A 288,358-nucleotide genomic window follows, 5' to 3' on the forward strand; every position below is an offset into this window, starting at 1 on the left:
TTCTTCAAGAGGAAAAGTGTCCAAATCTAGAGTGGGATGCCATATTTATAGCCAAATTCAAATTAGAATGCCTTGAATGCCTTCAGAGCCTCCTCATAAACGTGAATTTGGTAATAACTTTTCATAGATATGCTCCTTAAATGCACTCTCCCTGCTCCCTTTTAGTCAAATCAACTATAACTTTACCAACAGTTAGATTTTGGGTAGGTTGCACTGTATCCTCATGGTGCAGCTACATTGTCATAGCGTTCTCCACCTACACCATCTCCCTAAACTTCATGCAGGACTCCTTATTGGACAGAACCATTTCTCGGGAGAGTAGTTTATAGTCCTGTGCTTCCTTTCAGCTTCCTGAAGCACAAAGACTTTCCTGTTGTCATATAGTCATTGCATCCTTGTAGGGGTGGTATCATCCCTATATATCTTCAATCTTCTTCGATTAATCCTTCTAGGAAACAACTCCCCATTCAAATTTGCGAGCTGGACTACGCTACCAACTGAAATATCCTTGATCACATAAGGTCCCAACAAATGCATCTAAAACTTCCCCGAAAACTTTGTGAACTTTCTGTCATACATCAGGACCAAATCTCAATCCTTAAAAGTGCATTGCTTAATGTGGAAATCATGCCATGCCTTTTCCCTAGATTTTTTCACCTGCTAATGAAAACCAACTAAAAAGCGATCCTCCTCTAGTGCAATCAGTTGCGCTAAATGTTCCTCCATTAAGTCACAATATGCCATCTCAGTTACTGTTGCAATCCTTAAGTTAGGCACTATATACTCCATTGGAATCAATGCTTCTTATCCATATACCAGTGTAAATGGTGTTTTCCCTATCAATTTTTTACTAGTCGTCCTATATGCCCGTAGAACCGCTGGTATGCACACATACCAGGTATTCCTATTAACATTGAAGATATTCGTTAAGGCATTCTCCAATATTTTGTTAAAAGCTTCAACAGTTCCATTCACCTGGGGATGATACAACATACTCTTCTAATGATGCATTTGGAACTCTTTTGTCAATGCCTTAATTTTTTCATTCAAGAAGTGTGAACCTCGGTCACTCATAAGGATCTTTGGGCATAAAAATCATGCTAGAATATAGTCGAATATAAAATTTGCAGTAGTTTCCATGATGCAATCCTTCACGGGTTGTGCCTCAACCCATCTAGTCAAGTAATTTGTCACAGTGGTAATATAATTTACGCCCGTCTTCTTCCCTAGTGGACTAATTGGTCAAATAAAGTCAATTTCCCATTTATTAAATGCTTGTAGCATGATCTGTGGAGTTAAGGGTAATTCATCTCTTCATGATGGTTTTCTAGTCCTCTGACACACATCGCACGCGCTGCATTACTCCTTAGAATCTTTATGTACTGTAGGCCACCATAATCCTTCTAGCAGAATCTTCTGCGTATTCACCTTACCTGCATAGTGTCCTCTTGTGACACCACCATGCCCTTCAACTAGAATATTGTGTCATTCATACTCAGGTACATATCAGCGTAGAACTTCATCCGATCCCATATTATATAAGTGTCCTACAACCATTGAATTTTTTTTAGCCTTGACTACTATTTCCTTCTTCTGCTACATTGTGTATCCTTCAGGATCTATGCCAGCAGATAGAAAATAAATAATGTTCGTAAAATTTTCATCATCAACTTTGACATGAAGAGCTATGTGTCAGGTAACCCCTTATCAATATTAGTGGGTTCTTCACTGTTCTCGATCCTAGATAGGTGATTAGGTCCAACATTCAACCTCCTTGGCTTAAATATCACTTCAAAATCATACTCCTGGAAGAGAAGAAACCATCTACAGATCCCCCCCCCAACACAAGCTTATTGACCAGGTATTTCAATGCAGAATGATCCATGTACATTTTAAAGTGCGCACCTAGTAGATAATGCCTGAATTCTTGTAGTGCATATACCATCGCCAATCCTTCTCATTCAGTGGTTGAATAGTTTCTCTTTGCCTTAGATAGTTTCCTACTTGCAAAGGAAATCAGATGGTCAATATCCCCTTCACCTAGTTGAGTTAGAACAATTCCCAATGCTATACAAGATGCATCCACTTGCACATGAAGTTATTTCTTCCAATCCAGGAATACTAGGATTGGCGCAGTAACCATCTGCTCCTTAAGAACATCCAGGCTTTTCTGACTTTCATCATCCCAGAAAAAAGTAGCATCCTTCTTCAACAACCTCTCAATTGGCGCAGTGATATGCACATACACCTTATAAACATCCTGTAATACCCTATATGACCCAAAGTTGTGCATAGTTGTTTTACATTCCTGAGTGGATCAAATTGATAATTACAATGATCTTGGCAGGGTCAAACATCAATCTCTGCTTGCATACAACATTTCCAAAAAGTTTTCCATAAGGTACACAAAAAATACATTTCTTCAAATTCAAGGAAATATGATACTTCTTGCACGTATCCATCATTAGGTGCAGACTAGAAACATGTTTCTTAACTAGCCCAAATACTATCTAATCTTTGAAGTGAACCTCCAGAAATTTGTGAATAAATTCCTTGAATACTGCGAACACCAACCTTGAAAATATTGCAGGATCATTTTTCAGTCCAAAAGGCATAATTGTATTGGAATTAACCCCACTTTGTAGTGAAGGAAATATTAATTTGGTGATATCCAAAAAATCCATTTATGAATGAATAAGCCTCCTATCCACCAATGTTTTTGATAACTTCATCTGTAAAAGGCATAGGAAAGGGGTCATGTACGCATGCATCATTTAACTTCTTTAAATCTATGCAGATCCTTATATTGCCCTTTGTTTTCTTCTCCTAGACCACCATTGAACTAACCCATTCTGATTCTTCTACTTGCTCAATTATACCTGCCGCGAGCATCTTAACCAGCTCTTCTCTTACCATTTCCTTGTAGTTGGGGTTCAGTCGATATGGGCGCTGCTTAACCGAATTTTCATCTGGCTTGAAATTGATCTTCATCACACCTAAATGACCTACTATACCCTTCAATTAAGAGAACTTTGTTGGAAATAAGTCCTGATATTCATGCAGTAATTCAAAAACCTTGCCTATCTTGTCTTCATCCCAATAGTCACCAATATGCACAAACTTTGGTTCTGCTTCTAAGACAATATTTACTTGTTTTGTCTTTACCGGGTATGATATATCAGAGATTTCTACATTAGGTCCTGCAACATCATGTAGTCCCTCTGACTCAGGAATATTAATATTTCATGGATCCTCATCACCTTCTTTCGTAGTAACCTGGTAGCATTCCAAAGCATGTTGTAGTTGCATGATCCATTCAAGCTGCATCCAAGTTATAGGTTCGACTGGTGTTTAGAATATCATTGGCTTAATCGCCTGAAGTGCTACATCAATTAATTCAAATCTGTCTTCAAAGCTGAATGTCAGTAGGAAACTCTCCTTCATTTCATCCCAATGAGTAGTCCCATGTCGCAGCTCTGTCTCCAAATACCGGTTCATTGTTATAACGTCTAAGGTATGAATAAAGATATGTACCCACTCTGGTTGAGGTACCTCCCTCTAAACCTTATGTTATAGACATTTTTGTGCCTTACAGCATTGAGCATGAAATGTCCATAATCTAAGGGATCCAAAGTCCCTAAACATGTTGTTCATACCCCTAGAGGAACAAGGCTAACAAACCACAGCAATTCACAAAAGTTCTCCACCAGAAACTGCTCAAAAACAAGTCAATTCAGGATCATTTCAGTGGCTACACTAGCTGTTTGCACTGAATGTCAAAGCCAACACTGGCTACCTGCGTTGAATGTCAACTGGAACACTGGCTACCTGTGCTGAATGAGAGTGGACAAGTGGCAGACTCATTTCTCAAGGTGTCAAAACCCAGGAAGCTTCCAAAATGACACTTGCCTCAGGGAATTCGACTGGTGATGAGTAAGAGTTTCCAAATCTCTAAGTGGAAGCAAGAACCTCCAAGTGGACTCAAGAACTGACAGAGGGAGAGGACACTAGTCAGATCTCAAGCTGACTCATCCTCTCTCCAAACATCTATATATGGATCTCTCCTCCATGAGATCTAGGGGCTGGAATTTTGTTATTGCAAAGAATTGCTGTTGGTTTGAGACTGGAATCATTGGGTGCTTAATGCTTTGAAAGGGGTGAAGATAGGAATTCCATTTGCTAGGAAGGAGATGTTGGATTGGAGCCCTCATGGTTGTATCTCTTCCTGAACCTTGTTATTCATCAATAAAGCTATCTTGGTTTCTCCAATATGCTGATGTATTTTTGATGTATGAATGCTTTAGTGTATTTGGTTTATTTCTAATCCTAAACTAGTTATGAATGTGAATATCTGTCTTTGTGTAGTGTTCTTCTCTTGTCGCAAGTAGCTGTTCTCTTGTCGCAAGTAGCTGTTCTCTTGTCGCAAGTAGCTGTTCTCTTGTCGCAAGTAGTTGTTCTCTTGTGATCTTGCAGGAACCCTTTGAAGCTGGACGAGCAAGAAGGAAAGTAGCTGTGAACACCCAAAGAGAAGAGAGACCGGATCGGGGGACAAACGGAAGACACCGGTAAGTCTATTGATCTCTCTTCTTTCACATTTCATAAAGGAAGAAACCGGAATAGCTGTACTCGTTTGTTGCTAAGGCACTGTCACACCTTAGGTGGATAGGATCGTCCTGCATAGGCATTTTCCCCCCCAAAAAATTGGCGACTCCACTGGGGAAATTTGTTTAGTCATTTTATTTGTGTTTCTATCATTGTTTGTTTCATAGACTTGACAGCAACAATCGAACTGCATCTTTTCCGGATGCAAAGTAGACAGTTGCTGCTTTGATCCAATTGCTGGACTTGTCTATGATCTGAAAAATGGATTCACAAATGATTTGATGATCCTTGTGATAGATCTTAGTAGCCCTTCAAAGAATCCCTTTGATTACACCTTGCTTGTTGCTTTTATTTGGCCTGAAACAGTGAATTAAATAGCAATCTGTGACCCAGAACCTGTGGGAAACGAGAGTTTCTCCTTCAGCGCAGACCCAGTGAAGGGATTCTGCATTTCAACGCAGGTCCCGTGAAGGTTACAAGCGCTGAATGTTAAAACCCTTGTGTTGAGGTTGCACTGAACCAGTTTGTCCTTGTGCAGCTGGGGTTCTCTGCTCTGTTTTGCCTTGTTTTGATCTCTGATTTTTGCAGCCTGTAACCAGCATAGGTACCAGTCTGATAACTCCTTTTCTCTACTTAGATTCCGCCTCCTTTTGTACAAAAAGACTGTGAGTGTTTTTATGTGTTTGTGGCGTCATTTACAGTTTTCCTTTGCATGAGTGAAATAGTCATCCTGTAGCCCTTGATTCAGATCTGTTGATTGTGATCTTAGAAGAGAGTTCATTGGCTGTTTGCAGATTGATTATACATTTGCTTTTGCTTATTGGTTTGATTTTGTCTCTTTTAAGTGTCAAAACAAGTCTTTGTTTCGAAAATCGTTAAGTGTTGTAATCTCTTCTATCTTCTCTGATTTCGAAAAAGTAAACTTGTTTGTATTGATCATTTAAAAGAAAATTCAAAGTTGTACAAAAAGATTTCTTTGTAGGCATCAATACTAAGAAAGCGGAAAACAAACACCTGCATTGTGCATTTGCATTTGATAGTTTGCATGTTGGATTTAGGAAAAGTTCATTAGAGTGTGCTGATTGCTCTTTGAGAAAAGATGGTGTCTTTATTTTCCCTTAGTAGCTAGGATTTTCAAAGTTGAAAAGATATAAAGCTTGCTTATCATCTTTAGACTGCATTTAGGAATTGTATCATACATCTCGTGGTGAACCTTGAAAGGCAAAATTTAAAAAGATCAACCTAAAATAAATTGAATGAACTTAACAACGCTTTGCAACATAACGCACAACATAGAGGTCTAGGCTAGAGACGTGTTCCGACGTCGTTAAGCCTGGTGACTATCGATCTCGTGGATGGTGGGTGATTCCTCCTGAGGGACGATAGCGCCAGTACGGATTGTGCTCCCACGTACCGTCGCGTATATATTGGGAGACCCCTATAGGCATAAAACCTTTATCCTTAGGAAGCCGTGTCGGCTGCCCTACTGATCGCAATGCACTGAACACAGCATTCAGGAAGATCGACCGCCCGTACCCTAAAAAGTATTCTGCGGTTTTGTGAAAAGTTTGGCACACCCTCTGCCTAGAACTCTAGAGCAGTTCCTTTTGGCCTTTTTCAGACTCTATAACGGAAAAATTCCATCCGAGCATTTGTCACTTCGGGCTCGTTAAAACATCGAAGGAGACTAGAGTCATCTTTAGCTTTTTCTCGACTCTTTAAAATTGAAAAAGAAAGTTATGTCTAAAGCGTCGTTAAAACTTATTTTAAACGGAACAATCACCCTTTAATTCCTGCGTTGATCTTTAGGTTGAAAAATGGAGCACACCAACCAAGGAATTCCCCTTGGTGGAAATCCTAGTCCCTTCTCCTCTTGGGGAGATGTTGGTGCGCCCCACATGGCCACATTGTTGCTTCCAGGACTGACAATTGGCCTGCCAATCTGGCTCTTTTCAACCAATGTCGTTCAGAACACCACCATTCCTGAACAATCGAGTCAACAGTTAGACCAGACCAGAGTTGCCCACCAGCCTTCTACTTCATCTTCCTCTCCTCCTTCCTCTTCGCTTGACGGAACTAGTAAAACAAAAAACCAGGTTCCTAAGGAGAAGAAGGAAAAGAAGAAGAAAGAGAAGAAGAAGGAGCCAAAGGCGACTGGGGGCAGACAAGTGTCATCTGACAAAAATCCACACACAACACTGACCAGGCCTAAATCGCCATGTGTCATATGCAAGGGAGACCATTTCCACAGAGATTGTCCCTGTATCCCTCGAATACTAAGGGACTGGTCTCCCCGTTTGCACAATTCGGTAGCATCAACCTCTGATAGCCATGTTGACTGCTCACCGTCGACTAGTGAAAGTGAAGTCCCAGGACAGAGAGGGAAAGATAGATTTCCCTGCAAACTGTGTGAAGGCGATCACGCCATCCATCGTTGTCCCTTCTTAGACGAGGCTAAAAGAGTTCTGGAAGATCGCCCGATTCTACGAGCGCAACTTCCTCATGGATATCAAAAACTCCTGTCAAGTCCTTCACTAGTTGAGAACCCGGTTGGCCCGCCAAGGTGGTCAGCTGAAGCACCTATCATTGAAGATGAACCGTTTGGATCCATGCCTGACGAAAGTCAAAAGGTTGAGACGACAGTTGACCCAGTTTTGCCTTCAGAGGCTCTATCTTCGAATGATACCATCACAAAGGAGAATAAAGACGACAGCGTCCAAATTCTCTTCATCAACACTGACTCTGAGGAACAAGGGGGCAATGCCCCCATTCCTTTATCACAGGAAGGAAGTTTGTCAGAGCGATATCCGACCGTTTATTCGGTCCCACCACCAAGAAACCTAGTTGTGTCCTTTGACTCGAACCAACTAGGCAGACCCCGGTTGCCAGCAAGCATACCATTCAGAATTATCGTTCAAATATACATAATGGTGATGGCTGGCACTATTATTGATGAGGGGGCATCTGTGAGTATCCTTTCCTCTATTGCTTGGAAAGCGCTTGGTTCACCAGCGCTTTTGCCTGAAATGAGAAATCTATCGGGCTTTGATAAAGGAACCAGTCGACCTTTAGGGATCCTCCCCAATGTGCCCATAACATTGAAAGGGAAGACCGTTCAAATGAACGTGATGGTCGTTCAAGGACCCTTGGATTATAACCTACTCCTTGGACGAGACTATATATATTGCATGGGAGCTATAGTCTCCTCACTCTTTAGAGTAATGTGTCTTCCGCATGAAGGAAGAGTGGTCAAGCTCGTGGACCAACTTTCATTTCCTGGATCACACGTCGCAAATAGTCATATACCATCCCTAAATGGTCTATTCACGCAAGAAGTGTCTCAACCCACGGTCCATCCTCCTGATGAGCGCGAGTAATCCGGGAGGATATGACTGGAACCCAGGGGGCATGCGTCCTGGTCTGCTTCGGCAGGAAAACTTTGGGTATAGAGTAGGTTTCCGCGGGAGAATATGACTAGTCTGTACCCCGTCTGTCTAGGAAGAGGGTTATTCTAGAATAAGATTCTTTTGTCAAATTTATGTGAGTTGGCGGGCTACGTCGCTCACCTTTGTCTACTTTGGTAGACATTGCCGAGGAAGTGTTTTGTTTGAAAGATTAACGAGACAATCTTTGGGTAACTTGAAAGAGGTAAGCCTCTCTCTTTAAAATAATTGTTTTGAAGGAAAAGAAGTAGAGGTAACCTTGAAATCGTACTTTATACCTAGGGGCATGCAAACCCTTTTGGAGTGCAAGCAAAGAGCGGTTATTTATCTGTTCTTTGGGTTAGCCGTTTCCTAACTTGCATAAAGAAAGGGTGCGGGGCAAAGATTTGTGAGATGAAGCTCCATAAAAAATAGAATCTCAATGAGACACTCTTATCATATGACTGGGTATTCGAGCAGTTTTAGCATAAAGTTCATGCTCGTTAAAAAATAAACGCAAGTTCGAGCAGTTTTAGCACATAGTTCATGCTCGTTAAAAAATAAACGCAAGATCCGAGCAGTTTTAGCACATAGTTCATGCTCGTTAAAAAATAAACATAAGACCGAGCAAATGTTTCCACCCGCATTTAAGCTCGTTAAAAAATGAACTATCCCGGTTAATAACCACTGTGAATGTAATATCATCAGCCATTAAAGCCTTGGTCGTGTTTGCACCGCCACCTCCACTTTTCCATTGGCCGATCGTTCACCTCCATATGATTGTTTACCCATTTTGAGGAACAGCTGCGAAGAGTGATTTCACCTAGCCATCCTTGTGACACTGTCGTGATTGGAAAATTCCAACCTGTACCTGGAATCAGCTGCTAACCCTGTTTATCACTCGTCCCTCGAAAGACGAGTCTTCTTTAAACTCTTTTCAGCTGACTCGTAAAATATGAAAAGATTGCCGAGTCCTTGGCCTTCCAGCTCGTTAAAGGGAAAGGAAGAGCTATCCCTCCTCTAGATTTTAATCTTTTTGGACCTGAGGGATTATTGAACAAAAAGATCGAGCGCTTGTTTTATTCGGCTCGTTAAAACTATTGAAAACTCATCCCTTCTGTATTGTTTTATACTTTTTCGGACTTAAGGGATTAGATGACGAAAAAGGAATTTTGGAGTTAACTTTATGTACCTTTTCAGACTCTCTAAAAATGAAAAGGACCGAGTTATCCTTGTCGTTAGACTCGTTAAAATTATTAAATAGCGACAAACTTGTCTTTAGACGAGAACGAGTTTCACTATCGCTAGGCTCGTTAAAACATAGTGATGGGCTTGCCCAAAGGGCAGGTTATAGAACAAGCATATGTTATCCTCCTCAAGCTTGACAAAAATAAAGAGGTATTGGTCAGCAATGACTGGGGAAAGATTGGGACAAACTAAAGAGAACTTTGATGGTAGCAAGTCGCTCTTGAACATGACACTTTTCCTCCGTACCACAATCGGGTTGGGTTGTTTCATTCACCGGTCACATCCATGGTCTCACCATACCATCCATATTTGGGGTAATGCTACCAATCCATCGCATCAGTGTCGCCATATGTTCAAGAGAAGCCGTTTAGAAAAAGTCAACCGTGTCCCATCCACTGCCATACATTATCCTTCACCCTTTCATGACCGCCACCCTGAATCATATGTCACAGATCGTTTTCACCTCCATTAAAATCATTAGCTCCGTTCCGTGTCACTGATGTGGGATTCATTAAGGACCTCCTTTGATGGATCGCTTCTTGTCGACATCAGCTCATTATCCAAGAAGTTGATCTAGGAACAACCCCTTCAGTACTTTGAAGCTTGCATACCACAATGGCAAGTTTCTCACTTCCGGCGACAGGTATACATCAATGACCTTCGACCGAAAGATTTTGCGTGGTGTTCGACGCCAAGTCCTTTATTCACACCACGTGAATTGTACTGCAGTCCCTTGAGGGTCATTATCATTATCGGTTATTCCTCTCACGCTTGTTAACGGTTTACATCATTGACCGGTAATCAAGCGATGTCTTTCAATGTTCGACTTCAGAACATTTCTCACATGGATCGACTTGTACTTAGAGTGAAGATCGAACGAGTTTGAAGACCCCGGATCTAGTTTCATCCATCCGGGCTACGATATATTTTCAGGAAAGATAAAGACATTGACATGTACATCATTGCAGCAGATAATCATCCTACTCAAAGGATGATAATTTCATCAAAATTATCAGTCTACCATCAGACGATTGTCTGTTCTATGTACAGAAAAATGAATTTATAAAGCTGAGCATGGGAATGCCCGCCTCAGCTAGATCATGAAAGCAGTATGAAAAATAATTTATTGTATTGTATCTTATTACAGGTCTCCTCTCAGCATTGGATGAACTTCAGATCCCCCTGATAAAGCATTTCACCCGATAAACAACCTCATACTTTAGGGGGCAACTGTTATAGACATTTTTGTGCCTTACAGCATTGAGCATGAAATTTCCATAATCTAAGGGATCCAAAGTCCCTAAACATGTTGTTCCTACCCCTAGAGGAACAAGGCTAACAAACCACAGCAATTCACAAAAGTTCTCCACCAGAAACTGCTCAAAAACAAGTCAATTCAGGATCATTTCAGTGGCTACACTAGTTGTTTGCGCTGAATGTCAAAGCTAACATTGGCTACCTGCGTTGAATGTCAACTGGAACACCGGCTACCTGCGCTGAACGAGAGTGGACAAGTGGCAGACTCATTTCTCAAAGTGTCAAAACCCAGGAAGCTTCCAAAATGACACTTGCCTCAGGGAATTCGACTGGTGATGAGTAAGAGGTTCCAAATCTCCAAGTGGAAGAAAGAACCTCCAAGTGGACTCAAGAACTGACAGAGGGAGAGGACACTAGTCAGATCTCAAGCTGACTCATCCTCTCTCCAAACATCTATATATGGATCTCTCCTCCATGAGATCTAGGGGCTGGAATTTCGTTATTGCAAAGAATTGCTGTTGGTTTGAGACTGGAATCATTGGGTGCTTAATGCTTTGAAAGGGGTGAAGATAGGAATTCCATTTGTTGGGAAGGAGATGCTGGATTGGAGCCCTCTGGGTTGTATCTCTTCCTGAACCTTGTTATTCATCAATAAAGCTATCTTGGTTTCTCCTATATGTTGATGTATTTTTGATGTATGAATGCTTTAGTGTATTTGGTTTATTTCTAATCCTAAACTAGTTATGAATGTGAATATCTGTCTTTGTGTAGTGTTCTTCTCTTGTCGCAAGTAGCTGTTCTCTTGTGATCTTGCAAGAACCCTTTGAAGCTGGACGAGCAAGAAGGCAAGTAGCTGTGAACACCCAAAGAGAAGAGAGACCAGATCGAGGGACAAATGGAAGACACCGGTAAGTCTATTGATCTCTCTTCTTTCACATTTCATAAAGGAAGAAACCGGAATAGCTGTACTCGTTTGTTGCTAAGGCACTATCACACCTTAGGTGGATAGGATCGTCTTGCATAGGCATTTTTGCCCCCAACACCTTAGTCCATCGAGTTAGATGTTCGTGCGGCTCACCCTTACCTATGTACTTTTCATTGAGTTGCATTGTTGCGAAGCCAAATCTTAATATCATCAGTCTACGATATTCCTTCCAATCAACAATATTATCCTTGTGCGTTCCCCACAATCTTGTAGGCGTAGCTCTTAAAGCCAAACCTAGAGCCTGGAACCTATGTTCCTCTGGTACGTCTCGTCCAAAATGGTCAAGAAAAATATTGACATCATCTAGCCCATCATAATAAGGTAATTTACGTACCTCAGTGGATATACAATGCAAAGACTTTGTAAGCCTATTGCATCATAGTGTACAGAACTCATGTAACAAATTCTGCTAGTTTTCTCATTCTTCATTTGAGTCTGATTGGAATGAGCTATCCTTCTCCCAACTAATCCATCCATCTATAGTGGGATTAATCCAGTCTTCGTCTCATGAAATGAGCTTATATATGTGATCAATGTCTTCATCATCATAGTAATCACAGACTGGCTTTGTGTATCACGCACCTTCAGCTAGATCCAATGGAACAACCATTCAAAGGTCGTTCTTTTCAAACACCATGCTTCACTTCTTCAAATTAATAATATGATTCACGTTGAAAGCCAAATCAATCCTGAGCAAGGCTGGGTATGGATTACTACCATCTACTATTCAAATAACTTCAAAATCTATGAGCACACTGGCTCCCTCGATATCTACAACCACTCCATGTAGGCGACCCATTGGAATTATCTTTTTTTCATTTTCCATGCATAGCTGGATTGGCGACCAATACAACTTAGGTTTCTCCATACGTTCCCAAGTCTAATTTGGCAGTACATTAGTGTTAGATCCTAAGTCTAGAATTATCTGGTCCATTTCAAATTCACCAATTTGTGTTGTCAACTGCATTTCCCTGTCAGTCCTTTTCTTGCTTTGGTTCATCTTATTTACTACACATTGTTCTAGTAACGCCTTGTCCTTGCTAGCACAATTATCTATAAGTTCTTGTAGTCCTTCAACCTCCTTCTGATCTGTTAGCAGCTTCATGCATGTTTGCAGAAATGACTTCAACATCGTGGGATCAAAGTTCTTCATTGCAGTACTTTATTCATATTTCCCTAGTCATGGGACTATTGGTATCTAAATTTTAGACGTAGAAGCACCTAGATCCATAAAAAAATTTCTTGCCTTTATAAAAATGTCCTTTTCTCTTTGTAAGTCAAATCCAACATTCTTCTCGCCAACCCTGCTAACACATGTATCCAATTTTCCTTCTATCTTGTCGTCACCAGTGGCTATACCACTTCATGTGACTATATTGACATTAGGAGTTTCTTTGCAAGGATCAGATCTCATCATCTGAATGTTTTGTGTCAACTGTTGGTTCTTCTTTTCCCGCATCTTTGCAATTAATACATGACAATCTTCTAATACATGATCAAATTGCTTATAGTATTGACAAGAAGGATGAGTGGGATGCTAACAGTTGTGCACAAAATGTCCTCATTCTCCACATTTGTGGTAGATGATCTGGCCTCAACCTCTTCCAACACCTCCGTCTTGTCCTCTTCCCCATCCTTGGAATCCTTCGTGAACTTTAGGTGAGCCTGGATCATTCTATGCACATGTTTCAGCCCACATCATATACATTGGGGTTCTTTCTATCATTAAGTCATAGCTTCGACAATCTCTTTCATCGTGGCCAACCAATTTACAAAATTTGCAAAATAGTTTCTTTGGTGATTGTACAAACATTTGCAATGGATAACAATTGTCTGTCATATGCATTCTTGACACTTGGAAACTACTACACCAGATGCTTGATCTAGTAGGAGACTCTGGTTTCAATGGGTTGGGACCTCCCGCAGCTATATAATCTTGGTACGTAGGGCACTGATCCTTATAGTGGCCTATAGCCTTGCACTTCATGCACCAAACTTCAAGGTGTAGAAATTTCCCACTATAGATCACCTGATAATGCAATATACTAAAGAAAAATACTAGATCTACCTCTACAATCAAAGTTTGCGGAAGCTTAATAAATTTGAGCTAGATCAATCAGAACAAATATAACAGAGAAGAAGAAATCATACACATGAAACACAGAAGAATACTCTGGAGAAAGCCTTAGCTAAAAACCTAGATCTATGTATTATCATACAAGTGGAAATATGTCTGGATTACACAAAGCTTTAGCTCACAAGCTATCCAACTCTTAGTACAATCCCTCTGCTGCTCATAGATAGTCAAAGGCTTCTCAGAAAACTTCTCTACCCTCCAAGCCTCCTATTTCCTTGCGCAGTTTCTCCTGGGGTCCAATGCTGCCACCTGTGTGAATTCACCTCTCACACTGCTCACTAAACTCAGAAGTAACTGCGCAATCCCAAAGGAGATAATTCCTTTTGCATGGATGAGCTTCCTTTATAGGAAAACTCGTCCGACTGATAGTACACTGTCCCTTCCTTTAATCTCAACTGGGTCTTTCTCTGAACTGATATGCATGAATTATTTATGAGATTATATTTAGTTATCTGGAGAACACTAGTTGCATGCATTCATGCATTAACTAACTAAACTCACAATTAGTTCATCAAACTATTTGGAACTAATCTAACTGGACTTAACTTAGTTAACTGAGCTAAATAATTACAACTCAAATACAACTCATCCTTATCTCCTTAATTAAGGGATAACTATTGCATGTCTCCACATAGACTTCATGTTTGATTTTATCCAACTAATTAACTCAAGATGAATTAATTAATTATTTTCAAATAGTTGCTAAGACCAAATTCGAATTTTAATTCAGGGACAAATTAAAATTGAAATCTATCCCGAAATGCTATTTATAGCAGTGCTATTTTTAGCATTTCTATTTTTTTGCTATTTCCAATAGAGTTGGAGTATATCTTGAAATTCTATTTATAAAAATGTTATTTTTAGCATTTCTTGTTGCCATTTTCAACACTCCCTCTCAATAAGAAAGGCATTCAACTCGAACCCGATCCTGAACCTTTCGAATGTTCTGCATGCAACACTTCTCTCAAGTGTTGTTGCTCCAACAACTCTAGAAACACAAAAAATATCCAACCTGAATCAGAATGATGCCTCTATCATCAAAGTCTCTGACTGTTATTGCCTCTGTTGACTGAAAACTCTGCACCTCTGTGCTCTTCAGTGTCTGACTGCTCTATCCTCTGTCACATTGATCTCTGACTGCATCAATCACACTGATTCCTCTTGCTGCATCCGTGCTGCTGCTGGTCCTGTCTCCCAACACTACATCTGCATTGCACCTCCTCTCATCATGTTTCGTCATATTTCCCACTGCTGCACTGCAAATAGGTTACTGAGAAGTAAGTAACTGATCTCCCAACTAACCAACCTGTTGGGCTAGAAAAACCCTCTGATTCTGAAGCTCCCTCTGCTGTTCCATCCGAATTTGTCTCTACCCACTTAGCCAGTCCTGCTACTCCTCATCGGGGATCCCATAGCAAGGTCTAATCAAATAGGCTGGGTACCTTAAGGATCCTACTCCTATTTCAAGCTTTTTGGGACTATCACTTCACATCGTCCCACCTCCCACCTGGAGGTATGGCTGCATGTGATCCCTCTGCCCACTTGGCTCGAAATTCCCCCCTACTGGAGGTCTTTGCATGAGTGAATGCCTCCACTCGATATCCTCTTGGATTCTCTAGTTGTGGCTGCTCCACAACCTCCTGAAGCTGCTTCACCAATTGTTGCTCCTCTACAACTGTCTGAGACTTCTTCTGGTGCTGCATGTTGAGAGGTAATTTACTCTCCCTCTCAACTGCCAAGTCTCAAACAGTTGCCTTGCTCCTCAAGGCTTTGCATGCATCTTGAACCTCAAGAGAATACATGTTCTTGACTCGTGAACCGATCTGCTTCACTTGTCTCATGGTGACATGTTTAAGGAAAACCTTTCCCTTACTGAACACTACATCATAGCCTTTGTCTTCTAGCATTGCAATCGATACCAAGTTTTTATTTAGTCTTGGCACATACTTCACATCAGTCAAGGTAATACGAGCTCCATGCTCCCTCTAAAAAACAACTGTGCCTACTCCTGAGACACTATACTTTTCATCATTACCCATCACTATGAGTATCTGAAGATCTTTCTCCTCCAAGGTACTGAACAAACTCTTATCGCCGGTCATGTGGAATGAAGCTCCACTGTCAAGAAACCAACCATATCCCACCATGGATGAAACCATGCATGTGAAGGGGGTGAAACCCAACTTGAACTATGAGGCAAATGCCTCACCCTCAGATCCTTCCTTGGATCCCATCTTGGATTTCTTCAATGGATAATTTGTTGCAAAATTGCCTGCCTCATGACAATGAAAGCATCGCACTTTCGATTTTTCAAACTTCTTCCCATAATGGGAAGAAATCAATTTGGGATGAGAATCCTTCTCCTTCCCTTTATTTACCTTACTCGCTAAGGCACAATTTTCTTCATCCTCCTTGGATGAAGAACCATCTTTGGTGCTTCTTCTTATCTCCTCCTACATCAGATCCGACCAAAGTCATTCCCAATCTTACAGTTTATCTCTTCCATTTGCCGAGTCTTGGTAGCTATGCTAGCTCTTAGGAAGACCGAGGAGAGCAAGACTCACCATGTCATCATTGACTGTCATGATCCATACACTTCCAAGCTCATCCCCGCAGATGGTGAACTTGTTCAAATATGTAGAGATCGTGCCACCCTTTTCACACTTGATTTTCCGAAGCTTGTCTTTTAGCACTAGATTGCTTTGATCACTGCTATTCTGATATAGGTCTTTCAATGTTTTCCACATTGAAAATGGTGTCTCCTTCCCATGGGGGCTCGAGACAATGTGGTCTCGAACTCCCTCCAAGAGGATTCTCCTCACTCTAGCCACACATTTCTTCCATTCTACCAATTCTGTAGCATTAGCCGATGCTGGCTTGGGGACTTCTTGATCAATGAAGTCCTTTAGACCATTGTCCTCTAATACTACTTCCATGTGATCCTTCTAGCCTATATAATTTGAGCTTCCATCAAGGGCATACTCGAGTCTTAAACTGTTGAATTCCATTGGTGAAATTGAGATGTGATAAGAACTCAATTTCTATATTCAGGAACTTAAAACTTAAAACTTCTCCCTTCTTTATATATTGTTCTTCCCTTTGATCACCTTTGCTTTGATACCATGTAGAAATTTCCCACTGTAGATCACCTGATAATGTAATATACTAAAGCAAAATACTAGATCTACTTCTACAATCGAACTTTGTGGAAGCTTAATCAATTTGAGCTAGATCAATTAGAACACATATAACAGAGAAGAAGAAATCATACACATGAAACATAGAAGAATACTCTAGGGAAAGCCTCAGCTAAAAACCCTAATCTCTGTATGATCATACAGTGGAAATATGTTCAGATTACACAAAGCTTTAGCTCACAAGCTATCCAGCTCTTAGTACAATCCCTCTGCTACTCATAGACAATCAAAGGCTTCTCATAAACCTTCTCCTCTACCCTCCAAGCCTCCTATTTCTTTGTGCAGTTTCTCCTGGGGTCCAATGTTGCCACCTGTGTGAATTCACCTCTCACATTGCTCACTAAACTCAGAAGTAACTGTGCAATCCTGAAGGAGATAATTCCTTCTGCATGGATGATTTTCCTTTATAGGAAAATTCCTCCAACTAATAGTACACTATCCCTTCCTTTAATCTCAACTGGGTCTTTCTCTGAACTGACATGCATGAGTTATTTATGAGAGAATATTCAGTTATCTGGAGAACACTAGTTGCATGCATGCATGCATTAATTGACTGAACTCATAATTAGTTCCTCAAACTGTTTGGAACTAATCTAACTGAACTTAACTCAATTAACTGAGCTAACTAATTACAACTCAAATACAACTCTTCCTTATCTCCTTAATTAAGGGATAACTTCCTCAATCAAAGGGATAATTGTTGTATGTCTTCACATAGACTTCATGTTTGATTTTATCCAACTAATTAACTCAAGATGAATTAACTAATTATTTTTCAAACAGCTGATGAGACCAAATTCGAATTTTAATTCTCAATTTTAATTCATGGACTAATTAAAATTGGAATCTATCCTGAAATTCTATTTATAGCAATGCTATTTTTAACGTTTCTATTTTTTTGCTATTTCCAACAGAGTTGGAGTATATCCTGAAATGCTATTTATAACAATGCTATTTTTAGCATTTCTTGTTGCCATTTTTAACACAAGATGTAGTCTCGATTGAACCTCCTTTCCCTTCCTCAGATCCTACAATTCCATATGTAGGCTTGCTAACTGTGACTGGATCTGTTGGACTCCCATATTCATGTCTTGGATCAATGAAGCCTCCAACTTCATTGCGATCTCTAATGCTTCGGCTTGAGATCTAATCTTCTATTGAGACAAAGGCAGTCTTAAGTGTGGCAATAGCGAAGTGATGTACCATTCCTTCTGTTGTTCGTCTGAAATATGAAGATTAACTTGTCTCAGTAAGAATTTCAACCTTTGATCTATATCCCACACAGACTTGTTAGCCATCTACTTGATCTCCTTTATTTCAGTAACACACTAAGCTTTTGATTTCAACTTTCTAATTTTTTCATTCAATGTAGTCTTTGTCTTAACCAACATAAAATTCAGATTTGTTATACTATATTTGATATACCATGTAAGCACTCTATCCTGTAGCACTATAACCAGTTGTCCTTTCTTCATTTTGTTATCATTGATGTTCTACACCTTCCACATAGCTTCTGCTACAAACCAAAACTGATCAGGATCCTTTGATCCCTGACCCTTGAATACATGCATTTTCACTGTATTCACCATACTGAAAAATGAAGGTGGAGGTGGAGGCATCGTTATATGAGGTGGTGATGAAGGTGGAGATGGGTTGGATGGATGTAGAATCCCATAAGTGCCTTGAACTTCTATCTGTGGTGCACCTCCAGTGTGTTAGGGCTGGTCCTTTCTTCTTCACCTTCTGATTCACCCAATAATGGATTTTACATGCTCTCAGTATATTTGTCCCAATCAGCTCTGAATATTTTTCCACATCACATAGATCTGGTCTGACTTATTTTAAACATCAGTTCAAAAGCATAACACCCTTTTCTCACAACAACATTTTAATCCAAGTTTTTTGCGATCTCGGGTACTTACCTCTTGGACCCTTAAAGAATCAGTGTTCATCTTTGTGTTAAGATACAAATGTGTCAATTGAAAATTCAGAGACGAAACCACCTAAAATACTATTGATCCAATAGTTGACAACCCTTGCAACATTATATTCAGACCCTTCAAGATGCTTGATCAGTTCAGGAGTCCACACAATAGGAGCATCATGTTTCCAAGTAGGTTTGTTGTCCACTAACTTAGATAGGCACTCATTTAATTTGCAAGGGAATGATGCAAATAAAACTTCATGCTCTTCTGTGTAGAGATATTTCTATAGCCACCTCTCTTTTGACCAGCACAAATTCCTATTTTCTTGAGCTGCAAACTTGTGCAACTTTCGATCTATCCACTTCTTTATTTATTTCTTAGTTGGTATCCATGGATGCCACATCACACATACCTCATATAGATCTCGGTCCCAAAAATAGAACCATTTTTTGGTTTGAGGGGGCTTGAACCCAGGTTCAATGTTAGTTGCGCTAACCAACAAAACCCTACACTATTGGGCCTTTCGGCAACAGTTCGCCTAGCGCAGACTGCAGTCTCACCCGAGGCAGTATTGGGGGATGCTAGAACTAGGTTTCTACATCCTGAAGGCTATGTGATGTAGCAGTGAGGCGTTTCTTTAATCTAGGGCCTGATCCAGCCTTCGCAAACCCTTATATTCAGAATAACAGAATTAAAGTGATTTCTACTTAAATAGATCTATGAGCTTTTCCTGAGTGTTCTAACATGCATAAGTTAACATAAAAATGTAGATCTGAACCTTCGCGATGCACTTAAGACAATATTATAGAGAGTTAAATCATAACTAAGCATAAAATACAGAAAAATATAAATATATAGAGAATGCACAGATTTGCTTCAAATATGACTTATTACTTTAGATCTCCAATAAATACACTTATTCTACCTTGCGCACACAATTGCAGGGGCCCACGCATTCAGTTGCAGACCTACCAAGGTATATGCACACTTAGCTACAAGATCCTTCCCCTTTGCCAGAATACATAATTACAGACTCAAAATCTCATTCATACACTTCCATAAGTTTCCTAATGACTCCTAGATAACTTCCTTTTATAGCTTTTGCATTACATTAGCATGGTCCATGAACCATGAGCAGGAATCAAAACATCCCTTCCCTTTACAATATAAGGGGCTTTGAACTGTTGGCATTATACCACAGGTTTGGCACTATGGCATAGGTGTTGTCCTTGATGGCAACTCACTCAAATGGAAGATCTCAGTTCAGGCTCTCAAAATGAAAGAAAAAGGGATATACACAGGTTCCTCGTAACCAAGTCACATATACACGTGGGTTCTATGATCAAAAGGCGCGTATACGTATGCACACACTTTCATGCAAGGAAAAGTGCGTACATGTGGGAAAACGTATTTTTGGTCCATGGTATTTAGTCCTTGTTATTTGGACCTATGGTTTTGGACCATGGTATCTCGTCTGAAGTGTTGAACCCAAGTATTGGGTCCATAGTATTGGTTCTAAGTGGTTTTGGACCATGGTATTGAGTAAGGCCTAAGAATGTAAAAGGAGAAGGAGATCATTAGGCAAAGGAATTCATGGAAGTATTGAATATCTGATGAAGAGCAAGATCTAGAATACTAGTCATTGGGTTATGGTGCACAGCTGGATTTGATCCAAGGAGGAACCTGAGCGCTAGAAGAAGGATAAGTTATATTGATGGGTCAAGATCTTAAGGCTTGAATAGTAGTACATTTGTGTGATTTTGATCTGTTATATTTGGTGCATGAATTGATCTATACATTTGATAATCTAGGTATACCTAATGTTTGAATAAGTGAAAAGGGTAAATTATCTTTTATAGATGTGTACGCAGGTTCAGCACAGTAGAGGCACGTATACACGCTGGTTAAGTAAGTCAAAACAACGTATACGCTGGTTGGCCTTAATACAGAAGCGTATGCACGCAAGTTCTACATATTGAAATAGCGTACGTCTCATGAAATATGTTTTAGCTACTTCTGTTTATTGCTGTAGTGTTCCAGGTTCAGGATTATTTTTTGGTTAGTGTTAATGTATTCTGGTTACAACATTCAGAGAAGTAATTGTTTGATTCAATTTTTGATTGAAGAAAAGGAGATTGGTCAATGCAGATGTATTTAATGTTTGATTATTGTCATTGATGGATCCAGTTTGAAAATTTATGAAACGTGGTCCCTAGAAGAAAGAGAAGGTTGTAGCCTTCTGTAGGTCAGCACCTATATACTAGTACATCAACTAGTACAAGAGCTAAGGGGGTTGTAGCTCCCTTCCAGGAGAAGCTGGAGAACGAGAGAAGGTAGTAGCCTTCTGCAGGTAGAAGCCTGCGTACTGGTATAAGACTGCACCAGTACAAAAATATTGAAAAAATACGTTTCTTAATAAAAGAAGATAGAGACGAATTGCACCAGGTGGTTTTCACCCACATTGGGTTTCCACCTTATATCTTGTGTCCATGTGTGTGATGATCTGTTCTGTTTTACTGCACCTGTTTACTGTTCTTATGGTTAATGAAGTTCTGATGCATTGATTAAAGATCAACATTTAATGAATCATAAGTTTAGTAATATACGCTGGTTGCTTTAGACACAGTAGAATATATACGCAGTTTCCCATAACTGAAGTAGCGCATACAAATCTGACTGTGAAATGAAAAATAATTCATTTGATAATACTAATTCACCCCACCTCTCAGTATTATTTCCAACATGAACTTCCTATAAGCCCCTTTGACTCTTAATGTTATGTCCGCTCCACTCCTCAAAATGAGGAGACTTTACAATCTTACATCAAAATTGATTAAATACTTAGACAAAAATTAGACCCGGGGGTCCCCATCCCAATGTGGGACCAATAGAGTAGGAGAAAGAAATGCATCCTAACACGAATCAAACATAGGTAACACACATAAATTCCATAAATATGAGCAAATGGAATGCATATGACTCATGAAAAATAGTCACACCTTAAAAAAATAGAAAAGTGACACCTATTTTCAAGTGCAACAATTGAAACAACACATTACAACACTTAGAAACAAGGTTACGACAAGTGTGGTGACTATGACCAAATGATGCCCTAAGCTATAGGATTGTGTCTAGTGCATATTTCAATGATATGTAAGACTATCTAATGTAGAAAAGTGCACCAGGACTAACTTTAGTGATACGTAAAGGTGTGATACATGCAAGAGTCAAAACACAAAAGAAAAACCCGTGACAGAAGGAAAACATGAAGATGACACCTACAAAATGTGAACGACCTTAAAAGCTAAACATGCTAGAAAAAATATAACATGAAAACAACACTTATTAAAGTAAAATAAAGTCAAAACGACAATCGTGAACGTGAAAAGGACACTTTTGAAAGAAAAAATATGCAAAATATGATAGTTGAGAAAACTCACCAAAATAGAAGTACAAACACAACAAAGTGAGGGGAACTGTGAATAAAAGTGCACACTAGCTGTCAACATGAGTTGAAAATCACACAGGTGTTGTCTTTATGGATGGTGCTATGATTGTCCAAGCTTTCATAAAGGAAGTTTTCTCATGAACTCATCGAAGATTGAGCATGTGTGCGCATGTGACTTTGATAGTTAAGAGTTGTAAGAATACTTAAAAACATTAGAAAGCATCAATTGACCATGGAATGATAGATAATACGATCCTCAATAGGCTCCAAAATTCGAGTGTAGGAAAATTTTTGGAGGGTGTTGATCACAACGAAAACACTTGGTGACACACTGGTAGAACTCCAACTTCTTTGTTAAGGTTTAATTCTCTAAGTGCAAAGTCTCAGTATCTTAAGAAGTATTGATTCATCTTGAAAATTACCTTGGATTCCCTACTTAACCTAGTTAGAGATATAGTCTCATCCATCTCCTTACTCATTTAAACACATATCAAGGCTTTCCAAATCAAAATTGTTTCGATATAGGAAAGGGTAATATGTGTGGCGAGTTTAAGATATTCAGAGTATGAGTTTCATCTTTTGTGTTGCTCCACTACTAATAGGCTTGGACATTACCCTGTTGAAGTCACTATGAGAGCAGAATTGCTTCACTTCTAGCAAGCCTAGACAATACCTGACAAATTCACTTGATTTACCCCCTTGCGTAGGAAGCATTTATCTTCTTTCACCCTTTATTTATTTATTTAATAGGTGATTCAAAAACACATAATTGACAATTTGCTCAATTTCACCAAATAATAACTAAGGTTTATTTTATGTGAATGAATGAGAGAAAATTGAATTTTAAGTGTCTTAAACATAAACTTGAGAACTAAAAATGAGCATGAACAATAGAAAGAAAAGAAGAAAATGCATAAAACTTTGATGACGGAGTTTGTCCCTCCTGGACTACATCTTTGAGTCCTCTTCCAAGTAGGCGTCTACTGTATTAGGAATGATCAAAAGTATCTTTACATCAGAATTCTTTTGTCAATTGATAGCTCTCGGCTTCATCTCTCCAACACAACTTTCAGATTACAAAATGGCCCAAGGATGACCAAGTTATGCCCAAAAAGGAATTTGTAGGCACAAATATTACATAGTCTTCAGCCTCACTGTACAACTCCCTTTCTCATGGCGCATTGGCATAGTTTTTTATAGGGCCATGGGTAGGTCCCTAGGTCAAACCCGCGGACCTCTCAGACTTTGAATGACAAACATAATATTTAGTTTTAATACATGGAACAATTTCATATGGTTAAAAACCATATGTTATAACTATGTTTTAATTTTGGCATCGATCATATGGTATTAATGTTATGGGTGGTGTTATATATATCTAAGGCATACCATAATCAGATGGTGGAACTAGAATTCAACCCGTGGCACTCATTGTTGACATATATGTCATGTGACCAGACCTATTATCCGATGGTCATGTATCTCTGATGGTGCTATAATGTGAAACCTTATGGCATTGACGTGCCATAACTCCATTGCTTCTTAACCTTCATGCTCCATGCCATTTTGGATTGCTGATGACGTACCATATGTATAACACTTCCATTGCCATATAATGTTTCGCGTCGAGTTGACATTTTCGATGCACTACTTAAACCATGGCTTTGGGTTGGCGGGACCACTGAATGTGGCGAGATCCACCACCCTACCTCGACTTGCCACTTTTCAAAACAATTTAATACAATAATGCACCCATAGTAATACAAAGCTAAAGCGGTGGTGTAGTGGTAAATATTTTGCAATGTGTTGGAAAAGGTCATGGGTTTGACCCTAACCCTGCCCATTCGACCTTTGACCTGTACCTACGTTGAATTTTACCACCTGCATTAACTGCCACGTATCACTCTGAGAGACTGCCACTTGGCCTGCAAAGGCCTAATTTTTTACCCGTTTTCCATAAAATTCAGAGTGCGTTTTCTCACTCATACAGAGGCCATTTTTGAAAATTAATATACTGCCAAAATCAATACGATGAGCTCTTTGACTTAGTGCTGGTTGCGAGAGCATCTGAGACTTTTGAAATTTGAGAATTTTGAGGATCCTCCTGGATCATTCCTCTCCACTAGAAGCTTTTGGACCACCAAAAGTTTGGTTTTAAGCAGACATGAGGTGAGGGTATAGCTCCCTCACCCTTCCGATCTCCATCCACCTTGTTTTTCTTGGATTCATTCCTTCGAGTCCCACTCATAGATACTCAACATCTCAATGCCTGGAAGTGCATACCTTCCTGTCTAAGATGGTATCTTCCTATAACTCAGTCATACATTGAAGTGAAAAATAATTTAAAATAGGAATTTGAGTATTTTCCTTTGGATCCATGATCGTAGGAGGTCCATACAACTTCAAAATTTCAACATTTACAACTTAATATGTGTGCATATATGGAGGTAAATTTAATCGGAATGCATTGTGCCCAATATTTTCAACAATCTTAAATGGACCATACCTGATAGGTTTAAACTTTTTACCTTCATATTTCATCCTTTATTTGTTGATGTGTAGCCATACTTGATCACCAATCTGGAAGTGATGATCCACCCGATGCTTGTCATGGCGCATTTTGTACTTGGCCTGAATTTTCTCCAATTGATCCTACATTGCTTCACGAATATTTTGGATTCTTTCAATGAACTTGATTGGTTTTTTGACTTCTCCATGTCCATCCTCCTTATCTTCTTCAACAAACATGATATCCATTGGTGATTTTGGAAGGTACCCAAAACATGTCTTAGAATGAGATCTAACTGTAGAAGAATGCAAGGCCTAGTTGTAAGCATACTAGACATAATGTAAGGATTCGTCCCACAACTTAGAATGCTTGTTGTAATAGCCTCTAAGAAGATGTACCACTGTTATGTTCTCCACCTCTGTTTTTCCATCAGTTTGTGGTTGAAAAGTTGTGCTATTTTTTAACTTAGCGTCCATGAGTTGCCACAAAGTGGACCAAAACTCTCCCATGAAACTAGAGTCCCGATCTGAAATGATAGAAGTAGGTGACCCAAAATGAACCCATACATTTTGAAAGAATAACTGTGCAGTCTATTCAGTAGTAACTTGCCTTCTACATGGAACAAGAATACATATTTGTCTAAATATATCAACCACAACATACAAATAATCGTGCCTCTTTCTAGAAATTGGAAGTCATCCTACAAAATCCATAGATATATTGTCCCATGGTCTAGAAGGAATTGGAAGAGGCATATACAAACCTAACTTTCTGTTGTTTGGTTTGCTTGTTGAACACATGACACAACCTTTGATGTACTTAGCAACTATTTCATTCATTTGAGGCCAATAAAAATACCTTTATCACTGTTCCACTGTCTTACCTACACCAAAATGTGTTGAAACCTGAGAAGAATGTGCTTCCCTGATCACATGCACTCTTTCTCCCTGTGGTATTTACAACTTACCAAGATGGCACAATAATCTGTCATGAACATGATAATTCACTTCTTCCACATGAACACCATGAGTTAGTGATTCATAAACATCTTTGAAACCATTATCTTCAGCATAATGTTCAATGTAAATTTCATGTGCTAAAGAACTATTTTGAAGAATTACTGAAGCATTCAAAGAAGGTCTTGATAACATATCAACTACTTTATTGGTGGTACCTTTCTTATATTTGATTACTAGGTCAAATTACTGCAAAAACCCCATCCATATATAATGTCAATATTGTTGCAACTTAGTTTGATATTGAAGGTACTAAAGTGGCCGATGATCTGTATGAATCACTGTTTTTTTGCCCATTAAATAATGTTTCCATTTTTTAACACTTTCCACTAATGCATATAATTCTTTATCATATGTTGGATAGTTAGAAACTTATTTAGAAAATGTTTTTGAATGAAAAAAAATTGGCTTCCCTTTTTGCAATAACACTGCACCCATTGCATACCCACTAGCATCAGTTTCTATTTCAAATGGTTGTTGAAGGTATGGTAATGCTAAGATTGGAGCTGTCACAATTTTCTTCTTTAAAGTATCAAATTATTTTTGTTGTTTTCCTCCCCACTGAAAGGAGACTTTAGAACTTTTTAAAGCATGAAGTGGTGATGCAATAAAAGAGAAACGAGAAATAAACTTCCTCCAATACTGAACTGCACCCAAGAAAATTCTAACTTTCGTCACATTTTGAGGTCTTGGCCATTTAATGATTACATCAATTTTAGCTGGATCTATTTTAAGTTGACCTCATCCAACTATGTAACCAAGATATATTAAGGATTTTTTCCCAAATTCACACTTAGAAAGTTTGAGATACAATTTCTCTCTTTGCAACACATCAAAAAATTGTTTAACATGCTTTACATGTTCTTCCAAACTTGAACTCAAAATAATAATATCATCCAGATAGACTATGAAAAACTTATCAAGAAAAGGATGAAACACATCATTCATCACTCTCATAAAAGTTGCTGGAGCATTGCATAAACCAAACAACATAACCAACCATTCATAAAGCCCCTGTCTAGTCTTAAATGCAGTTTTCCATATATCATTCTCTGCAATAGGAATCTGATGATAATGACTTCTTAAATCCAGTTTTGTAAAGTAAACAACATTCTTTAGGTGATGAAGCAAATCAAATATTCTTGGAAGAGGATACATGTTCTTAATGGTGATTTTATTTAAGGCTCTAAAATCAACACACATTCTCCAAGTTTTGTCTTTCTTATGGGTTAATATGATCAGTGATACACATGGAGAAGAACTAGGTTGAATGAAGCATTTATCAACAAATTCCTAAATTTGTTTGTCAGGTATTTCGCCTTGTGATGAGTCAGAGGCTCTGTTTCTCCAAGTGGAAGCAAAGTTCTCCAAGTGGACTCAAGAACTGAAGATCAACTAAAGATTAACTGAAGAGAGAGAGGACACAAGGCAGCTACACATCAGTTGCAAGCTGACTCATCCTTTCTCAATTCATCTATATATTGAGCTCTCTCCTATGGGCTCAGGAGGCTGGAATTTTGTGCAAAGTAATGATATGCTGTTGGTTTCATTATTGAGTTTTTGGGTGATTGTTTGAGAGAGGTGAAGAAGAGCAATTCTTTCTGCTGGGAGGTGTTGCTGGGTTGGAGCCTTCAATGGTTGTAATACTCTCAGAACCTTTATTTCTTCATTAATAAAAGCTATTGAGGTTCTTCTATGTGCTCTTGTTTCAATTATATATTGTGATGATTGCATGTTTGGTTTACACTAATCCATGAACCAGTTATGATTGCATGCCTCTTGTAGTTTCCTTCTTCGTTATTTTGCAGGATCTCATTGTAGCTGGGCGAGCAGAAGAACAAGGAGCTAGGAACAAGTGGCCAAAGAGAAGAGTTTGGATTCGACATTAAGCGCAAGGAAACGGTTAGTGCTTTCTCCATTCTCTTTTTCTTTCATAAAGAAGTAAACCTTAAGTAGTTTGTTTTACAGTTGTTGCTAAGGAACTGTCACCCTTAGAGTGGGATAGGGTCATCCGAGTCGGATACTTTTCCCTACAACATGGGGGTAGACTTTTTGGTTCTTTAAATAATTCTTTATAAGAATATACTATTTCAAACAATTTGTCCTTAAACTAAGAATCACACCCTTGAAAGCATCATACTTATCTTTAGGTTGTTCTTTAATAAACATCAGAACATACTTTTTACTTGAACTTATGAGTCTTTTCATTTGATTTACATTGATTAAATCCAAGCTTGTCTTCATTCTGTGTGCCCTGATAATGTATTCAATTCTATTTTTAAAAGGATGATACTTATTATCCTTTCTATGAAATATGGCATCTTGATCATAAAGATAAGGACTACCCAACACAACTCCACATATATCCAATAGAATCACATCTAAATCAATTTCATCAACAAAATTAGTTGTTATTGCAAACCTTAAATGACACTGTTTTGTAACTTGCATCTAAGTGTTTTCCTTTAACCATCCTAAAGGGTAAGGTTTTGGATGATTCTTAGTTTCCAATCCCAATTTCATTAATAATTCCTTAGATATTATATTTCCCTGTGATCTGCTATCGAATAATGTATCTATCTTAGTGTGCTTGGAGATAACCCTGATATGAAACAATTCAACTCTGTTCTTTTCTTCAATCACATCATTAGAATTTGAAGAAGATGTAGAATAAGTAGAACTAGAGCTATATTCAAAAGGATTACCTGTCATACCCATAATGGTTATCTTCTTTTCATCATCGGAGTCAGATCCAAAATCTTGTTGGACTGCAACATTAGCTTTCATCTCACCCTTCTTCTTAAGGAACTTCTTTGGCTTAAGTTTTGGATGAATATTCCAACGCTTGGAATCATCATGTCCAACCCTATGAAAATGAGTATAAGTAGGCCTTTCTCCTTATTTCTTAGTTGTTTCCGATTTATTCCCTTTTTATTTTCTCTTCCATTTTCTATCACCTAATCCAATATGAATGGCTTGCACACACACTTCATCAAAGTCAGTTGGATTAAACATAAGCAATGTATGTTGCAAATAAGAATGCAAAATTCCAATATACTTTAACAAAGTATCCTGTGTGTTTAATGGAACATTAAGTGTTACTGCATTTTTCCTGAATTCCTGTGTAAACTCTTGCACACTCTACCCTTTACATTACCTTATATGCTACCAATCCATTACAACCTGTTGCATATATCCTAAAGGATAGAATTTATTTCTAAGAGATTTAACAAACTTAGACCATGAAGATATAATTTTACCTTTATGTTTCAAATCTGATTGAGTTTTACTTTCCCACCAAATCAAAGTTGTTCCCCCCATTCTAAGTGTAGCTAACTAAATTTTTGTAGATTAATCAACAATATTCTGAATTCTACAATACACCTCAAGTTGCTTTATCCAGTTATCTAACTTTTCAGGATTCATTTGACCATAATATATTGGAAACTCAAACTTAGCATCAAGCTTCAACAAAGGATATTTATTTAATTTCTTTTGTGAGTCTGAATTCTGAACTGGAATGATAAGAGGATGTGTGGTGAAGTAAAATTATAAGTGTGGACACAAACAAATTCCTCTAGCTCGATAATGGGTATAACCACAACAGATACATTCTATGGAAGATTTCCTTAGGTTAGAATCAATTAAGAGGGCCTACCTCTTGGTTGCTTATCCAACTTGATGATTTCCTCGCTTGCTCGCTCCAATAATCTCTCGCTTCCTTCTTCAAACTCCTGAAACAAGTAAAAAATAACAGCACACAAACATCATTATAGACAAATTGCAATTCAACCTACTTAATGGGTCAAGAAGCATTAAGACACAAATATGTAATATTACAAAACATGTAGGAAATCAATCGATAGTTTCATATATTAATATCAAAGAGAGATTACAACCGTTCATCTTGACATCGCAGTCTTCCTCTGACAAGACCAGGTTCCCACACAATTCTGCTAGCATTCCATGATGGCTTCAAACAACAATAGTTTAAAGACTCTTGCCTTTAGAATTCACTCCAAACCAAACACACTTCTCCCTCGCATAACTAGATGGCCACAAATAGTAATAGCTTGCATGTCTAATCAAAATAGTATACTCACACTCAACCAACACTCTAAGTAGCTTGTACTTGGGAGGAAGGGAGGTTTATATAGGGAATATGGATGGGAGATGGATCCTATTCTCATGGGAGAAGGGCTTATCTCTTGAGGTAGTTCCATAATTATAGGGGAAAGGAGCCCAAACTGTCATCCTTGACCCCATCCAACCAAACCATTTACCATACTTCCGTTACGAAGCTTCTAGAGCTGGAAGCTTCGGCTCTAATTTTAAAAAAATTCCATAACAAGATTGACATGACTGAAACAAAGCTCAGTCGCTCCGGTCGGTGCGAGGAGTAGTGCTAATATCTCAACATCGATGTGGGGGAGACAAAGGCCATTAGCGCTGGTCTTGTAAACTTGGCAAAACAAAAGTTTCAGGGGAAATGGTGCAAAAGGGAATTGATCTGCTCATGAAGAGGGACACAATGGAAGTTTCTTCATGAATGAAAAGCATGCAAGGTTCACTGCAGAGGTCCTCCAGGATCAAAGAATGGGGAGTACAAGGACAGTGACAAAATGTTGTCTAACAGGATGAGGAAGAAGAAGAAGATGAAGATGGAGGAGAATGAGGTTCATTGCCATAAGAATTTTCCTTGCCCTTTTTCGCTTTTGTGCCTTTAGAAGACGAAGCTACATCTCTAGTATTCTTGTCTTCATAAAGTTCTACAATCATGGTTTGCATATTAAGGAACATCTGCTGAAATTTCTCCTCACCCTTTGTCTTAGGAGCTTCTCCTTCATTTGAACCTACTGTATTTTGCGAGACTTTCCTCTTTCCAAACTCTGGATTTAACTCTTCAAGTTTCCCTCCAAGTTGCGACCTATATCTAGTCAACATTCACATTGGAAAATATCCTACTTATACATGATCAACCTTCTCTGATACCAAAATATGATCCGAAAACACATAATTGACTATTTTCTCAATTTCAAAAATATTAACTAAGGTTGATTTTATGTCAATGAATGAGAGAAAATTGAGTTTTTAAGTGCCTTAAACATAAACTTGAGAACTAAAAATGAACATGAACAACAGATTGAAAAGAAGCAAACACACAAAACTTTGACGACGGAGTTTGTCCCTCCTGGACTACATCTCCACGTCAGCTTCCAAGTGGGAGTCCGTTGTATTAGGAATGCTAAAAATAACATTTACATCAGAATTCTTCTGTCAACTAATAGCTCTTGGACTCAACTCTTCAACACAACTTTCAAATTACGAAAAGGCCCAAGGATGGCCGCGTTATGCCTAAAAATGCATTTGCAGGCACAAATATTACATAGTCTTTAGCCTCATTGTACAACTCCCTTTCTCATGGCGCATTGACATAGTTTTTTATAGGGCCACGAGTAGGTCCCGAGGTCAAACCTGTAGGCCTCCCAGGGTCAAACCTGCGGACCTCCCGGGTCAAGCCCGCGGACCTCCCGAGCTTTGAATGGAAAACATAGTATTTACTTTTAATACATGGCACAATTTCATATGGTTAAAAACCATATCTTATAAATGTGTTTTAATTTTGGCACATCGAGAATATGGTATTAATGTTATGGGTGGAATTATATACATCTAAGGCATATATCGTAACCCTACTCCGGCGGTGGAACCAAGCTTCAACCTGTGGCAATTACTGTTGACATTTATGTCATGTGACTGGACTTGCTCTTTAATGGTTACGTATCTCTGACGGTGCTATAACATGGAACCCCATGACATTTACGTGCCATAACTCCGTTTCCACTTAACCTTCATGCTTCGCATTGTTTTGGATTGCTGATGACATGCCATATATATAACACTTCCATTGCCATATAACATTCCGCACCGAGTTGACATTGCCATTGCACTGCTTAAACCATGGCTTTGGGTTGGTGGGGCTGTCGAATGTGGCAGGCTCCACCACCCTAGCCCCACTTGCCACTTTTCAAAACAATTTAATACAATAATGCACCCATAGTAATACAAAGCTAAAGTGGCGATGTAGTGGCAAATATTTTTCAATGTGTTGGTAGAGGTTGTAGGTTCGACCCTAACCCTACCCATCCGACCTTTGACCTGTACCTGCATTGATTTTGACCACGTGTGTTGATTGCCATGTGTCATTCTAAGAGAGTGCCACTTGGCCTACAAAGGCCTATTTTTTTGCCTGTTTTCCATAAACTTGAGAGTTCGTTTTCTCACTCATACGAAGGCCATTTTGAAAACTGAATATACTACCAGAATAAACACGTCGATCTCTTTGACTTGGCGTTAATTTTGAGAGAATTTGAAACTTTTGAACTTTGAGAATTTTGAGGATCCCCATTGATCAATAGGATTGTGTTTCAACGGGTGAAAGAGGGATCATTACTTATTGAGAGTTGAAGAGGTTTCCCCTTCATAGAAGTATTTATAGACCTTTGATATTGGTTTTCTTGCTAATTAATTTACTCCTTATCCTTTCTCTACTTGACTGGATCAACCATAAAAACACTATTTACTTACAATACCAACTTGAGGAATGAGGATCCTAGAATAGTTACAGGCTTTATAGATTAACTAAAGGCTTTCCATTTGAGTGGATCCATTCAGAAATCATGGACTTTAAAGATATACAAACCCAAGATAGAGAAGAGATAACAAATTAGCCAAGCATTGTTCGTCATCAAAATTTCCCCTTTTAGGTTTTTCCACATCATCTTTTGAGCCAAAGGAACATCTTTCATGCAAAAACATGACATGAAGAAAAAGACACGACAAAGCAAAGAAGCAAAAAACAGAGAGAAAGAAAATGGAGACTAAACCAAGAAGCATCATGTAAGACAAAAATATGAAAACAAAATAGATACAAAGACTAAATGAAGAATTGTAAAGAAAGTGGATGAAATGCGAAGGAAACTAAATGAAACTAAGCCTACTCTCAACTTAATCATCTAGAAGATCAAGGCTAAATGTAATGATATTTCCAATGTAGCCATCGTTGTTCCTGACTTGTAACCACAATTATACAAGCAATTAATGGCAATATAAAACTATGTGCAATAGAAAAGATAAGAACTTTGAAAACATGCACAAATAACTGAAGTTCTGAAGTATTACCGAAAGGATGTGCCATACCAAATGGTTTTAACCAGTTTCTAGCCTTACCTTGTTGATTAAAATATCGATCATACAAACTTTGCAGGATACTTGCGAATACAAATTCATCCGTGTTTTCAATCCTTGCAAACATAAAAAAAGATCGAAACTTGTTTTCCTCATGGATCATTACCTTGCTACAGGGACCCACAATATTTAGTAGTAGGAGGAGCAATGTCAGTCAGATACTAAGGAGTACAAAGGAGCATTGACAACAAAGTAGTAGGCTCAGTAGCAAAGTCAGAAGTAGTGCAATTTTCCCAGTAGATAGTTGCAGACACAGTTGATTCAATGTTTTTTTTCGGATGCTTCTCAGTTTCAGTTGTTGTAGTGAAACAAAAACAATGATAGGTAGTGCTACAATACATTCCACATGTGCAAGATAGGGGTGGTTGAAAATCCATTTCTTGCTAAGAGGGAGTATTGAGGTGTGTAGCAAGAAAGGCTCAACTTGACTTAACCTTGGTCAAATTGAGTAAAACAGAATTTCCACATTAGCAGGATAACTTGGAAGCAGTTAACTAAGGCGAAATGTCTCTTGTCACACAATTAGCACAATAAATTCAATTTAATGGGCTTCGAGTTTAGTTTGCATGTGTTGATTGCTAATTTGTAGAAATCCAGTTCAATTATTTCCAGTTGTACAAAGTTAAACTAGTTCTATCAATAGTTAATAGAACTGATTAGAGGATATTTGTGTAGTGGGACAATAGTCTATCTTAGAGATCATCCAATTAACTGATCAATTAACCAAAAATAGTCTATGCATGTAAGGAATTTGAATTGCTCATTTGTGGTGGAAATTCCAAGGCAGTGTAACATCAATTGTAAACCAATGTTAAGTGTACAGGTGTTGCATGCAATCAATGATCAATCCTTGGGAATTGTACAATAAATTTGAATGAAATTCCAAAAGAATAGGGGCCAAATTCCTCATGTTTTATGCAAGGAAATAAGAGACTAATGGATGCATAAAGTGGCTAAGTGTTGGCCAGAGGTCCTCAGTAAATAGAGAGAAAAATTATTCAATTGTAGGCGTTGCTCACAACGAGTATGAAATTTTAATAATTTCTCTATTCAACTGATTAATGAAAACATGCTTAAGGGATTTTTACGAGTTGGTTTCCCATAGATACATCTATCTACTTGTGTATGTTACTGTTGCATGTTTGCGAATGTTGTTCTAAATTTTGAATTAATTTCTACAGAGCAGTAGAGTAGAATTGTGTCTCTTGATTTAGATTAAATTTCTTGAGTAGTTGCAATTCTATCACCAAATTTATACATGGAGATATCTTCAAGATTGCAAGAACCTGACATAAACATCATCAGGATCTAAAGTTCCGTGACTTCTTGACAGGTCTCAAAACTTTCTAATGGCAGATCATCAAATTTGGGTGGCTTAGAAATATCAACAGGTTGACATGCACCACCATCATCTAATGTATTAATTAAAATACTATCAATGCCACTAGTTTGATTAGATTTAAGATTAAACACATTAGACTCTTGATGGAGAGAAAATTGAGATACATTAATTTAAAAAATCTCTTTATCTTTTCAATGTTGGAAAATATTCCTCTTGACTTACAAAAAATCTATTGTTGAATAGATCATGAATAATAGATTCAAACCTTTCATCCTCTAATTGTAGTATCACACCATCTTGTACCTGATTGCAACCACGATAATCAATGAAAAGATCCAAAGGATTCAAGGGGGCAACTGGTGTGACAAACTAATCAAACATATTTGAGTACAATGAATAGTGTGCTAGAGGTGAAGAAGGATTGAAACACTCAAGAGGAAGATAAACATTTGTACTTAAATCATATTGAACTTGAAATAACAACGGATCAACATCATTGTCACCACTATAATGATCAAAGATAGACATACCAATATGACACTCAAATTGACCAAGATCTTCCAAAGATTCAAAAACTTGACAACTAACATTTTCATACTTTTCATCTATTGAGATTGCAACAAGATGATGGAGCTTAGTGAAAAGAGTCGCCTTCACTAAGTGGGCCCGCAGGCTATTTTTGGCGCAAGTCTATTTTTAGACTATGTCTCTTTTTAGACATATGGATCATGTCTATGTTTATGGATGATTGATCAAGTTGGGAAAAATAGATGGACTTCTATTTTTGATGAAAGTGTGAGTGATCACAATGTGAGTGATCAAAGTCTATTTTTACACTGGCTGTCAAAAATAGAAAAGTCAAATATTATTATCTCACAATAATATTTGGACTATAAACTTGATCTTATTCTCTTGGAGCACTTCAGTTTGAGCTACAGAGGTGGCACATGTAGCTGTCAGAAGGAAATACGCTTTTCTTATGAGTTAGTTGAGTTGTTGCATGCATGACTTCAGTTAGAACTCAAGTGAGTTGAGTTTAGTGGACTGGAGGTACAATTGATGGAGTTGTGTTCAGTTTGACTTAGTTAAACTAGTTGTAGTTAGTCTAACTGCAGATAGACTAATGATGAGTTGTTAAACTAATTATTAACTCATAATACAACTAAAGAATACATCAGTTAACTCAGTTGCATGTCAGTGCATGTTCAGTTCAACAGGGACAAGTGGTAGAGAATCGGATTGCTATCAGTTGTGACTAGAGTTGTGCATCAGATCTTGCACAATCAAGGGATTGAGTATGCCAATGAGTTTGCTCACGTATTTGGCCCACATTTTAGCCTTTTCTCACGTCCACAAAGAGTGAGTGACTATTTTGCAGGTGAAAATCGAGTTTGGGAAGCTATTCTCATCAGTTCTTGAGCAGGTATTGAGCAGTGGAGGCAGGCAAGCAGTGGAAGAGATTTGGAGATCAGATCTGAGCTGTATTGTGTGTAACAGAGGTGGAGATACTTGTGAGAAGTATTATGCTGTGTAATGTTACATGACTCAATCATTAATATATAGATAGTTGGGGTTTTTAGCACGATGCTTTCCCCGTGATACATACTGTGTTAATGTGTGAATGTTCTTGATGTTTTATTGTTATTGATGCTGCTATATTATTGATCAACGTAGAGGAGCTTATGTATTGTGTATGTTTTCCGAAATAGTACATGATCAGGATAATCTCCATTGAATATGTGTTAAATTATTCAAAATTTCTACATGGTATCAGAGCAGCTTGATTTGTAGAAGAGATTTTTACAGGATATCAAGCGAGGATTGATCATCAGATCTACTATTCAGGAAGTGTTTACATTTTATTTCTTCAGGCAGAGTCTATAATCGGGCCAGGTAGCCTCTGGATTCATCCTTCCTTTGGAAGGTGAAATATCCGGTAAAATCCCATACAGTCAATCTCTGTACGAGAAATATTTTGTTCTCACGAATTCTAGATCGGAAGCAGTTGAGTTGGTTGCTGGTGGAATTCGAATTTGCAGCAGTGTTTTCTTGGTGGCAACGCAGCAATGTCTTTCAGCGGATTGCAAATTTTATTCCAAAGCAAGAGCGACCTGGCGCTCAAGGATAAACTCAGTAACAATAAAGGTGAGAATGGATCTTCATCAAAGGTATCTGATGAAGAGAATTGCGCTTTGGCTGCCAAAGCAAAGAAAGGGAAGAGCAAGAAAGCTTCTCAGTCTGGTGCGAAAGGCAAGAAGCAGGATATGTCCAAGGTGAAGTGTTTTCACTGTCACCAGCATGGACACTATGCCACAAATTGTCCGCAGAAGAAGAAGAACAAGTAAGCTGCTGGATTTGCAGGGGGAGAGGCCTTAGCTTCTCAGTTTGAGCTTGATTTTTCATTGATCGCATGCTTGGTTTCAAGTGTGATGGGATCAGTGTGGTTCTTGGACAGTGGTGCGTCTTTTCACATGACGGGAGATAGAGATTTGTTCTCTGATCTGGAGGACAAAGATCTTGGAGTGCACATCGAGATGGGCGATGATGGTAGATACAGTGCGACCGGTATCGGTACCATTTCCTTTGAGAGGGAGTCTGGTAAACCCTTTGTATTGAAGGAAGTCATGCATGTTCCAAGATTGAAGAAGAATCTCATCTCAGTGGCGATGTTAGAAGACAAGGGGTATGATGTTGTTTTCAGTGAGGGAAAGGCCTTCCTGCGCAGCAAGACAACTGGTGAGACCCAGAAGATAGGGGTTCGAGTTAGGAACCTTTATCAGTTGTATGTAGATGGATGCGCAGCAATGGCAGGCAAGGCAAAAGGATTGGTGAGCCGGGATGATGGCGAGTTTTGGCACAGGAGATTGGGTCACCTTCACCATGGAGCCTTGAAGATACTGCAGCAGATCACTACAGGGCTTCCTAAAGGCACACTTGCGCAGTCAGATCAGTGTAAGGGGTGTACTTTGGGGAAGTTTGTGAAAGCCACCTTTCACGAGAAGGATAGTCGCGCCACGACGATCCTTGAGAGAATTCACACAGACGTGTGTGGACCTTTCTCAGTTGCTTCGACAACAAAACACAGGTATTATGTGATTTTTGTTGATGATTTCTCTCGTAAGTGCTGGATCTTCTTCATGCAGAAGAAGAGTGAGACATATTCAAAGTTCTGTGAATTCAAAGCACTGGTCGAGAAGGAGTCGGGGAAGAAGGTGAAGGCTCTTAGGAGCGATAATGGTGGTGAATACATCTCGGACGAGTTCAAGGATTTCTGCAAGGCAGAAGGGATTCGTAGAGAGCTCAAAGCTCCCCATAACCCACAGCAGAACGGGGTAGCTGAGCGGAAGAACAGAACGATTATGGGTGCTGCACGGGCAATGTTGCATGATCAGGGCCTACCCCTTCACTTGTGGGCAGAAGCATGCAATACAACAGTTTATGTGCAGAACCGTTGTCCTCATAGGATACTTGGCATGAGTACACCCGAGGAGGCTTCTTCTGGTAAGAAGCCTGATCTTTCTCATTTGAGGATTTTTGGTGCTAACGTTTACATGCATGTGACGAAGGATGCCATAAAGAAGTTGGAGCCGACTGCAGAGGTTGGAATATTTGTGGGGTACACTGATACGCCCCACAACTATCGTGTGTATTTGCCAGATAGTGGTAAAACTGTTGTGCGATGGGATATAAAATTTCAGGAGGAGAAAGCCATGAAGTGTTCGCTTGAGAGGGAGCTACACTTGCATGCAGATGAGGAGCTATTAGTTCCTAAGGATGAGCTTCAGGACGTGGATCAGCCACAGGACGAGGTTCATGGAGTGGAAGAGACCACTCATGCAGCGCCAACCATCAGAGGGCGAAAGCGCTTGACAGAAGCTGAACGACTGACTCAAGATGCAGAGAAAGTTGTAGGACCACCTACAGCCCAACGCAGGCAGAGACAGTCACCTGATCGGTACACTGGATACATGGCTCTTATGAGCAAGTGTGTTGTGACTGAGCCATCCTCTTTCGAGGAAGCTGTGGAGGATCCCGCATGGGTAGATGCCATGGTGGAAGAGTATGATTCTATTGTCAGAAACAGTGCATGGGAGATTGTTCCTAGACCGGAAGGGAAATCAGTGGTAGGTTCGAGATGGATCTACAAAGTTAAGCAGGCAGCTGACGGGAGTGTGGAGAAGTACAAGGCAAGATTTGTTGCCTGAGGCTTTTCACAGATTGAGGGGATCGATTATGAGGAGACCTTTGCACCTGTCGCAAGGTATTCTTCCATACGGACGATTCTTGCTTTCTCAGTGCAGATGGGATGGCACATTCATCAGATGGATGTGAAGACTGCGTTCCTCAACAGAGTCATTGAGGAGGAGGTGTACATTGAGCAACCCGAAGGATTTGAAGTCTTCAGTAGCGAGTCGCATGTGTGCAGGCTTAAGAGAGCGCTGTATGGGTTGAAGCAAGCACCACGTGCTTGGTACACACGGATAGACAGCTATTTCATAGGACTTGGATTCTCCAAGAGCGAGGTGGATCCGAACCTATACCAGATTGTGGTGGAGGGTAAGTTGCTTATCATTGTACTGTATGTTGATGATTTGATTCTAACGGGTGATGAGCTGTTGATACTGTCATGCAAGAAGGATCTTGCTACAGAGTTTGAGATGAAGGATTTGGGCCTCCTTCACTATTTCCTAGGATTGGAAATATGGCAGCGCAGTGGTGGACTGTTTGTTTCTCAGGGCAAGTATGCTCGGGAGATACTGGAGAAGTTCAACATGCATGGCTGCAAGCCTGTTGATACTCCTCTTCCTGGAGGTTGGAGGAAGGAGGATGCCACTTCGGGAGAAGAAGTGGATGCCACTGTTTATCGACAGTTGGTGGGGTCGCTGCTGTATTTGGTCAATACACGACCTGATATATGCTATGTAGTTAACCAGCTTTCACAAGCTATGGTTAAGCCTACCAAGCTCTTCTGGAAGGCGGGCAAGCATGTATTGCGCTACTTGAGAGGCACATCGGGATATGGTTTGTGGTACAGACAGGAGGATGAGGTGAAGCTATGTGGCTTCACGGATGCAGATTGGGCAGGGAGCCCAACAGATAGAAAGAGCACATCAGGAGGGGTCTTCAGTATCAGATCGACAACAGTTTCTTGGTACAGCAGGAAGCAGAGATCCGTGGCACTCAGTTCAGCGGAGGCCGAGTATATGGCAGCAAGTTTGGCTGCATGCGAGGCTATATGGATGAGGAAGATCCTGGTTGGTTTGTTCGGTTCTCATTTGGATCCTACTGTGATTTACTGTGATAACCAGAGTTACATTAAACTCTCGGCTAATCCTGTATTTCATGATAGATCTAAACATATTGACATCAGGTACCATCATATCAGAGATTGTGTGCAGCGGAGGATCATGTTACTTTCGTACATTCCAACGGAGGATCAGGATGCTGATATTCTAACGAAGGCTCTCACCAGGAGCAAATTCGAGTACCACCGAGGCAGGATAGGGGTTGCTGATAATCCATATCTTGTCGAGAGGGAGTGTTGAGATTGCAACAAGATGATGGAGCTTACTGAAAAGAGTCGCCTTCACTAAGTGGGCCCGCAGGCTATTTTTGGCGCAAGTCTATTTTTAGACTATGTCTATTTTTAGACTATGTCTATTTTTAGACATATGGATCATGTCTATGTTTATGGATGATTGATCAAGTTGGGAAAAATAGATGGACTTCTATTTTTGATGAAAGTGTGAGTGATCACAGTGTGAGTGATCAAAGTCTATTTTTAGACTGGCTGTCAAAAATAGAAAAAGTCAAATATTATTATCTCACAATAATATTTGGACTATAAACTTGATCTTATTCTCTTGGAGCACTTCAGTTTGAGCTACAGAGGTGGCACATGCAGCTGTCAGAAGGAAATACGCTTTTCTTATGAGTCAGTTGAGTTGTTGCATGCATGACTTCAGTTAGAACTCAAGTGAGTTGAGTTTAGTGGACTGGAGGTACAGTTGATGGAGTTGTGTTCAGTTTGACTTAGTTAAACTAGTTGTAGTTAGTCTAACTGCAGATAGACTAATGATGAGTTGTTAAACTAATTATTAACTCATAATACAACTAAAGAATACATCAGTTAACTCAGTTGCATGTCAGTGCATGTTCAGTTCAACAGGGACAAGTGGTAGAGAATCAGATTGCTATCAGTTGTGACTATAGTTGTGCATCAGATCTTGCACAATCAAGGGATTGAGTATGCCAATGAGTTTGCTCACATATTTGGCCCACATTTTAGCCTTTTCTCACGTCCACAAAGAGTGAGTGACTATTTTGCAGGTGAAAATCGAGTTTGGGAAGCTATTCTCATCAGTTCTTGAGCAGGTATTGAGCAGTGGAGGCAGGCAAGCAGTGGAAGAGATTTGGAGATCAGATCTGAGCTGTATTGTGTGTAACAGAGGTAGAGATACTTGTGAGAAGTATTATGCTGTGTAATGTTACATGACTCAATCATTAATATACAGATAGTTGGGGTTTTTAGCGCGATGCTTTCCCCGTGATACATACTGCGTTAATGTGTGAATGCTCTTGATGTTTTATTGTTATTGATGCTGCTATATTGTTGATCAACGTAGAGGAGCTTATGTATTGTGTATGTTTTCCGCAATAGTACATGATCAGGATAATCTCCATTGAATATGTGTTAAATTATTCAAAATTTCTACATCATCCAAGGATGTAGTATTAAAGACAATTTAGGATCCTTCTGAATTAAAAGCGAATCCCAATTCACAAATGGAGATTGCAAACTATAATTTTTGTTTTTGAGTTGATACCTTGCAAATCCAAGTGCTAGGTTAAGGGCGCTTGTCCCAGGTTCAGATTTGTTCATGCCAACAAAAAAATCCTAACTGTTGGCCCTTATGGTAACAACTTGCATAGCGCATGCTGCAGTCTCACCCAAAGTAGTATTGGGGGATGCTAGAACTAGGTTTTTGCATCTAGGGACATGTCATAAGTGGTTCTTAAGCTCTGACAATCCAGGTCTGCCTTCACGCATATCGATATTCTCCTAGTGCTGATTACTGTAATTTGGGTAAAATGGCTTCTAGACCTTCGCAAAATTCTATGATCAGTCTTTGCGGACCCTAAACAGACAAATTATCCCCTTTCGTGAATCAATCAATAACCCTAGATTCACCTTTGTGCAGATCTATCTAATTCATTAGAAAATGTAACATAATTAATCCTTAACTTCACGATCACATATAATTACTTTATTCATGCAGAAATAAGACAAATTCAATAGTTTCATGCAACCTTGATTCACTATTCCATAGAAATCATATTATCAAGTGATAGATCATCACCTAACAGAAACAACAATAATACTCAGATTGCAAGATAATTCTTCAAAATCAGTCTCTATTCATTCTCAACATTTAGATTATAGACTCTTTCACCCTACGAACTTAGTTATACGGGTCTGCACACTTAGCTACAGGAGCCTTCCCCTTTCGCCTAAGTATAGGAAGCAAAGCCTTCCTGCCTTAGCACTTTCCCAAAACATTCTCTATCTTTCTTTCATTACTATTTCTTACTTCTTAGAATCGCTATGACTCAACTATATATAGATTTTTTAATACAATACCATGGTTCACAAACCATGGGTGAGTCTCAAAACTAACCTATTTACTTAGCCAAGAAAGGGGATAAGACCCCTTTGACTCCTATCTACCTGTGCACTTTGCCTCCACATTTTGCGGAGACTTTACATCTTTTACAAAACTTATACAAAAATTTGGGTTAAATAACCCCAAAACTGACCCTAGGGACCCTATCCCAATAGGCCCCGAACACAAAGATCATGAATCACCCTTGAGTCACTCAGCTGGCACCTTGATCTTGATACGAAGACCACTTAGCTCAACCTGCAATATTGCTACTTCAGCAGCACTCTGCACTGCAGCCTGCTGCACTTCTTCTACCAATTTTTCTGTTGTCAGGCCCTCCAATACTAGGCACATTGTCATTTGTGTTTGTTGTAGCACATTTAGATTTTCCTGGAGTGATAGAGTAAGATGGCAAGCTTCATCTCTCCATGGATGTAATCTAGCTTTTAGAAGGGCCTCTTTCCTCTGCAATTCTTCGAGTTGTGCTTGTAGTTTCTTCCCTTCTTATAACTTCGAGAGGCATTGTGCTAGCGCCAAAGTGCACGCATTCACTCAAACCTCATCATAATTCTGTTGTGTTTCTTTGACATCGATGTTCAGCTTCTGCAAATTAAGGTCCTCCTGCATATTTTTCCATAATTCCATTGCTTGGTCGAACATCATTGCACAGTCATTGATTGCGGTATCCAATGTGTTCATATTTTCCTTGATTGTTGCTCCAAATTTCTCCTGAACCTCTGGTGGATTCGTTGGTTGCAACTTCAACTATAGCTCTGATATCTTCATTTCGAAGTCAAAAGTAACCTTTCTGACTTCATCCTTTGATGCACGTACTACAACAACCAATTTCCTTACTTTCGCTGAAGCTTCGGCATCCTCCAGGATGTTCAATTATGGCACTGTCTTGTAGGCCTACTCTATCGATGTCTCTAGGATCTGACGTCATTGTTGCATCTCCTCCTTTGCCTTCAGTGTCTGTGCTTTCTCTGCGAATATATTTTCATTATTTACCTTGAACACATTGATGACTGTGAGGGTGCGCTGCTCTATGATCCACAAATCATTTGAACCCCCTGATACAGTGCGTGGAGGGTCTGGAGTAGTAGCGTGGCCAAATTCACTCCCATTTCTTTCACTTTATTGAGTACAACGTGATCCTCATATGACTTTGCGCGAATGAACCCTTTTGGCAATGGTATGACTTTGAGGTCTAGAGTCCATTCCAGCTCGACGACTGTTCAACTTCCTTGTGTAAGGCTCACTTGCACCCCACTCACTTTCCCGATGCCCACCTAAATCTTACGTGTCTAGATCTACAACTCATGCATATTGTCTTGGACACTCCCTAGTGTCTGCATATACTATTTCTCAAACTGCTGCAACAAGTCAGTTGTCATGTCTCGAACCTTGTCACCGATCTCATCGAGATCGCCTTCTGTAAGCACCATTGAGTCAATGTGCATCTACTTCAGAATTTTTCTTTTTTCGCTATCCACCTGTTTTCTCCTGTCCATGCCTTTTGAAGGTGAAGGGAGTGCTCTTCTCCTCTCCACCATATCCTTCTTGTTCTGAAAGCTCCTACTCATCTGTGTGTTGTGAAGCTGACTTTTCAACTTCTTCTGTATCCCAATGTGCTTTCTCAACCTTCTCTTTGGAAGCACACTCTTTCTCTACCCATTTTTCCTCTACAGCTGCCTTAACAGCAACTTACTTCTTCTTTTGCTTAGTGAGAGCTTGTGCAACCTTCTAAGCGGCTTCCTTACGCTTCTGTGTAGCGGTCGACTATGCAACAAAGCTCTCTCCACCTTTGCTTATACCCACATCCAGCTTTATGGGTTCGCGCCACTCTGTTGACCAAGTCCCCACAATCTCCTGCACATCCTTCTTAGAGACCAAGTATGGTAGCTTGTGCCATAGGTGCTTTGGGTCCTGTTGTAGCGACTACAACACCCTCCAAAATTTTGGTTTGCAGCTAATTTCGGAGCCTCCTTCAAGAATCTTATTTGATGTTTGCATGCACTCAGGTTCAACCCATGAGCTCATATGAGTCAGCACACCTACCTTGCTTGATCATTCAACAAACCAATGTTGCATGTTGATAATGATGTCTCCCTTGCGACCATGTTCTGGTCATACACAAGGTCTTCGCTCTGTGTGCACATCTTGTATTCACTATGTAAACACCCATCGTGTTCACACACGGAGTCGTATGCACCGTTGAACAAGAGTCATCATGGTCGTCCAACGATCGATCACATACGTTGTGCTTGTCGCGCACACTGTTGGTTAGTCATGTTGAATATGTGTGTCTTCATGTTTTAGGACATCCTATCGTCAAGTCATGAGAGTGTGTTTTTTCAAGATCACATATGCACCATTTAACTCACTCACACACTTAGTCATTTTGCTAACGTTCTGATGACCAGACCACCCTCTCACAGCTAGACCTTCATCCGTCATCGACTCGACCAACTCCCACCAAAAATTGTGCAGAGGCTACTGACCATGCCCACTCCACTGACTGAGGAAATTGCGCAGACAAGCTGGACAAACACCAAGTGTCCGTCCCTGTCTCCCCTCGAAAATTGCGTAGTTTTCCCAGTCAATCACCTACTAGCCGACCGACTTTTCCCTCAGAAGACTGCACAATTTTCTCGAGTAAACCCTCTACTGCCCAACAGTCCGCTCAACTCAGAAACTACACACAGGTGGTCAGCAGGTCAGCCCCCAACATTTGTGCAGTTTTTCCTGCTAGTGCCCTGCTACTCGTTGCCAGTCCCTTCTAAGAATTGTATAGTTTCTTTGACTAGTGTCCCGCTTCCCATTCCCATAAAAAATTGTGCAAAGCCTACCTGTCAGTTACCTTGTAGCCCAACAATGCTCCTCTAAAAAACTGTAGTCCTTGTTTCCCTAGCTTCCCAGCAGCCTGAACTGCTCCTCCCAAAATTTGCATAGATTTGTCCACCAACCAAGCTAGACTCCGCGGAAAGTCATTACCAGACCAGCATGCCCAACTCCATCTCCCAGTGACTCCTACGTAGTTTTCACTAGTAGTGCCCAGAACCCACATCCTAGCTAGCCATGTCTACTCTCCCAGTCACCTGCATCCGAAGTGACCATGCATCATGGTAGACTAGGAGATTTATGAATTTGATGTCGTCTCATCATGAGTGACTGTAGATACAGATACATGCACAAATGTGATGTGGTGACAAATGGGATTACAAAGGAGAGAACATGACAAAGGAGAGAACATGAAAGAGCACTTGGTCTCGAGTGAACAAACAAATGACCCATGCAAGACGTGTTCGCAAAATAACGAACGTGCAAGTATGTGTTCACGGATGGATGGACGTTCAGACAAACATGATGTGTTTGTGGATGAACGACTGTGAGTTTGCAAATGGACGAACGAATGGATGCGCATTTTCGCGAATGAACAAACATGTCTGGCATGACTAAGTATGAGTAAGGAAGTAATGTGACAATGCGACATCAAGTGAACCAATGACTATTGAAGACTTTGCACACCATGCCATGCGGAGGTGAAGTTGTGACACACCATGAGGACATCCATCACTCATCATGACTGCATCTCGACATGCACCAAGAATAAAACGAATGGCCCAACAATTTCATGTAGATTCTTGTCATGAGTGATGTCATCCACATCTCTATTGTGGGCCCTACTATCAATCAATGTAATATAATGTGGAAGTCCAAGAGACCCACTTGTCATATTAGGAGTCATGTAAAGTTGAAAGGTCATAGAAGTCAAAAAGTCATGAGGGAAGTTGAACAACCATGTTGTATCTTTGAGATGATAATGGTCAGCTATCATGTCAAGGCATCTAAGATAATTGTTTTGGGGGTTTTGTTTTAATTTGGAAGACCAATGTAGGAAACATATTTAAAACAGTGAGGCCTAACCCCTTGAACAATATTAATATAAAAAAAAAGGGCTGCTATTGAAATTCACATAGTGATATAGCTTGCATAGTAGTGAGAAGAAATAGAGAGGTGGTATTAATATCACAGTATTCAAATTCAAGATTAAATAATCAAAAGTAAGAAAACCTTTAAACTATGTTGAGAAGGTTTAACAAGATATGCTTAAGCTACAACAGATGCTGATGATATTATGATTTAGAGGGAATTAATAAAACAAACAGTTTAGGTAATTCATTCTCTTTATAAATGATCACTTCAGAAGCTTATAAGAATAATTAAAACACAATTAATCCAACCTTGTTATCTTTGTAAAACATAAGAACATGAAGAAAACACTGTGAAATAAAATTGGAAAAACTTACAGAAAAACGAAACTGTATGAATCAGAACTCAGAATCCATTTGCTTTTGTATTAATGATTTAGAAAAATCAAGTACATTCAATGCTTAGAAATGATTATTCAAGGGTGCAACCATTTAATAACTCGTGAAAGAGAGTTATTTATACGATTTGAGAACTGAGAAAATATCTTAAACTATTTTTGAAAAATAGATAATTACAAAATAATGAATTACAAAAATTGAAAACTGTTGAACTTATGATGACTGTTCCTATAAAGGTTGAATGTTGTTTTATCACCCTCTAGTCCAATAAATCAGTTAATACTTCCCATCGCTTCTTAAGTGGGATAGATATTTTGGTTACCCTTATGTAAATTTCATCCATCTCTATATACTTCGTGAAAGTGGTCTTTATTGGAAATATATGCCTAATCTCATCTAAAATGAAGAAGGTGTCCCTGAGTGCATTTATCACCACTCTTGGTGTTGCTGCACCTCTTATGTTTGACATTGAAGCTGCAATGGTGCCTACCTTTGTAAGCTTTCGAACATAACCCTCAATAGGCAATAATTTATCATTAATTACAAGCATAGAAGGAAAACCTTTACTAGTCAAGGGTTCAATCCTACTAAAAAAACGTTGAACTATTGTATTCACAGTGCTGCACTTTTCTTCCAATTGAAGAATGAGGTTCTTCTTGGTGATGATCTTCTTTACTTCCAAAATAGTTGTTTACCTATCATTTATCTCTAATTCTTCAAGATCATAGCTGTCTTTAGAGTTGAGGAACTTGATTATATCAAAAGCAATTTCTGGCATATCCTCAAGTTGTTTAGAAATAGTTTCAACAGCTTCCTGAGCTTTCTCTAAGAGGTCTTTTTGATCAAACACTATCTTGATATAGGGCTAGATATCCTTAATTGCTTCAGCAATTTCTTCCCACATAATTTATCTTGCTAAACCCAATTTGTTTCTAATGTAAGATTCTTTAATTTTCCTCTGCAATGTTTCAATCTAAGCTTTTTCTATCTGCAACTCAACTGCATGTGAAGTGTCTGCAACTATTTTCATATGTTGTAACTCCTTGAGTTCATTCTGCAACTTCTTGATTTCTCCTGTCTGAATAGACAGGTTCTAAACAACTTCAACAAGTTGTTCAACTCCTTTTGTTGCACTTGTAGTTGATGTTGTGGTTGAAGTCAAAACTCTGGTTATAGGGATTGCTGTAAGGGGTACTATATCCATTGGACTTTGAGCTCTTTTGATAGCTTCCTCTTTCTCCTTGACCAATTTCTCCATCTGCTCTTCCATCTGTTTTATCTGCAGATTCTATTCCATGATGAGCTTCATCATGTTAGACTTATGAGTTTCAGTTTCTTCAATCTCTTTTGCCATTGAGTCCTCAGAAGCTGGCAATTTGAGCTGTTTCCTTAATGCTGAAAGCTCAACATTTTTATTCTTCACAAGTTCTTCTCTAGAATTTATGTTGGAGGGATCATATCCCATATTCAGCACCAGATCTTCTAAAGATTTGATCTTTGTGTCCTTTTCCAATGAGGAGACTTTTTCCAACTTGAGCTGTGACTGTGTGTTTGCTAAGGTAACCTGCAATTTTGACAAACTCATAGAAGTATGAGTTAAAGTAGAAGAAATCATCTGTCTGGTTTGTTTGTGCATCTCAATTTGATCAATTGGATGCACATCCTTTACATTAAATTCAAAAGAGGTCTGCTTCTGATAATGTGCAACAGTCCTAGGTTGTGGAATCTGAGCTTGCAGAAAAGCCATCTGCATTTTACCCTTCTCAGAGTCAAAGACTGAAAGAAGTCTAGCCTGAGAGTTGGAGGAATGTTTCCAGAACTGTGTGTAGGTGTTCAACTTCAACTCTTCATTCTTATTTTTGATCTCACTGAGAACATGAAAGATGTCCTCCTCCTTGTCCTTCTAGATGCTTCCACTGTTCTTAATTACCTATTGTTCTTGAGAAGTAGTGGAATGAGTTGGGGACTAGGTAGACTGTCCACTAGACTGTGTATAGAGCATGGTCTCTCCAAGCCCATCAAATGTGGTTTTTTGAGACTCATGTGTTGCACCAATAGTCACAAAGATCCTTGGTCTCTTTTTCCTATGCACAATCCTAAAGCCCTGGCTTGATGCTTCAGTTGTAGGAGATGACTGTTCCTCCCTTTCTCTTTTAGTTGTCTTTTCATGTGCAAGTGGAGTTTTCACATTTGAAGTGGAAAATACCTACTCTTCAACTTCTTGGAGGGTGTTCTCTGTCCACTCCAAATGATTTTTGTATTGTTCTATTTCTAGCCTGGTTGTGTGGTGATATGCTATAAACTTGTTTTCCACCCTGAGTTTAGAAATCACTCCTATTAGGTCATAAGGCCAAGTGAAACTAAGACCAAACTTCATTTCATTTAGATACCTATCTGCTTCTTCTCTTGTTACTCTGGTATTGGATATGAATGGACCAACTTGAGCTTTGAGCTTGAATTGAGATTTATTCTTTGCTTCCACAAAGTGTACTTCATCTGCATTTAACCTTTGCCTAATATATTCCAGTGCAAAGATTCTGATGGGAAGGTACTTGGGAAGTTTTTAGGGTGGAAGCTCATAACCATAAACCCTGATTTCTATGTAGTTTTGGTAAAGATACCAATATCCTATTGTGGCTTGGTCGACCAACTATAATACTTTGAAAATATCATCACTAATTCTTGGTATTGGATTACTGCTCATAAGACTGATAGCTCAATGAATAAACAATTCTATGAGCTGTTAATAGGTAAACTCTTCTTTCTCCATTCCCATTGTAGTGAAAAACATCACTGATTGCTGGTTTCCTTCCTCATCTAGCTTCTGTAGGGTAAATGAATATTTGTCTCCTTGAAAATATATGAAAAGGTATACAAGTATTGAAGCATACTTGAATGCTTCTTCAGTGTTAAACTGGACAAATTGCTCATGTATGGCTTTAGCTAGGAATTACTGAAATTATAAATAATAGTTGGTTTGGAATCATCAGAAAATATAGATAAGAAACCTAGGATGGCATCGTTAACATATTGATCAGAGTTATAACCAAGAAAATAGGACAAAATAGTGGTGATTTTCTTGGTTCTATCAGGGAACATGGATGAGTCATAAGGAGGGTTTCTTTTAGGCAGAGGACTATAAATGGCTAGGAAAAATTCAAGAGTCTGGATCTTTTAGTAAAATCCAGTTTCTGATAGGCTTCTTTTAGGCTTTCATGGGAAAAAGGATGAGTTGGTGGAATAGTAGGGGCCTGCAATATCTTTTCAATGGACTCAACATTGATTAAACAGAGGATTTCTCCTGTGGGTGAAATGATTGCTCTTTGGCTGGGATCATAGGATTCATGGCATTTCCTGATAAATTTAGGTGCTCTGTGTATCTGAGGGAAAATGTAGTGGGGAAGGAGGGAGTCCCAAAGTCTTATTCCATCAGTCTGATCAATTAATTGATCTTCCATCCAGCCGTAAATTTCATATAAATCAAATTGAGAAGAAGTCTCAATGATTTTACAATCCCTGTTGACCAGGGGGGTATGGTGGAAATCAAACTGTCGATGTACAAGAGGATTTGGGACTTCTGCAACTTCATTTCCCTTAGGAGGCATTTTATCAAATGAATTTGTAGATTGAAAATGATGGAAATAGAAAAGTTGGTCTTAAACAGGGTGGCTTACAGTAAAATAGTATGGTTGAAAAAGAGACAAGTGGAAGTGGATGTCAACTTTCTTTTGAACAAGACAAAATAGCTCCTTAAGTGTCAGATCATCTTTGAGCTATAAGGAGGCAAATTGTGAGTGATCAATTTGGTCACAAGAATGTACTGTGTAACCGTTTTCATGGAGGAACAGGGCTTTTAATGGAAAAATTGGAGTGGAGCTATTGAATGAACACTTAAAACTGAATTAATTATCCAATGGGATCAATTAACGGGTCTTTGGGACATAAGTTCGCAGGAGATGGTGAATTGAATGAAAAATATATAGGCAACAGTTGATTGGATGGAGAAATGATGTGGAGCAGACGTGGATGGCGACATGGAGCGGCGGTAAATGGTTGCATGTAAACCGTGTTTGGGAGTAGCTTGAGGTGGTAAGTCGTTTCAGGATTTTTAGTCCCAAAAGACTAAAATGAGGCTAAGGTGGTTTAAGGAGGTGGCAGTTTCAAAAGCTGCTCACTTCGGATCCCCTCCCCCCCCTGCCGATAAATTTTGGACAACAAATGATGGCCGAGGAGAGATGTGGGCCATCAGATGTCGGGGGAGCATGTAGGATTAAAGGTAAGGTGGAAGGGATTTAACATGTGAGGTGGAGGTGATGGCGGGATCAAGATTTTGACGGATGTGGCGATTTTATGTTATGACGAATAAATGTTTGAAGTTAGGATATTGCAAAATACATTGGTACTAAGAATCCATAATTAAACCAAAATGAAACATCACATGTAAGAATTATCCAATGTTACAACTTAGGATAAAATCCTTGCATGGTCCAAAAATTTCTCATATGTATACATACCCTTTATACTCCTAATATTTTCATTTATTCATCTGAGTGCATTTAGGCTAGCAACTCAATATTTCCTTTCAATGACTAATCTACCTTTATCCCTTATTTCCTCCATTGACTCAGATTAAACTATTGAGCCAATTTTATTTGCTACCTATTGCTACCTATTGATAAAAAATTAAGTTAAGTCTAATCATGCTTAAACTGTACAATTGGATTAGATGAACTAGATGTGGAATTTAAACAATCTGCACACAACCTTTATTTGAAAAAATAAAATTGACTAAGAGTAGGGGCATTTGGATTTGCAACACCTTCAGATTTTATTGTTTTTTGCTTTTCTTTCTAACCTAACAATTATTTTTTCCTTCATTTTTTAGGGCATCTATTCTAACATTATATTTGATATGGACTTATTCATAAAATATCCCTAACATTTTTTATTTAATATTCTTTTTGTCCATATCCTAACTTAACATTTTTTGAAATATATTTCCATTTTTTAACTAATTGATACTAACTTACCAAAACCAAAAAATGCTACAACATCGGCTCCAACTGGGGACTGATTTCTCCTGTAGAATGAAGAGACCCTACATATCCATGTGCCTTCTCCTCGGGCTATGGAGTCTTTGATGTAAAAAATCACGCTGACAGCTTGAAAAGTAAAATAAACCAGACTTTTTACAATGATAGTAATGAAATCTACTTCAACTTCTCAGTATTGAATGTAATGTTTGAGAAACCTTCCATTAACAGGGTATGTGGAATATAGTCCCTCAAGATTTTGAAGCACAAAAGTGTTTTTTACCTTTACCTCATCAATAGTTAAAGGTCCAAACCACATGTTATCAAACTTGCCATGTTTTCCTTTATCTTCTCTTATGGAATCCCATATTAGTACTAGATCACCCTCCTTGAAGTTCCTTTCCATGGCTCTTCTGTCAAACAGGTTCTTAATCTTATTCTGATACTTTTTCAATTTACATTGAACTTCATCTCTGTTTTCATTTAGTTCAATAATTTGATTTATTCTCCTTGAAAAATCAGTGGGTTCATTAGTTTAATCCTGTAGGAATTTTAAAATAGGGAAGGCCAAGTTGGTAGGGAAGATTGCATCTTTGTCGTAAACTAGCTGAAAAGGGGACTTTCCAGTAGACCGCTTTAGAGTAATCTTGTTTGCCCAGACTGCATAAATTAGATGAGAATCCCAACTCTTTTTATGATATGCTAAAGTCTTTTTGATCACCTTTACCACACTTTTATTTGAATATTCTGCAAGACCATTACCTTGAGGGTAATAAGGAGTTTAATTATGTAACATAATCTGATATTTATGGCAAAATTCAGTCATTTTAACACTGGAAAATGCTATTGCATTATCAGTAACAATTTTTGTTGGGCAACCAAACCTAGATTAGATATTTTCTTCAATGAATTTAATTACAACTTAATTAGTAGCATTTTTTACTGGAATTGCTTCCACCCATTTGGTAAAGTAGTGAAGTAGGATGAATTTATCCAATAAAATCTAGTCCCCATTGGAGAAAATGTGCTGATACTATTGTTGGGATTAGTGGAAGAGCTACTAGTTTTTGCTTACCAGCAAACATCTGACAAGGGACACAACTTCTGACCTTTGCTCCTACTTGAAAGAACAATTTGGGCCAATAGAATCCTACCCTCAATATCTTATATGCTGTTTCTCTCCAAGCATAATGTCCTCCATAAAATCCTGTGTGAAATTGATCAATAATTCCTTCAGTTTCTGATTCTGTCAAACATAATAATAGGATATTTAGTGGGTCCTTCCAGTAAAGATTTGCATTTATGATACAATATTTGACTGCCTTCAATTTGAGAGCTTTACATTGAATTTTGGAAAATGATGCTGGACATTCAAAATGAATCAAGAAATTTACAATATCTTGATACCAATTTGAAGAAAGAAATTGTTGGGTTGTGTTATATGCTTTCCATGACTATTCCACGTAGTTAACCAAGGGGTTAGAGGGGGGTCGGAGCCCCCCCTTCATTAAGTTGATTGTGTAGCCGGGGGGGGGTTAATAGGGGGTTTGCAGTGTACCAGTAACCCCACTTTATGGGGTCTGGGGCAGCGCCTCGAAAAAATTTGGTTTTGGACTCTATGTTAGGATGGGCAGACCCACTTATGGTTTTGTGCATGATTTTCACACATGCTTTTGGACGTGATGGTTTTCGGTCCATGGTATTGGACACGATGGTTTTCGGTCCATGGTATTATATGCTTCGACATGTATAAGTATGTATTATAACATTGAAAGGAACATAATGAAAAATCAAGTAGTAGTCCCAGTTTTGGGATCCAGGGGAAAATCTCTGTGTATATGTGTTTTATGTGTTATGCTCTTGCATTGTTTATTTTCTGTGTTTTAGAATTCGTACGCAGGTAATTTCTGTACGGGGTTAAAACCTACATTTGGTATCATATAATTTTCGGCTCCAAGGGGACACATTTGTTGCTGAGGGGTTTCACTCGGGCCTATGGTAGACCTTGTTTAGTGGGAGATCTGTGAGATCGATTCTGGTGGTGAAAGAAGATGGCGAGTAGTGGAAAGATAGAGATTGAGAAAATTAATGGTCAGAGTTTTGAGTTGTGGAAACTCAAGATGGAGGATTTGTTGGTGGATCAAGATCAGTGGATTGTGGTAGATCTAGGTACTAAACAAACGGGAGTGTGCGATGAAGAATGGAAGAAGTTGGATCAGAAGGCAAAGAGCACAATACAATTGTGTGTCTCAGATTCAGTATTGTTGAATGTATCAAGGGAAGCTACGACGAAGGCTTTGTGGGACAAGTTAGGGACTTTGTACCAATCTAAGTCTCTGGTGAATAAACTGTTCCTATGGAAAAAGTTGTATAACCTGAGGATGAAAGATGGAGACTCGGTGATAGAGCATATGAACGCATTTAATACTGTGGTAAGTTAGTTAACATCTGTTGATATTAAAATTTCAGATGAAGATAAGTGCATCAGTTTGTTGTGTTCTCTACCAGATTCATGGGATAGTCTAGTTATTGCGATAGGTAGCAATGAAACTGCCTTGTAGTTTGATGAAATAGTCTCATCCTTGTTGACGGAGGAGATGACACGGAAAAATATGGAGAGCCAAAATGGTGATGCCTTTTCTGTATGAGGACGGTCCTAGAACAGAAACAAAAATAAGTCATCAAGTGGGAGATATAAATCTCCAGGAAAACCTGTAAAGGTGGTGTGCTGGAAATGCGGAAAGGAAGGGAACTACAAAAGGGACTGTAAATCTAAAGCTCCTGATAAAGGAAAGGGATCTGATGATGCTCCTTCTACAGAGGTGAAAACCACCTCAGATGAAGGTGGGGATGTGTACTTGGCTTCTTCAAGTACACATGTAGATCATGAGGCATGGTTGATTGACTCAGGTGCATCCTTTCACTTCACTCCCCATAGAGAGTGGTTTTGCGAGTATGAGAAATACGATGGTGGTGATGTCTTCTTAGGGGATGATAGGAAGGCCAGAATCATTGGTCGAGGAAAATTTAAGTTGAAGTTTCAAGGTGGAAGGGTTAGAACACTTCCAAGCGTTCTGCATATTTCACCAATGGCTAGAAATCTGATTTCTGTAAGCAAGCTGGATGATGCGGGTGTAAAAATAGTGTTCGAGAAGGATACTTGAAAAATGGTTTGGGTAGCACTGGTATTGATGCAGGGAGTTCGAATTGGAACTCTGTACAAGCTACAAGGTAGCACCGTTATTGATGGGTGCAACAGTTTTGTGGTTCTTGAAAGCCGAGTAGAAAATCTAATGGTCTCTGGAGAGAAGACCATGTTGTGGCATCAAAGGATTGGAAATATTGGAGAGAAGGGCCTTCGAATATTTCATGGTAAAGGTATGGTAGAAGGTATGAGTAATAGCTCTCTGGATTTTGATTTCTGTGAAAATTGTGTATATGGGAAGCAGAATCAGGTGAGTTTCCCCTCTGGTAGTAAGAGGGCGAAACAGATATTAGAACTTGTGCACAGTGATGTGTTTGGACCTGTGAAGGTTCCATCATTGGGTAAGTCTGTGTACTATGTATCATTTATAGATGAATTCTCAAGGAATACATGGATATATTTCCTTAAGAAGAAATCTGAAGCCTTTGACAGGTTTAACGAATTTAAAACTCTCGTGGAAAATTAGATAGAGAAGAAGATTAAGGTGCTGAGAATAGATAATGGTGGAGAGTTTTGCAGCAAGGAATTTGAAGAATTCTGTAAGAAGTGTGGTATAACATGACAGAAGACTACTCCATATACACCTAATAAAAATGGAGTTGCAGAAAGAATAAATAAGACGTTGATGGAAAGGGCAAGAAGCATGCTTAGTGGTGCCAGGTTAGGACAGGAATTCTAGGCAAAGGCAGTGGATACTGCATGTTACCTGGTCAACTGGTCACCTTCATTAGTTTTGGAGGATAAGACTCCACAAGAGGTATGGATTGGTAAGAAACCCTCTCTTTCACATCTGAGGGTATTTGGATGTGATGCATATGTACATGTTACAAAGGAGAAACAAACCAAGTTGGATAGTAAATCTGAAAAGTGCATGTTTATTAGGTCTAAGGATGGTTTAAAGGGGTATAAGGTTTGGAACCCAGTCACACAAAAGGTTGTGTACAGCCGAGATGTGGTGTTCAAAGAGGTAAAATATGTTATTAAACATGAAATCCAACCAAAGGAACCTGAGAAGGTAGAGTTTGAGGTTAAGGAGGAAGAATCAGACTCTACATCAAAGGAGGAATCAAAAGATGAAGAGACACAAACTCCGGGTGTGAGAAGATCAGTTCACGAAAGAAGGCAACCAGAAAGGTATAGTCCATCTGCTTTCTATTCAAATTTTGTTTTATCTATTACTGACGATGATCCCAGAACTGTGAAGGAAGCAGTAGATTCAGAGGATGGAAAAATCTGAAAAGAGGCCATGGTTGATGAAATGGCATCTTTGCACAAAAATGAGGCTTGGATCTGGTGGAGTTGCCGGTTGGAAGGAAACCCATTCGCAGCAAATGGGTGTTCAATAAGAAGACAAATGCAAAAGGAAAGGTGGAGAAATACAAGACTCGATTGGTAGCAAAAGGTTATTCCCAGGTGCCTAGAATTGATTTTGGTGATATTTTTTTCTCCTATTGCCAAGGTAACCTCTATTAGATTACTTTTATCTATTGCTGCTTCTTTTGATTTTGAGGTAGAACAGATGGATGTGAAGAAAAAATTTCTTCATGGGGATCTGGAAGATGGAATATACATGAAGCAACCTAAAGGCTTTGCGGTGAAGGGTAAGAAATAATTGGTATGCAAGTTAAAGAAGTCTCTGTATGGGTTAAAACAGTCACCAAGGATGTGGTATCAGAAACTTGATATATTTATACGAGGACTTGGCTTCACCAGAAGCAAAGTAGATCACTATGTGTACTTTAAATTAATTGGTGACCATTTTATTTATCTGGTCTTGTATGTGGATGATATGTTGCTGGTTGGAAATGACAAAGAAGTTATCCAAATTTGAAGACCCAATTGTCCTCCAAATTCGACATGAAAGATCTTGGTGCTGCAAACTATATTTTTGGCATGGAAATTAAAAGAGATTAGGCAAAGAGGAAGCTCAGGTTAAACTAGAGGAAGTATGTCAAGACAATACTGCAGGGGTTAAATATGCAAGATAGTAAACCAGTGAAGGTTCCTATTCCTGTAGGTGTGAGGTTATCTGCTGAACATTGTCCCAATACAAAAGAAGAAGAAGAGGACATGTCCCGTGTTCCATATGCAAGTGAAGGCGATAGCCTGGTGTATGCAATGGTCTATACTAGACCAGACATTGCACATGCAGTGGGAGTATTGAGCAGGTTTATGTCAAAACTAGGGAAGGACCACTGGACAACAGTGAAGTGGGTTTTTAGGTATTTTCATGGCACTAGTGATTATGGTTTGTGCTACCAAGGAAGATCATGATTGGACAGAATGTTGGATATTCATGGCTTTGTTGATGCAGACTGGGCTGGAGATCAGGACCAGAGAAGATCTACAAGTGGGTATGTGTTTAACCTATTTGGAGGTGTAGTTAGTTGCATGAGTAAGAAACAATCTGTAGTGGCACTATTAACTACAGAAGAAGAATACATGGCAACCACTCATGCAAGAAAGGAAGCAGTTTGGTTGCAGAGATTGTTTTCAAGTATGGGGTTAGTATAGGGAGTTATAAGGATAGACTGTGACAGCCGAAGTGCAATTTTCTTGGCAAAGAACCCCGCATAGCATTCAAAGACAAAGCACATTGATGTTTAGTATCACTTTGTGAGGAATATGATAGAAGACAAAAAGGTGTTGCTGGTAAAGGTGGACACTTTGAAGAATACTGCAGATGCATTGAAAAAATCTGTGAGCTCTGAGAAGTTCTCTTGGTGTAGAGAGACAATGGGCATTTCAGTGCTAGAAAAATGACTAAGCTCTCTTGTGGTACCCTGTGGAAAGAAAACAACAAGTGGGAGAATGTTGGGTTGTGTTATATTCTTTCCACGACTAGCCCATGTAGTTAACGAGGGGTTAGAGGGGGGGTGGAGGCCCCCTTTCGTTGCGCCGATTGTGTAGCGGGGGGGGGGTCACAGGGGGTTTGAGGCATACTCGTAACCCCACTTTATGGGGTGCGGGGTAGCACCTCAAAAATTTTTGGTTTTGGACCCTATGTTAGGATGGGTGGAGCCACCTCTGGTTTTGTGCATGATTTTCGCACATGTTTTTGGATGTGATGGTTTTCAGTCCATGGTATTGGAAGCGATGGTTTTCGGTCCATGGTATTGGATTCTTTGACATGTATAAATATGTATTATAACATTGAAAGGAACATAATGAAAAATCAAGCTGGTAGTCTCGGTTTTGGGATCCAGGGGAAAATCTCTGTGTATATGTGTTACGCTCTCGCATTGTCTATTTTCTGTGTTTTAGAATTCGTATGCAGGCAATTTCTGTATGGGGTTAAAACCTACATAAATTTCTCATCAATGTGTAGAGATATGGCCCGATCTGAAGGTAAAGGTTCTTGTGGATTATTCTCTTCAGGATGGTGAGGAGGTTCTTATGGATTTTCTTCATTCAAATTTTGGGAAGATTCTTGTCGATTCTTCTTTTTTGAACTTTGAGAAGATTCTTGTGGATTTGTCCCCTTGTATTTCCAAAAAAAAGTTGATGCTAAGCACTTTACAATTTGATTCAGCTAGAAGCTTAGCTAATCATTAAACCTTGACTATCTTTGTAGTTTTGATAGTTAGATCAAACTCTAGTATTTGAGTGATCCATCTACCTCTCTTCCCATCAGTGTCAGGTTGGGTTAAAACAATCTTGAAAACAATGTTAGGAACATAAGCAGTAATAGGTGAATGTAGGACATACACCCTGAATGATTTCAGGGCTTGCATTAGGGCATAGACTTGCTTTTCAATTATATCATACTTAAGCTCAACATCTCTCATAACCTTATTGAAAAGGGCTATAGGTTGGTCATGGGAATCTTCATTCTTTTATAATAAAACAATAGCAAGGGTTGTTTTAGAGGCAAAGGAAAAGATACTGAATGGTTTGGTATAATCAGGGCTGGCCAAGGTTGGAGCTTCAGAGATAGCCTTCTTGATTTGGTCAAATGCATACCTAGAAGAGATGGTCCATTTAAGTTCATGATCCTTTCGGAGCATATCAGTTATGTGTTTCACAATTTCAACATAATTTGGGATGAACCTCCTTTAAAAAAAAAATTGCCTAGAAAAGATTGGATCTCCATCTTGTTTCTAGGTAATGACAACGTTTTTATTGTAGAAACACGTTTTGGATCAATCACCACTCCTTATTTTGAGATTATATGGCCTAGCAGTTTTCCTTCTGTGATAGCAAAAATAGAATTTTTAGGATTGAGGATATTCCAAATTTCCTACACCTGTCAAAAACCTTCATCAAATGCTTTAGATGTTTCTGATCAGAATTAGAAAAACAATTATGTCATCAAGTTAAATGACTACAAATTTGTTTACCTGAACCACAAAAGCTATATCCATAGTTGTTTGAAACATTGCTCCAGCATTGGATAAGCCAAAAGGCATTCTAGAATCAATAAATGTACCCCAGGGTGTAGTAAAAGTTGTCTTCTCTCTCCCTTCTAGATCAACATTTATTTGATTTTAACCTAAAAAATCATCAAGCATAGAAAGTATTTGTGCTCTTGAAACCATTTGAAGTAGCTGATCCATTTTGGGTAAAGGGTAATTATACTTTAATGATGCTTTGTTCAAATTGCTAAAGTCCACACAAAAGTCTAATTTCTCCATTCTTCTTTCTAATAGGAACTAAATTAGAAACCCAATTAGAATATCAAAGAGGGAGGATAATTTGGGCATCTAGCATTTTCTTAATTTCCTTTTCTATAGTTGGCAGAAGTGCTAGATTAATCCTCCTAAGTTTCTGTTGACAAGGTTTTTCTTTTGGTTTTAAAGGAATCTTATACAGAATTAATGATATATCGTAAGTTTTTAGATCAGCATAGTTCCATGCAAAAACATCCTTGTATTTTTCAAATAAATTAAGGTATTGAGCTTTAATTTCGAGATCTAAGGATGCACAAATTTTAATGCTCCTAATGTCATAATTTGTTACAATATTTACTTCCTCTATGTCATCTTGTGGAGAAATTGGTTATGGGTTTCTATGGACATAATTTTGAACAAAATTTTTTTCTAAAGGAATAAGTCCTTTGGGAATGAAACTGTTAGACAAATGAATGATATCATGATTGGAAATTTTTGAGTTGAAATATAAATTATCATTTTCATTTGAATTCTCAATTGTTTCTGTTGTATTTTCATCAACTTGTAGAACTGAAAATTCATCTATAACCTGCAGAAAATATTTTAACTGCTCATCATCTTCAAAAATCTGCTAGTATTTTAGGTTATCCGGGATGGATGGCCTGCATTTGATAGAGCACGTTACATTGATTAGGGATTTTAAATGAACTAGCAGAAAAAACCAGGGAATTTACATGAATATTCTGATCCCTTGGGATATAAGTCAAATTAAAAGCGTTGAAAATTTTTTCAATTGAATCCAAAACCTCATTTCTGTAATATCTAAGCCAAGGATGTTTTGTTTGGCAAATATTTCTTATTTGTTTAACAATGAGCTTTGAGTCAGTGAGAACACTCAAATTTTGAACCTTTAATCTCTTGGCTAATTGCAGTCCTAAAAGGAAAGCTTATATTCAACCACGTTATTTGTAACTTCAAATTCAAGTTTGCACGATTGTGGAATATTTTATTTTTTCCATTGAGATTAATACTATCCTAGCTCCTGCCCCATCTTTTGTACAAGAACCATCAAAGAATAGCTTCTAGAAATCAGTCTGATTTGGTATAGGTCTTTCAATTACATCTTCAAATTTTCCTTGAGTTTCATGTGTTTGGTTTGAAGAAAGTTGGAAACGACCAAAATCTTGATCAACTGCATATATGAGATGGTTTCTTGGTTGATATGTTTTGCAAACAGTGTGCACAAATCTGACCTCTTTATATAGCCTTAGTTGCTCTCCCCCATAAACTGGAATAGTGGCATAAGACATGTCCATCTGAAGAGTTCCCCCTAATTTGGCACAACAAGACCTTGAAAGGAGCATTCCAAATTTGGGAGGAATATATGTGACAACTATATCTAACACTACACTCTTTACTGGGATTTGGGTGAGAGTGACTACTAAATCCTTAATCAATCCTAGACAAGGCACCCTTTTGGAATCAAAGGCGTACAAATCATGATAGGATCTAGTTATGTCAAGATTTAAATGATCTATGATAGTTTTTGGCATAATATTATGTGATGCTTCAGAATCAAACATACAATTCTATAACATAGAATCATTTGTTAAGATTCACATAGAAAGGGGGTACTATTTCATCTAACATATCTGAGCTAGGACCAAAAGCAAATGCTGGTTTTTCATCTTGAAGACTAATGATATCACTTTCAACATCAATCGAGGTGTTTAGTATCCATTTGGAGACTTGATTTTTATATCCAGGGTTTTTGGAAAGTTCTGAAAGTGGTATTGGGATTTTAACTCTTTCTAACTCCTTTTCAACATTAAATGCAGTTAAAACAAAATTTTCAATTTGAGTGGTATCAGTTGACTGATTTAATGGTCGAATAATAGTTGTTTGAGTTTCAACGGCTTTGGTACGAGGTTCAATTGTTGGAGATTACTTAGGGGGTCTTCCAGGACCAATTCTAGGCCTAAGATCATAACTTTTGTTTAGTTATGCAATTAGGAATTCAGAAAAGGCATGGTATTTGGAAGCCTATGAGGAGTCTTGATCTTGTTGAACCTGCTTTTGTTGTGAGAGAGGAATTATAGCAGTTTGACCAAAAGAGGTATCCATATTAGTAATATCTTCAGTTATAGTCATAGTGTTGTCATCAAGCTGTTGATCATCTATCAATAAAGGAGTTGGAACCTGTTGATCATTACTAGGCCTTTGAAGAATTTGTAATGGTGGATTCTTTTGTATTGACCTTGATTTTGATTTTGGGATCAAGTGACTGTTTGTTGAATTGTTCTAGGTTGAGTTTAAATCTTGGAAATTCTATTGCACAAATTTCTAAGAAGTGAAGTTATTTCATCCATTTTAAAGTATTCAGTTTGAGTCTTAGATGAAGTTGAGGCCTCCTGACTTGACTTAAGTTTTCTTTTGGATTTTTCCTCTTTAGCTTTTAAAGTGGCTGAGGCAGACCTATTTTCTTCCACCTCTATAGCATTAATTTGCATGTCTTTAAGAGTCCTTGAAGTCATTTCTCTTAACATCACAACAAAATCATCATCAAAAGCTTTTGGAAACCTAGATTTAGCTGCTACTACAGGTGGTTTGAAATCAGGGGTCATCATATGATAAAGTTTGTTGAACCTTTTTATAAAATTAGAGACAGGTTCACCAAATTTTCTTTTAAGTTCTTCAAACTTAGTTAAAAAGTAAAGAGCATCTTTCTTCACTCCCCATTGATTTCTGAATATATTTGTTAATTATTCCCAATTTCTAATGGAATTTGCAGGTAAATGCCTAAACCAAGTCCTCACATTTCCCTCAAGAGACTGAACAAACAACCTCATGTAAACATTTTCTTGTTCTATGTTCATGTTATCTGCAAAGTCTAGAAAGGCTTGAAGGTGATCCTTAGCTGAGGGACCTATTTCTCCATTATATCTAGGAAGGTGCTTTAAATATCCATTTGGGAAAGCATCAAGGACTGGAGGTAAAACTAAAGCTGCATATCTTTCCTGTACAATGGGTTGGAATGCCATAGTAGAGGATGATGAATGAGATGTTTGTGAAGATGATGATAAGGAAGAGGGAGATGGTGAAAGAGGGGGAGAATTAGTATGTGGGGGTGAAGAAGGAGGAGATAAAGAAGGTGGAGATAAAGAAGGTGGAGACTTCTTGAATGATTTTAAAGGAGTTTTAATCACCAACTTGTGGACCTGAGAATGAATATCCTCTTCAGTTTCAAAGAGTGGATTTGAATATATAGCAAAGGACTCTTCAAGTTGTTTAGAAGTGGAATATTTTGGTGGTTCAAAAGTGGAATGAAATGAATAAGTGTGTTGTGGGGAACCCCAGTTGCACAAGGAAAAACTGGATCAGCGCAGGTACTGCACTGTCAAACAGGGATGCAGCGCAGGTAGCCCCTTCGGGACCTGCGTTGCAGTGCAGGTAGCCTTTGTTGCAGCTGCAGTGAACGAGACAACTCTCGTCCTTCCCAGATTCCGGGTCACAGTTTGCTCAAAAATCAACGGTTTTTGGCCAAATCAGAGGCTATCAGTCAAGTATACTCTAGAGGATGATTAAGGAAGATGAACACTATCACAAAGAGCAAAAAGAGTCCTTGTGGATCAGCTCTTCAAATCATGAACATGTCCAGCACTGGGCTAGAGTAGCTGCCCTCTACTTTGCATTCGAAGGACTCGCATGCAGTTCGATTCGGTACTCCCTTTATTCAAGAGATGAATAGCAAGAAACACAAGCTACCAACAAGACACGATCCCCAGTGGAGACGCCAGTCTGTTGTGGGGGAAAGTATCCAACTCGGAATGACCCTAACCCACTCTAAGGGTGACAGTTCCTTAGCAACAGCTGAAAGCAAAGCTATCTAAAGTTTCTTCTTTATGACATGCAAGAGATAAAAGGGATAGATCCACTTACCGATGTCTTGCGCAAATGGTCGATCCTATCTCCTTTGTTTGCCGCTTGCTCCCAGCTCCAAGTCTTTTCACGGGCCCAGCTACACGAGATCCTGCAAATAAGACAAGAAAAGGAAACTACAAGAGGCATGCATGCATAAATGATTCAAGGATTAGCATAAATTAAAGACGCAAGTAAAACAATTCATCATTGAAACACATGCGAATAGAAGAACCTCAAATGCTTTATTAATATATGGAAGTAAGGTTCAGGCGGTGATACAACCATGCGAGGTCCAATCCAGCATCACCTTCCCGACGGGGAGAAATCTCTTCTTCACCTCCCTCAAGCAATCACCCAATACTCTCAACTGCAAACCAACAACGATTCTTTGCACTAAATTCCGCCCTCCAGATCCCATGGGATGAGATCCTTATATAGAGTTTTGGAGTGAAGGCAAGTCATGTTGATGTGTGACTTGCTGTGCTCTTCAACTCCAGTTGTTCTTCAGTCCTTCACTTGGAGTTTCTACCTTCCACTTGGAGTTCTAGAAGCTCTTAACTCATTATTAGGTGAATATTTTGATCACATGCCTTTCTGGAAGCTTCCTAGGCACTGGCACTTTGAGAAAAAGATTCCTCCACATGTCCAGTTACGCCCAACGCAGGTAGCCTTTGTCCTACTTGCTTTGCAACGCAGGTAGCCTTTGTTGCACCTGCTATGCAACGCAGGTACCCTTTGGAGCAGCTGCTTTGATCCAAAATTGAACTGTTTTGAGTGTTTTTTCAGTGGAAGACTGATTTGCAGAGCTGTGGTTTGCTGACCTTGTTCCTCTAAGGGTAAGAACAACATGTTTGGGGACTTTGGATCCCTCAGATTATTGACATTTCATGCTCCATGCTGTGAGGCACAAAAATGTCTATAACAAAGTGGTGGGGGATACAAAGTCTGTATGTTTGTATTCAAGTAGATGAATACCTAGGTCAGACTAAAATTTAGATGATCCCGGTCGAAGTGGGGGTTTTGGATGAGATTCAAGTGAATGAATAAGGAAAGCTGATTTAAAATCAACTCCCTTGTCTAGGAGTTTAGTAACCCTAGGTGATAGGTGAGTGTACTTTGGATTGGATGGAATATTACTGTAGGGATCAAATTGTAATATATATTTAGACTGCAAGGCTAAAGTAGAAGAATATGGTTTGTGTCTTCTTCTATAACTGACCTTTCTCACAAGTTTTTCTAGATCTAACAAAAGACTAACTATGTCAGATTCGGAATGGGATCTAGTGTGCTTAGAAGGTGCCAATTTGATACAGTCAAGTCGCTAGGTGAAATATTTTGACCTATATAGACCTTTAATCACCTTAAAGGAATAGGAATAATATCGTTGACCTAGGAAAAATTAATGAAATTCGAATCCCTGGTAACGATGCTAGATTGATGTTGTATCTCTGAGATGATAATGGTCAGCTATCATGCTAGGGCATCTAAGATAATTGTTTTGGGGATTTTGTTTTAATTTGGAAGACCAATGTAGGAAATAGATTTAAAATAGTGAGGCCTAACCTTTGACTAATATTAATATCAAAACAGAGAAATGCTATTGAAATTCACACAGTTGTTTGGTGTAGCAATTACACTTAAGCAAACTCCTCAACACTTAAATTGTCAACTTGGGGGATTCGTAAACTTAGAGATGAAGCACAGGCAATGCCAGAGATGGTGTGAATATTTATAATATCAATCCCTACTTTCTTTAAAGGAAAGATTTCATAATAAAACTAAAAGGAGAAAAAGGAAACTTGAACCATCAAAATAATCTAAGTCTGGAACAAGGAAGAATGCATTTGCAAAAGGAATTTAGAAATAAAGGGGCAATCACTCTAGCTAGCTATTGTTCAACTATTGAGTGTATGTTTTTCTTTAGCAAAGAAACTTAGCAGTCTCATCAGATGGGCCCTTTAAACCTACTTATTTAGAGATTTACTTCTTGGACTCATCTGTCCTGCACTATCGCAGTCTTCTTGCACTAGTGCAGGAACATAGATTTATGTAGAAGGTATAAATGGTGTCTTTACTAAAGGCATTTTACTTCCTGCAAGAGCTTGAACTTTTCCAAGTTCAAAGCACTCAGATCCAATGGCAAGAAAATAGTTCTTGTACTAGATCAGAGCTTCTTGCACTTAGCGTTTAATTCTTAAAATAAGTGCTTAGTTACTGCAAGTGCTATTATACTATGAGATCAAATTGCACACATAGAAATGAATGTTTTTGGTTTTAACAAAGTGCTAAAATAAAGAAACAATCTATATACGTTTATCCTATCATAAAGTGTTTAATGAAAGCAAGAAAATTGTGGGAAGTAAAGTAGAGAGGCATGCTACATCCCACCAACGTGCACTAGTGCAGGTTTATTTCTCTTGATTGGACCAGGCGGGGAAAACCAACTAAACATAACTGCAGAAAAGGAATATCACACTAACATGCACTAGTGTAGGTTTATTTCTCCTGCTTGGACCAGGTGGGGAAACCAAGGAAAAGGAAATTTAGCTACTTCACACAACGGATCCGCTTTCACTCAGACATGAATGCATGTGCTTGAAATTAAATCACACTTGACAATATAAACATAAATTACAAGAAACATGAAATAGGGTAAAAGTGTTGGGTTGGCTGGGCCCTAGCCACCCAACGTGTTCCCCTTTCAAATAGAAACTTTGCTCAGTACTTTAATCAATTCATCAGCTTCAAACATAGAAATGCAATTTATAAAACATGAGGCAAAACTCCCTTTCTATTAATTCACTAAGGCAAATACATGCATGAATACATAGTCCAACCCAGATTTGGTCGATAACAAAATACAACAACTTGTTACCACCTCTTTGGCTGTGTCTCTGTTCTATACAAACTTCTATAAAGAACTATCTCATCCTATTTACATTCTTCATTATATAGATCTTTGGCTGAAGGCCAAAAAGATCGTTTAACCAATTACATAACCAATATGAAAAATTTAGCTTTTCGGCCTTCAAAATTAGACAGTTCAACCAAACTGGCCATAACCAATCTCCAGTTGTTCATTCTTCATAAATTCGATCTCGGTTGCCTTTGGATCGGCCTTGCTATTGTGGCTAGAGCTCAACTTCCTTTAGATCTATCTTGCTGTTGTGGCTGAAGCTACTCAAAACGAGGTGGTGATCAAGGAGGTTCAGATTTACTGCAAGGATTTTTTGTGCTAGCACCAATGCAAGATCAGATCAGCAGTCACAGTAAGTACTTGAATACCAAATAAACATTGGAGATATCGATAAGTTACAAAGAGTGATTATAAGCAAGAAATCATGTAATAAATAATTAATTAATGCTAAGTTAAGTTAAAATATGAAAAATAAAGTGCATACGAAATATGTCACCTTTTTTGGACTAGTGAAAGATGAGGGTGTATAAGAGAAGTAAAACAACGGTAAATGGTTATGATTTAGGAAGGGGAAAATGGAAAAAGGAGAGAAAATTAGGGGGCTAACAATAGTGATATAACTTGTATAGTGGTGAGATGAAATAGAGAGGTGGTATGACTATCACAGTCTTCAAATTGAAGATCAAATAATCATAAGTAAGAAAACCTTTAAACTATGTTCAGAAGGTTTAACAAAATATGCTTAAGATTACAACAGATGTTGATGATATTATGATTTAGAGGGAATTAATAAAACAAATAGTTTATGTAATTCATTCTCTTTATAAATGATCACTTCAGAAGCTTATAAGAATAATTGAAACACAATTACTCCTACCTAGTTATCTTTGTAAAACATAAGAACATGAAGAAAACAATGTGAAATAAAATTGGAAAAGCTTACAAAAAAATGAAACTGTATGAATGAGAAGTCAGAATCCATTTTCTTTTGTATTAATGATTCAGAAAAGTCAAGTACATCCAATGCTTAGAAATGCTTCTTCAAGGGTGCAACCCTTTAATAACTCATGAAAGAGAGTTATTTATACAATTTGAGAACTGATAAAATATCTTAAACTATTTTACAAAAATAGATAATTACAAAATCAATAATATAAACTGCTAGTTGATCTGGCACTATTTTGGTGTTGAGTTGTTTGATGACTGTTGTTGAAAAAATTGAAAATTGTTGAACTTGTGATGATTGTTCATGTAAAGGCTGAAGGCTGTTTGTTCATCCTCTAGTCTAGTAAATCAGTTAATACTTCCCAGTGCTTCTTATCTGGGATAGATATTTTGGTAACCCTTTTGTAAATTTCATCCATCTCTATATACTTCGTGAAAGTGGGTTTTATTGGAAATATATGCCTAATCTCGTCTAAAATGAAGAAGGTGTCTTTGAGTGCATTTAGCACCACTCTTGCTGTTACTGCACCTCTTATGTTTGACACTAAAGCTGCATTGGTGCCTACCTTTGTAAGCTTTCAAACATAATCCTCAATAGGCATTAATTTTCCATTAATTACAAGCATAGAGGCAAAACCCTTTTTGGTCAAGGGTTCAATCCTACTGAAAAAATGTTGAACTATTGTATTCACACTACTGCACTTTTCTTCCAACTGAAGGATGAGATTCTTCTTGGTGATGATTTTCTTCACTTCTAGAATAGTTTTTGTGCTGTCATTTATCCCTAATTCTTCAAGCTCATATTTGTCTTTAGAGTTGAGGAACTTGATTATATCATAAGCAATTTCTGGCATATCTTCGAGTTGTTTAGAAATAGTTTCAACAACTTCCCGAGATTTCTCTAAGAGGTCTTTTTGATCAAACACTATCTTGATATAGGGCCAAATATCCTTAATTTATTTAGTAATTTCTTCCCACAGAATTTCTCTTGCCAAACGCAATTTGTTTCCAATGTAAGATTCTTTAAGTTCCCTCTGCAATGTTTCAATTTGAGCTTTTTCTCTCTACAACTCAGCTGCATGTGAAGTGTCTACAACTGTTTTCATATGATGTAACTCCTTGGGTTCATTCTGAAAATTCTTGATTTCTCCTATTTGAATAGACATGTTCTGAACAACTTCAGCAAGCTTTTCATCTCCTTCTGCTGCACCTGTAGTTTATGTTGTGGCTGAAGTAGAAACCTTGGTTACAGGGATTGCTACAAGGGGTACTATATCCATTGGAGTTTGAGCTCTTTTGACAACTTCCTCTTTCTCCTTGACCAATTTTTCCATCTGCTCTTCCATTTTTTTTATCTGCAGATTCTATTCCATGATGAGCTTCATCATGTCAGACTTTTGATTTTCGATTTCTTCAATCTCTTTAGCCATTTGGTCCTCAGAAGCTGGCGATTTGAGTTGTTTCCTTAATTTTGAAAGCTCAACATTTTTATTCTTCACAAGTTCTTCTACAACATTTATGTTGGAGGGATCATATCCCATCTTCAGCACTAGATCTTCTAAATATTTGATCTTTGTGTCCTTTTCCAATGAGGAGACTTTCTCCAACTTGAGTTGTGACTGTGTGTTTGCTAAGGTAACCTGCAACTTTGACAAACTCATAGCAGTATGAGTTAAAGTAGAAGAAATCATCTGTCCAGTTTGTTTGTGCATCTCAATTTGATCAATTGGATGAACATTCTTTACATTAAATTCAAAAGAGGTCTGCTTCTGATAATATGCAACAATCCTAGGCTATGGAATCTGAGCCTACATAAAAGCCATCTACATTTTACCCTTCTCAGAGTCAAAGACTGAAAGAATTCTGGCCTGAGAGCTAGAGGAATGTTTCCAGAACTGTGTGTAGGTGTTCAACTTCAACTCTTCATTCTTCTTTTTGATCTCACTGAAAACATGAAATATGTCCTCCTCCTTGTCCTTCTGGATGCTTCCATTGGTCTGGATTACCTGTTGTTCTTGAGAAGTAGTGGAATGTGTTGGGAACTGGGTAGACTGTCCATGAGACTATGTATAGATCATGGTCTCTCCAAGCCCATCAAATGTGGTTTTTTGAGACTCATGTGTTGCACCAATAGTTACAGAGATCCTTGGTCTCTTTTTCCTATGCACAATCTTAAAGCCCTAGCTTGATGGTTTAGTTGTAGGATATGACTGGTCTTCCCTTGGTCTTTTAGCTGTATTTTCTTGTGCAAGTGGAGTTTGCACATTTTAAGTGGAAATTTACTGCTCTTCGGCTTCTTCAAGGGTATTCTCTGTCCACTCCAACTGATTTTTGTATCGTTATATTTTTGGCCTAGCTGTGTGGTGATATGCTGTAAACTTGTTTTCCACCCTGAGTTTAGAAATCACTCCTATTAGGTCATAAGACCAAGTGAAACTGAGACCAAACTTCATTTTCTTTAGCAACCTATCTATTTCTTCTCCTGCTGCTCTGGTATTGTAGATGAATGGACCAACCTGAGCTTTGAGCTTGAATTGAGATTGCTTATTTGCTGCCACAAAGTGTACTTCATCTCCATTTAAATTTTGCCTAATATATTCTAGTGCAAATATTCTAATGGGGAGGTACTTGGGAAGTTTGTAGGGTGGAATATCACAACCATAAACCCTGATCTCTATGTAGTTTTGGTAAAGATACCAATCTCCTGTTGTGGCTTGGTCAACCAGCTGCAATACTTTGACAATATCATCACTAATTCTTGTTATTAGAGTATTGCTCATAAGACTGATAACTGGATGAATAAACAATTCTATGAAATGTTTATAGGTAAAATCTTCTTTCTCCTTCATTCCCATTGTAGTCCAAGAGATCACTGATTTTTGGTTGCTTTCCTCATCTAGCTTCTATAGGGTTGTTGAAGGACAAAGTCCCCCAAGGTCTTGGGTCAATACCCTAGCAGAGCGGGGGTTATCTATAAAGAAAAGTAGGCATTCCACACCACCATGATACTAAGATAAACAAACTATGTGAAGATAGGTGCACCTGGGGGTCCTTCGTTTGGGTAGATCCAGCCAGGGTCCAAACCCTCTCGGAGTTCCTTTCGATCCTTCAACCTGCAATGCAATCAAATCAAGGAAACATAATAGTACATGGACCAAGCATCATAAGAAAATCAACTTCATAGCATATTGAAAGGTAGTTAGTTATACAATTGAAACAACTACTCATATGTAAATCATAACATTGATATCATAAGCATGAAGAAGATTAATATTAGGAACAAGACAAGTGTTTCTTTTATTATAGATAACTAAAATACAGTAAGGAATGATTTCATCCGAGTCTTCCTTTCGCAGGCTCCAAGCGGAACCGTCCTTCGGATTCATCCAATCTCAAGCCTTCAATAAACTCCTTCCATGACTCACTCCAAGATATCTCAACTAATGGAAAGACATCATAACTCAAGGAAACAAGGGTTTCTTGTAATTGGGGAAGTGCTGGAAGCACAAGGATCTTTAGACCTGGTCAGGGATAATATCAGTAGAGTGATTTTTTTCTCTCTTCTCTCCTCCCTTATGCCTTCCCATTGAAGCCTTTTTATACTTCTCCGAAAGTAGTTTTTTAGTTGGGAATTCATTGGGAACAGTTGGGCCACAGACACTAATAGGTAATCAACAGGTAAAACTCATGATCTCCACCTGAAATTATGGAGATTTAATTTTTTAAGTGTCTTAAGACATATACGCAGGTTGGGTATACACAGACCCACGTACACATGCATTTAGCTCAGGGCAATGTCACGTATAGGGAGTAAAACACTGTTTTTTAAGTATTTGGACTAGGTCTGGAAGGAGGGGTTTCCCTAGGCCATGAGTGCAGCATCAAAAACATCAAAAGTGAGATTTGGAGCTATAATAGATGCCCCCTAATATATGATGTCAGAAGGGGTACATGATGGCTGAAATGTATTATGTAAGTGCATGGAAAGGAAACCTATCAAAAACTGAGAAGGACTTCACTAGAGTTCAGCCTGCCAAGCCATAAAAGGAGATCAGAAAGAAAAGCTGTCTGAGGAGGGCATACCCATGCTCAGAGAAAGTAAAGCATGTCTACATATAAAGTACAAGCGGATCCACTAAGTATACAAGTATAAAAGACTGGAAAATACATAATGGATCATCTGATCATGATCGAACAAGTACATGTCAGAATATCACATATAAGAATGTCAATTATGCTGAAGGATGAAGCGGACCACTGATATCCAAGACTGATCCCAAAACTTACCAAATGAACATGATGGAGTAAGATGGTACTACACTATAAAATCAGCTGCCAGCATACAGAATGTCGCCATGAATGACTGCAACATATAAGGTGGAGTGGTATCAACTAGCAGCAACAGGAGCAACTCTCAAGTGAACCAATGAATGCTGATGCAACTTGAGGTCTTCACTGACTGCCTTGGTACATTTATACACCATGGGAATAAATGATCTGAAGTTGACCATGTGAGAAATCGTTTGATTACTAGTCATTGATGTATACCGTTAACAAACGCGAGACCACTCACCAATAATGATAATGAGTGTCAAGGTACCTAGTACAATCTAACAAGTGTGAATAGATGAGTTGGAGTCAAACACCTGTAAGAATCTATCAATCAGGAGACAATGATGGTTTCCCACTGTCGATAGTGAAGGATTTGCCACTAATGACTACAAACCCCAAGGTACTGCCAAATGGACTCTAGATCTTTGCCCCAGAGCAATGAGTCGTAGTCGATAGGGAAAGATCCGCTAAAAGGAAGGCATTAAGGCATCCTTCAGCAATCTAGCGCGAGTGTAACTCATAGGCCAATAATGTGGAAGGAATCAGATGAAAAAGATGTAGTAACCCAACCGAAGTACATTTCCAGCGTACACAAGATGTGGCTAGCACACGACAGAAACCCTTTGAACCAACTAGTAATGAAAGCAGACACAGAGGTGAGCTATCCACCAATAGGGTCAAATGGAAACCAAGGTACTGCACGAATCCAAATGTGTGATAATGTAAGCTAATGTCGAAAACAAGGGAAACCACTCAGTCAAAGACCCATGATACTGATCGATGCTGAGCACAAGGTGACCTATCACTAATGAAAATAGGGCCAGGGTGTGGCTCTAGGCCTATCCTCAGAGCAAGATGTCGTTGTCGATGAGGACAAGACCCACCAGTAAGAAGTCAATGGAGAGCTTCTCAAACCAGCACGAGTAAAGGAACAATCTAACTGATGTGATGATAGACAAGATACTGACAACCAAGGATGGCCGACTGAAAAAATTAGTCAATAGACACCGCAAAGAGGCCGACTCAGGATAACTTCCCTTGAACAAAAGAACGACTCAATGTGACTATGTGGCAGCATATGATGACTCTGTATAAGTTTGTCATGCAGGAGGCACAAACGAACCCTCCATATGATTGGAAGAGATAACCAATCGGGGGAGAACTGACTCAATAACAAGGTTAAGGCATGCCTAAGTCAAACTAAATCCCGCTCAAATGGAGGAGACTTTGTTTTGAGTGCTTTGTTCAAGGGTGACACAACTGACTCTAGCTGCCAAAAATAAGTGGAAATATTGTCTCATTCCCGTGAAGACTCCATGGATGATGAAAAGACATTGAATCTAGTGATAGGAGAGGGAAAATCAAATTTACCCATTAATGAAGAATACATCCCAACTCCTAGATTCTCAGTAGGTGGATGAGGGTTATCCATTAAAGGAATAGTAGAATAGGAAGTTGCTCGAGGATCGACTGGAGAATAATCCAATTGATCAACCTTGATGATTTTCCCTTCATGAGGAAAGCAAATGACACGAAACAGAGTTGAAACAATGGCATCCATTTTGTATACCCAATTCCTTCCTAAGAGGAGATTGTAATCTAGGTTAGCATGAATGACTTCTACTTTTATATTGATGACCTTCCCCCCAACACATATGGGAAAGGCTGGGGTAATCCCATGCGGCTTATGAGAATGCCCATCAAATGCAGTCAGGAGGGTAGGTGAAGGAACAATTGAAGGCAATCCAATGGCCTTCAAGCATTGTTATCGGGAAAACTAGTGTCCATTCAAAGCTGTTAGTCCCACTAAGATGGGTAGCTATCTTAGAAACAAACAAAATAAAGTCACTTGTGTTTTCCTTTATGAGAGATAGATGAGAAAGAAGTAGAGAGTACCAACCTCAGTCTTTCGCTTGGCTCCTTGCTTGTTTCCTTTCCCCTTTGACAGAAATTCACCACTCTTTCCTCACTTGTCCCACTTCAAAGGACACCTGTGGAGTCAAAGCAGCATGATACCATCAAAGCATAGAGATCTATAACCATAAAAAATATAGGATCAGATATATATTAACCATACAAATGCATATATCAAGACAAGATTCAAAGATACAAAAACATATGGAGAAAAAATCAAATAGCTTTATTGATAGAAGTAGTAGAAGAGAGGATTACAACCCATTGGTCTAACCCAGCACCATCCTCCCAGCATGAAAGCCCTCTTCACCTCATGAAAAGCTTAGATCACCCAACAATGTTGCACAGAGAAACCAACATCACTTCCTTACAAAATACAAGATTCCATCCTTTGGATCTCTAGGATGAGGGATCCATATATAGATGTTTGCAGGGGGGGTGAGTCAGCTTCTGGGATTTTGATTAGTGTCATCTCTCTGATAGTTCTTGGTTCCACTTGGAGATTTCATGATCTCTCACTCATCTCTGGGTGAATTCAGAGAGGCAAGTGTCAAATGAGCAGCTTCTAGAAGATTCTCAAGGTTTCCACTTAGCAAATTTCTTCAGCCATTTGTCTGTTGTCACTCAACGCACCCTATAGAAGGGCTTTCCAGTACGCATCACACTTTTTTCATGTGGTAGGTGAGATGCATCACACCCTTAGCACTGAGCAGTCTGTATGGTCTAGTTTTGACCAGTTCTGAGTAGTTTTTCATGGAGAACTTCTGGGAGATGATGTAATCAGCTGACCTTGCTCCTTTAGGGTATGAAACAACAATTTTTGGGACTTGGAAGCCCTTGGTTTTACGGACATATGTGTTTGGGGTTGCAGTGCCAAAATATGTCTATAACAGTTGCCCCCTAAAGCATGAGGTCGTAAATATTTTTGATGTCGGGTGAAATGCTTTATCATGAGGATCCGGGGTTTTTAGAACTGGAAGGTGACCTGTAATAAGATATAATACAATACATTATCTTCATAATATTTTCATGATCTAGCTGAGGTTGGCATTCCCATGATTAGCTTTATAAATTCATTTTCATGTACATAGGACAGACAACCATCTGTGTGGAAGACTGATGATTCTGGTAGAGCCATCATCCCTTAGCTTGGATGATTATATGTGCAGCTATGATGTACATTTGATGTCTTTATTTTCCAGAATATATCACAGCCCGGATGGATGAAACTAGATCCGGGGTCTTCAAAACTCGTTCAATCTTCACCCGAAGTACAATTCAGTCCATGTGAAAAGATGTTCTGATGTCAAACATGGAAAGACATCGCCTGATTACCAGCCAATGATGTAAGCTGTTAACAGGCATGAGAGGAATCACCAATGATAATGATGACCCTCAAGGTACTGCAGTACAATTCACGTGGTGTGAATACTTGACTTGATGTCAAACACCGTGCAAAATCTTTTGGTCGAAGGCCATGATGTAAACCTGTCGCCGGAAGTGAGAAACTTGCCTTTGAGGCATGCAAGCTTCAAAATATTGAAAGGGTTGTTCCTAAGTCGACTTATTAGATAAGGAGTTGATGTTGACAAGAAGTGACCTGTCGTAGGAGGGCCTTAATGAATCCCACATCTATGACATGAAACAGTGCAAATGATTTTGTGGAGGTGAAAACGATCTGATGATATAAGGTTCAGGGTGGCGGTCATGAAAGAATGAAGAGTGAAGGTATTGCAGTAGATGAGACACAAGCTGGGTTGGTGAATTCTCGAGCGACTTCTCTTTAACATATTGGCGACACTGAAATGGATTGGTAGCGTTAACCCCAAAAGTGGATGGTAAAGTGGACCAATGGTGATATGACCGGTGAACAGAATAACCCAACCCGACTCAATCATGGTGATGGAGTGAAAGTGTCATGTTCAAGAGCGACTTGCTACCAATAAATTTTCTTCAAGTTTTCTTCCCAATTTTCCCCAGTCATTTCTGACCAGTACCTCTTTATTTTTGTCAAGCTTGAGGAGGATAACATATGCTTGTTCTATAATTTTCCCTTCGGGCAAACCTGTCACTATGTTTTAACGAGCCTAGCGACAATGAAACTCACTCTTGTCTGCATGGAAAAGTTTGTTACTATTGTTTTAACGAGTTTAACGATAAGGATAACTTGGTTCTTTTCAATTTTAGAGAGTCTTAAAAGAGACAGAAAGGAAACTCCAATATTCCTTTTTCGTAATATAATCCTTTAAGTCCAAAAAAGTATAAAACAATGCCAAAGGGATGACTTTTCTATAGTTTTAACGAGCCGAACAAGAAAAACGCATGATCTTTTTGTGTAATAATCCCTCAAGTCCAAAAAGATTAAAATCTAGAGGAGGGACGGCACTTCCAATCGCTTTAACGAGCTGGAGAGGCCAATTACTCAGCAATCTTTTCATATTTTATGAGTTAGATGAAAATAGCTTAAAGGAGACTCGTTTTTTGAGGAACGAGTGATGTTTTTGGATAACAACTAGTTCCAGATAAGGTTTGGAACTTTTTCAATAATGGCAGTGTAGAGAAAGTGGCTAATAGGATCACTCGTCGTAGCTATTCCTCAAAAGGGGTAAACAATCAAATGGAGGTGTATGATTGGCTAAAAAAGAGTGGAGGTGATGGTAAGAACATGACCAAGGTTTAAAAGCTGATAATTATGTGATCGCAATGGTTATTTACTGAAGGTGGGTCATTTTTTAATGAGCTTAAACTCTGGTGGAACATATGCTCATTGCTAGGTTTATTTTTTAACGGGCTTGAACTTCACGTAAAACTGCTCTTGCCAGTCGTATAATAAGGATGTCTCATCGATAGGTTCATTTTTTAGGGAGCTTGCCCCATTCGAAACATTGTTCCGGATCCTTTTGCATGCAAGCTAGGAATGACCAACTACTGTCCCAAGGGTTAATTAACTACTGGGGTTAGATAGGAAAACTCTTCCTTTACTTTGTCGGTGCCATTTGGCCCTTGCAAAGGTTAATGGTTGATCAAACCAATCACCTAACTTAAGTAGTTGAAGTTAGTAGAAACTATGGGGTTAGAGTTATGTTGGTCACTTTTCACTTGCGTACAAAATGTTTGCATGTCCCCAGGTATAGCGAAGTAGAGTTTCTAGGTTACCGTATGAAAGTTCTCACATTTGCAAGATTGTTCCATCCGCGTTGTAGACAAAAAGAATTCCTTGGCGATGTCCATCGAAATAGACAAAGGTGAATGGCGCAGTCGCCTCCACTCACATAACTTTGATGAGGGAATCTTATTCCAGTCTAATCCCATTTTCCTAAATGGACAGGTGTGTCAGAATAGTCATATATCCTCCAAGGAAACCTACCCTATACCTAAATTTTTTCTGCCGAAGCAGACTAGGGTGCATGCCCCATGGGTTTCAGTCACAATCACCGAATCACTTGCGCTCATCAGGTGGGAAGACTAGAGATTGATGAGACATTTCTTATGCAAAAAGACCAGTTAGGGATGGCACTTGATTATTAGATATATGTGAACCAGGGAATGAAAGCTGGTCTACAAGCTGGACCACTCTGCCTTCATGTGGAAAACACATCACTCGAAAGAGTGAGGAAACAATAGCTCCCATGCTATAAATGTAATCACGCCCAAGGATTAGATTGTAATATAAAGGTCCTTGGACTACCATCACGTTTAGATGAACGGTTTTACTTCTCAAAGTTATAGGCAAATTTGGAAGGATCCCTAACAGTCGACTAGTTCCTTTGTCGAAGTCTATCAAATTTCGCATCTCAGGCAGAAGCGATGGCGAACCAAGCACTTTCCAAGTAGTTGAGGAAAGGATACTCACAGAAGCCCCTTCATATATGATAGTACCGACCATGACCATTCTATAAGCTTTTACTATGATTCAGAATGGTACATTAGATGGTAGACGGGGTCTACCTAGTAGATTCCAATCGAAGGAAATGACTAGGTTGCTTGGAGGTGGGACCAAATAAACGACAGGATAAATATCTGATGAACTTCCTTCCTGTGGTAAAAGAATGGGTATATTTCCCCCATGTTCATCAGAGTCTGTGTTTAAAAAAGAATTTGAATGTTGTCATTCTCATTCTCTTTGGTGACGGTATCATCTGAAGTTGGATCCTCTGAAGACAAGATGGGGTCGACTGTCATCTCGACCTATTGACTTTGGTTTGGTATGGACTCAGAGGGTTTATCTTCAATGATAGGTGCTTCGATTGACAACAAAGGTGTGTCAGTCGGAAAAAAGAATTTGAACAATGTCGTTCTCATTCTCTTTGGTGACGGTATCATTTGAAGCTGGATCCTCTGAAGACAAGATGGGGTCGACTGTCATCTCGACCTATTGACTTTGGTTTGATATGGAACCAGAGGGTTTATCTTCAATTATAGGTGCTTCGATTGACAACAAAGGTGTGTCAGTCAGATTTTCAACTAGTGATGGACTCCTCAAGAGTTTCTTGTATGCAGGAGGAAGTCACTGTGGTGATGCAGGACGGTTGTCCAAGACTCTTTTAGCTTTGCCCAAGAAGGGACAACAGTGGAGGGCATGATCACCTTCGCAGAGTCTGCAAGGAAATTCAGATCTTCCTTTCTGCCCATTGACTTTATTTTCACTAGTTGATGGTGTACTCTCAACATGATCGTCAAAGGTTGACGACACCGAATTGTGCAAGTGGGGAGACCAGTCTGTTATAGACATTTTTGGGCACTAAAACCCCAAGCATAAATTTCCATAAACCAAGGGCTCCTAAGTCCCTAAAAGTGTTGTTCCAACCCCTAAAAGAACAAGGTCAACTGATTACAGCTTCTCCCAGAAGTTCTCCATGAAAAACTACTCAAAACTGGTTAAAACTGGACCATTTCACCTGCTCCATAGGCAAAGTGCATTTCATCTCACCTAAATACACACAGTAGGTGCATTTCATTTCAAAAATCCCTTATATGGGGTGCGATGGGCGAGAAGGGACAAATGGCAGTGTCAATCTGCAAGGTGGAGAAGCATGGAATCTTCCAGAAACTTCTCCTGTGACACTTGCCTCTCTGAATTCGACCAGGGATGAGTAAGAGATCATCAATCTCCAAGTGGAATCAAGAACTATCAGAGGGAAGACACTAATCAAATCACAAGCTGTCTCATCTCCCTTGCAGACATCTATATATGGATCCCTCATCCTAGAGATCCGGAGGCTGGAATTTTGCATCTTGTAAGGAATTGTTGTTGGTTTCTTGAGGCAACATCATAGTGTTGGGTGATCTAAGCTTTTCATGAGGTGAAGAAGGGCTCACTTTCTGAGAGGATGATGTTGGGTCAGAGCAATTGGTTGTAACTCTCTTGGCTCTTTCTTGATTAGCAATAAAGTTATTCAAGTTTTCCTCCATACTCTTGTGTGATTTATGTTTTATGCATTTGTATGGTCAATTTACATATGGTCCTAGATTGTTTATGATAATAGATCCATGTTCTTGTATAGTGTTATGCTGCTTTGATTCTACAGGTACTCTGTGAAGCTGGGTATACGAGAAAGAAAGTAGCAAAGGACTATCAGAAGAGAGAGGAATCAAACAAGGAACCAAGCGCAAAAAAAGAGGTTGGTCTCCTTTATCCTTCTCTCATCTATCTTTCATAAAGGGAAACAAAAGTAGTTTTACTTTGTTTGTTTCTAAGGTAGCTACCAGCCTTAGTGGGATTAGCAGTTCTGCATAGACACTTTTCCCTATAACAAAATGGTGACTCCGCTGGGGAGCGAATAGATTGATTGTTTATCTACATTTGTTTACTTTATAAACTTACAGATGGAGCCTGAAGTCAAGCCAGCTAGCTTTCGAACTGCATTTGCTCTGCGAATGCAAAGTAGATCAACGATGCTTCAGTGAATATCGAGGTTTTGTTTATGAATTAAACAATTGATTTACAAGCTTTCTAATTGCCCTTGTGGTGGCTCTAGTAACCTCCTTTAGATCTACCCTTGTGATTGACTTACTGATTACCGCTTGCTCGGCCAAAATCCCTGAACTGGACTGCAAACTGTGACCTGGAACCCAATCAAAGTCTCGTCCCTGGACCAGCGCATTGTCTATTCTGTGAATGTCAAATTCAATGCACTTCCCAAGTGTAGTAGGTGCGCTGCATTTCAAATTCACTGTGTTACAGGTGCACTGATCAGACTAGGCATTGTTCCTAAATTTTGGTTTCTGTGTTCACTCTTTTCAGATCTATTCAAGAGTTTTGCTGCCTGTAGTCAGTACAACTCTGTTTGAAACCCGTTTCCTTGCTATTATTCCGCCTCCACTGTGCACAGAACTGTAAATGTTTTTGTGTATTTGTTGAGTCATTTTCAGTTCTCCTTTGCAAAGAAGTAACATAATTTTACTGTCGTTTCTTGATTTGAAAGTGTCGCAAGTGTCGTTTTCAGTCATAGAAGAGAGTTTTATTGCTCTTGATAGTCGATTACCCTATTACTATTGTATTTGATCTGAATTAGTAGTTTTTCTAGTGTCGAAAGCAAGTTTTCATTTCCAAACCGCAAAGTGTTGTCATTGTCTTCATTTTGATTTTGAAAAGAAACTTGTTAGTAATTGTCGCTTTGAAAAATAATTCAGATTTGCACATTAGCTTTCTTTTTATCATTCACATATTAAGAAGGTTGAAAACAAATACATGCATGTGCATTTGCGTTTAGACTATTTGATTGGTTTGATTTAGGACAGTGCATATAGTGTGTGCTCTATGCTCTTTGCTGAAAGAATATTGTCTCTCTTTCCTTAGTAGCTAGGATTTTCATTGCACAAAGAAGATAAAATGACTGTTTATCATCTTAGATTTCATTTTAGGAATTGTACATATACATCACGCCGTGAACCTAAAAGGAAAATTTCTTAAGCAAGATCAACTATAAAATAAATTTAATGAATCTAACAACGCTTTGGAACCTAACGCACAACATCTAGAAGTCTAGGCTAGAGACGTATTCCGGCATTGTAAAGCCTGGTAACTGTTGTCCTCACTGATGGTTGGGTGATTCCTCCACTTTGAGATGATAAGTGCCAGTACGGACTTGTGCTCCCACGTACTGTCGAGTATATTTTGAGAGATCACAATAGGCTTAATCCTTTATCCATAGGAAGCCGTGTTTGCCGCCCTATCGATCGCAATGCACTGAACACATCATTCGGGAAGATTGACTGCCATACCATAAAAAGTATTCTGCAGTTTTGTGATTGGTTTGGTAATCCCTCTGCCTAGATTTCCTGAGCAGTCCCTTTCATTCCTTTTCAGACTCCTTAACAGAAAAGGTCCATCTGAGCACTTGTCACTTCAGGCTCATTAAAAATCGAAGGCGACTAGAGTCATCTTTTGCTTTTTCTCAACTCTTTAAAATTGAAAAAGCAAGTTGTGTCAAAGCATCTAAACTTTATTTTAAACGGAATAATCATCACCTTTCCTACGTTGGTCTTAGGTTGAGGAAAATGGAGTCCACCAACCAAGGAGTTCCCCTTGGAGGAAATCCTAGTCCCTTCTCCTCTTGGGGAGATGTTGGTGCACCCCATATGGCCACATTGTCACTTCCAGGATTGACAATCGGCTTGCCCGTATGGCTTTTCTCAACCTCCGTCATTCAGAACACCACGATTCCTGAACAATCGAGTCAGCAACTAGACAATTCCAGAGTTACCCCCCAACCCTCTACTTCGTCCAATTCTTCCTCTCCTCCTTCCTCTTCGCTTGATGGGGCTGGTAAAGCAAAAAATCAAGTACCTGAGAAGAAGAAGGAAAAGAAGAAGAAATAGAAGAAGAAGAAGGAGCCAAAGGCGAAAAGGGGCAACCAAGCGTCGTCTAGTGAAAATCCACACATTGCACCGACCAGGCCTAAATTTCCATGTGTCATTTGCAAGGGAGACCACTATCATAGAGATTGTCCTTGCATCCCTCAGATGTTAAGGGACTGGTCTCCTCGTTTACACAACCCGGTGTCGTCAACCTCTAATGATCATGTTGAAAACACACCGTCGAATAGTGAAAGTGAAGCCCCTGGACAAAAAGGAAAGTGAAAATTTCCTTGTAAACAGTGTGAAGGCGATCACGTCGTCTACCGTTGTCCCTGTTTAGATGAGGCTAAAAGAGTTTTGGATGATCGTCCGGTTTCACCATTACGACTTCCTCCTAGATATAGGAAACTCTTGCCGAGTCTGTCACTAGTTGAAAATCTGGCTAACCCACCCTTATGGTCGGCCGAAGCGTCTATCATTGAAGATAAACCATCTGAACCCATACCAGACGAAGGTCAAAAGGTTGAGGCGGCAGTTGACCCGGTCTTGCCTTCAGAGGTTCCATCTTCAAATGATATAGTCACTGAAGAGAACAAGGATGACACCGTCCAAATTCTTTTCGTAAGAACAGACTCCGAAGAACATGGGGGCAGTCTACCCATTCCTTTACCGCAGGAAGGAAGTTCATCAGAGTCATATCTGGCCGTCTATTCGGTCCCACCTCCAAGCAACCTGGTTGTCTCCTTCGACTGGAATCAACTAGGCAGACCCTTTTTACCAGCTAGTGTACCATTCTGAATCATTACTCAAATATATAGAATGGTTATGGTCGATACCATCATAGATGAAGGGGCTTCTGTGAGTATCCTTTCCTCGACTGCTTGGAAAGTGCTTGGTTCACCATCGCTTTTGCTTGAGATGAGAAATCTAACAGGATTTGACAAAGGAACCAGTCAACTATTAGGGATCCTTCCCAATGTGCCCATAACATTGAGAGGGAAAACCGTTCAAATGAGCGTAATGGTAGTCCAAGGACCCCTGGATTATAATCTACTCCTTGGGCGAGACTATATTTATTGCATGGGAGCCATTGTCTCATCACTCTTTAGAGTAATGTGTTTTCCACACGAAGGAAGAGTGGTCAAGCTCGTAGACCAACTTTCATTCCCCAGTTCACGTATAGCAAATAGTCATATACCATCCCTGAATGGTCTTTTCATGCAAGGAATGTCTCATCAATCCCCAGTCCGTCCACCTGATGAGCGCAAGTGATTCGGGGGACATGACTGAAACCCAGGGGGCATGCACCCTGGTCTTCTTCGGCAGGAAAACTTCAGGTATAGCGTAGGTTTCCACGAAGGATATATGACTAGTCTGACACTCCCATCCGTAATTGGAAAAGGGGGTTGGACTTGAACAAGATTCCCTCGTCAAAGTTATGTGGGTGGAGGTGTCTGCACCACTCGCCTTTGTCTATTTCGGTAGACATCGCTGAAGAAGTGTTTTGTTTGCGCTGTGAATAGAACAATCTTTGGTAACCTGAAAGAGGTAGGCCTTTTTGGCGAAACAAATGTTTTGTCTGCGAAATTGCGGGGTAACCTTGAAACTCTATGTCTCTATACCTGGGGGCATGCAAACCTTTTGCCATACAAGCGAAGAGCGACCATTTTTTTTTTAAATTTGTAGGTCCTCTAACCCTTTAAACTCGTAGGATTGGTCGTTTCCTAACTTGCATAAAGAAAGGATGTGGGGCAAAGCTTTGAAATAATGCCATTTTCATATATGAGACATTCTTATTATACGACTGGATTAATCGAGCAGTTTTAACGCGGACTTCATGCTCGTTAAAAAATAAACATAAGCAATGAGAAAATGTTTCCCCCAGTGTTTAAGCTCAATAAAAAATGAACCAATTTCCGGTAAATAACCATCATGAATGTAGTACTTCAGCCCTTAAAGCCTTGGTCGTGTTCTCATCATCACCTCCACTTTGTATTGGCCAATCATTCACCTCCACTTGATTGTTTACCCCTTTTGAGGAACAACTGCGAAGAATGATCCTATTAGCCATCCTTGTAACACTGCCGTGATTGGAAAATTCCAAACCTTACCTGGAATCAGCTACTACCCGAATTTATCACTCGTTCCTCAAAGACGAGTCTCCTTTAAGCTCTTTTCAGCTGACTCGTAAAATATGAAAAGATTGCCGAGCCATTGGCCTCTCTAGCTCGTTAAAGAGACCAGAAGTTCTATCCCTCCTTTAGATTTTAATCTTTTTGGACCTGAGGGATTATTACACAAAAATATAGAGCGCTTGTTTTGTTTGGCTCGTTAAAAGTATTGAAAATTCATCCCTTCTGTATTGTTTTATACTTTTTTAGACTTAAGGGATTAGATGATGAAAAAGGATTTTTGGAGTTTCCTTGACGTCCCTTTTCAGACTCTCTAAAATTGAAAAGGACCGAGTTATCTTTGTCGTTAAACTCGTTAAAACCTAATAGCGACAAACTTGTCCATAATAGACAATAACGAGTTTCACTATCGCTAGGCTCGTTAAAACATAGCGATGGGTTTGCCCGAAGGGAAAATTATAGAACAAGCATATGTTATCCTCCTCAAGCTTGACAAAAATAAAGAGGTACTGGTCAGCAATGACTGGGGAAAAAGTGGGAAGAAAACTTGAAGAAACTTTGTTGGTAGCAAGTCACTCTTGAACATGACACTTTCACTCCGCATCCAAGTCGGGTTGGGTTGTTTCATTCACCGGTCACATCACCATGGCCACATCACACCATCCACATTTGGGGTTAATGCTACCAATCCATCATGTCAGTGTCACCGATATGTTCAAGAGAAGTCACTCAGAGAATTCACCTGTGTCTCACCCGCTGCAATACATTTACGCTCCATTCTTTCATGACCGCCACCCTGAACCTTATATCACCAGACTGTTTTCACCTCCATTAAAATCATTTGTTCTGTTCTGTGTCATTGATTTGGGATTCATTAAGGCCCTCCTATGACGGATCGCTTCTTGTCGACATCAGCTCATTATCCAGGAAGTCGATCTAGGAACACCCATTTTAGTACTTTTAAGCTTGCATGCCTCAATGGCAAGTTTCTCACTTCCGGCGACAGGTTTACATCAATGGCCTTCGACCGAAAGATTTTGTGTGGTGTTCGACGCCAAGTCCCTTATTCACACCACGTGAATTGTACTACAGTACCTTGAGGATCATTATCATTATCGGTGATTCCTCTCACGCCTGTTAACAACTTACATCATTGGTTGGTAATCAGGCGATGTCTTTCCATGTTTGACTCCAGAACATCTCTCACATGAATTGACTTGTACTTTGAGTGAAGATCGAACGAGATTGAAGACCCCGGATCTAGTTTCATCCATCTGGGCTGCGATATATATTCATGAAAATAAAGACATCAAATGTACATCATTGCTGCACAAATAATCATCCAATCTAAGGGATGATGGCTCTACTAGAATCATCAGTCTACAATCAGACGATTGTCTGTCCTATGTACATGAAAATGAATTTATAAAGCTGAGCATGGGAATGCCCGCCTCAACTAGATCATGAAAATATTATGAAGATAATGTATTCTATTGTATCTTATTACAGGTCTCCTTCCAGCTTGAAATAACTTTGGATCCTCATGATAAAGCATTTCACCCGACATCAAAAAATATTAAAGACCTCATGCTTTAGGGGGTAACTGTTATAGACATTTTTGGGCACTACAACCCCAAGCATAAATGTCCATAAACCAAGGGATCCTAAGTCCCTAAAAGTGTTGTTCCAACCCCTAAAATAACAAGGTCAACTGATTACAGCTTCTCCCAGAAGTTCTCCATGAAAAATTGCTCAGAACTGGTCAAAACTGTACCATTTCACCTGCTCCATAGGCAAAGTGCGTTGCATCTCACCTAAATACACATAGTAGGTGTGTTTCATTTCAAAAATCCCTTCTATGGGGTGCGATGGGCGAGAAGGGACAAATGGCAGTGTCAATCGTGAGGTGGAGAAGCATGGAATCTTCCAGAAACTTCTCCTGTGACACTTGCCTCTCTGAATTCGACTAGGGATGAGTAAGAGATCATCAATCTCCAAGTGGAATCAAGAACTATCACAGGGAAGACACTAATCAAATCACAAGATGACTCATCTCCCTTGCAGACATCTATATATGGATCCCTCATCCCAGAGATCCGGAGGCTGGAATTTTGCATCTTGTAAGGAATTGCTGTTGGTTTCTTGAGGCAACATCATAGTGTTGGGTGATATAAGCTTTTCATAAGGTGAAGAAGGGCTCACTTGTTGAGAGGATGATGCTGCGTCAGAAAAATTGGTTGTAACTCTCTTGGCTCTTTCTTGATTATCAATAAAGCTATTCATGTTTTCCTCCATACTCTTGTGTGATTTATGTTTTATGCATTTGTATGGTCAATTTACATATGATCCTAGATTGTTTATGATAATAGATCCACGTTCTTGTATAGTGTTATGCTGCTTTGATTATACAGGTAATTTGTGAAGCTAGGTATACGAGAAAGCAAGTAGCAAAGGACTATCAGAAGAGAGAGGAATCGAACAAGGAACCAAGCTCAAGACAGAGGTTGGTCTCCTTTATCCTTCTCTCATCTATATTTCATAAAGGGAAACGAAAGTAGTTTTACTTTGTTTGTTTCTAAGGTAGTTACCAGCCTTAGTGGGATTAGCAGTTCTGCATAGACACTTTTCCCTATAACACAGTCCCTTAAGATCTGCGGGATGCAAGGACAATCTCGATGATAGTGTTCCCCTTTGCAAATGACACATGGAGATTTAGGTTTGGATGGTGCAGTGTGTGGATTTTCGCTAGACGATGCTTGGTTTCCCCTTTTTCCATTGGCTTCTTCCTCTTATTCTTCTCCTTCCCTTTCTTCTTCTTCTGAGTTACTTGGTTTTTAGTTTTACTAGCTTCACCAAGCGAAGAGGAAGAAGGAGAGGGAGAAACAAACGAAGTATAAGGTTGGGGGGTAACCCTAGTATCATCTGGTTGTTGGTTTGATTGCTCAGGAATCATGGTGCTTTGAATGACAAAGGTCGAGAAGAGCCATACTGGCAAGCCAATTGTCAGTCCTGGAAGGGACAATGTGGCCATATGAGGTGCACCAACATCTCCCCAAGAGGAGAAAGGACTAGGATAATCCTTGATTGGTGGACTCCATTTTCTCAACCTAAGATCAATGAGGGAACAGTGACGTTATTCCGATTAAAATAAATTTTATGACGCTTTGACACAACTTTCTTTTTCAATTTTTAAGAGTCAAGAAAAAGCTAAAGATCAAGGAAAATTTTAAGGATGGAAAATTTTCTTGAAGTTTAAAACATTGGCGAATCTCACTAATCCCTAATATGCAAATTATAAATGTTTATTGATATATTTGTAAAATTAATCAAATTTATAATTATTTTATATATAGTCTCTCTATAATGTTGGCGATTTTTAAGGTAAAATAATTTTATATTCTAAAATTTGGGCGAATCGTCTTTTATAAAATTGGAAATTGGCGAATCTTTTTTGTGGAAAAATCATGGAAAATTAGCCCACTGGGCGAACATTAGCCCCTAAAATTTTCCATGCTAAAGATGACTCTAGCCACCTTCGATTTTTAATGAGCCTAAAGTGACAAGTGCTTAGATGGACCTGTTCCTTTAAGGAGTCTGAAAAGGAATGAAAGAAACTACTCTAGAAATCTAGATAGAGGGATTACCAAACCAATCACAAAACTACAAAATACTTTTTACGGTATGGCAGTCAATCTTCCTGAATGCTGTGTTCAGTGCATTGCGATCAATAGGGTGGTAGACACAACTTCCTAAGGATAAAGGATATAGCCTATTGTGGTCTCCCGATATATACTCAATAGTACGTGGGAGCACAAGTCCGTACTGGCACTTGTCATCTCAAAGAGGAGGAATCACCCAACCTATGATGAAAATGATAGTTACCAGGCTTTACGACACCGGAATATGTCTCTAGCCTAGACTTCTAAATGTTGTGCGTAAGGTACCAAAGCATTTTTATGTTCACTAAATTTATTTTATAGTTGATCTTTCTTAAGAAGTTTTCCTTTAAGGTTCACTGTGTGATGTAGATATACAATTCCTAAATATGCAATCTACGATGATAAACAGTCGTTTACTCTTATTTTCGCAATGAAAATCCTAGCCACTAAGGAAAGAGAAGTGAAATTATTTCAACATAGAGCAGAGAGCACACACTAGATGCATTGTCCTAAATCAAAATCAACATGCAGTCTAAATGCAAATGCACATGCATGTATTCTTTTTCTTCTTTCTTAATGTGTGAGTGACAAAAAGAATGATAAGTACAAATCTGAACTATCTTTTATCTCAAAGCGACAGTACTAACAATTTTCTCTTCAAAATATGAAAGGAAGACAAGACAACACTTTGCGATTTCAAATTCAAAAAACAAAAGGAAGACTAAGATGAAACTTTGTGATTTCGAATTCAAAAAACAAAAGGAAGACTACATTGCGATTTCAAATTCAAAAAACGAAAGGAAGGCTAAGACGACTCTTTGCGATTTCGAATTTAAAAAATGAAAGGAAGGCTAAGAGCGACACTTTCAACTTCAATTTGAAAACTGCTTTCAACACTTGAAATACTATTAATTCAAATCAAATACAAGAGTAACAATGTAATCGACCATCAAAAAGAGTAGGATTATTTTCTTTGACTGAAAACGACACTTGCGACACTTCCAAATCAAAAGACGACAGTTCGATTAAGCTACTTTTTTGTAAAGGAGAACTGTAAATGGTGAAAAATACACAAAAAAACATTCACAATTATTTGTATAATGGAGGCTGAATAATGCAAAGGAAGGGAGTTTCAAAACTCCTGAATAAAGCTAAAGACAATGAAGAAAAAACCAAAATATGGAGTCAGAAACAGTCTTATCTGATCATCGCACCTGTAACACAGGGAACAGGGATGCATCTCACCTACTACCCATGGGAGGTGCGATGCATCCAGAATGTCAAAAGGAGACAGTGCGATGATCCAGGGACGATACTTTCACTTGGTCTTTGGTCACAATTTGCAGCTTAGTTTAGGGATTTAGGTTGAGCTAATGATAGGCAGTAAACACAAAGTATAGGGGTTTATCTAATGAGGTTACTTGAGCTACCACTAGGGCATTTAGGATGTTTGCAAGTCAGTTGCTTAGTTTATAAACAAAACTCGGAGATAGACTGAAGCAACGTTGATCTACTTTGCACTTGCATAGCAAATGCAGTTCGAAGGCTAGCTGGCTTAACTTTAGGCTCTGTCTGTAGTTTATAAAGCAAACAAATCTAAACAAACAAACAAGTTATTCGCTCCCCAATGGAGTCACCATTTTATTATCGGGAAAACTAGTGTCCATTCGGAGCTACTAGCGCCAACTAAGACAAGTAGCTATCTTAGAAACAAACAAACTAAAGTCACTTGTGTTTTCCTTTGTGAGAGATAGATGAGAAAGAATCAGAGAGTACCAACCTTAGTCTTTCACTTGGATCCTTGCTTGTTTCCTTTCCCCTTTGACAGAAATTCACCACTCTTTCCTCGCTTGTCCTTCTTCAAAAGACACCTGTGGAGTCAAAGAAGCATGATACCATCAAAGCATAGAGATCTATAACCATAAACAATATAGGATCATATATATATTAACCATACAAATGCATATATCAAGACAAGATTTAGAGATACACAAACATATGGAGAAAAACTCAAATAGATTTATTGATAGAAGTAGTAGAAGAGAGGATTACAACCCATTGGTTTGACCCAGCGCCATCCCCCCAGCATGAAATCCCTCTTCACCTCTTGAAAGCTTAGATCACCCAACAATGTTGCACAGAGAAACCAACAACACTTCCTTACAAAATACAAGATTCCAGCCTTTGGATCTCTAGGATGAGGGATCCATATATAGATGTTTGCAGGGGGGTGAGTCAGCTTCTGGGGTTTTGATTAGTGCCATCTCTCTAATAGTTTTTGGTTCCACTTGGAGATTTCATGATCTTTCACTCATCCCTGGGTGAATTCAAAGAGGCAAGTGTCAAATGAGTAGCTTCTAGAAGACTCTCAAGGTCTCCACCTAGCAAACTGCTTCTGCCATTTGTCTACTCTCACTCATCGCACCCTACAGAAGGGCTTTCTAATATGCATCACACTTTTTGCATGTGGCAGGTGAGATGCATCACACCCTTAGCACTGAGCAGTCTGTATGGTCCAGTTTTGACCAGTTCTGAGTAGTTTTTCACGGAGAACTTATAGGAGATGATGTAATCAGCTGACCTTGCTCTTTTAGGGTATGAAACAACACTTTTTGGGACTTGGAAGCCCTTGGTTTTATGGACATATGTGTTTTGGTTGGAGTGCCCAAATATGTCTATAATAAGCATGACATCGACATGATGCACGTGGAAGCTCCTTCATCAGTAATGGTACGAAAAATGTTAATTTTTTGGTATGTAGACTTTATTTGAAAAGCCATGTGATGAGGGAGTCGCTTTTTGACATTAAGCATGTCGAAAGTGAGCACTAAAGCGTTGCTTAGATCGACTGCCTCTGTTGCTGAAAGCAAAGCACTTTGTTGAGCTGAACACGACTGGAGAACCTCTAAAGCGGACATAACGCATGGACTCTGAGCCAGATCCTCAACAATGGAGTAATTCTGGGTAGCCCTAGCATTAGGATTGATAGTCACGTGTTTAGCGGAACCTTTCGGTATCTGTGGTATAGTCTCAACAGGTGGTCGCTCAATATGAAGGTCGATATTTCTGAGAGCATTTTTATCCCTCGATGTTTCAGTTTCACCATAATCACATGACCGAGTGGACACATGGACATTAGAACCCATCATGAAAACATTTGATGATTTCTTCCCTTCCTGGTTGCCCCCTACAGAGGTACCAGGATTTGAACTCGCGCCAGTAAGCATTTGCTGCCCTTGGGGAAAAGGGTTGGTTAACACATCTTGAGAGCTAGAAGTCCCTTGCTGCCCTAACAAGTGCTGAGCGTCTTGAATCTTTGGCAGAGATGAGTTAAATGGTCTCCACTACATAGCTTGCATGGAAACTTGTCTTTCTTTTTAGACTCATTTCCACCACCACTAGCATTATTGCCAGGCTTATTTGCATCAGTCTTCCCATCTTGACTCTTTTTCTTACCTTGTCCTTTCCTTTTCCGATTGGAATTTTGATTTCATTTGGGGTTGAAAGATTTAACGACAGTAACAAAAGAGGGTTGAGAAGATGAAGGGTTAGACGATGTGACCTAATTGTTAGGAGCAGTTTGTAAAGACAACTGCTACAGTTGATTCATAGGTTCATCGCATTTGTGTCCACAGATCTAATGATACCATCTGCATGGGGACCTGGCTTCGACTTGGCTATATCAACCTTAGTCCCATGAACATCAGGCAAATTTTTTTGTAGAATCCCAGACTGAGAGTAAATCAATTCTAACTACTGGGCTCTAAAAATAGCTTGCTCTTCAGAATAGACTCTGGATAGAGAGACATCCTTAGAGATTTCAGGCTGTAAAGATTTCAAAAACCACTCAAGATGGTATTCCGAAGGAATTTCAGCTTTAATGAGCCTCTTTCTCCATCTCCATTCCTGAATATGATCAGAAATGTGAGTTGTCGTATCCTGACAAAAATTGGCCAGAAGCTAAGTTCCAGCATCATAATGGACAGGCAAGTAGAAATGATTTAAGAAAATATTAGCCAAGTAAGCAAAAGATGTAAAGCTACCCCCTGTCAACTGTATATACCACTTGGCCGCATTACCAGTTAAGGTGCATTAAAAAAGTCTCAACCTAATCGAGTCATCAATAAGGGAGTTTGATGTGCACCTCAAATGGAATGTGGTTACATGGTCGCCCGGGTCTTCAATGCCTGTTATAGACATATTTGGGCACTGCAACCCCAATCTCATATGTCCATAAACCAAGGGATTCTAAGCCCCTAAAAGTGTTGTTTCATACCCTAAAGTAACAAGGTCAGTTGATTAAATCATCTCCCAGAAGTTCTCCCTGAAAAACTACTCAGAACTGGTCAAAACTGGACCATCTCTCCTGTTCCATGGTTAGGGTATGATGCATCTCACCTATTACACACAGGGGGTGCGATGCATACTAGAAATCCCTTCTGTAGGGTGCTACGGGTGAGAGTAAACAAATGGAAGAGACATTTTTCTAAGTGCATGATCAAGGAAAATTCTAGAAACTTCTCATATGACACTTGCCTCTCAGAATTCGCCCAGGTATGAGTAAGAGATCATGAAATCTCCAAGTGGAACCAAGAACTATCAGTGAAATGAAACTAATCAAAATCCCAGAAGCTGACTCAGCCACCTGCAAATATCTATATATGGATCCCTGATCCTAGAGATCTAGAGGTTGGAATTTTGTATTTTGTAAGGAAGTGCTGTTGGTTTCTCTGTGCAACATTGTATTGTTGGGTGATCTAGCTTTTCATGAGGTGAAGAGGGCTTTGATGTTGGGAGGATGGCATTGGATCAGAAAGATTGGTTGTAATCCTCTCTTCTACTACTTTGATCAATAAAGCTATTTGAGTTTTCCTCCATATTCTTGTATATTTCGAAATCTCGTATTGATATATGGATTTGTATGGTTAATATACATCTGATCCTATATTGTTTATGGTTATCAATCTCTATGCTTTGATGGTATTATGCTGCCTTGACTCTACATGTGTTCTTTGAAGTGGGACAAGGAAGGAGTGGTGAAGCTCTGTCAAAGGAGGGAGGAAACAAGCAAGGAGCCAAGAGAAAGATTGAGGTTGGTACTCTCTGCTTCTCTCTCATCTATCTCTCATAAAGGAAAACACAAGTAACTTTAGTTTGTTTGTTTCTAAAATAGCTACCCATCTTAGTGGGACTAACAGCTCTGAATGGAAACTAGTTTTCCCGATAACAAAATGGCAACTCTGCTGGGGACCGAATAGTTTGTTTGCTTGTTTCTATTTGTTTGCTTTATAAACTACAGATGGAGCCTGAAGTTAAGCCAACTAGCCTTCAAACTGCTTTTGCTATGCAACTGCAAAGTAGCTCAATGCTACTTCATTCCATCTCTGGGTTTGTTTATGAACTGAACAACTGACTTGCAAACATCCTAAGTTCCCTGGTGGTAGCTCAAATAACCTCATTAGAACATCCCCTATACTTTGTGTTTACTGCCTATCATTAGCTCAGCCTAAACCCTTAAACTTAGCTGCAAAATGTGAGCAAAAACCAAGCTCAATCTCATCCCAAGACCATCGCACTGTCTCTCATTGGCAACCTAGATGCATTGCACCTCCCGTGTGTTGCAGGTGAGATGCATCCCTATTTCCCTGTGTTACAGGTGCAATGATTTAGTAAGACCGTTCCTGCCTCCAGACTTTGGTTTTTTCCTCATTGTCTTCAGCTTTATTTAGTAGTTTTGATGTCTATGATCAGTATATCACTGTTGAAACTCCCTTCCTTTGCATTATTCAGCCTCCATTGATAAATAATTGTGAATGCTTTTTATGTATTTTTCATCATTTACAATTCTCCTTTGCAAACAATGGCTTAATCGAACTGTCATCTTTTGATTTGAAAGTGTCCCAAGTGTCGTTTTCAGTCAAAGAAAATAATGTTGTAAAGTCTTCCTCTTTTAGATAGTTGATTACAATTTTGCCATTGTATTTGATTTGAATTAATAGTATTTCAAGTGTCGAGAGCAATTTTAAATTCGAAGTCGCAAAGTGTTGTCTTAGTCTTCCTTTCGTTTTATGAATTCGAAATCACAAAGTGTCGTCTTAGTATTCCTTTCATTTTTTGAAGAAAAATTTGTCAGTACTATTGCTTTGAAAGAAAATGATTCAGATTTGTACTTATTTTTCTTTTTTGTCATTCTCACATTAAGGAAACTCAAAAACAATACATGCATGTGCATTTGCATTTAGACTGCATGCTGAAATTGATTTAGGAAAAGTGCATCTAGTGTGTTCTCTCTGCTCTATGTTGAAAGAATTTCATTTCTCTTTCCTTAGTAGCTAGGATTTTCATTGCAAAAAGAAAGTAAAAGACTGTTTATCATCTTAGGTTGCATATTTATGAATTGTATATCTAAATCACACGGTGAACCTTAAAGGAAAACTTCTTAAGAAATATCAACTGTAAAATAAACCTCAATGAACATAAAAACGCTTTGGAACCTAACGCACAACATCTAGAAGTCTAGGCTAGAGATGTATTCCGACGTCGTAAAGCCTGGTAACTATCGTTTTCATCTTAGGTTGGGTGATTCCTCCTCTTTGATATGACAAGTACCAATATGGAATCGTGCTCCCTCGTACTGTCGAGTATATATTGGGAGACCAAAATAGGCTACATCCTTTATCCTTAGGAAGCCGTGTCTACCGCCCTATCGATCGCAATGCACTGAACACAAAATTCGAGAAGATTGACTGCCGTACCGTAAAAAGTATTCTGCAATTTTGTGGTAATCCCTCTGTCTAGATTTCCACAGTAGTCACTTTCATTCCTTTTCAGACTCCTTAAAAGAAAAGGTCCATCTGAGCACTTGTCACTTTAGGCTCATTAAAAATCGAAGGTGACTAGATTCAACTTTAGCTTTTTCTCAACTCTTAAAAATTGAAAAAGCAAGTTGTGTCAAAGCATCATAAAACTTATTTTAATCGAAATAACATCACTCTTCCGTCGTTCATCTTAGGTTGAGAAAATGGAGTCCACCCATCAAGGATTTCCCCTTGGGGGGAATCCTATTCCCTTCTCTTCTTGGGGAGATGTTGGTGCACCTCATGTGGCTACATTGTCCCTTCCAAGACTTACAATTCGCCTGCCAGTATGGCTTTTCACGACCTCTGTCATTCAAAAACTATGATTCCTCAGCAATCAAATCAGCAACCATATGACACTAGAGTTATCCCCCAACCTTCTACTTCATTTGTTTCTCCCTCTCCTTCTTCCTCTTAACTTGGTGAAACTAGTAAAACAAAAAACCAAGTAACTGAGAAGAAGAAGAAAGGGAAGGAGAAGAAGACGAAGAAGCCAACGACAAAAGGGGGCAACCATGCATCGTCTAACAAAATTCCACACACTTCACCATCCAAACCTAAATCTCCATGTGTAATTTGCAAAGGAGACCACTATCATCGAGATTGTCCTTACATTCCACGGATCTTAAGAGACTGGTCTCCCTGCTTGCACAATCCGGTGTCCTCAACCTCTGACGATCATGTTGAAAGTACACCATCAACTAGTGGAAATGAAGTCAATGGACAAAAAGGAAGATCTAAATTTCCTTGTAGACTGTGTGAAGGTGATCAAGCCCTCCACCATTGTCCTTTCCTAGACGAAGCTAAAAGAGTCTAGGATAACCATCCTGTTTCACCACAACAACTTCCTCTTGGATACAAGAAACTCTTGCCGAGTCCGTCGCTAGTTGAAAATATGACTAACACACCTTTGTTGTTGGTCAAAGCACCTATCATTGAAGATAAACCCTCTGAGTCCACACTGGACCAAATTCAACAGGTCGAGACCACAGTCGACCCAGTCTTATCTTTAGAAGGGCCACCTTCAAATGATACAGTCACCGAAGAGAATGAGAACGACACCATTCAAATTCTTTTTGTTAACACAGAATCCGATGAACCTGGGGGAAATCTACCCATTCCTTTACTGCAGGAAGGAAGTTCATCAGAGATTCATCCAGCCGTTTATTCAGTCCCTCCTCCAAGCAATCTAGTTGTTTCCTTCGATTGGAATCTACTAGGGAGACCCCACCTACCATCTAATGTACCATTCCGAATCATAGTACAAGCTTACAAAATGATCATGGTTGGTACTATCATAGATGAAGGGGCTTTTGTGAGTATCCTTTCCTAAACTACCTTGAAAGTGCTTGGTTCGCCATTGCTTCTGCCTAAGATTTGAAATCTAACAGGCTTCAACAAAGGAACCAGTCGACCATTAGGGATCCTTCCCAATTTGCCTATAACTTTGAGAAGGAAAACCATTCATCTAAATGTGATGGTAGTCCAAGGGCCTCTAGATTACAATCTACTCCTTGGACGTGACTAAATTTATAGCATGGGAGCTATCATTTCCTCACTCTTTCGAGTGACGTGTTTTCCACATGAAGGCAGAGTGGTCCACTTAGTTGACCAGCTTTCATTTCCTGGTTCAAACACAACCACTAGTAAAATTCCATTCCTAACTGGTCTTTTTATGCAAGGAATGTCTCATCAATCTCTAGCCCATCCAGTTGATGATCGCGAGTGATTCGGTAATTGCGACTGAAACCCAGGAGGCATGCACCCTAGTCTGCTTCGGCAAAAAATACCGTAGATATAAGGTAGGTTTCCGCGTAGGAATATGACTAGTCTAACTCCCCTATCCTTTTAGGAAAATGGAAGTATATTGGAAAAGGATTCCCCTATCAAAGGTTATGTGATTGGCACTGACAACAGTCACCTTTGTCCATTTCGATGGACATCGCCAAGGAAGTTTTTTGTCTGCTACATGGATGGAACAATCTTGCTAATGCAAGAACCTCCATATGGTGACCTAGAAACTCTACTTTATACCCGGGGGCATGCAAACCTTTTTGCATGCAAGTGAAAAGAAACCATTTATTTTCTTAGTTTGTAGACTCTTAACCCTTTAAACTCGTAGGTTGGTCGTTCCTAGCTTGCATAATGAAAGGCTCAGGATCAAAGTTTCGAATGGGGCAAGCTCCCTAAAAAATGAGCCTATCGATGAGACATCCTTATTATACGACTGGCATGAGCAGGTTTACGTGAAGTTCAAGCTCGTTAAAAAATAAACCTAGCAATGAGAAAATGTTCCCCCAGAGTTTAAGCTCATTAAAGAATGAACCCACCTTTAGTAAATAATTGTTGCGATCGCATAATTATCAGCTTTTGAGCCTTGGTCATGTTCTTACCATCACCTCCACTCTTTTTTAGTCGATCATACGCTTCCATTTGATTGTTTACCCCTTTTGAGGAATAGCTGCGACGAGTGATTCTATTAGCCACTTTCTCTACACTGTTGTGATTGAAAAATTCCAAACCTTACCTGGAACCAGCTGCTATCCGAAAACATCACTCGTTCCTCAAAAAACGAGTCTCCTTTAAGCTATTTTCTTATGACTCGTAAAATATGAAAATATTGCCGAGAAATTGGCCTCTCCAGCTCGTTAAAGTGATCGGAAGTGCCATCCCTCCTCTAGATTTTAATCTTTTTGGACCCGAGGGATCATTACACAAAAATATTGAGCGTTTGTCTTGTTCAGCTCGTTAAAACTATCGAAAGGTCATCCCTTTCATATTATTTTATACTTTTTCAGACTTAAGGGATTATATTACGAAAAAGGAATACTAGAGTTTCCTTTCTGTCTTTTTTTAGACTCTCTAAAATTGAAAAGGACCAAGTTATCTTTGTCGTTAAACTCATTAAAACAATAACAACAAACTTGTCCATGCAGACAAGAGCGAGTTTCACTGTCGCTAGGCTCGTTAAAACATAGTGACAGGTTTGCCCGAAGGGAAAATTATAGAACAAGCATATGTTATCCTCCTCAAGCTTGACAAAAATAAAGAGGTATTGTTCAGCAATGATTGGGGAAAAATTGGGAAGAAAACTTGAAGAAACTTCATTGGTTGCAGGTTGCTCTTGAACATGACACTTTCACTCCATCACCATGGTTGAGTCGGGTTGGGTTATTCCATTCACGAGTCATATCACCATTGGTCCTACGTAACATCCATTTTTGGGGCTTACGCTACCAATCCATTTTAGTGTTGTTGATATGTTCAAGAGAATTCGCTCAGAGAATTCACCAACCCAGCTAACATCTCATCCACTGCAATACCTTCACGATTCTTTCTTTCATGACAACCACCCTGAACCTTGTATCATCAGATTGTTTTCACCTCCACAAAATCATTTGCTCCATTTCGTGTCGTAGATGTGGGATTCATTAAGGCCCTCCTATGACGGGTCACTTCTTGTCGACATCAGCTCATTATCCAAGATGTTGACTTAGGAACAACCCTTTTAGTACTTTGAAGCTTGCATGCCTCAAAGGCAAGTTTCTCATTTCCGGAAATAGGTTTACATCAATGGCGTTCGACTGAAAGATTTTGCGTGGTGTTCGCCATCGACTCATGTATTCACACCACCTAAATTGTACTGCAGTACCTTGAGGGTCATCATCATTATCGGTGATTCCTCTTTCACCTGTTAACAGCTTACATCATTGGCCAGTAATCAGGCGACGTCTTCCCATGTTCGACACCAGAACATCTTTTCACATGGATCGACTTGTACTTCGAGTGAAGATTGAATGAGTTTGAAGACCCCGGATCTATTTTCATCTATCCGGGCTGCGATATATTCAGGAAAATAAATACATCAAATGTACATCATAGCTGCACAGATAATAATCCAAGCCAAAGGATGATGGCTCTACCAGAATCATCAGTCTGTCACATAGACGGTTTTCTGTCATATATACATGAAAATGAATTTATAAAGCTGAGCATGGGAATGCCTGCCTCATCTAGATCATGAAAATATTATGAAGATAATGTTTTGTATTGTATCTTATTATAGGTCACCTTCCAATTCGAAAAACCTCGGATCCTCATGATAAAGCATTTCACCTGACATCAGAAGATTTACGACCTCATGCTTTAGTGGGCAACTGTTATAGACATATTTGGGCACTACAACCCCAATCTCATATTTCCATAAACCAAGGGCTTCTAAGCCCCTAAAAGTGTTGTTTCATACCCTAAAGGAACAAGGTTAGTTGATTAAATCATCTCCTAGAAGTTCTCCCTGAAAAATTCCTTAGAACTGGTCAAAACTGGACCATCTCACCTGCTCCATGGTCAGGGTGTGATGCATCTCACCTATTACACATAGGGGGTGTGATGTATACTGAAAATCCCTTTTGTAGGGTGTGATGGGTGAGAGTAGACAAATGGTAGAGATAGTTTGCTAAGTGGATGATCAAGGAATCTTCTAGAAACTTCTCATATGACACTTCCCTCTCAGAATTCGCCCAAGGATGAGTAAGAGATCATGAAATCTCCAAGTGGAACCAAGAACTATCAATGAAATGAAACTAATCAAAATCCCAGAAGCTGACTCAGCCACCTGCAAATATCTATATATGGATCCCACATCCTAGAGATCCAGAGGCTGGAATTTTGTATTTTGTAAGGAAGTGTTGTTGGTTTCTCTGTGCAACATTGTATTGTTGGGTGATCTAGCTTTTCATGAGGTGAAGAGGGCTTTCATGCTGGGAGGATGGAGTTGGATCAGACAACTTGGTTGTAATCCTCTCTTCTACTACTTCTATCAATAAATCTATTTGAGTTTTCCTCCATATTCTTGTATATTTCCGAATCTCGTATTCATATATGCATTTGTATGGTTAATATACATCTAATCCTATATTTTTTATGGTTATAGATCTCTATGCTTTGATGGTATTATGTTGCTTTGACTCTACAGGTGTTCTTTGAAGCGGGACAAGTAAGGAAGGAGTGGCAAAGCTCTATCAAAGGAGGGAGGAAACAAGCAAGGAGCCAAGTGAAAGACTGAGGTTGGTACTCTCTGCTTCTCTCTCATCTATCTCTCATAAAGGAAAACACAAGTAACTTTAGTTTGCTTGTTTCTAAGATAGCTACCCATCTTAGTGGGACTAGCAGCTCTGAATGGACACTAGTTTTCCCAATAACACCACCCTTTCCATCGAACTTTGGAATGTATGAAGGGAATTTGGTTGGGATCGGAGGCTAAGCCGAATTGTATTTGATTGGATAGTTCGTTAATTTCGTGAGATCGGGCAAATTCGAAGTTGCCAGAAACGGAAGCCTAGGAGGACCTTGGGGATTCCACCTAGACTGGGCGGGGTTCCCAAACTTCTGAAAAGATTGGCCTAGATTTTGAAAGGCACCAGGCTGCCCGAAGTAACCAGCAGAACCAGTTGAACCAAAAGGCGAACCTTGTGATCCAGCAAAACTTGGAGTTTGACCAACTCCGACAGAAAAACCTCCATAACTAGTGAAGCTCCCTCCTAAATGATTATAAGGAGTTAATAACCCCTAATAAGGATTCCAAGTAGAATCTAAGGGAGGAATACTTCGAAATGAACTAACTGTGGAGTACGACTTATTCCCTTGTTGGCCGAAAAACAGATTCCTAGTTCCACTAATCGCAGGTTAGTCCAACTTTGGAAAGGATTACTGCCTTGTCCTGTAGAAGAAAAGGGCATAGATCCTATCATCTGGTTGGAATGTGGTATATAACCACTTCCAAAAGGAAAACCCTAGAATGAAGCCGACCCACCCATCATGGATGTGGAGGCACCAAAGGGAACTGACGGAATACCCTGTGAATGGGTGCCAAATGGGAAGAATCCAGAACTAGATGCATTGGCTCGAGAATTTTCACTCGTAGAAGGAATGGAGGTAGACCCAATTAAGGATGTGCTAGCAAAAGTCCCAAATAAAGATGCAAAGGGGATGGAAATAGTCCCCCCTCCCTTGTACTGATGTTGGAGTCTGCATGGTTGTAGCACTTGTGGTAGAAGCCATGTTTCCAGTGGTGGTCATCGAAGGTAAGTGCGTAATATGACCTGTACTTGATGGTCTATGCATCAGAGTCCCAACATATTGTAATACGTCTAGATGGTTGGAAGGTAGAGGAGAATTCGGAGCTGCTAGCGACTCTGGGAGTTCTTCTACCTCTATGTTATCTTCCGATTGAAAGAGAACTCGAGAAAGAACGGGAGTGTTCCTCTCTAGTTCTGTGGAAGTACCAGGCCTATCCTAGACACTAATGCCCCCGAGGGGAGGATCAATCCCTGATGTGTTAGTTGCCACGGGATGAAACCCACCAGTAGTATTACCTCTGCGCCTTCTAGGAGAAGGCTCTAAACTTTGTGGTGAAAGACCATGAAGTCTTCGAGACCGTCTAGGCAATTGGTCAACCACTTTGAATTTTTTATCAAGATCTAATTAAAAACTCAAGAAAAAATGAAAGCTAATCCAACTAATAGCACAGAGCACACACTAAAAAGTCCCTAAAAGATGTCAGCCAGTCAAACAACTTTCAAGTATTTCTGCTCCAGGTGATGAGGACCAAACACCAAAATAAAAGAAAGTGAAGTAAGGGGCCTTCTGAAGATATTCTAGGATAATGACGGCCTAGCCCTACCAGCAAAGGTAACAGAGGAAGTTACGCTGACCTCCTAACAACAACTTGCGTTGGTGCAAGCCCCCAAGCTTCGCAAGGGTGCCCTCTGGTAGTACCATTGAGAGTGATACAACGTCGACCTCAGGTGCCATGGGATTCCCCTCTGCAGCCACCTATATAGATCCCTAGGAGAAGCAACTAAGGTTACCAACTCATGTCAAAAGCTAGGCAGAACAGTCTTGAGGTAAGATCCGACAAGTAGGAGAGCGGGTATCTCTCTTCCTTATCTTCACAAACCCTTGTGCTTAACTCCCAGATCCAGAGCTTTCTTGGTCTTCCTAATGCTATTGGATTTTCACTCACTATTCAGACTCCTATGTTTGACAATTTAAATGGCCTTGGAGATTTTTCTCTCCACACTCCTAATTCAAGGCCCTAAAATATCCTAAAACTTGTTGATGTGTCTAAACTGACAATTATGAAAAAGTTCTAGTGTATTTTAATTAGCGCTTGTTTTTAAATGGGCTATTATTTAAGTCAAGGGATAAGCAGAGATGAAACTGATGGTGTTTTGACACAAAAGAAATTAATAAAAACCAAACTGTATGCAAATGCACTCGTTTTGTTCTTTAATGAAAGAAATTTCTACTAGGTTCTGAGGAACTTCTAAGAAAGCAATAAATTTTTCTTTTCTTTTCTTTTACTCAAGCTTCACACTCACAAAAATTAACAAAACTATGGATGTCCTAAAAGATGCACAAATTTATCCTAATGCAATGAGTACATGCTGATGCAAAACTTAAGACTACTCTAAATCAAAGAAATGAAAGTAACTTGTTTATCAATTCTAATTAGCCACTTAAGATGTTTAGATAGAATATGAGTTGCTAATGCTCATTTTCGTCTAAACACTAAAATAAAATTTCAAGACAAACAAAAGTGCACTTTCACTCGCAAAAAGGAAACTAAATCAAAACAAGGTCAAAGAAAGCAAAAACCAAGTTTTCAAGAAGTTTTCTTCAAAAGAAAAAACAAAAATGACTTTTCAAAAGTGCTCTAAATAAGACTAAAACTTTATGATCGAAGAATAGGCAACAAAACACTTTGCAAGTTAACAACACAAAACGGGTGAAAACTCAACAAAAAGTGTGTTTCAAGATGCTCTTAACAATAAAAAAGCAACAAAAAGAGCTTGGTGACAATGATCGCAAGATCAAGAAAGACAATTCTCAAAATTGTCACACAACAACTTTCAAAAAGCAAGAAAAGTAAATGGCCACAAAGATGCAATTTTGACACGCAAACAAAAAGATCACCAAAACAAGGTTTGCCACAAAGCTTGAGACAAATCCTTCTATCCTGGAAGACAAGAACAGCCAAGATTCCCAGAAAGAAATCTTGTGTGCTTAAACAAAAATGATGACGCTTGCCACAAAACAAAACAAGACCAACACTTTCCACAACCGAAGAGAATTTGAAATCATGGACTTGCTGTAAAAACAAAGACTGACACAGAAAAGTAACTGTTCAGGAAAGACTCAGATCAACAGACAGATCTTCAGAAACAAAAATATTTGAAAAATCTTGAAAATTTTAGGGTATACACGACTGTGTCAATACACAGTTGCGTGTATACACTATTCAGTTCATAGAAACCTGCGTATACGTGGGTTCATATGGTGAAACTTGCATACATACGTGATTGTAACCTGACCAAGATGCGTATATAAAAGATCACAAGAAAAAACAAAAAAAGGTCTGAAGAAACTGATCAAACTTATAGTTCAAGTTCCTACAGGAACAAACTACTCAGTCACAGCAAGTAGATAAATATCTAAGCCCTGATTGGCTTGAATAAACCCAAACTAGGAACAACAATACTGTTGTCCCCAGTGGAGTTGCCAATTCTATTGAGGGACAAAGTCTCCTAGGGTCTTGGGTCAATACCCTAGCAGAGCGGGGGTTATCTATAAACAAAAGTATGCATTCCACATAGCCATGATACTAATATAAACAAAATACGTGAAGAGAGGTGCACCTGGGGGTCCTTCGTTTGGATAGATCCAGCCAGGGTCCAAACCCTCTCATAGTTCCCTTCGATCCTTCAACCTGCAATGCAATCAAATCAAGGAAACATAATAGTACATGGACCAAGCATCACAAGAAAATCAACATCATAGCATATTGAAAGGTAGTTAGTTATACAATTGAAACAACTACTCATATGCAAATCATTACATTGATATCATAAGCATGAAGAAGATTAATATAAGGAGTAAGACAAGTGTTTATTTTATTATAGATAACTAAAATACAGTAAGGAATGATTTCACCTGAGTCTTCCTTTCACAGGCTCCAAGCGGAACCGTCATAATGGCTAGGTATCCCTGATACCTGTTAGGTTTCTTAGTTTCACAGAAGGTTCCTCAGGGTGTAGCATATACTTCAGCATCATCAAGTATACCGCTAAGCCATGAAGGCCTCTTCCTGGAAGAGGAAGGCTCAGGTGGATAAATAGGATCCATCGATTCTTCCACATCAGGCATTGTTACATCATCTACCCATAGAGACAGCTTCCACAATCATATGGTGCCACACAATTCTGCTCTGGAGTATGTGGTGTAGTAGTCTCCCTCTTAATGCTAACCTCAGGTATGCCTGAGTGAACCAACTGTAATATATCAGAGGTCTTGTTTAGGCTTGAGGGGAATGGTCCCCTTTTGAGCTTTCCTTCGGCACTTCCCAAACATACACCTTCCTTTTCCACTCGGAATTCGGGCATCCCTGTTACCATATGTGTTACATCGCATAGATCTTTGTAATGAAGGTGGGAAAACATCCAATGCAAAAGTTCAGACTGAAGAGATGTGTCGTAAGACATGACACCTACCTGACTTTCATTGACCTGATAGAATGAATCAACACAAAACCCAAGAGTAAAGGCATATTTAACATTATTTTTCAATACACGTACCTTGCCATAGCTAAAGGTTACCTTGTAGCCTTTGTCTTCCATTGCCGAGATGGACACCAGGTTCTTTCAGAGGTCAGGTGCATTTAATACATCCTGGAATTTCTAGCCTTCTTGAATGGTTGTCCTCTTCCTTGATTTCCAACATTCCTGTTACCTTTGCTATTGAATTTTCCATCCCTTCGATTACCATGAGAGGGATTTAGACTCAGAATTATTTCTTTTCTTAGCACGAGAAGAAAACGCAGCAGGAGGACCTTTAGGCAAGGGCATTTCTTTCTCTTCTACCCTTGTTTCTTCTAGAATGCATTTAGTCATTAATTCCTTGAAACCAGGAATTACATGATTTTTCAGAAGAGTGGTCTTGAACATGTACCATTCAGATGGTAATCCTCAAAGAGTCGTGAGTGCCATTTCCCTATACATAATAGTCTCGCCAATAGATAGGAGATCGTTCTTGATCTCGATGATTCTTAAGAAGTATGCTTGCATACTCTCATCTTTACCCTTCTTAATTTCCTTCAACTTATTTCTAAGAAACAAAACTTGATTTGAATCATTTAGTTTAAATAAACTCACTAATTTATCGTAGATCTCCTTGGAGGTGTTTAGATCAGAGATGTAGGCCACCAAGCATTTGTAAATAGAGTCCCTAATGATCTTCTTCGCTTTAACTTCTTCGTTCTTCCATTTGCTCCTGGCAGTAGGAGGTGCATTTGATGGAGGCTCAACAATATTGCCTCTCACATGATCCAACACTCCTTGATCCTCAAGGGTTAGATCGATAGACATCTTCCATTCGTGATAGTTATCTTTCTAACGAAGCTTGTCCTCAGCAGGAAAGACTGATGAGGACCCCATAGTTCTTTCATGATAGCCTTGCCAATCTTCTCTTCGGTGATTGCTCTTGCTCTTGCTCGCGCTTTGCCTTCACCTCAGCTCTGATACCATGTTAAATTCTGGTATGTTCTATGCTTATAACAATTTACTTCTTTTTCTTATTATATTCCGATTAGCAATCACATGTACATAAAGTAAAGTGCAAATAGAACATTAAACGATCAACAGAAAACATGCCAAGACAAGAGACACAAGATGTGGTGGCTAGCTAGGGAAAAACCCAACAATGTGTGGGGAAACCCTTTGATAAAATCTTCTTTTATCTTCAATAATTCAGCAAAGATAAATAGTACAATAAATCTAATTTATATCAGCAGTAGCAAACCCTAGATCAGCAGCATTAGCATTAGCGGCTTCATCATCAAAACTAGGGCAGTTGATATCTCACAAACCGACCATCGGATCAGCTTGATTCCACCACCAAAAGTTGAAACCTTTAGAGGAAGTTTAGATGAACATATAGCACAGTTCATATGAGTATATATTTTGGTCTATGCAGGTCAAACTTCACTTCTACAGTTGCAGCTTCAGTTTCAACAGCTTCCTTCAAACTAGGGCAGTCTATATCTTGCAAATCGTCTGTCAGATTGACCTGATTCCACCACCAAAAGTTGCAACCTTCAGAGGAGGTTCAGATGAACCTACAACATAAATCAGAAGAGGAGGTTTGATGGTCCATTATGGTCAAAGTTTGGATCTACAGTTGCAGCTTTAGTTTCAGCAGCTTCCGGCTTCACATGTGTGAGAGAGAGACCCTTTTCTGTGCAGTAGAGAAGAGACTCTTTTCTGCGCAGTAGAGAGAGAGATGTGATGAGATGCATGAGTGAAAATGAGGAAGATTCATCCTGTATTTATACACAACTATTGATGTTTGAATAGATGCAATTGTTGGGCTTCTGAGCCTACATGAGTTGTAGGTCGGCTTGATAATAATTCCATAATCAAAATAAATTCATATCTCCATGAATACTTATCGGAATCGGATGATCTTTAGATAAATCCTACACCTCTCAACAAGAGGAATCTAATAAACATATTATCAGTCATGAATAATATGACCCACATGAATTTTGGCCCTAGTTTCCAATTTTAACACTCTTGCTGTCTATTGTGCTGGTAGCATGGGAGTTGCCAGAGGACAGTCAATTCCCTTCGGTCGCACCAGACCTACCAGAAGCAGCAAAGTAGGCTTCTCTGTGGGTAGCCAAGGATGCGCAATGCATCAAGGATAGCAAGATATTCTAGATCTTGATGGAGATGAACATCTACATGGCCATCAATCACAAACCGTGGTTGTTTCCTACGGTGTGTGCCAACCTACAAGGCTACACGTAGTTTAAGGTGGATTTTCACCATGTGTCCATCAAGGTGCGGAAGCACCCTCCACAGACATGGTATGACTTGCCTTACTTGCCAACGGATGATGCCATTGATGTAGTACTTGATCGTTGCCCAGCAGAATAGCGTACTATAGAAGACTTAGCATTGGGAGGGAGCAAGTTTGCCGTGTAGTGCAAGAAGGAGGAGGCCAAGCTCAAGATGACATAGCTGGCTGAAAAGAGAAAGAAGGAGGCCACTAACAAGGCCCAGGTGGAGTGTGATGCCACTCAGTAGATGATGAAGCAAACAGGTGGAAAATAGTGGGGCTTTGATAAAGGTGCGAGGTCGCTTTTACCCGAGATAGAGGAAGAGATGGATGAGCAGACAGAGCAACACGGTGCTGACCCATAGGAAATGTTCACCCACATCAAGTTTCCAAGGGAGTAGGATAAAGGAGGGTCCATGACGAAATCGAAGGCCACTAAGACATCGCTGGACCCAATCACGCTCACAGAGGGCGACATGCATGACATTGGAGACATAATGTGAGATGTCACCATGGAGGCCCTACAACAATTTGAGCAGCATCAGAAATTAATATTGGGGGCTATCCAGATAGGTCTATAGGAGTTGCAAACCAGTTCATCACAAGATGATACGGTGTCCACTAGCCTTGCTATCGACACTTCAGAAGCTACTGAGATGCTATGCGAAAAGGTTTCCAGCGCGATAGTGCTGCCCAATGGTGCAATGACCACAGAGAATGAAGTGGACATGCCCGTTGTCAACACCCTAAAGGGAGTATGGTTGAATCTGGAAGCGTTCCCTAGTGAGGCACTCCACCTATTGCAGGATGGAGTGATTGCGGAGTTGAGGGCCCTTGAGCACTGCACCCTATAAGTGATCAGCGAGCAACAGATTATCAATGAGAAAATGACACTACAACAAGACTCTATCATCGCCATCATGACCAAGGTTACCAACCAAAACAAGCGTATAATACAGGTCATAGAGGAGGCATGCCAAATCGTCCCAGAGTTGGCCATTCGTGAGGAAGAACCAGTCAAAGTGTGTGTCTGCCAACTGGCTACAGGGGTGTGTGACACTCATACAAAGATGGCAAGGGTTCAATTGGAGTTGAACCTGTAGATCACCAAATTACTGTTGAAGTCCCAGCCTTCAACTTGACCAGAAGTAAAGGAGTAGTGTGCAACCATTTTCATAGAGGCAATAGAGGCGGTTGACAGTGCAGTAGCAGACTGCACACAACTTTTGAGCAATCGTTCGAGGTCCTGACAAGCTTGCAGGAGGAACCTTATGTACAACGACTGGAGACAAAAGCACACGAGCTATAGTAGTGCTAGATGAGGTCAAAGGCACATCATGAAATTTCGTGCTCACATAAAGAATAGCAAAACTGCAAGAGTCCAAGTAGCTGAAAGAACAGGTGGATGCAGCACAGCACAAGGAAGTAGTGCTGAAGGCGTGACTGAAGCCCTGGCTGGATGAGGCTTATGCAGTTATGACCTCTATCATAGGAAAGATTGTGAATCTGCAAGAAACTTAGAAAAATCTTCAGGCCGACAGTTCAGGAGTAGTGACCGAGTAGATGGTTGAAGACGCAAAGCAGGCAGTCGCTCAGTGTACTGCTAAGGTTGCGGTCATACAGGTTGAGCTGGGAGGTCTTCGTGCTAAGATCTTTGCACCTTTAGAGTGACTTGAGGGTGAGTCATGATGTTTGTGTTTGGGGCTTGTTGGGAATGGGATCCCCCAAGGACAGTTTTGGGGCTACAAGCCCATGTTTTGGGTCAAATTTTGTAATAAAATGGTAAAGTATGCACATTTTGTGGTCGCGGAGTGCAAAGGTGTCATAAGTCATAAAGGGTTTTCTTCCCTTAATTTGTAAAGTATAAGTTGGCTGAAAAGATCTACCCATGGTTCGAAGACCATGGGATTGTATAAAAAGAGTTAGGTAAGCTCTAAGTAATAAGTTTGGAAGAAGAAGAAGTCTTTAGAAGTCTAGGTTTTGGGTCGTAGTGTAGGTAGAGGCTCTACAGCTAAGTGTGCAGAGGCCTAGGGTGGAAGTCTGTAGTTGAGTGCACAGACCATGTAGCTGTGTGTGCAAGGTAGATAAGATAGAGTCTGTAATCATTTGAAGATATCAATAAACAGAAGCATTCTAAAAATTCAGTGTCTTTGTTTCTTATTAATTCATCTTGTCATATTGTGTATGAATTTCAATTACAATGCTTATGTGATGTGCAAATGTATGTAATTACGTTGGTTAACTAAATGCAAGTAAGAATATCTCTTTACACGGCATTAACTGTGATTGTTTAGTAAGATAACTAAACACTTAAGGATAACTTGGAAACTTGTTCAATACGTTGCTTTAGTAATGCGAAAGTACCTCAACTGACGGTTAGGGCTGCACGAAGGTCAATCATACTCCTTCGCGGAGGTACCAAAGGGAGGAATAAAGGGCTAGATAGATAGAGCCCTCAAAACTAACAACCTACGAGAAAGCAGGAATTAAAGGAATAAACTGACATCACGACCATCTCATGGTGCATAAACTTGGTTATAGCATCCCCCCATACTGCTTCGAGTGAGATTTCGGTCCGTGCTCTATGGGCTAATGTTGAAAGGGCTAGTAGTGTAAGGATTAGTTTGGCTAACTAGCCTGGAACCTAGGTCAGGCCCCACGTAGCCAACACCTTACCAACGAACCATCAGAAGGGTATGAGCTCACAATTAGTACCTTAAGGTGAAGTGTGAAGTTTTAAAGAAGAGTAGATGAGAAGACGCAGAAATTAGGGTGCCATGTCCTAAATCCATGAAAGATAAATTTGTGGAGTCGTGAATCTATAATAAAAAGTTTAGGGTGCAGATTCCTGAATATTTAAAAAGATCAAGGTTTTCAATCTTGGATGTTTGGAGTAGATCAGGGTGCAAATTCCTCAATCTACTAAGGAACGAAGATGCTTGCAATAGGGGTTTATAATCCCTATTCTATGAAAGACAAATACCACTCATGGGAATCTTAGGTATGAATTTCCTTAATAAAACCTCATTTCTACCAATTCTGTAGTGTCTTTCTAAAAATAGAAAGTCATGTCTAGCTTCTCAAGTATGACTTTCCAAAAATAGTAAATCACCTTGCATCAATTGGAAATCAAGTATAGTTGAAGGAAAATCACTTAAATTATCTCTAATCAATCCTAATAGTTCAATATTTATTTAATCATCAATATTATTATTATCGTCTTCTATGAGACTATGATTTTATTATTAAAATTAATTACAAGTCACTTCACACCTCTCTCGTTGATGACTCTCATGGATCTACATAAATCTCTCTCTTAATGATACATTACACTCTCTCTTACACACTCATCAAAGACATTGCATATTCCTTTTACACTCATTAAAATCATGTCATAAAAGATTCCTCTTATGATCTCTTTAATGTATATGCTACACTCTCCTTAGCTAAGGCACACATACCTCTCCTTAATGGAATAAGTTACACTCCTCTAAATGGAATGTGTTACTCTTTCTCAATCCATGAATATTACTCCTCCTTTATGACAATAATTTGTTTCCCCTCCTATATATGCATTTCATGTCTTCTCACTTCAGAAGAGGAGGTGAATTTTGATACCAAGTGTTGGAGGGATTTAAAGAAGATTGTGAGAGGGAGAGACTTGGAGAGAAACCAAACATTAATCTAAATTTCTAAGTAGATATACACAATGGAGTTTACCATGAGTGGTATTGAGAGGAAATGAAACTTATCTTCCTCAGCTTGCCTTGTATATCTCTTTACTACTATATTTTTGTATTTCTTGTGAGCTCTTACAGCTTGGGTGTTCCAGGGGGAGAAGTTCTCCCTGGATATGGTTGGGTAGAAAAACAGATGGTTCAAATGAGCTGGTTAAGGAATAAGATATGGATCATATTCTTAGTGATTGGAGTTGAATATCTCATCAAGTATAATTTTAATTGTCCTAAAATTGTAGTATAGCATTAGCATAAAAGAAAAAGTAGAAATTTAAATTGTTGTAAGCATCTAATTTGATTTAAGCTTATGTTATCTAGAATCTTATTGGCTAGTTCAAAATGAATACTAAGAGTGGTCTATATATATGGATGTTTAGATCTCAATATTGGAATTATTATTGGTGTAGTTTATGGTACTAACATTGGTATTGTATCATTTGAGAAAGGAAAGCCAAATATTGTTGAAGGTAATTGCAATAAATAATTTCCAAAGGACTTGGGTAAGAGTTTCATGAGTTATGGTTTTGTTTCATTTTAATTGAAATAGGTAATTAGAGGCATGTTTTAGAAAAGGCTTCAGGATATGTTACCAAGTGTTTGGAAAAATCCATGAATGGGAAATGATATTGTTTTGGTTATTGTGCATGAATAAGTGTTAACTTGTAGCCTACCAGAGAAGTAGGAAATGGATGCATACCCAAAATATACCTGGAGGAATCACTAGATCACCACTTAAAATAAAAATGCAAAAGATGATGGTAGCCAAGAGTTTCAAAGAAAATAATTGAGGTAATTTTCAGTCATTACGTGTTTGCAATCCTTGAAAATGTAGATACAAGTAAGGATATATAATGCATTAAAAGAATCATCACTAGTTAAATCTTATTTTGGAGTGTTTTTCTATATGTATTACAATAGCTCAAGATGTTTTCCATGTGTTTGTAGGAATGATTGAATGAAAATAATGCTTGATGAATCTCAAACCCTTCAATTCACTTACAATGGATGAGATGGTTTAGAAAAGAATTTAGACAATGCATAAGTAATTATATCTTAATCATATGTTGTTATTTTCTTATGCATGGTTGTATATTAAAGTTTGCATGCAATCTGTTTGACAAAATTTGTAAATGAAATTCTAGGAGTCAGAATATTTGCTATTTTAAAAATATTGCATCCATGGGTGATTTCATAATGATTCAAAACAACATCAGGGGGTATCCATACCATTCGAACCTGTAACCCTTGATTTGATTCCAAACAAATTCCTTTCAAAGCTGAAATCGTAAATCTGGGAAATTTTGCATATTATTGATGCCAATTATATGTGCCTATTGTCATTTTTTTGTGAAATAATAAGACGATTTAGTCCCTGTTTTAATATTTCGGCATTTGAAGAATTAATTGATAAATTTTATGAGCTAAATAGGTTGAGGAAGAATCTTAGATTCATGTCAAAATTTCCTTGATGGATTATGGTGCTCAAATGTTTGACAAAATGCCTCAATCATTGTAGATTGCATGGCTGCAAAGTGTTTGACAAAATGTCTCAATGGTTCTAGATTGCATGCTTGCAAAGTGTTTGTCAAAAGGCATCAATGGATGTAGATTGAATGTTTGCAAAGTGTTTGTCAAAAGGCCTCAATGGCTATAGCTTTTATATATATAAATTGTTAGAGTAAATGTCTTACTATAGCTTTTATGTACTAGAAATTTATGAATAGAATATTTAATGAATGTAGATTCCTATGTCTATAAGTTTTTGTATGAATGTGAAAATGAATCTAATAAGTTGTTTAAGTGTGAATAGAGAATATGAAAGTTGCTACGTTTATTATCTAAAGCTTTCCTAAGAAAAAAAAGGTGGTTCTTGTTGGAAATAATTTTACAATGACAATTTATGTAGGATTTAATTATTTGTGCAAGTGAGCATAATAAGTTGTACGAGTTGCATGTATTCATGGGTGCAATCTTTTTGCTTCAATAATTCTATAAAAAAAAAATTGTGCCCAATTTTGGTGTCTCCATAATTTTACTTGGCATTTTTTGAAGAATAATATGTTTTTGAATTTGTAACAATAGTTGCTCTCGCTGAAACATTTATTATACAAGTCTCATGATTGAATCAATGCTATTTTGCAAATAAATGTTTTCTTTCGTAAATTGGGAATGGGAATTTTTAGTCAATGAATTTGGAAATGTGATTTGGCCAGTAAATTTTGTGATTCCTATTAAGTTTTGGTATGTTCTATGATTATAACAATCTACTTATTTTTCTTATTCCACAGATTAGCAATCACATGTACATAAAGTGAAGTGCAGATAGGACATTAAACGATTGATAGATAATAAGCCAAGACAAGAGACACAAGATGTGGCGGCTAGCCAGGGAAAAACCTCGCAATGTGTGGGGAAACCCTTAATCAAATATTATTTTATATTCAATAATTCAGAAGAGAGAAATAGTACAATAAATTTGATTTATATCAACAGTAGCAAACATAGATCAGCAGCATCAGCATTAGCAGCTCCATCATCAAAACTAGGGCAGTCGATATCTCACAAACCGACCATCAGATCGGCTTGATTCCACCACCAAAAGTTGCAGCCTTTAGAGGACATTTAGATGAACCTACAACGTAGTTCATATGAGGAGATCTTCTAGTCCACATAGGTCAAACTTTACTTCTGTAGTTGCAGCCTCATTTTCAACAGCTTCCTTCAAACTAAGGCAGTTGATATCTCGCAAACCATATGTCGGATCAACTTGATTCCACCACCAAAAGTTGTAGCCTTCAGAGGAGGTTTATATGAACCTACAATGTAGATCAGAAGAGGAGGTTTGATGATCCACACTTGTCAAAGTTTGGATCTGCAGTTGCAGCTTCAGTTTCAGCAGCTTCCGGCTTCACATGTGTGTGAGAGAGACCCTTTTCTGCGCAATAGAGAAGAGAATCTTTTATGCACAGTAGAGAGAGAGAGATGTGATGAGATGAGTGAGTGCAAATGAGGAAAATTCCTCATGTATTTATACACAACTGTTGATGTTTGAATAGATGCGACTATTGGGCTTCTAAGCCTACATGAGTTGTAGGTCGGCTTGATAATAATTCCATAATCAAAATAAATTCATATCTCCATGAATACTTATCGGAATCGGATGATATTTAGATCAATTCTACACTGCTTGACTAGAGGAATCTAATGAACATATTATTAGCCATGAATAAGATGACCCACATGAAGTTTGGCCCTAGTTGCCAATTTTAACACTCCCTCTCAACTAGGGATAACTTCATCTGCAATCGGTCTATCGGTCGCTACTATTCATCCATCAAATGCACTACCCTATGCAGCCTAACCCTTGCACTACTCTACACTATTCTACCTATTCTACGTTGTCTTGTTCTGCCCTATACTGATATGTATGGCTCTGCTTTGTTATGCTCTACTATTCTACTTTTCTTTTGTCCAAATTATGAAGAAGAAGAAATGATCGAGGATGTATCATATTGACTCAAAGGCAGTCTCAGAGTATGTACCACTGGTCCTAGACTAGTCTCAACCAACCCGAAGTCAGCGTCATAGTGAGTACAACTCCTACCACTGGTCCCAGACCAGTAACATACTCCACTGACTCAAAGTCAGTATCAGAGTGTGTACCACTGGTCCTAGACCAGTAACAACTGACACGAAGTCAGTGTCATAGAATGTACCACTCCTACCATTGGTTCTAGACCAGTATCATTGATCCTAGATCAATGGAGGTCATCCTAGCATAGGGAGTATGGTAGATACAATGATGTGTCCATCGGTACTACTATTGTCCCTAACTTCATTTCCCTGATCATTAATCAGATGAGAGGTACTTCCCATGAGTCCCAAACTGCATGGGTAGGATGCCTCGATAGGAGAACTAATAAATCCTATCCTCACAGGATAACACATCAATCCTGCTACAATCGCCATGGAGAACACATCGATCTAGGCCTCACAGGAGAAAACATTAATCTTGCTACAATAGCCATGGAGAACACATCAGTCGAGGCATCATAGGAGAACACATCAATCCTGCTACAATCGCCATGGAGAACACATCAATATAGGCATCATAGGAGAACACATCAATCTTGCTACAATCACCATGGAGAACACATCAATCCAGGACTCACAGGAGAAATAATCATCCTGCTACATAGGAGAGTGAATCATCCTATTCCACAAGAGAGAAAATCATCTTGTCCCACAAGAGAGTGAATCATCTTGTTCCAGTGCGCACCACCAAGGGAGGGTGAGTCACCCTGTGGTAGTATGTTGCTCCAATAAGAACCACAAGCCCTCATAGCTCCCAGAGCTCAATGTATGCAACATGCAGGACCCTTGTACAAGGGTTTCTTGACAACTCCAAGTCATTTGGGAAAATCATAGTTTAGATCTTTCCTCGGAGCTTTGACAAGGTGTATCGACCTGTGCATCATTTTAATGCGATGGAGCCTCCTTGCTCATTGACTTACAATATCCCAGATGATGTCTATGTACTGGAGAAATCGACGAATATGAGATTCCTCAATAATCGAATCCCACCTCTGGTTGTTACAGAGAATCACAGTGGTATGTGTTCAAACAACTCACTAAAGATCTTCCCCAACCAGGTAGCCTCATACGAGATCATACTCGTAGATATGTATCTGGTCTCGATGGTGCTTATCGAAACCAGCTTTTGTTTCCTACTCATCCATTATATCGAAGCAAAATCCAAAGAGAAATAGCACTAAAAGTGCTCCAATGATCTTCCACACTACTGCCTAATCAGCATTCGAATAATCATGCAATTTCATATTTCCGGCAGTGTATCTCAATCCATGACAGATTTTGTCTTGAAGACATCTTAGAAGATTCTTGGCACCAATCTAGTGAGGCTCAACCAAATATGAGCTCACAATGCTAATTGCAAAACATATGTTCGAACGGAGGTTCACCAAGAACATCAACGCGAATGAGTTTTTGAAACTCAGAGGCATTTACCAAATTTGGTCAGACATCACTACGATATAACTTCTGAAAGTTAAGATCCATGAGGTAGTCACAGGCTTGCAGTCCACCATACCAATATTTTCAGAATCTTCACCACATACTTTCCTTGTGATAGTTAAATTTCCCTTGACTTCTGCCACACTTTAAGTCCTTGGTCCTTCATTTCAAATTCAAAAGCCAACTCCCTCTTACATTTGTGAATGAGAGGGTATGCACCTGTTAGAAAGAGGTCATCCACATACAACACCAGTATGAGAGGCTTGTCATCTTCAAAGCAAAGGTTAGGATCAGGTTCACTCCTAGTGAATCCCAGCTTCATCAAGTAGCTATTGATCCTCTCATACCATGCTCGGGGTGCTTGCTTCAGCCCATAAAGAGCCTTCTTCAACCTACATACATGAGGTTTTCAATCATAAATCTCAAATCCTTAAGGTTGCTCCACATGGACCTCTTCTTTGATACAACTATGCAAGAATGTAGTCTTGACATCCATCTGATGTAGGTTCCATCCTTGTGAATCCACAAAGGTTATGTTCAAGCAGATGGTGATATATCTAGCAACAAATGCAAATATCACATCATAGTCTATACCTTCCTTCTGGGAGAAAACACGAGCAACAAAACAAGCCTTATACTATTCCGTACTTCCATTTACTGCAGCTTTTTCTTGTAAGGCCATTTTGAAGTAACAATTGTCTTTTCGTGGGGTCTAGGAACTACTTCCCAAACATCATTCTCCATAATGGTCATAGCATCCTTCCATACTTGATGCTTGACGAAATCTGAGAATGACGAAGGCTCATTTTGTATGATTGTTCTCATACTGGTCAGGTATCCCTGATACCTGTTGGGTTTCTTACTTTCACGGAAGGTTCCTCAGGGTGCAACATGTCCTTCAGCATCATCAAGTATCCCCCTAATCCATGAAGACCTCTTCCTAGAAGAGGAAGGCTCAGGTGCATAAATAGGATCCATGGGTTCTTCCACATCAGGCATTGTTACATCATCTACCCATAGAGATAGCTTCCACACACCATTCTGCTCAGGAGTATGTGGTGTAGTAGTCTCCCTCTTAATTCCAACCTCATATATCCCTGAGTGAACCAACTGTAATATATCAGAGGTCTTGCTTTGGCTTGAGGGGAATGGTCCCCTTTTGAGCTTTCCTTTGGCACATCCTGGACATACACCTTCTTTCTCTACTTTGAATTCGGGCATCCCTGTCACCATTTGTCTTACACCAAGTAGAGCTTTATAATGAAGGGGGGCAAACCTTCGATGCCAAAGTTCAAACTAAAGAGATGTGTCATAAGACATGACACCTAGCAGACTTCCATCGAACTGGTATAATCAATCAACACGAAACCCAAGAGTAAAGCCATATTTAACATTATTTTTCCATATACGTACCTTGCCATCATTGAAGGTTACCTTGTAGCCTTTGTCTTCCATTGCCAAGATGGACACCGGGTTCTTTTTGAGGTCAAGTGCATTTAATACATCCTGGAATTTCTATCCTTTTTGAATGGTTGTCCTCTTCCTTGATTTCCAGCACTCCCTTTTACCTCTGCTATTAGATTTTCCATTCCTCTGATTGCCATGGGAGGGATTTTGATCATCATCCCAGTGTGACCCCTTTCTATCAGGGAACTCCCTTGCAAGGTGACCTGCTTTATCGTAGATGTAACATCATCCTTTTCTTCCACCCTTAGTTCCAGCCTTTCCTTTTGATTTAGTACAGGAATTATTTCTTTTCCTAGCATGAGAAGAAAAGGCAATAGGAGGACCTTTAGGCATGGGCATTTCTTTCTTTTCTACCCTTGTTTCTTATTGAACGCATCTAGCCATTAATTCCTCAAAACCAAGAATTATATTATTGTTCAAAAAAGTAGTCCTGAACACGTACCATTCGGATGGTAATCCTCCAAGAGTTGTGAGTGACATTTCCATATCAGTAATAGTTTCCCCAATAGATAGGAGATCATTCTTGATCTCGGTGATTCTTAAGAAGTATGCTTGCATACTTTCTTCTTTACCCTTCTTGATTTCCTTCAGCTTATTTATAAGAAACAAAACTTGATTTGCATCATTGATTTTAAATAAACTCACCAGTCTATCATAGATTTCCTTGGAGGTGTCTAGTTCAGAGATGTAGGCCACCAAGTGCTTGTCGGTAGAGTCCCAGATGATCTTCTTTGTTTTGACTTCTCCATTTTTCCATTTGTTCTAAGCAACAACGGATGTACTTGATGGAGGCTCAACATTATTGCCTCTTACATGGTCCAGCACTCCTTGATCTTCTAGGGTTAGATCGATAGACATCTTCCATCCGTGATAGTCAGCTTTCTCATAGAGCTTGTCTTCGGCAGGAAAGAGTGTTGAGGACCCCATAGTTCATTTGGGATAGCCTTGCCAATCTTCTCTTCGATGATTTCTCTTGCTCTTGCTCGGGCTTTCTCTTCACCTCAGCTCTGATCCCATGTTAATTTATGGTATGTTCTATGCTTATAACGGTTTACTTATTTTTCTTATTCCACAGATTAGCAATCACATGTACATAAAGTAAAGTGCAGATAGAACATTAAACGATCGACAAAAAACAAGCCAAGACAAGAGACACAAGATGTGGAGGCTAGCCAAGGACAAACCCCACAATGTGTGGGGAAACCCTTTGATCAAATCTTCTTTTATCTTCAATAATTTAGTAGATATAAATAGTACAATAAATCTGATTTATATCAGCAGTAGCAAACCCTAGATCAGTAGCATTAGCATTAGTGGCTTCATCATCAAAACTAGGGTAGTTGATATCTCACAAACTGACCATTGGATCGCCTTGATTCCACCACCAAAAGTTGTAGCCTTCAGAGGAGGTTCAGATGAACCTACAACACAGTTTAGATGAGGAGATCTTCTGGTCCATGTAGGTCAAACTTTAGTTCTGCAGTTGCAGCTTCAGTTTCAGCATCTTCCTTCAAACTAGGGCAGTTGATATCTCGCAAACCATCTGTCGGATTGACTTGATTCCATCACCAAAAGTTGCAGCCTTCAGAGGAGGTTTAGATGAACCTATAGAGTAGATCAGAAGAGGAGGTTTTATGTTCCACATTGGTCAAATTTTGGATCTTCAGTTTCAGTGGCTTCCAGCTTCACATGTGTGAGAGAGAGACCCTTTTCTGCGCAGTAGAGAGAGAGATGTGATGAGATGAGTGAATGGAAATGAGGAAAAATCCTCCTATATTTATACACAACTGTTGATGTTTGTATAGATGTGACTATTGGGCTTTTGAGCCTACATGAGTTGTAGGTCGGGTTGATAATAATTCCATAATCAAAATAAATTCATATCTCCATGAATACTTATCGGATTTGGATGATATTTAGATAAATCCTACACCTCTCAATGAGAGGAATCTAATGAACATATTATCAGCCATGAATAATATGACCCACATGAAGTTTGGCCGTAGTTTCCAATTTTAACAATTCCATTTTTCCATTTCATAAACATATCATATTTATGATATTTTTTTATGAAAGGAGGCATATTCCTCCTTCGGTTACCTTGTTAAAGTTAGGTTAATACTCATACCCTTATATGTTACCCTTATATGTGATTTTTGTAATAGAAGCATGATATGTTAGGTTCTTGTAGCATACGTTTTTTGTTATTATATCAAGAGTCAATAAGTGGAGCATATTTAGCATAATCTAGGAAATCAAACAGGTTGATCTAGCTTAATGTTCATGCATGGAATTATGTTTTTTTAGAAGTGGTTTTAAGGGAAAGTCATACTTGACTCCACATTTTCAAATAGATGAAGGAACTCGATTACGTGAAAACTAAGTTAGTTATATTGTAAAACAAAAACATTGAGTACTAACGTTCAATGTGACCTTCACTTCTTTATATTATTGATGGTTGGTAAGGTGGGACCTTACATCGTTCCTCCTCTTATTCTTCTTTTAGTCTTCCTTTATTTTTCTATTTCAATTTTATTATATCACTTTATTTTATATATATATATATATATATATATATATATATATATATATATATATATAGATAGATATATATTATATTTTTTTGAAAGTTAGGGTTTTATCCATTTCTTAAATGCTTAAATATTTTATTTTTAAGGTTTTTGTGTTTTTATATTTCTGTTATTTTTGTTATTTTTATTTTTTTATCCTTCATTTCCACTTTGTTGACCTCATTTTTACCCTCCCCTAATTTCTCCCTTCCCCTATTTATTTACCTTGTGACAAGTTTATCCTCACCATACCCATCTGTCTATCTTGATGATGGACTTTAGTTGATAGTCCAAAACATTGAGAAAAATAAAAACGGATGCATCGTGAGTGAAAGTGGATTTTAATGTGTAAAACCATACTAACATGGTGTATTTCAATCAAAATAGTAATTTTGGTTAGGTGATCACTTTTGATGTGATAATTATAGCAACACTAAAAGTTACGTGATAAGTAAAAGAATGAATCTAGGGACAATTTGGAGATCAACCTGGGATGATCAAGGTTTATTCCAACGAACAAAGGTATGAGAAATAGTTACGTTAACCTTCGAATATCATCCTTTACTAGCATAAGTGTCGTTGTAAGTAGCATAAAGAAACACCCTATAGGAGCGCTAATATGGTGATATAGTGTTTGTCTCATGTACTCTGACCACTTCCCACTCGTAGTCACCTAAGTAAGGTTGACATACAGAATCACCACTATGGTACCACCCTGCATTCAAATTATTGGAGGAATAGTTTTGCGTCAATACCACATGCGTAGATAGGGAAACTAAGTGAAAAACCTCCCTAAGAGATTGATCATAGAGAATTGTGCCCCTTGATAGATTTCCATACATGTAATATTTCAATAAACACCAAATAAAAATGGATTGGGGAGATAAATCCACATTTTGGCAATGCGATCTCATGCTTAACCCCTATGTTAGAGGAGAATCTTAGTAATTTATCTATGCAATAAATGGATTTGGATACTCTCTAGTGATAACTAGTTCTATTTTTGAAAGCTTAAATAATTTACTCTCTAATCATATTTTAAGGCCCTAAATCCTAACTAATGGTTGTTTGCCACAAATGTAAGAATATATAATGATTTGTAATTATCACTTTTATTTTGAGATATTGTTATTTAAGGTTGTGGTGTGAAATTTAATTAGATTCATTGACTCTTCGTAACTCAAGGATATGTAATAATTGATGGCAAGTGAAAATGTTTCAATGTTTCAAACACAAACTTAAAACCTCACACATTCTCAATGTGAACTCTAAACAACAGAGAACATTAAAACAAATTTGTTCCAAATGCACACACGTCTAAGAAAAATTTCAATAAAACTTTGAAAGAAACAAACACTAAAAGAAACAAACGATTTTTTCATATAAATGTCATATTTCACCTATATAATGAAGAAAAGAAGGACACACATAGGAAACAAAAGGAATATTAGGTATACAGGACAATGGTGGTAGCTAAAGAGCTAAAAACCTTAATGTATTAATAAGGAAACAACTCAAACCTTAAGTGAGATCTAGCCAGGCAGTGCAATTTTCCCAATCCCACTTTGAAGGAAAATGAAACAAGTACTAATGACTTAGCCAAATCACACATCAAGAACTTAAGATCCTATCCATGTCACTATTCACTAGGTAGTACACTCAATCTAGAAAGACAATGAAGATCCACCCAAGAACGGACCCATAATGCATTCTAATTTACAAATATTTTTGATATTTGAAAAGAAGAAAATATTCTAAATATAATCATAGAGATATTTAACCCTATAGGTGCTATAGGGATTAATGCATGGGTGTTTGGTGATGTAGAAAACCTCAATTATCTTCCTGGGATCCTTGGCAGACAGTTAGATTAGCTACAGTTTCCACAAAGAAGCATGCATATCTATGTTTAACAAATGAATATCAAAGAAAGAAGGACTTATTACCTCAAGCCTTTGTGTGGTATTGCTGGAGAGCACAATGTAGCTAGGCAGAAGACCCCTGAGCTAGCTCCAGATCAAAACCTGCATATAGATAAGACAAGCATAATATCACAGTATAAAACCTTGATAAGCAATGCATGAACATATAAAGATATCTAGTTGCATATATCTAAGGCACTTGTTATCACCTGGATTGAACCTCAAGCTGAAGGAAGGCAATGCCAGGGTAATCACAAACCACGCTTAGCCAAGTAGCTAGCCCTACTAGGCCGAGAGAGGGCTCTCTCTGTAAGGATTTTAGCCAAGATGACTTGATCAAGAAAAGTCTTTTAGGCTAGGTATAGTAGCTCGAAGTTTTGATTGGATTTTGAAGGGGTTTTGCCGGATCAGGAGGAGCTGGACAGTTTAGGTTTAGGGAACTAGGTCAGAATTGCAGGGTGTTCAATGGGGCAAGGTAGGCATAGGCTTTAGCACTCAAGGGATTGATGGGGTGAGAAGTTTTAGACTAGTGAGAAGCTAAGAAGAGCATGTGAAAACCATGGATCCTTCCTAGACTGCAGAAAACATGAAATGGTGAATGGTTTCCCAAGGCAGAGCACTGATGTAATGAATTCTACCTATCAACTTTAAAAAATTCAACTAGAAGCAATGAAATGATTAATGGAATACATAAAAAAATTGACATATGATCACAGAAGAAGAAAATGTACTAAAACTCCATACCACATGGATCCCATAAAAATAGCTGCAATTCTTATTAATCTCCTGCCAAACTGCTACAAATGGTGTACAATCAAGGTCTGAGCATCCAACTGAGTCCAACCCTTTACAATGAGAAAGAAGAAGAAGATATAGACATGAATTCAACCTCCTCCCATCCTCAGGGGTTGAATCCCTAATATGAGGAGCTAATCTAACTAATACTAAACAAGAAATAGGAATATAGGCATCTCAACAACTTGCCTCTAAAAGTGAAAACCTGATTCATTTGAGCTCAAACTAATTTCTAAGGCAATGAATCTACCATCTATTACTATTTATCTATCATAGTTACTTTCCAAGTCATAATTTACAATGGTAAATAATCTTCCATGAGAGAAAATCAATGAACACAGTAAAAAACTGGAAAAATAGGCATCCTGAGCAAAATCTTCTCTATGTGCAGCACCACTAGAAAACGTGTAGCACCACTTTCAGGTCCCTTTTGGAGGCTTTCATGGCATCCAAATTGAGCTAATGATAGCTAATTGGAAAGGTTGTCAAGTCCACCTTCCAAAACACCTAGAATTTCTCCATTTTAAGCTCATTTGACCCCTAAAAACATGATTCTCCCAAGATTGCTTTTGTGTGTCCAAAAAGTGGTAGAAAGGTCATTTTTAGGGTGTTTTTTGACCTTTTGGTGGACCATTTCTGCCCCAAAAACTTTGAAAATCTCTAGGGTGCATGTCCTCATCACTCTGAATCCAAAAATGCAAACCATTTCTTCATTGGGTGCCCCTAGGAAAAGCGCAGTGCTGGTGGCACTACATGTTTAGGCAATTTTCCTGTGTGTAGAATTTCAAAATTTGGAAATGACAAAATTTCTTCTAAACTTGCCCAAAATTGGTGAGAAGCACCATCATCAAGTGTTTTGATGAGCCAAGAAAGCTTTAGAAAGCAACCTAATCCAATCCTCCTCCTTTTTGCCTTTCAAAGCCTGCCTTAGCCTAGCTTTAATCTTCTTGACTCTCATAGTACAATATTGTTTCGGGTCCTGTAATGATAGGCCATGTGTCTGATCATATGATTGTCTCTATTGGCCTTCTGTAGTTTCTTCTCAAGGTGCAAGCTGACTCTCTCAATCCAAGTCTCTCTATCATATTTAATCTCCTTCTCAATAGGAGTCAAAGTGACTTGCGCCTCTTTGCCACTTTGTTGTTTTACCTTGAGCATTTCTAGCTCCATGAGGACTTATTTGTCACTCAACTGCTTGTTTTCTTGTTCCAAATATGTGATGACATATTTGGCCGTCTCCAAATTGTCCATCAAAGCTTGTATTTGAGCCTCCTTTTCTTGTATGATGATGTCTTTTATGGTTTCTTCGTCCTGAGCCTCTAAGTCAATGATTTCAACTACATGATGAGTATAATGATACTCCACCTCATCATGCTCTATCAAATCAAAGTCTCTTTCCTCCTCATCATCAAAACTCTCCTCCTGCATCTTTTCCTTCCCTTTGTGCAACTGTTGCACCTATACCTGCTGTGCTGATGAAGAAGGCAAAGCCCCTTCCAAATCCTATTGAGATAGCATTTGCTTATAGGCTGATGAAGAAGGCAAGGTCCCTTCCACATCCCGTGGAGCAAACATTTTCCTATCGACATCAAACAATCTCCTTGTGCCCCTCTAATATGTCATGTAAACGGGCACCTCAACAATTCTAATCTCCTTGGCTTCCTCATCTGTTTTCACCTAAATACTACTAGACCCTGCTTCTTGAGACACTAGTGGAGGAGTTTGAGGACCCCTAGAGATGTCATGAGAAATGAATGTCTCCCAAGAGATGTTGAGGAGACTGAGATGATGAAGCACAATCATCTTGATCGTGGAATAGTGATAGAGACTACTCATTTGCTGAGGGTATGGCTTCTTCTGGACAAAATGAACCATCTTCTCAATATCCCTGAACAAGAAATAAGGGAGGTTTAACATCCTCACCATGGTAAAATGCATTAGGAGCCTGATATGATAGGTGTACAACCTGGAGAATCTACCCTCACAAGTGAAATACTTCATGATGATTTTCATCATGGGGACATACTATTAAAATTGGAAACTAGGGAAAAAAATTCATGTGGGTCATCTTATTTATGGCTGATAATATGTTCATTAGATTCCTCTCGTCGAGAGGTGTAGGATTGATCTAAATATCATTCGATTCCGATAAGTATTCATGGAGATATGAATTTATTTTGATTATGGAATTATTATCAAGCCGACCTACAACTCATGTAGGCCTAGAAACCCAACAGTCGCATCTATTCAAACATCAACAATTGTGTATAAATATAGGACGAATTTTCCTCATTTTCACTCACTCATATCATCACATCTCTATCTCTCTATTGCACAGAAAAGAGTCTCTTCTCTACTGCACAAAAAAGGGTCTCTCTCTAACACATGTGAAGTCGGAAACTGCTGAAACTGAAGCTACAACTGCAGATCCAAACTTTGACCAGCGTGGACCATCTGAACCTCCTCTTCTGATCTATGATATAGGTTCATCTGAATCTCCTCTGAAGGCTTCAACTTTTGGTGGTGGAATCAAGTCTATCCGACAGACGGTTTGTGAGATATCGACTACCCTAGTTTGAAGGAAGCTGCTGAAACTAAAGCTGCAACTGCAGAAGTGAAGTTTGACTTGTGTGGACCAGAAGATTTCCTCATTTGAATTACACTGTAGGTTCATCTGAACCTCCTCTGAAGGCTGCAACTTTTGGTGGTGGAATCAAGCCGATCAGACTATCAGTTTGTCAGATATCGATTGCCCTAGTTTTGATGATGAAGCCGCCAATGCTGATGCTGTTAATCTAGGGTTTGCTACTACTTATATAAATCAGATTTATTGTACTATTTCTCTTTGCTAAATTATTGAAGATAAAAGAAGATTTGATCAAAGGGTTTCCCCACACATTATGGGGTTTGTCCTTGGCTAGCCACGACATCTTGTGTCTCTTGTCTTGGCTTGTTTTTTGTCGATCGTTTAATGTTCTATCTACAATTTACTTTATGTACATGTGATTGTTAATCTATGGAATATAATAAGAAACATAAGTAAAATGTTATAAGCATAGAACATACCACAACCTAACATGGTATTAGATTTGAGGTGAAGACAAATCCCGCGCAAGAGCAAGAGCAATCACCGAAGAGAAGATTGGCAAGGCTATCCTAAAATAACTATGGGGTCCTCAACACTCTTTCCTGCTGAAGACAAGCTCCGTGAGAAAGCTAACTATCATGGATGGAAGATGTCTATTGATCTAACCCTAGAAGATCAGGGAGTTTTGGACCATGTAAGAGGCAATATTGGTGAGCCTCCATCAAATGCATTCATTGCTGCGTGGGACAAATGGAAAAATGGAGAAGTCAAAACAAAGAAGATCATTTGGGACTCTATCAACAAGCACTTGGTGGCCTACATCTCTGAACTTGACACCTCCAAGGAAATCTATGATAGAATGGTGAGTATATTTAAAGCTATGATGCAGATCAAGTTTGGTTTCTTAGAAATAAACCGAGGGAAATCAAGAAGGGTAAAGATGAGAGTATGCAAGCATACTTCTTAAGAATCACCAAGATCAAGAACAATCTCCTATCTATTGGGGATACTATTGCTGACAAAAAAATGGCACTCACGACTCTTGGAGGATTACCATCCGAATGGTATGTGTTCAGGACTACTCTTCTGAACAATAATATAATTCCTAGTTTCGAGGAATTAATGTCTAGATGCATTCAAGAAGAAACAAGGGTAGAAGAGCAAGAAATGCCCATGCCTAAATGTCCTCATACTGCCTTTTCTTCTCATGCTAAGAAAATAAATAATTCTGAGACTAAATCAAAAGGAAAGGCTAGACCTAATGGTGGAAGAAAAGGACGATGTTACATCTGCAATAAAGCAGGTCACTATGCAAGGTAGTTCCTTGATAGAAAGGACTCACACTAGGACGATGATCAAAATCCCTCTGATGGGAATCAAAGGAATGACAACTTCAATAGCAATGGTAAGAGGAGAGCTGGGAATAAAGGAAGAAGACAACCATTCAAGAAGGCTAGAAATTCCAGGATGTATTAAATGCACCCGACCTCAAAAAGAACTTGGTGTCCATCACGGCAATGGAAGACAAAGGTTACAAGGTAACCTTCAGCGATGGCAAGGTATGTATATGGAAAAATAATGTTAAAGATGCCTTTACTCTTGGGTTTCATGTTGATTCATTATATCAGGTCAATGGAAGTACACTAGGTGTCATGTCTTATGACACATCTCTTCAGTCCAAACTTTGGCATCAGAGTTTTTCCCCCCTTCATTATAAAGCTCTATTTGGTGTAAGACAAATCGTGACAAGGATGCCTGAATTTCGAGTAGAGAAAGAAGGTGTATGTACAAGATGTGTCGAAAGAAAGCTCAAAAGGGGACCATTACCCTCAAGCCAAAGCAAGACATCCGATATATTATAGTTGGTTCACTCAGGCATATCTGAGGTTGCCATTAATAGGGAGACTACTATACTACATACTCCTGAGCATAAGGGTGTGGTAGAAATGAAGAACCATGCGATTGTGGAAGTTGTATCTATGGGTAGATCATGTAACAATGCCTGATGTGGAGGAACACATGGATACTTTTTATCCACCTGAGCCTTCCTCTTCTAGGAAGAGGCCTTCATGGCTTAGGGGGATACTTGATGATGCTGAAGTACATGCTGCACATCGAGGAGCCTTCCATGAAAGTAAGAAACCTAATAGGTATCAGGGATACCTGACCATCATGAGCATGATCATACAAAATGAGCCTTCATCATTCTCAAATGTCATCAAGCATAAAGTATGGAAGGATGTTATGACCAAAGAATATGAGTCTATTATGGAGAATGATGTCTAAGAAGTAGTTCCCAGACCCCAAGACAAGACAATTGTTACTTCAAAATGGATTTACAAGATAAAGCTGCAACAAATGGAAGTACGGAATAGTATACGGCTCATTTTGTTGCTCGTGGTTTCTCCCAGAAGGAAGGTATAGACTATGATGTGATATTCTCACATGTTGCCAGATATACGACCATCCACTTGATCATAGACCTTATGGCTTCACAAGGATGGAACCTACATCAGATGGATGTCAAGACTGCACTCTTGCATGGTTCAATCAAAGAAGAGGTTTATATGGAGCAACCCGAAGGATTTGAGATTTATGATTGAAAATATCATATATGCAGGTTGAAGAAGGTTCTCTATGGGCTGAAGCAGGCACCTCGAGCATGGTATGAGAGGATCGATAGCTACTTGATGAAGCTGGGATTCACTAGGAGTGAAGCCGATCCTAACCTTTACCTTAAGGTTGAATATGACAAGCCTCTCATACTGGTGTTGTATGTGGATGATGTCTTTCTAATAGGTGCATACCCTCTGATTCACAAATGTAAGAGGGAGTTGGCTTCTGAATTTTAAATGAAGAACCAAGGACTTGAAGTGTGGCAGAAGCCAAGGGAAATTTTCCTATCTCAAGGAAAATATGTGGTGATGATTATGAAAAGATTTGGTATGATGGACTGCAAGCCTGTGACTACCTCGAGGATCTTAACTTTCAGAAGTGATATGGTAGTGATGTCGGACCATATTTGGGAAATGCCTCTGAGTTTCAAAAACTCATTCGCGTTGATGTTCTTGGTGAACCTTCGTCCGAACATATGTTTTGTAGTTAGCATTGTGAGCTCATATTTTGTCGAGCCTCATTAGATTGGTGCCAAGAATCTTCTGAGATGTCTTCAGGACATAATCTCTCATGGATTGAGATACACTGCCCAAAATATGAAACTGCATGATTATTCGAATGCTGATTAGGCACATAGTGTGGAGGATCACTGGATCTCTTTTAGTGTTGTTTTTCTTTGGATTCTGATTCGATATAATGGATGAGAAGGAAGCAAAAGTCGGTTTCCATAAGCACCGCCGAGACCAGATACATATCTACGAGTATGATCTCGTATGAAGCCGCCTAGTTGGGGAAGCTCTTCAGTGAGCTGTTTGAACACATACCACTATGATTCTCTATAACAACTAGAGGTGGGATTCGATTATTGAGGAATCCCATATTCGTCGATTGCTCCAGCAGATAGACATCATCTAGGATATGGTAAGTTGATGAGCAAGGAGGCTCCATCGCATTAAGATGATGTACAGGTCAATACCTTGTCAAAGCCTCGAGGAAAGATCTAATTTGTGATTTTCCCAAATGACTTGGAGTCGTCAAGAAACCCTTGTACAAGGGTCCTGCATGTTGCATACATTGAGCTCTGGGAGCTCTGAGGGCTTGTGGTTCTTACTGGAGCAACACACAACCATAGGGTGACTCACCCTCCCCTGGTGGTGCACACTGGAACAAGATGATTTTCTCTCTTGTGGGACAAGATGATTCGCTCTCTTGTGGAACAGGATGATTCGCTCTCCTATGTAGCAGGATTGATGTGTTCTCCTATGAGGCCTGGATTGATGTTTTCTCCATGGTGATTGTAGCAGGATTGATGTGTTATCCTGTGAGGCCTGGATTGATGTGTTCTCGATGGCGATTGTAGCAGGATTGATGTGTTCTCCTGTGAGGCCTAGATTGATGTGTTCTCCATGGCGATTGTAGCAGGATTGATGTGTTCTCCTGTGAGGCCTAGATTGATGTGTTCTCCTATGAGGCCTGGATTGATGTGTTCTCCATGGAGATTGTAGCAGGATTGCTGTGTTCTCCTGTGAGGACAGGATTGATTAGTTCTCCTGTTGAGGCATCCTACGCATGCAGTTTGGGACTCATGGGAAGTACCTCTCATCTGATCAATGAGCAGGGAAATAAAGTTAGGGACCATAGTAGTACTAATGGATGCATCATTGTATCTACTGTACACCCTATGGTAGGATGACCTCCATTGATCTAGGATCAATGATATTGGTCTGGGACTAGTCGTAGGAGTGGCACATTCTATGACACTGACTTCGGGTCAGTTGAGACTGGTCTGGGACCAGTGATACGTACTCTAAGACTGACTTTGAGACAGTGGAGGATGTTACTGGTCTGGGACTAGTGGTAGGAGTTGTACATACTATGACACTAACTACGGGTCAGTTGAGACTGGTCTGGGACCAGTGGTACATACTCTGAGGTTGACTTTAAGTCAGTGTGATACATTCTCAATCATTTCTTCTTCTTCATAATTCGGAAAAAAACAGAGTAGAGCATAACATAGCAGAGCCATATATATCAGTACGGGGCAGAACAAGATAAATTAGAACAGGTAAAATAGAGTAGAGCAGGGTAAGGATCAGGCTGTATAGGGCAGTGCATTTGATGGATGAATAGTAGCGAGCGACAGACAAATTGCAAATGAAGTTCTCCCTAGTTGAGAGGGAGTGTTAAAATTGGCAACTAGGGCCACACTTCATGTGGATCATCTTATTCATGACAGATAATATGTTGATTAGATTCCTCTCGTCGAGAGGTGTAGGATTGATCTAAATATCATCTGATTCCAATAAGTATTCATGGAGATATGATTTTATTTTGATTATGGAATTATTATCAAGCCGACCTACAACTCATGTAGGCTCAGAAGCCCAATAGTCGCATCTATTCAAACATCAATAGTTGTGTATAAATATAAGAGGAATTTTCCTCATTTGCACTCACTCATCTCATAACATCTCTCTCTCTACTGCGCAGAAAAGAGTCTCTTCTCTACTGCGCAGAAAAGGGTCTCTCTCTCACACATGTGAAGCCAGAAACTGTGAAAACTGAAGCTGCAACTGCAGATCCAAACTTTGACCAACATGGACCATCTGAACCTCCTCTTCTGCTTTGCATTGTAGGTTCATCTTAACCTCCTCTGAAGGTTGCAACTTTTGGTGGTGGAATCAAGATATCAACTGGCCTAGTTCGAAGGAAACTACTGAAACTGAAGCTACAACTATAGAAGTGAAGTTTGACCTGCGTGGACCAGAAGATCTCCTCATCTGAATTGCACTATAGGTTCATCTGAACCTCCTTTGAGGGCTACAACTTTTGGTGGTGGAATCAAGCTGATCCGACAGTCGATTTGTGAGATATGAACTGCCCTAGTTTTGATGATGAAGCCGCTAATGCTGATGTTGTTGATCTAGGGTTTGTTGCTGCTGATATAAATTAGATTTATTGTACTATTTCTGTCTGTTGAATTATTGAAGATAAAATAATATTTGATCAAAGGGTTTCCACACACATTGTGGGGTTTTTCCCTGGCTAGCCGCCACATCTTGTGTCTCTTGTCTTGGCTTGTCTTTTGTCGATCATTTAATGTTATATTTGCACTTTACTTTATGTACATGTGATTGCTAATCTGTGGAATATAATAAGAAAAAGAAGTAAATTGTTATAAGCATATAACATACCATAACCTAACACATAGTTATCTTCAAGAAATCTAAAAGGAAAAATTCTCTTCACCTCATTTTTGTACGGGGGTTTGATATAAGGCTCATAATAGTGCTCATCCAGGTCTTGGGCCTTGTACCACTTATCCCCTACATTTGGAATCCTAGTGGCATCTGAAATGATGGGAGGTGAAACTGTGAATGTTACCCTTGGAAGAGTCACCCTGTTGTCCTGAAGATGGGCTACAAAACGTCTAGTGAGCTCAGGGTGGTGTTGAACTCTCTCTACCTGCTCATAGAACTCATAGTAGCCAAGATATCTGAAACATGTGACAACCAACTGAGAGGCCTGCAATTCCCTAAGGTTTGATGGCTCTTCTCTGATAATTTTGCCTCCCTTGGGTGGCTTTCTATGCTACTTAGCTCTATCTGCTGAGGTGTCAATGCTTGTGTTTTCCTCCTCCTCATAGTCTCGGTCCTCTCTCTCCATGTTTGCAGGGTTGAGTTTGTACAAAGGGAATGAGTGAAAGAGTTTTTAGGAGTGAGAGGATGGGAAATGACTTTATGAGCTAAAAATGAATGAGGGAGTAGGAAATGAGAGGGAGGGCTTGTTTTGTTTGAGAAATTACCCTTGGGGAAGAGGGATAAAGCGATGGAAATGATATGGAAAAGGGGTAAAGGGATAAAGGGATAAGGGGATAGAGTTTAGAGCTATAGGGATAGGTGATAGGATGAACAATGAGGATTTAGGGTTTTAGGCATCATTAGGGAGATTTTTAGGGTTTCATATTTATCATGGAGAATGATGCTTATGATGTTGATATAAAAACCAAAACTGCAGTGAGGGAGGTCAAATTACTTGCAATGAAGGTAAGAGAGAGAAATTTGGAGGTTTCTTGAAGTTTTGAGGGCTTTAGGGCCCTTCTGCTCAATGCGCAGTGCTGGTGCACAGACGCGCAATGCCACCCTAGAAGCACAGCGCTGTGTAAAATTACACTATGGAATTTCCCAGACGCACTGTGCCGGGCCTCAATGTGCAGCGCCAAGTTCTCAATGTGCAGCACCAACGCTACCTGCCTCAGATGAGCAACGCCACTCTGCCAACACGTAGCGCCACTCCTCAACTGCTCCAGAAACGCAACGCCACTCTCCAAAAGCGCAACGCCACTCTCCAAAAGCGTGGCGCCAACCTTCGTTTAGCCAAAACTCACTCGAACTTTCCTCTTCTTCTCACTTTTTGACTCCTTGCTTGCCAAATGAGAATAATAAACTTGAAAATGAAATGTGAGAACTTAAATAGGAGTAGATTTTGATTTTTCACTTAAAAAACCCACTTTCTTGTGTTCCTTGTCCTTCTTGAAAACTCTGTTTTTAATGCCTTTTCTTCTTTGTGTCTTTGCAAGTGGATAATGCTCAAATTTAATTGATTTTTGCAGTGTTTCTCTATCTTGTAGCAAGGAGAGATGCTCTGGTGTAGCTCGGATAATTTATTGCATATAGTGACTTAAAATCATATAAGAAATACAAATAAACTCAAAATAATCTGTTTTCACCTCAAAAACATGTTTTTGAGGTGAAAATCATATTAGGTTAAAAGATAATTATCAAGTGGCTATGACCTACAAACCATCATGCTTGACTTATTTATCATCCTCATACCCTTTCTAACCTTTACTTACATTTTAAAATCAAGCTCTTGACCTTGGAAATGAAACCATAAGACCTAATGAAAACATGACCTATGACCTAATGAAAGCATGATTGAAAATTGACCATGAAACCATAACTGAAGAAAACCTAAAGAAGGGTCAGCAAGTATACTCTGTGAGGGAGAAATTATATTTTCTAAAGAGAAGTGTTGGCTTATTGGGGCCTGACCTAGGTTCAGAAGAGTTTTAGCCAAACAAATCCCGCACTACGGACCCTTTCGGCAACAATCCGCAGAGCGCAGACTGAAGTCTCACCCGAGGTAGTATGGGAGGGTGCCGAAACCAGGTTTTCACACCATAGGGATGTCTTGATGAGGTCTGGAGGGTCATGAACCAACCCACACACTCGCGCTACTTTGCACAACTGTCAGGCCTTCACGTAGCTCAACAACGAGGCACTTATTCGATTCTTATTATTATTGCGATTATTATAGATTAGATCTGATTCTTAAGGTCTTTAATAAAGCATTCAACAATTATAACCCGCACGCACAACTATAATTCTTACATATATGCATAAAATTAGATTATAACAGAAGCATAAACATCCAAATTTGCGAATAAATACACAATATTTCCAAAACAACTTATCTTTTATTAATCTTCAGTTTAGTACAATTAGTTCTACCCTGCGCACTCAGCTGCAGGGGTCCACGCACACAGCTATAGAGCCTACTCTAACTTCTACCAACCTCAACTCGAACTTACAGACTCAGAGCAAATATTGCATTCACCAACCCATAACACATTAGATCTTCCTCAAAAGCTACCTCCTACCCTTAGAGCCTTACTCTATTTATACATTCCCATGGTCTGCGGACCATGGGTAGGCTAACTCACTTTCTATTATTTTACATTATTTTCAGGTGGAAAACCCTTTGACTTGACCCATTACAATTTGTGCTACATGCACTTCGCAGAGCCTCTACCATACTATTACCCAAAATTGTAGGCTTTAAGCCCCAAAACCGTTACGCAGGGGATCCACTACCCAACAGCCCCCCCACACAACCATCGTGACTTGTCCTGAGTCACTCAGCTGGTGCATTGATCTATGTGTGGAGGTCATCCAACAACTTCCATGCTTTGTTTACGTCCACAAAAAATTATTCCGCCATCTGTTGTACCCATTGTGCGTGACCCTCTGATGCGTCATTATCAGTTTCACTCATCGATTCGCATACGGACTGCATGTCTACTAGCTTTCCCTTGATGCTGGCAGTGACCATGAATGCCTCATCCAGCCAAGGCTAGATGCATTCTTTAAGCACTACTTCTTTCTAGCAAGCGGCGTCGACGTTTGCCTTGAGAGCCTAGCCTCCCTCATCTAGGCCAATCTCTGAGTAATGGCAACCGTCGGAGCGGTCCCCCAGACATTATCATAAGCCTGTTGCAACTCCCGTGGTTCTGTCTCTAACCACTGTACTGTCAGGCCTTCCTACAATGAAGGGACCATGATAAGTGACTGATCTAACAATCCGATGAATTCTTGCATGGCACATGCTATCGCTTCCTAGACAGATTGAATGGCATGTTTCCGCTGCTCTTGGACCTCTGGTGGTGTAGACGGCTGTGCCTTTAGTTTAGCTCCATGATCTATAAGCTGAGGTCCAACTGGATCCTCATTGCTTCTTCCTTCGCCGCCTGGAATTCGCTGGCCAATTTGTGGATCTTTATTCCTACCAGAAAATCTGCTGCAATCTCAAGCTCATGGGTGCGGTGACATGCTTCCTTGACAATTTGCTCTAGCTGTCGAGTCTGTGCTACCACTTCATTATGTTGGAGGCTCAATTGCTCGATTTTGATTCACTGTTCACCGAGCATCTGCACTGTGTGACCTTCCCTAGCACGGAGCTCTTCCATTGCTCCATCCTGTAGCTAGTATAAGACTTCGTTTGGGAGGGCAACCAAATTTAATCACAATCCTCTGATCCGGCCTACCATGGCTCTATCCTTCGCTTTGTTTGATGTCAGTGCTCCTTCCGGTAGTGCGACCGTATTAGCCATTTTGGCTTGTAGCAACTGCTCAGTTGTTGATGTACCCATAGCCCCCTAGGCAACTACCCTTCCTTGTTGTGGGGGTCATATCTGAAGTTCTTGCAGTTGCATCCTAAGTGCCCCCAACACAGTGTTCTGCTCCATCATTGCCTCATAGAGCACCTCCCTGGTGACTTCTTGAACTGCATCACTGATGTCACATAGGTCACCCTCGGTCAATGTGACAGGCTCCCTATCCAACTTGGATGACTTGGTCTTCTTCTGTGACCTTGACCGTTCTGTCGTGTGTGGTCGTTTTAAGGGTGAACAAGTGGTTCTTGCCTCTGCACCTTTCGTCATATTATCCATTTCTGGCTCTATGGTCACATTCAGGCCTCTTTCATCCACTATTTTAGCATTCCCTCTTGTTGTCGCCTTGTCTGTGGTAGTCTGTGCTGCCTCTCGGGATGCCCGTACTTCCTTAGCAAGATATTTGTTCTGCTTCTGCTATGTTAGGAACTTGGCAGCAACCTTCTTTTTTTGGATTGTAGTCTCATCATGCCCTACCACATCTGGTCCATGCCACTCTGCTAGTTAGGTATCGAGCACCGTGAACATAGCATCATCAATGGCGATGAAGGGAAGCGTGGTCCACGTCTACTCTAGATCCTTGCATGCCTGGATATACACATGGTGCATATCCACCTTAAAGTCAGAAACGTTCTTCATGCTATCATATACCTCAGCAGATAGGTGGGGTTGCTGGTTGATCCACTGTCGTATGTTCGCGTCCATCAGTATCCAGAAAATCTTGACTTCTCAGATTCTTGTGGCATCCTTCGTCACCCATAGCAACACATATTTTGCTGCCTCTGGCCAATCCTGGTCCAGGGAAGGAAACTGACTATCCTCAGGAAATTCACCTGTAACCAATAGGATAGATAAGAGCAACCACGCGTAGTGGAAGGTCTTACCCTGCTCCTGGGCCTCCCTACAGTTCATCAGGAATTCGTCATGGAGGAATTGCACCCAATTGAACCGTACCCCTTCTGTGCATTGCTCAGCTAATGCGATGACTGTTGCTGGTACTTCATTGCCTCGACATTTTCTCATCACCTTTCATGCTAGCAACTGGGTAGCAATGCGAACCCCTTTGTCCTGAATACTAGTAATAACATACCCTCTTCCTCATCATCACTCTCAATAGTAACCATTTTGCCCTTTTCTTCCATTGACAGTTTGCCGAATCACGAATTTCATGGAGACATCCAGACTGGTCCTGCTACCTATGGGTCCTTCTTGTTCTGCGGCGTCTGGGGTGATTTAGGTATCTCAGTTTTACCCTCTACTGGTGGCGTAGGGTTCTGTGTAACATCCTTGGTTAGGGATATCATCCAAATTAGGGACTCTTGCATATCCTTCGACAATGCTTGAAACCACGGACTTGCTCTCATGACTGCCTCATTCGTCATGCTCCTGTCTGCTTGATAACGGAATGAATTAATATGCAAAGTGCCAAGGGTTGTTTGGTGACAAGCCACCTGTGTTTTATATGCCTCTTTGAATTAAAATTCTACCATTCCCCCCTTTCGTGTCTCATTAATGTGATTTTGGCGGTAGGTCCATTCAACCCTGTGTCTTAATTGATCACTGTCCACTCCTCGGTGTTTTAAATGGTACATCTTGTCATGAATAGTATCTGCAACTGTCACCTTCCATCCTCCCCACGTGGCAACGCAGTCCCTTGTATGCAGACACATTTTGTGCTTCATACTAATTTTGTGCGTCACGTATGAGCTGCGCAACCCCCCTACAGACTCCTTTATAGTCTCGCACCCTCTTCCAACTATGTGGAGCACTGAGACTTGGCCTCCTACGGATAGTCAAGTGGTCACACCCCTAGTGTTGGATTTCAATTTTCCTGCTAGCTCAGGTTGCAGGCACCTTTCGAGTACCTTTGTATGTGGTATCCCATCGCACTTTGCTGTATATGGTACACTCCCTTGTTGGTGTGGTCGCAGCCATGACAACAGGATTGTAGCTCGTTCTAGTACCATAGTAGAGCCGGCTATGTTTGGTCCCCTTCTTCGCATATTCGTGCGGCCTACTTGTGCAGTTCTGATTTTTATTGTGTTGATTTCTTTGTCCAACATCGTGCTTTTCCTCCTTAGTCACACCCATTCTTCATTGAGTTCGCGAAGTTTCAAGCTGTCGCGCCGAATGGATTCCTACAACCACTGCATTCGTTTTCCCAGGTTCATGCATTCAGTCCAAACAACAGGGGTTGTGGTCAAGGAAATTCTCTCTGCCTTCCTGGTTTCATCGTGTCTAATCACGGATAGGGCCATCTTCGCACACCATATTTTCTTTATGGTCCTATAGGAAAATCGAACCCCTGGTATGTGCATATTTAGTTGGGGTGGTGGTTGCATAGCATACGGCTGCATCCCTTGTCATAGGTGGGTGCCCAAACCGCTTTGTCCTGGTTTCCCAGACCGCATTCGACATTGAGGGCCTCCAACCTGTACACGCGGCCGCCTTCTACATTCATGATCGTTCCACCTAATCTTCCAAGGTGTACTCTACCCTAGTGTAGTTGTCGCGCGCAGTGCCCCTTTTTGCACACCGTACCGCTTCTGCTCCATGATTGTAGTTCCATAGTGGTCTATGACTTCCTCCCTATTTGTTGCGCCATCATCTACTGGTAGTTTGATTACTTCTGTTGTCACGTGTTGCAGTGATCTAATCATCATATTGCAATTTAGCATTGTTACTTCATGCAATCAATTCTTCCATCGCTCTATCTCTTCATCTGAATCGAACATGCAGGAACTTTCACGCTCCCATGAGATTCCCGTCCAATGTTGGGCTCACCCGATCCTGGCCTTGTGCCGTGATCTAGTAAATGCAGTCCAATTCATCATCACTATCCTTGTCGCGGACAGGTTTAGTGTAGTGCACTCCTTTGGCTGAGTCCAGTGGAACTATTACATGGAACAACTATTTTTGAATATCATCTTCCACCTTTTTAAGTTGATGACCTCATTCATGTCCGTGGCCTAGTCTATTCCTAGTAAGGTGGGTACGGAGTACTGTCGTCAACAATTTCTATTACCTCAAAGTCCGTCTTCATACTTACACCTTCAATTTCCAATGTCGCCCCTTGCAACCTTCCCATTGGTAAGATCTTTTGTTGGTTGGCCATCCGTAATTGAATAAGAGACCACTATAGCATGGGCCTACCCATATGTTCCCACGTCTATTTTGGTAATACATTTGCATGTGACCATAAATCTAAGATGACCTGATCCATCTCATATTCACCAATTTGGGTCATCAATCGCATTTCCCGTCTGGTATGCAAAGCATGCTTTCCAAGTTTCCATACCATGCATCGCTCTCCTGACCCTGCGCACCTAGTGATTATCTCATGTAGTCCCTTAACTGCCTTATTGTCACGTAACAACTTCATACATGTCTCTAAAAAGGTAGTAAGCATAGAAGGATCTATTCCCCACTCAAGTTGTTCCTTACTACTTGGAGTAGAGGCCTCCATGAAGCTGTTCTTAGCTTCCTTAAATGTTTCCTTCACATGTTCCTTCTCAGACTCAGGTTCCTTTGTAGGAGTCTCATGAACCTTCGAATCTTCTCTGGGTTGTTTCCTCTTATCTTCCCCTATAGTGGTGCCACTTCTGAGTACCATGTTTACGCTGGGGTCCTCTTCGCATGGTTCGGACCTCATCATTTGGATATTTTGAGTTGGAGTAGGTTGTAGTACCCCTTTCTCATGCATTTGGGCGATCAGCGTTAGGTAATCTACCATTTCATGATCAAACTACTCACAGTACGGACAAGATATTCTCATCAGGTTGGTACAATCACGAGCGTAGTACCCCAACCCCCTACAATTCTAATAGATCAACTATCCGTGCCCTCGTCTAGGTCCCATTCCTCCTCTGCCTTGTCTGCGTCCTTGGAATCCATCGCGTTTCCCTACGACTAGATCGAAACTTCACGTTTCAATCTGCATTCGATAGGCTGGGGTCCTATCCATCATTATCTCATAGCTCTAATAAATTTGCTCGTCGTGACCCACTGATCTACAGAATTTACAGTATAGTTGTTGCGGAGTCTGGGTATACTTCTACAACAGGTGACAGTTGTCCGTCACGTGCTTTCCTCCTACTTGAGAAATCATGCACTAGAGTGCAGGTGCTGCACTTGGCCCTGCTTGTACCTCCAGGCTCAATGGAATCGGTCCCCCTCCCACCAAATAGTTCACAAATACAAGGCAGTGATCCTTATCGTGACCCTGGCCTTTACATTTTATGCACCACACTTCTTCACGTGGTGCCCTATCTTGTTTTAGCCTTTGCATGTCCAAGCATATATTTTGTAGTTACACGTGGATTTGTTGAACTCCCAACCCAGGATCTTGTATTGGAGTATCATGCAACCTCATCGCTATCTCTAATGCTTCAACTTGGGTTGAGATCTTCTGCTGTGATAGCGCCATTCTCAAATGTGGTGTCAGAGATGTCACAAACCACGCGTGGTGTTGCACATCTGTCACTGTCATGTTAGCTTCACAGATCATGATCTTCAATATTTGATCCAGGTCCTTGGTGGTTTCGCCTGGAAGCATTGCGATCTCCTTGAATCTGATTATCGACTGCATCTCTGATTTCATTCGACTAAACTCTTTGTTCAATGTATCCTGGATCTCTGCTATTTTGGCATTTGGATGCTCAACAGAGTGCTTGATATACCACGTCAATGTGCGATCCTACAACGTGCTCATTAAAGTAGCCTTTTTAATGTTATCATTCGTAACGCCTTTGGCTTCCCATATTGCTTTTACCATGTACTAGAACTGATCTGGTTCCTCATTTTCTATGCCTTTAAACACGGGCAACTTGATCGCACTCACCATTCCAACCCGTGGATGTGGTGGAGGCGGGGTAGGTAACGATGGGGTTGATGTAGGTGAAGTGGGTGATGGTGTGGATGGAGGTGGTAACTGTGGAATGCGCTGGTTTGTCAACTGGACCACACTTCTCAGAGAGAACCTAGCGAGCTCCTCCTCACTTTCTCGCAAAAGTGAAATTAGGGTATTGTTTTCTAATCCTTCGATCCCTTGGTAGCCTCTTCCATTCCGCATTACCCCAGACATCAATGGATTCACATAACCCATTTTTCACATAACAACATTTTAATCTAGGTATTAAATGATTTGATGTACTTACCTCGCGGTCCCTTAAGGAAATGCTGCTTAGCTTTGTTGTAGCTCATGGTTGTGTCTATTGCGAACTTAGTGATAAACCCTCCTATTATCCGATCTAGCCAATGATCTGCTACTTGCATGATTTTAAATTTAGATGCCTATAGCTTGCGCACCAACTCTAGCGTCCACCCTACGGGTTTATCAAGCTTGCACCTTCCCTGGCTATCTATTAGCCACGTGATCCACTCATATAGTTCTAAGGAGAAAGACGCGAAGAAGATCTCGTGGATTTCTGTGTATATGCAGTGATCCAGCCACCTCTTCTCACATATCTGCGGGGTTTTGTTTTCCTGCACCACGAACTCGTGAAGCTTCTGATACAACCAATCTTCAATCTCTTTCTTCATAAGGTTCCAACTTTTCGACATCAGACATCCCTTAGGCAGATCTCGGTCTCGACAATAGAACCATTTATTGGCTTATTGGGGCCTGACCCAGGTTTGGAAGAGTTTTAGCCAAACAAATCCCGCGCTATCGGCCCTTTCGGCAAAAATCTATGGAGCACGGATTGAAGTCTCACCTGAGGTAGTATGGGAGGGTGCTGGAACCAGGTTTCCACACCCTAGGGATGTCTTGATAAGGTCTGGAGGGTCGCGAACCAACCCACACACTCATGCTACTCTGCACAGTTGTCAAGCCTTCGTGTAAGTCAGTGATGAGGCACTTCTTAGATTCTTATTATTATTGTGATTATTATAGATTAGATCTGATTCTTAAGGTCTTTAATCAAGCATTAAATAGTTATAACCCATGCACACAACTATAATTCTTACAAATATGCATAAAATCAAATCATAACAGAAGCATAAACATCCAAATCTGCGAATAAATACACAAGATTTCTAGAAAAACTTATCTTTTATTAATCTTTGGTTCAATACAATCAGTTCTGCCCCGCGCACTCAGCTGCAGGGGTCTGCACACACAGCTGCGGACTCTACCAGGCCTCTACGCACACAACTGCAGAGCCTACTCTAACTTCTATCAACCTCAACTCGGACTCATAGACTTAGAGCAAATATTGCATTCACCAACCCATAACACATTAGATCTTCCTCAAAAGCTACCTCATACCCTTAGATCCTTACTCTATTTATACATGCCCATGGTTTGCGGACCATGGGTAGGTTGACTCACTTTCTATTATTTTACATTATTTTCGAGTAGACAACCATTTGAATTGACCCATTACAATTTGTGCTCCATGCACTTTGTGGAGCCTTTACCATACTATTACCCAAAATTGTGGGCTTTAAGCCCCAAAACCATTACGCGGGGGATCCACTACCCAACAAGAAGACAAGCATCAGTGGATCAATTTGACATGACCTGATGAAATGATGTAAAATTTTCAGTATGGGACCCCTAAAATGAAAATGAAAGAGAAAATTTATATCCCTCATGGAAGTATGCAGATACTGACACTAACACCACTCATAATAACAACATTGCATAAACATATAAACAAGTTATACTACCAACATCGCGGAGTGGACAACATAATTGTAGTTCTATATTGATGTAGAAAGAGTGATTACAACCATCAGTTGTATCAACCTTCCCTTACCCCTCCATCTCCTCTCTCTCTCCCTTCTTAATGTCTTCTTATGCCTTAGTCTGAGGCTGTGCTTGACACTCAAATAGGTAATCCTTTCAAATGGTTCGACCCCTCTCACAATGGCCCTAGCCTTGCATATATAACATATGAGGATAGGGTTGCCAAGTCATTCATGAGTTCCATTAGGCAAAAACAGTAATGTTTCCATGCCTTTGTGCTCTTTCCTGTTTGTAGATTCCATTAGGAATTAGTAATTCCTCCAAACATGTCAAGTTCTAATGTTTCCCTACTTTTGTGAGCTAACATATGAGAGAATCTCAGGATATTTCTCGGTGAACTTATTAACTTGACCCGTAGAAACTCATTTAGGTTCACTAATTCTCTTCCTAAGATAACATACTGAGTTACCCTAGGCAGTAATGCACCCTTATCCTTACTAGGAAGCTTTATAAACCAAGTTTCTAGTGCCTAGACAACGTTAGCTTGACAACTGGGCCTGTTAACTGGGTCAGTCCTTCAGTCATCATGTCTTTCTCCTATGAGCTGGTGACAAGGAAAATTTTAAGGATGGAAAATTTTCTTGAAGTTTCAAACATTGGCGAATCTCACTAATCCCTAATATGCAAACTATAAAATGTTTATTGCTATATTTGTAAAATTATTCAAATTTATAATGATTATATATGTAGCCTCTATATAATGTTGGCGATTTTTAAGGTAAAATAATTTTATATTCTAAAATCTGGGCGAATTGTCTTTTATAAAAATTGGAAATTGGCGAATCATTTTGTGGAAAAATCATGGAAAATTAGCCCACTGGGCGAAGATTAGCCCCTAAAATTTTCCATGGCTGGTGAGGAGGTCATTTTCCTGCATAACAGATTCCCCCTAAAGTGTGAGATCGGAGGCTGTGACGATGTCCTAAATAATTTATATTTAAATTTCCTTTTCTTTTGGAAAAAATAGAGAGAATCAGAGCTTCAGGTGGTATGAGAAGCCTGATACAACATATATATATATATATATATATATATATATATATAGATATATATATATATATATATATATAAACTAAAATAATGTCTTGATTCGGGCATTCCCATGCTCAATAGCTATGTTAGAGTGATTTTCTCAATAAAGAGATATGATGATGTTGGCCACTGATAAGCACAATGCGGAACCTGTGTCATAGTAGGATCATTTTGATGAGCTGTCTCCAAAAAACAATAAATGCAACTTTGGAGAAGAAACATGGTTGAGTGATGTAAGCCTCTACCCAAGGTCTTGATTTCCACTTCACCGCAATAGCACATATTGATACATGTGAATATAGGTGTTGAGGTTAAAAATGCACAAAATCATATGATTACTAGTCAATAATGGAGATCATTAACGGACATGAGGATGGCCACCAATAATGGTGATGGTCTTCAAGATGCACAATACAATCTAGCGAGTATGGATAATGTTTTTGTTGTCGAACACTCGTAGATTCATTTAACCAGAAGCCAATAATGAAAACCCCTGACCAAACACAAGGGGTCCTACCACTAATGTCTGCAAGTACCAAGGCACTGAAGTATTTCTGGGTCTTCTTCCTAGATAGAGTGTTGAAGTTGATAGGAAGAGACCTCTCAAAAGGTAGGCAATAAGGTTTCCTACATTGGTCGACATGAGATGGAACAAGAATGATTTTTTTTTGATGAATCTTTTGAGCATTGGGTCAAAGCAATAGAGGGCATGATGATAGGATATGCTTGATGGTTTGATGGAGGAAACTAAAGATAAAGGTTTTCGCTTGAACAATACAAGGCACGACAATGGTTTTAACCATGCAACACTAGACTCATGAACACCAAAGAGTGATAGGATACATACATGCAAGAACATCGGGGTATATAGGATAAACTCATAGATGGTAAGGTTCATATTGAAGGTTGTCACAAGGAAGGTTTATCTAAGGGAGTGCCATGTTCAAGGGAGCGACTGATTCCAAAAAATTATCCTCACAATACTGAACACAAAGCAATTGTACTTTCCACCTTCCCCATCTGATTAGTTTAGTGAGTCTAGACAGGTAAAATCATTGGTCTTTTCATGTTTTAAGAGTCTGAAAAGGATTGTAAAAGAGTGACTCTATGCCATATCTGATTAGTTTAATGATTCCAGACAGTTAAAATCAGTGGCATTTTCATTTTTCAAGAGTCTGAAAAGATCATAAAGAGCAACTCCATTCCTCATCTGTTTAATTTAATGAGTCCATAAGGAACAACTCGGTGGCATTTTCATATTTCAAGAGTCTGAAAAGATCATAAAGAATGACTCCAGGGTGGTCCCTTTGTCATAGTTTTTAACCAGGTGCGACAAAGGTTTAATAGTATACCGGAAAAGGTTCCTTTTCTGTAAGTTAATCCACTGAGTCCAGATAAAGACAAACCTATGCTCAATAGATGTTTGCCTCATTTTGTTACGAGTATGAGGAGATGGATTAAACTTGATATTCGTCGTGAAATTTTAATGAATCATGTGACGACAAACTCAATAGACCTTCATCAAATTTTAACGAGTCAAATGAAGAAAACTCGAGGTATCTTTTTTAGTTTAATAAGCAAGGAAAAAGAGGGAAAAGAACTCCTCATTATTTCTTCGTAGATTTAACGAGCCTAAAGAAGGGAAAAACTTTGGGATTTTTCGATTTAAGAGCAAGAAATAGTACCAAAAAAGAAAGCAATCATATTGTCGCTGTAGGTTTTTAATGATCCCAATGACGAAAAATTGGTGTTTTCTTGATTTAACAAGCGAGAAAAATTCCTAAAAAAATGCTAGGAGCTTCTTCATAAGTTTTTATCAAACTTGAAGAAGGAACTCGAGGTTTTTTCAATTTTATGAGTGAGAAAAAGGTCCCAAAAAAGAATGCTCTGCTGATCTTTTTCAGTTTAGTGTGCTAGAAAAAGAGAGAAAAATAGTTGCTCAAACCATTGTCGTAAGTGTTTAACAGACCTGACGATGAAAAATTCAGGCTTTTTTCAATTTAACAAGCTAGAAAAGTTCCTAAAAAGAATGCTCAGATCTTCTTCATAAGTTTCTAATGAGCCTGAAGAAGGAACTCGAGGTTTTTTCAATTTTATGAGGAATAAAAAAGTCCCAAAAAAGAATGCTCAGTCGATCTTTTTCAGCTTAGTGAGCTAGAAAAGGAGAGAAAAAGAGTTGCTCAGACTGTCGTCATAAGTGTTTAATCAGCCCAACGATGAAAAATTCAGGGATTTTTCAGTTTAAGAGCGAGAAAACATCCCATAAAAGAAAGTGCTCATTGAGAATCGAACTTGGCCATTTCTGTCATTCAACCCGAAAAGTTCTTTTATCAAAACATGAGCAATTTCTGCCAATATGGGGTCATGGTGCTTGATAAATATCATAGGAAATGGGCTACTTCTATTTTAGTGACTTCAATTAAGATAATTCATGTCTCCAAAGTGAATATAAGGGATTTCTTGAGCATCCACTTTGACCATTTGTATCATTTGAGAGATGTGAGAATGTTTTGGAGCTAAAGAGGAGCATATTTTCCACAGATGATTGTGGGTGATCCGGGTGACCATTCAACATGCCACTAGTCCAAGGTATATGCCAAAACCCTTTTCTTGAATTATTCAACCTTTTTTTATCTACTTTTGGGGTAGATTTTTAGAGATCTGGGGAGCCCTAAATCATTTATTGTGCCTAACGCCCCCTTCTAGGTCTTTAGAGAGCGCTAAATGCCCTTTACGACTTGGGGGAGGGCATTAACCCTCGTTGTTTTCCACTAGGGGGGTGTTAGTGTATGAGGGCACACCCCAAAACCCCAGTCAATGATTTCTTGAGCTTTTTTCCCCATTTGCACTGACCTTTGGGTTGATTTGTGTAGGTTTTGAGCCACTATGACTAGTCTATGGAGAGAACGGGCCCATGATCGACAATAATTTCTTATGTGAAATGATCTAGCTTGCATAATTGCATTGCACCGATTTGGTTTGATGAAGTATGCATAGTGGACGTGATGAAACATTAGGAGAACCTTTTGAGCTAGATTATTCAGCGTTGGGATGAACACGAGCAGGTGTTCCGGATCAGGGACCATGAGCTAGCTATTGACCGAGATGATATATATTTCTTGACAGGATTTTCGTGAAAAGGAACATGGGAAAAATTGACTGGTGGTAGGCCTGATCCCCAATCCACCTTAGAGCTGGTCCAAGCTTATTGTATTACTGAGAGCGGACTTGTCAGCAACAGAGTCCCTATAGACAGGATTAGATCCAAATCTATGAGGGCCATTTTATGGATGATTGTGCACTTGGGGTGGTCTAACAGTCCCCATGTCACGATAAAGGCCCAACTATTGCTTGCAGTTGACTATGTCCAGCCACAAATCTTCAACTGGTGCGAGGCAGTGCTTCGTTAATTGAAAGCAGAGTTGATTGCATGTAAGACCCAGACCCAATAGAGTTTTGGGTATGACACTCTCATTGTCTCCTTCATACTTGAGAGGGTGCCAATTATGCACCTGTGGATGAGCTTAGGTCTCCTCGATCTAAGAGAGCCTAGGCAGAAGTGATGGGCATCTCTTGATCCTTGCACAGGAGGAGGACCCATCCGCATTTTTTCAAAGAGGATTTCTTCGAATAGCTCAGTGTTCAGATTGTGATGATAGGTGATTATGACTATGAGGGCATGGACTTTGATGAGCCTTGGTATTGCAATAAGAATGTTGCAACTCCCAAGGCAACCAACTTTAAATATGAACCCGGGGTTCATACAAACTTAAGAGGTATCAACACTATATGTGCAACATACAATGTGTCCTTCCTTTGTTGTCATGATGTAATGGAGTGCATGTACTAAATTAGAATCCTAAATGGAACCTTAACTTATTGCAAGAAATAAAGTACAAGGAAAGAGAATGAAATCAAATGCTAAAACACACCATTTTCTAACTAACTCCTAAGAGGCTTGGCTGCAAAAGAATGCTATGTTAACATGTATGCAATCTTACTGTTCTAAGCATGCAGATTAAAACCATCAGACCTTCTACTGATGTGCATGTAAATGAATAAAATAACTTTTTCTTTTCTTTTTGTCATTTTGTCTTAACGAAAATGAGGTGGTAGGTTGTAATTCAACAACGGTTTAGCTTTGTAACCAATCAGCACACACAAACAGACTATGTACGTGAATTTTCACCCAGAGGGTCCTGCTTATCTGACTTTATCAAGTGCTTCAATGCTCGCATGACTGTTAATACTTCAAAAGAACGCGAGAAAAGTTGTTTTCTTATGCTACGTGTCGCGTGCTAAGGGTAATTGCGTGAAATTTTTGAATAATGCTTCCCACCTTTAGGGCACGTGAGATACCACTTATCATCCTTGGAAAGCCGCCCATGTGCTCAATACAGAACTTAAGGAAAAGTTTTTTAACTAAGGGTTTAGCGCTTAATCTCAGGGTTAACTCTTAATGCTAATTGATACAGAACTGAAAGAAAGATGCTGAACCAAGGGTTTAACGCTAACTCTCAGTGTTAACTATTAACGCTAATCAATACAGAACCTAAGTAAAGATGTTTAACCAAGGGTTTAGTGCTAAATCTAAGTGTTAACTCTTAAGGATAATCAACTGTAATTTTACCAATAAAACACATAAACAAATAAAAACACCCGATTAAGGTCCAGAACATCGATACATAGAGATAAAATAATTCTCGCACCAGAACAATGCGTCCACACCACACTTCAATCAATTGTTCAAAAAAATGGAAATTATAGAGTCTTGGCCCTCTTGACTCGATTACAATAGTTTGTCTGACCTCTGTTTCAATCTCAAACCCTATCTCTGTCACACCTCTCGTTTACTCACTCTATTCTCAATCATCTAAGCTCTCTGTCAATACATTCTTTCCTCTTTTATGAATCAAATCCTATCCTAACTGCATTGACGAATCAATCTCTATTTTTATCACTTAACTATTAAATCTATCCTACAATAAGAAACTAAGTGCAAAAATAGAAAGACATAAGAACTAGATATGCATGTGAATAAGAAATGAAAACAAGGAAAGACAATGATACAAAAAGGGCTCTGAGGTTCCTGTGATGGCCAAGCCCAAGGAAAATTAGAGACCTATGGAGGAGAACAAGATCTAGAAGCTAAACATGACACCAATATTCATTATTTTCATCAAAATAATTACATCTTTGCTAGAAAATACAATGTAGCTGCAAAACTACAAGCTCTCTACATCATAACACTAATCAAAATCTAAAAGTCTGAAGATCCAAAAAAAAATTCCCCTAGAGGCAAATTCGACTTGGTACTTATATAAAATGATTAGGAATCATTCCCCATGAATGGAGGAAGCTTTCCCCACCAAAATCCCTTGATTAGTGGATCTAGTCCCTTTGATTGGTGGATCTGCTCCCTTGATTAGTGGAACACATTCCTAGATTTTCTCAATCATTGGAGTTCCACCATTTGTGCCATAATTCCATAATATCTTGTTGACTTATTGTTTATTATTGATCGTCCAGTAGTAGGGAATGAGTCCCTAGATGATATCCTCCTCCAACTCTTCATCATATGCCCAATATTCTCATAATATTCCACAAAAAGAAGTAATATTAGGCACAAATATCCAATTATTCATAAACCTTCCTAATGAATATATTAAAGTTAAAAATAAATTATCTAATGCAGAAAGAGAGGTCTAATGTGCTGAAGGATGGTCATAGGCCATAATTTATTATTTAATTTAGAGGCATGGGCCTTAATTTATGTCTAATTTAGAGGCCCATCAGACTTCACTGGTGATCTTGACTGATTTCTCCGCCTAGTACAAACTGGGGGCCTCAAGGTAAGAAGGTTTATTTGATAGTACTTAAAGTATTTTTAAGCTTTTGAATGTTTATATTATGTTTTTATTTTATTTTATGGGTGAGCAAGTACTGACATGAAGCTTTTGCTTGACACAGATGTGGCACCAGTGCGACGTGCAGGTGAGCCTAGCCAAGTGAGGTGAGGAAGCCAACTACTCGAAGACGGAGGTGATGCTGAGAGTCTTCGTGAGGTTTTGAGGAACCTAGAGGGCTTGAGCATGGATGTGCCCCCCCTCCATTGAGGGAGATCCCTGCTCACATGCAACGACACACAGTTGGTGTGCCTGAGCGGTTTCTGGTTCCTCTTCGGATGATATCTAGAGCAGTATTGTCTTTTCATGAGGAGTAGGCTCTATTAGCAGACGTGTGGTATAGCCAGCATGTGTTTATATCTAGGCTTAGTAGCCATTTTTAACTTAAAATACCCAAGTTTTGGGAAATTTTCTAATGTAAAAGACTGGATTCGATCTATATATATATATATATATATATATATATATATATATATATATATATATATATATATATATATATATATATATATATATATATATATATATATATATATATATATATATCTATATATATATAGATATATATATATATATTTAGATATATATATATATATATATATATATATATATATATATATATATATATATATATATAGAGATATATATATATATATATATATATCTATCTATCTATATATAGATATTTTGGTATTTTATGATGTAAATGTTTTTTAAGTGTTGTTGTAAATTTTTAACTGTGTCAATGTTTACTTTCATACATGTATCTATAATGAATGAGACAGATGCCAATCTAACACAGTTTTCCAATGAATCAACAATTGCATTAAATTCTCAAGGAATGTGTTCATATGTAATAAACTCAAATTGGTGTTCCAAGAGTCACACCCTTAAATAATGATGCAACAAGATTGGATTACGAATGTGATAATGATTTTTCAATTGCATAACAACAAGCTGAGAGTCTAACCTGACCACCAGATTGGAGATGTCCCTTGATGACGCTTCAGTGAGAAGTGAAATTACAAACATGTACTCAACAATATTTTTGGTGGCAGTACCAAGAAAGATTCCCCTAGAACAAAACAGTTCCAACTCAGGTGTGTAAATGACCCAAGCAATAGATGCAATGTGTCGTGTGTGACGACTGGCACCATCCACGTATCCTACATATGCTAAGGGTAATGAAGACATCTGCATAACGAGAAATATGTATGAGACAAATACTTCAAGAAATACCAAAAAATCCAATCACATCAAAAAGAAGAAAAACTTATAAATACATAAAATTACAAAGCACATGCCTAGTGCAGTACTAGGCATAATACGTTTTCAAATAGAGCTCGCTTTGGGGCTCAGCGAGCGGGACTCCTTCCCAGTCCTAAAGTTCATATGCCCATTTTGAGAGGGATTTCGTGACAACATATGGACCGAGCCATAAGGGTTGAAGTGTTCCTACAACCAAGAGGTCACGTTTTTTATCGTAGAGTAAAACAAGATCTCCCTCTCATAAGAACGAGGCTTGACCTTTTTGTCGTACTAGGCTTTGACCCGATGCTTGTGGGCTTCGAGTGCTAATTCAGCATCTAGATGGCTTTCATCTAGTTGATTTAGTTATAGCAGGTGCTCATCTTTGGCATTGGTGCCGGGCAAGAGTTTAAAAACAATTTGTAAGGAAAGAATATGACACTTGATTGGTAAAACTGCTTTCGGGCCATAAGCTAGTTGAAAAGGTGTAAAGGTTGTAGCAATTTTTACTGAAGTCCAGTATGCCCACAACACAGGATATAACATTCGATGATAATGGGTTTTATAGTTCCCTACTAACCTATGGATCATGGTATTTAAGACACAATTTACGGCCTCTACTTGGCCATTAGCTTGGGGGTAGTAGGAGTATGATTGATTCTGACGAAAATGAGCAATGATGTTAAGTCAGACATAATGTGATTCTGAAAATGAGACCCATGGTCTGTGACAATTTTGTAGGGCACACCGAAGTGACAGATGACCTGATTGAACAAGAATAGTGTTGCGATTTCTCCATCGGCCCGAAAATTGGGAAGGGCTTCGTCCCATTTCATGAAATAGTCCACAGCTACAATAATGTAGTTGTGTCTAGTAGAGGAAGTTGGGTTGCAAGTAACAAAGTCTATCCCCCATTTGGAAAGGGGGCCGACGGAGATAATTGGGTGCAGTAGGGCCGGAGGAGCATGCATTTTCTTTGCAAACACTTGACAAGGGTGGCACTGTCAGATAGCCTTGATACAATCTTTGAACAAGGTTGGCCAATAGTAGCCTGCTCACAAAATTTTTTGAGCAATAAATATTCCAAAAAGATGACCTCCACATTCCCCAGCATGACAATCATTTAAAATGTGTTCCTCTTCTTTATGAGTGAGGAAACGTCGAAGAACTGTATCAGCACCACGGTGATATAATGTATCGTTAAGCACTAAATAGTGTCGCGCTTGGTGGCAGATGCGACGACTGTCACCTGATGATAGTTCAGGGCTGAAACATTGTGCTTGGAGGTAGACAAGAATGGCACCATAGCAAGGGTCAAAAGAGTTGATAAGATAGATAGCTTCATCCAAAAGAGGATCATGGGTTATCTCGTTAGGATCGACAATGGCAAGATCCGATAAAAGTTCGGCAAAGACTAAGGAATTTTTCACCTTAGTAGTGGTGAAAACCAAATCAAATTTTTGGAGGATCAATATCCATTTGGAATATTTCCCTCTAATGAATTGACAAGACAAAATGTGTCTCATGGGATTCTCCAAGGTGATGACAGTAGTCTGTTGCAATAGTATGTAATGTCGGAAGTATTTGACAACAAAGACAACTACCAAGGACAACTTTTCCGCATGTAAATATCTTATTTTGGGCCCAGTCAAGCATTTTGACAGATAATATATCACATGCTCACTTAGGTCATCATGAGTTTGAACCAAGACCATTCCTAGAGAGGATGGTGAGGCTTCCAGGTACAAAAGAAAGTCACACCCATAGTTGGGAGCACTAAGGAGTGGGGCTGATATAAGCACCTTTTTCAAGTCATTAAATGATCATTGAGCTTGATCATCCCACAGGTACGACACTCCCTTCTTAAGTAGGCACATAAAGCCTTTCATCAACTCAACATATTTTACAATGAACCGTCATAAGAAGTTTTCTTTCCCCTGAAAATGTTCGAGCTCCAAAAAGGATTGTGGTTCTGGCAATTGAGTAATTGCCTTTACCTTATTGGGCTCAACCCTAATCCTGTTCTTGGAGACAATGAAACCAAGTAAGTATTCAGACTCGACAAATAAAATGCATTTATGTGGATTCAGACGTATGTTATAGAACTGGCACCTAAGAAAAATTTCTCATAAATGATCTAGGTGTTGCATTCGCTTCTTGGAATGGGCTGGAAGGTCATCCAAGTAAGCTTGAACGATATGTTTGATATTGTGAAATGTGTAGTCCATGGCCCTTTGAAATGTTTCTCTAGCATTCTTTAAACTGAATGGGATTTTCGATAGGAAAAGATTCCCAAGGGAAAATGAAGGTGGTTTTGTGTTGGTCTACTTGGTTTTATGGTAATCTGGTTGTAGCCTGAGAAACCATCCATGAATGAGAATGATTCACAACCGGCATAGTCGTCGATGATTTGGTCGATGAACGGTGTCGGATAATTATCCTTTGAATAGGTGGCGTTCAATTTCCGATAGTCGACACATACATAGATGGCACCTTGTTTCTTATCAACATGAACCAGATTGGAAACCCATTACGTTAAGGGAACAAGGTAGATGAAAACAACACATAACAATTTTTCCACCTCAGTCTTGATGGCTGCAACTTTGTGGTGGTGGACTGCTCGAAGCCTTTGGCAGACATGCTTGGCATTGTCATATATCTTGATCTCATGCTTGATAATAGACAGATCTATGATGGGTATTTCCTCATAAGACGAAGCAAATACATCACAGAATTCCTTAAAAAGGAAGGTGAAGCTTGTAATTTCCTCAAGAGTGCAATCTACTCCAACTTGGATGTTTTCTATGATGTCTATCTTGACAGAAATATCGATGAGAAATGTCTTTGAAATATTTCCCATGTTTCCCTCCGATTCCAACATTTGGATAGTCATATAAGGTGAGGAAATGATTTCAGGTGCATCAAATGACACGATTTGAAGAGGCATTGTGTTTGAATCAGTTATTGAAACATGATGGTAAGAGCCCTCCCAAGGTCGCTCTTCCAAACACATGATCTCTCTAATAGCTTCATCTGAAGGTAGGACTTGATTGAGGAGATCAAAAGAAGGAGCAGTTATGGGAGGGGAGGTGGTACCGTTGGCCATGACCAAAGTGACTAGAGATTCTGATATAGATTGAATGGCTTGGTAGGTCAATTCAGCTGGTGATAGCGGCATTTTTTCTTCGTAAGTGTCAATTTCTGAAGGGGCTGGGAGGATCCAAGGATCAGTTGGTTTGTGAGGAATGGATGAAACCATAGAGACCTACTATGGAATTGCGAGCATCAAAAGAGGGAAAAAACCCATCAGGGAAGAGCCCTTCAATAGACCGGTACCGATACTAACTTAAGTTTCAGGTACACCACCCACTAAGGGTATAGAGAAACTAGGTAACAGGGAATAATAATGGGTGCAAAAGGATAGCTGGTCCACTGTGACTATCTTTCCATCCAATGGAAATAGGATGATGTGAAAGACAATAGACACAATGGCAGTCATGGCGTAAGTCCAACTATGACCCAAAAATATATTATAGTTGAGCTTTCTATCTACGACTTAGATGTCCATCGTTACCATTTTCCCACTCAAAGTGATGGGGTAGCTAACTAGGTAACCTTTTGGGATGAAAGTGTGATGTCGAAAGCTTTAAGGGAATTCGACGATGGGTATAGGGTTGGAGAACCCAAAGCAAACCAACATGAAGCCGACATGACTCAGGTTGAAGCACCTTCGTCAATGAAAGTTTTATGTACTCCTCGTCCTTTTGAAGATATTTGCACCTGAAATGCAAGCTGGTGTGAAAGAGGAGGTTTACGTTTTTCCATGTTGAAAATTGCAAGCATGGAATCTTGAGGGTCGATACCACCAATTGTCGAAAGCAAAGCTTTCCTTTGTGCTGGATAGGTTTGTAATACTTCGAGCGTCGACATAGCTGACAATGTTTGCGCAAAATATTCTAAAATATTGTAGTTCTTGGCAGCACGTGCAAATGTATTATGCGTTTTGCGATCAAGTGCCCCTTTTGGGGGGCGAATCACAAGATCAACAACCGGCCTTTCGATATGAAGATCGTTAGGCAATGGCGGGTTTTGACTCAAGGAGGCTTCCTCAACATTAGCGACTAGAGCTCCATAAGATTTGGCTCTGGTTTGTAGATCTACCATTTCAAAGGTGAAAATGGTAGATGTTCCTTCACCAACTTAAGGATGATGAAAACCGTCGTTTCCCCCTTGCGTGGGTTGGGGTTGGTTTGCAATAAGTTGTTGTTGTTACTGAGCAGGGAAAGGATTTTTTAGGACCGCATGGGTCCTTCCAGTGTCCTTTTTAGCGATGAAATATGTGCATTCCTGAAGACGAGGACAACAATATGTCATGTGGTCTTCCCCACAAATTTTGAAAGGGAAGCAGGCGGGTTTTTCCTTTCCATCGTTAGAAGGCACAACCACCTTTTGCTTTGGGTTGTACTACTTTGTTGAATGCTCTTCAGTAGGACCGGTCTTTTTCTTATTCTTCTTGTTCTTACCACCGAGTCTTTGTGTAGACTGCAAAGAGTTTATCGCGGTGGTATAAAGAGAAATCGATTTGGTAGAGGGGTCAACTGACAACTGGGCAATGTGATCGCTGAGTTGTGTTACAAAAACCTCGAAGGTAGCACCAATAATACCATCAATGTGTGCTCCAAGCTATTGAGTAGCGAAAGCATTGGAGTTGCAAGGGGCATTAGGAATGACATTGTATAAAGTTCCAAATTGTGAATATATCAAATCTAATTCTTGGGCATGATGAATGGTTTGTCTTCCATGACGGCACCACCTAAAGAGACATCTTTAGCGATTTAGGGCAGTAGAGACTTGCATAACCAATCTCCTAATAGATAGTCTTGGAGGGGAACTTTGACTAGACTATGCCTACGTCTCCATTCATGGATATGATCACAGATGTGGGTGGCAGTGTCCTGACATAAAGAAGTGAGGAGTTCTGTCCTAGTTTCATAGTGGATGGGTAGCTGGAAGTGCTTTAAGAATTCCATCGCTAAATCACCAAAGGTATTGATTGATGCATATGGTAACTCGATGTACAACTTGGCTGCATTTTGAGTAATGGTGTGGGGAAAGAGCCGTAGTCGGATACTATCATCCACCATAGAGTTAGAAAAACACCATAAATGATAGGTGGTGATGTGTGTACCCACATCCTCCCCTTGTTTCCCTTCGAACTTCGAGATGTTTGTTGGGATTTTATGCGAGATTGGTGGCCAAAGTAAGTTGTGATAGATGGGGTCATTCGTGAGTTTGTACAAGTCAGGGATATCAAGCATTGCCAAGAAAGGAAAGGTGTTTGATGCCCCTGAATCAGACAAATACGATGACATATGACTTGAGGATCCTTACGGTCCTCCCATCGTGTTATTCCCAATATTATACACAGGTTGTGTGGAATAGTAATTTCCTTGGGGTACGGTCGTGAATTTTGGGCTTCCATAGGGCTTGTTAGACTGGGGTTTGGAAGTGCCCCCAGGATAAGGAATTCCCCCTTGACTAATTTGAGGTTGAGAGTAGGGTAGCCATATGGATTGATTGGGACTTTGTTGAGGGTTCCCACTCACCACATAATTAACTATCAATCCTTGGCTGACATAAGGAGGGTTCATGTCAATCAATGACTATCCCTGCATCCCTGTAAATGGAGGGGGAACTATTACGTTCCCGGCCGGTATATGCATATTGGGAACTATTCCCCTAGGCATCTGAACCTAGGGGTTAGAACTAAACAATGGATGCCAACCATAGGGGGGTTGACGGGACCCTTGCTAACCATGTTGTATTAAGCATTATAAGGACTGCTATATGTAGCACTTATTGAAGGTCTGGGAGCTGACACAAAAGGGGTAGAACCTGGTATGTACTGGGTTCCACTCGTGGTGGGTGTCATGATAAGGTTTGAACCTAGGACATATGGGATAGCAGGGTTTGCCATCAGAGGTGTGGTACTGACTGTTGACTGGGGAGATGGTGGTGGACCAAACGATTCCACAAAATCCCACGACCCATTAGTCATCAATGGGACGGGTGATTCAGGTCCAACATAAGACATAGGAGGTACAAATGCAACAATAATTAAGAGTGGTCCCAATGGACTCATGATCAAAGGATTGTATAGAGGAATGAAAACTTCAGTAAAGAAATCTTCCAGTAAGCTTGAATCGTGGGATGTCCAAACTGATTCTGTGTTAAATCTCGGAGACTGATTGCCTGAAGATGGGGAATCTGGTTCACTGGGGCTCGATGGATCCTCCACAATGAGTGGGGGGAGACCTAACAACTGTTTATATTGACAACAAGGGTCGGATGTAGCCATGGTGACTGATAAATTTTATCAATAGATTTTACAGTGATATTTGTTAAAGTCTCAGTGATAACAATATCGCACCTAAAAAAAATAAAAAATACACTAAAGAAACCAATCAACAAGTAGAGGGAAATGACCTTGTCTGATAAGAACCAATCACTGGAGATGAAACTGAGTATCATAATGAATAATAGAGAGAGTTGGCCAAATTTACAGCTACGATTACTCTTGAGCTTCACCCAAACCTCAAATTAAGGGGCCAAGTACTCTCGTGAACACGAGCACCCTCCTAAAAACCGAATATAGAGTAGGTTTGTATGTTTTAGGTACCAGGGCAGCCTACCCCAGTCACCTTGCGTTTCGTCCCTAAAATTAGGCCACTAAGGATGCCTCAAATCACAGACACTATCAGGAGGGACATAGTCGCCGACAATATGCTGTGTGGGTAGGATACCCGAGTCCCCGACTTAACTCCGATATCCCCGATACAAAACTACCCAAATGAGATGTAAGAAAAGGTATGCTACCTTCACTTACAGTCCGATGTTGTCTCGTATTTAGCTTTGCTTTTAGTGGAGTGGTCCTGGATAGTATGAATGAAGAAGGATTTCTCTCTTTAATGACACTAGTTTTGGTGTATGAGCTTGGGTAGTTAACTCACACTGCCTATCCCAAGATCTTAGACTAAAATAATGTGTGTTTACTCTAAAAAGAGTTGTTGATTGATTTTATTAGGTAGATTTTAAATGTACTTTTTTAGAGTCTTCGGTAGGGGTGTTGATGTATGAAGTTATATGGGACTCTGACTCAAATCATGCAAAAACAATGCTTGTAAATTTTCACTTTTGATGAATAAGATGCTTTTACAAAGGGAGAGTCATTCATACATCAATATATATACCATGCATCCTGTTCAATAAAACATTATCATAATCGAAAGAACTACAAGGCTCACTAAAAAATTTTGAAACCAAATAATGCAAATCTAACCAAGCAGAAAATAGTAAAAATTTTTTTATTTTTTCTTTTATGAAAACAAAAACTTTAAGAAGTAAAGCTATTTTCTTTGAAAAAAAATTGTTTAGAACACAAATCAGTCAAACAAGCATAGCTGTAGAACCCTGATCAATCTACAAGCAAATTTCCTAACCCATGAGGTCACAGAGCAGTATGTTTATCAAGAAATGGCTGGCTAACGCTCTGTACTAGAGGCTACAAAGAGTTACTTGCAACACTAACGCACTATTTGTGAGGCCACAGTGCTTTATAAAGCACTGTTTACACTAGAAGACATCGTTAGTGAGGGGAAAAACTCAAAAAAATAGGATGTGGGGATCAGATCTAGGGCTAAGCACTGAGAGAAGGGTGATGTATAGTCCTGAGTGGTCAGAAAGGGAATGAAGAAGTACAAGAAGGCCTGGAGGAAAGAGAGATCTAGGATATTTCTTGGAAAAACTAGGAACTAAGTTTAGTCCCCAGTCAAGTCACCAATTCTACTATAGGGATTAATGCACGAGTGTTTGGTGATGTAACAAACCTCAAGGATCTTCCCGGGATCCTTGGAAGATAGTCAGATTAGTTGCAACTATCACAAAGATTCATGCATATCTATGTTTAACAAATGAATATCAAAGCAAGAAGGACTTATTACCTCAAGTCTTAGTGTGGTGTTGCTGGAGAGCGCAATGTAGCTACGTGGAAGACCCCTGAGCTAGCTCCAAATAAAAACCTGCACATAGATAAGACAAGCGTAATAGCATAGCATAAAACGTTGATAAACAATGCATGAACATATAAAGATATCTTGTTTCATATATCTAAGCCACTCATAATAATGACATTGCATAAACATATAAACAAGTTATACTACCAACATCGCGGAGTGGACAACACAATTGCAATTCTATATTGATGTAGAAAGAGTGATTACAACCATCAGTTGTATCAGCCTTCCCTTACCCCTCCAGCTCCTCTCTCTCTCTCCCTTCTTAACCTCTTATTATGCCTTAGTCTGAGAATATGCTTGATAGTCAAATAGGAAATCCTTTCAAATGGTTCAACCCCTTTCACAATGACCCTAGCCTTGCATATATATCATGTGAGGATAGGGTTTCCAAGTCCTTCATGAGTTCCATTGGGCAAAAGAAGTGATGTTTCCATGCATTTATGCTCTTTCCCGTTGGTATATTCCATTAGGAATTAGTAATTCCTCCAAATAGGTTGAGTTCTAATGTTTCCATTCTTTTGTGAGCTAACATAGGAGAGAATCTCGAGATATTTCTCGGTCAACTTTTTCCCTTGACCCATAGAAACTCATTTAGGTTCACTAACGCTCTTCTCGGGGTAACAAACTGAGTTACCCTAGGCACTAACGCTCCCTTAGCCTTTCTAGGAAGCTTTATAAAGTAGGGTGCTAGTGCCTAGATAGTGTTAGCTTGACAACTGGGCCTGTGAACTTGGTCAGTCCTTCAATCATCATGTCTTTCTCCTCTGACCTGGTGAGGAGGTCATTTTCCTATATAACAATAGGGACTCTGAGATTGAAATAATAGATAGAACAAGGAAAAAATTTGTGAATGACACTTCAAAAACCCAATCGACAGACTTCATCACACAATTCATGAGGAAAATGAGCAATGTATCATTTCGTGCACACTAGCAATGAGTGATGGTCATTTTTCATTGCTTTATGCAAACCCATAAGGAGTGATGAAGGTGAAAAATATTTTTTTCCTCTTAGATATAGATAATATTCAATAGATTAGGGAGGAAACTAGCCCAAAAGGTGTAAACAATAGACATTAAGCTACAAATAGGGAAAATTTTAAGGATGGAAATTTATCTTAAAGTGCAGAAACCTTGGTAAACATTACTACTCCCTAATATGCAAGCAATGATTTTTTTTGTGATATTTTTATAAAAACATTTCAAATTTATGAGGATTTCATATATTATCTATAAAATTTTGGTGATTTTTAATACAAATTAATGTTAGCTTATTGAATTTTGGCTAGTCATTTTTTGAAAAAAATGAAAGAAAATTAGTGAATCTATTTCTTAGAAAAATCATGGAAAATTAGCCCATGGATGATATTTAACCCCTAAAATTTTCCCTAACTACAAATAAAATTCAAAAGAACCAATAAATTAAACCCAATGAATAAAAACCAATAGATTCTTACCCAATGGAGTCACCACTTCTATTGTGAGGAATTTTCCCTTAATTCCAGGTGAAAAACTCCATATATATTCCCAATATCTACATAGAAGAAGCATAGAACATTCAAGGTTTCACTTAGATCTAGGCTCTAATATTATTTAACACAAAAATTAAGAGAGAGTGGTGATGATATCATAAGTCCATTAATGACCTTGATGAATATCTTGTGTCCACCATAAATACATGTATCCTACACATAAGAAAAAAAGAGAATCCCATCCTACTCTCCTAACAAAAATTTGTTAAAAGTGTACATTAGATGTAGTCTGGATCATTCAATCTAATCTAGATATAATCATATTCATACATACAAATATACTTTGAATGTATATAGATACCTCCCAACTACTTAGCTCTAGCTTCTCCTTGGATGATGATCACTAAGGATACCTAGTGATGGTAAGGAGCCTCTCTAAGAAAGTTTGCGAAATTTTATTACATAATTGTCTCTCTCTCATCTACTTTAAGAATATCCTTCTTATATAGACTTTATGAGGAGATGAAATAATGAATGTAGAGACCTAGGTCCTAGTGATGTTAGGGTCCAATGCAAATTCATGGGCCATTTGACAGGGTATCTCTCAATTGTATTGAATTTATGTCCTTAGAAATAAGAAAATATAGAAGGTTTGCAAGGTCATTTACATTTTCTAATATACCTAGGGAGATCATCACTCTGCAACAAAGGAAAGAAATGCGTAATGCATCACTCTCTAGTAGTGTGGTAGGAGAGGTGGAGCTCTCAAAATGGCTTTCCAAATGTCTGAACTTAGTGTCTTAGCCTCTTATGTAGGGTAGGTGTCTCAACTAATTTGCGGGATAAAAAATGAATTTGTAACCTGTTGTTCCCTAGATTGACCATATAAAGGATCCATGTTAGGACACCCAATGGAGGTTGATAAGGACTCCTTGCTTTAGGTCATAGGATAGTGCCTAGGACTAGAGGGGTTAATCCCCAATATATATCGATATATATATATATATATATATATATATATATATATATATATATATATATATATATATATGATAATTGCTCAAAGATACCTTGGAACATGTTGAAGGCTAGAACTTGACTTCCTCAACATTAGGGAACACCACCATATCGGGAGCTTAAAGAAACTCAATTTCCATTGAAATTGGCGAGTCTGGATGGATATAAAGGGACCAGTTTCTTGTTTTAAGGATATTTAATATAGTAACAGAATGAAAAACTGATGAACTGATTTTATAGCTAATGGTAAAATTATTGAATAAACTTACTCTACTTATTTCTCGGGATAGTACATCTTCACATGTGATTCAAAGTGTTATCACTTAGAACTAAAATTGATACATGTAACTTTTTATCCTATTGTCAGTGCTAGTTTAATTTTGTTTTAATTTTTTCCCTTAGAATCTGGAGTTTTGAAGAGTTTTTGAGTCAAGTTATTCTCAGCTCTATTCTCAGCTCCCATTGGTTCCCCTCCATCTACCATTGTTCTATAGCCACTTGTTATCTTATGTCAGTCACCGTGCCTGTTTGCAATTTCGCAGCGCAATCATGATTAGGCAGTTTCGCAGCGCATCATTAAAATTTAAAACCAACAGCGCTGTGAAATCATGGATTCGTACATTTCGCAGCGAGTCTTTCCCGAAATGTCAAGTCCGTTAGGTGAGTCATAGGCCGTGTCTTCTCATGTCAGCTCATGTACCTCTCTTATCACATTTTACCACTCATTGCCACTATCACCACCACTAGATCTGTTGATACGCACGAATTATCATTCCCAAGAAAGACAACCATGCATAAATCTTAATGATGGCCATAAGTCTTGCATGAATGACAAATCTGCAAGATTACATCTTGAAAGATTTTAAACGGAAAAATTTAAAATTCAAGCGAGGCTGAATTCAAATAGAAGTTGAAACACAATTCCAACCGGAGCTGGTAGTTATTGTTTGCGAGGATTTGGAAGAATCAATGGAGAAAAAGGAGCACAGATCCGGCAAATGTCTAAGGACTGAGCCTTGAAGACCATCACAACTAAACTAGAAGGGAACCAGATGTCAAAGAACGAGGAATCATCTTAATTAAAGCCATCGTGCATGTAATATGGAGTTAGAGTCATAGTTGATTTAGATCTCTAAAAAAACTCCAGTCAACACTTTGTTGTATTTATTAGTTAGTTAAAGGGTTAATAGGTGTCATTAGAAGTAGTTTTCGAATTCCCCTCATGCTGGAGGAGGAATCTCGATCAGTTAGAATAAGAGCTCTATATATAGCTGAAACAGAAATGTAATCAGGGTTGGAAAACTTTATAACAAAGTTTGTATTTGGCTCATGTAAGACTCATTTTCAGGATTCATGAAGGATTTCTTATGTTTAGAATATGTGATGTTGTCCTTTTCTTAATTCTTACAGTGGTATAGATGTATAATCACTCAGAATTCACTGAATGTGCTCTAATTTCCTGTATACATTTATAAACTGTGTGGTCCCATATGAGTTGATGTTCTGAATGTCTAAATGATGAATTCCCTGACTTCTATGTAAGGTTAAGTTCACTGTTATATTGAGGTGTTGTTGATTCCATAAGCCCAATGGATAGTTGTTTAATGTGTTTCCAGCATTCATATTTTTCACAGTTGTTCTATAAGAGTTAGCCATCTTATCTTTAATCAAAATCATTAACCCATCAAGAGAGAGCCCTCTCAGGTTGAGGATGCTAAGCCTTAGCCTAAATTCGGTTTGAAATAGTTACTTGAAGTCTTCCTGGTCTGCAGCCTTCCAGGGCCTGATTTTGAGATAACACAAAGAAAGATTTCACAAATTAAATAAAGATATAGATCATTCAATACTTTAATGAATTGAAAGCATATATGATAAACCAAATTAATTAAATAGTTTATTAATTTAGTTTATTAAAACTCAATCACATAAAAATATCTCGTTATCTCATACATAATCATAGATTATCCAATCCTCCACATCAATAGTGATAATGAATTATTGTTTTCAAAGAATTTATATAATGAAATAGCACATAATAGATTCACTACATAAATCAACAATACATAACGATATCACAAAGATAATTGTACCGAATGCATTATCACTCTGCTTATCAAAAATATAGATTTCAGGCTCAACTTCTTAGTTATATAACTCTCAGTCAAAAAATAGTGCAAGTTCAAAAGTTGTCTTCTCAAAATTCTGGACCCCTTTCTAAATGCATGAAAGGGGTTTAAATAACCTATTAATATTACAAAAATAGTAAATTTAAAATAAATGTCTTCAAAAAATATTTAACAAACTAAGCTAAGATAAAGGACAACTAATTTGTGTTTTGTTACAACAAGAACTCATGACTGTGCTCCAAATTGATTCTTCATCTGCTCTCTGAGATTGTATATGTTCGTGAGTGGCTTTAGCTGGGGGGGATGTTTTGGTTTCATGTGCATTTGTCCCATAAATACCACATCATTAAGTGCTGGAAGAAATTGTATTATTGCATTTGAGAGACACGTCTGCACGAGCCACTAACTATGAGGCTTCACCAGCAAATGTTAATAACTTTCAAGGTTCAGTTGCAATAAAATCTAAATGTCTTGAAGCTTCTTTCTAGATTTTTTTTCCCATGATTGTTTCAAAGCAATAAGGTATCTGTGATGTATTCGATGAAATTTGAGGAAATATTTCTATCTCTAATAAGAACCATCTCCGTCGGTTTCATTTTGATATCCCAGTGACCAAATACGATATCCTTCTGTGATTCTTCAATTCAAGGAAGATCAGATGATCTTCCTTGAGCATTGTCTTTCCAATCTATATACTCAGAGATTTTCTTGTCGATATCTTCATAAATTGTCCTCAAGTCAGACAATTGATTTACTAGATAATCATTGGTCTTTGATAAGTCATGAATTAAGGCCAATTTGTGACAAAAAATGGATTGTTTCTTTGTTAAGAGTATGTCTAGTTTTGATGGTTCCTTGCGGACTTCATTTATATCTAGATTTTCCCTCAACTAGTCTATTATTTGTTGCAACTACAATATTTGTTCATCCTTGTCCTTTACTTCAGCTTCAAATTGTATCTTTAAATCATTAAAGCTCTTTTGCATCTCGGTAAGATTTGTTTGCCATTGTTGCTCAATTGCTTGCTTTTTTATTTGATAAGTTTGTTCCAATTAGAAAATCCTTTGATGCTTTTCATTCATTAGAAATTGTATTTCTGTAGCTGTGTTGATGGTAGCACCAGCATAAGCTCCTGCAAACTAAGATAATATGTTCAATTCTTCATCCAGGGTTGCTTGAGTTCCTTTCCAAAGAACTTGCAAAGGAGTCTCATATGTAACTAGTGCTTGCGACTGTTATAGCTATATTTTGTTCCTTGACCTCCGCATTACTTCTTTATGCTTTGGACTGTAAAATATGTCCAAAGGCAAGATTTCTTCAATTTTGAGGACTATCTCAACAGTAGGAAATGCAGGAATTATCTCCATATCATCAACAACATTTGATTGATTGACAATCTCAGCATTAATATTATTCTCAGGATTTTTAGGAATATTATCCTCTTGGGAAGCCTCAACAGTAAACAAGGTTGTCCTTGTAGTCTCTGGAACCTACTCTATATATGTTCTGACTGCAACTTGTTTTGCTTGTATATCATCCGAGACATCTGTAACATGAACTTCTTCTGCTGTCAAAACACGATTGAACTCCTCCCATACTTCATCCAATTTGTTCTCCTCTTTGATTTCTCTTGTGTGCTCAACAACTATAGTAATTGTTTCAGATACTTGGGAAGTAATTGGAGCTTTTGAGGAGGAAGTTGACGCATCTAAAGCTTCTGAATTCTTTTGGAATTGCTTTAACATATTTTCAAGAAAATGGGTTATTATTCATTGATGATATTGATTGAATCTAATCAATTCGTCAGGACTTAGACAACTTGCTGCTAATTTCTCTACCATATAATATTCTGGAACCATTTCAAACAAATCATCAAATTTGTTAGGATCATTTAAAAATGGTTTGAGCTTAGCCTATGTTGTAACATTGTTTGCTACACCATGTGGGTCATATGGTCTTTTTAATGTGGTTGGAAAATTAAAGGCTCCTAATTGGTCAATTTCAATTGAACAATGCTTGAAATTTTATAAGGAATATGTACCACAAGAAATGGGAAAACATGGCTAGGCGAATTTCTTAGCATCTTTAAGTACTTTAGTTAAGTCCTTACCAACTATTTGATAAGTGAATTCCTTGGCCAACAACTTATCCAAGACAAAAATGGGAAAAACATGAGTATGGGCAAGACTACCAAAAAAATGAATGTAGGTAAATGACTCCTCCCCAAACCACTTTCATATAGGCATTAGGTATTTATTGACTTCTGTAGTAAATCTAGGGGCTTTTCTGCCATAGACTTCTTGGTGGATGGGGAGCATGAATTCATGAAACTTTTTGTAGAAGTGAGCATGGTATTTCAATTCCCAAAGGATATTGAGATAAACATAAATAGGGATAGGAAATTGGTCTATCCATTTCCATCCAAGAGATGGAAAATCATAAGAAAAAAAATTGCGTCCATGACATAGGTGCTCATAAAGAAAGGAGGAGTTGTTATTTCAAAAACATTGAGCTTTTGATTGTAATTGTGGATTTGAGTGGTCAAATTGTTGGATAATATAGTTGCCTAGTCCATGATATAGCCATCAATAGAGGAATCTACCAATGGCACCCATTCTTCAAAGAATTTATGTGTATTTTGATAAGCATAGAGGTGAAATAACATAGCAAAAATATGAGAGAAAGAGTCAACAATGGAGGCTAATGAATACATACCCCTTTCTTCTCGCTTGTGTTTATTCGGGTCCCTTCTCCATTCTCTGATCAATTTGGTAGGGTTCAGATTCTCTTGCATGAATTTCTGGATGAATTACATATCATACATCTTCTGAGGTGGAGGTAGATGGTATGTTTTCATTCAATATTCAACTTTTAAAGACCCAATAAATTTCTTCTCAGCGTTATAAATGTTTTTTCTGTAATGTCTAGCTGATTGACAACCCATCTCACCATATCTTTATATCATAGGATTTTAGGGCGGGTGACAATTCTATGAAGAAATGAATTGGCCACATCATACCATGTGGTTCTGTTACTTGAAGGAGAATCGTCAGCAGTAGCAGTCTGTTTCATAATTACCCTCAGATTTTCATCCTCAAATAGTTTGTATATCATCTTCTAGGAGGCAAAACATGCATCCGGAGTGCATGTAGTATCTGTAAACAATGGAGACATCTTGGACACTTCTTCAGGTGGCAAGACTAGTTCTTGTTGTGTTACGGACTTCCTCCTTGCCTTGATTATTCTTGACATGTCCTTTATCTTCTCTTTATTATAATTTACCTATAAAGAAACAAACTAAGATAAGCAACAAGAGCTTTGAAGGATGCAAATGGTCATATCAATTCAATGCGAGTTATATGGAAATCCCTTCACATTAACTAAAAATTATTACCAATCAATAAAAACCTCGAAAATAGAACTACATAGAGTGGTCATTAAATTTCCAAACATTTGTTCACATGATACTAACACTTGTCAATATACAATAAAATCTTTTATCGGCATGTGGGATCGGGTGACATTACATGGCCTAATGATCTACGATTTCTGAAAATTATATAGGAGCGAGATTTATATTAGCGAAATATCAGAATCTAACAGAACGTGATATCGGAATCCGTCAATTGACAGAATGTGATATTGTCTATGGACAAACTGCGATATCATCTTGGCATTTCGCAATTCGTCTTATAGCAATTTCACATTTATTAATTTTTCAATTTCGCATTTCACAATTTTGCATTTTAGCTTTGCAGTTATCCTTTCAAATTGTCGATACTATTATTTAATAATACCTACTTTTTATAGCTTTTTCATTAATTTTGGGATTCATTTAGACTTTTAATTCATCCTTTAAAACTACAAAAGTATTCCTAGAAGGTTTTATGACCTTATTCATAAACTTTCTTGTTTCATTCAAAAATCAAAGAGTAAAAATAAAACTTGTCCTATTTTATTTAAACGAAGAAGGATCCTATCCTAAATTTTTTAAAGGGTGCCCATTATTCCTTCACCTAAGTCTAAAGATAATGGGAGGTTGGTGAGTACCAAAACAATTAGTGACTGTGGAGTAGGAAGATTTTCTCTACAGATAGAGACAATCCCTCTAGCCCAGGGGAGAGGGTCTAGCCACAAACAAGACAAACTGACATAAGTTCCCTTACATTGAGAATGGATAAGATCCTACCTTTTGTATCACTAATCCTTGTGTCTTTGCCCCAATGATCATCTCCTTAATGTCAATCAAGCATCTGAAAAAAATAGACAAGCAACCAAAGCACACATGATAACATACAATATATTCAACCTACTTAAGAGGCTAACGAGCCTTAAGCTACCAAATAGCATATGCAATTGATATAGGAAACAAAATATTAGTTGTATTATTATGATAAAAATGAAAGAACAACCTTTGCCTTAGCGTTGTAGGTTTCCTTCGACCTGTCCGGGTTCTAACACCACTGTTAGAATCTCATGATTCACCTCAACAATGGAAGTTCAAGGCTTCTTCCTATTTTCTCCAAACCAAACACACTACAAGCTTATTCTCCATTTACAAGCACAAACTAGAATGCTAAGGCTCTCAAGAGTTGTTTTGGCCATCAAGATTTTGGATATTATTCCAACCCTTTAATTAGCTAGCTGAGGTTGGGAAAGGAGAGGTTGATATAGTTTGAGAGAGGGGAAATGGATCCTCTTATGATGGGAGAGGCCTTATCCCTTTTGGTTTGTTCCATTTTAATAGGGGAAAGAAGCCCAAACAGTCTCTCTTAGCTTTATCTCGACTAACCATTTACCAGACTTCCGTTCATAAAGCTTCTAGACCTGGAAGCTTCGACTCCGTTTTTGAAAACTTTCCAAAAGAGGGTCGGTGTGGGTGATGAATGGATTACCAGTGTTGTTCAGCACTAGGCCTAGTGTTAGACTCTGCAAATCAGCGCAAGGAAGAAATTGAATGATAGCGCCGGTCTTGAAAACTGAGTTTGAAGGAATATTCTTGGGAAAAGATGTAAGAGGTAAATGTTCTGCAGATGAAGAGTGATGTAAGGACATGTTCTTCATAATAGGAAAACATATAAGGGTCACTGTAGAAGTCCTCCAGGATCAAGGAAAGGGGAGTCCCGGAGTACAGGGACAGTGACAAAATGTTATGTAACAAATGCTCCCTAAAAAGTGAAGGTCGAACAAGAGTGAGGGGTGAAATGCTTTACAAGTAGATGCATGGAATTGGAAACTGTCGTCTGAAAACCTAGAAGAAAGCACATATACATATATTGTTGGAATTATGATACAAGTATTGTCCTTGATGGCAACTCATTCACAGGTCAGTTCATTTTTTATGGAAAGCAACCCACATTGTAACTAGTCCATTTAGATGTAATAGGGAATTGGTACAGAAGAACAGGAAGATGGAACTAAAGTCTACTAGCTAGAATGAAGGAGTTGAAGGTAAATAATGGTGAAAAGTAGTTTAAGATGCATATGCAGGTCCACTTAGTCAAAAAAATGTATAGACACCAGTTTACAGAACAAAAAGTGCATATACGTATACACGCACTTTCACAAGAAGCAAATCGTGTACATGTTGGAAAATCAAGGAAATTCAAGAGGAGACAATACCAGGGGTCAATACCATGGTATTAGCCCACAATATTGAGTGGAGTAACGAATATTTAATCCCATCCAAGAATACCACTGGTCCTAAGTGGTTTTGGTTGAAGGTATTGAGAAAAGCCTAAAACTATATAAGGAGGAGAAGATCACAAGGCTCGAGTGTGCAAGTGAAAAGAGTTTTTAAGGAATACGTCTATCTGAAGTATATTTTATGTTGCAGGGACTCTGTTGGTGATTTGATCTGAAATATTGTGTGAAACTTGAATTCAATGTTGGATCAGGATCATGAGACCTGAAATGACTTATAATTGGATGACCTAATATTGGTTAGGTCAGATATGATTGTGTACACCTATTTTATTCTTTAACTGTCATGATCTAGGTTTGTCTAAAGTCCGGAATAGCAGCGAAGTTATCAGTTAATACTTGAAGATCTATACGTTGGTTCGTCTTGGTAAGAGTGCGTGTACATGAAGGTTCTAGTCTTCCAAGTAGCATATATAGAAGAAAAACCTATTCTTCAGATCTGACTAGTCTATATGATCAGTTTTGTTGTTTTACTACTGTTTGTCAATGAAGTATTCTTAGATCTGAATGTCAAATTGAATGCGTAAGGATTTTGATATCTGATTAATTGATTGTATAAGTGAGAAGGGTGATCTCTGCTACTTCCTGTGTAAATCTCTGTAAATTGACAGTAGATGTTCATTATATTGTTGGTTGGTATAGACTTGATTTAGAAGTTTTATGTTTCAGTAGTTTTGAATGTATACGTAGGTTTGATTAAAGGAAGTAGTGTATACATGTAGGTTGGATTTAGTAAAGTAGCGTATACATTCTGATGCATGATTTTTGAGGTTGCAACTGGTTCTGAATGATGATACAACTTTCTAGGTTTAGCACAATGTTCTAGTGACAGTGATCTGATTGTTCAGATTAACTGATTGTTGATTGATGCAGTTTGAGTTTCAAACTTTTTGATGGGTCCAATATGAAAATTTGGTGAAATGAGGCCTTCATGTATATGTTGGCATTATGATACAGGTGTTGTCCTTGACGGCAACTCACTCAGAGGTATGATACAGGTGTTGTCCTTGGTGGTAACTCACTCAGATGACAGATCATAGTGCAGAGGTCAAGAGAGAGGTATATGCAGGTTAACCTTGATGAAAGTGCATATACACGTGGATGAGTAGAACAGAAGACGCGTATACTTACACACGCAGGTTCACAGAAGGAAAGGTGTGTACATGTTGGAAAACTAAGTTTTGGTTCGTGGTATTTGGTTCATGGTATTTTGGTATTGGTCCATGGTATTTGGTCTGAAGTATTGATCCCAGGTATTGGGTCCAGGCTATTGGTTATACATGGTTTTGGACCATGGTATTGAGAGAAGCCTAAACCTATATAAGGAGAATATCATTAGGTCAAGTGGGTGTAAGCGTGAAAGTGATGAATATATGATGAAGTGTGAGATCTAGTATGCTGGTTATGGGTTGGTGATGCTTTGCTTGATCTGAACTAAGGAGGAATCTATGCGGTTGATAAAGGTTGATGGATTGGGATCATGAAGACTAAAATGCATTATTATGAATAGATTTGAATACTGACACATGTCTTATCTTTTATATCTTATGTTCTGGGTTTATTTGAAGTTGAAAGTTGCAGTGAAAGTATAAGTAATTATTTTTAGATCTGTACGTGGGTTCTCTTTGGTGAAAGGGTGCATACATGTTGGTTTGACTCAGTCAAGTAGCATATACATTATGAGACTTGATATTTCAGGTTGTTGTTGGTTCTAGTGATTGTTGCAGAGTTTTGGGCTCTAGTCAGTGTTCTGGTGACTGTGTGTTGATGACAGGGTTTCAGTGATTCAGTATTGGGTGATTCAGAGATTGATGATGCAGGTATAGTTGATGATTGTATTACAGTGGTGATTGTTTTGTATCTATGGATCCAATGTGAAAATTTATGAAACGTGGTCCCTAGAAGAAAAGAGAAGGTTGTAGCCTTCTGCAGGTAAAAGCCTGCGTACTAGTATAAGACTGTACCAGTACAGAACCATTGTAAAAATAAGTTTCTTATTAAAAGAAGGTAGAGACGAATTGCAGCAGGTGGTTTTCACCCACATTGGGTTTCCACCTTATATCATGGTGTTCATGTGTGCTTATTATGTGTGATGATTTGTTCTATTTTACTGCACCTGTTTACTGTCTACATGGTTAATAATGTTCTGATTTACTCTTTAAAGATCAAGTAATTGAATCATAAGTTTATTGGATATACACTGGTTGCGTTAAACATAGTTGCGTATACATGCGGGTTGCCTCAACAAAAGTAGCGTATATGAATCAGAGTATGAAAATGAAAAAGTGTTTGATTTGCTAATACTGATTCACCCACCCCACCTCTCAGTATTATTTCCAACAATATATTGGAGTGGGCCAGGAGCATCCAGTTTGAAAATTTATGAAATGTGGTCCCTGGAAGAAGAGAGAAGGTCATAGCCTTCTGTAGGCTGGCACTGACATACTAGTAAACACATTAGCTAGTACAAGAGCTAGGGGGTTTCATCTCCCTTCCAGTAGAATTTGGAAAATGAGAGAAGGTTGTAGCCACCTGCAGGTGGGTTCCTGCATACTGGTATGAGTTTGCACCAGTACAAGATTGTAAACAGATTTTCTTATTATTAAAAGAAGATGGAGATGATAGCAGCAGGTGGTTTTCACCCACATTGGGTTTCCACCTTAAATCTTGGTGTTCATGTGTGTTGCTCATGTGTGATGGTTTACTCTGTTTTTACTGCATTGTTTAATAAGTTACAGATGCACTGATTAAAGATCAACACATGATAAATTAACTAAATCACAAGTTCTCTGGGTATACATTGGTTTGTCTAATCACAGTTGTGTGTACACGCTAGTTCACTTCACAAAAGTAGTGTATATAAATATGTTTGGGAAATGAATTATTATTGATTTGATAATACTGATTCACCGCCCCTCTCATTATTACTTCCAACAATTGGTATCAGAGCAGGTCCTTTAGAAGAAGCTTGATCACTTGAAGGAAGATCTTTCAAGATGAATAATCACGAAGGAATGGGATCCATCAGACCACCAATATTCAATGGGAGGAACTTAGTATATTGAAAAATAAGAACCAGAGCCTATCTACAATCACTTGGAGCCGATGTTTTGGAAATTATGGAAGGAGGATGTCAATTTCTAGCAGAAATTCCTAAAAAATCTGCAGGTAAGAGGTTGTACGAAACCAATGCCAAAGTTGTCAATATGTTATTGGGAAGTCTGTTAGAATCAGAATTTCTCAAATTCATGCAGCTCAAGACAGCCAAAGAGATATGGGAAAAAATCATTTAGAGCTACGAAGGAGACTCTCAGGTAAAATGTGCTAAGCTTCAAACTCTTATTATTTAGTATGAAACTCTTAAGATGCATAGTGATGAGAGTGTTGCTAGTTACTTTTTAGGTATAGATGAGATTGTTAATTTTATGAAGAATCTAGGTGAAGAGTTAAAGGAAGCTACTTTAGTTGAGAAAATTTTGAGATCTTTGTCTTCTCAATTTGAGTCAAAAGTTTCCACCATAGAAGAAAAACAAGATCTTCAAACTATTATCGTGACTCAACTCCATGGAATCCTAACTACCTTTAAAATGAGAAAAGGAGGTCCATCAGATATGAGAGAAGCTGCTTTTAAAGTGTCAGTAAAGGGAAAATAAAAGGAAGAGAACAATGAATTAGAACACATTTTAGAAGAAGAAGATGAGGTAAATTTTGTCAAGAAGCTTCAAGAGGGTTCCAGAAGATTCAAAGGTAGCTACCCTTCAAATGCTTTGCTTGTGGTAGAGTCGGCCATTATGCTGCCAAATTTCCTCATAAAGATAAATATGAAAAAGGACAAGAATATGAAAAAGGGAATAGAAAACAAGTTTTGAATAGGAGTTACTATACGCTGTTGTAGGGAAAAGTATCCGACTCGGATGACCCTATCCCACTCTAAGGGTGACAGTTCCTTAGCAACAACTGTAAAACAAACTACTAAAGGTTTACTTCTTTATGAAAGCAAAAGAGAATGGAGAAATGCACTAACCGTTGCCTTGCGCTTAATGTCGAATCCAAACTCTTCTCTTTGGCCGCTTGCTCCTAGCTCCTTATCCTTTTGCTTGCCCAGCTACAATGAGATCCTGCAAAATAATAAAGAAGGAAACTACAAGAGGCATGCAATCATAACTGGTTCATGGATTAGTGTAAACCAAACATGCAATCATCACAATATATTATTGAAACAAGAGCACATAGAAGAACCTCAATAGCTTTTATTAATGAATAAGTAAAGGTTCTGAGAGTATTACAACCATTGAAGGCTCCAACCCAGCAACACCTCCCAGCAGAAAGAATTGCTCTTCTTCACCTCTCTCAAACAATCACCCAATAGCTCAATAGTGAAACCAACAGCATATCATTACTTTGCACAAAATTCCAGCCTCCTGAGCTCATAGGAGAGAGCTCAATATATAGATGAATTGAGAAAGGATGAGTCAGCTTGCAACTGATGTGTAGCTGCCTTGTGTCCTCTCTCTCTTCCGTTAATCTTTAGTTGATCTTCAGTTCTTGAGTCCACTTGGAGAACTTTGCTTCCACTTGGAGAAACAGAGCCTCTGACTCATCACAAGGCGAAATACCTGATCCAAGTGTCATTTTTGGAAGATTCCAAAGCAATGACTCATTGTGCCACTTGTCCCATCTCGCTCAGCGCAGGTGGCCTTTGTCCCACTTGCTTTGCAACGCAGGTACACCATGGAGCAACTGAGTTTCAGCGCAGAAACCTAGTGGAGCACCTGCTTTGATTTCAGGATTGCTTGTTTTTGAGTGTTTTCAGGTGGAGAACTGATCTGAGAGCTGTTGGTTTGCTGACCTTGTTCCTCTAGGGGTAGGAACATCATGTTTAGGGAACTTTGGATACCTTGGATTATTGACAATTCATGCTTGTTGCTGTAAGGCACAAAATTGTCTATAACAGATGCCCCCTAAAGTATGAGGTCGTTTATCGGGTGAAATGCTTTATTGAGAGGATCCGAAGTTCATTCAATCTGCTGAGAAGTGTCCTGTAATAAGATACAATACAATACATTATTTTTCATACATTTTCATGATCTAGCTGAGGTGGGCATTCCCATGCTCAGCTTTATAAATACATTTTGGTACATAGAACAGACGATCGTCTGATTGTAGACTGATAATTCTCTGCTGAAATTATCATCCTTTGAGAAGGATGATCATCTGTTGTAATGATGTACATATCAAATGTCTTTATGTCCTGAATATATATCGCAGCCTGGATGGATGAAACTAGATCCGGGGTCTTCAATCTCTTCCGATCTTCACTCGATGTACAAGTCGATCCATGTGAGAATTTCTTGAAGTCGAACATGGAAAGACATCGCTTGATTACCGGTCAATAATGTAAACCGTTAACAAGCGCGAGAGGAATCACCGATAAGGATGATGACCCTCAAGGTACGACAGTACAATCCACATGGTGGGAATAAAGGACTTGGCGTCGACCACCATGCAAAATCTTCTGGTCGAAGGTCATTGATGTATACCTGTCGCCGGAAGTGAGAAACTTGCCATTGAGGCATGCAAGCTTCAAAGTACTGAGGGGGGTGTTCCTAGATCAACTCCTTGGATAATGAGCTGATGTCGACAAGGAGCGATCCGTCAAAGGAGGGCCTTAATGAATCCCACATCAGTGACACGAAACAGAGCTAGTGATTGTGATGAGGTGAAAACAAACTGTGATGTATGATTCAGGGTGGCGGTCATGAAGTGGATGAAGGATAATGTATGGCAGTGGGTGGAACACGGTTGACTCTTTGCAGAACCACATCTCTTGAACATATAACGACACTAATGTGATGGATTGGTAGCATTACCCCAATTGTGGATGGTGTGGCGAGGACCATGGTTATGAGACCGGTGAATGAAACAACCCAACCCGATGTGAAACGGAGGACAAAGTGTCATGTTCAAGAGCGACTTGCTACCATTAATGCTGTGAGGTTCTCCCAATTTTTCCCCAGTCATTGCTGACCAGTACCTCTTTATTTTTGTCAAGCTTGAGGAGGATAACATATGCTTGTTCTATAACCTGCCCTTCGGGCAAGCCCATCGCTATGTTTTAACGAGCCTAGCGATAGGGAAACTCGTTCTCGTCTAAAGACAAGTTTGTCGCTATTTAATCATTTTAACGAGTCTAACGACAAGGAAAACTCGGTCCTTTTCATTTTTAGAGAGTCTAAAAAGGTACGGAAAGTTAACTCCAAAATTCCTTTTTCGTTTTCTAATCCCTTAAGTCCGAAAAAGTATAAAACAATACAGAAGGGATGAATTTTCGATTTCTTTAACGAGCCGAACAAAACAAGCGCTCGATCTTTTTGTGCAATAATCCCTCAGGTCCAAAAAGATTAAAATCTAGAGGAGGGATAGCTCTTCCGGTCCTTTTAACGAGCTGGAAGGCCAAAACTCGGCAAACTTTTCATATTTTACGAGTCAGTGAAAAGAGCTCAAAGAAGACTCGTCTTTTGAGGAACGAGTGATGAACAGGGATAGCAGCAGATTCCAGGTACAGGTTGGAATTCTCCAATCACGGCAGTGTCACAAGGATGGCTAAGTGAAATCACTCTTCGCAGCTGTTCCTCAAAATGGGTAAACAAACATATGGAGGTGAACGATTGGCCAAATGAACGGATGGAGGTGAGACTGCAAGAACACGACCAAAGGTTTTTAAACTGGCTTTCAAAGGTTACATTTCTCCAGGTTATTTACCGGTTCATTTTTTCTGGATGAGCTTGAACTGTAGGGAAAGATTGCTCACAACTTGTGTTTATTTTTTAACGAGCATGAACTCTGTACAAAACTGCTCGATTCTTGCGTTTATTTTTTAACGAGCATGAACATTGCTAAAACTGCTCGAACTTGATGCCCCCAGCATAAAAATGCGGATGAGGCATATGTCCTCTAATTCTTAAGGGGACATTTCATTTTTTAATGAGGTTGACATCGTAAAGAACTATCCTCTTTACTCTTTATTTCATTTTTTAAACGAGGTTGACTTGAGATAGGAACTATCCTCGAAACTTTTAGATCCATTAAAAATAGAAGGCTTCATATCCCGTTGCACCCATCTCCGCAAGATTACTCGGCGGTGGTGGGGCAAAAGTGCCCATTAAAGAAGGGCCTTTTAGGAAAATTACTCCGATATATTGGAGAGGATGATTGCCTCCATGGATCGATGGAATGCTTCTCGTGTTGGATGGCGGCACAACTTCTGTCGAAGTTGTTGTCGAACTGCCTGGTCGACCTTTTCTTTCGCTATTCAACGGCTGTGAATTCCCATGGCTTTTGTTTAATGTTGAAATTAAAGCATCATCTTGGCGCTTAAAACTTGACAACATCATAACTTGTGATGGGGAAGCATTTCCACTGTCAACCAGATTCTGACTTGGGTCGGGAAATGGATCAGTCAACACGGCTGGAGTGTGCGGATTCTTTACGAATCTTTTAAACTCAGCTTTGTACGGGCAATCTACCGTCCAATGATCATCGTCACATATGTGACATCTCCTAGGTTGTTTCTCTTTTCTACGAGAATTTTTTCGAGGAGATGACTTTCTTTGATCTTTCTTCCCTTCGTTTTGATTCTTCTTGCTTCCTGGTTGATTGGTTTCTTTGCCCTTATCTGTCGATACGGCATTTACTTCCGAAGCAAGAACTTCTTCATGCGCATTTTGATTCGAATCCTTACGGGCCTTCTTTTGATGGGTCTTTTTCGGATTCGTGTTTGCCGTGCCAATCACGCCATCACCGGCATGAGAGTCACTGTTTGATTTAGGAGGAGGAGGGATTGAAAACTATGGTCTAGGGGCGTCTGGTATTTTGTCATAAAGCGTGCCGGACTGAGTATATACTAAGTCCAAATATTGTGCACGAGCTATAACCTGCTCTTCTGTTACGACTCCTCCCTTTGCTACATCTTCCGTTATGGCCGGAAGTAACAACTTTATAAACCACTCAGCTAGAAGCTGATCAGGAACGTATGTTTTAACCATTCTTCGTCGACGTCGCCACTCATGTATATGATCTGATATATGAGTTGCGGTTGTCTGTTTGAAGTTAGTCAATATCTCTGTTCCTGTTTCATACCTTATTGGTAATTGAAAGTGGGTCAAGAATGTCGTGGCAAGGGAGCCAAAATTGTCGAACGAAGCTCTAGGCAATTCTATATACCATTTTGCCGCTGGACCTGTCAATGTCCTCTGAAAGAGGCGAAGCCTTATCGAATCGTCATTTAAAGTGTTCGACGAACACCATAGATGAAACGTCATCACATGATTCGACGGGTCTTCACCTGGATTTCCATTGAATTTAGGAATGTCGGATGGAAGTTTGTGTGGAATCACTGGCCACCAAGGGGCGTAAGCAATTGGATCATTGGTTAACCGATGTAAATCAGGCAACTCTAAAGTCGCCACGAATGGTAACTGCTGGTTCAAGTTAGGCGAAGCGTAACCAGGATACGATGGAATCGCCTGAACAGTCGGTCTTTGCATACCAGCATAATGGAGTTGATGTTGGTATGACGAATACGGTTGATGGACTTGACCACTATAAAGTGGTTGATTTTGACCATTTTGAATATATGGTTGTCCAGTATTCGCAAATATTTGCTGTTCAGAACCTTGGTACACTTGTTGGAATTGTGGTTGTTGGTATTGCATTATCCACGGTTGCGACACCATGGGTTGTTGCGCTACACTAACCATTGGACCAAGATGTGGGGTGGTTGTACCCAACTGTACTTGTGTTGCCCCACTAGTAGGCGATTGCGGTTGGGTCGCAGGGTCAAGGGGTTGTTGCATGAGAACCTGAAAAATCTGAGGTTGACATACAACAGGCATTGTTTGAACTTGCGATACGGTCACAATAGCCGGTGTAGTTGGGATGTTTGTCACAGGTACACACTGTTGCATAGAATATACAACTCTCGGTGGCTGGGATAGCACAGGTACCCAACTACTCGTTGCAATTCCGCCATAACTTGAATAAGGTTGAGAACTCCCGTATGGGTACCCTCCCGGAGGGGGTAATGAAAGGGCATATTGCCCCCCATACGGTAGCAACCCAGAACCCAAGGAAATTGATTGTCCTGGAGGACTGGATGGCCTAATTAGATTCCCAAAAGGGTCAATTTGATGAGTCTCACCATGAGAGTTACCAGACATTACTCTGGAACAAACAGGAACAGACCATACTGTCGAGATAGTCTCTTGGTGGACTCCTTCTAGCGACTGAGAGCTAGTTGGGACAGATGGTATGCCGGCGAACATTGTTGGATTTGCAGCAAGTAATTCTGCCGTCGCCGTGTCATTTGACACAGTCCTAGATGTCGACGGTTGTTCAGTCATTTTTAGTCTATCCAATTGATCACCTAGTGATTCTACAGGAACTTCCACTGGTGATGGACAAACTTCTGTTGTAGCAGGAAATAGAGTGACCCCTACTCCAAATTGAATTGGAGTGGATACTTGCGGTTCCTCTATAACTTCCTCTATCTCAATCAGACCAGGTGGAAGAGGAAGACCGTCAGGTCCGTAAAAGATTTCCGGTGCCGAAGAAGGGGTTGTATCGACCGCGACAGATGTTTGAGGAACAAAACTCTCTGGGCCGGTTACAGATGGAACTGGTTCAGTCATACAAGTATTTTCCCCCAGACTAGGATCAGTATTACTGTCCCTCTGTGGCGATTGAACTTGTTCTATGGAGGCAGGGTTTCCGGAAGTGTTTGGAGTGACCAGAATCTCAGATGTTGTTGGAACATTTGTTCTAACTTTTAAAGGAGATTTTGAACTGGTTCGACGAGCTCGCTTTGTCTGGATTGTTTTCGATTTCGGAGACAAAGACGGTTGACTCGCAAGCCTCCGAGAACGACAGATATTCAATTGACTTTCTTCCACGATTGTGGATTACTCGATCAACTAAAATATAAAGGGGAAAATTTGTGTTTCCGATTTGAATGAATTTTATTAGACGCTTTTAAACATAACTTTGCTTTTTCATGTTTTAAGAGTCGAGAAAAAGCTAAAGATGACTCTAGTCTCCTTCGATGTATTAACGAGCCCGAAGTGACAAATGCTCGGTTGGACCTTTTCAGTTATAGAGTTTGAAAAGAGCCAAAAGAAACTGCTCTGGAGATCTAGGCAGAGGGTGTGCCAAACCTTTCGCGAAACCACAGAATACGTTTTACGGTACGGGTGGTCGATCTTCGTGAATGCTGTGTTCACTGCATCGCGATCAGTAGGGCGGCCGACACGACTTCCTATGGATAAAGGATAATTGCCTATAGGGGTCTCCCAATATATACGCGACGGTACGTGGGAGCACAAGTCCGTATTAGTGCCACCGACTCTCAGGAGGAATCACCCACCTTCGTAGAGATCGACAGTCACTATGTTTAACGACGCCGGAACACGTCTCTACCTAGACCTCTAGATGTTTGCGTTATGTTTCAAATGCGTTGTTAGGTTCATTCAGTATATTTTAAGTTGATCTTTTTAAATTTTTCCTTTCAAGGTTCACCACGAGATGTATATGACAAATTCCTAAATGCAGCCTAAGATGAGAAGCAAGCTTTTTCAAATCTTTTTGACTGATGAAAATCTTAACTACTGAGGGAGAAGAAAGGAAAATTCTTTTCACACAGTTCATACAGCACAAACTAATGCACTTTCTCCTAAATCATCATGCAAACTTTTTCAAATGCAAAATGCACAATGCATGTATTTTCTTTTCTCTTTCTTAATGTGGATGGATTACAAAAAGAAAGTGGTTATATAACTTTGATTTCGATTTAAAGCGAAAGTAAACAAGTTTGTCCAAAATCAAAAGACACCTTAAGATTTACTTGCTTAATCACTAGAAATGCATGAAATCAAACCATACTAACGAAAGTAAAATGACTAATTAGCTATGGACAGCAAACAAGCTAACTCTTTAGACCAGCAAAATGCCTAACACAGGTTCAGATCTGAGAGGCCAAAAGCAAGACTAGTTTACTCTTCGTTATGGGAAATTGTAAATGAGTAAGAAATACAAAGAACAAGTACAATTTCGTTATATAATAGAGGCAGAATGATGGCAAGTAATATTGGTTTCAGAACAGGCACAAGACTGACACCTAGCAGCAAAACTAAGTGAAAACAGGCAAGAGAAAGGAGGAAACCCCAAATGCACTAGGCAAATTTGGGCCAACGCAGGCTCTGCACAGCTAATCTGGCTCTCAGCGCAGGTAGCCCCTTCGGGACCTGTGTTGCAAAGCAGGTAGCCTGTGTACTACCTGCTTTGGAAAACGAGAATTGCGTTTTCACAGTTTCCGGGTCATAATTTTCTCAAAAATGCACGGTTTTTGCTCAAATCAGAAGCAATCAGTCAAGCACACTCAAAGGGATGATTAGGAAGGTGCAAAGCTATCACTAAGAGCTTACAAGGATCTTTGTAGATCAGCTCTTCAAATCATGAACTTGCTCAGAAATGAGCTAGAGTAGCTGCCCTCTACTTCGCTTTTGATATAGTCAAAAGCTTTTCGATTTGGTACTCTTTTGTTCAGGAAATGAATAGCAAAATACTACAAGCACAATCAAATGGATACGATCCGCAGCGGAGTCGCCAGTTTGTTGTAGGGAAAAGTATCCGACTCGGATGACCCTATCCCACTCTAAGGGTGACAGTTCCTTAGCAACAACTGTAAAACAAACTACTAAAGGTTTACTTCTTTATGAAAGCAAAAGAGAATGGAGAAATGCACTAACCGTTGCCTTGCGCTTAATGTCAAATCCAAACTCTTCTCTTTGGCCGCTTGCTCCTAGCTCCTTGTCCTTTTGCTTACCCAGCTACAATGAGATCCTGCAAAATAACAAAGAAGGAAACTACAAGAGGCATGCAATCATAACTGGTTCATGGATTAGTGTAAACCAAACATGCAATCATCACAATATATTATTGAAACAAGAGCACATAGAAGAACCTCAATAGCTTTTATTAATGAATAAGTAAAGGTTCTGAGAGTATTACAACCATTGAAGGCTCCAACCCAGCAACACCTCCCAGCAGAAAGAATTGCTCTTCTTCACCTCTCTCAAACAATCACCCAATAGCTCAATAGTGAAACCAACAGCATATCATTACTTTGCACAAAATTCCAGCCTCCTGAGCTCATAGGAGAGAGCTCAATATATAGATGAATTGAGAAAGGATGAGTCAGCTTGCAACTGATGTGTAGCTGCCTTGTGTCCTCTCTCTCTTCAGTTAATCTTTAGTTGATCTTCAGTTCTTGAGTCCACTTGGTGAACTTTGCTTCCACTTGGAGAAACAGAGCCTCTGACTCATCACAAGGCAAAATACCTGATCCAAGTGTCATTTTTGGAAGATTCCAAAGCAATGACTCATTGTGCCACTTGTCCCATCTCACTCAGCGCAGGTGGCCTTTGTCCCACTTGCTTTGCAACGCAGGTACACCATGGAGCAACTGAGTTTCAGCGCAGAAACCTAGTGGAGCACCTGCTTTGATTTCAGGATTGCTTGTTTTTTAGTGTTTTCAGGTGGAGAACTGATCTGAGAGCTGTTGGTTTGCTGACCTTGTTCCTCTAGGGGTAGGAACATCATGTTTAGGGAACTTTGGATCCCTTGGATTATTGACAATTCATGCTTGTTGCTATAAGGCACAAAATTGTGTATAACATACGCATGAAGATAGTGATGACTTATCCAATAGTGATGAAGATGAAACTGACCAAGATTATAGACTACTCATGGCTAATGACAATGATGATTTTTTGGATGCCTTAGAAGAGGAAGACTTTCTTGAAGAAATCACTAAACTCAAAATCTGTTTAGAAGAAAATAATATGACCATTGATACGTTGAGACACCAACTCACTAAAAGAGAAAAACACAATGAAAATCTAGAATGTGAAATTATGGGTCTAAGAAAAGAACTTGAGAAGACAAAATATCTTAATATTAGATTTTATAAAGTATATGAAACTTTAAATGAAATCATCAAAGTTCAGCATTCTCCTCTGATAAAGACAGGTCTTGGATATACTGAAGAATCATCTCAATCACAAAAGTTGTCAGCCTCCAGTAGAAGATATCTTGATTCAGCAAAGACCATTGAATAGTATGTTAATCGTCACCAAAGACCTAAAATTACTCATCAGGTAAATCATACCCAATTTACTCCAAGGATTAATATCAGTAGAAGCTTCAACCAACAAGTAAACAATGCCAAAAGATTCTATGATCGCAAAAACTTCTTTAATGGGCAATGTTTTTCATGTCATAACTTTGGGCATAAGGTTGCTCAATGTGTTGCTTACAAAACCATCATGACTAGAGAAGCATGAAATCAAAGGAGTGTAATAGGAATCAAGAAAAGTTCCTATAATAACTTTTCTCCTCTTGAAAATGAAGTAGAATGTTCGATTTGTAACAACTTTGGTCATGAAGAATCTAAATGCAAGAGCAAATTTCGGCCATCACTTCAAAAGGAGCAAGCATCATTAAATACCAAGATATGGAGAAAGAAGGAATCACAATCAGAAAGATGTAGCATAGCTCTGTATGCAGAAGGACAAGAAAATCAATGGTACATCGACAACAGATGCTCCAAACACATGACAGGTGATAAAGAGAAACTTCATTCATATAATGCTTTATAAAAGGAAAAGAATGTCTCATTTGGAAATGACACTCCAGCGGTCATTAAAGGTAAATGTTTTGTCTTCTTAAAAGAAAAGGTTAAAGCTGGAAATGTCATGTATGTAGATGGTTTAAAGCATAACCTGTTGAGTGTCAGTCAAATGTCTAATCAAGGAAATGAAGTTGTGTTTCGATCAAATGGATGTGTGGTTTGTGAGCTTGATACATGAAAGACCGTGATCAAAGGAACAAGAACTCCAAACAACTTATACATACTCAAAGGAGGACAACAACAATGTTATCTAAGCAAAACAGATGAAAAATGGCTATGGCATAGAAGATTGGGACATCTAAGCTTTTCTCAAATAAGAAAAGCATGCAGGCTCAAGGCAGTTCGTGATCTTCCAGATATCAGCATCCAAAAAAATACCATATGCAAACCATGTCAAGTTGTTAAGCAAACCAAAGTTCACTTCAATGAAAAAGAAGGATTAGCAAGTAAGCCTCTTGAACTCATCCATACTGATTTATGTGAATCAACAAGGAAAAAGTCACCTCGTGGAGAAGAATACTTTATTTTATTTATTGATGATTTTTTTGGGGATGTGTTGGACAGGTCTACCAAAGCATAAAGATGAAGCATTTGAAATGTTTAAAGCCTTCAAAGCTTTAGTTGAAAATGAATCAGATCGAAAAATCAAATGTATCAGATCTGATCGAGGGAGAGAATTCATATCAGATGAATTCTTTGAATTTTGTGAACAACATGGAATAAAGAGGCAATTCTCCATCGCAAGAACTCCTTAGCAAAATGGTGTGGTGAAAAGAATGAACAAAACAATTCAACAAATGGCTCAAGCAATGCTTGATGAATATGGAACTCCTGCAACCTTTTGGGGTGAAGCTGCATTTACTGCTGTGACTATTCCCAACAAATCAAATGTTCGGGTAAATAAAAGTCAAACTCCATATGAACTTTGGTATGGTAAGCTCCTACTATAAAACAATTTAGAGTGTTTGGAAATAAATGTTTCATCAAAAGTACTGATGAAAAACTTGGTAAGTTCGAACCCTGAGAAGACAAAGGAATTCTTCTTGGTTATTCATCCATAAGTAAAGGATACAAATGTTATAACAAAAGACTTCAGAAAATTGTTGAAAGCATTGATGCTGGAATTGATGAAGCATGCATAAATCCAGAACAAATGAAATCAATAGAGGAATATGAAAATGAGGAAGATGGGGAATGGTTTCCCTCATCAAATTAAAATGATATATAAGAATGAACCAATGAAGCACCAGAATAAGATACAACAGACAGGGAAAAGACTCCATCCAGGTATGTTCAGAATGACCATCCAAAATCTCAAATTCTAGGAGAAAAAGGGGCTGGTGTACAGACAATAAGAACTCTTACAGGGACCTCAAGTTATCTAGCATTACTATCCTCCACCAAACCTCAAAATGTAAATGAAGCCTACAAAGATGAATGTTGGATGAAGGCCATGCATGAATAACTGGACCAAATTGAAAAGAATGATACTTGGGAATTAGTTCCTAGACCTCGTGCTAAAAATGTTATAGGAACAAAATGGATATTTAAGAATAAGTTGAATGAAAATGGAGAATTTATTCGAAACAAGGAAAGACTTGTTTGTAAAGGGTATGCTCAACAAGAAGGTATATATTTTAAAGAAATTTTTGCACCTATTGCCAGACTTGAAGCCATAAGGATGTTTCTTTCTCTTTCTAGTTTTCAAAAATTCAAAGTATATCAAATGGATGTAAGATCAACCTTTCTTAATGGCGATTTTAAGAAGAAGTTTATATTGAACAGCCAGAAGGATTCATTCTTGGAAATGATGAAAAACTTGTATGCAAGCTCAGAAAGGCTCTCTATGGTCTTAAACAGGATCTAAGGGCTTGGTATTACTTCCTTGACAAATATCTACAACAACAAGGTTGTTTTAGGGAAAAGTATCCGACTCGGATGACCCTATCCCACTCTAAGCGTGACAGTTCCTTAGCAACAACTGTAAAACAAACTACTTAAGGTTTACTTCTTTATGAAAGCAAAAGAGAATGGAGAAATACACTAACCGTTGCCTTGCGCTTAATGTCGAATCCAAACTCTTCTCTTTGGCCGCTTGCTCCTAGCTCTTTGTTCTTCTTCTCACCCAGCTACAATGAGATCCTGCAAAATAACAAAGAAGGAAACTACAAGAGGCATGCAATCATAACTGGTTCATGGATTAGTGTAAACCAAACATGCAATCATCACAATATATTATTGAAACAAGAGCACATAGAAGAACCTCAATAGCTTTTATTAATGAAGAAATAAAGGTTCTGAGAGTATTACAACCATTGAAGGATCCAACCCAGCAACACCTCCCAGCAGAAAGAATTGCTCTTCTTCACCTCTCTCAAACAATCACCCAATAACTCAATAGTGAAACCAACAGCATATCATTACTTTGCACAAAATTCCAGCCTCCTGAGCTCATAGGAGAGAGCTCAATATATAGATGAATTGAGAAAGGATGAGTCAGCTTGCAACTGATGTGTAGCTGCCTTGTGTCCTCTCTCTCTTTAGTTAATCTTTAGTTGATCTTCAGTTCTTGAGTCCACTTGGTGAACTTTGCTTCCACTTGGAGAAACAGAGCCTCTAACTCATCACAAGGCGAAATCCCTGATCCAAGTGTCATTTTTGGAAGATTCCAAAGCAATGACTCATTGTGCCACTTGTCCCATCTCGCTCAGCGCAGGTGGCCTTTGTCCCACTTGCTTTGCAACGCAGGTACACCATGGAGCAACTGAGTTTCAGCGCAGAAACCTAGTGGAGCACCTGCTTTGATTTCAGGATTGCTTGTTTTTGAGTGCTTTCAGGTGGAGAACTGATCTGAGAGCTGTTGGTTTGCTGACCTTGTTCCTCTAGGGGTAGGAACATCATGTTTAGGGAACTTTGGATCCCTTGGATTATTGACAATTCATGCTTGTTGCTGTAAGGCACAAAATTGTCTATAACAGATGCCCCCTAAAGTATGAGGTCGTTTATCGGGTGAAATGCTTTATTGAGAGGATCCGAAGTTCATTCAATCTGCTGAGAAGTGTCCTGTAATAAGATACAATACAATACATTATTTTTCATATATTTTTCATGATCTAGCTGAGGCGGGCATTCCCATGCTCAGCTTTATAAATACATTTTGGTACATAGAACAGACGATCGTCTGATTGTAGACTAATAATTCTCTGCTGAAATTATCATCCTTTGAGAAGGATGATCATCTACTGTAATGATGTACATATCAAATGTCTTTATGTCCTGAATATATATCGCAGCCCGGATGGATGAAACTAGATCCGGGGTCTTCAATCTCTTCTGATCTTCACTCGATGTACAAGTCGATCCATGTGAGAATTTCTTGAAGTCGAACATGGAAAGACATCGCTTGATTACCGGTCAATGATGTAAACCGTTAACAAGCGCGAGAGGAATCACCGATAAGGATGATGACCCTCAAGGTACGGCAGTACAATCCACATGGTGGGAATAAAGGACTTGGCGTCGACCACCACGCAAAATCTTCTGGTCGAAGGTCATTGATGTATACCTGTCGCTGGAAGTGAGAAACTTGCCATTGAGGCATGCAAGCTTCAAAGTACTGAGGGGGGTGTTCCTAGATCAACTCCTTGGATAATGAGCTGATGTCGACAAGGAGCGATCCGTCAAAGGAGGGCCTTAATGAATCCCACATCAGTGACACGGAACGGAGCTAGTGATTGTGATGAGGTGAAAACAAACTGTGATGTATGATTCAGGGTGGCGGTCATGAAGTGGATGAAGGATAATGTATGGCAGTGGGTGAAACACGGTTGACTCTTTACAGAACCACATCTCTTGAACATATAACGACACTGATGTGATGGATTGGTAGCATTACCCCAATTGTGGATGGTGTGGCGAGGACCATGGTTATGAGACCGGTGAATGAAACAACCCAACCCGATGTGATACGGAGGACAAAGTGTCATGTTCAAGAGCGACTTGCTACCATTAATGCTGTGAGGTTCTCCCAATTTTTCCCCAGTCATTGCTGACCAGTACCTCTTTATTTTTGTCAAGCTTGACGAGGATAACATATGCTTGTTCTATAACCTGCCCTTCGGGCAAGCCCATCGCTATGTTTTAACGAGCCTAGCGATAGGGAAACTCGTTCTCGTCTAAAGACAAGTTTGTCGCTATTTAATCATTTTAACGAGTCTAACGACAAAGAAAACTCGGTCCTTTTCATTTTTAGAGAGTCTGAAAAGGTACGAAAAGTTAACTCCACAATTCCTTTTTCGTCTTCTAATCCCTTAAGTCCGAAAAAGTATAAAATCATACAGAAGGGATGAATTTTCGATTTCTTTAACGAGCCGAACAAAACAAGCGCTCGATCTTTTTGTGCAATAATCCCTCAGGTCCAAAAAGATTAAAATCTAGAGGAGGGATAGCTCTTCTTGTCCTTTAACGAGCTGGAAGGCCAAAACTCGGCAAACTTTTCATATTTTACGAGTCAGTGAAAAGAGCTCAAAGAAGACTCGTCTTTTGAGGAACGAGTGATGAACAGGGATAGCAGCAGATTCCAGGTACAGGTTGGAATTCTCCAATCACGGCAGTGTCACAAGGATGGCTAAGTGAAATCACTCTTCGCAGCTGTTCCTCAAAATGGGTAAACAAACATATGGAGGTGAACGATTGGCCAAATGAACGGATGGAGGTGATGGCATATAAACACGACCAAGGGCTTTTAATATGGCTTTCAAAGGTTACATTTCTCGATGTTGCTTACCGGTTCATTTTTTCTGGATGAGCTTGAACTGTAGGGAAAGATTGCTCACAACTTGTGTTTATTTTTTAACGAGCATGAACTCTGTACAAAACTGCTCGATTCTTGCGTTTATTTTTTAACGAGCATGAACATTGCTAAAACTGCTCGATTTATACCAGTCTTAATACAAGGAATGCTTTGGGTTAGGTAATCTTATTTAAGGAGCGATACCTCACTAATTACTCCAATTTGGCAGGTTTTAACTTTTGCCTTTCATCCTTTCTTTATGCAAGCTGGAAACGGCTAATCCTACGAGTTTAACGGGTTAGACCTACAGGTTTAAAGGGAGGACCTAAAAATTTAAAAAAAATAAATAGTCGTCCCGTGCTTGCACTCCAAAAGGTTTGCATGCCCCCAGGTATAAAGTATAATTTCAAGGCTCTTCTTCTCCTCTGTTCCACCTTTGTTTTTCTACTTGTCGTCTTGCTATATTTTTAACGATACTTGTCTTCTCGTTATTTTTCGGTGCCGATGGTACTTGTCTTCCCATCAGTTCACTTTTTGATTTTTGCAAGATCGCAACAGATAAAACATTGGTGTTACGGGGGAGAGGTCCTCTTACTTATTATCCGAAAAATGGTTTTGTTTGCTGCCGCAAACTAAACTCTCTTTTTGGTGATGTCTATCATTAGGTTGCTAAGGATGGTGACTACTTGTTGCAGCAATTTCCTCTCTTTCTTTGAAGACTGCCCCTACTTCTCTTTTAAAACATATTGTTTTAATGGGTGAGGCTTGACATTCAAAGATGGTGCCTTCTTGCTGCCACAAATAGACCCCCTCCTTAGGGGAGCCTACTTCTTTAGACAAAGGGAGCGATTCTTCCGCTTCAACATAACTTTGACAAAAGAATTTTATCCTAGAACAACCCTCTCTTCCTTTTTCGGACGGGGTACGGACTAGTCCATTCTTCTGCGGAAATTAACTTTATACCTAAGGTTTTCTCTGCCCGAGGCAGGCCAGGGTGCATGCCCCCTGGGTCCCAGTTCTTTTCTTCTCGAATTACTCGCATTCATCGGGAAGTAGAACCGGGGGCGGTGGCATTCCTTGAGTGAATAGACCGTTAAGGGATGGTATTTGACTATTTGCAATGCGTGATCCTGGAAATGAAAGTTGGTCTACGAGCTTGACCGTTCTTCCTTCGTGCGGAAAACACATGACTCTAAAGAGCGAGGACACTATTGCCTCCATGCAATATATATAGTCTCATCCAAGGAGTAAGTTATATGCCAAGGGTCCCTGGACGACCATGATGTTCATATGAACTGTCTTCCCTTTCAATGTAACTGGAACATTGGGGAGAATCCCTAACAGGTGACTGGTTCCTTTATCAAAACCTGATAGATTTCTCATCTCAGGTAAAAGCGCCGGGCAACCCAGTGCTTTCCAAGCAACAGAGGAAAGGATACTCACAGATGCCCCTTCATCAATGATAGTCCCAGCCATCACCATTCTGTAGATTTGGACTATGATTCTGAATGGGATATTGGCTGGTAACCGGGGTCTGCCTAGTTGATTCCAATCAAAGGATACAACTAGGTTGCTTGGTGGTGGGACCGAATATACGGCCGGATACGACCCTGACGATGTTCCTTCCTACGATAAAGGAATGGGCGCATTGCCCTGATGCTCATCAGAGTCTGTGTTGATGAAAAGAATATGGACGGTGTCATCCTTATCCTCTTCAGTGAGGGTGTCATTTGAAGATGGGTCTTCAATGACGGATTCATTGGAGGATGAAACCTCCGAAGGAAGAACCGGGTCGACCGTCGTTTCGACCTTTAGACTTTCGTCTGGTCTGGATTCAGCAGGTTCATTCTCAATGACCGACACTTCAGCCGACCACTTGAGTGGGTCAGCTGGATTTTCAACTATCGAGGGATTAGGCGCGAGTTTTTGGTATCCAGGAGGAAGTCGTAACGGTGAAACCGGACGATCTTCCAAAACTCTCTTTGCCTCATATAAGAATGGACATTTGTGGATGGCGTGATCGCCTTCACACAATATACAGGGTGATCTTGGTCTCCCTCTTCGTCCTTCACTCTCGCTAGTTGACGGACTACAATCAACATGACTACCAGAGGTTGATGCTACCAGATTGTGCAACCTTTGGGACCAGTCCCTTAGTATCTGGGGAATACAGGGACAATCACGATGGAAGTGGGCCCCTTTGCAAATGACACATGGCGATTTAGGCCCGGTCGGTGCAGTGTGTGGGTTTTTGTCAGCTGTCTTTTGCTTGCCCCCAGTCGCCTTCGCCATAGGCCCCTTCTGCTTCTTTTCTCTTTTCTTCTTTTCCTTCTTCTCCATGGGAGGCTGACTTTTGCCGGCTCTACCTTGTGAAGATGAAGGATCAGAGGAAGAATTGTAAGAAGTGGAAGGCTGGTGGGTAGTTCTAGATTGGTCTGACTGTTGATTCGACTGCTCAGGATTAGTGGCGATCTGGACTACATTAGTTGAAAAGAGCCATACAGGTAGGCCAATTTTCAATCCTGGAAGTGACAATGTTGCCATATGAGGCACACCAACATCTCCCCAAGAGGAGAAGGGATTTGGACTTCCTCCAAGGTTATTTCCTTGGTTGGTGGGCTCCATACGTTTCAACTAAAAGATCAACGTGGGAATAATAGGTGATTATGTTCCGCTTAAAATAAATTTTATTAACGACGCTTTTAGACACAAACTTGCTTTTTCATGTTTTAAGAGTCGAGAAAAAGCTAAAGATGACTCTAGTCGCCTTCGATGTTTTAACGAGCCCGAAGTGACAAATGCTCGGATGGACTTTTTCAGTTATAGAGTTTGAAAAAGGCCAAAAGAAACTTCTCTGGAGTTGTAGGCAAAGGGTGTGCCAAACTTTTCGCGAAACCACAGAATACGTTTTACGGTACAGGTGGTCGATCTTCGTGAATGATGTGTTCACTGCATCGCGATCAGTAGAGCGGTCGACACGGCTTCCTATGGATAAAGGATAATTGCCTATAGGGTTCTCCCAATATATATGCGACGGTACGTGGGAGCGCAAGTCCATATTAGTGCCACCGACTCTCAGGAGGAATCACCCACCTTCGTAGAGATCGACAGTCACTATGTTTAACGACGCCGGAACACGTCTCTACCTAGACCTCTATGTGTTTGCGTTATGTTACAAAGCGTTGTTATGTAAATTGGATTTATTTTAATGTTGATCTTGCTTATCAGTTTGCCTTTAAGGATCACCACGAGATGTATATAACAAATTCCTGAATGCAGTCTAAGATGAGAAGCAAACTTTTCAATCTTTCAACTTTGAAAACCTTAACTACTGAGGGAAAAGAAAGGCAAATCTTTTCACACAGATCATAGAGCACACACTAAAATGCAAATTTTTCCTAAATCGTCAAGCACACAGTCAAATGCAAAATGCACAATGCATGTATTTTCTTTTCCCTTTCTTAATGTGGATGGATTACAAAAAGAAAGTGGTTATATAACTTTGATTTCGATTTAAAGCGAAAGTAAACAAGTTTGTCCAAAATCAAAAGACACCTTAAGATTCACTTGCTTAATCACTGGAAATACATGAAATCAAACCATACTAACGAAAGTAAAATGACTAATCAGCTATGGACAGCAAACAAGCTAACTCTTTAGACCAGCAAAATGCCTAACACAGGTTCAGATCTAAGAGGCCAAAAGCAAGACTAGTTTACTCTTCGTTATGGGAAATTGTAAATGAGTAAGAAATACAAAGAACAAGTACAATTTCGTTATATAACAGAGGCAGAATGATGGCAAGTAATATTGGTTTCAAAACAGGGCACAAGACTGACACCTAGCAGCAAAACTAAGTGAAAACAGGCAAGAGAAAGGAGGAAACCCCAAATGCACTAGGAAAATTTGGGCCAACGCAGGCTCTGCACAGCCAAACTGGCTCTCAGCGCAGGTAGCCCCTTCAGGACCTGCGTTGCAAAGCAGGTAGCCTGTGTACTACCTGCTTTGGAAAACGAGAATTGCGTTTTCACAGTTTCCGGGTCATAATTTTCTCAAAAATGCACGGTTTTTGCTCAAATCAGAAGCAATCAGTCAAGCACACTTAAAGGGATGATTAAGAAGGTGCAAAGCTATCACTAAGAGCTTACAAGGATCCTTGTAGATCAGCTCTTCAAATCATGAATTTGCTCAGAAAATGAGCAAGAGTAGCTGCCCTCTACTTCGCTTTTGATATAGTCAAAAGCTTTTCGATTTGGTACTCTTTAGTTCAGGAAATGAATAGCAAAATAATACAAACACAATCAAACGGATACGATCCCCAGTATGGTCGCTAGTTTGTTGTAGGGAAAAGTATCCGACTCGGATGACCCTATCCCACTCTAAGGGTGACAGTTCCTTAGCAACAACTGTAAAACAAACTACTTAAGGTTTACTTCTTTATGAAAGCAAAAGAGAATGGAGAAATACACTAACCGTTGCCTTGCGCTTAATGTCGAATCCAAACTCTTCTCTTTGGCCGCTTGCTCCTAGCTCTTTGTTCTTCTGCTCACCCAGCTACAATGAGATCCTGCAAAATAACAAAGAAGGAAACTACAAGAGGCATGCAATCATAACTGGTTCATGGATTAGTGTAAACCAAACATGCAATCATCACAATATATTATTGAAACAAGAGCACATAGAAGAACCTCAATAGCTTTTATTAATGAAGAAATAAAGGTTCTGAGAGTATTACAACCATTGAAGGCTCCAACCCAGCAACACCTCCCAGCAGAAAGAATTGCTCTTCTTCACCTCTCTCAAACAATCACCCAATAACTCAATAGTGAAACCAACAGCATATCATTACTTTGCACAAAATTCCAGCCTCCTGAGCTCATAGGAGAGAGCTCAATATATAGATGAATTGAGAAAGGATGAGTCAGCTTGCAACTGATGTGTAGCTGCCTTGTGTCCTCTCTCTCTTCAGTTAATCTTTAGTTGATCTTCAGTTCTTGAGTCCACTTGGTGAACTTTGCTTCCACTTGGAGAAACAGAGCCTCTGACTCATCACAAGGCGAAATCCCTGATCCAAGTGTCATTTTTGGAAGATTCCAAAGCAATGACTCATTGTGCCACTTGTCCCATCTCGCTCAGCGTAGGTGGCCTTTGTCCCACTTGCTTTGCAACGCAGGTACACCATGGAGCAACTGAGTTTCAGCGCAGAAACCTAGTGGAGCACCTGCTTTGATTTCAGGATTGCTTGTTTTTGAGTGCTTTCAGGTGGATAACTGATCTGAGAGCTGTTGGTTTGCTGACCTTGTTCCTCTAGGGGTAGGAACATCATGTTTAGGGAACTTTGGATCCCTTGGATTATTGACAATTCATGCTTGTTGCTGTAAGGCACAAAATTTTCTATAACAGGGTTTCACAAAAGGTTCTGTAGATAGAAATTTATACACAGATTGAAAATGATAAACTGCTAATTATTGTTGTTTATGTTGATGATATCATCTTTGGTAGCAATGAAGAATCCATGAGTCAGAATTTTGCTTCAGTAATGCAGCAAGAATTTGAAATGTCCTTACTTGGTGAACTTACTTATTTTCTTGGTCTACAAGTACAACAAATAAAATATGGTATCTTTCTTTCACAAACCAAATATCTCAAGCATATCTTGAAGAAATACAAAATTGAAGATTCTAAACTAGTATGTACTCCAATGGTAAGAGGATGCAACCTCAGTTCTAATGATGAATCACCAGCAGTAAACCAACCAACTTACATATCTATGATTGGGAATTTGCTTTATCTAATATGTATTAGACCTGATATCATGCATGCAATAGGAATTGTTGGAAGGTTCCAAGCAAATCCAAAGGAATCACATCTCCAAGTAGTCAAAAGAATTTTCAAATATCTTCAAGGAACTCAGGACTTTGGTCTATGGTATCCTAAAGATACAGATCTTACTCTTCATGCTTATATAGATGCTGATTGGGCAGGAAATGTGGATGATCAAAAGAGTACTAGTGGAGGAGCATTCTATATGGGTTCACGGTTGGTGTCTTGGTTCAGCAAGAAACAAAGTTTGATTGCCTTATCTACAGCTAAAGAAGAATATGTGGCTGTTGCATCTTGTTGCACACAACTACTTTGGATGATGCAAACATTGCAAGGCATTTAGATCACATGTACTCCACCCATATCCATTCTATGTGATGATACAAGTGCCATCAGTTTTTCAAAAAATCCAGACATGCACTCCAAGACCAACCACATGCCCATCAAGTACCATTTTCTACGAGAAAAGGTTAAATTGGAGTATGTTCCCTCCAAAGGACAAGTTGTTGATATATTCACAAAACTGCTTCCTAGAGAAACATTTGAATATCTCAAACAAAAGCTTGGAGTAATTGTTGCATCATCTTATTGTTAAATCTAGTTTTTAGAGGAAGATTATTATATGTGGGCTTCATGAATTATAGTCGTGTATACACGTGGGTTTTTGTGTCTAAAGGAGATTATATTCTTTTCTAATAGAAAAAAAGTGGGTCAGACTCTGATATGGGTGCTCTGTCTAATATTGATGGCTACAGTCTGACAATATGCTTTGTTCATTGATTTTTATCTGATTGACAAAGATGCCTTGATGAATGACTTGTTGACAATGCATAGGTAGCACATGTTCAAGGGGGGGGGGTTATCCTTCACACACATTCTTCATTGTTGGTATCGTGGTTGCTGATTTTAGCTATGGCTTCAGATACTTATATCATTTTTTGCATAGTTCATGTAAAGATCTAGGATGTGATATGACTTCTTCTATCATGGTATATATTTAAATGAGTCCTATTTGACATATGATGTAATTTGTATCCCCACATTGCATGGGATGGATGATGTAATAATTGTTGTATTTCTGTCATGTATAAACAATTGGTATATGCCCACTTGGTTGGGTGGATGAGTCAAATATGGTGTATCCCCACTTGGTTGGGTGATTGATGTATGTATGAGACATTGGTAATATGGATGTCATACTCACTTAGTTGAGATATAGAGTCATGTTATTCTTTTAAATCACATCTCTGCAGACTCGGCATGTACTCAGGGGGAGCATAGAAAACATAATGTATATCAAAGGGGGAGAATATCTTGGTCCGTCCTTTGCCCTTGATGCCAAAGGGGGAGAGTATTTTGATGTTGCTTGTTATCTCTAACACTTTCTATAGCTTGCAGTAATCAACACCAGCATGGTTTCCATCAAGTCCAAAGGGGGAGATCATTGGCATTATGATACAAGTGTTGTCCTTGATAGCAACTCACTCATAGGTCAGTTCAATTTTGATGAAAAGAAACCCACATTGTAACTAGTCCATTCAGATGTAACAGGGCATTGGTACAAAAGAACAAGAAGATGGAACTAAAGTGTACTAATCAGAATGAAGGAGTTCAAGGTAAAGAATGGTGAAAAGCAGTTTAAGATGTATATGTAGGTCCACTTAGTCAAAACAATGTATACACGCTGGTTCACAGAACAAAAAGTGTGTATACGTATACACACACTTTCACAAGAAAAAGGCGTGTACATGTTGGAAAATCAAGGAAATTCAAGAGGAGACAAGAGCAGGGGTTAATACCATGGTATTAGCCCACAATATTGAGTGGAGTAATGACTATTTGATCCTATCCAAGAATACCACTGCTCCTAAGTGGTTTTGGTCCAAGGTATTGAGAAAATCCTAAAACTATATAAGGAGGAGAAGATCATAAGGCGAGAGTGTGCAAGACAAAAGGGTTTCTTAGGAATACTTCTATCTGAAGTATATTTTATGTTGCAGGGGCTATGTTGGTGATTTCATCTGAAATATTGTGTGCACCTTGAATTCAATTTTGGATCAGGATCATGAGACCTGAAATGACTTATCATTGGATGATCTAATATTGGTTGGGATAGATCTCATTGTGTACACCTGTTTTATTCTTTAAATGTCATGATATGGGTTTGTCTGAAGTCTGGAATAGCAGTGAAGTTATGAGTTAATATTTGCAGATATATATGCTAGTTCGTCTTGGTAAAAGCATGTGTACACGTAGGTTTTACTCTTCTAAGTAGCATATACAGAGGAAAAGCCTATTCTTCAGATCTGACTGATCTATCTAATTAGTTCAGTTGTTTTACTGTTGTCTGTCAATGAAGTCTTCTTAGATCTGAATGTAAAATTGAATGCATAAGGATTTTGATATCTGATTGATTGATTATATAGGTGAGTAGGGTGATCTCTACTACTTCCTGTGTAAAGCTCTGTAAATTGAAAGTAGATGTTCAATATATTGTTGGTTGGTATAGACTTGATTTAGAAGTTTTATGGTTTAGCAGTTTTGAAGGTATACCTAGGTTTGATTAAAGGAAGTAGTGTATACACGCAGGTTGGGTTCAGTAAAATAGCATATACATTCTGATGCATGATTTTTTAGGTTGCAGCTGGTTCTGAATGATGATGTATGTTTCTAGGTTCGGCACAATGTTATGGTGACAGTGATCTGATTGTTTAGATTAACTGATTATTGGTTGATGCAGTTTACGTTTCAAAGTTTATGATGGGTCTAGTATGAAAATTTGATGAAATGAGGCCTTCATGTATATTGGTGTGTGCCAGGAGCATCGAGTCTGAAAATTTATGAAACATGGTCCCTGGAAGAAGAGAGAAGGTCGTAGCCTTCTGTAGGTTAGTGCCTACGTAGTAGTAAACACATTAGCTAGTACAAGAGATAGGAGGTTGTAGCTCCCTTCTAGTAGAAGTTGGAAAATGGGTGAAGGTTGTAGCCTTTTATAGGTGGGTTCCTACGTACTAGTATGAGTTTTCTCTAGTACAATATTGAAAAAAGATTTTCTTATTATTAAAAGAAGACAGAGACGATAGCAGTAGGTGGTTTTCACCCACATTGGGTTTCCACCTTAATTCTTGGTGTTCATGTGTGTTGTTTATGTGTGATGGTTTATTCTATTTTGACTACGCTATTTAATAAGTTACTAATGCACTGATTTAAGATCAACACATGATAAATTAACTAAATCACAAGTTCTCTGGGTATACGCTGGTTTCTCTAATCATAGTAGCATGTACACACTTGTTCACTTCACAGAAGTAGCGCATATAAATCTATTTGGGAAATGAAAAATTATTGATCTGATAACACTAATTCACCCCCCCTCTCAGTATTATTGCCAACATATACATCACTAAAATCTATGATAAAAGGTACATGAATCATGGTATAGATGTAGCCATCTAGAAGAATATCATGTAAATGGATCCAAGGTATGGGCGCAACCATCCAACAAGAAGGATAATATCTAACATAAGGTATGGTCACAACCATCCAATAACGAGAAGTATCACATATAACAAACTCATGATATGGTTGCAACCATCCATCTGAAAGAGATATGTATATAAGCATGATCATGTCACATCGCCTCGTAACCTCGACTTTTGTAATCTGAGCCCAGGGTCTTATGCTCCAACATGACCTAATCAAAGTACAAATTCTAGCATGTGAATAGATGTGTCAAAGTTGAACATGCTAGAAAGTCGCTTGATTATCAGTCAATGATGTGAACCATTAACAAGTGCGAGAGAAACCACCAATAATGACAATGGTGCTCAAGGTACCAGTAGCAAAATGCATGGAGTGTGAATAAGGAATTGAAGTTGAACACCCATGAAGTCACTCAATCAAAAGCCAATGATAAGAACTTGTCATCGAGTGTGAAGAACTTTCCATTAGGGCATGTAAGCTCTAAGGTGTTGGAAGAGAATCTCTCGGCCAACTTCCTGGAAAATGAGTTGAAGTCGACAGGAAGTGACCTTGTCAAAGGAGGGCCATGTATATTCCAAATCATCGACGTGAGAAGAGGGGATGAAATGATTATGGATGATACAGAGAATCAAGAGTGAGTGTAAACTACAGAAGGATTAACTCTTGAAAATATCAGTGACACAACTCCGAAGTTTGGTAGCCTTTTGGATCCATAGAATCGGAGATCATGATGACGTGGGAAAGATCAAATGGAAAGGAAAAAAATGGATGAACCAAACCCAGGAAGGTCAATGATGATGTGAGGATATCCCAACCCGACACGAAGAAGAAGAGTGCTAAGTTCAAGAGTGAAAAGCTACCGAGAAAACTAGTAAAAATTTTCCATTTTCCCCCACCATTTCTAGTAGGTACCCCAATTATATTTTATCACAAGCTTGAAGGGGATAAAATATGCTTGCAATATAAGTCCATCCTTCAGATGAATCCAACCTAGTAAGATTAATGAGCCCTAGGAAGGAGAATCTCATGTTTGTGATGCTGATGAATCCAATGTCATTTAATCTTTTAACGAGTCTGACAAAGGTGAAACTCAGTATCTTTTTTATGTTAGAGAGTTTGAAAAAGACACAGAAAAGAAAACTCCAAAAGGTCCCTTTCCGTAAAGTTGTCTCTCGAGTCCGAAAAGGTAGAAAATAATACTCGAAAGAAGCTCTTAACCATGTTAGCCAAGGAGTACCTTTTTCATAAATAGTCTATCGGAGCCCAAAAAAGGGGTAAACGTATACTGGGTAAACGACATTTCAAAACCATTTATGAGGTCAAAATGACAAGAACTCGACAATCTTTTTGTGTTTTTAGAGTTGGAAAAGAGTTTAAAGTGGACTCATCATTTTTATTTTTGTTAACCAACCTTAGTCTTCTTCTTCTACAATTCCCAAGTGTTTATGATGAATACGCCTATAAACATGGCTACCAAATCTAAAGATTATCAAACCCCAATGACAGGGAAAGAGAGTGAAAGTACCCCTTCCTCCTCTATCTCGAATTTTTGCGAATTTTGCCTAAATTCAACACTTCAAACAAGAATTTTCCCTTCTAAAGACTGATGTTGAGTTAAATGTGGGGTGTTTATAGGAAAATCAAAGCGAAAAGATGGTGATTGAATGGAAAGAATGCAAGCATGAAGGAATAGATCAATTGGCCTTGGAAGATCCAAATTTTGTTGACGCATTGAGGAAGTGTGGGCTCCTCAAATTCTTTCTAACACCAGGGCTACGGGCTCAACACGAACTACTGCAATACCTGATTAGTCTGTGGGACATTGGATGAAAGGTATTTTGATTCACGATCAAGAGGTGGAGTTGGAGACTTTAGACATTTAATTCATTACTGGATAGTCCCGCAGAGGGGAACCAATCCAACTGTATGGAGGCAAGCCTATTGGGGCGAGTGTGAACATGCTCCTTTCCCAATATTTCCCCGGAGCTATGAAATCTACAAGCGGCAAGATTGAAATTATGACAATAAATGATCTTGTATTGAAGGTGATGCTCTTGACCATTAACCAAGTAGCTGGGGCTCAAGCACTACATGAGTCCAACAAATCCTGTTTCCAATATGTGATGGATTGTATGGCTCCCACTATCTTCAACTGGGTGGAAGCCATGAAAGTGAACATGAAGCGACAATTATCCAAATGCAAAGAAGGAAACCTGAGGCAATTTCGATATGGTTTTGTTCTGGTAACTTTCTTCTTAGAACAAATCCCATTGTTCCATTATCAGCTGGCAGAGGTGAATCCCCCGGTACCACGAGATGCAATGATGGTCTGATGGAGTGAGCTGATGCCTAGATCTGGAGGGGGCCATCACATGTCATACAAGCCTGCCATCTTTGTGTGGTTGAGGTGACAGTTGATTGTTGTGGAGGATTGGCTGTATAGTGGGACTGACTTTCATGGTGATCCTGACATGCCACTCCCAGAGGGAGAAGACTTTGATGATGGAGGTGAGCAAAACAATTTTGTTTTTTGGTTTCTTATTGTTTTTCAATATATGTATTTGTGACACCTCGAATTTGTAATTGTAGATGTTGGACCAAAGAGACAAGCATGGATGTCCTCTTTAGCTAGATGCATGGCTTGGCAGTTTGAGGTCACTCCTTACCAAGAGGGGGTTGACAACGAAGAGGAGATTGCTCAAAATTTGGAGGGCCTGATCAGAGGGATTCCAGAGTATGTAGGGATCGAGGATATTCCTTGTCATTATCAGCAGCACATGGTGGGAGTGCCAGATTGGATCCATTGATTACTAACTCGTGTAGTACGAGCAGTAACATGCTATCATGAGCATCACACAGAGTAGTCCATAGTTTAGCATTTACAGTTTTGAGGCCTACAAACCAGGGATGCACTTGGAACACATATATTATTTTTTGGATTTTGATGTATTGCAATCAAACATTATCAACATATATATGCTATATTTCTTGTTTACTATGATACAATGTTTTTCACATGTTTCGTAAATGTCTGTCTAAAACATAATTAGCCAATGCATCTGTTAATGTATTCAAATGCCTAGGAATGTGATGGTATGTGATATAATCAAAATTTCTTTCCAAAAGATGGATATGCAAATAAATTCTCAATAGCTAAGGGTTTTTTAAAGAATATTTCCCATTGAGCTGAAGAACAACAAGTTGCGAATCAAGGTTTACAACCATTTCTCTAATGTCAAGAGCAATAGCTTCTGACAAGAGTTCAAGAACTGCACTATATTCAACAATGTTATTAGTTGTTTGACCTAAACAAATGCCTTGAAGATCAATCAACTCACCATGAGGGTCATAAATAGCCCATGCTACAGATGATAAATTCTGCGTACTACAGCAAGCATCATCAGCGAAACCGACATAAGGAGTCATAGACATCTACAAGGCAGATGAAGACACAATAAGCAGGAAATCTGCTGGAAAAAACACACCAAACCAAACTACACAAAAAATGAATAACACACATATGTACACAAGTAACCATGCGATATGACTCAGCATAATAATTTTTTATGTACAGCCCATTACAAGGCTTGCTCAAAGGATTACCTTCATAATCAATTAGCTCATAGGCCCCTTTTTGTAATACACACTTGACAATATAGGGCCCATGCCACATGGGTTCAAATTTTCCTGCCCCCAGCTTATCATTAGCTTGGTCATATAGCAAGACCAAATCACCCTTAGAAAAATCATGAGGAGAGACCGACTGATCAAAATGGGATTTAACTCACTTTTTCTATGCTTCAATAACTAAAGCAGCGAGATGAAGAGTTTCATGCAATTGTTCCAAATATAAGAGACACTCTTCTTGAGGGGAGGTTTCAGGGAGTAATTCGACAACCAATTTGAGTGAGGTAATTTCACATTCAATTAGTAGGGTAGTTTCCAGACCATAGACGAGCTGGAAAGGTGTGAACCTAGTTGCGTCTTTAGTCAAGGTTCGGTAGGCCCATAGAGCTGAAAAAAAGCATGAGATGCCAATTGTATTTGTGTATCCCAATGGTGCGCTGAAGCATAGTAACTAAAAATTTGTTTACCACTTCAACTTGGTCATTGGCCCGAGGTTAATATGGAGTTGAGCTGTCATGACACAAGCCCAATTTAGAAGTCAGATCAGCCATCATATAATCATGAAAATGGGAGCCATGGTCAATGAAAATGGCTTGAGGCACTCCAAACCTAGAAATTACATGATTGAAGAGAAATTGTGCCGTCATTTTATCGTTAGTTGAATATGTACGCATTGTTTCAGCCCATTTGGTGAAGTAATCCACGACAAAGATAATATAACCATGCCCCCCACCAAATGAAGGTTACATGTCATAAAATCAATGCCCCATTTGGCAAAGGGACCAATGGTAATAATGGAGTGAGGGAGAGTGGGTGGGGTGAGCATTTTTTGCTGATAAATCTGGCACTCATGGCATTTGCAGACAACAAGAATGAAATCTTTAAAAGTAAAGGGCCAAAAATAGCCAGCATGGAAGATCTTTTGAGCAGTGGCTTAGCAAGACAAATGACCACCAAATGCGCTAGAATGGTTGTCATTTAAGACTCTTTCAACCTCATTGAGAGTTAAACATCAGTGAAGAATCGAATCAACATTAGCACGGTATAAAGTATCCCCAATGATGTGGTAAGGTTGGGATTGATGCCAAATGCATCAACAATCATCCTTGGACAATGTAGACTGGAAGGTAGAAGTTTGGAGATACACGATGATATCACCATACCAAGGATCGAGAGTGCTAATCAGAAAGAGAGTCTCATCGGGGAACTGCTCATCAGCACCAGTAGGGAGAGAAGCAAAGGGAAAAGAGAAAATCAACTCAGCAAATACAAGTGATTTCTCAGATTTGGTAGTATTGAACACCAAATTGAATTCCTAGAGGATGACAATCCACTTGGAATATTTATCTGCAAGTAACTAACGAGTCAGAATATAAGTCATGGGGTTGCAATCGGAAATCAAGGTTGCAGTGCGGAGGAGAATATAAGGTCAACAAGATCAACAACCTTTCAACTCATACGCCTATTAACAACCTATGGTAGGACAATATCAAGTCTACCTAGGACAGAATCCTCCCTATGGGAAAGGTAACCTAAAATGGGGGCAAAATCATGTTCCATATGGACAAAATCCTCCATTATGGGGGAAAAATCCTTACCAACAAGGATGGATAACGTAGTTGGGGTCTACTCAAAGGCCCCAAATGCCTTTTAATATGCAATTGCCATTCTTGGCCATGTTGGAACCACCAGATGTTTGAAGGCTCACCAATGATCCTATCCTTCATTCACCTTACTAGCCTCCAGTTCCAGCGAAAGTTTCTAGTGTGTTAGGTTCCTATACCAATAGGTGTCATACTTCATGATTGACTGTGGAAATTCCAAATATGATCATCCTTTCCAAGCTGCAAACATTCCATATTTTCAAAAAAACCAAAAAATTTAAAAAATGTAAAGAGGGTATGCCCTAAAATAAAAATCAAAGGGCAAAAAGAATGAATTGGTCAAAAAAGAAAGAAAATGAACCCCAAAGAAAAGACCAGGAAAGTGGCCAGTCAAAATGCCACTACTATCCTATTTTTTGCAAACAAGTTTAGAATGTGCAATTAGTGATTTCTGTCACACTTCATGGATAGCCCAACAACTCAATCTGGCCCCCCCATGTTTGAATTTACCTGTTTTAGAGATAGAGAATAAAGTTTGTCCAAACAGTTTAAGCTTGGAAGATCAGTAGTTAGGTAGAGAAGCAAGGGTGCTCAATAGCTAAATCTGAGCCCCTAAAAGATATAAGGGCAGACTTAGATAGGAGGACAGCTAAAAGAAAAAAAAAAAGAGAAAGGGTTTTCTAGTTCAAATGCACCCTGCAAAAGAGAAGAAAAAATGTTAGGTTTATTAGGCTAGGTAGGCAGTTGGATGTTGCAGAAGAAATTTTGTGATTAGTTTTGTCTTGTTGAATATGGTCTATCTCATGAATATCACAAATACCATAGCAAGGTGGTTACAGTTCAAATGGAGCATGACTAATTTCCCCTCTCATTTCCCCAAGAACACTTACTAACATCCCCTCAAGGACATTGGGATCTGCTCAATAGTCCTAGTTCATTTCATTTCATGAAAAATACTAAGTGGAACTCTGTGTTTACTTAGCCAAAACAAGCCACATTTCTTGTGTAAAAAGATCCTTCCATTTCCCTTTCATTTCCCTAAAAACCTAAGTTTTTACCTTATAAACTTTGTGTTTTCTATCTACAAAACCCATATTAATTCCTAAAATATATTATATAAATCCCTAAACTAGACTCCTCCCCCTATTATATAAAATAACATAAAAGTCCCTAAAAATCTAAATATTCCAACCCCCGGCTTAATATAGCCATATACCATAATGTTTCGGGAATTATAGGTTCACTTGGAACCTTATAATAACCCCTCCACATACACAAACCTTGGGATTTAATTAACATTTGGTTAAATAAATAACCAACCCGCGAAACCCACAAATTGAATTACACTGCAATTCTTCACAAAAACCTTAAAAAGCGATGGAATAACATGGCGGGTCCCATATATTACCCCTCCGCCTGTTCATTATGCCACCAGCCATTGGATCCGATCACCCAGATCAGACGGTCCACATGCATATCGCAAGCCTCCATACGCCAAACGATAACATCCGGGGGATGGGCGGTATTGCCACCATACACGAGACATGCGGTAGGTGCCCGGCGTGATCGCTGCCCCCTTTGACAATACCACTATGGCCCAAAGGCGGAGCGGGGACCAAACTGCTTACTGCCTATTCCCCAGCACTGCTGACTGTTAGGACTCCAAATTGACCACTTTTGACCTTGTATTTTTGCTATAATATTACCCTCTTCAGTCCATAAGTTGAAAGCTTTTGATTATATAATGACCTAATCATTCCAAGGTATGAAGCAACTCTCCTCATTACTATATGTTTAATCATTCATTACATATTCATGTTATCTTTATAATTAATCTTTGGAGAAGTTAACCAAGTTGCTAAGTAACCGTTGAACTATTTAAAGTCTGCAGAAATTATAGTTCGTAGTTGCTGCAACACCAGAAACAGAAACTACGCAGTTGCTGCAACACCAGCAACAACAACTATCTAACACAGGGAAAACGTTATTTTGCAACAACTGGAATACCGAAAATGACAAACAACAACTATCAGAAGATCGGCAGAGTTCCATGCTGACACAGCATGATCAGCAACTGTCTAGAAAGGGTAAAACATAGTTACAGTTGTTGAAACACGAGGAATAGCATAATTTTACTAAATCAGCAACAATGGTGAAGCGGCAAAGGATAGTATAAGGATTCCAAGAAGACGGTTGAGGTTTGTTTACTAGCTGTGTAACAGTAAGAGTCCCAAGAAAGAATACACCGTCACACTGTTGTAACGGCATCCTGTAACAAGGATGGATTTCTTATTTTTGACAAAGAGGTTAAAATGAATGAACCATGGCAGTCTATTGTAATAGATGTCTCCTCTATAAAGAGGAGACATCTACATTAGAAAGGGGGGAGAAAAGGAAACAAGTTGTAAGGGAAATTTTGAAAAACAAAAGCAAGTCTGAATCTTCATTGTAACTGGACATTTTGGCAGATGAATAAAAGGTTGTTCTGAGCATCTAATCCAGCATCTGTGTTCTGGGGAATCTTGTGAGAGGGACAGGGCCCACCTTCTTCACAAGATTCACCCATTTATTTTCTGTTAGTTTGTGAGTGTGTTTGATAATTTCCTTTTGCTGGTACTCTTTTTGGATTTTTTAGCATTACCTCTGATAATTTCCTTTTGCTGATACTCTATTTTGTTAATTGCTTGATATTGTAAAAGAATACTTCACCGGTGATTAGGAATTACAGTGTGTATTAGCAACCTAGTTACATGAGCAGGTGTTGAACATCCTTACCCTGAGGATAGGGTCCTGATCCGCTGCTAACAGAGAAGCCATTATTTTTCTTTGCAGATTTGTATTCTTAGTTAACTGCTTTCATTTCATCTCTGCAATATACTTTAACTGCTATAACATAGAGTAAGGAGTTTGACAGGAAATAGAATTGTGTATACTACAACTTTTAATGCTTTTAGAATTAAGTACATACAGTACGAGGTCACCTTTGAAATAAAAGGACTTTCCCGGGTTGAAAAATTAATGTGGTACTCGACTGTTTAATCAATAAACAATTCAAGTAGCCAACATTTTGGCGCCGTTGCCGGGGAAGGCGACTAGAGATTTTAAAAGCATTAATGATTTCTTTTTAAGAATAACAGGTGCATGAGAGGACGCAAGAAACCTAATTTCACAGGTGGCAAAGGCGGGGGAGGAAGAAAGACCTTCATTGACGAAATTATTTCAAAGGCCGAGATATCATAGAGGACAAGTTCCCGGAAACCTCAGATCCAGTATTCCTCACAAACAGATTGACAGACGGAGGAGGTACTAGGACCTAAAAGGAAGCTGGAAGTACTAGAGCACACTGAGGAACTGATAGAAGAACCTAAAGAGACAGAAGATACTGAAGATAGAGCAAGCGATTCAGGAAAAAGACCAATGGAGGATAACAGGGCAGAAGGAAGGGGGGAAAACTCACTCTCTAACCTGGAGTTCCCTATTGAGGATCTCCCGAGAGGGGCAACCCCTATGAAGAACATTCCACTTTCAGCATTACCCAACTTTCATGGGTTATCCTCTAAAGACCCGGATGAATTCCTCTTTGAATTTGATATACTATGTAGGAGTTATGATTATGTGAGCCCTAATCAAAAACTAAAATTGTTTCCAGCAACACTGAAAGGGAATGTGTTAAGGTGGTTTATGAGCTTAGGAGCTCAGGCAATCACTACCTGGGATCAGATGAAAGAAATTTTTCTGGCCAAATATCAGGATTACTGTCGAACAAGAGAGAGGAAGGAAGAGTTGTTTAAAATGGTTCAGAAGGAGGACGAGAATCTGGAGGACTTTGTGGAAAGACTGCAGTATAATCTGCAGCGGTCTGACCACCCTACCATGAATTAAGATATTCTGAAAACAATACTGTTGAAAGGGGTATGAGATGAATACTTGGACATGTTGAATATGCTTGGAAAAGGGGACATTTCCAAGGAACCATTTGATGAAATTATCAACCTCTGTATGAGATGTTCAAGAGGAGCAGTAAGCAGACCAAAAAGCAGGGACAACGTATATTCAAGAGTCCAGAAGTCAGCAAGTGGAGGAGCAACAAGGGCTGAAATAGGTAATTTTTTGGAAGAATTTAAAACTGAAATGTTAAGCTCTTTTTCTTCACAAATTGATGCTCTGCAGGTAAAAAAGAAATAGGCAGAAGCAGAAGCTGCCCTAGCTATTTTTTGTTCTAAATGCAGAGAAAAACACCCACTCAGGGAATGCCCACTAGATAAGGTACCAGTCTGCACGATCTGTGAAAAGGACCATGAGACCCAGCAATGCCCCTCTCTGCCCAGAATAAAAGCAGCACTGTAGTCAACTGAAGAAGAGGCTGAAGCAGTGTACCTCATGACACAGAGGAGGCAATGGCCACAAAGACAAGGTATGAATTCTAACACAGCATTTAGTCGTTGGAATAATCAGTCTCCTTTTCAAACGAATTACCCACCCATGAACCAAATGCAGTACCCACCCTTTAATACGATGAATTTTCTACCCATGCAGCAACCAAGTCTTCCTTTTCCTGATCCTACCATGTGGAATCCTTGGGCTCCCCAGCAATCGTATTTTAATCAATGGAATCCGAACTGGGCAGCCCAGCATATGCCATTTCCTCAGCATCAACAATCTCTTTCCTTACCATCCAACACTCCTCCGAATAACCAAGCAATTAGACCACAGCTGCCTGTGCAAGCTAACCCCAACCCAAATAATAATAAAGCTCTGCAAGTAATTGATGTTCAAAATCAGCCTGTCTCCCCTATGCAATGTAACGATATCCATCTCCATTCAGGGAGAATTGTTGAACCCATCATTGATGACATTACTGACTCTGATAAAGAGGAAGTTGGAAAATAAAAACCAGCTAACAATAATGCTGAAACAGTTGAATCAGCATCTAACAACAATGCTCAAACAGCAGATCCGCCATTCCCTTAACGTCTAGCTCTCACCAAAATGCTTGAGCAATCTGCTTTTAACCTTTTAGGCGAACTGCAGAATTTATGTGTTAAAATTCCATTGTTGCAAGCGCTAAGAGATGTTCCCATTTATGCTAGGACTGTTAGAGATATCTGCATAAAAAAACCTGGAAGAAAAGCTAAGGACCCCCTCACAGTTCATGTGATGGGAGAACTGACTGCTTTAATGACAGAAAAAGATCCTTCTGTGAAATATGGTGACCCTGGTCACCCTACAGTAACAGTTCAGGTTGGAAAAAATTTTGTCTCTAAAGTTCTAGTAGATTTAGGTGCTGCAATAAACATTATGACGCTTGAAACAGCACAATTGTTGCAATTAAAAAACTTTATTAGGGAAACTCCAACCATTCTAGAGCTGGCTGATCACTCTACAATCAAACATGAAGGATTCATTGAAGACCTAATAATTTCTGTAGAATCCTGGAATTACCCAACTGATTTTGTGGTGTTACAAACTAAAACAAAGTTGGGGGGTCATCCAATGATTCTAGGAAGACCTTGGCTAGCTACAGCAGATGCTTTCATCAGCTGTAGATCAGGATCAATGACCATCTCTAATGGGCAGGAAGCCAAACAGCTTACCCTTTATCCTCATGCTACACCCATGATTAATAATGACAACTCTATATGGGTAGATTATGAGGATGAAGAAACCCAACCTATCTTGACTATCGGACAAGCTTTAACTTTCAAAGATTCTACCGAAGATGAATTAATCAGTAGCTTCATTTCTAAACCTTCTTCGGTCAGCCCAAAAATGTATAATCACTTCACTGCAATCTTGGAATCTGAATCTCAGCAGAACCTAAAAACTAAAAATTTATCTTAGACAATAGTAGGCAGCTCCTCCAAAAGTACAACAATAGAAATTGAACTTGGCAAAACATTAAATATAAATCCTAACTTAACTGATAATGAAAAACAACAGTTAATAAAGTTACTCTGGGAAAATAAAGAAGCATTTGCATGGGATTATACAGACATGAAGGGGATTTCTCCTGAGCTATGCACCCACCGCATTTATATTAAAGAAGGATCCCGCCCAGTCTGTCAACCCCAGTGACGGATGAATCGCAATTTAAGGGAAATTGTGAAGGAAGAACTTCAAAAACTATTGAATGTAGGATTTATATACCCTATATCTGATAGTGAGTGGGTTTCCCCACTTGTAATTGTACCCAAGAAAAATGGCAAATGGAGAGTATGTGTGGATTACAGAGCCTTAAATAAAGCCACCCAGAAAGACCATTTCCCTTTACCATTCATTGATCAGGTATTAGATAATTTGGCAGGTAAGAAATTCTTTTCATTTTTGGATGGATTTAGTGGATACAATCAGATTAAGATTGCACCCCAAGACCAGGACAAGACCACGTTTACTAGCCCATGGGGGACCTTTGCTTACAGGGTTCTTCCATTTGGGCTATGTAATGCTCCAGCAACATTTCAAAGAGCAGTGATAGGGAATTTTTTCTGATATGCTAAATGATTCCTTAGAAATATTTATGGATGACTTTACTCCTTATGGAGTGACTTTTGAGGATGCACTGCAGAACCTTGAAAAAGTACTTAAGCGATGTGTAGAAGCACACCTTGCCTTAAGCACTGAAAAAAGTCATATGATGATGAATCAAGGTATTGTATTGGGTCACTTCATCTCATTCCTAGGAATTCAAGTCAATCCAGCCAAAATACAGGTAATTCAGACCCTTCCTATCCCCAAAACACAAACTAATGTAAGAAGCTTTTTAGGACATGCTGGATACTATAGAAGATTTATCAAGAATTTTTCCAAAATAGCTTCTCCTCTATTTGTGTTATTAACAAAAAATGCTAAATTTAAGTGGACTGATGATTGTGAAAAAGCATTTAATGAACTTAAACATCAGTTGTCTACAGCTCCCATTTTGAGAGGACCTGATTGGGCACTACCCTTTCATATATCCTCTGATGCCTCAGATACTGCAATTGGAGTTGTCTTGGGCCAAGAAGAAAATAGTCTTCCCTATGCTATTTATTTTATCAGTAAGAATATGACACCAGCTGAACTAAATTATACAGTCACTGAGAAGGAATTCCTAGCAGTCATTTATGCTATCAATAAGTTTCAACATTATATTACTGGCTACACTACTTTTGTGCATACTGATCACTCGGTCATTAAATATCTAATGAATAAATCAGTTACAAATGCTCGAGTTACCAGATGGTTATTATTATTACAAGAATTTGACATCACAATTGTAGATAGGCCAGGAAAAGAAAATGTAGTTGCTGATTTCCTTTCTCGATTAAAAACTGATGAAAATATTCCAGTAGATGATTCCTTTCCTGATGAATATTTATTTGCGGTATCTACTCACTCACCTTGGTATGCAGACATTGCCAACTATTTAGTTGCAGGAAAATTACCATCGCACCTATCACACAGGGAAAAAAGAAAGATCATTCAACAAAGTGCTAGGTACAGCTGGATAAGCAGGTGTCTTTTCCACACAGGACTCGATCAAGAAATCCGGAGATGCATTGGTGAAGATGAAATTTATGATGTGTTAAAAGCTTGTCACGATGGCCCTTGTGGAGGGCATTTTGCAGATAAAAGAACAACACACAAGGTACTCAGAATGGGTTATTATTGGCCCTCACTCTTCAAAGATGCAAGGAAATATGTGAAGGCTTGTGATAGCTGTCAAAGAATGGGCCAGCCTAATCACAGGGATGAAATGACACTCAATCCCCAGGTAATTCTCGAACCTTTTGAGAGATGGGCATTAGATTTTATAGGTCCCATTAATCCCCCATCCAATCAAAGAGTGTACATATTAGTATGCACAGATTATATGACTAAATGGATAGAAGCTAAGGCACTCCTTAAAGCTAATGAAGAAGCAGTACTAACATTTTTATTTGAAGAGATATTTTTTAGGTTTGGATTGCCTAGAGAACTAGTCACGGATGGAGGACCTCCTTTCAACTCTCATGGCTTCAAGGATACACTTCAGAAATATCATATTAAGCAAAAAATGACTACACCTTATCACCCCCAGGAAAATGGGTAGGTAGAAAGCACCAATAAAGTCATAGAAGCCATCTTGACAAAAATAATAAAGGAGAATAGAAGGGACTGGTTTCAAAGGTTGCCTGAGGCATTATGGGCCTATAGAACTACTTGGAGGAATACTATGGGCTTTTCACCTTATGAATTAGTTTTTGGAAAAAATGATGTTTTCCCTGTAGAGTTTGAAATCAAAACTTTAAGAACTGCTTTAGCTGTTAACCTTGACTTGACTGATGCATAGACAACCAGGTTGCAGTAGCTTCAGGAATTGGACGAGAAGAGACTGGATGCCATCCATCAAACAACCATGATACAGCGACAAAGAAGTAGGTGGCATGACAGAACCATCAAGCAAAAGCAGTTCCAGAAAGGTAACTGGGCTCTACTCTATGACTCCCGTTTTGAGAATTTCCAAGGTAAGTTAAGAACAAGGTGGTTAGGGCCTTATGAAGTAGATGTTGTTTTTCCAAATGGGACAGTCAGACTTTTAACGATTGATGATAGCAAAACACCACTACTAGTGAATGGGTATCGACTCCATTTGTATCAGCGGCCTATTTCTAAAGAAGATTTTAAAGCTACTTGCATGGCAGATATACACTATGCTTTCCTAGGGGAACTTGTTGTCCCTCAAGGCACTTAAATTTCTGTTCATTTATGTATTTTTTTAGATTAGATATTCTTTTCAACTAATAACCCCTGCCAAGGGTTGCCATATTACAATTCATTATTTTGCAGATCTTAGTTTTGGAAAATGGCTGAGAACAAAAACTTCAAAAGAATCACTTTGTGGACTTGGGAACGTTTTTTGGACCATAAATCAGTCTTTTATCATTTTCTGTTGCTGCAACACCATTTCCCGTTGCTGCAACACCATTCCCCGTTGCTGCAACACCACTCTTGTTGCTGCAACACCATTTCCCATTGCTGCAACACCACTCTTGTTGCTGCAACACCATTTCCCGTTGTTGCGACACCATTTCCCGTTGCTGCAACACCGTCTCCTGTTGCTGCAACACCATTTCCCATTGCTGCAACACCACTCTTGTTGCTACAACACCATTTCTAGTTGCTGCAACACCAACTCCCATTGCTGCAACATCAACTCCCGTTGCTGCAACACCACTTACCGATGTCGTAATGCCTTTTTCAGTATTCCTCTCATTTATACCAATTTCTCCACTTCAGTTCCCAAGAAATGAATTATTATTTGCATAAAACATACCATTTCCTACCAAAAGAACCAGCCATACACTATGATGATTACAATCCTCCACTATTACTTCCCATCAACAATAAAAACTGCCGGTATTCTTATACTTTTAGACCGCTTTAATCATTAATCCAGCAAAAGACAAGATAATACTTTTCGACGTAGCAACTAAAAAGGTAAAATATAAAGGTACACATGATTATGCATGGATATTAAATAATAGTTAATGTGGAGATGTTGATAGGACTACCGAATAATTGTACTTCCAATCATATCACTTAGTCGTAGCTTTTGGGGGGGGGATTACCAAAGCACTATCATAATTGTATAACACGCCAATTGCCGCCGCCCTTAACTCTCCCGGTAATATGTAAAAGTCACCTCATCGTGTCATGTTACCATTTGCAACGGTTTACTCTGGACTGAACTAGGAAACTCGGCTCTGTACAGAATTCTCACTGAAACAACAGCTATGGGAGGAAATCTCATCACATACGAACCTGGCACAACAACACTTCTTGAGCTCTATCCTGAGGCCTACCAAATCTTCCTGCAAGCGGGATGGCTAAATTATTTTAGGAGACTTCCAGATTTCGACGCACAGCAAGTCCTTGAGTTTGCATGCAATTTAACATAGGGGTTTTCCGTCGTTTAGGGAGTACAAATTCCAGTCACAGAGGAAGTCATAGCCCAAGTTACTGGGCTACCAGCTAATGGCACGCACTGGTTCAGTAGGAAGCATCTGATCCTCAATGTGCAGCATGATTTTCTTCAACTAGGCGAGCAGGTGGAACCCAAGGGCAGAGGCGTAGCACTTCAATCATTGCCTCAACCATGGCCGAAAGTTGCTGAGTTTGTAAAGAAATACCTGATGTGCGAAGGCCGGTACCAGGTAATTTACCAACACGATTTCGTCTTGTTGAATCACTTGAGGCATGGTTAGTTGATAAATATGCCATATTATCTATTATGATGTCTTAAAAATATGTCATGTTACACTGTCAACACAAAACGTCCGCTCCATTCCTTGAAACACCACTGTCTAGCTCAATTATTGATAAATAAAGGCCTTGCCTTAAATAACCCCCCTCCCCTCATTAATCCCCACCAAGAGGAAGAAATCCCTCAGCCAGAGCAGGAAATTCCTCATCAGGAAGAGGAAATTCCTCACCAAGTTGAGGACATACCTCAGCAGGATGAAGAAATCCCTCAGCAAACAGAGGATATTTCAGAGCAAATACCCGAAGAAATTCCTCAGCAAACAGACGATATTTCAGAGCAAATACCCCAAGAAATTCCCCAGCAAACGCCCCCACAAGTTGCTGAAAATGTACAATCAACAGTAGAAATACCCATGCAAACAACCCCATCCCCCAATAAAACTAACCCATCCGCTCCCATACTTGGTATTTCTACCGATGACTCTGATGATAACATCCCTATTACCCTTCTCAAATGAAAGAAGCAGCAGAAAAATGAAACCCCACCGAAAAGAAGAAGAACTAGGGCTTCGGTCAAGGCAGCTGCTATTTCCGCCACTGCCCCTATTTTAAAGAAAGCTAGCCGAAAAAAGAAAAATATCTGAATTCCCTACTTATCTACCCAAGCAAAGGACTCGGTCATCTGTAACAGCTGAACCCCCTAGCCCCACTCTCCCCAGCTCTCCACCCATCATGTTAAGAACCTGTGCTCCCACCAGCCCTGGAAACTCCCCTACCTCACCCTCTGGGGCTGAGATGCAAAGTGTTCACAGTGTCGTGACATTATCTTTTGAGGTAGCTGTCACACAAGAACCAGCTACCGACACCCAAGGTAATATTGGCCAAGTGGCTGCAACACAAGAAATAGCCACTACCCCACCAGGTGACACACAAGAACCACCTGTTGGGGCTATAAATGTTCAAATGAATGCTGAAACACAACCTCTGCCTCCACTGGAACCTGCAGTTCCATAAGCTCAGCCTACCATATCTGCCTTGCAGGAAGAAATTGAATTTCTGAAATCCCAAATTCAGGATTATCAGGAGGAAATAATAAGGGTCAAAGAAGCCTATCAAAATGAACGCAACCTGCACATTTTAGCACATGTAGCATCTGCAGCGAAGAAGAGTAAAGAGAGTGAATATATGTGCGCCAAGTGTGGTGAGCTATACACTCAAGCAGGATACAAGATAGTTGCAGTACCAGTGACTGGAGTCATTCCAGAACCTTCTGCTGTTGTAGTTGAAATGAAAGAACCTGCTGTTACACAAATTACAGAAGCAAAAACAGAACCACCACAACCCTCTTCTGATATAGAGTAACCTGCTGCAACACAAGAACCAACAGGCTCTCCAAAAACTGTGCAGGAGAAAATAGAGCAACCTACTGCAACACAAGAACCAGCAGGCTCTCCAAAAACAGTGTAGGAGGAAACAGAGCAACTTGTTGTAACACAAGAACCAGCAAGTTCTCCAAAAACTATACAGGTGGAAACAGAGCAACCTGTTGTAACACAAGAACCAGCAGGATCTCCAAAAAGTGTAAAGAAAGAAGTAGAAGAACTTGTTGTAACTCAAGAACCAGCAGGCTCCTCAAAAGTTATGGAACAAGAAGAAGAAGCATTGGCTGTTACACAGGAATCAGCAGGAAATGGAGAAGAAGACATAAAATCACCCCGGCCTACCCAAACTGTTATGGAACAAGAAGAAGAAGCATTGGCTGTTACACAGGAATCAGCGGGAAATGGAAAAGAAGACATCGAATCACCCCAGCCTACTCCAATTATCACAAAACAGAAAATTCTTGTTGATGCCTTTACACAAACTGAATCTCCCTCTGCTAATGATGCATGCATAGAGACCGCTAGTTTTCAGGAATTAAAGGTAATATGGTGGAGAGAATATGAGTTGTCACAAGGGAAAGCATTCCAACAGCAAAAGAGAATCTGGTTCAATTATGCATATAAGAATTGGGAAGCACTTGAGCAGTCTAGAGCTCAGTACAAAGAAATTAAGGAACTAAAAGCTAGACTGTCCCAGATTTTTGATTTGGTTCAAAGAATACTTGCTACAAGAAAACCCTCTTTCAACTATGCAGCATTTTTGAGGGAACAACTAACATTCTTACAGATAAAGGCAGTTAGAGATGGTAGACCTCATCAGGTGATTACATCAGAACAATTTATTGAAACCTTTGTAGAAGCACCCAAGAATGATCAGAATTTGTTGTGTGAGTTTTATCTCCACAACGAAGCTATGTCTGAAGACAAAAAAATGAATATACTCCCTCTTGTTGGCGACATACAACTCAGAGCTTTCATTTCCTTTCTAGCCAACCAACTCACTTGGCAAAACGCTTTCATCTCAGCACAACACAATGAACAGAACTGCCTCCTTTGGATTAGGGCTGAACCTCAAAATGCAGCTACTTTCATTGCACAGCACCAAAGAATGTTAAGTGAACCTGGAATGACTGATCACATTAGGAAACTACAAGCAGTGGTCTTGCGGGATTCCCAACACTATGTGAAAATAAAGGCACCTTTGGATATTAAAGCCAACAACCTATTCTGGGAAAACTGTCCCAAGGAAAGACAGGAGTATCATCCCTACAATCCCCCTAATCTACAGGCAGCAATTTCAAGGGTACCTTACTATGTTAGATGTATGGAACAATGTGCTGAAAAATGGATTGGCTATAGATTTAAATTTCCCTTCTTATGGTTATCTGGTCAGCAATACAAGGGTCAGTTTGGATCATCCAAAAAGGAAGAGGTGGCAGCATGGAGGCAACTAGAGACTGTCTGTGGGTTCAGAGACAGGTTTGATAACACTTTCCATAGCTACTGTATCAGTAATTTACACTGTTCATCCCAGTACTCCGACTCAGATTCAGAGTAAGCATTGCATGAGGACATGCAACCCTTTCAGTTGGGGGGGATGTTAGGACTCCAAATTGACCACTTTTGACCTTGTATTTTTGCTATAATATTACCCTCTTCAGTCCATCAGTTGAAAGTTTTTGATTATATAATGACCTAATCATTCCAAGGTATGAAGCAACTCTCCTCATTACTATATGTTTAATCATTCATTACATATTCATGTTATCTTTATAATTAATCTTTGGAGAAGTTAACCAAGTTGCTAAGTAACAGTTGAACTGTCTAAAGTCTGCAGAAATTATAGTTCGTAGTTGCTGCAACACCAGAAACAGAAACTACGCAATTGCTGCAACACCAGCAACAACAACTATCTAAAGCAGGGAAAACATTATTTTGCAACAACTGGAATACCGGAAATGAAAAACAGCAACTATCAGAAGATCGACAGAGTTCCATGCTGACACAGCACGATCATCAACTGTCCAGAAAGGGTAAAACACAGTTATAGTTGCTGAAACACCAGGAACAACATGAGTTTACTAAATCAACAACAATGGTGAAGCGACAAAGGATAGTACGAGGATTTCAAGAAGATGGTTGAGGTTTGTTTACCAGCTGTGTAACAGTAAGAGACCCAAGAAAAAATACACTGTCACACTGTTGTAACGGCATCCTGTAACAAGGATGGATTTCTTATTTTTGACAAAGAGGTTAAACTGAATGAACCATGGCGGTCTATTGTAATAGATGTCTCCTCTATAAAGAGGAGACATCTACATTAGAAAGGGGGGAGAAAAGGAAACAAGTTGTAAGGGAAATTTTGAAAAACAAAAGCAAGTCTGAATCTTCATTGTAACTGGACATTTTGGCAGATGAATAAAAGGTTGTTCTGAGCATCTAATCCGGCATCTGTGTTCTGGGGAATCTTGTGAGAGGGACAGGGCCCACCTTCTTCACAAGATTCACCCATTTATTTTCTGTTAGTGTGTGAGTGTGTTTGATAATTTCCTTTTGCTGGTACTCTGTTTGGATTCTGTAGCATTACCTCTGATAATTTCCTTTTGCTGATACTCTGTTTTGTTAATTGCTTGATATTGTAAAAGAATACTTCACCGGTGATTAGGAATTGTAGTGTGCATTAGCAACCTGGTTACAGGGGCAGGTGTTGAACATCCTTACCCTGAGGATAGGGTCCTGATCCTCTGCTAACAGAGCAGCCATTATTTTTCTTTGCAGATTTGTATTCTTAGTTAACTGCTTTCATTTCATCTCTGCAATATACTTTAACTGCTATAACATAGAGTAAGGAGTTTGACAGGAAATAGAATTGTGTATACTACAGCTTTTAATGCGTTTAGAATTAAGTACATACAGTACGAGGTCACCTTTGAAATAAAAGGACTTTCCTGAGTTGACAAATTAATGTGGTACTTGACTGTTTAATCAATAAACAATTCAAGTAGCCAACACTGACATCACCCGCTCGTCACCCCGCCTCCGTATCATCCCACGTGTCCGCCACGTCACTGCCAAGTCGGCCTTCGTACCCCCTCTATACGACAAAATCATGACATCATGCTGACATCACCTGACCAAAGCGCGCCAAAAACCCGCCAAAATCCAAATTTTTGTCAAAAAGTCGTTAAAATGTCGTTTTCGTCCATTTCACTTTGTTTCTTCTACGCGATGTTTGCATGGTTTTCAACGACCAAAATGCCTTTTTCGCTGCACAGTCCACCACCCAGGGAAATCAACTCCGCTGCTCGGTCCCTCAGCTCGATCTGCGACCCACAATGTGCGCCAGGCGTCCATAAAACAGGTATTTACCCAAATTCTTCTCCCGAACCCTGTTTTTCCAAGTTTTTCTCCAAACATTGTCCGTAGAACCAAATTTCGAATTAAAAACACAGTGCTGCCCCCAAACCTCTGCATTTTAACCTCTGTTCGGCCCATTTTTTCCGAGAAATTCATCAGAATTTGTCTCCCCCTGCAAACTCATCCATTTAGCTGAAGTTAAAGCTCAATTCGGTTTGCAATTCCCGCAGAAAGAACCCAAAAGCACTGCTTTACCTACTGTCACTGTGAAAACTCAAAATTTCAAGTTAAAAAAATCACAGGTGGTTGAAGAATGGAACCTCCAGTAGCCCTCAATGTTGCCCCTTTGAATGCACCACACAAGGAGCTGGAATGGTTGCCCTTAGTTGATAGGGACTTCCAAATACAAGACTTAATGGGTATCAAAAACCATCTACAAACATTTTGTGAAATTAGAAATAGCTACCTAAAGAAGACTGATCTCTATGGCATATGGGAGTCCAACCTGCCCATATATTATCTTCCATTAGTTAATGTATTTCCAGATATAATCCACTTGTGCTGTGCTAACTATGAGCCTACTCGAAGAGCAATCATGTCCCCAAATGGCACTGTCCTGATCTATATCACTCCTGACTCAATCAATGAGATGTTGCATTTCAAGCCTAATCAACCTCTGACTCCTCTGTCTATGAAACATTTGCTGGACCAAGGCTCCAAACTATCCTCTGCAGAAATAGGCTGAATTTCCAAGCTATTCATGAACCCAAACTCCCAGCCCAGAGACTCACCTCCTTTTCACCATGTCTATTTCAATGAAGTTGGGAGAACTGTCATTGACATGATATCCTATGTCTTGGGTTTTAGAACAAGTGAGTATGTTGATGAAACTATTCTAGCTCTGATGTCATATTTATTCCAGGACACCCTCCTGCCATCAAGTTTGACTTTGCTACCTTCATTAGCAACAAAATCCATGAAAAATTCATGAGCCTAAATAGAGAAGGGGTTTTTAAGTATACAACCTATATATATCATCCGTTCTTATACTATCAAATAGATAGTTTTCAGTTCCCTGTCAAGAAACTGGATGCAAAAGGAGAAAGGAGATCTGTCATATTTTGGACCCCAATATTCCATATAGTCCATAATTCTCCTTATACTTATTGTGAGTTCATTGACCTATTCATATATACAGTCTCATCTCTGCTGATGAGAAGTCCCCCTCCCAGACTCTCAGTTGAAATGCAGAAAATCTTGTAGCTGTCTAAAAGCTATAAAATAGGTGACTAGTACTTTTACCAAAATCACACAGAGATCAGGATTTATGGCTATGAATTGTGCCCCTACAAGCTGCCAAAGTATGTGCCTATGAGACTGTTTGCCCTTGAATACTTTAGGAAATTTATTAGCTCAGATTTGACTCATTTTTATGAGGCCAAGAAAAAGGTTCAGCTGACGCTAAGAAACCAACTAGGCCCCCTCATCATTAACAAAAAGGAAGGGTGGAAAGATACTGAAAAGATATTAGCTGAGCAACTAAAACTAAAAGGGAGTTTTTGGTGGGTTCCCTATGACCCAAAAGGATTTATCCATGATAGAAAGACAAAATATAGGCTATCTGGCTATGAACATTGTAGAATCCCTGATATAGAACAATATGCTAATCAGGATGAATGGGTAGAGGACACATTGGTAGAACAAATTACTGAGGAAGAGAAAATGGAGCAGGCAATGAAAGACCTTGAAAAGACTCTTGACCTGGACTCTTTTGGACAGGTCTATTTCAAATTGCCTCAAAACATTGGAGTGGGCACATTAGCTACTACAACTTCACAACAACCTGCCCAAGAAAATACTCCACCTGCAGGGACATCCAAAGGCAAAGAAGTGCTGCATTCAGAGGAGCAAGAAATGACTGATCAGCCAAAATCATCACAGCAGCAAGGTCAAGGGAAAATTCCTCCTGCCCAGACCCATGCACCAGAGATACCAGCATTACAGACTCCTCTCAATGAGGAGAAGGGCAGAAAAAGGGACTGGGAAGAGGCCATGCCCATAACTAGGCCAGCAGAGTAGCCAGAAGCAAAGAGGCAGAGAGTGGATCCTCTACCTGAAGAGGAAGTTATAGAGGAGATCATTGAAAGTCCAAGAAGTGAAAGGGTAGCCAGCCCATTAATTTCCCTAGGGACAGAATCACCTACCAGTTCTCATGGACAGAAATTTGGAAAACAACCTATTATGGAAATTTCATCAGCACGGCCACAAAGCAAACAAAGTTTTGATATTAAGAGGCCATTCATGGAGATCAAGGCACAAAATGAGCCAATAAGAATGTAGCTTTATGATCAGTTCCTCAAAATGACTCCTGCCAAACAGCAGAGATTGATGTCTGGATATGATATCAAGGAAGGAAAATTGATCTTGAGTCATTTCAAGCCCACAGTGCAGCAGCCACTGTCGGCTGCCAATTATATTAGAACAAATATGGAGGCTCTTGGCAAAGACATTCACCCTTTGGACCAGGTTGAGCTGCACAAACAAATCGGTGAAATGGTTTATTCCACTTTAGCAGATAAAGCCATACTAGCTCAGCAATTGCAGAATTCACTAAACAATACATCTACTCAATTAGAGTTGGAAAAGGTATCCTTTCTAGCCAAGGACAACAGGATAAAGTCCTTAGAAGAAATCATCATTGAGTTGGGACATAATCCCAAGGATCCTAAGGCAATAAAAGAACTGATAAAGAAAAAGGAGGATGACATAGCTGTAGGTTTTAACCCTATACAGAAATTACCTGCATACGAATTCTTAAACAAAGAAAATAAACAATGCGAGAGGATAACCCATAAAACACATATGCACAGAGATTTTTTCCCTGGATCCCAAAACCGGGACTACCAGCTTGATTTTTTTATTATGTTCCTTTCAATGTTACAATACATATTTATACATGCCGAAGCATCCAATACCATGGACCGAAAAACCATCGCGTCCAATACCATGTGCGAAAATCATGCACAAAACCATAGGTAGGTTCGCCCAACCTAATATAGGGTCCAAAAGAATTTTTCCCGGGGCGCTGCCCCGGACCCCGTAGAGGGGGGCTACCCGCCCCCCTCAAACCCCCCTGTGACCCCCCCGTTGCGCAATCGGCGCAACGAAGGGGGGCTACCGCCCCCCTCTAACCCCCCGTTCAACTACGTAGGTTAGTCGTGGAAAGAATATAACACAACCCAACAATAGCTACCCTCAAGAAACAGTTAAAACTGCCAGTTACTATGCATCTGCAGACCACAGAGATGGTGAAAGAAAAAGAAGAAGAAGACAGGATGGAGTTGTTAATAAAAATGAATCAAAGGCTAAGTGAAACAGAGCAGGCTTTGGAGAAAGCATTGTAGGAAAAACAGGGAGAGTTGGCCTCTCAGCCAACTCAAATAGCCCCAATAGCTACAATTGCTCCTCCTACAGCAATGACATTAGTCCCTCCCACTGACCCAGCATCGACAATAGGTACATCAACCTCAGATACTTCAGCAACAACAACAACAACAGTACCAGATACCAGCATGAGCATGGAAAAGATGGAGGAAATAAAGGCCTTAGAACTCCAAATGGCATAGCTAAAGGAAGCCAAAGTAAAAGTGGCCAAGCTAGAGGTAAGCTATGATAAATCAAAAATAATTGTGGCTGAAAAAACAAGAGAGGTAAAGGCCTTGGAAAATAAGGTAAAATCTTTGGAGAAGGATCTTACTCTTCATAAAACTCTATCAGAAATCAAAACGATTTTGTGGACTAAGATTGGCCAGTCCATTACTAATCAATGGAGATCAATTAAGGAATTTAGACTTCTGTGATCCATAACATTGTTTAGATAATCTTCGGCAAAATCACATAACCAATCTTTTGTCGACGCGTTTCGAACCAACCAGTGTGGTTCATCGTCAGGACAAGTTGAAGAACCAATCTGGCCTAGCTTGCTTAAATAGAGGTGCAGAGACTCCAGGGTTAAAAATACCAACGGCTAATTTTGACCAATGACCCTAGTCAAATTAGTTAAATTAATATTTACCTATTTTTTGTAACTTTTTATAAAGGCGTTAATTAAAAATATAAATAATAAATCAGTCTAATATTAATTAATTAATAAGAGAGTTCTAAGTAGTACCCTATCTAATAATCTAACGGTTATATCGCATTTACTTATTTCTACAAAGTAATAAACCCTAATAGGTATGGTAAGAATGGTAATAACTTTTTAGAATATATTATTTCTATCTATTATTTACATATAAAGGTTTATTCCAAAATTAATTTTAATAAGTTATATATGCTTATTAAATGATATATAATTCCAAATAAATTGTTAACTCTTAATTCTACCTAGAATTTTGCTCCTTATGGTAAAAATCATAAAAATCGGCAAAATCAATGGAGATCAATACAGACCATCCATGAGCAAATCGAATTGATAGAAATAGCCTAAGTGGAGATTCAAAAGGTCAGAGCATTATTGACAAACATGCCAGAACAGGCCAATAGACTAATTCATTTTTTGAATACTCATACCAGAGAGCAACTAGCAGCAATAGATATCGGAGACAAAACAGGTACCATTTTGACAATTAAAAAGGTGCTGACTATGAAGAATTTTGTACAAAATTTGGAGAGAAAGTGTCAAGGAATGCAGATAGAAATAAATGCTTTTACAGAAAAGTTTACAGTCTTGTAGCAAAAGGGTCTACCCAGTTTGTTAACTAGCAATCAAAGGCTGTTGACACATGAACAATATGCTCACACTGTGAATACATATGTTGCAAATCAGATCACAACATCATCAAGCACTTCAGAAGACATAGTGCCTCCCTTTGGTCAAAGCTTATATGATAAGTTAGAAAATCTGTTCTATATTGAGCATGAAATAACACATCTTTTTGAAGTCCAGCCCAATTTCTACAGGTACAATGAAGCTGATGAAATACTGATAAAAATACAAAGACACCAGTTGCCAACTGACCAATGGTGGTAGAGCATGTTGGAGATTTTACCAAGGTAGTTTTAATCCTCTTTTGATCATCTGAATATAATCAAATTCAAATGCACATGTCACATATCAGATAAATGAAAATAACAGAGCAAGGAATCCACGCCAAAACGCATTAAAGCGGAATTAGGAACAAATGGAAGGGCCAGGACAGCAACGCAGAAACGTAAATTAAAAAGACAGCTACCATCCGACTTGTTGAATTAAAAAGTCAAATATAGCAGACCACCTAAAGCATCCAGTACATCAGAAGTTACTCCTACATCCATTGTGCTCTGTTTTCAATGTCATTTATTGCCTTTGAAGAAGTAGATGGATAAATTTATTGCTTGATATTTTCTCTATGAGATATTTTGTATAAATACCTCCCCTAGAGATGTATTGGGCGTTGGTTGGTGAATATCATTCTGGACTTGTGCTATAGATTTTGAGAACCCTTCTGAATAAAGATTGCTGGAATGCTTTGCTGATGAACTTGTTGGTCGTGGAATTAATGGCAGAAGAATATGTTACAGGATTCTCGTATTATCTCATGGATCAATAAGTCTTCTTAACTCTTGTTTTATTATTTCTGTGTTTTATATATCATCTATATATCATGTTCTAAATTGCAGGAAAAAAGAATAGCCTAGAATTTACTTTACTGTACTCTGTGTTCAATTCCTGTCAATTTCTATGTTTTCCTCAGGACTAGCATAGGTGGGAACTCTTGACTGCTCCTGTCTCCCTGATCCTTACACTCTTAATAAAATTAAGGAATTCTTAACTGCTCCTTGGTAATATTCATACATGTTCCCTCTGTTAGCATAATGAAAGATTCTTGATTGCCTTTCATTCCCTGACTCCATTTCATCTTATTTCAGCTTGAAAATTGTTCCATGGTTAATTATCTTGCTCCGTAGTTCCTCCTTTTTCCAAAGAAACCATACCCAAAATTTTATTTTCATTGACTCCATTAACCCAATGGTATGAACTTCTCATACTTTGCAACTCCATTTTATTGAATGTCACCTTCCAAACATCAAACAAATACCTGTGCTTCATAACTAGCCTAACATATAGCAAAACAAAGCTAAATAATAAAGAGAGAGCCCTCTCTGGTTGCAGATTGGATAGAATCTGCAGCTGAAAGACTGGTTAGTGGTTACCTCAGTCGTATTCCCTTTTCCACTACTTTTGGGGAACAACCTGAGTAATAACATCATTGGAGACTCCACTGGGGAAATTGAATGACTGTGTTTGTTACTGCTATTTATTTCCTAAAGCTACAGATGGAGCCTGAAGTTAGCCAGGCAACCTTTGAAACTGTTTTTGCTTTGCATTTACAGGAGTAAATAAAAGCTGCTTCAGTCAATCTCCAGTCTAGCTTTAGGCTATAAACAACTGTCTCATGAATTTGATCAGTGTCCTCCTATTTTAAAAAAAAATCTTCAGGAAAATTCGGTACCCTTACAATTAACATTTTCCTATAAAGATATTGTCAAAAGCATCATTCTTCAAATATTTCCAGAAAATACCAAAAACAGATTTATAAATTGGCTCCAAAGAAGAAAACTCGTTACACTAGATCAAATCTAGATCCCAATCCTCTAGCTATTTTTGAAAATCCTAACTTGATCTCTAAGAACCTTAGAAGACAAGAAAGTCTAGAGAATTCTACTGATTTAAATCTTGATATACTTTAGCAAAACCTTACCCAATCACCTCCTGGAAAAGGAGCAGTCCTTTCTACTGTGGTTGCAACTTCTTCTAGTTCACCATCATCACTTCAAAGCACCTTTTCCACTCCTTCGTCCACTCCATTTATCTCAGCTGTTATCCCTATGCTTCCAGCTATCCCATTTATACCTGTAAATATGGAAAATTGATATGCTTCCTTGCAGTTACCTGCAAATCTAGGGGCTATGCCTCAAGATTATCAAAGAAAAATTACATATTTTGATGGTACTGGCTCCTACACAGCACAACAACACACCAAGAAAATTATGGACTGCTTTGAGAACTATGAAATTGATGATAACGATGTCAGAATGAAAATTTTTGTTCAAAGCTTAACCGGTGATGTAAGGACCTGGTTTAGGGCACTTGCTGCAAACACAATTGTTGATCCGGATGCCTTGTACCAAACCTTTTTGAGTAGATGGGAAAATAAGAAATACCCATTGCATATCCTATTAGAATATGAGAGTTTAAAAAGAGGCCCACAAGAAACTTTCCAAGACTATTGTGCTAGATTCAATGACGTGTACAATGCCATCCCTCAAAACCTTAGACCCCCACATGACTTAGCCTTGATCAAATTCCCTGATGGATTTGATTCCGACATGGCATATCAACTAAGGGAAAGAGCTCCTCCAAGCTTAGAGGACGTGCAGAGCATAGTTGTTAGTGTAGAGGCAAATCTGATCTCTAAAAGAGCTCGTGCTAGAGCGAAAGAAGGCATCCCTTCAAAGAAGAGCCTTCTGCATTTGAGCAAAAACTAGATGCAATTATCAAAGGAATGGATAGACTGGGTGATAGAGTGGAAACCATTGAAAGGAAATCCTCTTGGGAAGGTCAACCAAGTAACACCACTAGAAATCCAAACTTTAGAAAAAATCAAAATCCTAACACCGGGAAGGCTGGCCCTGACTAAAATATTAGACCTCCATTTCAAGAGAACTATGCCGAAGCTTCAACCTCTAGTGAGCCAATAGAGGATACTCAAATCAACTTAATGGGTCTAAATAGTGAACAACAAATATTTTTAACACAAGATGACCAAGAAGCTCATAATTTCAACCAATTTCAAACCAAATCCGGAGAATCATTTGATTTCAGAGAAGGATATGATGCAGCTGTCTATGAAGTCCATAAAAAATACAAGTTGAGAAGCAGAACGGTAGATGTGCCTGAACCTAGCAAGCTAAAAGATACCAAGCAACCTAAGAAAGCAAAGGATAAAACTGCCCTGACAGAACTCCCTGCTAAAATAGACCTCAATCCAAAAGAACCCATGGTTGAGGACATAACAGACTTGCAGCCCTCAAAAAATCAGCCATCCACCTCCTTTCCTCCAAAAGAAAATGTAAACAGCTCTCCTGAAAACAATTTCAAAACAGATTTAGTTCATAACAACACTCATGATGAAGAAAAAACCACTAAAAACACAGCAGAAAAAGAAAACCTTGCTGCTTGGAATACAAAAATTCAAGTGGAAAAACCTTTCAACCTAGAGACAGAAATAGGAAAACTGAAAATAGCCATTCCACTGTCTGAATTGGCTAAACATGAGGTTTATAGGGAACAAATCAACAGTTCACTTCAAATATCAGAGAATAGAGATGCAGTGAATGTTTTAGATGACCAACCAGAATTGATTTTTGGTCCTGAGGTAAATGGTAAAACAGTAGATGGAGGAGTCCCTCCATTTTACGTAAGCTTAAACATTCATGACAAAGTGCTCCATAATGCAATGTTTTATTCAGGAGCTTCCCATAACCTAATGCCTAAGTCTGTGATGGAAATATTGGGCCTAGATATCACAAGGCCATATAAAGACTTGTTCTCATTCGATTCTAGTCAGGTCAGGTGTATAGGCCTAATCAAAGATCTATGTGTATCTCTAGTACAATACCCTGCCAAGACTATTTTAATGGATGTAGTGGTAGCTGATATCCCACCTAAGTATGGAATGCTTTTTTCCAGATGTTGGGGTGCAAAACTCCAAGGATCTTTGCAGCTAGACATGTCCTATGCCACCATTTCAGTCTTTGGCCAGCCAAAGAGATTGTACAGGGAAACATTGATGAAATATGCAGTCAACAGTCAAGAGAAACCCCAAAACTTTCTCATTTATTCCATGCATTATGATATGGATTCATTCATCTTATACAATGCTGAAATGTGCCCCAAAACTGATGACAAACTTCTAGAATTAGCACAAGCAAGAGACATAAATGAAGAATCCACTGTTCAAGATCAAAAGATTATTGAAGTAATTGATGAAACAAATACACAAGCCAAACCATATGAGTCACAAAATCCAAATTTGCTTACTAAGACAGTTTCCAAAACCCCTCATCCTAGTGGTAATCAAGAAATCTTATGGTACTTAGAGTTTGATGGGTTAGTGAATAAATTAGGAGCAGGGGCAGGGATTTGGATACACAATATGCAAAATTATCATGTGGAAGAACATGCATATAGGCTGAATTTTAGATGTACAAACAGTATGGCCGAATATGAGGCCCTTTTGCTGGGACTCAAACTGATTAGAAGTCTAGGGGCAACTAAGATTTCAATTCTAGGGGACTCAGATTTGATTATCCAACAGATGAAGGGAAATTTTGTTACAAACGATCTTAGGCTGAGAGCTTACAGAGGGGCAGCAATGGAAATACTCAAAAGCTTTTTAGAGTCTCAGCTAACCAAAATTCCAAGAAACCATAATTTACATGCGCATAGTTTGGCAACTTTTTCCAACACTTGCAAGCTGCCATTTGAGCCTAATCACCACTTTACTGCTGAGATTAAACACAGACCTACTAATCCTAACAATATAAAAAATTGGCAGGTGTTTGAAAATGACACACAAATTAATAATTTATTGACTTTGAAAGAGGAGTTTTTAAGCACAAACATAGACACAAGCACCACTTGTGAAGAACAACAAACGAGCAAAATTGAGAAAAATATATCAGCTGAAACAACAAATCACATTTTGCATCCAACAATCTTTACCAACAAAAATTTACATGAGCTGAAACAAATGGATCTTGATGAAATTGCTGAGGAAGAGTCTGAAGTAATTTATTTAAAAGATAACTTTTTGCCCATAGGCTTGACTCCTTTTGAAGATATATTTGATTCAAATGATATACCAAGAAAGCCAAAATTGCAGCCTTTAAATGCAGAAATTGAGGACTGTAATATAGGAACTGCACAAAATCCTAAGATGTTGAAATTGTCCAAAACCTTGCCTCCCAACCAAAAACCGAAATACATTGAGTTGTTTAAAGAGTTTCAAGATGTCTTTGCATGGAGCTATGAAGACCTCAAGTCATATGATACTTCGGTCATCCAACACACAATACCTTTAAAAGAAAATCAAAAGTCTTTTAAACAAAAACTTAGAAGGGTTAATCCAGTCCTCCTTCCTCTCATTGAAAAGAAAGTCAAAAGAATGTATCAAGTTGGAATAATTGCACCTATTAGATTTTTAGAATGGATTTCAAATCTAGTGCCCACTAGGAAGAAAACAGGAGAGATAAGACTGTGTGTTGACTTAAGAAACCTGAATAAAGTTTCTCTCAAAGACCATTACCCCTTACCCAAGATGGATCACATCTTACAAAGGGTAGTGGGAGCTTCTAGGATTTCACTGTTAGATGGATTCTCAGGATTTAACTAGATCTTAGTTCACCCGGGTGATCAAGATAAAACTGCCTTTACAACGCCTTGAGGAACCTTAAAATATGTAAAAATGGCTTTTGGATTAAAGAATGCAGGGGCCACATTTCAACGAGCAATGGACATAGCCTTTGCAAAAGAGATTCATGATTTTTTAGTCATATATCTTGATGACCTCACTGCTTTTTCCAAATTAGATCAAGAACATTTAGAACATCTCAGACAAGTGTTCCTAATTTGCAGAAAATATGGCATATCATTGAACCCAAAGAAATCATTGTTTGGCCTAGAAGAAGGTAAAGTCTTAGGTCACATAATCTCTAAAGATGGCATTAGAATTGACTTGGACAGAATACAAGCTATTCTCCAAGTGCCTCACCCAAGAAATATCAAAGAATTGCAAGCTTTTCTAGGAAAGATCAATTTCCTAAGAAGATCCATACCCAACTTGGCTGAAATTATAAGATTGATAAATAACATGCTGAAGAAAGACTCCAAAGTCAAATGGACAATAGAAGCTAAAAAATCCTTTGAGGAAATAAAAATAGCTTTAACTAAAACACCAGTCCTCACAAGCCCAAAGTTTGATAGAGACTTCATAATATTTTCCTTTGCATCTGAGCATACTATCGCTGCTGTCCTACTGCAAAAGGATGATCAAGTATGTGAAAAGCCCATTGCTTTTTTCAGCAAAGCACTTAGAGATGCTTCACTCAAATATCAAATCATGGAAAAACAAGCTTATGCCCTTGTAAAGGCCATCTAGGATTTCAGAGTTTATATCTTGTACTCCCATGTGATAGCTTATGTACCAAATCCCATGGTCAAAGATATTCTGACTCAAGAAGGAATAGAAGGCAAAAGAGGCAAATGGATAGCTAAAATTTTGGAATATGACATTGAAATTAAGCCAACAAAATTGATAAAAGGACAATGATTAGCTAAATTGATGACTGAAACCAATTTTCAAGCCCTTGACATCAATGAACTGGATAACAAACAGGAGATGGTGACTCCACAGATCAATCAAGCCTTCTTACAATCACCTTGGTATACTGATATAACTTATGTATTGTTTGATCCAGGTGGATATTGGTGGCCACCCGCTAATTCCACTTGGATCCCCTCTAGTGCTTCTTACAGTTTTTTCAGTTTCCTTAATTATAGCCCAGTTTAGTATTTTTAGCAGTTTTTCGGGTCCTAAACTTCCAGAGCTGTTTTGAGGCCCTAAACGACGTTTTTTGGGAAATCTACCGCTAGCAATTTTTATAATAAAAATCGTCTTTTTCGTCGTAGTCCTCGGAGAGATCTTTCCAACGTGCTATCATGCACGTCAAACGGAGATAGTACGACCAATTCGCAACCCCAGGAAGTTGATGTACCAACTTACCCAAAAACGGGGCCCACAATTTGGCGTTTCATCTTCTAGGGTTATGTTTTGGAATGTGAAGGGTTTTCCATTGTTTCTCAACAATAAATAGGCCTCCGAGCCTCATTGTAAGACAGTTCAGAGGCATGTAGCCACCACATCTCTTCTCAGAGATAAGCTACCATCACCCTAGTTGGTTTATTTCCATTTCTGTTTGTAAGCATATTTCAGTATTTTACAGTAATGAATTGAGGTATTATTTCCGCTGCATATCTGTCTTTATGGTTATCTCTGTATTTTATTGCGTTCCTATTTAAATCTATATCAGTGGTATCAGAGCGGTCTACTTTTCTTCTCTGTTTTTCTTTGCATGTCCCCAACGAGGTCGGGATTGTTGTGGGGGAAAGTATCCAACTCAGAATGACCCTAACCCACTCTAAGGGTGACAGTTCCTTAGCAACAACTGAAAGCAAAGCTATCTAAAGTTTCTTCTTTATGACATGCAAGAGATAAAAGGGATAGATCCACTTACCGATGTCTTGCGCAAGTGGTCGATCCAATCTCCTTTGTTTGCCTCTTGCTCCCAGCTCCAAGTCTCTTCACGGGCCCAACTACACGAGATCCTGCAAATAAGACAAGAAAAGGAAACTACAAGAAGCATGCATGCATAAATGATTCAAGAATTAGCATAAATAAAAAACGCAAGTAAGACAATTCACCATTGAAACACATGCGAATAGAAGAACCTCAAATGCTTTATTAATATATGGAAGTAAGGTTCAGGCGGTGATACAACCATGCGAGGTCCAATCCAGCATCACCTTCCCGACGGAGAGAAATCTCTTCTTCACCTCCCTCAAGCAATCACCCAATACTCTCAACTGCAAACCAACAGCGATTCTTTGCACTGAATTCCACCCTCCCAGATCCCATGGGATGAGATCCTTATATAGAGTTTTGGAGTGAAGATAAGTCAGCTTGATGTGTGACTTGTTGTCCTCTTCAACTCCAGTTGTTCTTCAGTTCTTCACTTGGAGTTTCAGTCTTCCACTTGGAGTTTTAGAAGCTCTTAACTCATCATTAGGCGAATCTTATGATCAAGTGTCTTTCTGGAAGCTTCATGGGCACTGGCACATTGAGAGAAAGATTCCTCCACATGTCAAAGTACGCCCAGCGCAGGTAGCCTTTGTTGTACCTGCTATGCAACTCAGGTAGCCTCTGTTGCACTTGCTATGCAACGCAGGTAGCCTTTGGAGCAGCTGCTTTGATCCAAGATTGACCTGTTTTTGAGTTTTTTTCAATGGAGAACTGATTTGTAGTGCTGTGGTTGCCTGACCTTGTTCCTCTAAGGGTAAGAACAACATGTTTAGGGACTTTGGATCCCTTAGATTATTGACATTTCATGCTCTATGCTGTAAGGCACAAAAATGTCTATAACAGTTGCCCCCTAAAGTATGAGGTCGTTTATTGGGTGAAATGCTTTATTAGGAGGATCCGAAGTTCATTCAAATCGTCGGGAGGTGACCTGTAACAAAATACAATACAATACATTATCTTTTCATACTTTCTTTTCATGATCTAGCTGAGGCGGGCATTTCCCATGCTCAGCTTTATAAATACATTTGCTGTACATAAACAGACGATCGTCTGATAATAGACGGATAATTCTCTGCTTTTAATTATCATCCTTTTAGTAGGATGATCATCTGCTACACATGTCTATGTTTTTATCTCCTGAATATATATCGCAACCCAGATGGATGAAACTAGATCCGGGGTCTTCAAACTTGTCCGATCTTCACTCTAGTACAAGTCGATCCATGTGAGAATTTCTTGAAGTCGAACATGGAAAGACATCGCTTGATTACCAGTCAATAATGTAAACTGTTAACAAGCGCGAGAGGAATCACCGATAATGATGATGACCCTCAAGGTACTGCAGCAAAATTCACGTGGTGTGAATATAGGATCTGACGTTGAACACCACGCAAAGTCTCCTGGTCGAAGGTCATTAAAGTATACCTATCGCCGGGAGTGAGAAACTTGCCATTGAGGCATGCAAGCTTCAAAGTACTGAGGGGGTGTTCCTAGACCAACTTCTTGGATAATGAGCTAATGTCAAAAAGAAGTGATCCGTCAAAGGAGGGCCTTAATGAATCCCACATCAGTGACACGGAACGGAGCTAGTGATGATTGGTGAAAACGATCTGTGAAATATGATTCAGGGTGGCAGTCATGGAAGGATGAAAGATGATGTACGGTAGTGGATGGGACCCGGTTGACACTTTCTGAATGACATCTCTTGAACATATAACGACACTGATGAGATGGATCGGTAGCATTACCCCATGTATGGATGGTATGGCGAGACCATGGTGAAGGGACCGGTGAATGATAATAACCCAACCTGATATTTACGGAGGCAAAAGTGTCATGTTCAAGAGCGACTTGCTACCATTAAGCTTTGAGGTTCTTCCCAATTTTTCCGCAGTCATTTCTGACCAGTACCTCTTTATTTTTGTCAAGCTTGAGGAGGATAACATATGCTTTATCTATAACCTGCCCTTCGGGCAAGCCCATCGCTATGTTTTAACGAGCCTAGCGATAGGGAAACTCGTTCTCGTCTAAAGACAAGTTTGTCGCTATCTAATATTTTTAACGAGCCCAGCGACAAAGACAACTCGGTCCTTTTCATTTTTAGAGAGTCTGAAAAGTGTACATAAAGTAGACTCCAGGGGTCCTTTTTCGTCATCTAATCCCTTAAGTCCGAAAAAGTATAAAACAATACAGAAGGGATGAATATTCGATATCTTTATCGAGCCGAACTAGACAAGCGCTCGATCTTTTTGTGCAATAATCCCTCAGGTCCAAAAAGATTAAAATCTAGAGGAGGGATAGCTCTTCCGGTCCTTTTAACGAGCTGGAAGGCCAAAACTCGGCAAACTTTTCATTTTTTACGAGTCAGTGAAAAGACCTCAAAGAAGACTCGTATTTTGAGGAACGAGTGATAAACAGGGATAGCAACAGATTCCAGGTACAGGTTGGAATTTTCCAATCACGGCAGTATTACAAGGATGGCTAGGTGGGATCACTGTTCGCAGCTGTTCCTCAAAATAGGTAAACAATCAAGTGGATGTGAATGATCGGCCAAATGAAAAGTGGAGGTGACGGTGCACAAACACGACCAAGGCTTTTATGGCTGATGAATTTACGGTCTCAAATGGTTATTTACCAGTTCATTTTTTTTGGATGAGCTTGAACCCTGGGGGGAAGCTTGCTCACATGCTTATGTTTATTTTTTAACGAGCATGAACTTCGCCAAAACTGCTCATTTTTATGCATGCCCCCAGCATCATAATGACGCATGTCAAAGGAGGGTGCCCCCCAAGCTTCATTGCATTCAACTTGGTGGTTGGAATGAAGGTTTACCTTTGAATTTTGAAAAGGGGATTTGTTTCATTTTTTATTGAGGTTGACATAGTAAAAGAACTATCCTCATGACTCCTTGTTTCATTTTTTAACGAGGTTGACACGAGATAAGTACCGTCCTCGGGGCCCACTGTATTTACATTATTTCCATTAGGGCGATGATCCATGCTGACAAAATATTTAGGAATCTTCCGAATCCATTAGATATAGAAGATTTCATATTGTAGGTTTCCACTGTGGCCACTTCCGCTAGATTATTTGCAAGTGGTAGGGCAAAAGTACCCATTAAGGCAGGGTCTTTTAGGAGACCTACTCCAATATTTTGGAGCAATTGATTAATTTCATGGATCATTGTGCTGCTTCCCGTAACTTGAGAACTGTTGGGGAGAAATGTTTGTTGGTCGACGATTGTAATTTTTCCTTGAAAAGGAAATACAATCCTCCTGAAGTAGGTCGACACAACTGCAGCCATGGCATATATCCAAGGCCTTCCCAGTAGGATGTTGTAATCGAGGTTTCCGTCGATTACTTCAACATCAACTTCTACTGTTTTGCCCCCCAGTTCAACTTGCAAGTTATTTAAAATCCCGTATGAAGTGTATGATCGTCCATCAAATGCTTTTAACGTCGTTGACGATTTCGACAAGGGTGGTGAGCCTAAATTTTTCCAGCAACTCATCGACATAAGACATGTAGATGCCCCCTCATCAATAATTGTTCGATGAACAGTTTTGTTGAGGGCTTTCACTTGAATAAGGAAAGCTTGTTGAGCTGGTAACTGAGGGTCATATCCTTTATGATCAAAGGCCACAAGATTGGAATCCATTGGGCCAATCCCACCTATAGCTGATAATAAAGCTTGCTCTTGGGAGGTGCAATTTTGCGCTACCTCAGGCGTCGACATAGCGGACGACGATTGAGCCAGGTCCTCTATTATATTATAATCCTGTGTTATTTTTTCACGAGGATTAAATGTAGATTTGTGTACTACTCCCTTTGGCGACTTTATCATTGGTTCAGGAATGATGGGTGGCACGACTTTGGTCAAAGTTGTTGTTGAACTACTAGGTTGTTTATTTGCCTTGTTGTTCAACTGCTTTGGATTCCTGTAATCTTTATTCCTTGTCAAAGCATTATTCTGCTGCTTTGAGGTGGACAACATAAGCACTTGGGATCGGGAAGCATTTTGATTAGCAACCAGATTTTGTCTTGGATTAGGAAACGGATCAGTCAATACTGTTGGGGTTTTTGAACTCTTGAAGAGTTTCTTAACTTCAGCTATATGTGGACAATCTTTCGTCCAATGATCCTCATCGCATATATGACACCCTGTCGGGGGTTTCCCTTTCCTTTTCTTTTTCTTCTTGCCCCCTGGTTGCTTCAGTTGTTTGCCCTTGTCGGTCGACATGGCATTTACTTCTGAGGCAAGAAGTTCCTCATTTGCATTTTGACTAGAAATTTTGCGTTTGCCAGTCACGCCATTACTGGCGTGAGAGTTAGTATTCGATTTAGGAGGGGGAGGAATTGAAAATTCAGGTCTAGGGGCGTCAGGTATTTTGTCGTAGAGCGTGCCCGACTGAGTATATACTAAGTCTAAGTATTGAGCACGAGCAATGACTTGCTCCTCTGTTACGACTCCTCCCTTGGCCACATCTTCCGTTATAGCCGGAAGTAACGACTTTATAAACCATTCAGCTAACAGCTGATCGGGAACGTAAGTTTTCACCATCCTACGACGACGTCTCCACTCATGTATATGATCAGATATGTGAGTGGCCGTTGTCTGTTTGAAGTTGGTAAGGAGTTCTGTTCCTGTTTCATACCTTATCGGTAATTGAAAATGGGTTAAGAAAGTCATGGCTAAGGAGCTGAAACTGTCGAAAGAGGCTCTTGGAAATTCAATGTACCATTTAGCCGCCGGACCTGTCAATGTCCTCTAGAAGAGGCGAAGTATTATTGAATCATCGTTTAGAGTGTTCGATGAACACCAGAGATGAAAAGTCATGACGTGATTTGACGGGTCTTCACCTGGATTTCCATTGAATTTAGGAATGTCCGATGGAAGTTTATGCGGAATCGCTGGCCACCAAGGGGCATAAGCAATTGGATCATTCATCAGTCGGTTTAGATCTGGCAATTCTAGAGTTTCTACAAAGGGAAACTGTTGGTTCAGGTTAGGCGAAGCATATCCAGGATAAGATGGTATCGCCTGAGCAATGGGTCTTCGCAGACCAGCATAATGCTGACAACTTTGACAAGTTTGATGGGCATAACCATTATAGCATGGTTGCCCATTACTTACAAAGACTTGTTGCTCAGGTCCTTGATATTATTGTTGGAATGGCGGTTGTTGAGATTGAACCAGCTCTGGTTGTTGGACCATTTGCTGTTGACCAATACTGGATGATTGACCAAGATGAGGAGTCACAGTACTTGTTTGAGCCTGAGTCGCTCCAGATAAGGAGGCACTACCCTGAGATTGTGATTGAGCCACTGAGACAAGAGGTTTTTGTATTACAACAGGTAGCGCTTGTACTTACGACGCATTCGCCATAACAGGTGTGGTGGGAATATTCGACTCAGGGTGTACTGGTTGCATTGAATATGCAACTCCTGATCGTTGAGGCAGTATTGGTACCCAACCGCTGGATGTAATTCCAGTTTGACCTGATCCTTGTTGTAAACTCTCATATGGTTGTTCTCTAGGAGGCAACAATGAAAGAGCATACTGCCCTCCACATGGTGGAAATCCAGTACTTAAAGGATAAATTGGCCTTTGAAGACACATTGGATCAATTTGTTGAGTTTCAACATAAGAAGTACCGATGATAATCCGGATGAAGAAATAGGAACTAACCATATTGTCATCTCTGATTATACTCCGGCTTGTTGTTGACAATTTGCCGGGACAGATGGTATACTGGCGAACATCGTTGGAGTAGCAGCAGGAGGTTCTGCTGCTGCTGTGTCAGACGACACGGTCCTAGATGTCGACGGTTGTTCAGACATATCTAGTCTATCCAAAATATTTCTTAGCGATTCTACAAGAACTTACGATGCCAAAAGACTAACTTCGAAGATCAACGCAGGAATAGGAGGTGATTATGTTCCGTTTAAAATGAATTTTATATGACGACGCTTTAGACACAACTTGCTTTTTCACCTTTTAAGAGTCGAGAAAAAGCTAAAGATGACTCTAGTCTCCTTCGATGTATTAACGAGCCCGAAGTGACAAATGCTCGGATGGACTTTTTCAGTTATAGAGTTTGAAAAAGGCCAAAAGAAACTACTCTGGAGTTCTAGGCAGAGGGTGTGCCAAACCTTTCGCGAAACCACAGAATACGTTTTACGGTACGAGTGGTCGATCTTCGTGAATGTTGTGTTCACTGCATCGCGATCAGTAGGGCAGCCGACACGGCTTCCTATGAATAAAGGCTTTGTTCCTATAGGGTTCCCCCAATATACGCGACGGTACGCGGGGGCACAAGTCCGTGTTAGTGCTATCGTCCCTCAGGAGGAATCACCCACCTTCGTAGAGATCAACAGTCACTATGTTTAACGACGCCGGTTCACGTCTCTACCTAGACCTATACTGTGTTTCGTTATGTTTCAAAACGTTGTTAGATAAATTCATTTCTTTTTAGGTTGATCTTGCTTAGCAGTTTGCCTTTATGGATCACCACGTGATGTATGAGACAACTCCTAAATGCAGTCTAAGAATGATAAGCAAGCTTTTTTTTCAATTCTTTCAACTTATGAAAACCTTAACTACTGAGGGAAAAGAAAGACATCATCTTTTCAAACAGATCATAGAGCACACACTGATGCACTTTTCCTAAATCGACATGCAAACTGTCAAAATGCACATGCACAATGCAAGTATTTCTTTTCTTCTTCCTTAATGTTGGTGTATTACAAAAAGAAAGTTGTTGTATAATTTCGAATTCGATTTCAAGAGTAAGCAAACAAGTTTTTGTCCAATAATCAAAAGAACACCTTAAGATTCACTCGTTTCAACACAAGAAATACTGAAATCCGAACCATATAACGAAAGAAAATGCTCAAGCAGCTATGAACAGCAATAAACTAGCTCTTAGAATCACAACGACACTTTCTCATAGGTCTAGATCCAAGAGGTCATAGCAAGACTAGTTCACTTTCGCTATGGGAAACTGTGAATGACAGCAAGAAATACAATAAGAACAATCACGGTTTCTTCATACAACTGAGGCGGAATGGAGGCAAAGAAAGGTAGTTTCAGCTGGGTATACAGGTTGACAATAGGCTGCAAAAACAATACTGAAAACTGGGCAACAGACAGTGGGGAATCCCAGTTGCACAAGGCAAAACTGGATCAGCGCAGGTGCTGCACTGTTAATCTGCGATGCAGCGCAGGTAGCCCCTTCGGGACCTGCGTTGCAGTGCAGGTAGCCTTTGTTGCAGCTGCACTGATGAGACAACTCTCGTCTCTCTCAGATTCTGAGTCACAGTTTGCTCAAAAATCAATGGTTTTTGGCCAAATCAGAGGCTATCAGTCAAGTATACACTAGAGGATGATTAAAGGAAGATGAACACTATCACAAAGAGCAAAAAAAGAGTCCTTGTGGATCAGCTCTTCAGATCATAAACATGCCCAGCACTGGGCTAGAGTAGCTGCCCTCTACTTTGCATTCGAAGGACTCGAATGCAGTTCGATTCGGTACTCTCTTTGTTCAAGAAATGAATAGCAAGAAACACAAGCTACCAACAAGACACGTTTCCCCAGTGGAGTCGCCAGTCTGTTGTGGGGGAAAGTATCCAACTCGGAATGACCCTAACCCACTCTAAGGGTGACAGTTCCTTAGCAACAGCTGAAAGCAAAGCTATCTAAAGTTTCTTCTTTATGACATGCAAGAGATAAAAGGGATAGATCCACTTACCGATGTCTTGCGCAAGTGGTCGATCCAATCTCCTTTGTTTGCCTCTTGCTCCCAGCTCCAAGTCTCTTCACGGGCCCAACTACATGAGATCCTGCAAATAAGACAAGAAAAGGAAACTACAAGAAGCATGCATGCATAAATGATTCAAGGATTAGCATAAATAAAAAACGCAAGTAAGACAATTCACCATTCAAACACATGCAAATAGAAGAACCTCAAATGCTTTATTAATATATGGAAGTAAGGTTCAGGCGGTGATACAACCATGCGAGGTCCAATCCAGCATCACCTTCCCGACGGAGAGAAATCTCTTCTTCACCTCCCTCAAGCAATCACCCAATACTCTCAACTGCAAACCAACAGCGATTCTTTGCACTGAATTCCGCCCTCCCAGATCCCATGGGATGAGATCCTTATATAGAGTTTTGGAGTGAAGATAAGTCAGCTTGATGTGTGACTTGTTGTCCTCTTCAACTCCAGTTGTTCTTCAGTTCTTCACTTGGAGTTTCTGTCTTCCACTTGGAGTTTTAGAAGCTCTTAACTCATCATTAGGTGAATCTTATGATCAAGTGTCTTTCTGGAAGCTTCCTGGGCACTGGCACATTGAGAGAAAGATTCCTCCACATGTCAAAGTACGCCCAGCGCAGGTAGCCTTTGTTGTACCTGCTATGCAACGCAGGTAGCCTTTGTTGCACCTGCTATGCAACGCAGGTAGCCTTTGGAGCAGCTGCTTTGATCCAAAATTGACCTGTTTTTGAGTGTTTTTCAGTGGAGAACTGATTTGTAGTGTTGTGGTTTGCTGACCTTGTTCCTCTAAGGGTAAGAACAACATGTTTAGGGACTTTGGATCCCTTAGATTATTGACATTTCATGCTCTATGCTGTAAGGCACAAAAATGTCTATAACAGGGATATAAGGAGTTAGGGCTTGAACTGGTCGAACCTTTGCATGACCAGCCTCACAAATCCCGACAGCCTCCCATGGTGGATGAAAAGAAAGACGAGGGGGCAGGAGATCCTATCAAAATCTTGCTCGAAGAAGCCCTCGAGCGACAAAGGAATGTGATGATGGACAACTTTGCCCAAATCCTTCAGCGGCTACCCAGGGGCGATGCATCGGCTTCCAACAGCAACTCTGGAAACGCCACACCATTTAAGGTACAAGTTAATTTTGAAATCCCCATATTCAAGGGTCAGATAGATGCAGGTGCCGTCGATAAATGGTTAAATGTGCTAGAGGGTTATTTTTCTGTTCATGATTTTTTCAGTAGGGAAAAGATTATTTTTTCTCTTCTCAAAGCAACCCCCCACGTCAAGGATTGGTGGGAAACCTACTGCGAGCAGAAGGATGAAAGTACAGGCTGACTATTTTCAGTCGCATCGACTTGGGATTCATTCCGAGATGCCATCAAGGAGCAGTACTACCCTGTCGGAAGCTATGAGGATCAATACATAAAGTGGACCACGCTACGGTAGGGAAGGGACCAAGACGTACCAGAGTTTACCAATATTTCCATACCCTTCTCACAAAGCTGGGTATCAAGGATACAGAGCAACATTTGGTACTCAAATACCGTGGCTGCCTGCACAAGTACATCCAAGAAGAAATAGAATTCTTGAACATCTCCTCGCTCGGCACAACATACCGATATGCCGTCAAGGTCGAGAAAAAGTTTAAACAGAAGAGGCGAGACTTTGGGTCTGCGAATCCGAAACAAGGGAAAGGTTCCCCCAAACTGTAGAACAAAGCACAAAGCCAAGGCGGGGCGGCCCAAGACAACCCGCCAAAGCTACAAGCAAAGAACAGTGTCGCGAAGCTGAAAAAGGACACCAGAAAGTGGTGTGAGTTCCATAAGAGCTCCACTCACAACACAAGTGAGTGTCGGGCCAAGCAGTCACTGGTGGCCGAGCTAAAGGTTTCAGAATCAGATGCATGTTCTGACTCTGAGTCAGAACCCGATAAGGGGAATGACAAAGGGAAGCAGAATATCGATGCGGAGCCCAATGCCACCGTTGCCACCACGAAGATCCAGAAGGAGGAACCTGAAGATCCAGAGGAGGAGGAGCGTCTCTTCCAATCCCAGATGTGGGTAAAGGGCTCCCCGCTATAGTTCATTGTCGACAGCGGGAGCCAAAAGAACCTCATTTCGGAAGAGGTCATGAAATGGCTGGGCTTACCGACCACAACACATCCACAACCATACACCACTGGGTGGCTACACCAAGGATGGGATCTTCGCGTGAACCAACAGTGTCGCCTTCCATACAACATCAAGCCCTTCACGGATGAGGTATTGTGTGACATTGCTCCCCTTGAAGTTTGTGATGTGTTATTAGGACAACCATACTTGTGGAAGCAACATGTTGTGTATGAGTCAAGGCCCCGTGCTGTTATTGTTACTTTGGGAAATACGTTGTACAGGATACCAGAGGTAGCGCCGCCTACCGCCATCTCTTTAGTTACTGCAAAACAATGCAGTAAGCTCATTTTCAAAACCGGGAAGTTTGTTTTCCTGATGATACGCCCTCAAGAAAAGAAGAAGATGGTGGCCACGACCTCCAGAAAAGGCCCCTCCGCATGACAACTAAAGATGGACAAGGTCGTGGAGGAGTATGAGGACATCTTCACCTCCCCCGCAGGGGTTCCTCTACACTGTCAAGTCAAGCACTCCATTGATCTGACCCCAGGTTCGCCGCTGCCCAATGGACCAATCCATTGGCACTCTGTTCTGGAGAACGATGAAATCAAGAGGCAGATTCAGGAGCTGCTGCAAAAAGGTCACATCCGTCCAAGTTCATCGCCCTGTGGGAACCCGATCGTGCTGGTACAAAAGAAGGATGGGACTTGGAGACTCTATATTGACTATCGGGCACTGAACAAGATCATTGTCCATGATAGGTACCCAATCCCACAGATTGATGACCTCCTGGACCAACTAAAGGGGGAAAAATATTTCAGCAAGATTGATTTGAAGTCAGGATATCACCAGGCACCAATCGAACCCTCTGATGTGTGGAAGACTGCCTTCAAAGCCAAGGAGGGCCTTTTCGAATGGTTGGTTATGCCTTTCAAATTGACGAATGCTCCTGCAACCTTCATGAGGCTAATGGACGACATCTTGTGGCCATTCACCAACTCATTTCTAGTGGTATACTTGGATGACATCTTGATCTTTAGCAAGACTTGGGAAGAGCACCTCCACCACATCCGACAGGTTCTCCAAACACTGCGACAACACAAGTTATGTGCCAATTTGGAGAAATGCACTTTTGGCATGACCCAGGTTCAGTATTTTGGATACATTATTGATGAACGGGGGGTGCATGTGGATCCATCCAAGATCCAAGTCATTCGGGATTGGCCATCTCCAACCATTCTGATAGAGCTTCGCAGCTTTCTAGGCCTTGCCAACTTCTACTGCAGGTTCGTGTTGGGATTTTCTCATATCACTTGGCCCTTGAGTCAGGTCACCAAGGGAGGAGCGAAAGCAAAATTTTTTTGGCCTGAATCTCAACAGAAGGCATTCACAGAGTTGAAAGATCGACTCTGCACAACACCAGTTCTTGCATTACCAGACTTGCAACAACCATTTGAGGTCGAGACAGATGCCTCTGACTATGCTATTGGGGCAGTCCTTACTCAACACGGGCATCCAGTGGCATATCACAGTGAGACACTTTCAGAAACAGTCCGGAAGTATACCACTTATGACAAAGAGATGTATTCCATTGTGCAGGCCTGCCGACAATGGAAGAATTACATTTTGGGGAAGGAAACGGTCATCCACACGGACCACCGACCCCTGCAGTTCATATAGACCCAAGGGAAATTGCAGAATGATCACCATTAGAAGTGGTCCACATACCTGCAACAGTTCCATTTGAATATCAAGTATAAGAAGGGCAGCACCAATAATGTTGCAGATTGCCTTAGTCGACCACCGATTATGGCGTTAACCACCGTGCTCAACTTTTGTGGGCACAAGACTTCTGATTAGCCACTGCTCTACAAAAGTGACCCGGAATTCGGCCACACATACCAGACACTCTTGGAGGGTCAGCATGTTCCATATTTTCACCTCCAGGACGACCTGCTATGCCACCTGGGTCACCTTTGTTTTCCTTCAAGCAAGAGTGCCAAGATGATCTGGGAAGCACACTACAATCGGGACGTTGGGCATTTTGGGGTCGAAAAAACCGTGGCAGTACTGCAAAAATATTTCTATTGGCCAAATCTTCGACAAGATGTCGAGAAGTACATCAGATCATGCACTGCTTGCGCCATTGCCAAACCGACCATCAAGAAGCAAGGCCTCTATACCCCGCTGCCTACCCCTAGTCGACCTTGGGAATCCATATCCATGGATTACATGTCAGGCCTCCCTTCCACTAGGCATGGAAATGACTGTGTTTTTGTGGTCGTCGATAGGTTCTAGAAGATGGCCATTATGGCGGCCTGCAAGAAGAATATCACAGTAGAAGCCATTGCTAAACTCTTCTTTGAACGAGTATGGGTGCATTTTGGGATCCCGCAGTCTATCATTTCAGATCGGGACAGCAGGTTCCTCAGTACATTTTGGTCTAGCCTCTGGTCGATGCTGGACACCAAACTCACTAAGTCCACAGCCTTCCATCCTCAAACTGATGGCCAGACTGAGGTCGTCAACAGGATGATCGTACACATTCTGCACATGTACAACTCAAAGCATCCACGCACAGGGGATGAGAGCCTCCCCTATGTTCAGCACAGCTACAACCGGGCTCTCCACAGCTCGACTGGCCACAACCCTTTCTAGGTGGGATTGGGATTCCAGCCACTATGTCCCATCGATGTGGCCATGCCATTTGCAGCTACTCACGCAGATTCTGCTCATGTCCAGTCCGAAACAGATAAGGAAAATAGCTTCATTGAGCACATCCAACATATTCACTAGCAGGTCCATGACATTCTGGAGAAATCAAATGCCAAGTACAAGCAGCGACATGATCAACATCGGGTGCCACACAAGTTTCAAGTGGGCGACAAAGTCTGGTTGGATTTGCAAAAGGAACGCCTTACCGGAGCCTATCGGAAACTCATACCACTCCGATATGGCCCTTGCACCATTACCAAGACTGTGGGAGACAATGCAATTGAGCTCAACATTCCCCCATTCCTTGGCCTGCACCCGGTGTTCAATGTAGACCACCTTTGGCCATACTTTCCACCATTACTAGACACATCCGACATTGCAGAACAGCTCAGACCCACAGAGTTAAATCCAGCTTGCATGGAACAAGTTGCAACTGATAGGATCATGGACACACAGATCAAGCACACTTGCCAGTAGAATATCCAACTGTATCGAGTTGTCAAAGTAGGACAACTCCTTCACCAGGCCAATTGGCTCACCAGGGACCAAGTGCAGCAGAAGTTCCCTCATCTCATGGAGGAACTCAACGCAATGGGGACCATTGCTTCCTAAGGGGGGAGGAATGATCCAGGTGGATATTGGTGGCCACCCGCTAATTCCACTTGGATCCCCTCTAGTGATTCTTACAGTTTTTTCAGTTTCCTTAATTATAGCCCAGTTTACTATTTTTAGCAGTTTTTCGGGTCCTAAACTTCCGGAGTCGTTTTGAGGCCCTAAACGATGTATTTTGGGAAATCTACCGTGATTTTTCTGTTAAAAATCGTCTTTTTCGTCGTAGTCCTCGGAGAGATCTTTCCAACGGGCTATCATGCACGTCAAACGGAGATAGTACGACCAATTCGCGACCCTGGGAAGTTGATGTACCAACTTACCCAAAAACGGGGCCCACAATTTGGTGCTTCATCTTCTAGGGTTAGGTTTTGGAATGTGAAGGGTTTTCCATTGTTTCTCAACAATAAATAGGCCTCTGAGCCTCATTGTAAGACAGTTCAGAGGCATGTAGCCACCACATCTCTTCTCAGAGATAAGCTACCATCGCCCTAGCTGGTTTATTTCCATTTCTATTTGTAAGCATATTTCAATATTTTACAGTAATGAATTGTGGTATTATTTCCACTGCATATCTGTCTTTATGGTTATCTCTGTATTTTATTGTGTTCCTGTTTAAATCCGGATCATTGTTAAACCTACAAGCTCCTCCAGGGTTATCCAGAACTAAAAAGAGATTCTTGAAAATGAAAGCTTCAAAGTTTTGTATTGTAGACAATGTTTTATTTTGGAAAAACCATGAAGGGATTTTACTAAATTGCTTGATAAAGGATGAAATTGAAAAAGTTCTTAAAGAATTTCATGCAGGGGACTGTGGTGGACATTTGTATTGGAAATCAACAGCTGATAAAATCCTAAGAGCTAGTTTTTATTGGCCCTCCCTGTTTGCTGATGTAAAGAAATTTGTAATTTCTTGTCATAAATGTCAAATCTTTGAAGGAAAGAGAAAACTGTTACCTTTACTCCTAAAACCAATTTCCACTGAAAGACCATTTCAACAATGGGGTTTAGATTTCATTGGAGAAATTCACCCTTCCTCTTTTGGCCAACATAAGTGGATTTTAACTGCCACAGATTACTTCACCAAATGCATAGAAGCCATCCCTTATAGGCAAGCCAATGACTCAATCATCATGCAATTCTTAGAAACCAATATCCTATCTAGATTTGGCTTTCCTAAAAAGATAATAATTGAAAATGCTACTACCTTTAAATCCAAAAAAATGATCAATTTTTGCCATAAGTACCATATTACCTTAGGCCACTCCATAGCTTATTACACTCAAGGTAATGGTTTAGCCGAATCATCCAATAAAAGCTTGATCAATATCATAAAGAAAGTAATGGAGGAGAATAAGAAGAATTGGCACAAAAAGCTTATTAATGCACTATGGGCAGACAGGTTGACCACAAAGAGATCTATTGGGACAAGTCCCTATGAGTTGGTTTATGGCATGGAGGCTATATTCCCTTCATCCATGGGAATCCCTATGATAAAATTGTTGTAAGAGATATAGGCAGAACCCAATGATATTCAGAGAAGAATCAATCAAACAATTCATTTACAGCAGACTAGAGAGGAAATATATTAGAGATCTCAGATCCTACAAGACAAACTGAAGAAGATTTTTGATAAAAGTACAAAGGTAGAAGATTTTTTCATAGGAGACAAAGTGTTGTAATGGGATTCCAGAAGGGAAGATAAAGGAAAACATGGCAAATTCGATTTCCTATGGAAAGGACCTTTTGCTATTTGGGCTGTACAAGGAAACAACACTTACTTTTTGAGAAGTTTGGATGGTACAGAAGCAGAGGATGGGCCAGTCAATGGTCGGATGCTCAAACATTATTTTGATCCTCTTTGTTAACATATTAGGACTGTATTTTGTACATAATAGTGTCTATTTTCTGCAGTTTATTTCAGCAACAAGATAGGGAATAAGATGCAACAAATTTTGAGGAAAAGATCAAGGAATTGTTCCTCCGTTTGTTTTACATTTTGAGTATATCAGAAGGAATGAAGAAGGAAACTTGGGAGCTATAAACATGATGAAAAATACTCAGACATACTGTCAGATACAGAGCTGTAATTGTTCAGACCAGCTTATGGGAAAAGCATATATGTTACAGAGATACAGTTTTGTTCATTTACAGCAAAAGGAAATTTCAGATTACAGCAAGAGTTGAATATAAGGCCATCTGACCTGCTGTTCTTGGCTTTTCATCTGGAAAAGCCATCCCCAAGTGGAGCCACTATTAGGTTCCTATACCAATAGGTGTCATATTTCATGATTGACTATGGAAATGCCAAATATGATCATCCTTTCCATGCTGCAAAGATTCCATATTTTCAAAAAAACCAAAAAATTTAAAAAATGTAAAGAGGGTATGCCCTAAAAGAAAAATAAAAGGGAAAAAAGAATGAATTGGTCAAAAAAGAAAGAAAATGAACCCCAAAGAAAAGACCAGGAAAGTGGCCAGTAAAAATGCCACTACTATCCTATTTTTTGCAAACAAGTTCAGAATGTGCAATTAGTGATTTCTGTCAAACTTCATGGATAGCCCAACAGCTTAATCTGGGCCTCCCCATGTTTGAATTTACTTGTTTTAGAGATAGAGAATAAATTCTATCCAAACAGTTTAAGCTTGGCAGATCAGTAGTTAGGTAGAGAAGCAAGGGTGCTCAACAGCTAAATTTGAGCCCCTAGAAGAGAAAAGGGCAGACTTAGATAGGAGGATAGCTAAAAGAAAACAAAAGAGAAAGGGTTTGCTAGTTCAAATGCACCCCGCAAAAGAGAAGAAAAAATGTTAGGTGTATTAGGTTGGGTAGGCAGTTGGATGTTGCAGAAGCAGGTTTGTGATTAGTTTTGTCTTGTTGAATATGGTCTATCTCATGAATATCACAAATACCATAGCAAGGTGGTTACAGTTCAGATGGAGCATGACTGATTTCCCCTCTCATTTCCCCAAGAACACTTACTAACATCCCCTCAAGGACGTTGGGATCTGCTCAATAGTCCTAGTTCATTTCATTTCATGAAAAATACTAAGTGGAACTCTGTGTTTACTTAGCCAAAACAAGCCACATTTCTTGTGTAAAAAGATCCTTCCATTTCCCTTTCATTTCCCTAAAAACCTAAGTTTTACCTTATAAACTTAGCGTTTTCTATCTACAAAACCCATATTAAGTCCTAACATATATTATATAAATCCCTAAACTAGACTCCTCCCCCTATTATATAAAATAACATAAAAGTCCCTAAAAATCTAAATATCCCAACCCTCGGCTTAATATAGCCATATACCATAATGTTTCGGGAATTATAGGTTCACTTGGAACCTTATAATAACCCCTCTGCATACACAAACCTTGGGATTTAATTAACATTTGGTTAATTAAATAACCAACCCGTGAAACCCACAAATTGAATTACACTGCAATTCTTCACAAAAACCTTAAAAAGCGATGGAATAACATGGTGGGTCCCATATATTACCCCTCCGCCTGTTCATTATGCCGCCAGTCATTGGATCTGATCCCCCAAATCGGACGGCCCACATGCATATCGCAAGCCTCCATATGCCGAACAATATCATCCGGGGGATGGGCAGTATTGCCGACGTACACGAGACACGCGGCAGGTGCTTGGCGTGATCGCTGCCCCCTCTGACAATACCACTATGGACCAAAGGCGGTGCAGGGGGCAAACCACTTACTGCCTATTCCCTAGCCCTGCTGACGTCACCCGCCTGTCACCCTCACGTCATCAAACATGTCATCTGCCACCCCGCCTTCGTATCATCCCACGTGTCCGCCATGTCACTGCGAAGTCGGCCTCCATACCCCCGCTATACGAAAAAATCATGATGTCATGCTGACGTCACCCGTCCAAAGCGCACCAAAAACCTGCTAAAATCCAAATTTTTGTCAAAAAGCCGTTAAAACGTTTTTTTCGTCCATTTCACTTTGTTTCTTCTACGTGATGTTTGCATGGTTTTCAACAACCAAAATGCCTTTTTCGCTGCACAGTCCACCACCCAGGGAAATCAACTCCGCTGCTCGGTCCCTCAGCTCGATCTGCGACCCACATTGTGCGCCAAGCGTCCATAAAACAGGTATTTACCCAAATTCTTCACCCAAACCCTATTTTTCCAAGTTTTTCTCCAAATATTGCCTGTAGAACCAAATTTCGAATTAAAAACACAGTGCTGCCCCCGAACCTCTACATTTTAACCTCTTTTCAGCCCATTTGTTTCGAGAAATTCCTCAGAATTTGTCTCCCTCTACAAACTCATCCATTTAGCTGAAGTTCAAGCTCAATTCAGCCTGCAATTCCCGCAAAAAGAACCCAAAAGCACTGCTTTACCTACTATCGCTGTGAAAACTCAAAATTTGAAGTTAAAAAAATCACAGAGGGTTGAAGAATGGAACCTCCAGTAGCCCTCAATGTTGCCCCTTTGAATGCACCACACAAGGAGCTGGAATGGTTGCCCTTAGTTGATAGGGACTTCCAAATACAAGACTTAATGGGTATCAAAAACCATCTGCAAACATTTTGTGAAATTAGAAACAACTACCTAAACAAGACTAATCTCTATGGCATATGGGAGTCCAACCTGCCCATATATTATCTTCCATCAGTTAATGTATTTCCAGATATAATCCGCTTGTGTTGTGCTAACTATGAGCCTACTCAAAGAGCAGTCATGTCCCCAAATGGCACTGTCCTGTTCTATATCACTCCTGACTCAATCAATGAGATGTTGCATTTCAAGCCTAATCAACCTCTGACTCCTCTGTCTTTGAAACATTTGCTGGACCAAGGCTCCAAACTATCCTCTGCAGAAATAGGCCGAATTGCCAAGCTATTCATGAGCCCAGACTCCTAGCCCAGAGACTCACCTCCTTTTCACCAGGTCTATTTCAATGAAGTTGGGAGAAATTTCATTGACATGATATCCTATGTCCTGGGTTTTAGAAAAAGTGAGTATGTTGATGAAACTATTCTAGCTCTGATGTCCATATTTATTCCAAGACACCCTCCTGCCATCAAGTTTGACTTTGTTGCCTTCGTTAGCAACAAAATACATGAAAAATTCATGAGCCTAAATAGAGAATGGTTTTTAAGTATACAACCTATATATATCATCTGTTCTTATACTATCAAACAGATAGTTTTCAGTTCCCTGTCAAGAAATTGGATGCAAAAGGAGAAAGGAGATCTGTCATATTTTGGACCCCAATATTCCATATAGTCCATAATTCTCCTTATACTTATTGTGAGTTCATTGACCTATTCATATATCTAGTCTCATCTCTGCTGATGAGAAGTCCCCCTCTCAGACTCTCAGCTGAAATGCAGAAAATCTTGCAGCTGTCTAAAAGCTATAAAATAGGTGACTGGTACTTTTACCAAAATCCCACAGAGATCAGGATTTATGGCTGTGAATTGTGCCCCTACAAGCTGCCAAAGTATGTGCCTATGAGACTGTTTGCCCTTGAATACTTTAGTCAATTTATTAGCTTAGATTTGACTCATTTTTATGAGGCCAAGAAAAAGGCTCAACTGAAGCTAAGAAACCAACTAGGCCCCCTCATCATCAACAAAAAGGAAGGGTGGAAAGATGCTGAAAAGATATTAGCTGAGCAGCTCAAACTAAAAAGGAGTTTTTGGTGGGTGCCCTATGACCCAAAAGGATTTATCCATGATAGAAAGCCAAAATATAGGCTATCTGGCTATGAACATTGTAGAATCCATGATATAGAACAGTATGCTAATCAGGATGAATGGGTAGAGGAGACATTGGTAGAACAGATTACTGAGGAAGAGAAAATGGAGCAAGAAATGAAAGACCTTGAAAAAACTCTTGACCTGGACTCTTTTGGATAGGTCTCTTGCAAATTGCCTCAACGCATTGGAGCGGGCACATCAGCTGCTACAGCTTCACAACAACTTGCCCAAGAAAATACTCCACCTACAAGGACATCCAAAGGCAAAGAAGTGCTGCATTCAGAGGAACAAGAAATGACCGATCATCCAACATCATCACATCATCAAGGCCAAGGGAAAATTCCTCCTACCCAGACCCATGCACCATAGATACCATCATTACAAACTCCTCTCAATGAGGAGAAGGGCAGAAAAAGGGACCGGGAAGAGGCCACACCCATAACTGGGCTAGCAGAGCTGCCAAAAGCAAAGAGGCAGGGAGTGGGTCCTCTACCTAAAGAGGAAGTTATAGAGGAGATCATTGAAAGTCCAAGAAGTGAAAGGGCAGCCAGCCCATTAATTTCCCTAGGGATAGAATCACCTACCCGTTCTCATGGACATCAATTTGGAAAACAACCTATTATGGAAATTTCATCAGCACGGACACAAAGCAAACAAAGTTCTAATATTAAGAGGCCATTCATGGAGATCAAATCACAAAATGAGCCAATAAGAATGCAGCTTTATGATCAGTTCCTCAAAATGACTCCTGCCAAACAGCAGAGATTGATGTCTGCATATGATATCAAGGAAGGAAAATTGATCTTGAGTCATTTGAAGCCCACAATGTAGCAGCCATAGTCGGCTGCCAATTATATTAGAACAAATCTGGAGGCTCTTTCCAAATAAATTCACCCTTTGGACTAGGTTGAGCTGCACAAACAAACCGGTGAAATGGTTTATTCCACTTTAGCAGATAAAGCCATACTAGCTCAGCAATTGTAGAATTCACTAAACAATACATCTGCTCAATTAGAGTTGGAAAAGGTATCCTCTCTAGCCAAGGACAATAGGATAAAGTCCTTACAAGAAATCATCATTGAGTTGGGACATAATCCCAAGGACCCTAAGGCAATAAAAGCACTGATAAAGAAAAAGGAGGATGACATAGCTGCCCTCAAGAAACAATTAAAACTGCCAGTTACTATGCATCTGGAGACCACAGAGATGGTGAAAGAAAAAGAAGAAGAAGACATGGTGGAATTGTTAATAAAAATGAATCAAAGGCTAAGTGAAACAGAGAAAGCTTTGGAGAAAGCATTACAGGAAAAACAGGGAGAGTTGGCCTCTCAGCCAGCTCAAACAGCCCCAATAGCTACAACTGCTCCTCCTACAACAACGACATCATTCCCTCCCACTGCCCCAACATTGAAAATAGTTACATCAGCCTCTAATACTTCAGCAACAACAACAACAACAGTACCAGATACCAGCATGAGCATGGAAAATATGATGGAGGAAATAAAGGCCTTAGAACTCCAAATGGCAGAGCTAAAGGAAGCCAAAGAAAAACTGGCCAAGTTAGAGGTAAGCAATGATAAATAAAAAATAACTGTGGCTAAAAAACCAAGAGAGGTAAAGGCCTTGGAAAATAAGGTAAAATCTTTGGAGAAGGATCTTACTCTTCATAAAACTCTGTCAGAAATCAAAACGATTTTGTGGACTAAGATTGGCCAGTCCATCACTGATTAATGGATATCAATACAGACCATCCAAGAGCAAATCGAATTGATAGAAATAGCCCAAGTGGAGATTCAAAAGGCCAGAGCATTATTGAGAAACATGCCTGAACAGGCCAATAGACTAATTCATTTTTTGAATACTCATACCAGAGAGCAACTAGCAGCAATAGATATCGGAGATAGAATAGGTACCATTTTGACAATTAAAAATGTGCTAACTATGAAGAATTTTGTACAAAATCTGGAGAGAAAGTGTCAAGAAATGCAGATAGAAATAAATGCTTTTACAGAAAAGTTTACAGTCTTGCAGCAAAAGGGTCTACCTAGTTTGTTAACTAGCAATCAGAGGCTGTTGACACATGAACAATATGCTCACAAGGTGAACACATATGTTGCAAATCAGATCACAACATCATCAAGCACTTCAGAAGACATAGTGCCTCCCTCTGGACAAAGCTTATATGATAAGTTAGAAAATCTGTTCTATATTGAGCATGAAATAACACATCTTTTTGAAGTCCAGCCCAATTTCTACAGGTACACTGAAACTGATGAAATACTGATAAAACTACAAAGACACCAGTTGCCAACAGACCAATGGTGGAAGAGCATGTTGGAGATTTTAGCAAGGTAGTTTAATCCTCTTTTGATCATCTGAATATAATCAAATTCAAATGCGCGTGTCACATATCAGAGAAATGAAAATAACAGAGCAAGGAATCCACGCCAAAACGCATTAAAGCGGAATCAGGAATAGATGGAAGGGCCGGGAAAGCAACGCAGAAATGAAAATTAAAAAGATAGCTACCAACCGACTTGTTGAGTTAAAATTTCAAATATAGTAGACCAGCTAAGACTGCCAGTACAGTGGAAGTTACTCCTACATTCATTGCGCTCTGTTTTCAATGTCATTTACTACCTTTGAAGAAGTAGATGGATAAATTTATTGCTTGATATTTTCTCTATGAGATATTTTGTAACTCTTTTTGTATAAATACCTCCCCTAGAGATGTATTGGGGGTTGGTTGGTGAATATCATTCTGGACTTGCGTTGTAGATTTGGAGAACCCTTCTGAATAAAGATTGCTGGAATGCTTTGCTAATGAAATTGCTGCTCATGGAATTAATGGCAGAAGAATATGTTACAGGATTCTCATATTATCTCATGGATCAATAAGTCTTCTTAACTCTTGTTTTATTATTTCTGTGTTTTATATATCATCTATATATCATGTTCTAAATTGCAGGAAAAAAGAATAGCCCAGAATTTACGTTATTGTACTCTATTTTCAATTCCCATCAATTTTTATGTTTTCCTTAGGACTAGCATAGGCAAGAACTCTTGACTGCTCCTGTCTCCCTGGTCCTTACACACTGAATACAATTAAGGAATTCTTAACTGCTCCTTTGTAATATTCATACAAGTTCCATCTGTTAGCATAATGAAAGACTTGATTTCCTTTTGCTGATGAAATTGCTGGTCATGGAATTAATGGCAGAAGAATATGTTACAGGATTCTCATATTATCTCATGGATCAATAAGTCTTCTTAACTCTTGTTTTATTATTTCTGTGTTTTATATATCATCTATATATCATGTTCTAAATTGCAGGAAAAAAGAATAGCCCAGAATTTACGTTACTGTACTCTATTTTCAATTCCCATCAATTTTTATGTTTTCCTTAGGACTAGCATAGGCAAGAACTCTTGACTGCTCCTGTCTCCCTGGTCCTTACACACTGAATACAATTAAGGAATTCTTAACTGCTCCTTTGTAATATTCATACAAGTTCCATCTGTTAGCATAATGAAAGACTTGATTTCCTTTCATTCCCTAACTCCATTTCTTCTTATTTCAGCTTGAAAATTGTTCCATGGTTAATTATCTTGCTCTGTAGTTCCTCCTTTTGCCAAAGAAACCATACCCAAAAGTTTATTTTCATTGACTCCATTAACCCAATGGTATGAACTTCTCATGCTTTGCAGCTTCGTTTTATTGAATGTCACCTTCCAAACATCAAACAAATACTTGTGATTCATAACTAGCCTAACATATAGCAAAACAAATCTAAATCATAAAGAGAGAGCTCTCTCTGGTTGCAAATTGGCAAGAATCTGCAGCTAAAAGACTGGTTAGTGGTTACCTCGGCCGTATTCCGTTTTCCACTATTTTTTGGGAACAACTTGAGTGATAACAGAGCGATTGCCCCAAATTTGAGGGAAAAGCAAAGGAGGATCCACAAGACCACATGATGACATATCACCTCTGGTGCAACTATAATTTTTATGTCAATGATTCCATCCGTCTTCAACTTTTCTAAAGAAATTTCACAGGTGCAGCGAAATGGTACATCGAATTGCCTCAAGGTACCTACAGTGATTTCAACTCTCTCACTATGGCTTTCCTCACTCATTTCTAGCTATGAGTTAGTTATGAAACTGGCACCTCCGATCACATCCACGAATGGAGATATCAGTGCCACCTGATCAAGTTTGAAATTGCTGATCAGTTGCTGACATAGGGGTTCACCAAATCATTCATCGGCCCAATTGCTAGGGACATAGCTATTGGTGGGTGTGTTACTGAGGAGCAAGACATCGCTTGTGCCCAGTATTTAGACCTTGTCTACTCGCAATCTGGTACATTGTATGATATGTTACTCAATGCTCCAAGACCATCATTCGATTTGACAACATCGAAGTCTCCAGCTACACCACCTATTGATGGAGTGATTGGTTCCATGTCTGAGACTCTCATGAAATCTTCTTCCAAGTAGAAATCGGTCTCGAACGTTGGTTCCAATGATCCTTCTCGAAATTCATGTGGTCCTAGTAAAACCTCTGAGTTTCATGTTGTTCAGTCTACCACAGCAAACAAAACCTCTAAAGGTAAAAAGAAGGGCAAAGGCAAGGCCGAAGCTGATGCCCCAAAATAGGGACCTCCTAATTCTTCTGCTAGCAATGTTTCTCAAAGAAAGCCAAAGTATCTGTGCCTCATCTGTGAGGAGGATCATTACACTAAGAATTGTCCCCAACGATCTGAAGTTAATCGCTTACTTAAAGGGACCCTAGATGTCTTAAAAGAACCCTTTCCATCCCAGCAGACCCAAATGGTAGACTGGCCTAAGTCTTCTGCTTTTGCAGGTTCCCAACTATTTATGATGAATACGCCTATAAACATGGCTACCAGATCTAAATATTATGAAACCCCGATGGAAAGGAAAGAGAGTGAAAATACCTGTTCCTCCTCTATCCCGAATTTCTCTGAATTTTTCCTAAATTCAATGCTTCAAATGAGAATTTTCCCTTCTAAAGACTGATGTTGAGTTAAATGTGGGGTGTTTGCAGGAAAATAAAAGTGAAAAGATGGTCATTGAGTGGAAAGAACACGAGCATGAAGGAATAGATCAACTAGCCTTGGAAGATCCAAATTTTCTTAATGCATTGAGGAACTGTGGGATCCTTAAATTCTTTCTGACACTAGGCCTATGAGCTCAACCCAAGCTACTGCAATACCTGATTACTCTATGGGACATTGGATGGGAGGTATTTTTGATTCATGATCAAGAGTTGGAGTTGGAAACTTCAGACATTTACTTTAATATCGAATTGTCCCGTAGAGGAGAACCAGTGCAACTGTATGGAGGCAGGCCTATTGGGGCGAGTGTGAACATGATCCTTGCCCAACATTTCCTGGGAGCTCTGAAATATACAAGCAGCAAGATTGATATTATGATAATAAATGATATTGTATTAAAGGTGGTGCTCTTGATGATTAACTGAGTATATGGGGCTAAAGAACTACATGAGTCCAACAAATCCTATTTCCAATATGCGATGGATTGTAAGGAACCCACTGTCTTCAACTGGGCAGAAGCCATGAAAGTGAACATGAAGCAAAAATTACCGCTTTCTCAAGCTAGGATAGACTATTTACAAAAACGTTACTCCTTGGCTGACATGGTCAACATGTTCTTTTGATTATTGTTTTCCACCTTTTCGGACTCGAGAGACAACTTTACAAAAAGGGAACTTTTGGATTTTTATTCTCCATGTCTTTTTCAAACTCTCTAAACATGAAAAAGATACCGAGTTTCACCTTTGTCGAACTTTTTAAAAGATTAAATGACATTGGATTTGTCACCATGACAGACATGAGCTTCTCCTTCTTAGGGCTCGTTAATCTTACTAGGTCAGATCTGTATGAAGAATGGACTTATATTGCCAACATATGCTATCCCCTTCAAGCTTGTGATAAAAAATAATTGGGTACCTGCCAGAAATGGTGGGGGAAAATGGAAAACTTTTACTAGTTGTGTTGACAACTTATCACTCTTGAACATTGTTAACACCCAGGTTGTTCCCTATGACTCCCAAGGGAATACGGCCGGGGTAACCACTAACCAATCTTTGGATTACAGCTTCTAGCCAAACCATAATCAGAGAGGGCTCTCTCTTTATAATTTGTCTCTGTTCTAATAGTATTTTAGGCTAGCTATGTTGTTCAAACTTTTGTTTTTGTGTTTGGTTGGAGAATGTTTCAGTCAAGATATATATGCTCTCACTAGAATGTTATATGTCATTGGGAAATGGAGTCAGTGGTCCTTTAGCTGTTTTGAGGTGCTGTGTGATGCTGTAGTGATGCTGCAGAGCAAGGTTAGTGTCTGAGAAACAAATGTTCATAAAGTGATTGGGTGGGTTGTATCCAGTTTATGCAAGGCAATCAAGAATCTTACAGTAAGCTGCTAGAGAAAGACAGTGAGAATATTGACCTAGAAGCATTTAAGAATTTCTAGGTAACATTCATACATATAGAATTAACAGCTACATGAGCAATTAAGAATTCATGTCCATGGTTAATTCTGGAGACAAACATTTACAACAGTAAAAATTGAGTACAAGGTGTAGTAAAACAAATCCTGCACTATTCTTTTTCTTTACTGCTAGTTTAGTGTAACATGAATATGATTTGATAAACATAAGAAAGACAAGAACAGAGATTAAGGAAAAAAACTTGTCATTTCATTAGACAGCACAGGAATTCTGCACCAACACATGAATCATCAGCAAGACACCATATTTCCAGGAAATCACTGAGCTGATCTAGCTCTTTGTATTAAACAATTCTGAAAGTAAACAGTATACATGCCTCAGAGAGAAAAATTACCAACCCCTTATGCATTACTAAGGGGAGTATATATACAAAGTTTACATAAGAAAATATATGAATGGAGAGTAAACGATTTATTAATAGCATGCCAACCGCTGGAGTGTAGCAGCTGAGAAAGTTAATGCTGTAATAACTTTTGTTCCCTTAGCTGTCAAAAATGGTCAGAGCTTGTTGACTTGGTGGCAGTTGGAGTCGGCTGAGGAGACGCTGTCAAAATTTTTGCCTTTCTTTATCTCTTGGGCTAGCCGTCATTGTCTATGTGCTGAGTCACATTTCAGCTGCTTTTAATGCTGACTTTATCATGTTGTTTGTCTTGTAGTGACCTGGAGCTAGCAGTGACCAAACAGCTGAAGCTACCGTGGTAGAATTTGAAGCATTGCTTACCACCAATCCTCTTTTGGCATTTGATGCCTCCTAATCTTTATCAAGGTCTCATCGGCCTCTGTATATCTGTAGAAATTAGGAGGAGTCTCAAAAAGATGATTCACTTCATTCTCAATAAAGAACAGGCCTTCCAATTTGTCATACAAGCTCCATCCTGAGGGAGGTCCTGTTTGTTCAGATGTACTGCCAGATGCAGTAATCTGATTCTCAATGTATGTTTCCATTCTGTTGGCAAATTGATCCCAGGAGACTAGTTTTCCTACACCAGTTAGGAGGCTGGGCAGGCCTTTTGCTTGCAGCACTGCCAACTTGACTTTGAATTCCTCCACCTCTGCTGTGATCTCATAGCACTTCCCCTCCACAGTTTGAACATAGTTCCTGAGAGTTAGCACCTTCTTGGCAGTGAGGACAGCCTCTGTTCTGTTGGGAATGCCTATGGATGCTAGTTCCTCCTTTTCCTGCCTGTTCAGGAAGTCTATCATTTTGTTGGCCTATTCTGGTTTGTTTTGCAGCAGTGTTTTGGCCTTATTGATTTCTGTTTGTTCTTGGCCCAACAAGTCCATCTGTTCATGCATTGTTTTTATTGATCTCCATTGTTGAGTGATGGAATGGCCAATTTTGGCCCATAGAATCCTCTTTATGTCGGCCATGGCTGTTTCTAGATTCAGCTCTTTTTCTAAGGCCTTTATCTTGTCCTTGAGGGCCTTTATCTCTCTGCCCTGTTCTGCCACAGTTACCTTCGACTTGTCATATTTGGCATCCAGTTCTGCCAATTTTTCCTTGGCCTTCTTTATTTCATTGGCCTGGAGCTCCATTTCTTTGATGGCCTTGGTCAATTCCTCTACACTTTTGCTGGCTTCTGGTGTTGTTGTTGTTCCTGCTGCTTCTATTGTGGGGGCCACTGCTGCCCCTGAAGTTGTTGTTGTTGTTGAAGTAGTTGGAGGAGCTTGGGAAGTGGATTCTCCCTGTTTATCTTATAATGCTCCTTCCAGCTCTTTCTCCAAATCCCTGATCCTCTGGTCTTGCTGCATTAAGAGGTCTAATTGGTCATCAACCTATTTTTGCTTTTGAAGCTCTGCGGTTTGAGGGTGCTCTGTGGGCTGCAACTTCAACCTTTTCTTTAATGCATTGAGGTCATCATCTTTCTTCTTCATAAGGGCCTTAGCACCCTTTGGATCACTAGGATCATGTCCTAGATCAATGATGATCTCCTCAAGAGACTTTATTCTATTGTCTTTGGCCAGAGAGGACATTCTCTCAAAATCCAACTGAGTGTTGGTATTTTTGAGTGATTCATTCAGTTCATGTGCCATGGTGGCCTTCTCCACCAAGGTTGCATAGACCATCTCCCGAGTCTGTTTATGGAGTTCAATCTGGTCCATGGGATGTATATCTCTGGCTAGGACCTCCACCCTTGTCTTCACAAAATCTGCAGCTGACTTAGGCTGCGGCCCTTTGGGATTAAAATGGCTGAGGAGCAATTTTTCCTCCTGAATGTCATATACCGACATTAGCCTTTCTTGCTGGGCTGGGGTTGCATCAAGAAAATGTTTATAAACCTCTACCCTCAGCAGATCATTCTGAGCTTTTATTTGTTTGAAAGAAGCCTTAGTGCTCTTGGGCTTCTTGCTCTGCTGGGAAGAGGAGGACACCTCTAAGCCAAGTTGTAAACCTTGCTCCTGCTGAAAGGAGCTTGTTCCTGTGTGCTGGTTTCCTTCCCTGTTTTTCCTTGAGCTGTCAAGGAATTCTTTAGTGATGTCTTCCATCATCTGTATGAAGAATGGACTTATATTGCCAACATATGCTATCCCCTTCAAGCTTGTGATAAAAAAAAATTGGGTACCTGCCAGAAATGGTGGGGGAAAATGGAAAACTTTTACTAGTTGTGTTGACAACTTGTCACTCTTGAACATTGTTAACACCCAGGTTGTTCCCTATGACTCCCAAGGGAATACGGCCGGGGTAACCACTAACCAATCTTTGGATTACAGCTTCTAGCCAAACCGTAATCAGAGAGGGCTCTCTCTTTATAATTTGTCTCTGTTCTGATAGTATTTTAGGCTAGATATGTTGTTCAAACTTTTGTTTTTGTGTTTGGTTGGAGAATGTTTCATTCAAGATATATATGCTCTCACTAGAATGTTATATGTAATTGGGCAATGGAGTCAGTGGTCCTTTAGCTGTTTTGAGGTGCTGTGTGATGTTGTAGTGATGCTACAGAGCAAGGTTAGTGTCTGAGAAACAAACGTTCATAAAGTGATTGGGTGGGTTGTATCCAGTTTATGCAAGGCAATCAAGAATCTTACAGTAAACTGCTAGAGAAAGACAGTGAGAATATTGACCTAGAAGCATTTAAGAATTTCTAGGTAACATTCATACATATAGAATTAACAGCTACATGAGCAATTAAGAATTCATGTCCATGGTTAATTCTGGAGACAAACATTTACAGCAGTAAAAATTGAGTACAAGGTGTAGTAAAACAAATCCTGCACTATTCTTTTTCTTTACTGCTAGTTTAGTGTAACATGAATATGATTTGATAAACATAAGAAAGACAAGAACAGAGATTAAGGAAAAAACTTGTTATTTCATCAGACAGCACAGGAATTCTGCACCAACACATGAATCATCAGCAAGACACCATAGTTCCAGGAAATCACTGAGTTGATCTAGCTCTTTGTATTAAACAATTCTGAAAGTAAACAGTATACATGCCTCAGAGTGAAAAATTACCAACCCCTTATGCGTTACTAAGGGGAGTATATATACAAAGTTTACATAAGAAAATATCTGAATGGAGAGTAAATGCTTTATTAATAGCATGCCAACCGCTGGAGTGTAGCAGCTGAGAAAGTTAATGCTGTAATAACTTTTGTTCCCTTAGCTATCAAAAATGGTCAGAGCCTGTTGACTTGGTGGCAGTTGGAGTCGGTTGAGGAGACGCTGTCAAAATTTGTGCCTTTATTTATCTCTTGGGCTAGCCGTCTTTGTCTATGTGCTGAGTCACATTTCAGCTGCTTTTAATGCTGACTTTATCATGCTGTTTGTCTTGTAGTGACCTGGACCTAGCAGTGACCGAACAGTTGAAGCTACCGTGGCAGAATTTGAAGCATTGCTTTCCACCAATCCTCTTTTGGCATTTGATGCCTCCTAATCTTTATCAAGTTCTCATCGGCCTCTGTATATCTGTAGAAATTAGGAGTCTCAAAAAGATGATTCACTTCATTCTCAATAAAGAACAGGCCTTCCAATTTGTCATACAAGCTCTGTCCTGAGGGAGGTCCTGTTTGTTCAGATGTACTGCCAGATGCAGTAATCTGATTCTCAATGTATGTTTCCATTCTGTTGGCAAATTGATCCCGGGAGACTATTTTTCCTGCACCAGTTAGGAGGCTGGGCAGGCCTTTTGCTTGCAGCACTGCCAACTTGACTTTGAATTCCTCCACCTCTGCTGTGATCTCATAGCACTTCCCATCCACAGTTTGTACATAGTTCCTGAGAGTTAGCACCTTCTTGGCAGTGAGGACAACCTCTGTTCTGTTGGGAATGCCTATGGCTACCAGTTCCTCCTTTCCATGCCTGTTCAGGAAGTCTATCATTCTGTTGGCCTATTCTGGTCTATTTTGCAGCAGTGCTTTGGCCTTATTGATTTTTGTTTGTGCTTGGCCCAACCAGTCCATCTGTTCATGCATTGTTTTTATTGATCTCCATTGTTGAGTGATGGAATGGCCAATTTTGGCCCATAGAATCCTCTTTATGTCGGCCATGGTTGTTTCTAGATTCAGCTCTTTTTCTAAGGCCTTTATCTTGTCCTTGAGGGCCTTTATCTCTCTGCCTTGTTCTGCCACAGTTACCTTCGACTTGTCATATTTGGCATCTAGTTCTGCCAATTTTTCCTTGGCCTTCTTTATTTCATTGGCCTGGAGCTCCATTTCTTTGATGGCCTTGGTCAATTCCTCTACACTTTTGCTAGCTTCTGGTGTTGTTGTTGTTCCTATTGCTTCTATTGTGGGGGCCACTGCTGCCCCTGAAGTTGTTGTTGTTGTTGAAGTAGTTGGAGGAGCTTGGGAAGTGGATTCTCCATGTTTATCTTGTAATGCTCCTTCCAGCTCTTTCTCCAAATTCCTGATCCTCTGGTCTTGCTGCATTAAGAGGTCTAATTGGTCATCAACCTGTTTTTGCTTTTGAAGCTCTGCGGTTTGATGGTGCTCTATGGGCTGCAGCTTCAACCTTTTCTTTAATGCATTGAGGTCATCATCTTTCTTCTTCATAATGGCCTTCAAACCCTTTGGATCACTAGGATCATGTCCTAGATCGATGATGATCTCCTCAAGAGACTTTATTCTATTGTCTTTGGCCAGAGATGACATTCTCTCAAAATCCAACTGAGTGTTGGTATTTTTGAGTGATTCATTCAGTTCATGTGCCATGGTGGCCTTCTCCACCAAGCTTGCATAGACCATCTCCCCAGTCTGTTTATGGAGTTCAATCTGGTCCATGGGATGTATATCTCTGGCTACGACCTCCACCCTTGTCTTCACAAAATCTGCAGCTGACTTAGGCTGCGGCCCTTTGGGCTTAAAATGGCTAAGGAGCAATTTTTCATCCTGAATGTCATATACCGACATTAGCCTTTCTTGCTGGGCTGGGGTTGCATCAAGAAAATGTTTATAAACCTCTACCCTCAGCAGATCATTCTGAGCTTTTATTTGTTTGAAAGAAGCCTTAGTGCTCTTGGGCTTCTTGCTCTGCTGGGAAGAGGAGGACACCTCTAAGCCAAGTTGTAAACCTTGCTCCTGCTGAAACGAGCTTGTTCCTGTGTGTTGGCTGCCTTCCCTATTTTTCCTTGAGTTGTCAAGGAATTCTTTAGTGATGTCTTCCACCTCTGGGGAGTCTAACCTTTGCCTTTTGGCTTCTGGTTGCTGGGAGGATCCACTAAGAGGAGTGGACTCTTCTCTATCTCTTTTTGTACCCCTTTCCTCATGTGCTGGGGTCTGCAAACTAGGAGCAGTCAATGGCTCAGCCTGTGGTGGTGGTGTTTGCATTATTGGAGCTGCTGGCAGCCCAGTTTGTGGGAGGACAGTTTGCCCTTGCTGCTGTTCTAGCTGCTGCTCTGTTACAGGGGCAGGCTTTTCTTTCACTGCTTCCTCCTCTGCACCCATTATGCCTTTGCCTTTGTCTGTCGCCGGTGCTGATGTAGAGGGTGACTGTGGTGCAGTCCTTGTGGCCGAGGTCCCTTCTCCAGCTGAGTGAGGCCGTTTGAAGGGTACCTGCTGCACAGAGTCTAGGTCAATGGTCTTTTCAAGCTCCTTCATATTCTTTAGCATTATTTCTTCTTTAGTTAGCTTTTCAACTAAAGTACCCTGTAGCCATTCTTGCTGGTTGGCATATCTCTCAATATGTGGGTATTGACAATGCCTATAACCTAGAAGTCTGTATTTGGTTCTTCTTGCAGTGATGAAGCCCTCAGGGTCATAAGGGACCCACCGGAAACTGTATGATAGTTTATATTTGTCCTTGAGGATGAGGTCAACATCTTCCCATCCTTCTTTTTTATTCATGATGAATGGGCCCAACTGGTGTTTGAACTTGAGGTGAGCCTTCTCCCTGGAGCTTTGGAAATGGGTGAGGTCAGACTGAATCAATTGCCTATAATATTCCAAGGCAAATATCCTCATGGGCACATACTTTGGGAGTCTGAAAGGACAGAGCTCACAGCCATAGACCCTGATGACTGTGTGTTCCTCATATAGGTACCAATCACCTATTTTACATTTTTTGGAAAGCTGCAGAGCCTTCTGTATCTCTGTTGACATTCTGGGAGGAGGGGACCTCATTAATAGGCAAGAGACTGGATACACAAATTGGTCAACAAACTCACAATAGGAATAGGGCGAGTTTGTGACTTTGTGATAGACAGATGTCCAGAAGATGACAGATCTTCTTTCCCCTCTATAATCCAGCTTTTTGATATAGCATGGAGAAACCTCAGACTGATAATACATAAAGAGATGATAAATATAGGCCGAGTACTTGAAGACACCCTGCCTGTCCACTTTGCTCAGCTGATCATGAATCTTATTAGCAATGAACTTGGCAAAGTTGTATTTGTGGGCAGGGGGTTGGCCTGGGCTGTAAACAGCCAGAAATACTAGCATGGTTTGATCCACATGCTCACTGGTGTTGTACCCCAGCACATAAGCAATCATGTCCAGGAGTAATCTGCCTACTTCAGTGAAGTGGACATTTAAATAAGGAGGTGGCCCTGCAGGCTGGCACTCAGGTCTCATGAATGTCCTGGTGACCCTTTGAATCTCCTCACTGGTCATTTTGGTACCAGTGTCCAGCAGATAGTTCATAGAGAATGGGAACAACAGCTCTGTCTGGTCAAAATGTAGCATTTTGTTGATGGTCTCAGGATTAATGTAGAAAAGGACCCTCCCAGATGGGGTGCTGATGGCTCTGTGCTGCTCATCATAGTTTTCAGCACATAGGCGAATGATTTCAGGAAACACATTTACAGAGGGGAGACAATAGTATGGCAGGTTTGACTCCCAGATGCCATATGTATCATGACCAATTAGGTAGTCCTCTCTCAACTGTCTGAAGGTCTGCAGAAAATCTCTGTTTCCCACATAGTCTTCAATAAGGTAGTCTTGGTCAGCAAGAGATAAAGACTGCAGGTCTTTATTGGGTGGATTTAATGGAGCAACACTGAGAGCTGTGGGTGCAGGGGCAGCCATTGTATGGTTTGATTTTGAGTGATATGAGTGCACTGGTTTGCAAAGCTTTTAAGAGCTTAAGTGATAGGCCAACTGTGGACAAAGTCTGAAATGCTTTTTTATAGTGAAAAAACAGGCTTGCTTCTGCAGTCTTGGTAGGTTCACAGAGATTGTGAATTGCTAGGGGTGAATTGCAGAGGGTGAGTGAGATTTACTTTGGTGGAAAAAATGTTGTTGGTCTGCACCCGGCAAAAGGGAACAATGTTGGGCACCTCAAAGATAATTTCACAATTTTTGGCTCGCGAATTGGCTGTTTCAATGCTGAATTTGTGGTTCTGGGGGCAAGCAGGTTAGCTTGGCTCACTTTAGATAGTAGGTGCAGAGTTTATATGGAACTCAACAAGGTATTTTAATGGAAATTTACAGAGAAATGGTATGCATGGGTGAAAATGGGGAATTACGGTGAATACCTGGATAGAACGCTTAAACAGCCTGCGGGCCGAACTCTGAAGGTTGACTTGACGAATAGGAACGGTTGCAATTTGAATTTGGAGGCCTGAAGGCGCTTTGGCAGCTGCAACGGCTATCTCTTCCTTTACGCGAAAATGACATAAAAACTGCCCAAAACGTGACTTTAACGACAAAATTCGGAAAAAATAGGTAATTGGCGCCTTTCCGCCGATGACGTCAGCATGACGTCATGGCGGGCCCGGGTACGGAGGATGACGTGGCTGCTGAGGTGTAGGCCAGGGTGGCAGGACACGGTGGTGGGTGGATAAGGTGGCAGGGTTACGTGGAGGGCCACACGGCGCGGGGGCGGGGAAGGGCGCTACGTCATGCTGACGTATTGATGACGCAAGGGGGAGGCGGTAACGGGATGGTGGTAAGCGGGTTCCCCGCACCACCTTTGGGCAAAGGCGGTATCGGGGAGGGGGGCTCCGAACAACCCCACCGCCTGCCACGCGTCCCTTGTACGGGGCGGAAAACCACTTTCCCCGGACGCTAAAGGTCGGCAGGTCGGGGAGCGAAAATGACCGCCCACCGTTAGATCTTGGGCGGCGGGGATCGGACGGCTGGCGGGTCCTCCGACGGATCGTGCAGGTTGGGGGGTCCCGCTGGCCTATTAAAATATTCAATTAAATACTTTTGGGCGGAGAACCTTAGGGTTAAGGGTTTTTGTATGTATTTTCGGGATTTTTGGGTTTTTCAAGGGTTTTATAAGGAAAAAGAGGTTTAAGAGTGGGTTTAGCAGGGGGAAAGGGGTTTTCTGTGGCATTTTTGAGCAGAGGGAAGGTGAGGGCTTAGGGGAAAGGTTCTTGCTCATAACCAGAGGTTAGAGCAACCCCAAGACAGGGTTGACCACAGCCCCTGGTGGACTGAAGTCTCCCTAAACAACTTATTTAGCTATAGTGCCAAGGGGAGGGATATTTATATCATGTTTGGGGTTTATACACCATGGTGTTATAATAGTAGGGAAAGGGTAACATAGGGGGTTTATATAATAAAATTAGGGGTTAATGTGAATGAGGAAAGTGAATGAGGAGTGATTTCATCAAGTGTATTTGAAAGTCACTTAGTTTAGGGAGTAGATCAAAATGAAAAGATTTTTAGACAAGAAATGTGGCTTTTAAAGGAACAAGAACCACCATAAAACCTCAGATCTTCTCACCAATCTCAATAGATGAAGGGATGTTAGTAATGAGAGTGAAAGGGGAAATTTGGGAAGTTAGACATGCTTCCTTGCTTTGCTGCAACCTGATGGAGAAGAGAAGCTTCTCAACCATTGATTTTCCTTTGTGGACATTTCAGCACACATTTATTTGCAAGGAATGATATTTCTGCAACCCCAACTGCCTACCCATCTACTTGCCTAGCATTTTTTGTTTCTTCTTGGAGGGTGCACTTGGACTTGCAGACCCTTATTTTCCTTTTCTTTTCTTTGGCTTTTTCCTTTTGATTTTCTATCTAATTCTGCCCTTATTGCTTCCAAGGTCCCAGATTAAGCAGTTGGGAACCTTAATTCTCTACCTAAGCTACTTGTCTGCCAAGATTAAACAGTTTGGACAGACTTCTTTCTCTATTCTACAACTGAAAATTTAAAACATGGCATGATCCAGATTAGGCTGTTGGACCATCCATCAAAATTGAGACAACATCAAGCTATATACACAGATTGTTTTCTCTTGGAAATATGTGATCTTTGCATGATCAAAGCAGAGCATATTTGGAACTTTTCATTGTCAATCATGAAATATGAAACCTATTGGTATAGGTAGCTAACAGTGGCTCCACATGGGGATGGTTTTTCATTTGAAAGACCAAGAACAGCAGGTCAGAATGCCTTGGCCCTTGACTGCTTTTACCAAATTTGAAGTATGCTGCTTTGAAATGCCAAAATTGTGCACTTTCCTTCTTGGTAGATCTCTGAATCTATTTATCTTTTGCTGATAGTTAATAAAACTTGAGAAACTGCATTTTTACATTTTCACAGAAAGTAATATACACCTGAATATGTACAATGGAAACTCAGGCTGCACTTATGGGTAGTGGTCAAAATAGTGCTTCAGCATCCTGCCATTCACAGGGCCTTCATCCAAGTCAGTCTCATTAAGATTTTTAAGGAAATAGGTGTTGTTTCCTTGCACTGCTTGGACAACAAATGGTCCTCTCCATAGGGAATCAAATTTTCCATGTTTTCCCTTATCCTCTCTTCTTGAGTCCCATTTGAGGACTTTGTCTCCAACATTAAAGTCTTCTGCCTTAGTTCTTCTGTCAAAGGCTTTCTTTAGCTTTTCTTGTAAAACTTGAACTCTGTTGTACACTTGATCTCTAGTTTGCTGTAAACATATTATTTGATTGATCCTTCTTTGCATATCATTTGGTTCAGCTTGACTTTCTTGAAGAAGTTTCATGACAGGAATCCCTAGTGATGAAGGGAATTTAGCTTCTAATCCATAGACTAACTCATATGGGCTGGTCCCAATTGATCTCTTGGTTGTTAGTCTATCTGCCCATAAGGCATTGACAAGCTTCTTATGCCAATTCTTTTTTTTCTCTTCTAGCACCTTCTTTATGATGTTTACCAGGCTTTTATTTGATGATTCAGCCAGGCCATTTCCTTGGGGATAATATGCAGTAGAATGGCCCAAGGTAATATGAAACTTGTGGCAGAAATTTACCATCTTCTTAGATCTGAAAGCAGCAGCATTGTCTGTTATTATTTTATCAGGACAGCCAAACCTAGAAAGGATATTGGTCTCAAGGAACTGAATGATAGTGGAATCATTTGCTTGTCTGCATGGAGCAGCTTCAATCCACTTAGTAAAGTAGTCCGTAGCTGTCAGAATCCATCTATGTTGTCCTGAAGATGAGGGATGAATTTCCCCAATGAAATCCAAGCCCCATTGTTGAAAAGGTCTCTCTGTTGCAATAGGCCTCAAGGGAAGTGGCAGCAACTGTCTCTTTCCCTCAAACACTTGACATTTATGACATGAGGTGGTGAATTTCTTGACATCAGAGAACATGGTGGGCCAGTAGTAACCAGCTCTCAGTATTTTATCCACAGTGGACTTCCAATACAAATGTCCACCACAATCACCTGCATGAAATTCTTTTATGATATTGTTAGTTTCATTCTCAATTAAGCAGTTTAACAATATCCCTTCATGGTTTTTCCAAAGTAAATTTCCATCCATAACACAGAATTTAGAAGCTTTCATTTTTAGGAACCTACATTTAGTTCTGGACAGCCCTGGGGGAGCACACAGGTTTTGTAACACATAACAGATATCAGAATACCAGTGGGATTCTTCAAAGGCTACATTGATCTTTGGAGTCGCCAGCTCCGGTTCACTGTCCAGCTGGTTGATGTCCAAGGCTTGGAAATTTGTTTCAGACATTAATTTAGCCAAACCTTGTCCTTTTATCAGTTTTGTAGGTTTTATTTCAATGTCAAATTCTAGAATATTTGCAATCCATTTTCCCCTTCTGCCCTCTAAGTTCTCTTGAGTAAGTATGTCTTTGACAATTGGGCTTGGTACATAGGCTATAACATGGGAGTATAGGATATAGATCCTAAAGTCTTTGATAGCTTTGACCAAGGCATATGCTTGCTTTTCCATAATCTGGTATTTCAGGGGTGCGTCTCTGAGAGCTTTACTAAAGAAAGCAATGGGTTTCTCATTTCCTTGGTCATCTTTCTGTAACAAAACAGCAGCAATAGTATGCTGGGAGGCAAAAGAGAAGATGATGAATTCTCTGTCAAATTGAGGATTGGTTAAGACTGGGGTTTGGGTAAGGGCCAATTTTATACCTTCAAAGGCTTGATTTGCTTCCACTGTCCATTTCACTTTTGAATCTTTCTTTAGCATGTTATTTAGTAATCTGATTAGTTCTGCTAAGTTTGGGATAAATCTTCTTAAGAAGTTAATCTTCCCCAAGAATGCTTGCAACTCTTTGATATTTCTTGGGTGGGGCATTTGTAAGATAGCTTGTATCCTATCTGGGTCAATTCTTATGCCATCTTTGGAAATGATGTGTCCTAGCAGCTTACCCTCTTCCAAACCAAATAGGGACTTCTTGGGATTCAAGGAAATTCCATATTTCCTACATGTTAAGAAAATCTGTCTTAAGTGTTTCAAATGTTCTTGGTCAGATTTTGAAAAAGGTGTGAGGTCATCTAAGTAAATGACTAAAAAGTCATGAATCTCCTTGGCAAAAGCAATATCCATTGCTCTTTGAAATGTTGCCCCTGCATTTTTCAATCCAAAAGGCATTTTTACATATTTGAAAGTTCCCCATGGAGTTGTAAATGCAGTTTTGTCTTGATCATCAGGGTGTACCAGGATTTGATTAAAGCCTGAGAATCCATCAAGTAATGAGATCCTTGAGGCCCCCACCACTCTTTGGAGAATGTGATCCATCTTGGGTAAGGGATAATTGTCTTTTAAGGAAACTTGATTCAAGTTCCTTAGGTCAACACATAGCCTTATTTCTCCGGTTTTCTTTCTTGTAGGGACTAAGTTTGAAATCCACTCAGAGAATCTGATTGGTGCTATGATGCCTGCCTTGAACATTTTCTGTACCTCTTGTTCCATTGCTGGGAGAAGCATAGGATTGATTCTCCTCAATTTTTGTTTGAAGGGTTTTTGATCTGGCTTGAGAGGGATAGTGTGTTGAATTACAGAGGTGTCATAGGATTTTAAATCCTCATAACTCCATGCAAAGACATCCTGAAACTCTTTAAAGAGGTCAATGTATTTAGGCTTTTGGTCAGGAGGTAAGGAAGCAGACAATTTTATTATTTTGGGTTGTGCAGCAGTCCCAATGTTGCATTCTTCAATGGCAGAGTTAAGGGGCTGCATTTTTGGTTTTCTAGGGATGTCATTTGAATCAAAGATATCCTCTAATGGAGTTAGGCCTGTTGGAAGAAAATTGTCCTTCAGCTCTATGATTTCAGCTTCAGCATTGGCCACTTCTTCACAACTGATTTGTTGAATTTGCTGAATGTTTTCCTTGTTGAAGATAGTTGGATTTAGCATTTGTTTTGCTGTTCTAGGTGATATTGGGTGGTTAGTCTGTCCAAACTGTATTTGTGATTGACTTGCTTTTTCAAGTATTTGTGATTGACTTGCTCTTTCAATGTCAATATTTAGTCCTGCAAATTCTTGTTGCAAGGTCAAGAAATTGTTTATTTGTGCATCATCTTCAAATACCTGCCAGTCTTTGACATTGTTTGGGACAGAAGGTCTGTGTTTTACCTCAGCTGTAAAGCAATGATGGGGCTCAAAAGGCAGCTTGCAGGTACTTGCAAATGTGGCTAAACTATGGGCATGCAAGTTCTGGGTTCTGGGAATCTTAGTAATTTGAAATTCAGTGAAAAAGCTTAGTATTTCAGCCACAGCAGACCTATAAGACCTCAGTCTCTTGTCATTGGTGACAAAATTTCCCTTCACTTGTTGGATGACTAAATCTGAATCCCCCATAATTGAGACCTTTGTGGCTTGTAAGAACTTTACTAGCTTGAGGCCTAGTAAAAGAGCTTCATATTCTGCCATATTATTAGTACACTTGAAATTCAGTCTATAGGCTCGGCCTTCTGCCTGACTGTCTTGTTTATTATGTATCCAAACTCCAGCTCCTGCCCCTAATTTGTTGACTGACCCATCAAATTCAAGGAACCATAGGATCTCTTGTTCCGGGGAGAACTTAATGACCTCCTTGTGTGCTGGAATTGTAAGTTGAAGATGTGTTTTTCCATCTGGTTGGTTTTCTAGGGCAGTTTGCTCACTTGATGGCACCTGTTCGCTTTCTTGAACAGCAGCTGTGTTTAATGTTTGCTTAATCATTGTTTCTTGGGTAGCAGTTTGGTCATTGGTTTCTTCCTCTTGTATGAGTGCCTTGGGTTCAACCTCATTGTCTGAGAGAGTTGCATTATCACTGAAGAGAATGTATGAGTCTATGTCCGAATGGACAGCATATATGGGAAAGTTTTGAGGCTTTTCTTCACTGCTGACCATGTATTTCATTAATGTTTCTCTGTATAATCTCTTTGGTTGCCCAAAAACAGTGATGGTGAAATTGCAGGGAACCTTGAAGTTTAGCCCCCATGACCTTGATAACAGCATCCCATACTTGGGTGGGATGTCAGCAACTACAACATCCATTAGAATTGTTTTGTTTGGGTACTGAACAAGAGACACACATAGATCTTTTATTAGGCCTAAACACTTGACTTGGCTGGAATCAAAGGAGAACAGGTCCTTGTATGGTCTGGTAATATCCAGGTTTAGTCTTTCCATGACTGATTTGGGCATCAGGTTGTGAGAGGCACCCGAGTCAAACATTGCATTGTGTAGTATTTTGTCATGAACATGCAGGCTGACATAGAAAGGTAAAATGCCTACACCTGCTATCTTTCCATCCACTTCTGGGCCAAAAAGTAGCTCTGGGGTATCATCCAACACATTAACATCATCTTTGTTGCTAGTAAGTTGGAGGGATTTCCTGATTTGTTGTTTGTAGATGCTGTGTTTGGCCAATTCTGAGAGAGGAATTGCTATCTTCACTTTACTAATCTCAGTTTCTAGGTCAAAGGGTTTTTTGGATTGGGTCTTTTGGCTGTGGATGACATTTTGAGGCTTGCCCTTCTTGGTCATCTCTTGAGGGGTGAAACTTGGGTTAGGGTGCAAGGATGATGTGTCCATGGGCTGCTGTTTTGAAGAAGCTGGTTCAGTGACTTCCTCAATGACTACTTCTTTTGCAAGTGAATCTGTTGGGTCATTTGGCTCTGTAAGTGTGGCTCTTTTGGGCTGCTGATTATCTTTTATCTTTTCAGGCTGTGTTATATTTACAGTTCTGCTCCTTAGCTTGTATTGCTTATGGACTTCATAAACAGTTGTGTCATAGCCTTGTTTGAAGTCAAATGACTCACCTGATTTGATTGGGAACAGCTTGATTACCTCATCCTCATGGTCTTCTTGTGTCAAAAAGACTTGACTTTCACCATCTAGACCCATTAAATTAATCTGAGAATCTTCATTGGGTTCACTTGATGTGGAAGTTTCAGCATAATTTTCTTGGAAAGGGGGTCTTATGTCTTGGTCAGTAGTGGGCTTGCCAACGTTTGGGTTTTGAGTTCTCCTAAAATTTGGATTCCTAGGAGGGTTGTTTTGTGGTGCTTCCCATGATGATTTTCTCTCAACCGATTCCACTCTATCCCCCAATCTCTTCATACCAGTGAGTATTGCATCCAGTTTTTGATCAAAGGCTGAGGGTTCCTCTTTGAAAGTGGTTCTCTTTTCCAACCTTGCTCTGTTTCTTTTGGAAATCAGGTTAGCTTCCACTGTGACAGCAACCTTTTGGGCCTCTGCAAGGGTTTGAGGGTCTCTTTCCTTTAACTGATAGGCCATGTCAGGGTCAAAACCATCAGGGAATTTGTACAAAGCTAAATCAGGAGGGGGTCTTAAATTTTGTGGGATTGCGTTATATACATTGTTGAATCTTGCACAATACTCCAAAACAGTCTCTTGGGGACCTCTTTTGATAGTGTCATATTCCCCCAGTATGTGCAGAGGATCCTTCTTCTTCTCCCATCTGCTGGTAAAGGCTTGATAAAGCTCATCAGGAGTTGTGATGGAATTTGCATTCAGGGATCTAAACCAAGTTCTTACATCCCCAGTCAGACTTTGGACAAACATCCTCATTCTCACACTGTCATCATCTATTTCATAAGTTTCAAAATGGTCTTGCATCCTTTTGGCATGCTGAATAGCTGTCAAAGGGCCAGTGGAGTCAAAATATGAGATTTTGGTTTGGTAGTCTTGGGGTAGAGCTGCAGCATTAGCTGGTATCTGCAAGGGTGCATATCTGTTAGCCATATTCACAAGGTTTGGGGGATTTACAGGAGCAACTGGGATAAAAGGAACGGTGTGTACTATAGGGGTAACAGGTGCAACAGCACCTAGAGTGTTGTTCAAGGGGATATGTGCAGTGGGTGAAGATGTGAAAGGAGGGCTTTGGGATGTAGATGGTGAACTGGGGGAAACAGGAGTAGAGCGAAATAGAACCTTGATAGGGGTTGGAACTGGTTCAGGGTGAGCTATCTCAGGACTCAAATCAGTAGGATTTTCCTGCCTTTGCTTCTTCCTAATGATTCTAGGGATTATATTAGGATTTTCAAAAACTGCTGGTGGATTTGGGTCAGGGTTTGACCTAGTGTGTCTGGTTTCCCTTTTAGGAGCCAGCTTCTGAATTTGTTTTTGGTATTTTCTAAGATATTTTAGGATTGTTTAAGGGACTGCTTAAGCTTTTTAGCACCACTGTCTACGAATAGACAACAACTTGAAAATTATGCTTAGCTCCCCAGTGGAGTCGCCAATTATGTTAACACCCAGGTTGTTCCCTATGACTCCCAAGGGAATACGGCCGGGGTAACCACTAACCAATCTTTGGATTACAGCTTCTAGCCAAACTGTAATCAGAGAGGGCTCTCTCTTTATAATTTGTCTCTGTTCTGATAGTATTTTAGGCTAGCTATGTTGTTCAAACTTTTGTTTTTGTGTTTGGTTGGAGAATGTTTCAGTCAAGATATATATGCTCTCACTAGAATGTTATATGTCATTGGGCAATGGAGTCAGTGGTCCTTTAGCTGTTTTGAGGTGCTGTGTGATGCTGTAGTGATGCTGCAGAGCAAGGTTAGTGTCTGAGAAACAAACGTTCATAAAGTGATTGGGTGGGTTGTATCCAGTTTATGCAAGGCAATCAAGAATCTTACAGTAAACTGCTAGAGAAAGACAGTGAGAATATTGACCTAGAAGCATTTAAGAATTTCTAGGTAACATTCATACATATAGAATTAACAGCTACATGAGCAATTAAGAATTCATGTCCATGGTTAATTCTGAAGACAAACATTTACAGCAGTAAAAATTGAGTACAAGGTGTAGTAAAACAAATCCTGCACTATTCTTTTTCTTTACTGCTAGTTTAGTGTAACATGAATATGATTTGATAAACATAAGAAAGACAAGAACAGAGATTAAGGAAAAAACTTGTTATTTCATCAGACAGCACAGGAATTCTGCATCAACACATGAATCATCAGCAAGACACCATAGTTCCAGGAAATCACTGAGCTGATCTAGCTCTTTGTATTAAACAATTCTGAAAGTAAACAGTATACATGCCTCAGAGTGAAAAATTACCAACCCCTTATGCGTTACTAAGGGGAGTATATATACAAAGTTTACATAAGAAAATATCTGAATGGAGAGTAAATGCTTCATTAATAGCATGCCAACCGCTGGAGTGTAGCAGCTGAGAAAGTTAATGCTGTAATAACTTTTGTTCCCTTAGCTGTCAAAAATGGTCAGAGCCTGTTGACTTGGTGGCAGTTGGAGTCGGCTGAGGAGACGCTGTCAAAATTTGTGCCTTTCTTTATCTCTTGGGCTAGCCATCGTTGTCTATGTGCTGAGTCACATTTCAGCTGCTTTTAATGCTGACTTTATCATGCTGTTTGTCTTGTAGTGACCTGGAGCTGGCAGTGACCGAACAGTTGAAGCTACCGTGGCAGAATTTGAAGCATTGCTTGCCACCAATCCTCTTTTGGCATTTGATGCCTCCTAATCTTTATCAAGGTCTCATCGGCCTCTGTATATCTGTAGAAATTAGGAGTCTCAAAAAGATGATTCACTTCATTCTCAATAAAGAACAGGCCTTCCAATTTGTCATACAAGCTCTGTCCTGAGGGAGGTCCTGTTTGTTCAGATGTACTGCCAGATGCAGTAATCTGATTCTCAATGTATGTTTCCATTCTGTTGGCAAATTGATCCCGGGAGACTAGTTTTCCTGCACCAGTTAGGAGGCTGGGCAGGCCTTTTGCTTGCAGCACTGCCAACTTGACTTTGAATTCCTCCACATCTGCTGTGATCTCATAGCACTTCCTCTCCACAGTTTGTACATAGTTCCTGAGAGTTAGCACCTTCTTGGCAGTGAGGACAGCCTCTGTTCTGTTGGGAATGCCTATGGCTGCCAGTTCCTCCTTTCCTGCCTGTTCAGGAAGTCTATCATTCTGTTGGCCTGCTCTGGTCTGTTTTGCAGCAGTGTTTTGGCCTTATTGATTTCTGTTTGTGCTTGGCCCAACAAGTCCATCTGTTCATGCATTGTTTTTATTGATCTCCATTGTTGAGTGATGGAATGGCCAATTTTGGCCCATAGAATCCTCTTTATGTCGGCCATGGTTGTTTCTAGATTCAGCTCTTTTTCTAAGGCCTTTATCTTGTCCTTGAGGGCCTTTATCTCTCTGCCTTGTTCTGCCACAGTTACCTTCGACTTGTCATATTTGGCATCCCGTTCTACCAATTTTTCCTTGGCCTTCTTTATTTCATTGGCCTGGAGCTCCATTTCTTTGATGGCCTTGGTCAATTCCTCTACACTTTTGCTAGCTTCTGGTGTTGTTGTTGTTCCTATTGCTTCTATTGTGGGGGCCACTGCTGCCCTTGAAGTTGTTGTTGTTGTTGAAGTAGTTGGAGGAGCTTGGGAAGTGGATTCTCCATGTTTATCTTGTAATGCTCCTTCCAGCTCTTTCTCCAAATTCCTGATCCTCTGGTCTTGCTGCATTAAGAGGTCTAATTGGTCATCAACTTGTTTTTGCTTTTGAAGCTCTGCGGTTTGATGGTGCTCTGTGGGCTGCAGCTTCAACCTTTTCTTTAATGCATTGAGGTCATCATCTTTCTTCTTCATAATGGCCTTCAAACCCTTTGGATCACTAGGATCATGTCCTAGATCGATGATGATCTCCTCAAGAGACTTTATTCTATTGTCTTTGGCCAGAGAGGACATTCTCTCAAAATCCAACTGAGTGTTGGTATTTTTGAGTGATTCATTCAGTTCATGTGCCATGGTGGCCTTCTCCACCAAGGTTGCATAGACCATCTCCCCAGTCTGTTTATGGAGTTCAATCTGGTCCATGGGATGTATATCTCTGGCTAGGACCTCCACCCTTGTCTTCACAAAATCTGCAGCTGACTTAGGCTGCGGCCCTTTGGGCTTAAAATGGCTGAGGAGCAATTTTTCCTCCTGAATGTCATATACCGACATTAGCCTTTCTTGCTGGGCTGGGGTTGCATCAAGAAAATGTTTATAAACCTCTACCCTCAGCAGATCATTCTGAGCTTTTATTTGTTTGAAAGAAGCCTTAGTGCTCTTGGGCTTCTTGCTCTGCTGGGAAGAGGAGGACACCTCTAAGCCAAGTTGTAAACCTTGCTCCTGCTGAAACGAGCTTGTTCCTGTGTGTTGGCTGCCTTCCCTGTTTTTCCTTGAGCTGTCAAGGAATTCTTTAGTGATGTCTTCCACCTCTGGGGAGTCTAACCTTTGCCTTTTGGCTTCTGGTTGCTGGGAGGATCCACTAAGAGGAGTGGACTCTTCTCTATCTCTTTTTGTACCCCTTTCCTCATGTGCTGGGGTCTGCAAACTAGGAGCAGTCAATGGCTCAGCCTGTGGTGGTGGTGTTTGCATTATTGGAGCTGCTGGCAGCCCAGTTTGTGGGAGGACAGTTTGCCCTTGCTGCTGTTCTAGCTGCTGCTCTGTTACAGGGGCAGGCTTTTCTTTCACTGCTTCCTCCTCTGCACCCATTATGCCTTTGCCTTTGTCTGTCGCCGGTGCTGATGTAGAGGGTGACTGTGGTGCAGTCCTTGTGGCCGAGGTCCCTTCTCCAGCTGAGTGAGGCCGTTTGAAGGGTACCTGCTGCACAGAGTCTAGGTCAATGGTCTTTTCAAGCTCCTTCATATTCTTTAGCATTATTTCTTCTTTAGTTAGCTTTTCAACTAAAGTACCCTGTAGCCATTCTTGCTGGTTGGCATATCTCTCAATATGTGGGTATTGACAATGCCTATAACCTAGAAGTCTGTATTTGGTTCTTCTTGCAGTGATGAAGCCCTCAGGGTCATAAGGGACCCACCGGAAACTGTATGATAGTTTATATTTGTCCTTGAGGATGAGGTCAGCATCTTCCCATCCTTCTTTTTTATTCATGATGAATGGGCCCAACTGGTGTTTGAACTTGAGGTGAGCCTTCTTCCTGGAGCTATGGAAATGGGTGAGGTCAGACTGAATCAATTGCCTATAATATTCCAAGGCAAATATCCTCATGGGCACATACTTTGGGAGTCTGAAAGGACAGAGCTCACAGCCATAGACCCCGATGACTGTGTGTTCCTCATATAGGTACCAATCACCTATTTTACATTTTTTGGAAAGCTGCAGAGCCTTCTGTATCTCTGTTGACATTCTGGGAGGAGGGGACCTCATTAATAGGCAAGAGACTGGATACACAAATTGGTCAACGAACTCATAATAGGAATAGGGCGAGTTTGTGACTTTGTGATAGACAGATGTCCAGAAGATGACAGATCTTCTTTCCCCTCTATAATCCAGCTTTTTGATATAGCATGGAAAAACCTCAGACTGATAATACATAAAGAGATGATAAATATAGGCCGAGTACTTGAAGACACCCTGCCTGTCCACTTTGCTCAGCTGGTCATGAATCTTATTAGCAATGAACTTGGCAAAGTTGTATTTGCGGGCAGGGGGTTGGCCTGGGCTGTAAAAAGCCAGAAATACTAGCATGGTTTGATCCACATGCTCACTGGTGTTGTACCCTAGCACATAAGCAATCATGTCCGGGAGTAATCTGCCTACTTCAGTGAAGTGGACATTTAAATAAGGAGGTGGCCCTGCAGGCTGGCACTCAGGTCTCATGAATGTCCTGGTGACCGTTTGAATCTCCTCACTGGTCATTTTGGTACCAGTGTCCAGCAGATAGTTCATAGAGAATGGGAACAACAGCTCTGTCTGGTCAAAATGTAGCATTTTGTTGATGGTCTCAGGATTAATGTAGAAAAGGACCCTCCCAGATGGGGTGCTGATGGCTCTGTGCTGCTCATCATAGTTTTCAGCACATAGGCGAATGATTTCAGGAAACACATTCACAGAGGGGAGACAATAGTATGGCAGGTTTGACTCCCAGATGCCATATGTATCATGACCAATTAGGTAGTCCTCTCTCAACTGTCTGAAGGTCTGCAGAAAATCTCTGTTTCCCACATAGTCTTCAATAAGGTAGTTCTGGTCAGCAAGAGATAAAGACTGCAGGTCTTTATTGGGTGGATTTAATGGAGCAACACTGAGAGCTGTGGGTGCAGGGGTAGCCATTGTATGGTTTGATTTTGAGTGATATGAGTGCACTGGTTTGCAAAGCTTTTAAGAGCTTAAGTGATAGGCCAACTGTGGACAAAGTCTGAAATGCTTTTTTATAGTGAAAAAACAGGCTTGCTTTTGCAGTCTTGGTAGGTTCACAGAGATTGTGAATTGCTAGGGGTGAATTGCAGAGGGTGAGTGAGATTTACTTTGGTGGAAAAAATGTTGTTGGTCTGCACCCGGCAAAAGGGAACAATGTCGGGAACCTCAAAGATAATTTCACAATTTTTGGCTCGCGAATTGGTTGTTTCAATGCTGAATTTGTGGTTCTGGGGGCAAGCAGGTTAGCTTGGCTCACTTTAGATAGTAGGTGCAGAGTTTATATGGAACTCAACAGGTATTTTAATGGCAATTTACAGAGAAATGGTATGCATGGGTGAAAATGGGGAATTACGGTGAATACCTGGATAGAACGCTTAAACAGCCTGCGGGCCGAACTCTGAAGGTTGACTTGACGAATAGGAAAAGTTGCAATTTGAATTTGGAGACCTGAAGGCGCTTTGGCAGCTGCAACGGCTGTCTCTTCCTTTACGCGAAAATGACATAAAAACTGCCCAAAACGTGACTTTAACGACCAAATTCGAAAAAAATAGGTAATTGGCGCCTTTCCGCCGATGACGTCAGCATGACTTCATGGCGGGCCCGGGTACAGAGGATGACGTGGCTGCTGAGGTGTAGGCCAGGGTGGCAGGACACGGTGGTGGGTGGATAAGGTGGCAGGGTTACGTGGAGGACCACACGGCGCGGGGGCGGGGAAGGGCGCTACGTCATGTTGACGTATTGATGACGCAAGGGGGAGGCGGTAACGGGATGGTGGTAAGCGGGTTCCCCGCACCACCTTTGGGCAAAGGCGGTATCGGGGAGGGGAGCTCCGAACAACCCCACCACCTGCCACGCGTCCCTTGTACGGGGCGGAAAACCACTTTCCCCGGACGCTAAAGGTCGGCAGGTCGGGGAGCGAAAATGACCGCCCACCATTAGATCTTGGGCGGCGGGGATCGGACGGCTAGCGGGTCCTCCGACGGATCGTGCAGGTTGGGGGGTCCCGCTGGCCTATTAAAATATTCAATTAAATACTTTTGGGCGGAGAACCTTAGGGTTAAGGGTTTTTGTATGTATTTTCGGGATTTTTGGGTTTTTCAAGGGTTTTATAAGGAAAAAGAGGTTTAAGAGTGGGTTTAGCAGGGGGAAATGGGTTTTCTGTGGCATTTTTGAGCAGAGGGAAGGTGAGGGCTTAGGGGAAAAAGTTCTTGCTCATAACCAGAGGTTAGAGCAACCCCAAGACAGGGTTGACCACAGCCCCTGGTGGACTGAAGTCTACCTAAACAACTTATTTAGCTATAGTGCCAAGGGGAGGGATATTTATATCATGTTTGGGTTTTATACACCATGGTGCTATAATAGTAGGGAAAGGGTAACATAGGGGGTTTATATAATAAAATCAGGGGTTAATGTGAATGAGGAAAGTGAATGAGGAGTGATTTCATCAAGTGTATTTGAAAGTCACTTAGTTTCGGGAGTAGATCAAAATGAAAAGATTTTTAGACAAGAAATGTGGCTTTTAAAGGAACAAGAACCACCATAAAACCTCATATCTTCTTACCAATCTCAACAGATGAAGGTATGTTAGTAATGAGAGTGAAAGGGGAAATTTGGGAAGTTAGACATGCTTCCTTGCTTTGCTGCAACCTGATGGAGAAGAGAAGCTTCTCAACCATTGATTTTCCTTTGTGGACATTTCAACACACATTTATTTGCAAGGAATGATATTTCTGCAACCCCAACTGCCTACCCATCTACTTGCCTAGCATTTTTTGTTTCTTCTTGGAGGGTGCACTTGGACTTGCAGACCCTTATTTTCCTTTTCTTTTCTTCGGCTTTTTCCTTTTGATTTTCTATCTAATTTTGCCCTTATTGCTTCCAAGGTCCCAGATTAAGCAGTTGGGAACCTTAATTCTCTACCTAAGCTACTTGTCTGCCAAGATTAAACAGTTTGGACAGACTTCTTTCTCTATTCTACAACTGAAAATTTAAAACATGGCATGATCCAGATTAGGCTGTTGGACCATCCATCAAAATTGAGACAACATCAAGCTATATACACAGATTGTTTTCTCTTGGAAATATGTGATCTTTGCATGATCAAAGCAGAGCATATTTGGAACTTTTCATTGTCAATCATGAAATATGAAACCTATTGGTATAGGTAGCTAACAGTGGCTCCACATGGGGATGGCTTTTCATTTGAAAGACCAAGAACAACAGGTCAGAATGCCTTGGCCCTTGACTGCTTTTACCAAATTTGAAGTATGCTGCTTTGAAATGCCAAAATTGTGCACTTTCCTTCTTGGTAGATCTCTGAATCTATTTATCTTTTGCTGATAGTTAATAAAACTTGAGAAACTGCATTTTTACATTTTCACAGAAAGTAATATACACCTGACTATGTACAATGGAAACTCAGGCTGCACTTATGGGTAGTGGTCAAAATAGTGCTTCAGCATCCTGCCATTCACAGGGCCTTCATCCAAGTCAGTCTCATTAAGAATTTTAAGGAAATAGGTGTTGTTTCCTTGCAATGCTTGGACAACAAATGGTCCTCTCCATAGGGAATCAAATTTTCCATGTTTTCCCTTATCCTCTCTTCTTGAGTCCCATTTGAAGACTTTGTCTCCAACATTAAAGTCTTCTGCGTTAGTTCTTCTGTCAAATGCTTTCTTTAGCTTTTCTTGTAAAACTTGAACTCTGTTGTACACTTGATCTCTAGTTTGCTGTAAACATATTATTTGATTGATCCTTCTTTGCATATCATTTGGTTCAGCTTGACTTTCTTGAAGAAGTTTCATGACAGGAATCCCTAGTGATGAAGGGAATTTAGCTTCTAATCCATAGACTAACTCATATGGGCTGGTCCCAATTGATCTCTTGGTTGTTAGTCTATCTGCCCATAAGGCATTGACAAGCTTCTTCTGCCAATTCTTTTTTTTCTCTTCTAGCACCTTCTTTATGATGTTTACCAGGCTTTTATTTGATGATTCAGCCAGGCCATTTCCTTGGGGATAATATGCAGTAGAATGGCCCAAGGTAATATGAAACTTGTGGCAGAAATTTACCATCTTCTTAGATCTGAAAGCAGCAGCATTGTCTGTTATTATTTTATCAGGACAGCCAAACCTAGAAAGGATATTGGTCTCAAGGAACTGAATGATAGTGGAATCATTTGCTTGTATGCATGGAGCAGCTTCAATCCACTTAGTAAAGTAGTCCGTAGCTGTTAGAATCCATCTATGTTGTCCTGAAGATGAGGGATGAATTTCCCCAATGAAATCCAAGCCCCATTGTTGAAAAGGTCTCTCTGTTGCAATAGGCCTCAAGGGAAGTGGCAGCAACTGTCTCTTTCCCTCAAACACTTGACATTTATGACATGAGGTGGTGAATTTCTTGACATCAGAGAACATGGTGGGCCAGTAGTAACCAGCTCTCAGTATTTTATCCACAGTGGACTTCCAATACAAATGTCCACCACAATCACCTGCATGAAGTTCTTTTATGATATTGTTAGTTTCATTCTCAATTAAGCAGTTTAACAATATCCCATCATGGTTTTTCCAAAGTAAATTTCCATCCATAACACAGAATTTAGAAGCTTTCATTTTTAGGAACCTACATTTAGTTCTGGACAGCCCTGGGGGAGCACACAGGTTTTGTAACACATAACAGATATCAGAATACCAGTGGGATTCTTCAAAAGGCTACATTGATCTTTGGAGTCGCCAACTCTGGTTCACTGTCCAGCTGGTTGATGTCCAAGGCTTGGAAATTTGTTTCAAACATTAATTTAGCCAAACCTTGTCCTTTTATCAGTTTTGTAGGTTTTATTTCAATGTCAAATTCTAGAATATTTGCAATCCATTTTCCCCTTCTGCCCTCTAAGTTCTCTTGAGTAAGTATGTCTTTGACAATTGGGCTTGGTACATAGGCTATAACATGGGAGTATAGGATATAGATCCTAAAGTCTTTGATAGCTTTGACCAAGGCATATGCTTGCTTTTCCATAATCTGGTATTTCAGGGGTGCGTCTCTGAGAGCTTTACTAAAGAAAGCAATGGGTTTCTCATTTCCTTGGTCATCTTTCTGTAACAAAACAGTAGCAATAGTATGCTGGGAGGCAAAAGAGAAGATAATGAATTCTCTGTCAAATTGAGGATTGGTTAAGACTGGGGTTTGGGTAAGAGCCAGTTTTATACCTTCAAAGGCTTGATTTGCTTCCACTATCCATTTCACTTTTGAATCTTTCTTTAGCATGTTATTTAGTAATCTGATTAGTTCTGCTAAGTTTGGGATAAATCTTCTTAAGAAGTTAATCTTCCCCAAGAATGCTTGCAACTCTTTGATATTTCTTGGGTGGGGCATTTGTAAGATAGCTTGTATCCTATCCGGGTCAATTCTTATGCCATCTTTGGAAATGATGTGTCCTAGCAGCTTACCCTCTTCCAAACCAAATAGGGACTTCTTGGGATTCAAGGAAATTCCATATTTCCTACATGTTAAGAAAATCTGTCTTAAGTGTTTCAAATGTTCTTGGTCAGATTTTGAAAAAAGTGTGAGGTCATCTAAGTAAATGACTAAAAAGTCATGAATCTCCTTGGCAAAAGCAATATCCATTGCTCTTTGAAATGTTGCCCCTGCATTTTTCAATCCAAAAGGCATTTTTACATATTTGAAAGTTCCCCATGGAGTTGTAAATGCAGTTTTGTCTTGATCATCAGGGTGTACTAGGATTTGATTAAAACCTGAGAATCCATCAAGTAATGAGATCCTTGAGGCCCCCACCACTCTCTGGAGAATGTGATCCATCTTGGGTAAGGGATAATTGTCTTTTAAGGAAACTTGATTAAAGTTCCTTAGGTCAACACATAGCCTTATTTCTCCGGTTTTCTTTCTTGTAGGGACTAAGTTTGAAATCCACTCAGAGAATCTGATTGGTGCTATGATGCCTGCCTTGAACATTTTCTGTACCTCTTGTTCCATTGCTGGGAGAAGCATAGGATTGATTCTCCTCAATTTTTGTTTGAAGGGTTTTTGATCTGGCTTGAGAGGGATAGTGTGTTGAATTACAGAGGTGTCATAGGATTTTAAATCCTCATAACTCCATGCAAAGACATCCTGAAACTCTTTAAAGAGGTCAATGTATTTAGGATTTTGGTCAGGAGGTAAGGAAGTAGACAATTTTATTATTTTGGGTAGTGCAGCAGTCCCAATGTTGCATTCTTCAATGGCAGAGTTAAGGGGCTGCATTTTTGGTTTTCTAGGGATGTAATTTGAATCAAAGATATCCTCTAATGGAGTTAGGCCTGTTGGAAGAAAATTGTCCTTCAGCTCTATGATTTCAGCTTCAGCATTGGCCACTTCTTCACAACTGATTTGTTGAATTTGCTGAATGTTTTCCTTGTTGAAGATAGTTGGATTTAGCATTTGTTTTGTTGTTCTAGGTGATATTGGGTGGTTAGTCTGTCCAAACTGTATTTGTGATTGACTTGATTTTTCAAGTATTTGTGATTGACTTGCTCTTTCAATGTCAATATTTAGTCCTGCAAATTCTTGTTGCAAGGTCAAGAAATTGTTTATTTGTGCATCATCTTCAAATACCTGTCAGTCTTTGACATTGTTTGGGACAGAAGGTCTGTGTTTTACCTCAGCTGTAAAGCAATGATGGGGCTCAAAAGGCAGCTTGCAGGTACTTGCAAATGTGGCTAAACTATGGGCATGCAAGTTCTGGGTTCTGGGAATCTTAGTAATTTGAAATTCATTGAAAAAGCTTAGTATTTCAACCACAGCATACCTATAAGACCTCAGTCTCTTGTCATTGGTGACAAAATTTCCCTTCACTTGTTGGATGACTAAATCTGAATCCCCCATAATTGAGACCTTTGTGGCTTGTAAGAACTTTACTAGCTTGAGGCCTAGTAAAAGAGCTTCATATTCTGCCATATTATTAGTACACTTGAAATTCAGTCTATAGGCTCGGCCTTCTACCTGACTGTCTTGTTTATTATGTATCCAAACTCCAGCTCCTGCCCCTAATTTGTTGACTGACCCATCAAATTCAAGGAACCATAGGATCTCTTGTTCCGGGGAGAACTTAATGACCTCCTTGTGTGCTGGAATTGTAAGTTGAAGATGTGTTTTGCCATCTGGTTGGTTTTCTAGGGCAGTTTGCTCACTTGATGGCACCTGTTCGCTTTCTTGAACAGCAGCTATTTTTAATGTTTGCTTAATCATTGTTTCTTGGGTAGCAGTTTGGTCATTGGTTTCTTCCTCTTGTATGAGGGCCTTGGGTTCAACCTCATTGTCTGAGAGAGTTGCATTATCACTGAAGAGAATGTATGAGTCTATGTCCGAATGGACAACATATATGGGAAAGTTTTGAGGCTTTTCTTCACTGCTGACCATGTATTTCATTAATGTTTCTCTGTATAATCTCTTTGGTTGCCCAAAAACAGTGATGGTGAAATTGCAGGGAACCTTGAAGTTTAGGCCCCCATGACCTTGATAACAGCATCCCATACTTGGGTGGGATGTCAGCAACTACAACATCCATTAGAATTGTTTTGTTTGGGTACTAAAAAAGAGACACACATAGATCTTTTATTAGGCCTAAACACTTGACTTGGCTGGAATCAAAGGAGAAAAGGTCCTTGTATGGTCTGGTAATATCCAGGTTTAGTCTTTCCATGACTGATTTGGGCATCGGGTTGTGAGAGGCACCCGAGTCAAACATTGCATTGTGTAGTATTTTGTCATGAACATGCAGGCTGACATAGAAAGGTAAAATGCCTACACCTGTTGTCTTTCCATCCACTTCTGGGCCAAAAAGTAGCTCTGGGGTATCATCCGGCACATTAACATCATCTTTGTTGCTAGTAAGTTGGAGGGATTTCCTGATTTGTTGTTTGTAGATGCTGTGTTTGGCCAATTCTGAGAGAGGAATTGCTATCTTCACTTTACTAATCTCAGTTTCTAGGTCAAAGGGTTTTTTGGATTGGGTCTTTTGGCTGTGGATGACATTTTGAGGCTTGCCCTGGATAGAACGCTTAAACAGCCTGCGGGTCGAACTCTGAAGGTTGACTTGACGAATAGGAACAGTTGCAATTTGAATTTGGAGACCTGAAGGCGCTTTGGCAGCTGCAACGGCTGTCTCTTCCTTTACGCGAAAATGACATAAAAACTGCCCAAAACGTGACTTTAATGACCAAATTCGGAAAAAATAGGTAATTGGCGCCTTTCTGCCGATGACGTCAGCATGACTTCATGGCGGGCCCGGGTACAGAGGATGACGTGGCTGCTGAGGTGTAGGCCAGGGTGGCAGGACACGGTGGTGGGTGGATAAGGTGGCAGGGTTACGTGGAGGACCACACGGCGCGGGGGCGGGGAAGGGCGCTACGTCATGTTGACGTATTGATGACGCAAGGGGGAGGCGGTAACGGGATGGTGGTAAGCGGGAAGTTAGATATGCTTCCTTGCTTTGCTGCAACCTGATGGAGAAGAGAAGCTTCTCAACCATTGATTTTCCTTTGTGGACATTTCAGCACACATTTATTTGCAAGGAATGATATTTCTGCAACCCCAACTGCCTACCCATCTACTTGCCTAGCATTTTTTGTTTCTTCTTGGAGGGTGCACTTGGACTTGCAGACCCTTATTTGCCTTTTCTTTTCTTTGGATTTTTCCTTTTGATTTTCTATCTAATTCTGCCCTTATTGCTTCCAAGGTCCCAGATTAAGCAGTTGGGAACCTTAATTCTCTACCTAAGCTACTTGTCTGCCAAGATTAAACAGTTTGGACAGACTTCTTTCTCTATTCTACAACTTAAAATTTAAAACATGGCATGATCCAGATTAGGCTGTTGGACCATCCATGAAAATTAAGACAACATCAAGCTATATACACAGATTGTTTTCTCTTGGAAATATGTGATCTTTGTTGGGTTGTGTTATATTCTTTCCACGACTAACCGATGTAGTGAAACGGGGGGTTAGAGGGGGGCGGGTAGGCCCCCTCTACGGGGTCCGGGGCAGCGCCCCGGGAAAATTTTTTTTGGACCCTATATTAGGTTGGGCGAACCTACCTATGGTTTTGTGCATGATTTTTGGCACATGGTATTAGACGCGATGGTTTTTCGGTCCATGGTATTGGATGCTTCGGCATGTATAAATATGTATTGTAACATTGAAAGGAACATAATGAAAAATCAAGCTGGTAGTCCCGGTTTTGGGATCCAGGGAAAAATCTTTGTGCATATGTGTTTTATGGGTTATGCTCTCGCATTGTTTATTTTCTTTGTTTAAGAATTCGTATGCAGGTAATTTCTGTATAGGGTTAAAACCTACATTTGGTATCAGAGTTGTTTTGGCTTCAAGGGGATGCCTTTGTTGCTGAGGGGTTTCGCTCGGGCCTGTGGTAGACCCTGTTCAGTGGGAGATCTGCGAGATCGATTTTGGTGGTGAAAGAAGATGGCGAGCAGTTGAAAGATCGAGATTGAGAAGTTCAGTGGTCAGAGTTTTGAGTTGTGGAAACTCAAGATGGAGGATCTGTTGGTCGATAAAGATCAGTGGATCGCGGTAGATCCGGGTACTAAACCATCGGGAGTGACCGATGAAGAATGGAAGAAATTGTATCAGAAGGCAAAGAGCACAATATGATTGTGTGTCTCAGATTCAGTATTGCTGAATGTATCAGGGGAAGCTACGGCAAAGGCTTTGTGGGTCAAGTTAGGGACTTTGTACCAATCTAAGTCTCTGGTGAATAAACTGTTCCTGCGGAAAAAGCTGTATAACCTGAGGATGAAAGATGGAGACTCGGTGACAGAGCATCTGAATGCGTTTAATACTGTGGTAAGTCAATTATTATCTAGTGATATTAAAATTTCAGATGAAGATAAGTGCATCAGTCTATTGTGTTCTCTACCAGATTCGTGGGATAGTCTGGTTATTGCAATAGGTAGCAATGCAACTGCTTTGCAGTTTGATGAAATAGTCTCAACCTTGTTGACGGAGGAGATGAGACGGAAGAATATGGACAACCAGAATGGTGATGCCTTGTCTGTACGAGGACGGTCCCAGAACAGAAACAAAAATAAGTCATCGAGTGGGAGATCTAAATCTAGAGGGAGATCTAAATCTCCAGGAAAACCTACAAAGGTGGTGTGCTGGAAATGCGGAAAGGAAGGGCACTTCAGAAGGGATTGTAAATCTAAAGCTCCTGATAAAGGAAAGGGATCTGATGATGCTCCTTCTACAGAGGCGAAAACCACCTCAGATGAAGGTGGGGATGTGTACTTGGCTTCTTCAAGTACACATGTAGATCATGAGGCATGGTTGATTGACTCAGGTGCATCCTTTCACTTCACTCCTCATAGAGAGTGGTTCTGTGAGTATGAGAAATACGATGGTGGTGATGTCTTCTTAGGAGATGATAGGAAGGCTAGAATCATTGGTCGGGGAAAAGTAAATTTGAAGTTGCAAGGTGGAAGGGTTAGAACACTTCCGGGTGTTCTACATATTCCTGCATTGGCCAGAAATCTGATTTCTGTAAGCAAGTTGGATGATGCAGGTGTAAAGACAGTGTTCGAGAAAGATACCTGCAAGATGGTTCGAGGAGCACTGATATTGATGCGGGGAGTTCGGACTGGAACTCTGTACAAACTGCAAGGTAGCACTCTTGTTGATGGGTGCAATAGTTCTATGGTTCCTGGAAATGGAGTAGAAAATCTAGTGGTCTCTGGAGAGAAGACCATGTTGTGGCATCAAAGGCTTGGACATATTGGAGAGAAGGGCCTTCGAATACTTCATAGTAAAGGTATGGTAGAAGGTATGAATGATAGCTCTCTGGATTTTGATTTCTGTGAAAATTGTGTGTATGGGAAGCAGAATCGAGTGAGTTTCCCCTCTGGTGGTAAGAGGAAGAAACAGATATTAGAGCTTGTGCATAGTGATGTGTTTGGACCTGTAAAGGTTCCATCACTGGGTAAGTCTGTGTACTATGTATCATTCATAGATGACTTCTCAAGGAATACATGGATATATTTCCTTAAGAAGAAATCTGAAGTCTTTGACAGGTTTAAAGAATTTAAGGCTCTGGTGGAAAATGAAACAGAGAAGAAGATAAAGGTGCTGAGGACAGATAATGGTGGAGAATTTTGCAGCAAGGAATTTGAAGAATTTTGTAAGAAGTGTGGTATAGCATGGCAGAAGACTACTCCATATACACCTCAGCAAAATGGAGTCGCAGAAAGAATGAACAAGATGTTGATGGAAAGGGCAAGAAGCATGCTCAGTGGTGCCGGGTTAGGACAAGAATTCTGGGCAGAGGCGGTGGATACTGCACGTTACCTGATCAATAGATCACCCTCATCAGCGTTGGAGGATAAGACTCCACAAGAAGTATGGACTGGTAAGAAACCCTCTCTTTCACATCTGAGGGTATTTGGATGTGATGCATATGTACATGTTCCAAAGGAGAAACGAACCAAGTTGGATAGTAAATCTGAAAAGTGCATCTTTATTGGATATAAGGATGGTTTAAAGGGTTATAAGCTTTGGAACCCAGTCACACAGAAGGTTGTGTACAACCGAGATGTGGTGTTCAGAGAGGTAAAAGATGTTATTCAATCTGAAGTCCAACCAAAGGAACCTGAGAAGATAGAGTTTGAGCCAAAGGAGGAAGAATCAGACTCTGCAGCAGAGGAGGAATCAGAAGATGAAGAGCCACAAACTCCGACTGTGAGAAGATCAGGTCGAGAAAGAAGGCAGCCAGAAAGGTATAGTCCAGTTGCTTTCAGTTCAAATTTTGCTTTGTCTGTTACTGATGATGATCCCAGAACTGTGAAGGAAGCAGTGGATTTAGAGGATGGAAAACTCTGGAAAGAGGCCATGGTTGATGAAATGGCATCTTTGCACAAAAATGAGGCTTGGGATCTGGTAGAGTTGCCGGCTGGAAGGAAACCCATTGGTAGCAAATGGGTGTTCAAGAAGAAGACTAATGCAGAAGGAAAGGTGGAGAAATACAAAGCTCGGTTGGTAGCAAAAGGTTATTCCCAGGTGCCGGGAATTGATTTTGGTGATATTTTTTCTCCTGTTGCTAAGGTAGCTTCTATTAGATTACTTTTATCTGTTGTTGCTGCTTTTGATTTTGAGGTAGAACAGATGGATGTGAAGACAACATTTCTTCACGGGGATTTGGAAGAGGAAATCTACATGAGGCAACCTGAAGGCTTTGCGGTGAAGGGTAAGAAAGAACTGGTATGCAAGTTAAAGAAGTCTCTGTATGGGTTAAAACAGTCACCAAGGATGTGGTATCAGAAATTTGATACATTTATACGGGGACTTGGCTTCACCAGAAGCAAAGCAGATCATTGTGTGTATTTTAAATTAATTGGTGACCGTGTTATTTATCTGGTCTTGTATGTGGATGATATGTTGCTAGTTGGAAATGACAAAGAAATTATCCAGGATTTGAAGACCCAATTGTCCTCCAAATTTGACATGAAAGATCTTGGTGCTGCAAACTATATTTTGGGCATGGAAATTAAAAGAGATCGGGCAAAGAGGAAGCTCTGGTTAAACCAGAGGAAGTATGTCGAGACAATACTGCAGAGGTTTAATATGCAGGATAGTAAACCGGTGAAGGTTCCTATTCCTGTAGGTGTGAGGTTATCTGCTGAACAGTGTCCCAAGACACAAGAAGAGGAAGAGGACATGTCCCGTGTTCCATATGCAAGTGCATTCGGTAGCCTGATGTATGCAATGGTCTGTACTAGACCAGACATTTCACATGCAGTGGGAGTATTGAGCAGGTTTATGTCAAAACCTGGGAAGGAGCACTGGACAGCAGTGAAGCGGGTTTTCAGGTATTTGCGTGGCACTAGTGATTATGGCTTGTGCTACCAAGGAAGACCAGGATTGGACAGAGTGTTGGATATTCATGGCTTTGTTGATGCAGACTGGGCTGGAGATCTGGATCAGAGAAGATCTACAAGTGGGTATGTGTTTAACCTATTTGGAGGTGCAGTCAGTTGGATGAGTAAGAAACAATCTGTAGTGGCACTATCAACTACAGAGGCAGAATACATGGCAGCCACTCATGCAAACAAGGAAGCAGTTTGGTTGCAGAGATTGTGTTCAAGTATGGGGTTAGTACAGGGAGCTATAAGAATAGACTGTGACAGCCAAAGTGCAATTTTCTTGGCAAAGAACCCTGCTTATCATTCAAAGGCAAAGCACATTGATGTTCAGTATCACTTTGTGAGGGATATGATAGAAGACAAAAAGGTGTTGCTGGTAAAGGTGGAAACTTTGAAGAATACTGCAGATGCATTGACAAAATCTGTGAGCTCTGAAAAGTTCTCTTGGTGTAGAGAAACAATGGGTGTTTCAGGGCTGGAAAAATGACTAAGCTCTCCTGTGGCCCCCTGTGGAAAGAAAACAACAAGTGGGAGATTGTTGGGTTGTGTTATATTCTTTTCACGACTAACCGATGTACTGAAACGGGGGGTTAGAGGGGGGCGGTAGCCCCCCTTCATTGTGCCGATTGCGCAGCGGGGGGGCAGCAGCCCCCCCTGTCCGGGGGGTTTGAGGGGGGCGGGTAGCCCCCCTCTACGAGGTCCGGGGCAGCGCCCCGGGAAAATTTTTTTTGGACCTTATATTAGGTTGGGTGAACCTACCTATGGTTTTGTGCATGATTTTTGGCACATGGTATTGGACGCGATGGTTTTTCGGTCCATGGTATTGGATGCTTTGGCATGTATAAATATGTATTGTAACATTGAAAGGAACATAATGAAAAATCAAGCTGGTAGTCCCGGTTTTGGGATCCAGGGAAAAATCTCTTTGCATATGTGTTTTATGGGTTATGCTCTCGCATTGTTTATTTTCTTTGTTTAAGAATTCGTATGCAGGTAATTTCTGTACAGGGTTAAAACCTACAATCTTTGCATGATCAAAGCAGAGCATATTTGGAACTTTTCATTGTCAATCATGAAATATGAAACCTATTGGTATAGGTAGCTAACAAACATGACACTCTTCTGCTTCGTGTCGGGTTGGTATATCCTCACCTCATCATTGACCTTCCTGGGTTTGGGTCATTCACTTTTTTCCTTTCCATTTGATCTTTGCCATGTCATCATGACCTCTGATCCTATGGATCCAAAATGCTCTTAAACTCTGGAGTCATGTTGCTGATATGTTCAAGAGTTAATCCTTATGCAGTTTACACTCAATCTTGATCCTTTGTATCATCCATAATCATTGCATCCCCTTGTCTCGCATCGATGATGTGGGATACATCATGGTCCTCCTTCGACAAGGTCACTTCCGGTCGACTTCAGCTCATTTTCCAGGAAGCTGGCCGAGAGACTCCATTCCATTACCTTAGAGCTTGCATGCCCTAATGGCAAGTTCTTTGCACTCGAAAACAAGTTTTCATCATTGGCTTTTGATTGAGTGACTTCATGGGTGTTCGACTTCAGTCCCTTATTCACATTCTGTGCATTATTTTGCTGGTACCTTGAGAGTCGTTGTCATTATTGCTGGTTTCTCTCATGCTTGTTAATAGTTCACATCATTAACTAGTAATCAAGCAACTTTCTAGCATGTTCGACTTCAACACATCTATTCACATGCTAGAATTTATACTTTGATAGGGTCGTGTTGGAGCGCAAGACCCTGGGCTCAGATTACAAAAGTCCAGGGTGTGAGGCGATGTGACATGATCATGCTTATTTACATCTCTCTTTTATATGGCTGGCTACGACCATACCATGAGTTTGTTATATGTGATCCTTCTTGTTATTGGATGATTGTGACCATACCTTGTGTTAGATATGATCCTTCTTGCTGGAAGGTTGTGCCCATACCTTGGATCCATTTACATGATCTTATTCTGGATGGTTGCGTCCATACCATGATTCATGTATCTTTTATTAGAGATTTCAATGATGTATATGTATCTATGCTTGCTTTCAAGTTTTCCGACAACAGTTTCTGGTTCCATGCATCTACTCGTAAAGAATTTCACCCCTCACTCTTGTTCAGCCTTCACACTTTAGGGGGCATCTATTACACATCATTTTTTCATTGTCTCTGTACTCCCCATTTCTTGATCTTGGAGAATCTCTATAGTGACCCTTATATGTTTTCCTATTACGAAGAACATTTCCTTACATCACTCTTCATCTGCAGAACATTTCCCTCTTACATCATTTCCTAAGAATATTCCTTCAAACTCAATTTTCAAGACCGATGCTATCACTTAGTTTCTTCCCTGTGCTGATTTGTAGAGTCTAACACTAGGCCTAGTGCCAAATAGCAGTGGTAATCCATTCATCACCCATGTCGACCCCCTTTTGGAAAGTTTTTAAAAATGGAGTCAAAGCTTCCAAGTCTAGAAGCTTCATGAATGGAAGTCTAGTAAATGGTTAGTCAAGGTAGAGCCGAGAGACACTATTTGGGCTTCTTTCGCCGATTAAAATGGAACAAACCAAAAGGGATAAGGCCTATCCCATCATAATAGGATCCCATTTCTCCTCTCTCAAACTATATAAACTTCTCCTTTTCCAACCTCAACTGGCTAGTGAAAGGGTTGGAATAATTT

The sequence above is a fragment of the Pinus tabuliformis genome, chromosome 9 (assembly GCF_031772625.1).
Source record: "Pinus tabuliformis cultivar Carrire ecotype Pingquan chromosome 9, CPIR1, whole genome shotgun sequence".
Taxonomy (NCBI): Eukaryota; Viridiplantae; Streptophyta; class Pinopsida; order Pinales; family Pinaceae; genus Pinus; species Pinus tabuliformis.